This window comes from Phalacrocorax carbo, chromosome 25 (genome assembly GCF_963921805.1).
Source record: "Phalacrocorax carbo chromosome 25, bPhaCar2.1, whole genome shotgun sequence".
Lineage (NCBI taxonomy): Eukaryota > Metazoa > Chordata > Aves > Suliformes > Phalacrocoracidae > Phalacrocorax > Phalacrocorax carbo.
In genome coordinates, this window is record NC_087537.1 from 3,584,965 (window position 1) to 3,855,347 (window position 270,383).

Here is a 270,383-nt window from a genome sequence, read left to right on the forward strand (position 1 = left end):
TCCCTTGGGCGAGGATCCCCACGTGGGACCCCGACCCACAGACACCCCCAAAACACCCCCAAGAACCACTCGCTTTTTTTTTTTTATCCCTTCTTTCCATCTTTTCCCTTTCTTTTCCTCAATCCTCTCCCTCCTGGCCGTCCCGCTCCCCTCTCTCCCCCCCTGGCACGCCTCCACGGCCGTTTCCACATTTGAAGGAGCCACGTTGGTTGGAAAAAGCAAAAGCTCGTTGACAATAATCCACAATCTACCGTGCAATTTGGGGAGGGTGTAATTACACGCCAAAAAAATATACGTATTTACCAGGGCCGGGGCGGCTGCCTGGAGCTTGGGGATGGAGGGGGGACGGAGCCCTGCAGGGCAATGTGGCACCCCAAGGGGGGTCACCCCTTCTTTTAAGGGGTTATTTTTTAAGGGAAAAGGGTGGGAAATGGGGCTGGGGTCTTGCCTGGGGGGGGAGCAAAGAGGTGGGTCCAGCTTTCGCGCCTCCACATACTCCACCACCACCATGTTGAGGTCTTGCAGGCTCATCGGCGCACTGGGAGCACTGGGAGCACCGGGCTTGCTGCAGAGGGAAACCACGTCCGAGCAGGAGCTCCCACCAAATTACTTCTTTATTATTTATTTTTATTTCCAGGAAAAAAATAAATCAATGCAATTTAACAATGCAATAACGGGGCTGGGGGCGGGGTGGGGGGGGAAAGAGACACGTCGAAGGAGAAAAAAAACCACCCACCCACCCTCACACCAGTGACCTCTCCAGGTCTTTTTTTCCAGCCTGCAATTAAATGCAAAGAAAAAAAAAAAACACCACCACCCCAGGAGGAGTCGTCCGTGCGGGTTGCGCGCACACGCACACACGCGTGCACACGGGGACACGCGTGCGCGCGCAGGGAGCAGCTGGCCGGCTTTCAAGCCCTGTATCTATGCATCCGAGACACGTTGCAGGCGAAGACTCCTCCAATCATGCCTCGGCGACTCGAAAACCCCTGGCCGGGCTCCAGCCTGAAGATGTGTCTTTAATTTTTGCAGCATGACAGAAAAGAAAAGAATGTCATCGTTTTTTTCTTTCTGTTTTTTTTTTTTTTTTTTTTTTTATGTGCATGGAAAGGGAGGAAAAAAAAGAGGGGGGGAACGGGACGATGCCACCTCATCAGTCCCCGGCCGCCCGCCCCAGGAATGCAGGAGGGTTTGGTGCAGGAGTTGGGGGCTGGGAGGGGAAAGGGAAGAAATCCCACATTTTTAAAAAAATAATAAATAATAAGAATTACCAAAAAAAAAAAAAAAAGCCTGGAAAAGTCATTAGGATCCTAGGAAGCAGAACGGGAGACGCCAAACCTAGGCCTGGGCCGGCTTCTGCGGGTGCGGGGTTGCGGGATGGGGGATGCCCGCGGTGCTGGGTCCTGCCCGGGGTGGTGGTACCCACCGGCTCCTCAGGGACACCGGGACAGTGGGGTTGTCACCTGCAGCCACCTCCTGCCAGCCCCATCCTTTGGGGGTCTCCGAGACCCTCTCCTGCACACCCCGGACTGGTTTCGCTGGTACCGACCGGACCTGAAGTTGGCAGTGTGGGAACGGTGGCGGCCACCCCAAAACCTCGGTGTTCACCCCAAAAACTCAGCGTTCACCTCAAAAAAACTCATTGATCACCCTAAAAAGTTGATGGATGCCCAAAAAAGTCAGTGACTGCATCCAGGGCAGGGGTTGCCCCATGGATGGGGGGAGTGAGGACAGGGGTGAGGACAGGGGAGGGCAGCCACCCACCCCCCCCAGCCGCCCCCATGCCCTTTGGGTAGGACCTACTGAAAAACAGAGCTGATGGGGCCGGGGGCTGAGGGGGGGAGGCGGGCGCTGGGGTTTGTTTGCCTGCGCCGAGAAGAGCTGGAGCAGACGCCGGCATCTGGTGTGAGTTAACTCCCCTCGACAGCGCAGACACATGGATCGGATTAACTCCCTTTTTTCTTCCCCCCCCCCCCTCCCTTCCCTGTTCCCCACTCGGCAGCCCCGGGAGCCGGCCCCGCACCAGCCACCCCCTCCCCGCCGCCCCAGCCACCCCGCTCCCCAGCCCGCACCCGGCCCTGGTCCCGTAGGTCCCCACCGGGGACACCTGGGTCCCCCCGGCTCAGCGGCGTCGCCCACGGTGGTGGTCCCGGCGAGGACGGGGGCGGTGGCAGCTGGTGGCCTACGAGACGGTGACACGCAGGTGTTTGACCCCCATGGAGGGGTTTGACACCCTTGGGGGTCTTTCACCCCACCGAGGTCCCCACTGCTGGAACACCCCCCCCCACTCTCAAGGCATCCCCAAACCTGGCTGGGACACCCCCACAGCAAAAAGCCCCTTTGGGGGGTATTTCCCCATCACCCCACCCCGCTCGAACCCAAAACACCTCGCTCCCCGCTTTTTTCATCCCCCCCATGGGGACGTGGTGGGGATTCGGTGCCTCAGTTTCCCCCGCCCGGCCGCAGCCCGCAGCCCGGCACCGCCCCGGCTATTCCTGGTGGCCGTCCGGCCCTCGGCACCCTCAATTGTGGCAGGCAGGGCAAAACCCCGTAATCACGGGCAGCGACTCCTCCGGCTATTTCCAGCCGCTCAAAGCAGGCAGGGCAATGGCTTAATTGGCCTCCGGGCTGCCAGCGCCACGCTGCTCCTCGGCGGGGGCACCGGCTGCCAGGGGGGTCCCGAAATAGGATGCTCATGTCCCCACGGCGGTGGCACGGGGAACCCCAGATCGAGGAGGGGACGTGCAGGTGACCACCTTGTCATGCTCGGCAGCACGGTGGTCCCTTCGCCTGGGATGGGTCCATCCTGGGGGACTGGGATTTCGGCTTTGCCCCCTCCCAGGGCTGAGTGCCTCCCAGGGGGCTCATCCCCCCGTCTGCACCCCACAGCGCACGGCTGGGTCCCTCCAGGGGGGCTCATCCCCTCATCTGCACCCCACATCCCAGGGCTGGGTCCCTCCAGGGGGGCTCATCCCCTCATCTGCACCCCCACATCCCAGGGCTGGCTCCATCCTGGGGGCCTCATTACCCCATCTGCACCCCACATCCCAGGGCTGGATCCCTCCAGGGGGGTTCATCTCCCCTGTCCGCACCCCACATCCCAGGGCTGAGTGCCTCCCAGGGGGCTCATCCCCTCATCTGCACCCCACATCGCAGGGCTGGGTCCATCCTGGGGGGGGGCTTATCCCCTCATCCCCTCATCTGCACCCCCACATCCCAGGACTGGAGTCCAGAGTGGACCTGGGGATGGCGGGGGGCAACCCCCAGGGGCCAGTGGGGCTTTTGGGGGGCAGGGGTTTGGGGGGGGGGTGTGTTTCCCCAGGCGGGGAGCAGCAGCCCAGCCCGGGCCCCCACTGTCTGGGCTCGCAGAGCCGGGATGGAAACTCTGAGGGCCGAGCTCCACGCCGAACATTTTCCGTTGCCAGTTTGCTTCCCTGCTTGCTCTTTTTTCTTCCTTTTTTTTTTTCTTTTTTTTTCCCTTTTTTACATTCCCCCCCCCCCACTTTTTCTCCTTTTCAGTTTCATTGAAGACTTTGCTGCTCCCACCCGCGGCCCCCCGCACCCTCCGGGGCAGCCCAGGGACGGGGCGATAGTCCCCAGCCCCATCCCAGCTGGGCCATGAGATTGGGAGGGATGCAGGGGGTACCCTCAGCACCCCACCTTCCCACAGCCCCCCAGGTCCCTCTGGAGGGGGTCCCCACCCCTCCCATCACTGCACCCCTACAAGAAACATCCCCAGGAGCTCCCGGCTGCGGTTCCCCGGGGTTGGGGATGGGATGCGGGGGCTCCCTACGCCGCCGGCCGGCACCGGAGCCTGGCTGGGATTTCTCCCGGCGCGGCTCCTCCGAGTGACCTCATCCACCGCGGGCTGGGCAGGCGCCCGGGGCCTGGCTGGGATGGTGGCTCCGGTGCCACGTGGCCGGGGCGTGGGGCTGCCAGCACCCGCCTCGCACCCTCCGCCGCCCCCGGCTCGCAGGACCCCAGTGTGTGCGGAGCACCCTGGGGGCTGCTCTACCCCGAAATCTTTTGGGAGAAGGGTTGCAAACCTCAGGATCCCCCCAGGAGGGATGGGGGGAGCCCCAGCACTCATGGGGCTGAAGGTTTGATCGTTTTGGGGGGCACAGCTGCGGGGTCTCCCCTGCCAGCAAGAGGGGTGGCAGGTTCCCAAAGGACACTGGGCATGTGTGGCATCAATCCCCCCACTGCTGGGTCTGGGGGGTGTCTCACTCCCAGTGGGGAGTCAGGAGCTGGTTGGGGCTGTTGGGTTGGGGTTGGTGGGTTGGGGTTGGGGGTTGGTGGGCTGGGGTTGGGGGTTGGGGCTGTTGGGTTGGTGGTTGGGGTTGAGTGTTGGGGTTGTTGGGTTGGGGCTGTTGGGTTGAGGTTGTTGGGGGGGTTATTGGGTTGGGGCGGGGGCTGCTGGGTTGGTGGTTGGGGCTGTTGGGTTGGTGGCTGCTGGGTTGTTGGTTGGGGTTGTTGGGCTGGGGCTGTTGGGCTGGCACAGTCAGGTGGTTGGGCTTAGCAGGTTGGTGGTTGGGGTTGTCAGGTTGGGGTCGGTGGGTTGGGGTACTCAGGTTGTTGGGGTTTCTGGGTTCATGGTTGGGGTACTTGGGTTGGGGTTGACGTTGCTGGGCGGTTGGGCTGGGGGTGGGGTTGGTGGGGGTGTGGCCTGGTGATTTATCTCGTTAGGAGTGGTTCAGTTTGGATTCAGGGGCCAGGGTCCTGCAGCCGTACAGGCGGGAGGTGGAGCGGGTGGATGGAAGGACGGATGGACAGATGGAGGCCAGGCAGGCAGGGCGTGGATGTGGGGGATGTCCCCCAGGAGGTGCAAGGACACCAGTGCTCTGAGGTCCCACAGCCCAGGGGGTCCCCCAAACCTCTACCCCCCCCAGCCCCAGCCATGGGCACCCCCCCTCTCCAGGGAGGCGCTGGGTCCTTGGGGAGGGGTTCTCCCCAAAGCCAGGGGTCCCGGGGTCTGGGGGGCTGGGAAGCTCTGGGGGGTGGGAGGCCTGGCCAGGCCGCTGGGGCAAGATCCGTCCACCCCAGAGGAAGGCAGGGCTCAGCTGGGGCCTGGCAGGGGGAGCTGGGACGGGTGCCCCCAACCTGGCCCCCCCAGCCCGGCCCCTCCAGCTCCACCGCCCCCGACAAGGGGTCCCTCCAGCTGGAGCTCAGCCCAAGCAGCAGCGATGCTCCAGCCCAGCCTCAGCTCTTCCTCCTCCTCCTCCCCAGCCACTTCCCAGCCCCACGTCAGCATCTTCCTCCCATCCCTCCCTCCCCACTCCCCCCAGTTCATCCCAGTTCCCTGCCCGGGGGACCAGCATGGAGGGGGTGGTGGTTAACTCTTTCCTCACAGCCTGCTGCTCCCCATGGGGTCCTCCCCCATCCCTTCCGTGTCCCCCATCCCCAGGGGGTCCCACCACCCCCACAGTGTGTGGCCCCCAACCCCACGGTGTCCCCCAACCCCCACAGTGTCTCCCCCACTCCCACGGTGTCTCCCCCATCCCTTCCTTGTCCCCCACGCCCACGGTGTGTCCCCATCATCCCCACAGTGTCCCCCATCCTGATGCTCTTCCCCCCCACCCCCACGAGGTCCCCTATTACCAAGGTGTCTCCCACCCCCACGGTGTCCCTCACCCCTACAGTGTCCCTCACCCCCACGGTGTCCCCCCCACCCCTATGGTGTCCCTCCCCACCCCCACAGTGTCCCTCACTCCTACAGTGTCCCCCACCCCCTACGGTGTCCCCCCCCACCCCCACGGTGTCCCCCCCACCCCCACGGCGTCCCTCCCACCCCCACGGTGTCCCTTACCCCTACGGTGTCCCCCCCACCCCCACGGTGTCCCCCACCCCCACGGTGTCCCTCACCCCACGGTGTCCCCCCCCACCCCCACGGTGTCCCCCCTCACCCCCACGGTGTCCCCCCCACCCCCACGGTGTCCCCCACCCCTACGGTGTCCCCCACCCCCACGGTGTCCCCCCCACCCCCACGGTGTCCCCCACCCCCACGGTGTCCCTCACCCCTACGGTGTCCCTCACCCCTATTGTGTCCCCCACCCCCACGGTGTCCCCCCCACCCCCACGGTGTCCCCCATCCCTACAGTGTCCCCCCCACCCCCACGGTGTCCCCCCACTCCCAAGGTGTCCCCCACCCCCACAGGGTCCCACGTCCCCCCCGCGGAGCCCCCCCCATCCCTCCCCGCCACGTCCCGTCCCCAGCCGCCGGGGCCGGGCAGCTTTGGCAGCAGGATCCGGCCATCGTGGAAATATAGCGGGGGGGGGGGGGGGCGGGGGAAGGGGCGTGGTCACCCTCTGTGGGCGTGGCCTGTGCGGGAGGGGGCGGGGCCGTTCAACAAAAGGATTTCAAAGGAGTGAAATTGGGGCAAAGCCAAAACAAGTAAAATGGTCCTTCCCTTCCCCCCCCCCCCCCCGCCGCCGGCCTCGTCCCGTCCCTGCCCCTGCACACGTGTGCGCCCGCCGGGGAGGGGAAACTGAGGCACGGCGGGGCGAGAGGGGCCGCGACGGCACCCCCAGCCTCCCCGATCCGCTGCCAGGTCACAGGCTGTGCCCAGCACCGGGATCCCCCCATGGTGCCCACGCAGATACCCCAGGGGAGGCAGCAGCGGGGTGCAGGGGGGTCCCCCCCCACTCCAGACCCCCCAGCCCAACCAGTGTGGCCCTGTACCATGCGCCCTAATTGGAAGCAGACTCGTCCCCGCATGGGGACAGGGATGGGGACGATGGATGCTGGCCGGCGAGGAGCCGGCGAGTGGCTCCGGTGCCCGGCACATTCCTCTGGCCCCTGTCGGCCGGTGCCTCCTCCCTTGGCGGGGCGGCTGCTGACAGCCTTCGTCCCCCCCCGAAACTGGGGGCAGGCGCAGGCGATGCCCTTGGCTCCCACCCCACCACTGACACGTCTCCGGCACAGCCTCCACGTCGGCAGGCAGAGGGGGGGCCCAGGGGCTGAGCCGGGAGCCTGGGGGGGCAGGGGAGGTGGGGGTTGGGGAGAGCCCCCCCACCCCGTGCCGGGCTGGTCCTCACCTGCTCTCCCCGGTGAGTGGGCTGCAGCCCAGGGCCCACCCACCTGGGCATCACCCCAAGGTGCCAGCTGGCGCCTGCACAGAGCTGGGGTATGCCAGGCTGTGCCACAGTAGGGCTGGGATGTGCCAGGGGCAGGGCTGGGATGTGCCAGGGGCAGAACTGGGATGTGCCACGCTGTGCCATGGGCAGCTCTGGGATGTCCCCATGGTGCCACAGGCAGGACTGGGATGTGCCATGGGCAGGACTGGGATGTGCCCGTGGTGCCATGGGCAGCTCTGGGATGTGCCGGGGCAGGGCTGGGATGTGCCATGCTGTGCCATGGGCAGGGCTGGGATGTCCCCATGGTGCCACGGGCAGGGCTGGGATGTGCCATGCTGTGCCATGGGCAGGGCTGGGATGTCCCCGTGGTGCCACGGGCAGGGCTGGGATGTGCCATGCTGTGCCATGGGCAGGGCTGGGATGTCCCCGTGGTGCCACGAGCAGGGCTGGGATGTGCCATGCTGTGCCATGGGCAGCTCTGGGATGTCCCCATGGTGCCACAGGCAGGGCTGGGATGTGCCATGCTGTGCCATGGGCAGGGCTGGGATGTCCCCATGGTGCCACGGGCAGGGCTGGGATGTGCCATGCTGTGCCATGGGCAGCTCTGGGATGTCCCCGTGGTGCCACGGGCAGGGCTGGGATGTGCCCTGCGTCACCGTGGGCAGTCCGCGGGGACCGAGCGTAGGCAGCGCTGGAGCTGGATCATGGGCAGCATTGGGGCAATACAAGGGGCAGAGCTGGAGCCACGTCGCGGGCGGTGTTGGAGCTGTACCATGAAGGACACTGCGCCCGCTCCGTGGGCACCGTTGGGGCTGCACCCCGAGCCGTGCCACGGGCAGGACCCAGTCCCCTGCTCCACCTGCCCCGGGCTGTGCCTGTCCCCAGTGCCGGCACAGGACGGTGCCCCCGGCCGCGGGGCAGGACACGCTGGGGCCACTGGGTTGGCTCCGCAGGCACTGCTTGGCCCTCGCACGTGTGCGTGTGCGGCGGGCACGGCGGGAGCGAGCGTGGCCCGTGGGCACCGGCCCAGGGACGTCAGCCCCTGCGAGCCCGGGCACACGGGCCCCTGCCATAGGGACTCCCCGGTGCCGTCCCCGAGAGCCAGCGGGACATCGCTGCCACCTGCGGCACCCACGGGCACATCCCCACGGCCAGGGGGGAGTTAGTGCTGCAGAAGGGAGGGGGTTTGGGGACAGAGAGGGAATAAAAGGGTTTTATGGTGAAGCTGAGGGTGTCTTTTTGCTTTTAGGGTCTGATGGCACCACACCGTTAAACGTCCCCCTCAGCCATGACGCAGCCGTCCCTCGCTCCAGCCACCCATCTGTCCATTCTCCCATCCATGCCTCCATCCCCCATCCCCCCACCCACCCACCCACCCACCCACCCGTCCTACTGCTTGTCCATTCCTTATTTTATTTATCCCTCCCTTTCCATGCCCACGCACTCCTCCCTCCCTCCCTCTCTCGGCTCCATCCGTCCCCTCTCCTCCGCCGGTGCCTCCATCGGCGGCTCCGTCCCTCCCCTCCATCACCCTCCCGCCCCAGCCAGCCCCCCAGCTGTGCATCCCCCGGGGCCCCCACCGCCCTGCCCACGGGAGCACCCTGGGGTGCTTCCAGCTGGAGCAGCCCCCGGCTCCCGGCCCCGGGGAGCTGCCAGGAGCTGGCTGGGCGCTCGCTCGGGCTGAGCTCCCCAAGCATTCCTCCTCCAGCTTCCCAGCCGGGCCAGGGAGGGGATGGGGACAGTCCGGTCACACCAGCACAGCCACTCAGCCCTCATTGCCATGCGGTTCCTCCTGGGGAATACGGTGGGGATTCTCTGATGTCTACTAGGGGCTTGAGCACCTGCCACCCCCCACAGCCCCCTGGCCCCAAACCCACCCTCCCACAGGTCACAGAGCATGTCAGACTGGGAAACTCGGTGTCTGCACTTCCAAGCCTTCCCAGCCAGAGCCCGGGTGCAGCTGCAGACTCTGCCATGTCCAGAATCTCCCCTGGGGACCGTGGTGGGTCATGGCATGTGGCAGGACTCTGCTGCCTTTCCCTGCCATCACTGGCTTTCTGGAGCCTGGCAGAGATGCCTGGTCCCTGGGTGTGCCACCACTGGGCCCCATGCCACGCTGTCCCCTCCCCGCTCTCAGGGCTGTGTCAGGATCAGCCGAGCTGAGAGCAGAGCAAAGCATCTCCCGCAGCCCTCGGGCTTCCCTGGGGGTCCCCAGGGCCATGGGGTGGGACAAGGGTTCCCGTCCCCCCCCACCTGGGATGCTCCAGTACCACGGGGTCACAGTGAGGGCCCCAAGCCCTCAGCACACTCCCGCGGAGACACGGAGACATCCCAAAGGGACACAAGTCTGCGAGCTGTGGGCCACATCTGCGAGCCCTGCCTGAGCAGGACATTTTGCTCCCAGCCACCACAGGGGCTGGGGGAAGGGGACAGAGAGGGGTCGTGGGGTTGTGTGTGCAAACCCTGCACGTGCAACCCCTGTGCGTGCAACTGCTGTGTGTGTAACCCTTGTGCATGCAATGCCTGTGCGTGCAACTGCTGTGTGTGCAAGCCCTGTGCATGCAACTGCTGTGTGTGCAACCCTTGCATAAGCAATCCCCGTGTGTGCAAGCCCTGTGCATGCAACTGCTGTGTGTGCAACCCTTGCATAAGCAATCCCCGTGTGTGCAAGCCCTGTGCATACAACTGCTGTGTGTGCAACCCTTGCATAAGCAATCCCCATGTGTGCAAGCCCTGTGCATGCAACTGCTGTGTGTGCAACCCTTGCATAAGCAATCGCTTTGTGTGCAAGCCCTGTGCATGCAGCTGCTGTGTGTGCAACCCTTGCATAAGCAATCCCCGTGTGTGCAAGGCCTGTGCATGCAACTGCTGTGTGTGCAACCCTTGCATAAGCAATCCCCATGTGTGCAAGCCCTGTGCATACAACTGCTGTGTGTGCAACCCTTGCATAAGCAATCGCTTTGTGGGCAAGGCCTGTGCACGCAACCGCTGTGCGTGCAAACCTTGCGCATGCAAGCCCTGTGTGCGCAACCCCTGAGCGTGCAACCCTTGCTTGTGCACATGCACGTGCCGGGCAGCACCAGCCCCATTCACACGCCTGCGTCATGCGCCTGCACGCTCGAGGCCGCACACACAGCAAGCCCCACACGGGTCACCCCTCACCACCTCTGTCCCCCCCATCACCGGTGGGGGGGGACTCGACCCCGGGGTCCCTCCTCGGTGGCGGTGACGGATGCCCCCGCGGGCGGTGCTCGGGGCTGGCGGTGCCGGGTGGGCCCCGCTGCCAGGCGGTGTGCGGCGGTGTCCAGCTCCCAGCCCCGCCGGCCGGGTGCCAAATTCCTCCGCCCCCGCAGGAAGCTGTCGGCGAGCTCGGCGCTCGCTCTGCACCGGGGCCAGACCGGGCCGGAGGGATGCCGGAGCGCGGAAGGGCTGGAGGAGAGAAACCAGGTCAGCCCCGAGCCGCCAGCGTCACCCTGGCAGGCGGCGGCCGGCTCCTTCGAGGAAGCAGGGCGCGGATCCGGCCCCGGTGACGTCCCCTCCGACGCGCGCGGCACGCGCCAGCCGAGCTCGCTCGAGGAACCGTCCCGGCCCCGCAGCCCCGGCTGTGGGGTGAGCCCCAAACGGGGGCCTCCTCGGGGTCTTGGAGAGCTTGAGGATGAGGAGGGGGCTTCAAGGACAGCCACCCACCTGGGGGGGCTGGCTCGGCCGTCACCGCCCCAGGAGCCTCAAGGCTGCGATGGAGGCGAGCAGAAGGGTTTGGCTCACGCGACACCTGCGCCGTCTCTGTGATGCTGCCATCACCGGGTACTGCTCGATCCCCGGGTACCTCTCACATCCCCGGGTGCTGTTCCCATCCCTAAGCAATGCTCCCACACCCAAATTGCCCTCCCGCTCCCAGGTCCTGCTCCCATCCCCGGGTAATGCCCCCGTCCCCAGGGACCCTGCCCATCTCCAGGTGATGCTCCCATCCCGACCCATGCTCCTACCCTGGGTACCGCTCCCATCCCCTCGTACTGCTCCCACCTCCGCTTGCTGCTCCCGTCCCTGGACAACGCGCCCTCCCTGGGCACGAGTCCTGCTCCCATCCCTGCCTCCATAAACGCAGCTTCGCCCCGCCGTCGCCCTCCCTGCCGTGTGAATCCGAGGGGGTCTCTGCCTTTCTCCCGCGCTCCCTCCCCTCCTCCCGGCCGCCTTTCAAACACAAACATGGCTCAGTGGAAAATGTGACCCGCCGTGAAGCTGCAGATAACTCAGGGCCAGGCCGGGGCCAACTGGAACAGCACGGGCTTGGCTGCAGCCCCGGCTGAGCCTGCGGCGGCCGGGGGGGCCGGGGGACCCGGCGGGGGGGACAGCTCGGGACTCCCTCGCGCCTCGCTCCCTCCCGCTCGCCCGCCTCCCGCATCGCTCCTGCGCCCGGCCCGATCCCGCGCCCGGCCCCAGCCCCAGCCGCACCCCCACGGGGACAGACGCAGCCAAGGAGGGTGCTGAGGGGACACGCGGTGCTGGTGGGACCCTTCCCTGGCCCAGCTCTGCACTGCAGTGGGATGGAGGTGCCCAGGGATGGTGGCACGTGGGCAGGACGAAGATGCCCGGGGTGGTGGCACACGGGTAGAATGGAGATGGCGTGGGGTGATGCCGGGTAAGCAGGATGAAGATGCCCAGGGATTGTGGCATGTGGACAGGATGAAGATGCCTGGGTTGGTGGCTGGATGGACAGGATGGAGGTGCCTGTGATGGTGGCTGGACACAATGGAGATGCCCAGGGACAGCAGAACATGGGCAGGACAGAGATGCCCAGGGATGGTGGCATGTGGACGGGATGGAGGTGCCTGGGATGGTGGCCGGACACAACAGAGATACCCAAGGGCAGCAGAACATGGGCAGGACAGAGGTGCCCAGGGATGGTGGCTGGATGGGAAGGACGGAGATGCCCAAGAATGGTGGCACCCGGGCAATATGGAGATGCCCTGGGATGGTCCTGGCTGGGAAGGATGGAAATGCCCAAGGGTGGTGGCGCATGGGCAGGATGGAGATGGTCAGGGCTGGTGCTGGCTGGGAAGGCTGGAGGTGCCCAGGGCTGGTGCTGGGCGGGCAGGATAGCGCTGCCCACGGGAGGACGGTGCCCCGGCCCCGGCCGACGGGCAGCCGGAGGTGTGTGGGCTGGGAGCAGCAGTGGTCGGAGGAGCCCGTTTGTTTCTCATTAGCGGCTCTTGGCAGGAGCTGTGGAAAAAATAGCTTCAAACAGCAGAGTTGGAAGGGAAAGGCTGGGCCAAGGGAGGGAAAAGGGGCCGCGGTGGGGAAGGGGGGCGCATGGCCAGGCAGGGGGGTGGGGAGGGGTCGGGGTGACGGTGGCCCGGACAGGGTGCAGGGATGGGGACGGAGACACACACGGTCCCCTCGGCAGTGTTCCTGTCCCCAGGGAGCAGCAGCTGGGTCCATTTTGGGGAACTCAGACACATGTGCGTTTGTGTGCTCTCGTGCACACTTGTGCGTGCTTCCGCAAGCTTGTGCACGCTCGTGCACGCTCTTGTGTGCAGTGCCGGCGGGCACAGTGTGTGTGTGCACACCCGATAGCATGAGCGTTCCCAGGGAGGGGACAGGGGCGCACGGCTGGGCACATCCAGGTACACGGCAACGCCTTGGCCCCCCCAGACCCCTGCCCTGTTGGGGAAACCGAGGCACGCCGGGTGTGCCGGCCACCAGCCACAGCGAGCAGGGCCCCGGTTGTGCCCCGCCGCAGCCGGAGCCGGTTCTCACGTTTTCGGGGGGCCCTCGGCAGAGCCGCTTACGCAACCGCGTGTCTGCGAGCGCCGGCAGCACCGCCAAGTCAACCAAAAGCGAGCGGGGGGAGCGCGGGGAGCCCAGAGTCCACCCCGCTCCTCCCGCTTCGTGGCACGACGGGGATTTTGGCAGGGTCGGCGGCGTGTCCCACCCCGGCGTGGCTGTGCCAGGGTGGCACCGGTGCCCGGCTGCCCTGCTCCCCCCGTTCCCCTCCACCATCCTGGGCTGGGAAATGGGCAGCGGCGAGGCGGGGTCATCTGGGGACAGCGGCTGGGGACAGCGCTTGTCGCTGCTGCCAGGGCAGGGCTGCGCCCGCTGGAGCCGGTGGCACCGGGGCAGCCTTGGCGGCCAGCACAGGGCTGGCACCCCGGTCCCTGCGGGCACTGGGAGACATCAGTGGTGCTGGGGGGGAGCTGGGTGTGCCGGGGGGTGCATGTGTACCCCCCTATTCTGGTGCCCGCGTGTCCGGCCAGGTTTGGCTGCCGGCACCCACCTGGCTTCGTGGCTATTTCTGCCTCCAGCCTGGATTTAATTCTACCCTGCCCACAGCTGGCGTGTAATTAGGAGCCCAAAAAAAGCTCCACCACCCTCTCATCCTCAGGGGTGGGTGCACACCCAGAGCCCCGGCCCTGGGGTGGGCACAGGGTGCAGGCGCCCTGGCCCCCGGCTCTGCCGGCCCCAAAGGGGTGAAGGAACCATGCAGCAGAGACCTGGCAAATCCAGTGCAGCTGGGAGGGCTGGAGTGTGGGAGGGGGGGGTCTCACCTGGCTGGGGGAGGGAGGGGCTCTGCTTCAGCAGGACGCTGATTTGGGGGGGGGGAGTCCCTGATTTGGGACCCACCGGGGGCAAGGGAGGACGCGTGGCAGCAAATCCTTCGTTAAGCCCTTGAGCCAGTTACGCCGCCGGAGCCTCCCCGCAGCCCAAGCAGCGAAGCCCCTGCGCCCCGGGCGGCCGTAAACCCCTTAGGGGGATGATCCTGCTTATGGCAGCGCCTCGGCGCCCCACAGCCCCGTCACCCCCAGCCCCCCGCATCTCCAAGACCCTCTTCTCTCCCAGCACTGTGGGTCAGCCCCACGCCATCCCCTTGTCCGTGCCCCCCCCCAGCGCCCCCTCCGCCACCGCCTCCCCACCTGCCCTTGGGCAACTCACCCGCTCGCCGCCCACCGGGGCCACGGTGCGGGGCAGCCCCCGGGGCACGGCTCAGGGCGCCGATCGGCTTTGGGGAGCTTATGGCCCTGAGCCAACGGCGCGGCGGCTCTTCACACCTGCGAGACAATCCCGCTCCTTCGGCCTCGCCACCAGCTCCTCGCCCTCACCTCGGCCCCCAGGACGTGGCTGTGGCATGGCAGCAGGGCACAACCAGAGGGCGTGCGAGGCCAGGCATCCCCCGGGACACCCTGTGCGCCGCGTGTGCCACCGCGAGCGTCCCCCGTGCCACCCCGTGCACCCCGCGAGCCGCTCCGAACATCCCCTGTGCACGTTCCCCACGCGCTGAACGTGCACTGCGCACACACACGTACATTGCACACACACCCCAAGCACGCGCTGCGCCTGCACAGGCACGCACGCTGAGCTGGGCACTTCCCTGCTGGGCACACGTTGCACACGCACCCCCATTGCACACACACCCCTGTTGCACATAGCCCCCCCATTGCACACACACCCCTATCGGGCACACCCATTGTACACACGTTGCACGTACACACCCATTGCACACACACCCTGAGCATGCGCTGCGCCTGCGCAGGCACACACGCTGAGCCGGGCACTTTCCTGCTGGGCACACGTTGCACACACCCATCGCACACACACACCCCCATTGCACACACACGCGTTGCACACACAGCCCCCCATTGCGCACACACCTATTGCATGCACACCCCCATTGCGCACACCCATTGCACACACACCCCCATTGCACACACACCCCCATCGGGCACACCCATTGCACACACGTTGCACGTACACCCCCATTGCACACACACCCCCCATTGCACACACGTTGCACGTATACCCCCATTGCACGCACACCCCCATTGCGCACACACACACGTTGCGCACACCCATTGCACACACATTGCACGTACACCCCCATTGCACACACACCCCCCATTGCACACACGTTGCACGTACGCCCCCATTGCACACACACCCCCCATTGCACACACGTTGCACGTATACCCCCATTGCACGCACACCCCCATTGCGCACACACACACGTTGCGCACACCCATTGCACACACGTTGCACGTACGCCCCCATTGCACGCACACCCCCATTGCACACACGTTGCACGCACACCCCCATTGCACGCACACCCCCATTGCACGCACACCCCCGTTGCACACACACCCAGCACAAGCCCTGCACGCACCCCCACGTTACGCACACCCCGACCACTGAGCACAAGCACGCGGCTGTTCCGTGCACACGCGTGTGCACCGCCCCATGAGCACCCACCCAGCTGCTCCCCGTAGGGGCTGTGGGTGGGGGGTACCCCACGGTGCTGCTGGGGGGTGGTGGGGAGCCCGTTGCCCACCCACCAGCCGGCTGGGCCGGGACTCCCCCAGGACCAGGGGGGACAGAGCCCCCCACTGCCCTCCAGCCTCCATCCCCATCCCTCCTTCCCGTCCCATCCTCGCCCCCTCCCCGGCTCCAGCTCTGCTGCAGGCCTCCCTTCCTCCTCCTCCTCCTCCTTCTCCCCAGCCCTTCACTTTCCCCAAGGCTCCATCTCCTGCTGCCCCACCAGCCCTGGGGGTGCCACAGCTGGGTGCCCCCCCGAGAACCGGCAGCCGCCTGGCTGGTTGTGGCTGGGGGGGGGAGCAGGGCCGCTGGGGGAGCAGGACTCCCCCCGGGGCGGTCCCAGGCGTTGCTCCAGGTCCCATGGATGGGGACACCAGCAAAGGGAGACACTTACCCCTTGGGAAGTGGGGGAGACTCAACCTGGGAAGGGCCCCCAGATCCTTCCCTGCCCAGCAGGGAGGTGGGCAGCCGCTCCCCCGCCCCCAGGGCTCGGAGCTTCCCTGGCAGCTCCAGCGCCAAGTCCCACCGTCACCAAATGTCCCACGGGACCACTGGGAGTGCACACGGCATCCCCGTGTCCTGGCAGCCCCCCCAGTATCCCTCAGCATCCCCCCACACCCCCCAGCCCCAGAATCCCCCCAGCATCTCCCCAACACCCCCCAGTATCCCTGCAGCCCCAACATCCCCCCCAGCAACCTCCAGCCCCAGCGTCACCCCAGAATCCCCCCCAGTATGCCCCTAACATCCCTGAAACACCCTCGGCCCCAGCACCCCCCAGCAGCACCCCCAGCCCCAGCATCCCCCCAGCACCCCACAACCCCAACATCCCGCCCCCCCCAAAGCTGCCCCCTCTCTCCCCACACCAGCCAAAGCCTAAACGAAGGTGGGACACTCCAAGCCCCCTCCCCACACAAAGCCAGGGCTGAGCAACAGCCACTCCCGAGACGCCCAGACTGGGGCGGGGGGGCTGAATCCGGTGCGGGGAGGGATGGGGAGAGGGTCCGGGGGGTGGGGGGCAGGACCACCAGCCCCAGATGGGGAGCAGCCGCGGGAAGTGCAGCCCCACGGGCCGGGGAAGGCCGTGTCGCTGGGGACACGGGGGCGTCAAGGACAGGCGGACACCGGGACACGGGGACAGGGGGACAGGGAGCCGCGCTGGCTGCCACATCAGCAGCAGCGGGGAAGGGACCCAGCCCGCAGCTGGGAGCCAGATGGGGTGAGGAAGGGCAGCGGTCAGGACCAGCCCCGGGGTGTCCCCCAGGCCAGGGACCCCCCGAGGAGGGCATGGGGGCACCGAGGTGGGCGGGGTGTCCCGTTCCCCCCCGAGCTCCCCGAAATGGGGGAAAGAGGGATGGACGGAGGAGTGAGGGAGGGCCGGGAGGGGCTGAGGAGAGAGGGATGGACAGAGGGACGGAGCAGAGGAGGGGGATGGATGGAAGAAGGATGGAGGGGAGATGGAGGACGGATGGAGGGGGGTTGGCGTGGAGATGGATGGGGGATAGAGGGGGGTGCGGGGGGATGCAGGCGGGGTGCAGGGGGTGTGGCAGGCTGCAGGAAGGAGAGGAGCCAGGGCAGGGATGGTGGGATGAGGCCCCCCCCAGCCCCCTCCCCAGCCCACGCCAGGATGGGACATCAGGAGCACCCGGTCCTTGGGAACCCTACTGTACCCCCTCAGTGTGGGACCCCATCGCCCAGGAACCCAGGCATCCGGGCTGGCAGTGGGACCCCCGGGGGGGGGGGGGCAGTGACCCCCTACCACGTGCAGCACCGAGCACCAGAAGACAGACACACGGGCCAGGACAGATTCCCCCCCAGCACCTCAGGGACCCCCGCCCTAGTACAAGGGTAACGTCAGCCCTCCATGCCCTATCTGGGGGGAGCAGCACCCCACAGCAGGGTGCCAGCACCCCTCAGCACTGTGCCAACCCCACAGTGGCCCAACTCACCCCAGATTTCCCCACCGTGAGGAGTCCCCTGAGCCCCCACCCGGGGCAAAGTCCGCAGTGGGGCAGGAAGGGTGCAAAGGGCAGCTGGGTGCTGGGTGCTGGGCGCAGGGTGCCCCGGGCACCCCAGGTCCATAGGCCGGCTCTGGCGAGGAGGAGGGTGGCGCGGCGGTGCCAGGGGATGCCAGGACGCCTGGGTTCGTTGGCGGGAGGGGGGAAGGGGGGGGACGGAAGCCGGGACAGCCCGCAGAGGGTGTTGTGCCCAGGAAGGGTCCCCGGGGATGGGAGCGGTGGGTCGGGGACTGGGAGAGGCCCTGGGGCCCTGTGGGTGAGGGGAGGGGGCCGGGGGGGGACCTGCCAGCCCCACAGCACACGCCTCTCGGTGTCCCCAGGATCATGCTCATCATCGTCATCACCATCTTCATAGCCATCACCTTCCTCATCATGATCTTCCACGTCTGCCGCAAGCTCTGCCATGACCCCATGTCCCCCCCACCCTACAGGGACGCCCAGGGCCCCGTGCCCCCCCCGCTGGCCCCCATGCCTGGGCTCCCCAGCCTGCCCGGTGGGGCCATCCCCATAGGCCTGGAGCCCCCACCCTACAGCGAGGTGGGTACCACCCAGCAGTGGGCGCTGGGCACCCAGCTGAGCCTGGCACAGGAGAACAGGGTGCTGTGGGGTGGTGGGTGCTGGGGTTGTGGGGTGATGGGTCTATGGGGTGATGGGTGCTGGGGCTAGGGGGTGCTGGGTGCTGGGGCTAGGGGGTGCTGGGTCTATGGGGTGGTGGGTGCTGGGGGTGTAGGGTGATGGGTCTATGGGGTGGTGGGTGCTGGGGCTAGGGGGTGCTGGGTCTATGGGGTGGTGGGTGCTGAGAGCACAGGGTGATGGACAATGGGGCTACGGGGCTCAGCAGGGTGCCAGGGGCACCCTCCCCTACTGCCATGCACCCTGCCTTGACATGCCCCAACGGGGGGGACCCAGTTCCAAGGTCTTGTGTTCAGCCCTGGGGCTGGGGCACCCTCCTTCCCCTCGGGACCCTGTGCATCCTGGGAGCCAGGGGGGTGCCGTATGCCCCCATCACTGACCCCCACTCACCCTTAGGTGACAGCGAAGCCCTTCCTCTACCCACTGCCGCCGGGGCCGTCTCCTGAACGCAGCCGTGCTCCTGGGGCTCAGCACCTCTTTGTTACCCAGACCAGCTTTTAGGGGTGACCCCCTCTGCCCTGAGGACAGCCTGGTGACAGCACTACCCTTCGCTGGTGGGGGGGCATGGACCCAGGCATCCGGATGGCCCCCTTGGATGCCTTGGTCTATGCGCCCCCCCAAAGCATGCCGTTGGAGCATGGGGATGGGGGTTCTTTATTTATTATTTTTAAAAGTGTAAAAAAGGTCCCTGCTATGCTGGTTTTGGGGGGCTGGTGAGGCTCAGGGGGGTACAAGGGCAGAAGGAGGAAAGTTTAAGGGGGGAGGTTTGCACCCCACGGCCCCCCCAGCTGTCACGCAGACTTTGCCAGGTGGGCATGTGAGCGTGTGTCAGCCGAAGCCCTGACACCCTGCCCCTGTTCCCATCGCCGTTGCCACAGAATCACAGAATCGTTGAGGTGGAAAAAGACCTTTAAGATCTTCAGGTCCAACACAGTCAACCCAGCACTGCCAAGCCCACCACTAAACCACGTCCCTAAGTGCCACATCGCACGTCTTAAATACCTCCAGGGATGGTGACTCAACCCCTTCCCCATCCCATCCCCATCCCCATCCCATCCCCATCCCCATCCCCATCCCATCCCATCCCCATCCCATCCCCATCCCATCCCCATCCCCATCCCAATCCCCATCCCATCCCCATCCCATCCTCATCCCATACCTATCCCCATCCCATCCCCATCCCATCCCATCCCCATCCCCATCCCATCCCACCCTCATCCCATCCCAAGCCCCATCCCAATCCCCATCCCATCCTCATCCCATCCCAATCCACATCCCATCCCAATCCCCATCCCATCCTCATCCCATCCCAATCCACATCCCATCCCATCCCCATCCCATTCCATCCCCACGAGAGACAGGCCCAGGCCAGCGGGACGTCGGGGTTTATTGAGTCGGGGGCACGCTCCCCGGCACAGGACCATCCCATGGCAGTCGTCTCCGACCGCTCACGCCGCTTGCCGGCCCCGGCGCCGCTTGATCTTCTTCTTGAGGAGCAGCAGGTCCAGGTAGAGCAGACGGCCCAGGACGGCGGAGGCGCACAGCAGCCCCCCGTGCAGGGCCCCCGCCAGCCCGCAGCTGAACACGTCCTGCCCTGGGGACGAGCCACGGTGGGACAGGGCCACCACACAGGGAACCAGCCCACCACCACGGGGAACCAGCCCACCACCATGGGGGGACATCCCACACTGCAGGGAGCCCCTGGGGACACTGTCGGCGGCCTGGAGGCGGGCATGGGGACGGAGGGGCAGGGGGACAGGGGGACACAGGCCCCTTACCCGTCAGGTAGAGGTTCTTCACGGGCGTCTTGGCTCTCATGGCGGCCACCACGGCCGGGCTGAAGCGGCTGACGTCGTGCTCGGTCCCGTACATCTCCCCGTGGGGAGCCGCCAGGTAGTGCTGGTTGGTGAGCGGCGACGCTGCCTCCATGAACTCCACCTGCCCGGGCAGGGGTACGGGGGGTGCTCGGGGCACGTTGGGGTGCACGGGGCACAGGGGGCACGGGTAGAACCATCCCACCAAACGACACGTCCCACAACACCAGGCCCAAGCCTGCCTGGTGGGTGCCCACCCCATGCAAAGGTCCTGGGGGGCTGCGATGCCCCATGGCTTTGCAGGGCACCCCGTCCCTGCTGGGCACCCCAATGCCACAGGGCACCCCAAACTCACCGAGCACATCCCTGCAGGGCACCCTGTCGCCACTGGGCACCCCACCCCACAGGGCACCCCAAACCCACTGCGCACATCCCTACGGGGCACCCCATCTGTCTGGGCACCCCACCCCACAGGGCACCCCAAACTCACCGAGCACATCCCTACGGGGCACCCCATCCTGTCTGGGCACCCAGTCCCCACAGGGCACCCCAAACCCACCGCGCACATCCCTACGGGGCACCCCATCCTGTCTGGGCACCCCACCCCACAGGGCACCCCAAACCCACCGCGCACATCCCTACGGGGCACCCCATCTGTCTGGGCACCCCACCCCACAGGGCACCCCAAACTCACCGAGCACATCCCTGCAGGGCACCCTGTCGCCACTGGGCACCCCACCCCACAGGGCACCCCAAACCCACCGCGCACATCCCTACGGGGCACCCCATCCTGTCTGGGCACCCAGTCCCCACTCTGCACTCCACATCCACTCTGCGCCCATGCCCATGCAGGGCACCCCATCCCTCAAGGCACCCCATTCCCAGGGGGCATCCAAACCCTGCAGGGCACCCTATTCTCACTGGCCACCCCAACCCTGCTTGGGCATCCCACCTCCTCAGGGCACCCAGTCCCTGCTGGGCACCCCAACCCCACGGGACACCCAGTCCCCACCCTGCACCCCATTTCCACTGTGCACCCATCCCTGTGGGGCACCCCAACTCTGAAGGGGTACCCCAGCCCCGTGGGGCAGGGGGGCACTCCACCCCTACACCCTCCCTGCCCAATCCCTGCAGAGCACCCTGTCCCCACCGCGCACCCCGCGCGGCAGGGGACACCGTGGGGACCCCCGTCACCTTGTCGCGGAGGTGGGGGAAGCGCTGCAGTGCCCGCTCCAGCAGGCGCTGGGCGATGGCCAGTTTGTACTGCTGGTATTCGGGGCCCCGGTGCTTGGTGCGGGTCCCGGCCCACTCCTCGAACCACTCGTACCGCGCCATGGTCAGGATGGTCATGCACGACCGGCCTGCGAGGAGGGGGTGACAACCGGTGACAACCTCCCGTCCCATTGCGGGGGACCCCGGTGCCGGTGCCAGCCCGGGACGTGGCAGCGGTGGTGGTACCCACCCTGTAATCCCGGCTGGTGGGATTAAGGAACCTCTGAGCCTGCAAAGCCGAGCGGATCAGAGCTGCAGAGCCAGGGGGGGGACACATGCAGGGGGGCCCCCCCACTCCGTACCTGGGTGTCGCTGCTCGTAGGTGGGGTCCTTGGCGGCGGGGAAGGTGATGAACATCATGGCCAGGTTTTCAGGGACGTCATCACGGCTCAGGGCAGCGTAGTGGGTCATCCTGCGGGCAGAGTGGGCAGCACTGTGCGCCCACCATGTCCCCAACCCACCCACCATGCACCCACCGTGCCCCCAACGCGCCCGCTGTGCGCCCACCATGCCCCCAACGCACCCGCTGTGCGCCCACCATGTCCCCAACCCACCCACCATGCGTCCACCATGTCCCCAACCCACCCACCATGCACCCACCATGCCCCCAACGCACCCGCTGTGCACCCACCATGCCCCCAACGCACCCGCTGTGCGCCCACCATGCCCCCAACGCGCCCGCTGTGCGCCCACCATGTCCCCAACCCACCCACCATGCACCCACCGTGCCCCCAACGCACCCGCTGTGCGCCCACCATGTCCCCAACTCACCCACCATGCACCCACCGTGCCCCCAATGCACCCGCTGTGCGCCCACCATGTCCCCAAACCACCCGCCATGCACCCACCATGCCCCCAACGCGCCCGCTGTGCGCCCACCATGTCCCCAACCCACCCACCATGCACCCACCGTGCCCCCAACGCACCCGCTGTGCGCACACCAAGCCCCCAACCCACCCACCATGCACCCACCGTGCCCCCAACCCACCCACCGGGCCCCCACCACGCACCAACCCCCGCCGCGGGGTGCCCGGGGAGCCCTTACATGGTGTCCAGGTCGTTGTGGGGGTAGATCCAGAAGTTGGTGGCGGGCAGGGCCAGCTCGGCCGCGCTGCCCCGCAGCCCCACGAACACCAGGAAGGAGCCCATGCCGTGCCGCACCATGGCCAGGCGGGCGCGGACGCCTGCGGGGACACGGGTGGGATGCGGCAGGTCACGCCTTGTCCCTGCGGAGGGGACGCCGGGGATGGCAGGGACGTGGGGATGCTGGGGCTGTGGGGACACGGGGATGCTGGGAATGTGGGGATGCTGGGGACACTGGGGATGCTGGGGACAGGGGGGATGCTGGGGACATGGGGGATGCTGGGGACATGGGGACACAGGGATACTGGGGATGCTGGGGACACTGGGGATGCTGGGGACATAGGGGATGCTGGGGACATGGGGACACGGGGATACTGGGGATGCTGGGGACACTGGGGATGCTGGGGACATGGGGGATGCTGGGGACACGGGGGATGCTGGGGACATGGGGACACGGGGATACTGGGGATGCTGGGGACACTGGGGATGCTGGGGACATGGGGACATGGGGACACGGGGATGCTGGGGACACGGGGACACTGGGGACAGGGGGACATGGGGGATGCTGGGAATGTGGGGATGCTGGGGACACAGGGATGCTGCGGACACTGGGGACACAGGGACACAGGGACGCTGGGGACAGGGGGATGCTGGGGACACAGGGATGCTGGGGACATGGGGACGCTGGGGACAGGGGGACATGGGGATGCTGGGGACACAGGGATGCTGGGGACACGGGGACACAGGGACACAGGGATGCTGGGGACACTGGGACGCTGGGGACAGGGGGACACTGGGGACACAGGGACATGGGGACAGGGGGACATGGGGATGCTGGGGACACAGGGATGCTGGGGACACGGGGACACAGGGACACAGGGATGCTGGGGACACTGGGACGCTGGGGACAGGGGGACACTGGGGACACAGGGACATGGGGACAGGGGGACATGGGGATGCTGGGGACACAGGGATGCTGAGGACACGGGGACACTGGGGACACGGGGACACGGGGACGCTGGGCTGCCAGGTGTGGCGGTACCCGGGTGGCCGCGGAGCTGGGGGGGCAGCAGCCTGCTGAAGGTGTTGAAGATGCCGGCGTCGGAGATGACGATGGGGGCGAAGATCTGCACCTCCTCCTCGCTCGGCCCCTTCTGCACCACCACCCCTGGGGGGCACGGGGGGGGTCTTGGGGGGGGGGGGCACAGGGCACTGCCCCCGTCCCCATCGTGCATGTGCCACCCCCAGGGCGGGGGCTGGGGCTGGGAGGGGGGGGTCGGCGCTCACCCACGGCTGTGCCGGCGGGGGAGGCGAGGATGCGGGTGACGGGGGCGCGCACCAGCACGGCCCCCCCTGCGCGCTCGATGACGGGCACCATGTGGAAGGCGATCTCGCTGGCCCCCCCCCGCGGGTACCAGGCCCCCCGCTGGTAGTGGTGCACCATCAGCACGTTCACCAGGAAGCTGGAGTCCCGGGGGGCCGTGCCTGGGGGCGGGGGGGGGGGCACGGTGGAGGAGGGGGCTGGCTGTGCCCAACGCGGGGCAGCCCTCCCCTATCTCGATGTGGCCTCCCCTATCGCAGCATGGCCTCCCTATTGCACCGTGGCCTCCCCTACCGTGACATGGCCTCCCCTACCGCACCACAGCCTCCCTACCAAGACATGGCCTCCCCTATCATGACATGGCCTCCCCTGTCATGACACGGCCTCCCCTATCGCACCATGGCCTCCCTACCAAGACATGGCCTCCCCTACTGCACCACAGCCTCCCTATCAAGACATGGCCTCCTGTATCGCACCACGGCCTCCCTACCAAGACATGGCCTCCCCTATCAAGACATGGCCTCCCTACCAAGACATGGCCTCCCCTGTCGCAACATGGCCTCCCTACCAAGACATGGCCTCCCCTATCGTGACATGGCCCCCCCTATCAAGACATGGTCTCCCTACCAAGACATGGCCCTCCCCATCACGATACAGCCCTCCCTTATCATGATGCTGCCCCCCCATCATCATGGTCCCCTCCCCTGTCACAAGGCATCGTTCTGCTGTCGTGACATAGCTTTCCCGTCACGATACAGCTCTCCCCTATTGCAACGTGGCCCTCCCGTGTCATGACGCAGCCCAGCCCTCCCCATCGCAATACAGCCCTCCCCGTTGCAACGCAGGCCTCCCCCTTATCATGACGGTGCCGCCCCCTGTCACGACATGGCCCTCCTTTACCATGACATCACCCTCCCTTATCACAATACGGCCCTCCTCCATCACCGTGGTGCCTTCCCCTGTCACGGCATGGTCCTCCTCTGTTGCGATGGTGCCCTCCCTATCGCGACGGCCCCCTCCCTATCGCGATGGCCCCCTCCCTATCACGACGGCCCCCTCCCTATTGCGACGCCCCCTCCCTATCGCGACAGCCCCCTCCCTATCGCGACGGCCCCTCCCTATCGTGACAGCCCCCTCCCTATTGCGACAGCCCCCTCCCTATTGTGACACCCCCTCCTTATTGCAACAGCCCCCTCCCTATCGCGACAGCCCCCCTCCCATCGCAACGGCCCCTCCCTATCGCGACAGCCCCCTCCCTATCGCAACAGCCCCCTCCCTATCGCGACAGCCCCCCTCCCTATCGCGACGGCCCCTCCCTATCGCGACAGCCCCCTCCCTATTGCGACAGCCCCCTCCCTATCGTGACGCCCCCCCCATCGCGACGGCCCCTCCCTATCGCGACGGCCCCCTGACCGTAGAAGAGGTAGCTGAGCAGGGCGCGGAGGTCGCGGTCGGCGGTGAGCCGGGCCACGGCCTTGCTGTGGCTGGTGGCCGCCATGCGGAAGACGGGCGAGACGCAGTAGAGGAGGCCGGTGCGGAGCAGGAGGGCCACCAGCCACCGCGGCACCATCTTCAGCACCGCCAGCAGCCCCACGTGCCGCGAGGCCACCTGCGCCCGGGGGGGCGGCCCCGCGTCACCCCCGGCCACCTCCACAGCCATGGCCCCACCGCTGCGTCCTCGTGACCGTCACTGCGTGTCCCCAGCGCCCCCTGTGACCCCAGCGCCCGTCCCCACCGTGCCCGTCCCCACCGTGCCCGTCCCCACCGTGCCCGTCCCCACTGCGCCCACCACCTGTGTCCACACCATCCCCACCGCTCTCGTCCCCACCGCGCCCAATGCCCGTGTCCCCACCGTGACCATCACACTTGTCCCCAGCGTTCCCACCGCCCCTTCCCCACCACTCATGTCCCCACCATTCCCATTGCTTGTCCCCACCATGACCACCACATTTGTCCCCACTGTGCTCATCCCCCTTGCCCCCAACATTGCCAGTGCTCTTTCCCCACCACCCATGTCCCCACCACTTGTCCCCAAGATGCCCACTACCCATGTCCCACCATCCCCACCTGCTCTTGTCCCCACCATGACTCCACCACCCATGTTCCACCATCCCACCACGACCACACCACCCATGTCCCACCATGACCCCACCACCCATGTCCCACCATCCCCACCCGCTCTTGTCCCCACCACGACCCCACCACCTATGTCCCACCATCCCTACTTGTCCCCAACATGCCCATCACTTGTCCCATGCCATGACCATCACCTGTGTCCCCAACATGACCATCCCCCTTGTCTCCAACCTTCCCACTGCCCCTTCCCCATCACGCCCACCATCCATGTCCCCACCATGCCCAACGCCCACGTCCCCACCACGACCATCATGCTTGTCCCCAATGTTTCCACTGACCCTTCTCCGACTTTACCATCACCCGCATCCCCACAGTCCCCACCACTTGTCCCCAACATGACCATCTCCCTTGTCCCCGATGTTGCCTCTGTCCCATCCCCACTGCCCAACGCCCGTGTCCCCGCCGCAACCATCACGCTTGTCCCCAACATCCCCTCTGTCCCATCCCCACCGCCCCCAACGCCCATGTCCCCACCACGACCATCATGCTTGTCCCCAACGTTCCCACTGACCCTTCCCCACCACGACCATCACACACGTCCCCAACATCCCCTCTGTCCCATCCCCACCGCCCCCAACGCCCATGTCCCCACCATGACCATCATGCTTGTCCCCAACGTTCCCACTGACCCTTCCCCACCACGACCATCACACACGTCCCCAACATCCCCTCTGTTCCATCCCCACCGCCCCCAACATGACCATCATGCTTGTCCCCAACGTTTCCACTGACCCTTCTCCGACTTTACCATCACCCGCATCCCCACAGTCCCCACCACTTGTCCCCAACATGACCATCTCCCTTGTCCCCAATGTTGCCTCTGTCCCATCCCCACCGCCCCCAACGCCCACGTCCCCAACATGACCGTCGTGCTTGTCCCCGACGTTCCCCCTGCCCATCCCCACCATGACCACCACCCCCGCACCCGCATCCCGCCCCCCGGCCAGCCCGAGCCGGAGGGATCCCAGCGCCACACCCTTGGGGGACGGTGCCACCACCCACGGGACGGCGCCCCCGAGGAGCTCCCACCTTGGAGAGCCTCATGAACTCCCTGATGGCCGCCTTCTCGGCCGGGAACTGCTCCTCCAGGGCGGCGGCGAAGGCGGCCTTGCCGGCGCGGAGCTGGTAGCGCCGGGGCCCCAGGCACACCTCGTCGTAGGGGTCGGGCAGGCGCTGCCAGCACAGCTGCCCGTCCGTCAGCTGGTCCAGCGCCACGCGCAGCATGCTGCCCTCGTGCATCTGCCCCACGTAATGGATTCCTGCGGGCCCCGAGGCGTCAGCCGGCCCGCGGGGCGGGGGTCGCACCCCCAGGGTGGGGGGTGGGTGGGTGGCAGATGGGGGGAATTAAGCGTTCGCCTGCTGCGGGTCACCTCGAGAGGCGGCGGCGCGACCTGGGCCGCCAGCGCAGCACGTGCAAACAGCGCGCGCGCCCCGAAGAACGCCTGCGTGCCGCACGCAAGCAAAATAACGCCCGCCCGGCAAAGGCAGCGCGGCCGCTGCACGCACGTACTGCCACGCCTGCCCGGCGCACGCTGTGACGGGCACCACGCGCGTGTGCGCACGATGCACACGCGCTGAATGCGCTGCACGCACGCAGGCACCGCGTGCATGCGTTGCACACCCGCCCTGCAACCCCGCCGCGCTGGGAGGAGCGCGGGGCCGCAACCAGCCTGCGGACAGGCGGCGGGGTAGGCAACACCCGCCCTGCAGGCACACACAGAGCTACACCCGCACGCTGCCTGCACACGCATGCACGCTGCCTGAATGCACATGTGGACACTGCCTGCACACGCACGTGCACTCGCTTCCTGCACGTGGAAGTACACGCTGCCTGCTTGCACACGTGCTCACTGCCTGCACACACACGTGCACACTGCCTGCACACACTCATGCACGCACTGCCTGTACATGCACATGCACACACTGCCTGCACATACACACGCACACTGCCTGCACACACGTGTGCACACTCCCTGCACACACACACGCACACGCTGCCTGCACACACGTGTGCACACTCCCTGCACACACACACGCACACGCTGCCTGCACACACACACATGCACATGCTGCCTGCACACACACACGCACACTGCCTGCACACACACACACGCACACTGCCTGCACACACACACACACACGCACACTGCCTGCACACACACACACATGCATGCTGTCTGCACACACATGCACACTTTGCCTGCACACACACACACACGCACGCTGCCTGCACACACACACGCACACTGCCTGCACACACACACGTGCACACGCTGCCTGCACACACACACACACACGCACACTGCCTGCACACACACACACGCACGCTGCCTGCACACACACACGCACACTGCCTGCACACACACACGTGCACACGCTGCCTGCACACACACACACACACACGCACGCTGCCTGCACACACACACGTGCACACGCTGCCTGCACACACACACACACGCACGCTGCCTGCACACACACACACGCACGCTGCCTGCACACACACACATGCACATGCTGCCTGCACACACACACGCACGCTGCCTGCACACACACACACGCACGCTGCCTGCACACACACACATGCACATGCTGCCTGCACACACACACGCACGCTGCCTGCACACACACACACGCACGCTGCCTGCACACACACACATGCACATGCTGCCTGCACACACACACGCACGCTGCCTGCACACACACACACACACACGCACGCTGCCTGCACACACACACGTGCACACGCTGCCTGCACACACACACACACGCACGCTGCCTGCACACACACACACGCACGCTGCCTGCACACACACACATGCACATGCTGCCTGCACACACACACGCACGCTGCCTGCACACACACACACGCACGCTGCCTGCACACACACACATGCACATGCTGTCTGCACACACACACGCACGCTGCCTGCACACACACACACACACACGCACGCTGCCTGCACACACACACGTGCACACGCTGCCTGCACACACACACACACGCACGCTGCCTGCACACACACACGCACACTGACTGCACACACACACACACACGCACACTGCCTGCACACACACACGCACACTGCCTGCACACACACACATGCACACGCTGCCTGCACACACACACGCACACTGCCTGCACACACACACACACGCACACACTGCCTGCACACACACACACGCACACTGCCTGCACACACACACGCACGCACACTGCCTGCACACACACACGCACACTGCCTGCACACACACACACACGCACGCTGCCTGCACACACACACGCACACTGCCTGCACACACACACACATGCATGCTGTCTGCACACACATGCACACTTTGCCTGCACACACACACACATGCATGCTGTCTGCACACACATGCACACTTTGCCTGCACACACGTGCACGCGCAGACACCCAGGCGCAGGCAGGCTGATGGGTGCCGGGGCGGGGGCAGCCGGGGGGGCAGCGGTGCCGGGGGGGTCCTTACCCACGTCGAACTCGTTGCCCTGCTCCTGGAAGGTGTGGCAGCACCCGCCGGCCTGGTCGTGCTGCTCCAGCACCAGCACCCTCTTGCCCGCCTTGGCCAGGGTGCCGGCCGCCGCCAGGCCCCCCACGCCGCTGCCGACGACCACGGCGTCCAGCTCCGGCGGCACCCGGCGGGCGCTGAACCCTGCGCACACGCGTGTGCGTGAAGCCCTCCCGCCCCATGGCACGGCGGACGGACGCCGCGCCCGCAGGCGCGACGGGATGGACGGACAGACGGACGGCAGGCACGCAACGCTCACCCCGCTTCAGGACCTTGTCGCGGGCACGAGGGTCCGTCACCAGCGGGCGGGGGGGCCCCGGGGGGGGGCCGGGGGAAGGGGTTGCCAGCCGGGGCCAGCAGCCGGTGGGCCACCAGCCCCAGGGCCAGCGTGCCCAGGGCCGCCAGCAGCAGCAGCGTGGCCCACATGGCTGCCACCGCGCCCAGCACCTTATAGACGCCGCGTCGTACGGTCCCGGCGCCTTATAGACTCGGCAGCTTATGGACAGGAGATTATAGACACGCCACCTCACAGCTGCAGCAGCTTATAGCCACCGCAGCTTAAAGCCACGGGAGCTTATAGCCACCGGAGCTCATAAAACAGCACCTTATAGCCATGGCACCCTACGGCCGCGGCACCCTACAGCCGCATGCGCCCCAGGAAGCACCACGGCCCAGCCACCCTCCTTGGTGGCAGTGCTGGGACATGCTGGGACACGCTGGGAGAGGGGCCGGGCCCCGGGGCGGCAGCGCATGCGTGCACACACGTGTGGGTGGTGCACACACGTCTGCAGGTGATGCACACACGTCTGCAGGTGATGCACACACGTGTGGGTGGTGCACACACGCCTGCAGGTGATGCACACACATGTGGGTGGTGCACACACGCCTGCAGGTGATGCACACACATGTGGGTGGTGCACACACGCCTGCAGGTGATGCACACATGTGCGGGTGGTGCACACGCGTCTGCAGGTGATGCACACACGCCTGCAGGTGATGCACACACGTGTGGGTGGTGCACACACGTCTGCAGGTGATGCACACACGTCTGCAGGTGATGCACACACGTGTGGGTGGTGCACACACGCCTGCAGGTGATGCACACGCGTCTGCAGGTGATGCACACACGTCTGCAGGTGATGCACACACGTGCGGGCGGTGCACACACGTCTGCAGGTGATGCACACACGTCTGCAGGTGATGCACACACGTGTGGGTGGTGCACACACGTCTGCAGGTGATGCACACACGTCTGCAGGTGATGCACACACATGCGGGTCGTGCACACACGTCTGCAGGTGATGCACACACATGTGGGTGGTGCACACACGTCTGCAGGTGATGCACACACATGCGGGTCGTGCACACGTGTCTGCAGGTGATGCACACACATGCAGGTGGTGCACACACGCCTGTAGGTGATGCACACACGTGCGGGCGGTGCACACACATGCAGGCGGTGCACACACGCCTGCAGGTGATGCACACACATGCAGGTGGTGCACACACGTCTGCAGGTGATGCACACACACATGCAGGTGATGCACACACATGCAGGTGGTGCACACACGCCTGCAGGTGATGCACACACGTGCGGGCGGTGCACACACGTGCGGGCGGTGCGCACGCGTGAGGGCGGGGGGCTGCGCGGCGCTGCATGCACACGCACGGGCACGCACCCACGCGGCTGCGCAAAGGCGTGGGCGCCCACGCTTGTGCAAGGGAGCGCACGCGCGCCCACGCGAGCAAACCGTAGGCACGCACGGGGGCTCACACGTGCACACCCGTATGCGCGCGTCTGTGCAGACACGCGCGTGCACGTCCGTACGTGCACCCGCTGTGCAAGCGCGGCCCGCACACCCTTCCCCGCCCACGCCCAGATGCGGTGTCTGCAGCTCTGCTGACCCCTCCCGGCAGCGCGAAGTAAAGGCCTGTGCGTGCAATGTCACACGCACGTAACCCCACGCACACCCCCAACCCACCCACCCCCACCAGCACCCAAACCCCGCCCAACACCCCCAACCCCCGAACCCCAAATATGGCCACGCGTGAACACACACGTGCACACACACAGGCAGGCACGCACACACGTGTACACGCGTACACACCCACACGCATGCAAGCGTGCACATGCCCACACACATGCCCACACACATGCACACACATGCACGCGCACACACGTGCATGCACACACGTGCTCACACGCACGCACACACACCTGCACATGCACGTGTACACACATGCGTATAAGTACACACATGTGTACATGCACACACACACGCGCGCACATGCATGCACACACGTGTACACACATGCATATATGTACAGGCATGCACACACACGTGCACACACGCATGCACACACACCTGCACATGCATGTGTACACACACACGTATAAGTACACACATGCATGCGCACACACGTGCACACGCTCACACACGTGCACATGCACACACTCGTGCACATGCACGCACACACGTGCTCACACGCACGCACACACACCTGCACATGCACATGTGTACACACACGCGTATAAGTACACACATCCATGCACACACACGTGTACATGCACACACACGTGTACATGCACACACACGTGTGCACATGCATGCACACACGTGTACACACGTGCATATATGTACAGGCATGCACACACACGTGCACACACGTGCACACGCATACACATGCACACGCGCACACACACGTGCACACGCGCATGCACGCACACCTGCACACGCACACACGTGTGCACACACGCACACACGTGTGCACACACACCCCCAGCCCCACAAACGCCCTCCAGGAACCAAATTGGGGCAAAACCCTGATTTGCAGAGACCATAAACCCCCATCAGCACCAGGTGGCGGGGGGGGGGGGTGACAGCGGTGCCACACGCCCCCCCCCAGGGGTGCCCCCGCCCCGGCCGGGTCCTGCCACAAGAACAAACCCGCTGATTTTTGTCTCCTTTAATAAAAGTCACCACAAAGTACCAAAAAGGAGCGACCCGGGGGGGGGGGCAGGGGACAGGGAGGACATCTCGGGGCGGGGGGGGCGCGCACCCTGTCAGCACGGGGGGGGGACACACACACCTGTGCACACACCTGCACATGCGCGCCCTGCACCCCCCCGTGTCCCCATCCCTCGGGGTTACCCCATGGCAGCCCCCCCTGCGCCAGACACCCCCGGCAGCGCCCCAGCGAGCCCCCAGCCACAGCCCCCCCCCGGGGTCCCCCCCGGGGTCAATTACAGGGCTGAGCCACGTGGGCAGGGGGTCTGGGAGGGGGTTATTGCTACCTGGGACGGGGTGATGGGGGGCACAAGGGACAGAGAGGGACCCCCCACCCTATAAGGGTGGCAGGGGGGTCCCCGGGGGATTTGCGGCCGGGGGGGGGGCTGGGGTACAACAGGACACCTGGGTCCACGGCAGTTTATGGGGCTCCAACTGGGTGTGACACCCCCACCCCCACCCCTGGGGGTCCCGACCCATGCGTTGCCCCAGGATGGAGTGGGCTCCCCCGTGGGGAAACTGAGGCACAGGGTGGGCTTCCCCGTGGGGAAACTGAGGCACAGGGGTAGAAGGGGCCAGAGCCACACGGTGCTGGGGGCTCCCCCCTCCCTGTGCCCCCCAGCTGGGGGGATGACATTCCCCTGGGATAATCCAGGGAGGGGGTGAGGTTTTGGCAGTGAATAGCTATGTGGGTGCTGGGCACAGTGGGGGGGGTGGTTCTGTCCCCCCACATAGGACCCCACCCGCTGCTTCTGCTCCCCCCTCCCCAATAAATCTGGGGCTGGGTAGGAGGGAGAGAGGGGCCGGGCTTGGCGGGTGGGGGGACTCTGCCGAGTGCCCGCCCCCGCCCCCAACATCGCGCTGAGCACGACGAGCTCATCGCACCAGTGGGTGAGATATAGGGGGGCACAACCCTCGCCCCCCCCCCCGCCCCCCCCCCCCGCAGCCCTCCTGGCTGGGCTGGGGAGGGGGTGTGAGGATGGCAGGGACCCCCCCCAAGGGGTGGGGCAGGGGGGGCACTAGTAGACCCAGCTGACGGGCACCCACTGGGGCTGGACGCGCAGGCGCTCCATGGCCTCCCGCAGCCGCCCGAAGGTGCGCTCCAGGTCGTCGTTGGTCAGGCTGAGGTCGAAGTAGTGGCCGTAACCGCGCTGGATCCGGCCGCTCTCCTCCACCGTCCGTCTGGCGTCGGCCTCCTGCCCCGCACAAACCCCGCCTCAGTTTCCCCCATCGCTCCCTGTGCCCCCCACCCCCGGGCTCCCACCCCCAGGGAGGGGACCCCCACCGTGAGCTGCTTAGTGGCCACGCCGCTCTCCAGCGCCGCCCGGTTCATGGCCCGCAGCGTCTCGGGGCCGGGGGCTTCGATGAAGACCACGTACGGCACGAATTCAGCTGTTCTCAGCACCTTCACTGCCTGGGCAGGAGGAGACGGCGCTGAGCCCTGGGGCGGGGGGCAGCCCCGGCCACCCCCTAGGCGTGTGACCCACCCGCCACGTCCCCTACCTGGGGGTTGACGTCCAGGATGCACATCTTGCCAGCCTCCACCACGGCGCGGATGGAGTCGATCTTGGTGCCGTAGAGGTTGCCCTCGTACTCGCCGTGCTCCAGGTACCGCCCCGCCTTGATGTCGGCCTCCATCTCCCCCCGCGACACGAAGCGGTACCCGTGCCCGTCCTTCTCGCTCTCCTTCGGCTTCCGCGACGTGTCTGCCCGGGCACGGCCCGTCCGAGTGTCACCGGGGGTCCCACCCTGGGGGGCACCCACAGCCCGCGGGGCTGCAGTGCTGCAACCGCACGCCCAGGGGCGCGTCCCCCCCGGCGCCAGACGGGCTGGGCTGTGCCAGGGACGGTGACGCTCGTGGGGACAGCGATGTGCATGGGGGACAAGGATGCGGGCGGGGGACAAGGGTCTTCACGAGGATGGCGATGCTCAGAGGGACAGTGAAGCTGGTGAGGGGTGGTGATGCTGGCAGGGAAAGCGATGCTCATGGGGCAGGCATGCTGGTGGGGGACAGGGATGTTCACGAGGATGATGATGCTCAGAAGGGTCAGTGATGCTCATGGGGGACAGGGATGCTGGTGGAAACAGGGATATTCATGAGGATGGTGACGCTCAGAGGGGACAGTGAAGCTGGTGAGGGGTGGTGATGCTGGCAGGGACAGTGATGCTCATGGGGATGGTGCTGCTCACAGGGACAAGGACGCTGGTGGGGGACAAGGATGCTCACAGGCGACATGGATGCTGGCAGGGACAGGGATGCTGGTGGACAAGGATATTCACGAGGATGGTGATGCTCACTCAGAAGGGTCAGTGATGCTCACGGGGGACAGGGATGCTGGTGGGGGACAGGGATGCTGGTGGGGGACAGGGATGCTGGCAGGGGTCAGGGGTGTTCACGAGGATGGTGATGCTCAGAAGGGTCAGGGATGCTGGTGAGGGACGGCGCTGCTCACAGGGACAGGGATGCTGCCGGGGACACGGGGACACTCACAGGGGATGGTGGTGCCGTAGCGTGCCTGGTCCGACATGATGAGCTTGTTCTTGAGGCTGCGGCGCCCCACGCCCTGGGCGCCGATGAGCACCAGGGTTTTCCGGCGGAAGGGGGGCATGCGGGCCACCTCCTCGTAGATCAGCAGCTCGTGGCGGTCGAACTCTGGACAAGGGACAGGTCACCCGCGGTGGGACCCCAAGCAGCCGGGGGCCACCCCAGGGCCCCCCGTGAGGTGCCACGGCGAGCCTGCCACAGGCACAGCCTGGGGACTGTCCCCCCTCCCCTTGGGGACACCAGTGGCAGAAGCTCACCAGCGTTCTTCGTTGTCAGGTACATCATCCTCTTCTTCCTCTTCCCGCTGAGGCTGCCACACAGGGCCCCTGCCGAGGACACGGGGGCTGGCTGAGCTGGGGACGGGGACGGGGACAGTGCCATGGCATGGGGACAGTGCCACGGGAGCTGGGACCTGCCGCCGTGGCAGCGCCACGGGGATGGGGACATCGCCATGGGGCGCAGGGGACCCGCTGTGCTCCCCCTCAGGAGGTGACCCCCTGTCCCCCCGCCCCCAGGGCCACATCGCCACCGCAGGCTGGGGGCTCCATACCGGACACGGGGGTCACCTCCGCGTCCCGCTTGACGAAGGCCTTGCGCTTCTCCTCCAGCAGCTGGCTGGGCACCAGCCCCGCGCTGCCCCCCTCTACGTGGCACGCCTGGGGGGACAGCGCCATGCGTGGGGACCCTGGCGCCACTGGACACCCCCCTCCCAGCTCCACAGGGACCCCTCGAGCTCCCAGGGACCCCCCAAAACCCCTCGAGCTCCCAGGGACCCTCTGGAGCCCCAGGGACGCCCCAAAACCCCCAGGGATCCCTCAAGCTCCCAGGGACCCTCCCCAACTCCAGGGACCCCCCCGATGTCTCAGAGATGCCCCCCAGCTCCCAGGGACCCCCCCAAGCTCCACAGGGAACACCCGCCAGGTCACAGGGACCCTCCCCAGCCCCAGGAACCCACCTAACCCCGCAGGGAACCCCCAAGCTCCCAGAGACACCCCCCAGCTCCCAGGGAACCCTCAAGCCCCACTGGGAATACCCTAGGTCACAGGGAAGCCCCACAGGTCCCCGGACTCCCCCAACCCCAGGGACCCCCCAAACCCCACAGGAACACCTCGAGCTACCAGAGACCCCCCTCCAAGCCCCGGAGGGAAGTCTGTAGGTCACAGGGACACCCCTCCCCAAGCTCCAAGGGACCCTCCCAGCCCCAGGGACACCCCTGACCCTCTGTGGACCCCAGATGCCTCGGGGAACCCCAGGAGAGGATCAAAGGGCCAGGACCCCCCCCTTGGGGCTCCCCCTGACCTGCCACCAGTTGGGGTCATCCTGGTTGACGATCTGCAGCAGGTCACCGGCGGTGAACTTGAGCCCGGCCTCCTTGCAGGGGATCAGGCTGTCGGTGGCCGGGTCGTAGTCGAAGTGGCACTTAACGAAGACCTGGGGACCGGGGTGGGGGGGGGGTCAGCAGGGTGGGGGTTCAGGGGTGGCCACCGGACGCCTGGGTTCCTCACTCTGCATCACCCGGGGGCTGCCGGCCCGTGCCTCAGTCTCCCCAGCGCGCCGGCGGGAAGCGCCGGAGCCGTGCCACGCGCCTGCGCACCCACACGCGTGTGTACCCCGCTAGGTGCCCCCCCCGCCCGGGCGTCCCCCCGCCGCCCGGCGCAGCCAGGCACGCACGGCACCCGCGCACACGCAGGCGGCACCGGCGGCCGCCGCCGCGCCCCACAGGGCGCCCACGGCAGCGCCCACGCACAGCCCCGCGCCCACGCAGAGGCACACGCACGCGCCCAGCGCCGCCACCGCCGCGCCCGCGACGGCACACATGCGTGCGGGAGCGTGCGGGGGGGGGGCAACCGTCAGCGCGCACACGCGTGTGCTCGCACGCAGGACCCCCGCCCGGCGCTGGCAGCAGCAGGGTGCTGCGGCCACAGCCCGGCACGGAGGCACACGGTGCCAGGGGACGCGATGACAGCGCCGCTTTGTCCCCAGGGAGTCAGGGTGACGGCGGGGGCTGGCACGGGGAGGGAGGGGACCGGGCACCCTTTGCCACCCAGCACCCCCGGTCCTGCCGTGGGGTTGGGGACAGGGCGGGTGCCACCGCAGCTGGGTGCCCTCACCAGTGCCGGGCACGCAGGGCACCGTGGGGGACACCGCGATCCTGCCAGCATGGGGCACGTGGGCGTGGGGCGAGTCCCTCCCGGTGTGCGTGGGGGACAGGGGGATACAGGGGACGTGGGGGACACCAGGGTCCTGCCAGCCTGGGGCACGTGGGCATGGGGCGAGTCCCTCCCGGTGTGCGTGGGGGACAGGGGGACACAGGGGACGTGGGGGACACCAGGGTCCTGCCAGCCTGGGGCACGTGGGCATGGGGCGAGTCCCTCCCGGTGTGCGTGGGGGACAGGGGGACACAGGGGACAGGGGACATGGGGTCCAGGGGGTCGTGGGGCTCGGTGCATACGTGGGGAGATGAGGCACATGGCAAGGGGTCAGGGGACATGGGGACGTGGAACACACAAGCATGGGGATGTTGGCAGGGTGGCACGGGGACATGGGCATGGGGGGACACAGAGATGGGGGGGCACAGAGATGGGGGGGCACAGGCACAGGTCATGGGGACCCATGGGCAGGGGATGAGGCCACGATGGGCAGGATGCTGGGAGCGGGACGGAGATGCGGGGTGCAGCGTGGGGTGGGGTGCAGGGCGGGGTGCCGGGCGAAGTGGGGTGCAGGGAGGGGTGCCGGGCGGTACCTGCCGGGGCGGGTGAGGCTCCTGGTAGCTGGGCAGGATCTTGAGGACGACGCTGCCGCTGGCGTGGCGCAGGCTGTCCTGCAGCGCCCGCGGGTCGCTGCCCACCTCCCGCCCGTTCACCTCCCGGATGACGTCCCCCACGTGCAGCAGCCCCTGCTGCGCCACCATGCCCCCGTGCAGGATGCGGGCGATGACCAGCTCCCCCCGCTCCACCCGGAACGTCACCCCCTGGCCGGCACAGCCCCGCGTCAGCCCCACGCCAGTGTCCCCACTGCAGGACCCATGCCACCCACCCGGCGCCCTCCGGTCACCCCAGCAATCCTCCCAGCATCCTGTAGCACCCCAGCACCCTGCAACAACCCCGGTGTCCCCAGCAATTCCCTCAATGCCCCCAGCACCCAGCAATGCCCCCCAGCACCCTGCAATGCCCCCCAGCACCCCACGATGCTCACAGCACCTTGCAATGGCCCCAGCACCCTGCAATGCCCCCCAGCACCCCACAATGCTCACAGCACCTTGCAATGGCCCCAGCAATGGCCCCAGCACCCAGCAATGTCCCCCAGCACCCTGCAATGCCCCCAGCATCGCCAGCAACGCCCCCAACACCTCGCAGCACCCCAACAACACCCACCCAGCACCCACCAATGTCCCAGATCCTGCAACCTCCCCCACACCCAGTAACACCCGCAGCACCCCGCAATGCCCCCAGCACCCAGCAACACCCCCAGCACCCACCAATGTCCCAGATCCTGCACCATCCTCCACACCCAGCAATGCTCACAGTGCCCCACAGTGCCCCAGCACCCCACGATGACCCCAGCACCCTGAAACACCCCAGCACCCCGCAGCACCCCGAGCACCCAGCAATTCCCCCAGCACCCCAAAGCACTCACAGCACCACAGCACCCCACAGCGCCTCCAGCGCCCCGCAGCTGCCCCAGCACCCCACGATGACCCCAGCACCCTGCAGCACCCCCAGCATGCCACAGCGCCTCCACCACCCCGCAGCACCCAGCAATGCCCCCAGCACCCCGCAGCCACCCCAGCACCCCACGATGACCCCAGCAAAGCCCCCAGCACCCCACGATGACCCCAGCACCCCAGCCCTGCCCCCAGCACCCTGCAGCCACCCCAGCACCCCATGATGTCCCCAGCACCCTGCAGCACCCCCAGCACCCCGCAATGCCCCAGCACCCCACGATGTCCCCAGCACCCCGCAGCACCCAGCAATGCCCTCAGCACCCAGCAGCACCCCAGCACCCCGCAGCACCCAGCGATGCCCCCAGCACCCCGCAGCACCCGCAGCACCCAGCAATGTCCCCAGCACCCCGCAGCACCCAGCAATGCCCCCAGCACCCCACGATGTCCCCAGCACCCCACGATGTCCCCAGCAATGCCCTCAGCACCCTGCAGCACCCCAGCACCCCGCAGCACCCCAGCAATGTCCCCAGCACTCCGCAGCACCCCCAGCACCCTGCAGCACCCCCAGCACCCAGCAATGCCCCCAGCACCCCGCAGCACCCACAGCACCCCGCAGCACCCAGCAATGCCCCCAGCACCCCACGATGCCCCCAGCACTCTGCAGCACCCAGCAATGCCCCCAGCACCCCCCAGCACCCCCAGCAGCCCGCAGCCACCCCAGCACCCCATGATGCCCCCAGCACCCCGCAGCACCCAGCAATGCCCCCAACACCCCGCAGCACCCACAGCACCCCACAGCACCCAGCAATGCCCCCAACACCCCGCAGCACCCCCAGCACCCCACAGCACCCAGCAATGCCCCCAGCACCCCGCAGCCACCCCAGCACCCCACGATGTCCCCAGCATCCCGCAGCACCCCCAGCACCCCACAGCACCCAGCAATGCCCCCAGCACCCAGCCCTGCCCCCAGCACCCCACGATGACCCCAGCACCCCGCAGCACCCAGCAATGCCCCCAGCACCCCACGATGTCCCCAGCACCCTGCAGCCACCCCAGCACCCCACGATGACCCCAGCACTCTGCAGCACCCAGCAATGCCCCCAGCACCCCCCAGCACCCCCAGCAGCCCGCAGCCACCCCAGCACCCCATGATGCCCCCAGCACCCCGCAGCACCCACAGCACCCCACAGCACCCAGCAATGCCCCCAACACCCCGCAGCACCCCCAGCACCCCACAGCACCCAGCAATGCCCCCAGCACCCCGCAGCCACCCCAGCACCCCACGATGTCCCCAGCATCCCGCAGCACCCCCAGCACCCCACAGCACCCAGCAATGCCCCCAGCACCCAGCCCTGCCCCCAGCACCCCACGATGCCCCCAGCACCCCGCAGCACCCCGCAGCACCCCGCGCCGCCCCGGCTCGGGCTCACCAGGTTCTCGCCGGCCGCCTTGCGGATGCCCACCATGCGCACGGCGTCGGGGGGCACGGGCTGGCTGCTGAGGGCCGGGTCCGGGACGGGGCTGGGCGGGGGCGTCTCGTAGCTCTTGGAGGCCACCGAGTCGTGGGTCTCCAGCAGGGACTGCGAGGCACGGCGGGGGGGGGGGTGTCAATCCCGCGTTGCGCGCCCCCCCGCCCCCCCGCCCCGCACACCCCACCTGGAAGTGGGGCTCGCGCAGGATGCGGGCCAGCTCGGCGGCCGCGCCGTCCTGCCGCACCAGGTGCCCGATGTCGCGCAGGATCTCCTGCACCAGCTCCAGGTTGTTGTCCCTCACCGCCTCCAGCTTCGTCTCCTCCAGCCGCTCGTGGGCCTGGGGGGGCCGGGGGGGGATTAGGGACCCCCGCGCCGCCCCCCCCCCCCCCCCCACTAATACGCTCGGCATCTGCTCCCTCTGCGGGAAAGGGGGGCGTGCGGCCCTCGGCCCGCAGCGGGGAGTTCTGGCACAGCCCAGTGTGCACACGCAGGAGCACACACGGATGCCCTTTGCACACGCAGGAGCACACACGGATGCCCTTTGCACACGCAGGAGCACACACGGATGCCCTTTGCACACGCAGGAGCACGCACACAGATGCCCTTTGCACACACAGGAGCACACACACGGATGCCCTTTGCACACGCAGGAGCACACACAGATGCCCTTTGCACACGCAGGAGCACACACAGATGCCCTTTGCACACGCAGGAGCACGCACACGGATGCCCTATGCATACACAGGAGCACACACGGATGCCCTTTGCACACGCAGGAGCACACACGGATGCCCTTTGCACACGCAGGAGCACACACAGATGCCCTTTGCACACGCAGGAGCATGCACATGGATGCCCTTTGCACACACAGGAGCACACACGGATGCCCTTTGCACACACAGGAGCACGCACACAGATGCCCTTTGCACACACAGGAGCACACACAGATGCCCTTTGCACACGCAGGAGCACACACAGATGCCCTTTGCACACACAGGAGCACACACGGATGCCCTTTGCACACGCAGGAGCACGCACACGGATGCCCTATGCATACACAGGAGCACACACAGATGCCCTTTGCACACGCAGGAGCACACACACGGATGCCCTTTGCACACGCAGGAGCACGCACACAGATGCCCTTTGCACACACAGGAGCACGCACATGGATGCCCTTTGCACACACAGGAGCACACACGGATGCCCTTTGCACACGCAGGAGCACGCACACAGATGCCCTTTGCACACACAGGAGCACACACAGATGCCCTTTGCACACGCAGGAGCACGCACAGATGCCCTTTGCACACGCAGGAGCATGCACATGGATGCCCTTTGCACACACAGGAGCACACACGGATGCCCTTTGCACACGCAGGAGCACGCACACGGATGCCCTTTGCACACACAGGAGCACACACGGATGCCCTTTGCACACGCAGGAGCACGCACACAGATGCCCTTTGCACACACAGGAGCACACACAGATGCCCTTTGCACACGCAGGAGCACACACAGATGCCCTTTGCACACGCAGGAGCATGCACATGGATGCCCTTTGCACACACAGGAGCACACACGGATGCCCTTTGCACACGCAGGAGCACGCACACGGATGCCCTATGCATACACAGGAGCACACACGGATGCCCTTTGCACACACAGGAGCACACACGGATGCCCTTTGCACACACAGGAGCACACACAGATGCCCTTTGCACACGCAGGAGCATGCACATGGATGCCCTTTGCACACACAGGAGCACACACGGATGCCCTTTGCACACACAGGAGCACGCACACGGATGCCCTATGCATACACAGGAGCACACACAGATGCCCTTTGCACACGCAGGAGCACACACAGATGCCCTTTGCACACACAGGAGCACACACGGATGCCCTTTGCACACGCAGGAGCACGCACACGGATGCCCTATGCATACACAGGAGCACACACAGATGCCCTTTGCACACGCAGGAGCACGCACGGATGCCCTTTACGCACACAGGAGCACGCACACGGATGCCCTTTACGCACGCAGGAGCATGCACACACATAGATGCCCTTTGCACACGCAGGAGCACGCACACGGATGCCCTTTACGCACGCAGGAGCACGCACACGAATGCCCTTTGCACACATGCAGCGTCCTGCATGCACGTCCAAATCCGCCCTTCTGGATCCACACACATGCCCGTCCTCGAGCACACGCTTGTGCACACGCATGCGTGTGCATGCCCTTTCACGCATATCGCCACACCAAGCTGGGCACATGCGTGTCATTGCACAACTGTGTGCACACGCAAATGCACATGCACACGTACTGGTAAACACGCAGGACGTGGGGCCAGCCACACGCACCCCAGCAGCACAGCCAGGGGGTGATACACACACACGTGCACGCATGCGTGCACAAGCATAACCTTACACACTCGCACCCTCCCCGACCCCATGCACGGCCCTCCCTCACCCCCGCGCTGCAACACAGCAGCCTCACACGCACGGGTGCGTGCACATGCACAGGCAAACTCGCACGCTCACTTCCGCGCGTGCACGCGCATGTATGTGCAGCTGCTCACACACGCGTGCGCACACACATCCCTGCACGCGTGCACCCGTGCACATGCACACATCCACGCACGTGTGCACGAAGAGACGCGCCTGTGCACCCGTACACGCATGCACGCCCACCCGTGCACACTCCCCCCGTGCTCCCACATCCCCCCCCGCGCCCCACCTGCAGTGGGGAGCCTGGGGGGGGTCATGGTGCCCCCCCTGCGCCACTGTACCTTCGCCAAGGACCTTACTATTGGGCTCTCCATGATGCCGCGGAGGAAGATGAGGTCCAGGTCCGCGGCCCCCGGGGTGCTGGGGAGCCCCATCAGGTTATCCAGGACCTGCTGCATGGCTGGGGGGGGGCGTGGGGACACGGAGGGGGGGGCCACGGGGGGCCACGGGGACACGGAATGGGGGGGCAGAGCAGGAGAGAGCAGCAACGTGGGTGAAAATCAAATGCAGCCAGGGTTGCCTGTGTCCCCCCCCCCCCCCCGATCCTGCCCCGGTCACCCCAGGCCCCCCCCCCCCGGTTATGGGACCTGGCAGGGAATTGGGGGGGCGGTGGAGCTGGGACCCACCCCCACTCGGCCTACAGGATGGACAGACACATGGACATGTCCCCGCAGCATTGCCACGCTGCACTGCCTGCCCGGGGGGGGGCTGGGGGGCGTCCACGGAGGCAGGAGCCCCCCGACACCTCGGGGGGGGGTGGGAGCGCTAACCCTGGCTGCTGAGCGCCACAGCCCCCCCCGCCCCCCCCCCGTGCCTCAGTTTCCCCAGCCGAGGAGCACCCCGTCCCCCTGCAACCAGCCCACCCACCCACAGACCCGCCGACCCCCCCAAAGCACCCCCGGGACCCCCCCTCAGCCCCCCGAACCTGCAGGGAGTTGCACTGCACCCCAAGTCCCTGTGGGGGGGAATGCAAGGAGAGCCCCCCCCCCAACTGGCACTTTATGGAGGGCTGCCCTGGTGATGTGGGGGAAACCCCCCAAAAAGCCCCCCGGGGGCGGGGGGATATTCCCCACAGCCAGTACATGCTGGGGGGGGGGGGGGCTGTACTGCAAATGGGGGGGTGAAATGTAATTGGGGGTGCAATGCAAATGGGGGTGCAATACAGGCGGGGGGGCGCAATGCAATTGGGGGGTGCAACGCAATTGGGGGTGCAACGCAATTGGGGTGCAACGCAAATGGGGGGCTGCAATGCAAATGGGGGGGGTGCAACGCAAATGGGGGGGTGCAACGCAAATGGGGTGCAATGCAAATGGGGGGCTGCAATGCAAATGGGGGGGGGGGGCGCAATGCAATTGGGAGCCGCTGCACCGCGAGGAGCGGCTGCGCTGCAATGGCGGGGGATGCTGGCGATGCAGTCGGGCTGGGGGGGTTGCAATACAAACAGACCCCCCCCCTATATCTGAGGGGCTTACGGCGAGACCCACACACCCCCCCCCGGATCCCCCCTCTCCCTGCCTCCATCTCCCCACTCCCTCCACCCCATCCCCAAACAACCCCCAGCCCACGCCAGCGCCCTGCGTGGCATCAACCACCACCCCACCCCCGGCCCCCCCCGCCCCCCCAGGCCCTACCTTGGGGGCCCAGGGGGGCGATGGCGGGGGCCGGGGGGGACCCACCGCCGGGGCCGCTCATGGCTGCGGGCGGCAGAGCCGGGCCTCCCCCCCCGCCCCCCCCAGATCCGGGTACCGCGGCCCCCGCCCCCCCCTCCGGCCTCGCGTGGGCTCCCCCCCCCCCGACCCCGCTCCCCCCGGGCCTTGCACACGCGTGCACACGCGACCCCCACCCCCCTGCAAACACGGTGACGCCACGTCACGCGCGTGCGAACGCCTTGCACACCCGCGGGCGGGGGGTGTGCGGGGTGGGGGTGGGGGGGTGTGCGCTCACGCACGCGTGCCCGGGGAATGCGCGCGCGCCTCTGTGCACGCTTACGCGTGTGCACACCCGTGGGAGCAACCGCACGCCTACGTACCTGTGCGCGCTCCCGCGCGGCGTGGAGAGCCGCGGGCTTGCACAGGCGCATGCTGCGTGCCCACGTTCGTGTGTGCACACGCGCGTGTGAGCCCGCGCGACCCCGTGCACCCGCGCCCACGCGCCCCTGTGCATGCTTACACGCGTGTGCAGACCCCTGCACACATGCCGCGCCCACGCGCGCACACATGCTGACACACGCGTGCTCCTGTGCGCGCTTGCCCCCCATGCGTGCACACACCCCGCGCACGCTCGCACTCGCGTGCAAACCCACGAGCGCGCCCCCCCGCGCCTGCTCACCACTGCTTGCACAGCCGCGCGTGCTCACCCGTGGGAGCCACCCCCCCGCACGCAGCCACGCAGCCTCCCGCGGCGTGGGGAGGGGGGGGAAGAGCGGGGCTCGGCCCCTTTAAGGGGGGGGCGCGGGTCCGCGCGGTTGCCATGGCAGCGGGGGGGGGGGGGCGGCCGAAGAGCGCCGCGCGGGGGGGGGGGGGGCGTGAATTTAAAGGAACCGCGCCCCCCGCCCCCCTCCATCCCCCGTGTGCACACGCACCTGCACACGCACGCACCCACGCAAGCACCCACGGGGAAGGTGCGCACCCACGCAGCGCCCCCACTCTCCCCAGTGCCCTCAGCACCAGTATTCCCAGTCTCTCCACCACCAGTGCCTCCATGGTGCCCACCACGACCAACATCAGTGTCCCCAGCCCAGCCACCCCCCGCGTCCCCAGCCCCACTGCCCCCAGTACCAGCATCCCCAGCCCCAGCACCCCCAGCGCCCCCAGTACCAGCGTCCCCAGCCCCAGCCCCCCACTGCCCCCAGTACCAGCACCCCCAGTGCCCCCAGTGTCCCCAGCCCCAGCACCCCCAGTGCCCCCAGCGTCCCCAGCGTCCCCAGCCCCAGCACCCCCACTGCCCCCAGTGTCCCCAGCATCCCCAGCCCCAGCACCCCCAGTGCCCCCACTGCCCCCAGTACCAGTGGCCCCAGCCCCAGCACCCCCAGTGCCCCCAGCATCCCCAACCCCAGCACCCCCAGTGGCCCAGCACCCCCAGTGCCCCCAGTACCAGCATCCTCAGCCCCAGTGGCCCCAGTACAGCCCCAGTGGCCCCAGTACTGCCCCAGTGGCCCCAGCCCCAGCACCCCCAGTGCCCCCAGCGTCCCCAGCACCCCCAGTGCCCCCGCTGTCCCCAGCCCCAGTGCCCCCAGCACCCCCAGTGCCCCCAGTGCCCTCAGCCCCAGCTCCCCCCAGACGCCCCCGTCCCCCCAAGCAGGCAGAGACAGGAGGTGGCTGCAGGGGGGTTTATTGTTGGGGAGCCCAGCCTGGCCCCGGGGTGACGGGTGCTGCTGCGGGTGCTGCGGGTGCTGCGGGTGCTGCGGGTGCTGCTGCGGGTGCTGCTGCGGGTGCTGCGGGTGCAGCAGCCCCCCGGCTTCCCTTCACCCACAATGTCCCTGCAAGGAGAGGGGGTCAGAACCCCACCACACCGCAGTGCCCCCCCCAAACCCTGCCCCACCTGGGATGGCACCCACTGGGGAAACTGAGGCACGGGTGGCACTGGGGAGGGTTCTTCTGTCCCCCAGCCCCCCCAGTCCCCCACCCCTCACCTGGGGGCTCAGCACCCCACGGCGCCGAAGGCCTCCTCGCACAGCACCCGGCCGCCCGACCGCTTGCCGTACCTGCGAGGGGGGAGCACGTTAGTGGGGGGCAGCGCCCTGCAAGGGGGGGGCAACAGGGAGCGCGTTGCATCGGCGGGGCTGGCTGCAGCGAGGGAAAGGCGCAGCGAGGGAGCGGGTTGCAAGGGAGCAGCGTGTTGCAACGGGGAGCATGCTGCAATCAGGAGTGCACGGCAAGGGCCGCAGGTTGCAGCAGGGAGCACGTTGCAGCTGGAATTGCATCGAAACGGGGAGCCAGGGGCAGCAGGTGAGCAGGTTGCAGCGAGGCAGCGCGGTGCAACAGCGTGCTGCAACGGGGGAGGTCGCTGCAGAAGGGAGCCGGTTGCAGCAGGAGATCACGTTGCAACAGGCAGTGCATTGCGACGAGGGAGCGCGCTGCAATGGGGAGAGCGCTGCAATGGGGAGGGCGCTGCAATGGGGAGAGCGCTGCAACGGGGAGAGCGCTGCAATGGGGAGAGCGCTGCAATGGGGAGAGCGCTGCAATGGGGAGAGTGCTGCAATGGGGAGGGCGCTGCAATGGGGAGGGCGTTGCAACGGGGAGAGAGCTGCAACGGGGAGAGTGCTGCAACGGGGAGAGCGCTGCAATGGGGAGAGCGCTGCAATGGGGAGGGCGCTGCAATGGGGAGAGTGCTGCAATGGGGAGAGCGCTGCAATGGGGAGGGCGCTGCAATGGGGAGACCGCTGCAATGGGGAGGGCGCTGCAATGGGGAGAGTGCTGCAATGGGGAGAGTGCTGCAATGGGGAGGGCGCTGCAATGGGGAGGGCGTTGCAACGGGGAGAGAGCTGCAATGGGGAGAGTGCTGCAACGGGGAGGGCGTTGCAATGGGGAGGGCGCTGCAATGGGGAGAGCGCTGCAATGGGGAGAGTGCTGCAATGGGGAGAGCGCTGCAACGGGGAGAGCGCTGCAATGGGGAGAGCGCTGCAACGGGGAGAGCGCTGCAACGGGGAGAGCGCTGCAATGGGGAGGGCGCTGCAATGGGGAGAGTGCTGCAATGGGGAGGGCGCTGCAATGGGGAGGGCGCTGCAATGGGGAGGGCGCTGCAATGGGGAGAGTGCTGCAACGGGGAGGGCGCTGCAATGGGGAGAGTGCTGCAACGGGGAGAGCGCTGCAATGGGGAGAGTGCTGCAATGGGGAGGGCGCTGCAATGGGGAGGGCGCTGCAATGGGGAGAGTGCTGCAATGGGGCAACGGGGAGGGCGCTGCAATGGGGAGAGCGCTGCAATGGGGAGGGCGCTGCAATGGGGAGAGTGCTGCAATGGGGAGGGCGCTGCAATGGGGAGGGCGCTGCAATGGGGAGAGCGCTGCAACGGGGAGAGCGCTGCAATGGGGAGAGTGCTGCCACGGGGAGAGTGCTGCAATGGGGAGAGTGCTGCAATGGGGAGGGCGCTGCAATGGGGAGGGCGCTGCAATGGGGAGAGCGCTGCAATGGGGAGAGCGCTGCAACGGGGAGAGCGCTGCAATGGGGAGAGTGCTGCAATGGGGAGGGCGCTGCAATGGGGAGGGCGCTGCAATGGGGAGAGCGCTGCAACGGGGAGGGCGCTGCAATGGGGAGGGTGTTGCAATGGGGAGAGCGCTGCAATGGGGAGGGTGTTGCAATGGGGAGCGCGTTGCAACAAAGATGTGGTTGCAGCAGGGAAATGGATTGCAACAGGGAGCACTTTGCAACAGCGAGTGCATTGCAATGGGGAATATGTTGCAATGGGGAACACGTTGCAACGGGGCAGCGCCTTGCTGCAGGGAGCACATTGCAATGGGGCGGCACGTTGCAGGGTTCCTGCAGCCGTGCCCCTGCCAGCGCCCCGCTGCTCACCGGTGCCTTGTGACCACGTTGAGGTACTGCTGGAGGTCGTTGTAGAAGCGGACGAGGTCCTCGACGGGCGCGTCGTCCCCGGGGTAGGTGGGCTGTGCAGGGCCAGCGGTGCTGGGGCGCCCGGCCAGCAGTGCCAGGGCGCAGGCGAGGAGCAGCAGGGAGGGCCAGCGGGGAGCCATGGCTGCGCCGCACGCTGCAGCCTCAGGCTCCGCCGAGGGCACCGCGCTGCACGCACACACGCATGCACGCCACCCGGCTGCACGCACACACACACACGCATGCACACCTCCCAGCTGCATGCACACACACACGCATGCACGCCACCCGGCTGCATGCACATGCACACACGCATGCACACCTCCCAGCTGCATGCACACACACATGCACACACGCATGCACACCTCCCAGCTGCACGCACATCCACACACGCATGCACGCCACCCGGCTGCACGCACATGCACACACGCATGCACACCACCCGGCTGCACGCACACACACACGCACGCACATACATACATGCACACCACCCAGCTGCATGCACACACACATGCACACACGCATGCACGCCACCCAGCTGCACGCACATGCACACACGCACACATGCACACACACCACGCACTGCATGCACACGCATGCACACACTCATGCACACCACCCGGCTGCATGCACACACACATGCACACACGCATGCACGCCACCCAGCTGCACACACATGCACACATGCACACACGCATGCACACCACGCACTGCATGCACACGCATGCACACACTCATGCACACCACCCAGCTGCATGCACATGCACATGCACAAGCGCACGCACACCTTAGAGCACGCACAGCTCTGCACACATGCAGGCACACACACAAAACCTCAGCTCCTGAGACACACAGAGTTGTGCACACACCCCCTTGCACACTCACACGCACCCACCTCTGCTCCAGCGTGCACATGCACACATAAACCTCTGCTCTTGCAGCATGCCTTGGTGCACGTGCATGCATGCATACAGCTATGTACATGCACGCAAACATGCATGTGCACCACCCAGCTGCATGCACATGCACATGCACACACGCATGCACACCACCCGGCTCACACACATGCACACACACACACACACACATCTTAGAGCACGCACAGCTCTGCCTCTGCTTCTGGGACACATACAGTCATGCACGCACACCCTTGCACACTCAGACGCACACACCTCAGCTCCAGCGTGCACACACACACACACACACAAACCTCTGCTCTTGCAGCACACGCCTCGGTGCACGCGCATGCACACGTACAGCTATGCTCATGCACACACACACGCTCCCAGGGCACACAAAAAAGCTCCGTTCCTGGAGCATGCGCACACACGTACACACCCCCTTTCACACCCCTACACGCAGATGCACACGCTCGGCCTTGCACACGCACGTGCATGCCCTGTTTGCCCCTGCACGCACACCACACACCCCCTCGCACATGTGCATGCCCCGTTTGGCGCACACCACGTGCCCTCCGCACAGCCCTGCACCCTCGCACACCCCTGCACCCCCTCGCACCCCCCTGCACCCCCTTGCACCCCCTTGCACTCCCGCGCACCCCCCCAGCCCCTCTCCCCCAGCACAAGTGCTGCCACCGGCGCCCCCCCAGCCGTGTCCCCCCACGGGGACGAGGCCCCAGCCCCACTCACCTGCTTCCACGAGTGGTGACACGGGGACACAGCGGGACAAGGCGACGCGGCGAGACGGGGGGACGCTGCTGCCAACTGCCCGGTTCCTCGGTGACACCGCTGCCACGGCGGGGCTGGCCCTTATATCCCCCCTGTCCCCCCCGCCGATGTCACCCTGCCACGCAGCACCTGCGGCCAGGTGGCCGGGGGGGGACAGGGGCCGTCGGGGGGGACAGGGGCCGTGGCGGCGGGGGGGTGACAGGGACACCTGGCCCCTCGCACAGCCCTGGTTAATGTTTGACCCTGGGCTGGGGGGGGCTCCCGGCGGGGGCGAGGACGTGGACGTGGTGTCCGGTGTCTGTCCCCAGAGCATCTTGTCCCCACGGACGGACCGAGGGACGGAGGGACGGGTGTGGGGACAGAGGGATGGCTGTGGGGACGGAGGGACAGGTGTGGGGACAGAGGGACGAGTGTGGGGACGGAGGGATGGCTGTGGGGACAGAGGGACAGGTGTGGGGACAGAGGGACGAGTGTGGGGACAGAGGGATGGCTGTGGGGACGGAGGGATGGCTGTGGGGATGGAGGGATGGCTGTGGGGATGGAGGGACAGGTGTGGGGACGGAGGGACAAGTGTGGGGACGGAGGGAGAGCGGTGGGAGGCTGGTGGGAGGGGTGGGCAGCAGGACAGATGGATGGGGAGTGGGACAGAGGGACACTGGAAGAGCAGGCGGATGGACAGGGTGGGAGGGCGCTGGGCAGGTGCGGGGGGCGACATCGGGTGAGGGGTGGGATGGAAGGACAGAGGGATGAGGGACAGGAGGAGTGGTGGCTGCAGGGGGTGGCAGAGCTGGAGCGGGGGGACGTCCACCAGCCCCTGCTGTGGCCATGCCCGAGGATGTGGGTGTCCCCCCACTCCCACCGTGGGCTGGGGGGTGTCAGAGGGGTGGGGACCCCCCAAAGACCCCCCAAGATCCTGGGATCTCCAGCACAGCCCTGGCACAGCCCCCGATGGCTGCAGTCCCTGTGGGGACTGTCAGCACCCACTGTCACTGCACCCCACAACCAGTGCACCCAATTGCCAGTGTACCCCACACCCAGAGCACCCCAGAACTCACCACCAGTGCACTCTGCACCCCACACCCAGAGCACCCCACACCAAGTGCATCCCAGTAACCTGTGCACCCCAACACCCACTGCCAGTGCATCCCACCACCCTCATACCCAGCGCACCCCAGCACCCACCACCAGTGTACCCCGTGCACCCCCGCATCATTGCAGCCCCCCACCCAGAGCACCCAACACCGGGTGGCAGCACAGGCTGTACCCAGAGCACCCCAACACCCATCGATAGTGTATCCCCCCTACCCAGAACACCCCAGCACCCACGGCCAGCACCCACCACCGCCCCGTACCCAGTGCACCCCTGCACCCAGTACACCCCAGTATCCAACTCCAGTGTGCCCCAGCCCCACAGCGCACCCCACTCCCCACCTTCCTCCCATTCCACACCTCCATCCACTCCACTCCCCACCCCCCCAGCCCCCCACCCTTGCACCCCAGTGGGTCCCCTGGCCCTTATTCCTTTGCCCAACCTCACCCCTTTCTGTCCTCCCCTCCATCCCCCCAGCACCCCCCTCTCCACCCCCCCAGGCCCCCTCCATCCCCCTGCACCCCCCTCTCCATCCCCCCGGCCCCCCTCCATCCCCCTGCACCCCCCTCTCCATCCCCCGGCCCCCCTCCATCCCCCTGCACCCCCCTCTCCATCCCCCCGGGCCCCCTCCATCCCCCGGCACCCCCCTCTCCATCCCCCGGCCCCCCTCCATCCCCCTGCCCCCCCCCTCCATCCCCCGGCACCCCCCAACCCCCCGTCCCCAGCACACGCAGCCCAGACGGGTGCCCACGATCGTGCTCTTTATTGCCGCTGGTGGGGGCGTGCAGGGACCGCGTGGGACCCCCCGACAGCGGTGGGGAGGGGATGGGGTGAGGGCCCCCTCCGGCAGGACACCCCTGGGCTGGGCTCTGGGGGTCCCGGTCCCTCCCGGCGGGGGGGCCGGCGCTGGCCCCGGGTGCTGGGGCCCACCCTGCGGCAGAGCCCCTTCGGGAGTCACGGAGAGACGGGGAGGATTCGGGGGGCGGGGGGCTTGGGGAGCCGGTCACCACGCGGAGTCATCGTCATACCTGTGGGGAAGAGCTGGCGTGAGAAAATCGGGGATGAGACCCCCAACGCCCCCGCGGGACCCCCACCCCAGGGTGCAGGAGAGGGAGCAGCCCCTCTCCCTGCCCACGGGGGTGATGGGGACAGGGGCAAGGCCAAGGACACCCACCGTGACCTGTCACTGCCGGCCCCCAGGAGCAGCTCCGACACCACGGCCTCGGGGCTGGCGCGTTTGCCGTACCTGCAGGACACGGAGCACGTGGGTGCGCGTGTGAAGGGGCGCAGGCGGGCGTGCAAATGGGAGCTCACGCGCCTGCGGGCAAGGGGACGTGCACAAGCGTGCAAACGGGAACCGCCGAGCGCGTGCGACGGCGGAGGGGCGTGCAAAAGGGCCGGCACGAGCATGCACGGGGGTGTGAAAACAGGCTGACACGAGCATGCACAGGGGTGTGCAAAAGGGCCAGCACAAGCGCACGTGGGGGCGTGCAAAAGGGCCAGCAGGAGCGTGCGTGGGGGTGTGAAAATGGGCTGACACGAGCATGCACAGGGGTGTGCAAAAGGGCCAGCACAAGCACACGTGGGGGCGTGCAAAGGGGCCAGCAGGAGCGTGCGTGGGGGTGTGAAAATGGGCTGACACGAGCATGCACAGGGGTGTGCAAAAGGGCCAGCACAAGCACACGTGGGGGCGTGCAAAGGGCCAGCAGGAGCGTGCGTGGGGGTGTGAAAACAGGCTGACACGAGCATGCACAGGGGTGTGCAAAAGGGCCAGCACAAGCGCATGTGGGGGCGTGCAAAAGGGCCAGCACGAGCGTGCAAAAGGGCCAGCACGAGCATGCACGGGGGCATGAAAACAGGCTGACATGAGCATGCACAAAGGTGAGCAAAAGGGCTGACACAAGCGTGCACCGTGGTGTGCAAAAGGGCCGGCACGAGCACACATGGGGCGTGCAAAAGGACCTGCAGGAGCGCGCGTGGGGGCACGCAAAAGGGTCGGCAGGAGCACACATGGGGCGTGCAAAAGGGTCGGCAGGAGCGTGCACAAGCACACGCACACGCGTGCACGCTGCCACCCGCCTGCGCTCACCTCTGCCGCGTCACCAGGTTGATGTAGTGGCGAAGGGCCGAGAAGTACTTGGCCATCTCCTCGGGGGACGCGTCGTCCCCGGGGCTCTCGGGCTTGGGGGGGTAGGCGGCCGCCAGCGTGCCCAGGCAGAGCAGGGCGCAGAGGGCCACGGCCACCAGCACGCGCCACGGCCTCGGGGACGTCACCATCTGCGTGGGGACGGGGACGGGGGGCAGCCTCAGCTGCGTGGCCGTCACCCCTGTCACTCTCGGGTTCCCCCACCTTGTCCCCAAGCAGCTCTGCCCCCCCCGCCCCCGCAACGCTCCAGGGACACCCTGAGCCCACAGAGATGTCTCACACACGCCCCTCCCGGACCCTGTCCCCTGTGGGGACATTGCACCCCCAGGGCACCCCCTGCTCCCCAAGGGGATGTCCCTCTCCCCTGCCCAGGACCCCAGCTCCCACAAGGGACATCTTCCCTCCAGGGACTCCCCCCAGGGGGACACCTCCCTTCCAGAGACCACCCCACCTCCCCAAAGGGACATCTCACCCCTCGGGATTTCTAGAGACCCCCCACAATGTCCTCAAGGGCCCATCTCCCTCCCAGGGACCCCCAGGAACAGCCCCTGCAAGTTCCCAAGGGGACACATCCCTCCCAGGGACCCCACAGACCCCCCCCCCCATCTCCCAAAGGGGAGATCTGCCCCCAGAGACACCCCCCCCAGCCGCCCCAAGGGAGATCTCCCACCCTAAATGACCCCCAGAGACCCCAGTCCACCCCATGGGACACCTCCCCTCCAGGGATCCCCCCATGTCCCCAAGGGATCACCTCCCTCCCAGGGGTCCCAGCCACCCCAAAGGACATGTCCCCTCCATGGGACCCCCGTGGGACCCCCCAAGGCCCCAGCCCCGTCCCCGGGCTGTCCCCGCACTCACGGTGGAGGAGGCGGGAGGTGACAGGCAGGGCCTGGCAGCGGGGTGACAGTGCCGGGGACACCGAGCTGGGGACACAGCGGCTCCTCCACCCACCCGGGGTTTTATAGCCTCCGAGGGGCTGCCGGCTCCTCCCTCATCCGTGACCGACCCACGGGCACGGCAGGACCCCGGCAGCCCCCCCGCCACCGGCCCTGGGGGCACACGTGCCAGCTCCTTGTCACCGTCCCTTGGCAGAGCCCCCCCCGGCCCGGTGCACCGAGGGGGCAGGGGTGCAGGCACGGGGCATGGAGGACACGACGGGACACGGGGACGTGGCGTGCAGCCACAGGACATGGTGTGTGGCACATGGCAATGCCACACGGGCACGGCCCAGGGACACAGATGTGACATGTAGCCAGGGCAAAGGGACACAGAAGTGACACGCAGCCACGGCACAGGGCATGGCACAGGGACACAGAAGTGACACGCAGCCATGGCACAGGGACACAGACGTGACACACAGCCACGGCACAGGGACACAGACGTGACACACAGCCACGGCACAGGGCATGGCACAGGGACACAGATGTGACACGCAGCCATGGCACAGGGACACAGACGTGACACGCAGCCACAGCACAGGGACACAGATGTGACACGCAGCCATGGCACAGGGACACAGACGTGACACGCAGCCACAGCACAGGGACACAGATGTGACACGCAGCCATGGCACAGGGACACAGACGTGACACGCAGCCACAGCACAGGGACACAGATGTGACACGCAGCCACGGCACAGGGACACAGATGTGACATGCAGCCACGGCACAGGGACACAGATGTGACATGCAGCCACGGCACAGGGCATGGCACAGGGACATGGATGTGACACGCAGCCATGGCACAGGGACACAGACGTGACACGCAGCCACGGCACAGGGCATGGCACAGGGACACAGATGTGACACGCAGCCATGGCACAGGGACACGGACGTGACACGCAGCCACGGCACACGGCACGGCGCAGGGACACAGATGTGACACGCAGCCACGGCACGGCGCAGGGACAGCCTCAGGCCGTGGCAGTGGCACACAGGGACCCCGACACGGCACAGCCATGACACAGGCCCAGCACACGGGGACAGCCGGGACACGGCCCGCAGCTGCCCCGATTTCCCCCCCCCGCCAGGGCAGGGCACGGAGCCGCCGCCGCCGCCATCGACCGCTGTCACAGCCCCCCGGGACGGATGAGCTGCCCTTTCCGCTCCCCCGCGCCGGGGGGGGGACATTAATTCGTTATGGATTTGGCATTAAGGAGCAATCAGCCGGCCCGGCGTGTGGGGAAACTGAGGCACGGAGGCGCCTGGCGGGGACGTGCCGTGAGGGGGGGCTCCGGGTCCCCACCGGGACGGGGCCACCAAAGCCACTATTTGGTGCTGGGACAGGGAGAGGTGGCAGAAGGGGGTCCCCAAAAGCCCTGGGGTGCTCCCACCCAGAGGCAGATGCATCTCCAGCCAGGGGGATGGAGGGGACACGGCTCAGCCGGGACTCTGTGGGGGGCCACAGGCCTGGCTGGGGGGGGGACACGGCTCAATGGGGACCCCATGGGGTGCCATGGGCCCAGCTAGGGGGGACATGGCTTGATGGGGACCCTGAAGGGTGCCATGGGCCCGGATGGGGGGGGGGGACATGGCTTGATGGGGACCCTGAAGGGTGCCATGGGCCCGGATGGGGGGGGGAACACGGCTTGATGGGGACCCTGAAGGGTGCCACGGGCCCAGCTGTGGGGGGGGGGGGACACGACACAACTTGATGGGGACCCTGTGGGGTGCCACGGGCCTGGCTGGGGGAGGACACGCTCCCCGCTCCTGACCCGGCCATCACCCCCGTGAGCAGCAGCGGGGACACGGCTCGCAGCAGTGCCACCACGGGGGTCCCAGCCCTGTGGCTGTCCCCAGCCCCCGTAGGACTCACCCCCATGGCGTGGCCGCGGTGTCACCCTGGCGTGGGGACACAACCGGGGGCCCACGCTGCCCCGGCCACACGGTGCCAGCCCGGGAGGAGGCTGAGCTGCCCGCCAGCCCGTGGGGGTGGGCGCAGCCCCCCCAGCCCAGCACCTTTCACGTCCCTGCAGCTGAAGGCACGGGTCGATGGTGGGGCTAATTGGATCGAGGGGGGCGGCGGAGGCCCCCCCGCAGCGCCCCGCCACGCGTCCCTGCAGGCAGCGAGGCCAAATCCAGCACCGCCCCGGAGGGGGCTGAGCCCCCTCCCCAGCACAGAAGTGCCCCAACAGGGGGGTTCTGCCCCATCTTGGGGTTCATGGAGGGGGGGCACAGGGTGCTGGTGGCTGGGGGGAACCAACCCCACGGTCCCACCGCTGTGGACTGGGACCAAACCCCCCAGGACGGCAGCAATGTCACCGCACTGTCACAGATGTCCCTGAGCTGAGGCCGGGAGGGAGGATCGGGGTCCGGGTGGCCCCCAGCCCCCCCTTGGCACAGAGCAGACCCTGCTGTTGGGGGGGGGGCGGGGGGAGAAGGGAGATGAGGGTTTTCTGCACCATTTCCCCCGACTGTCAGCAAACAGCAATTTTCCAAAGGTCACAGGATGGCTCTGCCAGCGGGGGGAACCCCCCGGGCACGGAGGTGGGGGGCCCGGCAACAGGCCCCCCCTGCCCCCAGCAGGGCAAGGGGTGGCCCCAGAAGAGCCAAAGGGGATGGGGCAGAGGGTGCCCTCATTGTGCCCCCCACCTCTCCCATGGGCAGGGAGGAAGAGGAGGAAAGCCTGGGGCCAAAGGTGCATCACTGGAGCCCAAGGAGCCCCTGGTGGGGGGGTCCTGGAGAGCGAGGAGCCCCCCCAGCCCCGGGTGTCGGACGGAAAGGCACAGGGAGAGCAAACAAGGCCCTGCCGCTTCCCCGCGCTTTATGGCCCCCTGGTTCCGCTGGAGGCGCATTAGGGGCCACGTGTGCCCCCCCCCCCCCGGGAGGAAGGCCCTTATCAGCCCCTGTTTGCTTTTCCACTGGCCTGGGGCGGGGGGGGGGCAGGACAGGACGGACACACGCCTGCCCAGCCCGGGGGACACACAGACGCCAGGCTGCAGGATGGGGACAGTGAGGACACAGCCGTCGGGGACACCAGGGCTCTGCCAGCCCCTCGCCGTGTCCCCCCAGGACATGCCCCCCCCCGAACCCCAAGCCAAACCCCCGCGCTGGCTTGCAGCAGAGCACAGGCAGCAAAACCCAGCCCAGGACCCCCCCTGTCCCCCCCCCCCCCGTCTCAGTTTCCCCACTGAAGGGAGAGGAACACCCAGGATTGCCCCCACCCCACTGCACGCTGGCTCCCCCAAGCCCCCCAAAGCAGGCAACTCCCCCTCCGAGCCTCCCAAAAGCACACACCCCCCCCACCCCAAGCCCCCCAGAGCAGCAGGGCCCGACCTCGTGGGCACACAACAGCCGAGACAGCCCCGGGGACGAGGTAAAAGATTTCTCATTTCATCAGTAAAAATACACCCTGGGGACACACACGCACCCCTCGGTGGGGAGGGGGCCTGGCCACACAGTGGCTGGCACCCCACAGGTGTGAGCCACCCCCCCCACAACTGCCCCCCCCACACCCAGGGCAGCACCCGCCCCATCCGCCAGCAAAATTATCAAGTATTTACAAATTAAAAAAAAAAAAAAGAATAAATAGCAGTGATTCTTTAAAAAAACCAGACACACACCCCTCCCCTCGCTGTCCTCCCCCCCCGCCCCAGTCCTGGCCGGCGGCCACCCCGCTCAGCCGTCGGTGGCCAGGATAACGACGGCTCCAAAAATGCCAACGTTTTGCCCGATGAGTTTCATCTGATTCCAAAACTCGACCCGTCGCGATTCGTGCCAGTAGCCGATGTTGCCGTCGATGAGGAGGATGGCGAGGGGCAGCAGAACCGCCAGCACCTGCGCCGCCGCCCGCACGTAGTAACCGGAGAGGAAGGCGAGGGCCAGGAGGCCGTAGAGGATGAAGAGGAGCTGGAGGGCGAGCTCCCCCCCCAGGAGGTGGTTCAGGTAAGCCAGGCGGTCCTCCTTGCTGTGCTGCAGGGAGTAGGCCTGGGGGGGGACACGTGGGGGGGACACATGGGGGGGACACATGGGGGGGACACATGGGGGGGACTGGGAGCGCTTGCCTGAAGCTTCTCCCCCTTGGAGGGAAACCCCCAACGGACCCAGCCGTCTGCCTGCAGCAGGGCCGGGGGCAGGAGGTGGCTGTTGTGTGTGTCCCCCCCCATCCAAGTGTTTTGTGACCCCCTCCCCGTACCTGGCAGATGAGGTAGATGCCGAGGAAGACCTGCCCCGTGGACTGCAGGGAGCGGCTGCGCGGCTTCTGGCGGTAGAGCTCGCCCGCGCCGCTGGCCAGGATGAGGAAGCCGCCGATGATGGCGATGGTCCGGGAGTACATCCGCACCTGCGCCAGGGCCACGGTCACCCCCGCGGGTCCCCCTGAGGCCGGGGCTGGGGGTCTTGGGGAGGGGTGTTTTTTACCTTCAGCCAGTCGCCGTAGTGGACGTGGCCGCCGACGTGGGCGGCGTAGGTGGCCACGGCGAGCTGCAGGGCGGCCCCCAGGGCGAACCAGCGGCGCTTCACCCCAAAGGACATGAAGCTGGCGCAGAGCACGGCCACCCCCATGTCCACGTACAAGTAGGGGATGGGGATGTCTGGCTTCCTGGGGGGTGTGCGGCAGCTCCAGCCCCTGACCCCCAACTCCCCACAGCCACCCCTGGCCCTGCTCACCCCCACACCCCCACTCACCCCCAGACCCACCCTGAGACCCTAACCCTAACCCTGACACAGCCCTCCCCTAGCGGGAGGCCCTCTGCACCCCTGCCAGCCCATCTTTCTGATTGCCCCAGCCCCCCCCAGCTGCCCCTCTGCCCTCCCCCCAGCCCTCCCCTTCGTCTGGCCCCACACCCAGCCCATGTCCCCCCAGCCCCATACTTAGCCCAGGAGCCCCCCAACAGTCCCGCACTTGCCCCAACCACCCCAGCCCCACACCTAGCCCAGGCCCTCAAAGCCCCACATCAGCCCCAGGCACACCAGTCCCACACTTAGCCCAGAAGCCCCCCAGCCCCCCCACAAATAACCAGCTTCCCCTGCCGCACACCTACACCATCCCTACAAATACCCCAAGCCCCCGGCCCCCCATGCCTCCCCCCAGCCCCACATGTACTCCAGGCCCTCAAAGCCACCCCCCACCCCAGGCTCCCCGGGCCCCCCGCAGCCCCAGGCCGCCTCCAGCCCCAGGTCCCACAAGCTCCCCCAGCCCCATACCTACCCCAGGCCCCCCATGCCCCTCACGCCCACCCCAGGCCCTCACAGCCCCACACCAGCCGCAGGCTCACATGAGCCCCGGGCCCTCCAGGCCTCCCCCAGCCCCACACCTATCCCAGGCCGACCCCCGCCAGCCCCGGGCCCCCCAGGCCTTTCAACAGCCCCACACCAGCTCCACAACAGTCCCGGGCCCCCCCGGGCCCCAAGGCCGCCCCCAGCCCCGGGCCCCCCCAAGGACCAGGCCTCCCCCCCGCCCCGCACCGCCGCCCGTCGGCGCGCTCGGCGCAGAGCAGCAGCCCGCTGAAGCAGTGCCAGAAGGGGAAGCGGGTCAGCAGGACGCCGCCCCCCGCCGTCAGCAGCCGCAGCGCCCGCCGCCGCCACCCGCGGCCCGCCGCCATCGCCCCGGGGCCGCCCCGCCGGAAGTCCCGCCCCGCGCCGGAAACAGCGCGCCGGCAGCCCCGCCCCCCGCGCGAAACCCCGCCCCTTACGCGCAGCCAAGGAAGCCCCGCCCCCAGCCCCGCCCCCAGAGCGCCAGACACGGGTGATGGTTAAAAAAATTTCGGGTTTTATTGTTTTTGCTAAACAATACTAAAAAATTTTTCCTTTTTTTTTTTCTTTTTTTTCTTTTTTAAATTTTTAACTCTTCTAAAGGCAGGGCTTGAATTGTTTGATTTTGATCCATTTCTTAAAAAAAAAAAAAAGGGGGGGGAGGATCGTGGCAAAAAAAAAAAAAGGAAAATAAAAACTTTTTTTAAAAAAAAAGCAAAAAAGGGGCAAAAAAATAACAAAAAAAGAAAAGGGGAGGCGGGGAACCCAACCCGAGGCCCCGGTGGGGGGTGGTGGGGTGGGAGGGGGGTGGTGCAGGAAGGGGGGTGTTTTTTGCCACGATCCTGATCGAGAGAACTGCTGGAAGCAGAAAAATATTTAAAGAACATTTTAATATATATTCATATATATATTTAAAGATAAGAAAAATAAGACTAATTCAAGCCTTGCCCTGTGCAAACAAAATTAAAACGAGACCGCGCTGGTCACAAGGGTCCCGGTTCGGCCACCGCAGTCAGCTCGTTACTTTTATTTTTGGGGGGTTGGGGGGTGTTTTTGGGGGAGGGAGATGGGTGGGGGGGTGGGGGAGATGTTCCTTCGGGACAGGCAGAGAGGGGGTGACAGACCCCCTTTAGAAAAGTAAAGGGGGGGGTTGGCAGCAGGGGAAGGGGGAGGCAAAAAGGAAAGAAACGTCAAAAAAATAAAACTAACAAAGTCTGACTGGCCGGTAGGAAAGAAAACATGGCGGACAAAAGAAAGTCTGTTAGTCAAGTAATGCGTGAGCTTTTAAATTATTCTCTTTTCTCGTTTGTTTTAAAGTCTAAGGTTTGGAATCGGTCGAGCTCCCCATTAACGAGCTCGAGGAGAGAGAGGAGGAAAAAAAAAAAAAAAGGAAATAAAAGTTGAACCCCCGCTGCCGCCGCCCTCCCGCCTCCGGCGAGTCGTGGCGGGGCGGTGGGGGGGTCCCGGCGCCGGGAGGTGGGCCTCAGGACGAGAGGGAGGTCTCCTTCTGTGTCTGCTGTGCTTGTGAACGCTGCATTACCTTCTGGCTTTCCACGTCTCGAAAATGTTTCTCCACCTGCCAGCGGGGAGGGTGGGATGGGTAAGGGGGGGGGGGGGGGGAAGGAAAGGGGGGTTAGCGAAGGCAGGGGATCCCAGGGATGGGCTGGGGATCCTCCAGGGGCAGGGAGGGGGTCCTTGGGATGGGAAGGGGATCCCCCGGGGCAGGCAAGCCCACCCATGGGTGTCCCCAGGGATGTGACGCCCTCCCAGCATCCCCAGTGCCACCAGACCCCCCTGCCCGTACTCACTATTTTGCGTACGTGACTCAGGGCACTTCCCTCTTTGCCTTTACAGTTTTCCACTTGATAGGGAGGGGCGATAACGACTTCTTCCATCACAACTATGTTCTTCTCCTGCCATTTACAGTCTTTAATGCTGCGGGGAGGGGGAAAAAGGATCAGCAAGGCAACCACGGGAGGGTCTGGGCCACGCTCCCGCACCCTCCAGCCCCTCCGAAAGCCACCACCCAGCCCTGCCAAGGGTCCGAGGCGGGTGCAGGAGCCACCCGGTACCTCCTGGGTAGCCAAGCAGAGAGGGGTGCGAGCCCACAGGCACGTGGCTGGCAAGGAAGGGGCAAGGGAGCCATCACCAGGCCCTCAGGGGCTCTGGCCAGCGCATCCCAGGGCACGTCGGCAGCGTGTGGTGGCGAGCCCAAGGGACAAGGCGATGTGAACCCCCTCCAGCTCCTTCCACCCAGCCATGCTGCGCCACCGGCGGCTCCCAGCCCACGGCGCCGGGGCAGAGCGCAGGAGGCACCGACGAGGGGGACTTACGTCTTATGTATAGTCTGGAAGAGCTGCTGTCCCTCCAGAGAGACACCAGCGCTAATTGCATACGCCTGGCTCATCTTCTCTTCCTTCTCCGTCCGCGCTTTGTTGGCAAGCTGGAGGGGAGACAAAGAGAGAGGGAGCTCGGCTGAGCGGCGGTGAGAGCTCTGAGGGGACGCAGGTCACCCCCGCAGATGCAGCTCGCTGTCCAGATCGCCAATTAAACGCAGATAACGACGAACATGCCATTTCCACCCTCCCACCACACCTCTCTCCTCACATGCTGGAGCGCCGCACGGATTTGAGGCCACGGCTCAATTCCTTTTTGAGTCACTGCCTGTGTCCGCCTGGTATTTCAGACATGTGGGGGCCGCCTTTTTGCACCCCCCTGTTCAGGCAGAGGGATGAAGTCACCTGCTGGGGGCCAGATGCACAGCCATCACCTTCCCCTCTGCCTTTTCCTGAATTAATCGCTGCATTTTAGGTCCAAACCACCTTCCACTGCTCGCTGTTTACTGAGGGGATGCGGATGGGAAAGACGAGCCCAGAGTAACCATTATGTTAGGGCTTGCAGGGTGTAAATGCCTTGTACAGACCACACAGGAGCATGAGCAACCTTATTCCAGAGCAGTTATTCTGTTCCACCCCAAAAATAACCCCAAAACCAAGCAAAGGGGGTTACTTGGGAGTCACCCCGCAGCTCACACCGTCTGTGTGTGGGGAAGTGTGATTACGCTGGCAGGGTCCTGGAGTAGAGAGGGGAAATCCCAACCCCGGCGTCCCCCGAGTTAAATCCCACGGCCGTGGGAGGAGGAGAAGGAGCTGCAGCTGCCTGGAGGCAGGAGACGGGCAGGCGGCGCTGGACCAGCCGCCTTTCCCCGGCTGAAGCTGCCGCAGTGGAAGAGCCACATTAGCATTGCCACCCACGCCGGCCCTCCTCTTCCTCCTCATCCTCCCCGGAACGGCCTCACGCCTGCAGGGGCTCCCCAAGCCAGACTGGCTTTCGCCGTGCTGTGTGAGGATGGCTTCACCCTTTCTAAAGCCCTCTCTGGGTAGGGAAAGCCCGAGCTCCCACTGAGCGGGGACACTTTTTGTAGCAAATAACACTAATAAGGGCCAGGCTTCCCCCTCGCAGCCAGCCCAGCTCCTGGAACGGCAGCCACTGGGCAGACACAGCCCATTGCAGCTGCTCTCCGTGCCCAGGCGAGCGGGGCTCGCTGCGGCAGCGTTCGGCTGCTCACCGCGTGCTCCCCAGCCTCTCGGTGAGCAAGGGAAGCCTTAACAGGGGGACAGAAGTAGGGATCTCTTCTTAACCCTGGCACAAGCTCGCTCCGAAGCTACCCGCCTCGTTCCACGTAGGAATTGCTTTCTCCAAGACCACCAGTCCGGCTTCCAAACTGGTTTCTAAAGACTAGGCGTAACGTTCCCCAGTAAGTTTCCTTCATCCAAGTCAACGCAGGCGACCGCACCGACACTTCACCCGAGCAGGGCTGCTCCCCGAGGCCGGCGTACCTGGTTCCCCCAACCGCCCCTCATTCCATCGCCTGCACCAGAGCTTTGGGGACAGCCCCGCGAGGAGGCGGGTGATGACAGGCCATCTGCGAGGAGCCATGAAACCCGAGAGGCGCGGATGAAGAGCAACCTCATCCTCCCGCTTCTAGCTGGAGCACATCAGCCCTCACCCAGAGCTGGCTCACTTGCAATGTTGCTTAGTTTATTAACTGAGTGCCAAGATCCAGGGTCCCCTCGCTCTTGCCTTTCCCCTGCAATAGGATGTGCTCTCCCTATTCATCGCCGCTATCCCCGCACAAGAAGCAAATTGGACGTGCCGAGGCTCCAATTTCCAGCCTCCCTGATCCAAGCGTTCAAAATAGCCTCCTTGTTCCCAGCGCAGCTCCCGCGCCGCTTCACGCCCCCCCTCCAGTGAGCACCCGAAGGCACCAGGGCTATTGAAGGCTCGGATACGCACCTTGTGCGACGGCGGAATGAATGAATGAGTCACTTCCCTATTCTCGTCCCTATGAATGATGGAAAACGCGGCAAGAAGAACCAGCAAGGGCCACCGAGCGCCGTGCCACAGCCCCCCACCGCCGGGATAGCCCCCCGTCCCACTGGGGTGCCGGCAGCCTGGTGAGAAGAGCCAAGCATGGCGAACCCCAGACAGCAAGTCAAGGGGATCCCTCCAAAACCAGGCAGCTGACCTCTCCCCAGCACGGTTGCAGACGGCGCTGCCACGCAGCCAAGGCTGTGCCAAGGTCCCCTGGCGGGTGCCAGCCCCCCGGCGGGTGCCAGCCCCACAGGGCAGGCTGGCGTCCCCAGACTCTGCAATGACATCCCCCTGCACCCCCACTGCCGGCAGCAGGGAGGTCCGAGCTCAGCCCGACCCGGACCAAGCTGCTGCCAGCCCTCCGTCGCACCGGCATTACCTCCTCGCCCACCTCTCGCCTGCTCTTCCAGCCGCTCCACAGCTGCCGGAGCTGAACCGCACACCACCCTTCTTCCCGTGTCATCATTCAAAAGTGTTTTCTCCCCCCAGATTTTCACGCTGCATCCCTCCTGAAGCCTCCCCAGGGGAGTCTGCAGGACACCTCTCCCACAGCAGCCTCATGACAGCCACCTGCAGCCGACAACCCGCTCTCCCCCTGCCCGCACCTTCCACCGCCACCAGCCAGCACCCCTGCCCTCCTCCACCAGGGGCTCAGACCCCCGCCAGACTGGGCCCCCCACCGCCAGATCCTGCTGCCTTCCAAGCCCAGCAAGTCTTGCGGTCCCAACATTTTCTCTCCACTAAGGACCAGGCAGGGCTGAGCATCTCCTGGGGGCTCTGCATGCTTTCCAGGGCCTTCCAGAGCAGCAACGGCTTGCCATGGAGCACCACAAGCACTCCTGTGTGCCAACAGCTCCTTCTCCCAGTATGGCCAGTACCAGCTTGTCTGTATTCCAGTCCTGCAGCACCACTGGATCCCAGCTTGGCTGTTCATTGAGATGTGGGTCAGAGGGACATGGAAAACCCTCCCATGACTGGAGACGGGGACACAGACACACCAGTGGATGGAAGTCAGCGTGTAGCTGCTGAAGATACTACTTGATTTGTTTTTTTTTTTTTTCTCCATGCCTAAAGGCACAGCAATTATTTTGATGCTGGAAAGTCTGAGGCGAGTATTTGAAGTCAGGCGGTCGGTTTTCCCCTCAGTGGGCCCATCCACCTCCCGGCTGCGCTCCCAGCGATGTCACTCGATTACAACGCACAGTCGCATCTTTACGGTGGTTGTGTCATTTGAGACCTCCACCAACGTGCTAATCCGCCGAGAAGGAACCCACAGGGGCTACGGACGCCCAGCTGGTGCCACCCCCGCGACACCGACCTGCAGGCAGAGCCTGCCTGAGCCTGCCTGCCAGGAGAGGAGGTTTCCCCGTGGGATGAGGAGGTGACAACTGAAAAGCCCCACAGCCAGACCCCACACCCGGCTTCCCCGGAGCCTGCCTGTCTCCAGCTGTTTCACACCAGCATCAAGAGTTTGCCTTCACCTTCCCTTTTTTCAGCGCCATCACTGGGAATCAGAAGCGATCCTCTTCCTGAAGGAGGCACGAAGAGCAGTTCCTCAAAATTCAACTAACTGCACGAGTGCTTCACTGCTCCTGCCCGCTCCCCCGCCATCCGGCTTCACCCCAAATAAATCTGGTTCTGAAGAGGACCAAAGTTCACGTGGAGAGGAGGCTGCAGGCAGAGAGGGCACCCGCCAAAGCACAAACCCCATCTAGCGTCATCCACGGGAGCACAAAAAGTGCTCTAGTGCGTTCTTAACCCAGGATCTTGGAAGAGAGACCGCTTGGAAGGAGCGGCACAGGCTCCAGTAAGCAGAGTACCAGCTTCAGCTGTGCCCACCTTCTCTGGAAGGTTTTGATTTGAGCATTTGAGTCATTTGCTGTCAGGGAAGAGCCTGATGCACATTTACAAAAGGCTCCACCCTCTGTTCACTCCGGCCAGCAAAGCACTACGTCCCTCTACCAGCAGCACTGGGGCTGCTGTGGAGCCAGGACGATCAAGACCACAGAACTTTTCCTGAGCGAAAAGGTGCTCTGCAGCCTCAGCGTTACTGAAAACACTCCAGAGGTCCTGACGCTGAAATTCTTGGTCAGCATTTCAACTTGCACCCACTTGCCAGCACAGAAATCCACGTTTACCCCTGCTGCAGGAGGCCGGTGTGCAGCGGAGCAGCCTCCAAAGAGGGCACAGGGCTCGGCGCAGGGCAGAGCCACCCACCGAGCTCCCAGTACGCACCTTCAGCACCTCCAGTGCTTTAGCAGGAGGATGCAGCGTCACCCAGGCAATTAAACCTACATTAAACCAGGCTAGAAGCTCCAGCCAACACTGGAGCAAACAGTGTAAATCCAGACCAAAGGGTGCGCAGGTGCCCAGGGGAGCAACAGGACCAGCTCCCCAGCCGAGCACAGCGCCCAGCCCCTTGTTCAGACTCACATGGACTGACTCTTGAATGAAACAAAGCCAGGAGTTCCTTCTCCCTCACCCAGGGCCTCAGCTCCCTCTCTGAGCAATCCCGAAGCAGAGAGGGACAGCCAGCTGCTGCCTCGCTACAGAAACCCCAGCAGATCACAGAGACTCAACACACCCAAAACATCATCAACTCAACCTTAACGGAGCTGTGTTAAGCCATGATCAAAGTGGTTGATTTGAAGTTTAAAATCTACCCGGTCCCCAACAGGGACTTCCCCACGCGAATCCCTCCCTCCCAGGAGCAAACACCTCCGAGCCCGTGAGGGCAGGTTCTTACCTTGCTAACATTGAGTGAAGCTAAAGGAGGAGGCGTTTCCGTGCGGTCATTAATTATTTCCACTTCTGAAACATACTGTAAGTTTACAAGCAGGATATCTGCGTGATTAGGCTTTCCACTGGAAGAGGGGCATTCTGGAGGGGAAAAATCATTAAGGAAAACAAATCCAGGAGGAGACATTTACAGGCCTGATGCACAGAGCTGTGCAGGAGCAAACCGGGAGAACATTTGGTTTTCAGTGAGTTCCTCCACCACCCCGTCCCCACTCAGCCAAGCACGGGGTCATCAGTGAGACCCCAACAACATCAACCATTTCTTCTTGGATCTGTTTGATGCCGATTCAGTTTTCCTGATTAAAGCAGGAGTTTTCCAGCCAGTAACTCCTGTACCCCCAACGCACACGGCCTGCGATGCTGCGTGGTCTCCTCCAAAAATGCAATTTAGTCCCAACCGGCCGGTGAGGCACGGTGGTGCTGCTGCCAGGGCCCCAGCTGTGGTGCTGCCTGCTTCCCCGCTCGCCACAAGCGCCAGCCAATGAACGCTGGTCTGCACAGGGAAGTGAACCAGAACAACCACCGTACCTCAAATTTGCCCCTTTTATACCATAACTATTTCCTCTTGCAGGCCGTGGCTAAGCCAGAGCCTCCCCGGGAGCAGTCCCTAGCGCGGATGGAAGAGGAGCTACTCGGCAGCTCCGTGGGAAAGGCCTCCTCGCCCTCGCACACCTCCCGGCGGCACCTCAAACGCAGCACGGTTTGTTGTGGTCGGTATGGCAGCACGACTGGCAAGTGTAAATGAGACAACAGTGCACCACCCCCAGAGAAAAAAAAAAAGCCCTTCCAGAGCTGACATTAATTCCTGCGCAATCTGTTCCCCAGGAGGCTGCATCGTTAGCCCTCCGCTCCCTCAGCTGCTGCAAGGAGCAGAGAGCATGGCTTGGAGAGCCTCTACGACGCCAACACCATCTCCTCCTCGGAAGAGATGCTCACGGAGGTCACTTTTCCTCTCCTCCGGTCCCCCTGAGCCTGGCTGTGCAGGTGAAGCCCTCCCTAGCAAATGCCTTTCAGTAAAGGAGAGAAAACGAGGGATGCTCAGGGAACTCTGGTCTCTTCCTTTGGAGGGATGAGATGGAGCATCCCCGCTTAGGGAGGAAGAGCCAGGCTTAAGGCAAAGCCAGAACGGGAGCTCTCAGCCCTCTCCAGTGCAGACCAGCAGCATGACACACTAAGCCAACCTGTTGGACATCATTTCACTTTCCTGCAGCACCGACTTGGGCCTGGGGAGCTTCACCCACCCTAACTGCACCAGCGCAAACAGGACCTCAGCTCGGGACAGGTCCCCAGTCCCCCTCCAGAAGTGCATCACGCCCAGCACCCAGCAGGGCTTTTCCCATTGCATTTCTCCCAGCTCCAGCATGCAGACATGAACCCCTCTCATGGCTCCTCCATCACTCACTGCTTCCCTCCAGAACCCACCCCTGGGGCCTCAAGCACTCTTCCAGCCCCCTTCCAACACCAGTCCCTGGGCTGAGCATCCACCTTCCTGAACTCCCCGTGGTCCCTCTGCTGTTCTCTAACAGCCCTTTGCTTTCACCTTATTTGCAGGTTAAAATGAGAAGCACATCCTTTTTTTTTTTTTTCCACATTCATATTGGTTTATATTTTAAATCCCCAACCACTGCATTGCTGCCTCTCCTCTACACAAGGCCCAGGGCAGCCCCAGACCCCCCATCCCCTCCACAGGGCACTTCTCCTGGCCCTCCTCACCCCCCCCAACCTGCCCCTACCCTCCTAAAGGGCTCCCCATGTACCCAGGCCCACCCCATAAGGTTCCTCTCACAGGGGTCCCCAAATTTCCCCTAAACCCTGCAGGCCCCCCCTACTCTCAGACAACCTCACCTTGCCTCCATGGCCTTCCCTTAAATCCCCACAGGTTCATTGAGAGCTGCCCCCCCCTCCTCCAAATCCCACAGGGGTCTCCTGACCCCCATTACACCAATACTTCCCATGGGACCCCCATCCCCCCCTAAGCCCCACCCAGCCCTGCCCACCGCACGGGATCTCACCGTGCCTCCAAGGCCTCCTGCACCCCCAAAGAGGTACCCACCCTCCTCAGGGCTCCTCCTGCCCTCGAGACCCCCCCTGCATGAGAACTCCCCATCCTCCCTGAACCCTGCAGGGTGCCCCCCCACCCCCGCAAGGGCCTTCAAGGCCTCCCCTAAAAACCCCAGAGCCCTGCAGGAGACCCTCAACCCCAGGCCCCTATGGAGCTACTCAACCCTCAACCCCCTGTAGGGCTCCCCCCAGAACCCTCCTATATGGCACCCACCCCAAACAACCCCACCATAGGGCTCCCCAATAACCCCACTATGGGGCTCCTCACCCCTCCCAAAACTGTCCTATAGGGCAGCCCTGTCCCCCCAAACCTTCCTATAGGGTGCCCCACTTGCCCCCATTAACCCCACTATAAGGCTTCCCCCCCATAACACACTAAAGGGCCCCTCACTCCCCCCCAAACCCCACTACAGGGCACCCCACTCCCCACCATTAACCCCAATACAGAGCCCATCCCTGCCCCTCAAAACGTCCCTATAGGGCACCCCACTCCCCCCCAAACCCCACTACAAGGCACCACACTTCCCCCCCAGATCTCCCTATAGGGCACCCTACTCCCGCTCTATTAACCCCAATATAGGGCCACTCACTCCCCCCCAAACCCCACTACAGGGCGTCTCACTCCACCCCAAAACCTCCCTGTTGGGCCCCCACATTAACCCCAATATAGGGCCCCTCACTCCCCCCCCAAACCTCACTACAGGGCGCCCCACTCCCCACAAAACCTCCCCATAGGGCCCCCCCCACCAGACCTCCCCCCTTCACACACACCTCCCCACTCCCCCCTCGAGACTCCCCCCCACTCCAACGCCCCCCCAGCACCACGCCGCCCCCCAAAGCCCCCGCCTCCCCCCAGGACCTCCCCCCTCCCCTCAGAGCCGCCCCGCTCCCGGCGGGCGGGCGGCGGAGGCCCAGGCGGGCCCTTCCCGGGGCCGCAGCCGGGCCGGCCGAAGCGCTGCCGAAGGGATACTGAGCGCCAGCATCTTGCTGGGATAATCGAAGGCGACCACCTCGCCCTGCAGGCGCTGCTCCTGGCAGGTGCGGCACGACACCTGGCTGCCCACGCTGAAGTACTCGCCCGGCGCCGCCATCTTCTCTCAGCCCCGCAGCGGCCGCCGCGGCTCGGCTCGGCCAGGCGCGGCGCGGGGGGGGGGGCGGGGCCGCCGCGCGACGTCAGCGCGCGCGACGAGGGGCGGGGTGACCTTGGCCGGGGGGCGGGGTAGGGGGGGGTGGGGGCGTCGTCCCCCACGTGGTTTGTCCCTCTCGCCGCACCGTAGCCCCGCCGGTGCCGCGGGGGCTGCTGGGGGATGTAGGCGGAAGAGGCTGGGTGAGAGCGGGGGGGTGTGGGGAGAGGGTGGTGAGGGAGACCCTCCTCGGGTAACACCCCCGCCCCCAGCCCCGGTCCCGCTGTAGCGCGGGGAGCAGGTTCGGGTGTCCCCGGGAGGGCCAGGCCGCTCCGGCAGCACCGGGTGGCTCTGGGGATGCCCCAGGCCTGGCCTAGGGGAGGTCCGGGCCTGCTCCAGGGAGACTCCAGGCCTGGCCTAGGGGAGGTCCGGGCCTGCTCCAGGGAGACCCCAGGGAGCCCTAGAGAGGCCCCAGTTCCGTTCCAGGGAGACCTCAGGGACACCCCGGGTCTGCTCCACGGAGACCCCAGGAAGACCCTGGGTCTGCTCCAGGAGCCTCAGTGAGACCCCAGGGAGGTCCTGTGCCAGCCTCAGGGAGCCCCTAGGGAGGCCCCAGGTCTGCTCCAGGGCAGACCTCAGGGAGACCCTGGGTCAGCTCCAGGTGAGCCTCCAAGGGAGACCCCAGGAAGACTCTGGGTCTGCTCCAGGGAGACCCTAGCTGAGACCTCAGGGACACCGTGGGTCTGCTCCAGGGAGGTCCTGTGTCAGGCAGGGGCCCTGAGGTCCCGGAGCCCCAGGGAGCCCCAGGCAGGCCAGGATGTGCCCCCCGGGACCTGCCCATGCTGGGTCAGCCTGGAGCAGCTGTCGGTCAGGGCCCTGTCTGGTGCCAGTCCCCAGCAGACAGCCCCGCACACGTGGTGATGCTGCCCAGCACTGCCGTCCCCTTGGAGCCACCGAGGTGCGGGTGGGATGCAAAGGTTGAGAGTCCTTTGTGGGCAAACTTCAGGTGGCGAACAGCTCCCTGAAGCCATGCCAGCGCTGGCATCGGGCACCAAGGCGTCCCTTGGTGTCACACCGAGCACAGGAGCGTGACACCGCCCCAGGGAGCCACCTCCCACCCCCTTCCCAAGGTCTCTCTCTGCCTGTCAAGCGGACTCTGTGCAGAGACCTCAGCTCTAACACTCCCTCTCTCCCTCCAGCCTTGCGCAATGGATGCCCTGCACATCGCTGGCATCCGCTTTGCAGAGGTGCTGCAGTCCGGGCCACCCTGGCTGGAAAAGTTCTGGATCTCGGTGACCTCCCTGGCTGATCCCAAATGCATCTTCACTGTCTGTTTTCCTCTCACCTATTTTCTCGACCGCAAGGTGGGGGTGTCGGTGTTGTGGACTGGTCTGGTGTCAGAGTGGCTCAACGTGGTTCTTAAATGGTGAGGGGATAGCCCAGGGCCTCTGTGACACCTGGTGACACCCCGAGGGCTGAATGGTGGCACGTTCACAACAGCAGAAACACAAACGAGGGCTCCGCTCAGTGGGCAGAGATGAGGGCTGCTCCTTGCCTGTGCCGCGCTGAAAGCGTGCAGAGGTTTTGCAGGTCACCTGAGCCGCGGTGATGCATCTGCAGGCATTCGTGGCAGAAAAAACCCCAGGAGCCGTAAGAACTGGCAGGGATCCTGCCCTCCTGCTGCTGGCTTCAGCCCTCGGGTCCACAGGGATGGGCGGTGAAGGCACTGGGCTGCGTTTGGCTGTTCACCGCTCTCTGGTTTCTCTCCCTGCCAGGTTATTATTTGGGGAGCGCCCATTCTGGTGGGTCCATGAGTCAGGGTTCGCCAGCAAGGAGCTGGTCACACTGCGCCAGTTCCCTGTCTCCTGCGAAACGGGTCCGGGTGAGTTATGGGTGAAAGTTTTTCCTCGCACCTCCGGTGGGCCCCGGGATCCGTAGGGAAGGGCCACAGGAGCAGGGAGGCCCCGGCCGGCCGGGAACGCTGCAGCTGGAGGGTGCTGCTGGGCTGGCAGGACGCCCTGAGCGGGAAAGCCGTTTGTCAGCCAGCGCCTCGCAGCAGAGCAAATGAGTGAGCGGCGGGGAGCGGGCCCGGCGCCACGGCTGCTGGCACGGCGTGCGCGGCACGGGCAGCTCCAGGGCCAGGAAACCCACGGGAGAGTCTGCCGGCAGCAGGGACCGGGGCACCTCGCTCGCCCTTTCCGCCTGGCCTCCCCTGCCCACAGAGCCCGCATCCCTGTCTGGTTATTTGGGCAGGGGACCATCACCCCGGGACACCAGCTTGCTCCATCCTCATCCTCGAGCCGAGCCCACAGTGCCGGCTGTGGCTGTCAGCCAGGAGGGAACCCAGGACGCAAGCAGGGCTGCCTGGCCGCGAGGGCTAGGCGCAGCAGACGTGTCCCCAGCTCTCCTGGGTGACCCCAGGCACTCGCCCCGCTGGGACACGCTCCCCCCCCGACCCACCGTGTTGAGCACCCTGTGCTTCCTCTTCACAGGGAGCCCCTCCGGCCACTGCATGATCACGGGGGCAGCCCTCTGGCCCCTTGTCACCGCCCTGACAACGCTGGCATCCAGAAACTGCAGGAGGTGAGTCCAGGGACTGGGAAGCCGTCACTTGGAAATCCCCAGAGCACCTTTTGGAGGAGGGAGGTGCAATGTGGGACACTTCCCCAGCAGGCAGCAGCCACGGAGGAGCGGGAAGGTACAGCCAACAGCCTTCCCCTCCCAGCGGGGCAGCGCCTGGGGAACACAGCTCTACCCTGGCAGCTCTGGCTGCTGCAGGAACAGGCTGCAAAGCCCTGGAGGCTCCCCCAGATCCCCCCCGAGCTGCTTTTCTTTTGCTGCCTTCACCTGTGCTTTACTCATTCCTCCAGCCAAGCAGGTCCAAACCTGCCCTGCCTGGCACAACACGCTCGGGAGCACCGAGCCAGACCCGAGAGCTGCCTCCCAGCTGCTGACCCTCCTTGCCTTCCAGCCTGGTGGTGAAGCTGATCCCCTTCTGCACCTACATCCTGCTCCTGCTGGCCGTGGGGCTCTCACGGGTCTTCATCCTGGCCCACTTCCCCCATCAGGTGGTCGGCGGCATCCTGGCAGGTGGGTCCCTCCACCCAAACTTCAGCGCCCACCCCTGGCCCAGGGTGTTTTGGGCACCTTCCCCTCCCTTTAAGGCTCCCCCAGTCCATCCCAGTACCCCAACCTGCCTGCCCTCACCATCCAGGGGCAGCCCTGGGCTGGGGGCTGCAGTCTCGCACCCCGGCCACACGCACTCTGCGGTTTTTTGTCGCCACCGCGTTGGCCCTGATGCTCAGCTGCTTCGCCCTGCACAGCCTGGTGATCGCCGCCGGCATCGACATCGACTGGTGAGCGCCTGGCATGGGGAGCTGCCCCCGGGGGTCCCTGGGGTTCCCCCCCCCACCCCGCTCACGCCTCTCCTCTTTCCGCCGCAGGTCCATCCGCCTGGCCACCAAATGGTGCTCCGACCCCGCCTGGCTCTGCCTCGACACCCGGCCCTTCGCCTCCGTCTGCCGCGACGCCGGCAGCGCCCTGGGGTTGGGGCTGGCCGTCGGCTTCCCCCTGCACCGGGGGGAGCGGTTGGACCCCCGGCAGCGCGTGGCCGGCGCCGTGCTGGCCTTGGGGGCCGTGCAGGGCCTGCACCGGCTGCTGCAGCCGGCGGACGTGGCCCTGTGGTACGGCACCAGCTTCCTCAAGTACGCCACCGCGCCCTGGCTGGTGGCATCTCTCCTGCCCCAGCTCATCCTCTCCCTCACTCGTCCACGGGGCTCCCCCCACGCCGAGTAGGGGTCCCCGCTGTAGGGTTCCCCACCATACCCCGGTGAGCCCTGTGCCCCCCCCTCCTGGCTTTGCCCTTGGCTGTGCCCATCGTCCGTGGCCCCTGGCCTAAGCACAGCCCCTGGCTCCACACCGGGAGGGCACCCACCGTCCCCCCTCCCTGGGACCAGAGGCCAGTTGTGTGACCCTCGCTGCGCTTAGGGCGCCGCTCCCCCCCGGAGGAGCAGGGACCCCCCGCAGCATGGGGCAGAGCTGGGGGTGCCCCTGTGCCCAGCAGGTCTGGGGACGCAGCACAGGGACAGCCCCAGCCTTGGGGTCACCCACAAACGTCACCACCTTCCGCTCCCCACCCCCCCACCGCCACCTTGCTCCCCAGCCTCCTTCCAGCTGCCCCAGTTCTCCCAGTTCAAGTTCCCCATGGGGTAGGGAGGGGAAGGGGCTGGGATCCCCAGCGCGCCGCGGTCGCCAGAGGGGCCACCGTGTTTCTAACCAAATAAAGGCATGGTTACCATCCTGTTACCACGTCCTTTAAAAAGCAGGGGGACGAGGCAGGGCTGGGGACCCCCGGGGCAGGGCAGAACCTGGGCTGGGGGGTCCTGGGTGGGGATGGAGGCCCCCCGCCCCCTCCAGCCAGGCTGGTCCAGCTCCGCACCCCGTCACCGCGGTGGATGGATGTTGCTGTAGGTGGGGGAACTGAGGCACGCAGGGCAATCGTGAAGCCCTGGGGGTGTCTGTCCTGCTCCGACGGGGACAGAAAAGGGGACACAAAGGCTCCAGCACCCCTGCCCAGTGCATCCCTGCCCCCCCCCCCCCCCCCCCAAAAATGCAGCGGGGCGCCACTGGGTATTGCCAGAAACAGTTTTTATTTATACAAGGACGAACATCGGTAACATCTTACAAAATACTCAACTGAAAACCATATCGAGAGCGCGCGAGCGGGCGTTGGACGGACAGAAAAGAAACCGAGGCAGGGCTGGGACAGGGGGGACGCGGCGGGGGGGGGACACACACGCACCAGCCCAAAGCGAGGCGGCCTCGCCCCCCTCCCCCCCCCACCGGGAGGCGGTTGGTTCCTACGCAAGGTGTTTTCGCCCTCCTGGGCTGGGGGCTGCGACCCCCCCACCACCACCAAAAGGGGAGGGGTGTGGGGGGGGGTCCCAGGCTGCCACCGCCACCCAACAGAGCCCCCACCTTGGCGCCACAGGCTTGTCCTCAGCGTTGGGGACAGACGGAGTGGTGTCCCCGCGGGACTTGGTGACACCCCATCCCATTGCCCCGAGCCAGGGTCACCCCCCGCCAGGGCCGGGGGAGGCGACAGGGGACATACCCTCACCCCCACCGCCCTGATTCGAGGACCCTTCCCCCCACCCCCCCGAGCCACCCCAAAACCCCCCGGAATAACTTAAAACATGAAGCGCCGTCCCCGTCCTCCCCCTCTGCCCCGGGACCGCGGCCGGTGCCACCCATTAAAAAAATACTATTAAATAATACATCTGTAATAAAATTATATACCTTTGTTTTGTGTGGGTTATTTTTTTTTCCTCTCTTTTAAAGCTAAAATCGCTCCAAGTCCCCTCCGGCTGGTGAAGTAACAGGAAAAGTAAAGTGGTTTTTTTCCTCTTTTTGTCTTTTTTTTCCCCCTCCTTTTTTTCTCTCCTCTCTTTTAGGAATGAACAAAGTTTCATCCCGACGAAGGCGCCGGGACCCGTCACCCATCGACCCGGGGTGACAAGGGGACGGGGCTCGTCCCCTGCGTCTCGTGTCCCCCTGCGAAACGGGGACACCAAGGGGGGGCGTGGGGGGGGGGGGTGGGGAACCAAAACAACTGAGAAAACCCAAAAGATCACAGGGAAATTAAGGCATTAAAAAAAAACTGACTTAATTAAAGGCACGAGTATTTCCCATCGCCTCCCCCCGGGGGGGGCGGACGCCGGAGCCGGGGAGGGAACGAGTGGGAGAAAAAAGAGGGAGAAAACAAGGAAAACCCCCTAAAAAAAAAAAAAAAAAAAAAAAAAAAAGAGGAGCCGCGGCAGGGACCGGGAGGGGGGGCCCGGGCAGCGACGGGGAAAACCTAACGGACAGACGGACAGAGGGACGGACGGAGGGGGCGGGAGGAGCGGGGGTGCTGGTGGAACCGATGCTTCACAAGAGACACGACCGCAAACACCGCGTGGAGCTGGGGTCCAACAGGACGGGGGGTGGTATTTTTTTGTGTTTTTCTCCTCTTTTTAATAGAAAAAGAAAATATTTTCCTCTTTTTTCTGTTTTTCCTCCTGGTTTCTTCCATTTCAGGTTTTTTTTTTTTTTGTCCTTTTTGTTTTTTTATGTTTTTTTTCTTCTTTTTAAATGTGATTTTTTTTTGTGTGTGTGTGTGTTTTTTTCTTCTCGGTGTTTCTTACTTTTTCGGAAACGGAAAAAAAAAAAAAACCCCTCGGCCGTGGGCGAGGGGCCGGGGGGCGGCGGGTCACAGCGCGGGCTCGGCCTCCATCGGCTCCTCCGCCGGCCTGGCCAGGGACAGAGAGGGCCTGAGCGGGGCCCGATCCTGCGGCGGGGGGGCTGGGCGCCCAGCCCCGGCCGGGGAAACCGGGGCAGCGATGCCGGGAGCTCGGCCCCGCGGGCTGGCACCGGGCACGGCTGCCTCCAGCCCCCCAAACCGCAGCCCCGGCTCCCCCCCCGCGTCCCCGGGTCGCACACGCCGATGTGGGGGGACACGCGTGGCTCCGCGCGCAGCCCCGAGGGACCCGCGAACCCCCTGAGGACACGCGTGGCTCCGCGCGCAGCCCCGAGGGACCCGCGAACCCCCCGCGGACACGCGTGGCTCCGCGCGCAGCCCGAGGGACCCGCGAACCCCCCGCGGACACGCGTGGCTCCGCGCGCAGCCCCGAGGGACCCGCGAACCCCCCGCGGACACGCGTGGCTCCGCGCGCAGCCCCGAGGGACCCGCGAACCCCCCGCGGACACGCGTGGCTCCGCGCGCAGCCCCGAGGGACCCGCGAACCCCCCGCGGACACGCGTGGCTCCGCGCGCAGCCCCGAGGGACCCGCGAACCCCCCGCGGACACGCGTGGCTCCGCGCGCAGCCCCGAGGGACCCGCGAACCCCCCGCGGACACGCGTGGCTCCGCGCGCAGCCCCGAGGGACCCGCGAACCCCCCGCGGACACGCGTGGCTCCGCGCGCAGCCCCGAGGGACCCGCGAACCCCCCGCGGACACGCGTGGCTCCGCGCGCAGCCCCGAGGGACCCGCGAACCCCCCAGGGACACGCGTGGCTCCGTGCACCCACACCCGCCCGGGGACATGCGCGGATCGGGGCGCAGCCGGGGGCATCCCAGGGGGCCGTACCTGGGCTGGGGGTCGGTGCCCCCCTGCTCGGCGCCCACCGAGAGCAGGGCCATGGCCGTCACCGTCTCGGCCTCCTCCGCCTCCCCCTTCTGTGCCTCCAGCAAGGAGCAGCCCACGGCCGCCGCGAAGCGCTTCACCGAGCCCCAGTGCTTGCCTGCGGGCACGGGCAGGGCTGGGCACGGCCCCCGGGCAGGGACCCCCGGCACCCCCATGGCGGGGACAGCCCAGGGGGACCCATGGGACTGCCGTGGTAGGGACAGTCCAAGGGACTCTGTGTCACCCACAGCTGGGACGGCTCCGGGGACCTCCCCGGGACCCCATGGAGGGAAGAGCCCTAGGGACCCCCACAGCAAAGACAACCCCAGGGACCTCCCAAGACCCCTCCCCCAGGATCCCAAGGACAGGAACAACCCCAGGGACCCCTCCAGGTGTCCCCAAGGCAAGAAAAGACCCCAGGACCTCCCATGGCAGGGACAGACCCACTGAGATCCCGATTGCGAGGCCAGCCCTGGGGATCCCTCTGTGCCCCCCCATGACAGGATTAGCCCCAGGGACCCCCGGGGACCCCGGTGGGGTCCGTGTGCCCCCCGGCCGCAGGGTCTCACTCTGGATCTCGATGACCTTCTCCAGGGTGGCCACCGCGTTCACGTTTGGCTTCTGCTGCAGGAGGGACGGATCCAGGGGCTCCAGCTGGGTGAACAAACCATCAAGACCCCCAAAACCTGCCACCAGCACCCCCAAAACCCCCCCTTTCTCAAGAGCAGGGATGGGACTGGAGCCCCTCTCATCAACCTGGGGGAAACTGAGGCACGCGGCACAGGGTGTGCACCCCGATACGCCCTGCGGGAGTCAGGGGGTGGCAGGGGGAGTCCCCACAGGTGGGGGGGTTCCCATGGGTGACCCCCATACCTCCAGGCCGAGCAGAGCGGAGACGCAGGCCTCTGAGGCGTCGCAGATGGCCGTCAGGTCGTGCCCCCCCTCCAGCGCCAGCACCACCCGGCCCCCCGCCAGCATCATCAGCTGCTTCGTCAAGTGGCCGAAACCTGGGGGAGGGGGTGTGTGACAAGCAGCTCGGCTGGGGTCCCCACCCTGGGGACACCCCCAGACCCCACTCACATTTGGCGGTGACGGAGTAGCCGCCGAGCGGGGAGAGGTGGCCCTCGACGGCGTCGAAGCCGGCCGAGACCAGCACCACGTCCGGGGAGAACTCGTTGGCGATGGGCATCACCACGGTCCTGGGGGGCAGCGGGTCAGGGCTGGGCACGGGGAGCCCCCCCCGGGCACGGGGACCTCCTCAAGGGCATGGGACACCCCCCCCCTAAGAACACAGGGACTCCCCCTAAGAGTGCAGGGACCCCCCTTCAGGACACAGGGACCCTCCCCAAGGCTGCAGGGACCCCCCTTCAGGACACAGGGACCCCCTTTTGGGCAAAAGGACCCCCCAAGAGTGCAGGGACCCTCCCCCCGCAAGCACAGGGACCCCTCCAGGATGCAGGGACCCACCCCCTCAGGACACAGAGGCCACCCCAAGGGTGCAGGGACCCCTCCTCAGGGTGCAGGACACGCCCCCCTCAGGACACAATGACCCCCCCAAGAGTGCAGGGACCCTCCCCACCAGAGCATGGGGACCCCTCCAGGATGCAGGGACCCACCCCCTCAGGACACAGGGACTCCCCAAGGTTGCAGAGACCCTTCTGAGGGTGCAGAGACCCCCCTCGGGACACAGAGGCCACCCCAAGGGTGCAGGGACCCCTCCTCAGGGTGCAGGGACCCCTCCTCAGGGTGCAGGACACGCCCCCCTCAGGACACAATGACCCCCCCAAGAGTGCAGGGACCCTCCCCACCACAGCATGGGGACCCCTCCAGGATGCGGGGACCCTCCCCCTCAGGACACAGGGACCCCCCCAAGAGCATGCGGATGCCTCCAGGATGCAGGAGACCCCCACCCAGGACCCCCACCTGAAGGCGGTGAGATACTCCACGTCCCCGATGGGGGGGTCGACGCCACCGGTCCAGGCGATGTTGATGTTGTAGCCCACTCCCATCCCGCTGCCGACCTGGGCACAGCCATAGGTGACCCCTAAAGGCTACAGCGGGGGGGGGGACACACGACATGGGGTGACCCCCACCCCCCCAGCCCCTCCCCGTACCTCCTCGGGCGCCCCACTGCCCGGGAAGAAGTTGCCATCGTCGTAGCGGTGGAGGGAGATGTAGAGGACGTCGGGGTCGCTGTAGAAGGCTTGCTGGGTCCCGTTCCCGTGGTGGATGTCCTGCCAGGGCAGCAGTGGCGTCAGGGACCCCCCACCCATGCCACGGGGCCCCCATCACCTGGGGGGGTCCCCGTCCCCCTCCCCAGGGGGGGCCTTACCCAGTCCACGATGAGGATCCTGCCCACGCTGAGCTTCTGCTGGAGCAGTTTGGCCGAGATGGCCACCGAGTTGAAGAAGCAGAAGCCCCTGGGCAGAGGGGACAGGGTGAGCACCGGGGTGGCCCCGGGGTGGCCCCGGGCACCCCCAGGGTCACCACCTTGCCCCCACCCCCACCCCACGGCGGGGTGCCGCCGGTACGGCCCCTCCCCACGGCCCCACGCTCACATGGCCGTGGACTCCTCCGCGTGGTGTCCCGGGGGGCGGATGACGGCGAAGCCGTTCTGCAGGGACAGAGAAGGAGACGTGCGGCACGTGCCCGCGTGTGCGGCGCGCGCCTGGGCGAGCGGGCAGGGGAGCGGCACGCTCACGAGCGCGCACAAGCGCCATGGCGTACGCCGACGCACGAGGACAGGACGCATCGGCAAGCGCGCACGAGGGGCGCCACGCACGCCCGCGTGCCGCGCGTGCGAGGGCACACACGCGAGTGCGCTGGAGAACCATCGCGTGCGTGCACGTAAGCGTGCACAAGAGCGGTGTGCACACCTGCAAGCTTGCACGGAGGCCATCACACCCCCAGGGAAGCACACACGAGGACACTGCACACGTGCAAGCGTGCACAAGGCTCACCATGCACACCCAGGTAAGCGTGCATGGTACCACTGCACACTCACAAGCGTGCTGGAGGACCACCACACGCACAGAGGTAAGCGTGCACAAGAGAAGCGTGCACGTGTGCAAGCTTGCACAGAGGCCATCTCACCCCCAGGGAAGCACGCACGAGGACACTGCACGCGTGCAAGCTTGCACGGAGGCCATCACACCCCCAGGGAAGCACGCACGAGGACACTGCATGCGTGCAAGCTTGCACGGAGGCCATCACACCCCCAGGGAAGCACGCACGAGGACACTGCACGACTGCAAGCTTGCACGGAGGCCATCACACCCCCAGGGAAGCACGCACGAGGACACTGCACGCGTGCAAGCTTGCACGGAGGCCATCACACCCCCAGGGAAGCACGCACGAGGACACTGCACGACTGCAAGCTTGCACGGAGGCCATCACACCCCCAGGGAAGCACGCACGAGGACACTGCACGACTGCAAGCTTGCACGGAGGCCATCACACCCCCAGGGAAGCACGCACGAGGACACTGCACGCGTGCAAGCTTGCACGGAGGCCATCACACCCCCAGGGTAGCACGCACGAGGACACTGCACGCGTGCAAGCGTGCACGAGTGTCACCATGCACAGGCTCGCTGTGCACACCCAGGTAAGCGTGCATGGTACCACTGCACACATAAAAGCGTGCTGGAGGACCGTTGCACGCCCAGGTGAGCGTGCCAGCCCACCCCGCTCACCTTGATCTCCCCAGCGGCCACCTTGAAGGCGAGCTCCACCAGGCAGCCCACCGCCATGCGCACGGCGCTGGACGAGTGCATCTCGTTCCACACCGTGTCACTGTCCACCTGCGGTGGGGGCGGGGAGGGGGACGCGTCAGCGGGGCCAGGCCAGCTCGGGGGGACCCCCCCCCCCGCCCCCCACATACTCACCCCGATGCCCCCGCACGGCAGCACCGCGTACATCTTCTGGCTGATGGGACCTGGCGGGGCAGAGAGCGCCGTGACCGGGGGCAGGGCTGGCGGGGACAGCGTCTGTGTGTCCCCCCAACTCCAAAGGGGGACGCGGGCGCCCCCCACCCCCAGCCGGCACCCACCCAGGAGCTTCTTGCTGTCGAGTTTCTGGCGGTTGAGGGGGCTGGTGCCGTAGAGCAGCGTGTGATGCTCCGAGTGCACCGTCTGGATCTCCTCCAGCGTCGCCTTCCTGCCCCGGATGCGCTGGGGAGGGGGACAGAGGAGTGAGGCCCCCGCCCCCTCCCCCCTGAAGGTGAGGAGGGGACCCCCGGGAGGCGGGGTGCCTCACCTCGCACTTGCCGAGGAGGCCGGTCTCCTGCAGGCGGGACCAGATGCTCTGGATGCGGCCGGCGTGCTCGGGGTGGATGTTGGTGTTCCCGCAGGTGCACTGGTGCTTCAGCATGAACGTGTCGTACACCACGCCTGCGCCGGGCAGCCACAGCGGCACGCCTGGGACCGGCCCCCCCCCCGGGACCCCACCCCTCCCCGGGGCACGGAGACCCCCCCCCAGGCACCCCGAGGGATGGGGGACCCTGTGGGATAGGGGGTTCCCATGGGACAGGAGCACCCTAAGAGATGGGGAGCCCCATGAGATGTGGGGACACCAAGGGATGGGGCACCCTGGGGAGCAGCGGCACCCCGTGAGATGTGGGGACACCAAGGGATGGGGCACCCTGGGGAGCAGGGGCACCCCGTGAGATGTGGGGACACCAAGGGATGGGGCACCCTGGGGAGCAGGGGCACCCCGTGAGATGTGGGGACACCAAGGGATGGGGCACCCTGGGGAGCAGCGGCACCCCGTGAGATGTGGGGACACCAAGGGATGGGGCACCCTGGGGAGCAGGGGCACCCCGTGAGATGTGGGGACACCAAGGGATGGGGCACCCTGGGGAGCAGGGGCAGCCCTGGGCACACCGAGGGACAGGGCACCCCGTGGGACGTGGGGACACCAAGGGACGGGGTACCCTTGGCCGCACCACAGGATGGGGCACCCTGTGGGACTGCAGCACCCCTGGGCCCACCAAGGGATGCGGCACCCCACAGGACAGCAGCCCCCCGCCCGGGACACCCCCCGCCGCCCCCCCATCCCCGTACCTGTGGTGAAGAGGTGCTTGGGGGGCCCGTCGGGCGCGGGGGGCTTGATGCCGGCGGTGGCGGGGGACGACTGGGTGCGGGCGAGGGCCGGGTGGGGCAGCGCCAGGATGCCCAGGGAGGGAGTGGGGTACAGCTGCAGCGGCGCTTCGGGGAACACCTGGGGGGGGCCCGGCCCCCCCGTCAGCCCCGGCGCCCCCCAGCCCCGGCCCGGCGTGAGGCATGGCCGTGTCCCCATCCCAGCCGGGGACGGGGTGGCCATGTCCGAGGTTGGGGGGGGGGGGGGGGGGGGGGGGGATGAGTCATGGCGGGGGCTGGGGGAGGGGGCTGCGGTGCGGGGGTGGCGGTGCCGGGAGGCCGGAGAGGGGGGTGGGATGAGTCACCGGCCCCTCCGAGTCATCGCTGCGGCAGCATGCGGGGGGGTGGGGGGGGGAACGTGCCCCCAGGTAGCCGGAGGGGGGGGACACGGCTGGCCGGAGGGCCAGGGACGCGCGTGCAAGGGATGCTCAGGCACACGATGCGCGTGCAAGGGATGCTCAGGCAAGAGTTTACGGGGGGCATTGAGGGAGCTGGTGATATTTGGTGTGTCCCCCCACCACTGATCCACGGGGCCCCCGAGGTCTCACCTGCTTGTACGTGACCCCCAGCTCGGTGACGTCGGGGACCCCGGGGCCCTCAGCCTCGTCCCCGCTGTCACCCGGCTCCTCGTGGGGCACCCCGCAGCCCTCGGGGTCCTGCAGCTGCTCCGGGGGGTCCCCGGCGTCTGGGGAGGCAAGAGCGAGGGGGGGGCCGGGGGGGACCCCACCACCCGGGGGGGGCGACTGCTGCTCCGTCAGCTCCTCCTCGGTCTCCTCGGGGTGGGTGGGGGGCTGCCGCGCCAGCTCCCCCGGCTTGGGGAGCAGCTGGGGGGTGGGCGGTGGGTGTAGGGGGCCAAACTGACCCCCCCTCAACGTACCTGCCAGCCCCACGGCCGTCCTGTGCCAGCCTCCACCCCGTGCCCCCTGCCATGCACTACAGACACCCCACACCCACCCACTATCCACCCCACGCCACCCTATATCCCATATCCACCCCATATGCACCCCACACGCCCCATGCTCACCCCATGTGCACCCCACACGCATCCCATGCCCATCCTATGCCCCACAGCCATCCCACAGATGTCCCACACTCCATCCCCACCCTGTATCCACCCCACAGCTACCCAATATCCACCCCATAACCACCCCATATCCACCCTATACCCCATAGCCACCCCACATTCGCCCCACACTCCATCCTCACCCTGTACCCACCCGACACCCCACAGCTACCCACTATCCACCCCACGGCCGCTCTATATCCCGTGCCCGCCCCATATGCACCCCATACACCCCATGCCCTACACCAGTCCCTCTCCCAGCCCCACGGCAGCCCCTGCCCCACCTTGCCCAGCTGGACCTGCTGCTTGTCGAGGAAGTGGTGCTGGAGAGCGCCGTGGGGCAGAGCGCCGTGGGGCAGGGCCTGGGGGCTCTGGGGCAGCGGGGACGACTGCGTGCGGCTCAGGGGCCGGTGCCGTGGCAGCTTGCTCACCGTCCGCACGCTCCCCGCGCGCTCCCCCGTCACCAGCGGCGACTGCCCGTGCAGCGGCACTGCGGGAGCCGGCCGCCATCAGCAGGGCGCCCCGACACCCCCCCAAAAATCCATCTGGGGGGGTGGGGAGGGGGTTTGCAAGCAGGGGAAACTGAGGCAGGGCAGGGGACTGACCGGCGATGAGGGTGCTCTGCTGGCGCGCTTGCTCCAGCAGCAGGACGTGCTGCAGCAGGGACGCGGGGCCGGCGGGGGGGTCCCCCTCCAGGGCCACCCCCAGCAGGCAGCCCGGGATGGAGGAGGTGCTCAGGAACTTGCCGGTGAGGGCGGCCCCGGGGCGCAGGGCGGCCACCCCCGGGCGCTCGGCCTCCGCCTGCGGCGACAGCTTGGGGGACGCCTGCGGGGGCAGAGGACGGCACTGCGGACCCCCCCGTCCCCACCCCTGAGCCCGCCCCCCCCGGCCCTCAGCAGCTGCACGTGGAGGCAGAGGGATGCTCCCACCCCTTGTCACCCCTCGAGGTGCTGGGTGACACCCCCACCCCAAAAACCCTGCACCCCGCAGCCTGGGAGCACCCAAACTGGGGACACTGGGGTGCTGCCGGTCCTCCCCCCACCAGCCTCAGCTTCTCTCCTGTGGGGAAACTGAGGCACAAACACAGCCTTGGGGGATACGGGGGGGTCCCGGATGCTGGGGTTCCCGGTTTGGGATCCCCCTCCTGCCCAACAGTCACCCCACGGGCACAGGGTCCCCTGTGGGGTGTTGGGTCCCCACGCCAAGCCTGCCAGGTCCCCAGGACACCCTTGGGGGGTACCAGGGCCTTGTGCCGTCTCCTATGGGGTCCCCACACTGCCCCTATGGGGTTCTGGGTCCTGGTGACACCCCCACGGGCTGCAGGGTCCCCACGTCACCTCTGTGGGGTTCTGGGTCCTGGTGACACCCCCACGGGCTGCAGGGTCCCCACGTCACCTCTGTGGGGTTCTGGGTCCCTGAGACACCCCCACGGGGCGCAGGGTCCCCACGTCACCTCTGTGGGGTTCTGGGTCCCCGAGACACCCCCACGGGGCGCAGGGTCCCCACGTCACCTCTGTGGGGTTCTGGGTCCCTGAGACACCCCCACGGGGCTCAGGGTCCCCACGTCACCTCTGTGGGGTTCTGGGTCACTCAGACACCCCCACGGGGCGCAGGGTCCCCACGTCACCTCTGTGGGGTTCTGGGTCCCTGAGACACCCCCACGGGGCGCAGGGTCCCCACGCCAAGCCCCCGCGCCGGCCCCACTCACGTTGAGGTGGGAGTTGGTGACGGTGACGGTGGCCTGCAGCCCCAGGGAGATGTTGGGAAGGGACGGGGACGTGTAGAGGCTGAGCTGGCTGGCGCCGTCCAGCGTGAGGGCTCGGTGCTGGGGCAGGAGCTGCTGTGGGGCGGGGGCACACGGCACGGGCATGCCATGAGCACACACACGCATGTGCCAAAACACGCCACGGATGTGCGCAACCTGCGGTTCTGGGAGCACAGGCGGGCTGCACGCACCAGGGCACACGTGTGCACCTGGACAGACACGCACCAGCTTCGTGCACTCGAGCATGTGTGCACGCCGAACACGCACACGCTGGTGGCACACGCCTGAGTACAGTGAACATGGCTGCATGCACCCGAGCATACGTGTGCGCCCTGAGCACGCTCACGGCACGCACCCGAGCATACGTGTGCACCCTGAGCACGCTTACGGCGCGCACCCGAGCATACGTGTGCGCCCTGAGCACGCTCACGGCACGCACCAGAGCATACGTGTGCGCCCTGAGCACACTCACGGCGCGCACCCGAGCATACGTGTGCGCCCTGAGCACGCTCACAGCACACACCTGAGCATACGTATGTGCCCCGAGCACGCTCACAGCACACACCTGAGCATACGTGTGCACCCTGAACACGCTCACAGCACACACCTGAGCATACGTGCGCACCCCGAGGACGCTCACAGCACACGTGTGAATACACACGCACCCCGAGCACGCTCACAGCACACACCTGAGCATACGTGTGTGCCCCGAGCACGCTCACAGCACACACCTGAGCATACGTGCGCGCCCTGAGCATGCTCACAGCACACACCTGAGCATACGTGTGTGCCCCGAGCACGCTCACAGCACACACCTGAGCATACGTGTGCGCCCTGAGCACGCTCACAGCACACACCTGAGCATATGTGCGCACCCTGAGCACGCTCACAGCACACACCTGAGCATACGTGTGCACCCCGAGCACGCTCACAGCACACACCTGAGCATATGTGCGCACCCTGAGCACGCTCACAGCACACACCTGAGCATATGTGCGCACCCTGAGCACGCTCACAGCACACACCTGAGCATACGTGTGTGCCCCGAGCACGCTCACAGCACACACCTGAGCATACGTGCGCGCCCTGAGCATGCTCACAGCACACACCTGAGCATACGTGTGCGCCCTGAGCACGCTCACAGCACACACCTGAGCATACGTGTGCACCCTGAACACGCTCACAGCACACACCTGAGCATACGTGCGCGCCCCGAGCACGCTCACAGCACACACCTGAGCATACGTGCGCACCCTGAGCACACTCACAGCACACACCTGAGCATACGTGCGCACCCCGAGCACGCTCACAGCACACACCTGAGCATACGTGTGTGCCCCGAGCACGCTCACAGCACACACCTGAGCATACGTGTGCGCCCCGAGCACGCTCACAGCACACACCTGAGCATACGTGTGCACCCTGAGCACACTCACAGCACACACCTGAGCATACGTGTGTGCCCCGAGCACGCTCACAGCACACACCTGAGCATATGTGTGTGCCCCGAGCACGCTCACAGCACACACCTGAGCATATGTGTGTGCCCCGAGCACGCTCACAGCACACACCTGAGCATATGTGTGTGCCCCGAGCACGCTCACAGCACACACCTGAGCATATGTGCGCACCCTGAGCACGCTCACAGCACACGTGTGAACACACACGCACCCCGAGCACGCTCACAGCACACACCTGAGCATATGTGTGTGCCCCGAGCACGCTCACAGCACACACCTGAGCATATGTGCGCACCCTGAGCACGCTCACAGCACACGTGTGAACACACACGCACCCCGAGCACGCTCACAGCACACACCTGAGCATATGTGTGCGCCCCGAGCACGCTCACAGCACACACCTGAGCATACGTGTGCACCCCAAGCACGCTCACAGCACACACCTGAGCATACGTGTGCACCCCAAGCACGCTCACAGCACACACCTGAGCATATGTGTGTGCCCCGAGCACGCTCACAGCACACACCTGAGCATACGTGTGCGCCCCGAGCACGCTCACAGCACACACCTGAGCATACGTGTGTGCCCTGAGCACGCTCACAGCACACACCTGAGCATACGTGTGCGCCCCGAGCACGCTCACAGCACACACCTGAGCATACGTGTGCGCCCCGAGCACGCTCACAGCACACACCCGGACACACACGCGCGCCCTGAGCACGCTCCCAGGACACGCCCCGCACACGCGCGTCCCAGCCCTCGGCAGCTCCTACCTCGGCGTGGATGTTGGGGACGGAGCCGGTGAAGCCGTTCTCGGCGATGGCGCCGTGGGAGCTGTTGGGGGAGCTGGGCCCGGAGCCCGGGGCGCTGCTGCACACCGAGGACACTGCGGGGCCGCGGCGTCACGGGGGGGGTGGGGGGGGCACGGCACCACAGGGGGGCCGCCGCCGCCCCCCCATCCCTGCCTCAGTTTCCCCTGCCAGGGTGCACGGCCCCGGGAGGGAGGGAGGGGGTAGCCTGCGCACACACGGAAAGGTGTGCGAAGGCACAAGCACGCCTGCGCGCACATATTGCAAAAGCACAGGTGTGTGCACGAGCACGCGCGTGACCTGGTAGCCACGGGGAGGACGCGGGGTCCCGGCCCGAGGGCCCCCCACCCCCACCCCGCCGCTGCGCGGGGAAACACCCGGCGACCTGGGGGAACCGAGGCAGGCGGCGCGGCCCAGCCCGCGCCCCCCGGCTCACCCGTGATCTCGATGGCTCGCTTCTTGAAGGTGCTGATGACGGTGCCGTCCTTCCTCCGCAGCAGGGGACTGCTCCTCCTCTCCGCTACCTTCTGTTTTAACCGCGAGCGCACTTTCAGGTTGGGTTCGGAGGCTGCGGGGCGGGTGGGGGGCACCCGGGAAGCGGAGTTAGCCCCGGCACGGCTCCCCGGCATCCCCCCCACCCCCACCCCCCGGTGGTCCGGCACCCACCGGTTTTGCGGAGCGGGAAATCATCCCGGCCGTCGTAGGTGCCGAGGAGGGGGAGTTTGTAGGATGGGGGTGTCCCCGGGCTGCCGGTCTGGGGGGGGGAACTCTGGTCCAACGAGGTGTGGTGAGCCCTGGGGGGGGGGCGAAGGCGGCAGAGACCCCGCTAGGACGCCTGGGTCCCCCCCCGCCTTGGTCCTGGGAGGGGGTTGTCCGGGTTTGGGGGTGACCTACCAACATTTGGGGTGCTGGGGGAGGGAATGGTTGGGGGGGCCGGTGCCCGGCTCCTTCGTCTTGCTGAGCAGGAACTCCTGCAGCTTCAGCTTCACCTCCGTGCTGGCGATGGCGCCTGGGGGGGGGGACACACCGCAGCTGGGATGGGGAGGGGGACACAGCACGTACCCCCCTCCCAGCCCCCCCCGGAGCCTCCTGCACCCCCAGTACCCCGCAGCCCCCAGTACCACCCCAGCGCCCAGAGCCCCTATTGCCCCCAGCCGCCATCTCCGCTCCCCGGTCCCACAGAGCCCCCCAGCCCCCCCCAGCAGCACCCCCCGGCTCACTCTCGCGGCTCTTGTCCTTGGTGCGCAGGGCGTGGAGCTGCTCCAGGCGCTGCTGCTGCTCCAGGGCCTCCTGCCGCTCCCGCTGCCGCTGCTGCTCCAGCTCCTGCTGCCGGCGGGCGGCCAGCGCTTCCTGCTGCTGCTGCGGGACAGCGCGGGGGGGCTCGGGGACGGGCTCCCCCCCACCTCTCACACCCTCCACGGATCCAGCCCTGGGGGGTAGCACCACCCTGCCCTGACCCTCCCCCCCGCCACGTGGCTCCGTCACCCTGGGGTACGGCACCCCACGGCTCCCATCACCCCAAGGAACATGATGCCCCACGGCTCCTTCACCCCTACCCTCCCCCCCCGATGGCTCCATCACCCCCAGTCCCTCCCCACAGCTCCATAACCTCAAGACAGGCAATGCCCCCCAGCTCCATCACCCCCAACCTCCCCCCCCCCCCCCGCTCCATCACCCTGGAGAGATGATGCCCAATGGCTCCATCACCCCCAATCTCCCCCCCAATGGCTCCACCACCCCCAGTCCCTCTCCCCACAGCTCCGTAACATCAAGACAGGCAATGCCCCACAGCTCCATCACCCCAGACAGCTCATGCCCCGTGACTCCATCACCCCCAACATGTCCCCAATAGCTCCATCACCCAGCTGGTGACACCTCGTGGCTCCATCACCCATGCAGGTCATGCCCCGTGGCTCCATCACTCCCAATCCCTCCCCACAGCCCCATCACCTCTAGAAAGGCAATGCCCCGCGGCTGCTTTCCCCCGATCTCCCCACCAATGGCTCCATAGGCCCAGATAGGTGACACACCCATAGATCCACCACCCCAAGACAAGCAAGGCCCCACAGTTCCATCGCCCCCAATTTCCCCTCAAGAGCTCCATCACCCTGGACATGGGATACCCCATGGTTCCATCACTCCCAGCACCCCTCCCAATGGCTCCATCATCTCCAGTCTCCCCCCAGTAGCTCCATCACTCCCAGTCTCTACCCAATGGCTCCATTACCCCAGACAGGTCATACCCCATGGCACCATCACACCACGCAGGTGACACCTCATGGCTCCGTCACCCCCAATCTCCACCCAATAACTCCATCACCCCATGCAGGTAACACCTCATGGCTACCCCCAATCTCCACCCAATAGCTCCATCACCCCAGACAGGTCATTCCCCATAGGCCCATCACCCCATGCAGGTGACACCTCACGGCTCCATCACCCCAGGCAGGTCATGCCCCATGGCTCCATCACCCCCAGTCTCCACCCCATGGCTCCATCACCCCATGCAGATCATGCCCCATGGCTCCATCACCCCAGGCAGGTCATGCCCCATGGCTCCATCACCCCCAATCTCCACCCCATGGCTCCATCACCCCAGGCAGGTCATGCCCCATGGCTCCATCACCCCCAATCTCCACCCCATGGCTCCATCACCCCAGAAAGGTCATGCCCCGTGGCTCCATCACCCCCAATCTCCACCCCATGGCTCCATCACCCCTGGCAGGTCATGCCCCATGGCTCCTTCATCACCAGTCTCCCCCAGTCATTCCACCACCCCAGGCAGGTGATGCCCCCCCCGTCACCCCCAGCCCACCTTGAGGTGCTTCTGGAGCTGGACCTCGTGCTGGCGGGTGAGGTGCTCGTGCTGCTTCTGGAACTCGGCGAAGAGCAGCTGCTTCTGGAGCTGCTGCTGCTGCTTGAGGGCCAGCAGCTCCCGCTGCAGCTGCCGCTCCCGCGCCGCCGCGTCCAGCCCCGGCCCCCGGCGCTCCCCGCACGCCTCGGGCGCCCCGCGCGCCTCCGCCGGCCCCTCCGCCCCTGCGGGCACCGGCCAGGCTCAGGGGGCACCCGGGGGGTGTCCCAGGGATGGGGAGGGGTGCTGGGGAGCAGCTTGGGGGTGTCCCAGGGATGGGGGGCAGCTGGGAGCAGCTTGGGGGTGCTCCAGAGACAAGGGGGGAAACTGGGACACGTTTAAGGGGTAGTTTGGGGGTGTTCCAGGGATGGGGGGGAGCTGGGACACGTTTAGGGGTAGTTTGGGGGTGTCCCAGGGATGGGGAGGGGTGCTGGGAGCAGCTTGGGGGTGTCCCAGGGATGGGGGGGAGCTGGGACACGTTTAGGGGTAGTTTGGGGGTGTCCCAGGGATGGGGAGGGGTGCTGGGAGCAGCTTGGGGGTGCTCCAGAGACAAGGGGGGAAACTGGGACACGTTTAAGGGGTAGTTTGGGGGTGTTCCAGGGATGGGGGGGAGCTGGGAGCAGTTTGGGGGTGTCCCAGGGATGGGGGAGGGAGCTGGGACACGTTTAGGGGTAGTTTGGGGGTGTCCCAGGGATGGGGGGGAGCTGGGACACGTTTAGGGGTAGTTTGGGGGTGTTCCAGGGATGGGGGGGAGCACAGGGGCAGTTGGGGGGCTACCAGGGTGGGTCAGGGATCAGGCCCTCCCATCAGGACCCTGGGGGTCTCCCACCAGCTCCAAGGGCCTTGGATCAACCGTTTCCCTCCCCTGCTCAATAAAAACCAGGGGGGTCACCGCAAGCCGAGCCCCCACATCTGCAACATGCAACAACTGGTCCAGGGGGCAGCTGGGGGGATGGAGGATCGAGCCCCCCCCCCCCCCCAAGCTCCAACCCAGGGATGGGCATAAACCCCCCCAGCAAGCACCGAGCTCAGCCCCCCACCAGCGAAGGACGAGGGGAGGGAACCCAGGCATCCGGGACCCTGCCCCCCCACCCCGGACAGAGGTACGGCGGTTGCGGGGGGGGACACGGACCCCCCCATCCCCACGCAAACAGGAAGGCGGGGGCGGGGGGCGCGCGCTGCATGCTAATGCGCCCCGGCCCCCCCCCGCAGCGCGCGGCGGCACGTCGGGCACTGACGTGTGCCCGGGACGGACCCGCGGACGTCACCGTGTCGCGGAGCTCGGGCACCAACCCCCCCCCACCGCTCTGCCAGCCCCCCACCCCGGGGGAGGCAGGCAGTCCCCCTCCCCCAAAACCTGCCAGTCCCCCCTTCCCAGTAGCACGCTGCACCCCCCAGTACCAACCAGCCCCCCCAGTACCAGACAACCCCCTGCAAAACAACAGCTCCCTCCCAGTGCTAGCCCCCCTTTCCCAGTACCAACCAGACCCCCCAGTATGAACCAGCCCCCCAAGCCATGCAGCACCCCCTAAAAGCCCCCCCCCCCCAGTATGTACCAGTGCCAAGCAGTCCCACAGTCAGTATCACCCCCCCTCGACGTGCAAGAGGGGCCACGGGAACCCCCCAGCCCCCCCTCACCATCCCAATTTACCCCCAGGGGGGCCTGGGGCTGCCCCACACCTGGGGGGTGGATTTGGGGGCGGTGGGGTTATATGGGGGTGCCCCTGCAGCCCCCCCAGACCCGGCAGCCCCCCAAATTTGAGGACTCAAACATACACAAAGCCACCTTTGGTGGGTGTTGGGGTGCAATGTGGGGTGGCAGCACCCAGCACTGGGGGGGGGGGGGGGGGCGGAATGGGGGGAGGGGGGCTAAAAATAGCCCCGGGAGGGGCCAGGGCAGGAGGCGGCCCAGCCCCGGCCAAACCTGCACTTAGGGGCTCAGAAGTGGCTTTGGGCTGGCGAGGGGCCGGGGCCACCACCCTGCTGGGGGGGCCACCACCCTGCTGGGGGGGCCACCACCCTGCTGGGGGGGCCACCACCCTGCGGCCCCACGCCAGCCCCTGCCCGATCCGGCCCCTTCCACGGGGGCTGCTTAACCCCTCGGTGCCCACGGCCCCCCCAAATCGAAGGGCCCCCGGGGCAGTGCGGCAGGTCCCTCTGGCACCATCCCCACGGGGGTGCAATGGGGGGTGTCCTGGGGGTAATGGGGACGTGGGGTTGGGGGGGCTTGGACCCTCCCAGTGACCCCCGGTGGGTCCCTGCCACGGGGTGGCTGTGCGCACCCATGCAAGGAGGGCTGGTCCCTTTGCACATATCCGTGCAAGAAGAGCAGCGCTCCCCCGTGCACACCCATGCAAGGAGAGCAGCTCCCCACCTTGCACACCCATGCACACCCGTGCAAGAAGAGCAGCGCTCCCCCGTGTACACCCGTGCAAGGAGAGCAGCTCCCTGCCTTACACACCCGTGCACACCCGTGCAAGGAGAGCAGTTCTCTGCCTTATACACTTGTGCACACCCGTGCAAGGAGTAGCTCTCCCTGTTGCACACCTGTGCACACTTGTGCACACAGGGCAGCTCTCCCCCTTGCACGCCCATGCAAAGAGAGCTCTCCCTGTTGCACACCCACGCAAGGAGAGCGGCTCCCTGCCTTGCACACCTGGGTACACCTGTGCAAGGAGAGCAGCTCTCCCCCACGCACACCCGTGCAAGGGCACGCACGCCCCTGCACGATCACACCGTGCCCCACCGCAGCCCCCCACCGTGCCACGCTTACACCCCCCGTGCCGGACCGCAGCCACCCTCCTGCGCCCACGTCCCCACGCGCCGCCACGGCAGCACCCACCCCTGGGTGGCAACACCCAGCAGCACCCACCACCCAAATCACCCCCCCCAGAGGTGGCGCGGAGCAGCCGGGGAACCCACATCCTGGCGGGGAGACGGCGCGAGCCCCCGGCACAGCCGGGCCACGGCGGGTGGGCTGAGCCGAGCGGCTCGGGGACCCCGGTGGGTGCCCCCCTTCCGGACACGGCACCGGCCACCGTGGGTCTGGGGGCGCGAGCGTGTCCCCCCGCCACGCACAGGGATGGCTGATCTCCCACCCCAGGGATGGGACACCCCAAAACTCACTGGAGGGGGAGGGGGTGGGAAGCGCTGCCTGCGGGTGCCAGGGCAGGATTCACCCCCGGTACAGGAACGATGCTGGGGGGCACATCCCGGGCGCAGCCCCCACCCCGCAACAGCCAGAACGTCCCAACGCTCAGGGATGCTTGGGGACAGGACCGGTGCCAGGTGGGATGTCACTGGGTTGGGGGGGGGGGGGACACACAGGACCAGGGACCCCCCCCCAGCACTCACCTGGGGCGGGGAGGGCGGCGTGGAGCTGGGCGCGGGACAGGAGCTCCAGCGAGGGCTCGCGGCCGGACCCCCCCTCTGCAAAACAGCCGTCCCTCTTATAAATGGGCTGCAGCGTCGGGGGGGGGGGGGGGGGGGGGGCCTGAGGCATGTCCCCCCCACCCACCGAGCCCCCCAAACCCACCCCCACTTAGCACGGGGAGCGAGCCGTCAGCCAGGGGCCACTGAGCATCCCCGGAGTTCGGGACGAGGGGAGTGGATCCGGCCCCCCATCCCAGGCTGGGTGGGGCTGGGTGGCCCCCCCTCACCCGCAGCCACCCCGTGGTGTGGGTGTGTGTCCCCCCCCCCGCCCCCGCTTCCCCAGCCGGGTTCTTCTCTCCAGCGCCTGGAAATAGCCGGCGCACGGGAGGAGCCGGCTATAAATAGGGCAGCGTGCCGGGGGGAGCCACGATGGCTCCCACGGGACGGGGTGTGCCGTGTGTGTGTGTGTGTCCCCCCCATGGCACAGCCCCCTCTGGGTACATGCGGGGGCCACCCAGCAGCACCCCCAAACTGCCCTGGGGACTGGGGGAGAGGGGCCACCACTGCCTGGGGGGGGGAACATGGGGGACCTGCAGCAGGGCTGGGATCACCATGACACACACACACACCACCCCCCCCCGGGCACCCCCAGCCCCTAATTGCTGGGGATGTTAATCCACATCAGCACTACCGGGAATAAAATCCGGGTTACGCAGAGGGGGGTTAGCCCCCACTCCAGGAAAGGGAAAGCAAGTGCCCCCCCCTCCAAAGGGGAGCCCCCCCCAGGAGGATGGGGGTCCCTGGGCCGGCGTGGGGGCTCAGACACCAACTCAGCACATTTTCTGCCGGATCAGTGACCCGAAGCGGCTCAGCACGGCCGGGCCCGGGGGCGACAATGGGCTGAGGTGGTGACACCCCCCCACCCTCTCCCGAGGGGTGGGGGACCCCCCCCAACCGTGCTGCCACCCCTCCGGCCGTGCGTAACCCCTCCCCCCCGCCGGCACCAGCCACGTTTATTTACCAGCGCGTTAATCCCAAGCCGAGACTTTTAATAGCCGGGATATTTATGGGCTCCCCCCCCCCGCGGCCCCCCGCCCCCCCCGGGGTGCTTTGGGGCTTGACGTCAGCCCAGCTATTTCTGGTGCCGCCAGCGGGCAGGAGGCCACGGGAACGAGCCCTCCCGGCTGCCGGACCCCCCTCCGGCACGCACCGGCTGGCACCCCGGTGCAGGCAGCACCCTGCCAGGGCACCGGAGCGGTACCACACCTGGGGGACCCTCAGGGAGATAGAGGGGAAAAGGGGGGACCCCCCAGGCACCCCCAGGTGGGATGGAGGGGAGCGGGGTGCCTGCACCCCCGGGGGTGGCACTACCAGGGGATGCTCAGCTTCTGCAGGATCCCTGCAAACGCAGCCCGGCTTTGGGGTGCAAGCGGAGAGCCCTGGGGAACGCTGAGCACCCAAAGGGGAACTGGGGGGATGGGGAGACACCCCCCCGGCTCAGGGGTGCCCTCTGCCACGTCCCTGCGATGGACGCAGCCCAGGGGATGCCCGGCTGAGACCTCCCCAACTCATCACAGCAGCCGAAGGGCTTCACCCAGGAAAGCCTCTCTCCCAAGCGCAGGCCCCCAGGCTCAGCCCCCGCCGGATCGGGGACGCCGAGGCAAGCGCCGCGGGGACGGGCAGAAGCGGCTGGGCCACGTCCCCGTGCCACCGTGCCGCGTGCCAGCCCCGTGCCAGGCACGGCCGGGCGGCGCTCCAGCCCCGCGGCCGCTCCAAAAATACCGGCGGGCGGCTAACGGGCGGCGGCGGTGCCGGCCGGGGGCTTTGGGGTCACTCACCCCCTATCCCGAACCTACAGCGAGTCGCCAGCGCCATCGAGTGGGACTGGGGGGGGGGCTCGGCCACCACCCCGTGCCTCAGTTTCCCTTCACAAACACCCCGAAGGCTGCTGGGGGTCGGCGGAGCCGCTTGTGCCGGGGCCGCGCGCGCGTCCAGATGTCGCTGGAATTCCCAGCGGGCTAATTACAGGGCGGCTTTGACCCGGAGCCAGCGGCAGCCGATATAGCGCAGGCACGGCCCTCGCGGCGGCCCGCGGTCACCCAGGCTGTCCCCGCGGGATGTCACCGAGGGGACCCCGCGTCCCGGCACGTCGGGGTCCGCCGCAGGGACCCGCCGCCGGATTTCACCCGCGCAGAAGCGAAGCCGCGGCGGCGCGCGAGCCGTGCGGCGGCGGGAGGACGGCGGCGACGCGACCCTGTGCCTCAGTTTCCCCCCACCCCCCAACCCCCAAAGCAGTCTGGGCGAAGCGGGGAGGTGGGCGGCTCGGTGCAGCCCCGGGCACCCGGCACGGCGCCCGCCGCCGCTCCGCACGCGCCCGTCTCGCACGGCGACACCCACGCGGGCGCTAATGAGCCGCGCGACGGCGGCGGGCGCGCGGTGTTGATGTGCCGTGCCGGGCCACGCGCCGCCGTGGCACGATGGTCCCCGCGTCCCGTCCCCCCCTCCCCGACACCCCATGGGTGCCAGGATGAGACAGGGGGGTGCACGGCCGGGACGCCGCCCCCGGTCTGGGGGTGCAGGGCAGGGTGCCCGGTGGTGCAGCCCCCCCACCCCCCGCCCCGTGGTGTCCCCGGGTCTCACCTGCGTCGCTCTGGGGGTCCATGGTGGGCGGCGGGCGCTGGTGCTGGGGGGACGCGGAGAGGCGGCTGTGCGGAGAGGCCGTCAGCGCCGGCCGGGGCGCTGGGGCTGTGCCCGCGCCGCCCGGGAGCCCTGCGGGACCAAGCACCCTCGTCAGCACCCCCGGCCCCCACCCTGCACGCTGCCCCCCCACCCACGAGAAACCCCCACCAGCACCACTGGGTGGGGGGGGTGGGGGGTGGCCTGGGCTGCTCAGAGCCACGGGCCGGATCCAGCATCGCGATGTGTCTGTGTGTCGCCCCCCCCCCCCCCCCCCCAATTCCCTGAGCATCGGCTGGGGGTTGGAGCCAGCACCGTGTGTGTGCCCCCCCCCCCCCGCCCCGGAGCACCCGCCGGCGGTGGCAGGATGCGGCCCCCCTCCTGCCCCCCGGGAAAAGGGGGGTGCGGGGGTCCGTGGGGCACCCACAAAAGGGACACGGGGTGGGGGGGAAGAGGGGACCCGGCAACGTTACACAAGGTTCTGCAGGAAAAGGGGGGGGGGGCATAAATGGGGAGCCCGGGGAGGACGACGGGGAAGCGCAGCCCCTAGGACAGCCCCCACCCCCCCGCGGTGTCACCCCATGGGGACACGGGTGGGCCCCCCCGCGGAACTCCTGCGGCGGGGACGGACCCAGTCCCACGGGACACACGCACACACTCGGTGCTGGCCTACCCCCTCCCCCCGCGGCCCCCGGTGCTGCAGCCCCCCCCCCCAGGCATCGCCCCAAGGGGGGGGTCGGGAGGGGCCACCCGTGGGGGCCACGCTCGGTTCCCCAGCGGCGCGACGGACCCCACGGGCGGGTTGGGGGTGGTGTGGATGGTCGGGGGGGGGGTGGGGGTGGGGGGTGCAGACCCAGCCCGGCGCGGTACAACGGCCCCCCCCCTCCCCGCCTGCAAACGGGCCGCGCTGCGGAGCCGCCGCCGCGCTGGCGCACGGACCCCCCCCCCCCGCTCTGCACGGCACAAACCCCCTGCACAGGGACCCCCCCCCCGCATTGCAAACCCCCCCTCGGGCATTGCAGCCCCCCCCCGGCCCTTGCACAGGCCTCCCCCAGCATTGCACGGGCCCCCCCCCCCGTTGCATCGCGCAAGCCCCGCTGCACGGCGCCCCCCCGCCCGCTCTGCAGCCCCCCCCCCGCGATGCACAATGCCCCCCCCCCATAACCCACCACACCGACCCCCCCCTTCGCATTGCAAACCCCCCCCACCCCCTTTCACCGCACCCCGCCGCCGCCGCTCCCCCCGCCCCGCACCGCTCGGTGCCCCTCCCCGCCCGTTGCCCGCACAGCCCGGGCCCCCCCCCCATTGCACGCCCCCCCCCCCATTGCAAAGCCCCCCCCCCCAGCACTGCACGGCCCCCCGGTACCTGCGGGGTGCCCGGCCGCGCCGCCCCGCGCGCGCCCCGCCGCCCCTCCATCTTTGCAGCGGGGCCCCGCCCGCCCCGACAACAACATTCGGTGACGTCACTCGCCGTCACGTGACGGAACCCTGCGCTAAAAATAGCCTCGCCCCCTCCCCCTCCCCCGGGGGCGGGGCGCGGCGGAAGGCGGGGGGGAGCCTTAAAGGCGCCGCGGGGTGTGTGTGCGTGCAAGGGCACACGCGTGTGTGTGAGCGCGCGCGTGCATCGTGGGCTGGTGTGCGACGGCACGCGCGTGCACGCCATGGTCTGGCGTGCAATGGCACACACGTGCACCATGGGCTGGTGTGCAGCAGCGCACACGTGTAAATGCATGTGTGCGTGCACCATGGGCTGGTGTGCAACGGCATGCGTGTGAGTATGCACCGTATGCTAGCATGAAATGGCACACGTGTACGCATCATGCGCTGGCGTGCAACGGCACACACGTGCAAGGGCATGTCTGTATGCACCATGGGTTGGTGTGCAACGGCACATGTGTGAGTGTGTGCTCTGTGCTAGTGTGCGGCAGCACATGTGTCTGAGTGCACGTGTGTGAATGCCATGGGCTGGTGTACGCGGCGTGTGTGTGAGCGTGTGCGTGCACACATCATGGGCTGGTGTGCAGCAATGCAGGCATGTGAGTGTGTGTGTGCACGTGTCGTGGGCTGTTGTGCAATGGTGGCGTGCGCCATGTGCTAGTGTGCAACAGTACACGTATGTGAGTGCGTGTGTGTGTGCACCACGGCCTGGTGTGCAACTGCACTCATGTGAGTGTGTACCTTGTGCTAGTGTGTAACAACCAATGCATGCAATGCACGTGCTACGCGTTGGTGTGTGCACTGCGGGTTGCTGTGCAGCGGTACATGTGCATGAGTGCATGCGTGTGTACAGCATAGGCTGGTGTACAGCAGTGCACATGTGTGCGTGCATGCTGTGTGCACCACGGCCTGGTGTGCAACAGCACACGTGTAAGCATGCACCGATAACTGACATGTAAAAGCGTTGATGTGCACTATGAGCTGGTGTGCAATGGCACACGTGTGAGCGCATGTGATTGCTCCCCATGTGCTAGTGTGCAATAACACACATGTGTGAGTGTATGTGACCTACGGGCTGGTGTGCAATGGTGCACGTGTGAGTGTGCACCACAGCCTAGCGTGCAACCGCATGTGCGTAAGCGTGCAATGAGCTAGTGTGCCAGAGCACATCATGTGTGCAGGTGTGCACCGCGGGCTGGTGCGCGAGGACACACGTGGGCACGTGCACCGCGTGCTAGTGGGAGCGCACATGTGTGCACACCGTGGGCTGTGTGTGATGACGTACGTGTAAGCATGCGTGACAGGGTGCATGCAACAGCACGCGCGTGTGCCACAGGATGGCGTACAGCCGCGCACACATGTGCATGCACAAGAGGCTGGTCTGCAATTGCTCTTGCACGTGAGTGCATGAATATAGATGTGCGCGTGCAACAGGCTGGCAGGGAGTCACACGCGTGTGAGCGCACCTGTGACAAGTGGGCGTGCAATGACACGTGTGCAGCTGCACACGTGTATGCGTTCATGCATGATGGGCTGGAGTGCAGCTGCACACGTGTGCAAGCACATGCCGGCAGCAGGAGCGCCTGCTTGTGCAATTGCACACGCGTGTGCGTGACAGCCGGGGTGGGGCGGGGCGGGCTGGGGGGAGGGGGGGGATACGTCCCCGCGGCCGCGCTGCGTGTGCGGCCCACGCGGGGACGCGGGGGGATGAATCACGCCGGGCCGGGGCCGCGGTGAGTCACGGCGGGGGCCGGGCGGGGCGGCGCGGGGCACACGTGCGTGCACGCGGGACACGCGCGGACACACACGCGTGGGTGCCCGAGGAGTGGGAGGCTGAAGGCGGGGCGGCGGCGGGAGGGACCCACGGGGCTGGAGAGGGGCGGACCAAGGGACGTGCAGGCGGGACGGACGGACAGACCCGGGGGGGGGCGGGCGGTGCTGCCACCTCCCCTTTAAGAGGCGCGGCCGCATTCCTGCCTGCCGACAGGCGGCGCGGGGCCCTTAAAGGGGACGTTCCCGCCCGCCTCCTCCCGGGGCCGCGGGTTCGCGTCCCGCCCCAGTCGCTTCCGCCTCCGGGGCCCGGGCCGCGCCGCTGCCATGGTAACGGAGGGGACACCGGGGCGGCCCCGGCCGGTGGGGGGCAGGTTTGGGGACCCTATGCTGGGGGGGGGGGGGCCTGGCCCGAGAGAGGTTTGGGGCTTTTATGGGCGGGTTTGGGGTCCCCACGGTGTGGGGGGGGCCCGGCCCGGAGGGGCTTGGTTTGGGGTCTCCATGGGGAGGGGGCCTGGCCCAGAGAGGCAGGTTTGAGGTCATACGGTGGGGGACCCGGGCTGAGGGTACGTTTGGGGTCCCCACGGGGGGGCAGAGCCTCCTCCCTGGCCCCATGGGGTCCCTGCAGGGTGGGCCCAGTGGTGGGGTGCAGGGTGTCCCCCCAGTTCCCCGGGAGGGAGGGAGCGGGGACCCCCCTGGGCCTCTGGTGGGGCAGGGTGGCTTGGGGGTCCCCACTGGGCAGGGGGGCACCCCATGACGGCAGCTGGGGGTCCCCCACGTCCTTACCCCCACCCCATTCCTTCAGGCCTGTCGCCTCCAGAAGCTGTTCGGGGCCGACGGGGACCTGGCGGACGAGGTGAGGGACCGGGCAGGACCTGCCTGGCACCGGTGGTGGCCGTGGGGACACCAGTGACGGCCGTGGGGACACCAGCTGGGCCTGGTGGCACCCCAGCACCCCGAGTTGCCCCACCAGGGTGGCTTTAACCTGCCCAACGGGTGCTGGCAACTTGTTAAGTGGCATTAACTCATTAAGAGTTTTCGTGCTCTTGGCTTTAATCCCCAGGGGCCATTGGGGCAGGGTCCTGCGCTGGCCTGGTCACCCCGTGGGTGGCTCTGGGGGGGGCACACGGGGGACACAGGGCTGTCTGGCTGCCCGGTGCCTTCTCTTCTCGCAGGATTTTCTCTCTGCCGTGGAGGATGCAGAGAACCAGTTTGCTGTCCCTGGACGTTTGTCACCCAGCGGTGGCCTGTCCCCAGCCCCCAGCCTGCAGCCCGTCCGCCCGCTGGGACCCCAGCTTGGTCACCATGCCAGTAAAGCCCCCGGCCTGCGGCCCCTTGCTGGGCAGGGGGAGCAGCCCGTGGGCTGCCGGGGACCCCCAGCCGGGGGAGCGGCCCCCCAGGATGAGCTGGACAACGATCTCCTCCTGGCCGCCTGCATGGAGCTGGAGGGCCCCGAGCTGCCGGCGGGGGCTGGTGCTGCCCGGCCGCCCCCAGGCCGGTGGGACAAGCACCCACAGATCCGTGCGGGGCAGGGGAGCCCCCAGGAATGGGCAGCCCCCAAGAAGCTACGTGTGGGAGAAGAGCTGGTGTCCTCAGGTTCTGGGGGGCAGGAGGAGAAGCAGGACCCCCTGCCCACCCCACAGGCAGCTCCCGCTCCCAAGCTGGTGCTGCGGCCCAGCGCAGCCTGTGCCTACCCGCCCCAACCCCCCACTCCCCTGGGAAAGCCGGGCAGGTCCTGGGGGTCCAGCCCTGTTCCCCAGGGCCCAGCCCTAAGGCCTTTCCAAGTGTCCCCGTGCCAGCCAGGAGCGAGCAGTTCCTCCATGGGGCTGCGGGTGCCGCAGACCCCCACAGCACCCCGGCAGAGCTGCCCCCCACCCCAGCTGCCCCCTGCCCACCCGCCGGCCTTGATGAGCTGTGTGGAGCCCCCAGCAAGGCAGCCACTCAGGCCGGCGCTGGGCAGCCTGCAGACGCCGGTGGTCACCAACCACCTGGTGCAGCTGGTGACGGCGGCCAGCAAAGCGCCCGGAGCCACCCCCCGTCTCCCACCGCATGGGAAGACTCGCCGGTTCCCGGGGCCCGCCGGGATCCTGCCTCAGCAGGTAGGTCCAGGGGATGGGACGGGAGCAGCTGGTGAAGGGATGCAAAACCCTGGGGCAGCATCAGAGCCTCCCCTGGGTGCCCTGTGATGTCTCTCTCTCTCTCTCCCATAAGCGTGCTGGGAAGCACCTGGAGGAGATCCTTGTTTCTGCTCCCCAGACTCCGGCTCATGGGGCTGTGGCAAAGCCGCGCACGGAGGTAACCCCTGCTCTGGTGCAGACCCGGCACTGCTGCGGGCAGTCCCCAGGCCCTGGCTTTGAGGGTGATGCTGGAAGGGGTGGGGGTCCCTGGGGCTCCCCCATGCTGTGCCGGGGCTGCGAGGCGTGCTGGCGCAGCTCTAGGGTTGTGACCGTGACCACGGTTGTCCTGTGAACCCAGGGACTGCCCAGCTCCTCCCCACCCACGGAAGAGGATTTCGGGAAGGGCCCCTGGCTTGCCATGAAGACGGAGCTAGGGCTGGACGAGAGGGACCCCAGCTGCTTCCTCAGGACCTACAGCGTGATCATGGTGCTGCGGAAGGTGAGGGGGGAGCTGGCCCTGGGGACTTGGCTTCCCAGCTCTCCCCTTGCCCCTTGGAGCCATTTCCAGGGCCAGGCATTGGTGTGGGGAGGGGGCTGAGCTGGGCTGCCTGTGGATCTCTGGTGGCCTTGCGGGGCTGCCCTCAGGGACATCGGTATGACGAGGGTCTGTGTGTACAGGCAGCCTTGAAGCAGCTCCCAAAGAACAAGGTCCCCAGCATGGCGGTAATGATCAAGACCCTGACCAGGACCAACGTTGATGCTGGTGCTGTGTTCAGGGACCCGACTGGTAAGCACAGCCGTGCTCGTGCCTGGGTCGGGCTGGGGCTCCCAGCCGTCACTCCTTGTGGCTAACGGGTCCCCTCCTTGTCCGCAGGAGAGATGCAGGGCACGGTCCATCGCCTGCTGCTGGAAGAGAGACAGAGTGAGCTCAGACCTGGCTCGGTGCTGCTGCTGAAGCAGGTAGGAGATGCAGAGGCAGATCTCTGGCAGCAGCCACACGTTTGGGGCTGTTTCTGCCACAGGCACCATGATCAACCCATGATCACCACCAGCTGCTGGGCTCCCATCCCACGGGAATGGGATGAGGGGCTCTGCCAGCTCCTCCCCAGGCTGCGGCTGGTGGTGCCATCGCAAGCTGGAGCTCTGGCTCCAACCCACGGCTCTGTCCTCACAGGTGGGTGTCTTCTCCCCATCCCACCGCAACCACTACCTCAATGTCACCCCCAACAACCTGCTCAAGATCTACCCGCCGGAGCCCGAGGGCAGCTTCTCGCAGCCGTTGCCAGCGCAGCAGGAGGTGAGAGAGGGCAGGGTGCTGCTGGCCCTGGAGGCACAGGGATGTTGGGGACCCCCTGAGGATATTACCGGGGGGTCTGGACTGCAGGGACCCTCACAAGCCACCAGGGAGGAAGGGGGAGGTTTGGGAGGGGCAGATAAATCCTCCTGTGGGTCCCCAGCAGTTCATCCCCACTGGGTTTTGCAGGTCCCTGCCCAGGCTGGGCTACTCCGGGAGCTCCCCGTGCAGCCCCCCCGGGGCATCCCTGCCCCTGGGGACTGGGGACGGTGGCAGACAAGCAGCCACAGCACAGAGCAGTCTCCTGGGGGCTTCTCCCTGCACCTGCAGAGCCCTGGGCCTGGGCGAGAAGAGGCGGTGGGAGCTGATGGCTGCGACATGGGTGAGCTGGACCTGCACTATGTGGGGAGGAAAAGGTCGATGTCCTGTGGAAAACAGGTCCTGGCCTTGGGCAGTGTCTCCCCTCCCCTGTAATGCCAATGGGCGTCTTGTCCCACCACGTCCCTGGTATGTGGAGTTGATTATTCCTCTATACACGTGTAAAACTCGTGCGTTTCATCCTCCCTGTGCCTGTGCAGATGACCTGGACGGGCTCCTGGGAGAGCTGCCTGAAGATTTTTTCTCCACTCCGGCCCAAGCTGACTGCTGCTGACCTCAGGGAGCTGCGGCACGGCCGGGGAGATGGTTACTGCTGGCATGGCCTGGGCTGCACCATGGCCTGGTGAGGAGGACACCGAGCAAGCAGGCGAGGCACTGCCTGCCCGCCTGCTCCTTTCTGTCTGTTGTGTTTGCTCTGGAGCCGAGAGCTGGGGGAAACCGGGGAGTCCGGGGTAGACACGGCCTCAGCACCTGTCCCCACTCCTCCGGGCGGGCTGGCCCCTCTCGGCTCCCAAACCCGCATTAAAGGGCTGTTCTGTCCCTGCCTTGCCCTGTGTGTTCATGTGTCACCATCCTCTCTGCCACTGCAGCCAGCAGTGCCCCTCTGTCCCTTCTCTGCTGAGCTCCAGCACCCCAAACCCTTCCCCTGGGGGTGTCCCTGCTCTCCCTCTCCTCTCCCTGCAGGGTTGGGGAGTACCCAGGGCCCAGCCCAGCCCCTTCAGACTGTCCCCTCTCGCACCCACCAACAGGTTAAACTCCCTGGCAGCCCTGTGCCAATGTGACTCTGTTTACCAGCCCAGGGAAGTTATTTATAGGGCGGCCTGGCCTGGGCCCTTGATTCAGCATTTGTCCGTGGGGTGCAGCCCTATTTACAGCCCCAGCCAGGCGCAGAAGGCAGCTCGCAGCACCCCGAGCCTCCCCCTGCCCTCCCAGGATACCCATGGCCCAGGAAACCTTCGCCTTCACCTCCTCCGCCCTGCGCTCGCTGCGGCTCCAGCGGGAGCTGCTGGAGCAGGAGGATCGCCGGCGAGCCCTGGCCTGGGAATCAGCCACGCGGCGGTTCCTGCCGGCAGCCCCCCGGCGTCCCCTGACCCCCGCCCGGCGTACCCAGTACTGCCGCGACCCCGCCGTCCACAACGCCCTGTACACTGGGGACCTCGTGCGCATCAAGAGCATCTTCACGGATGAGACTACTGCAAATCTGGTCCTGGAGACGGTCAGCGAGGAGCTGGTGTGGTCGCCTGAGCAGGGTATGGGGCCAGGGGCTGCGTGGGGCCGGGGGGCTCCCTTCCGTTCCCCCTGGGCTCCCTGCAAAATAACGGGTGGAGCCTGGGCAAGGAGTGAGGGCTGAGGGTGCAGCTCCTGGGGGGAGGAGGGCTGCCTGCTCTGATCTGGGGGTGGTGGGACAGGGAGGGTGCCCTAGGAAAGGGGGGGGTGATCCTGGTTTGCTTGTGGTGGAGGTGGGGGGATGTCGGGGTTCGCAACCCCTGGGCCGGGGTCTGGTGTTGGGTGGGCGGGCAGGCCTGGGCTAGGCCCCACGAGTGCTCCCCCCCGGCTGACGCCTGCCTATCTGGCAGGCCTGTGGGTGCTGAGCCCCCGCCGGCAGCAGACGTCAGCCCTGCGTATCGCCGCCAGCCGTGGCTACAGCGACTGTGCGCGGCACCTGCTGCTGCAGGGAGCCGAGGTGGACGCGGTGGTAGGGGGCCGGGCCCCCCTGCACGACAGTGCCGCCGCCCCCCGCCCCGACTGCACCCGCCTGCTCCTGGCCTTCGGCGGCGACCCCAACCTGCTGAGCGCCGAGGGCTCGGCACCCCTGCACCTCTGCACCGAGCCCGACAGCCTGCCGTATGCCCCGCCCCTCGCCCCGCCCCCAAGGACCACGCCTCTCGTTTGCATACAGAGCCCCGCCCCCTCACACACCCCACCCATGCCCCAGCCAACCCTGCAGGGAGGGCCCTCTCCAAGGGGTGGCCTCATCTGCATGTTGGGCTCCGCCCACTCAATCTGCATACCGTACACCACCCACATGGCCACTGTCATCTGCATGCCAAAGCCCCGCCCATGCACTAAGCTCCTCCCACACCCTCCTCTGCATGCCAAGGACCACCCCACACACCCACCAGCAAATCTCCACCCACATGCTGAGGCCCGCCCCCAACTGGCACGCTCATTTGCATGCTAGGCTCCACCTCCCACCCAAGCCACACCTACCACTTTTAAGCCCCACCCCCTGGGTTTAGCCCCACCCAAGCACCAGCCACACATGGAGCCAGAGCCCCGCCCCCGGAGCCAGAGCCCCGCCCCCGGCCCCACTCCAAAGCCAGGCCCTGCCCCTAGGTACAAGCCCTGCCCTTCCAGGGCTCCCTGGGGAGGACCCCCCCCACCCCTTCCCCCCCCGCAGCACCCATGTCCCTGCAGTCCTGGAGAGTGGCCCTGGGGAGGGGGGGGGTCCCTAGGGGCTGTTGGGGTGGGGAAGCCCAGGCGATACTGGGGGTCTCAGGGAGTGCCCCCAGCCCCAGTTCACCTGTGTGTGCCCCCCCCCCAGGTGCGCGGAGCTGCTGCTGGCACACGGGGCGCGGGTGAACCTGGGGACGCGGGACCGGCAGGTGACAGCCCTGCACGTGGCGGCACGGCAGGGGCTGGTGGCCCACGTGGAGCTGTACCTGCGCCACGGGGCCGACCCCTCGCGCCGCAGCCGCCAGGGCGAGACCCCCCTCAACGCCGCCTGCGCCGCCGCCGAGCGCCCGGAGGACGCCGAGCGTTACTACCAGGTGGCCCAACGGCTGCTGGTGGCCGGCGCCGACGCCGGTGCCGCGGGCCGCAAGGACCACACGCCGCTGCACAACGCCTGCAGTAACGGGCAGCCGCGGCTGGTGCGGCTGCTGCTGTGCCATGGGGCCGACGCCACCGTCCCCAACTGCGCCGGCTACACCCCCATGGACTGCGCCCTCCACGCCGTCGAGGAGTACCGGGACCAGCAGCCCGAGGAAACCATCGCCCTCCTCTTCGACTACGGCGCCGCCCCTGTCCACCCCAAGGTGGGTGATCGGGGCGGTGACGGGGGTGCGGCGGCGGCGGGGTGTCCCCCTCACCTCGGTGACACAGCTCTGCCGACAGATGCTCAAGTTCTGCTGCCGGCACCCGCCAGCGCTGGAGGTGGTGCTCAATGCCTATGACCGCATCCCCCCCGCCGAGAGCTGGGTGGGGGCCGTGCCCCCGGAGCTGTGGGAGGTAAGGGGGTGGCTGAGGTGGCCACCAGCCCCCAGGCTTGTGTCAGCACTGGGGTGGCCAGCAGGAGCCGGGCAGGGATGGGGCCCCTGTGCTCGGCCCTGGGGAGGCCCCACCTCGAATGCTGGGCTCAGGTTTGGGCCCCTCGGGACAAGAAGGGCCTTGAGGGGCTGGAGCGTGTCCAGAGAAGGGCAGCGGGGCTGGGGCAGGGTCTGGAGCACAAGTGTGCTGGGGGTCGGCTGGGGGGGCTGGGGGGGTTTAGCCTGGAGAAGAGGGGGCTGAGGGGAGCCCTTCTCGCTCTCTGCAGCTGCCTGAGAGGGGCTGGAGTGAGGGGGGGGGGTCGGTCTCTGCTCCCAAGTCACCAGCGACGGGATGAGAGGGAACGGCCTCAAGCTGCGCCAGGGGAAGTTGGAGATGAGGGAAAATGCCTTCCCTGCCAGAGCGGTCAGGCCCTGGCACAGGCTGCCCAGAGAGGTGGGGGAGTCACCGTCCCTGGGGGGGTTCAGAAAACCTGTAGACGTGGCCCTTGGGGACATGGGTTGGAGCCCTGGGGGTGTTGATTGACAATTGGACTTGATGATCCGAGAGGTCTTTCCCAACCCTAACAATTCCAGGGGCTGCGGGGTGCCCTGTTCCATGTGCCCCCCAGGTCACTCACCCCCCTCCCTGTCCATCCCCTCCCTTCTCCAGGAGCACCAGGATTTCTACGCCTCGGCCGTGCGCATGGCGGGGCAGCCCCGGCGGCTCCAGCACCTGGCCCGCTGCGCCGTCCGGCGGCACCTGGGCGCCCGCTGCCACGCCACCGTCCCCAAGCTGGCCCTGCCACCCCCCCTGCGCCGCTACCTCCAGCTGCCCCCCGAGGGGCTCATCTCTTGAGGGCACCCCCCAGCCCCCACCGCCCTCTCGGGGCGATAAGGTAGGGGGTTGGCTCTGTGTCCCCCACTGGGCGGAGGCCCCACCAAGTGTCCTGGTGTGAATAAAGGATGTGACAGAGGTGGCTCTCGGGTGGCTCTTGGGGTGTCCCCTGGGGCATCCCCTTCCCCACGGGGACTGGCAGGGCAATGGCTGCTGCACCGGGTGAGAGAGGGCAGAGGGTCATGGGGACCGGGAGCGGAGGTGACGGACAGGGGCTGGGGAGGACAGGGGCTGGCGGGGGGAGGTGACAGGCCCAGGGGAGGTGACAGCCATGCCCAGAGGGGTCAGGCCCAGGGGAGGTGACAGGCCCAGGGGAGGTGACAGCCATGCCCAGAGGGGTCAGGCCTGGGCGGTGACAGCTGGGCCCGGGGGCGGTGACAGGCCCCAGGGACACACGATGCCCCAAAGCCCCGCCCCCACGCCGTGACCCCGCCCATCAAGCCCCGCCCATCACCGCAGACCATGCCCGTTCCCTCAGCCTGGAGGCGTGGCCCGAGCGCTCCGCCTTTCCTTCCCGACGCCATCAGCGCGCGCCGGGACACGCCTAGTGGGCGTGGCGGCGCGGCAGTTACGCGCTGCGTGCGCGCCCCGCCCCCCTCCCCCGCATTCCCCCCCTCCCCGCCCTCGTCCCTCCCGCCGCGGCAGCGGCGGCGGCGCTGTGACGTGGCGCTTCCGGCGCGCGGGCGGCGGCGGGAGGTGGTGAGTGAGGGAGGGAGGGAGGGAGGGGGGTAGTGCGGGCGGGGCCGGGGACACGGACACCGGGACCCCCCTCAGAACCACCGGGACCCTCCCCGGGCCTGTCGGGGATTCCCGGGATACCCCCCGGAACGACCTCGGGCTCTCCCCGGGATCCCTCGAGCCTGTCAGGGACCCTCGGGACAACCCCGGGCCTGTTGGGGATCCCCCCGGACCCCTCTGGAACCCCACCGGAGGCCCCCCGAGCCAGCCAGGGACCCCCCAGAATCCCCCCGGAACGCCGGGGGAATCCCCCGATCGTTCAGGGACACCCGGGACATCGCCCCCGGACCCCTCTGGACCCACCCCCGGGACCCCCGCGGGCCTGTCAGGGTCCCCCGGGCCCCGCGGGACCCCCCGCGGGCCTCCCCAGGCCCGGCAAGGACGTCCCCACCCCCCCACCCCGCCCCGGACACCCTGGGCCTCCCCGGGGCCCTGCCGGGGCCTCCCCCCGCAGCCCCGGGCCTGCACCGCCCCCCTCAGGGGGTCCGACTCCCACCGGGGCAGGAGGGGGAGGCCGGGCGAGGGGCCGCTGCGGGAGGAACCGGGAGAGCTTTGCCCGCCGTGAGCCGGGCTCCTCGCCCCGCTGACGGCCGCTGCTCTGCCTCCTCCCAGGAGCTGCTCGGCGGTAGCGTGACCCCAGCGGGGCACCGAGGGGCAGCGGGAGCCCACCGGGACCCTGCCCGGCTCCGGCTGCAATTACAGGTGCCGCGTTCGTGATCGGCGCGGGGGAAGCGACAGCATCGCCCTCCGTCCCGGCGCGGACGAGGTAATCGCTCCTGAGCCATCAATTCTGCCTCCTCAGAGCAATCCCGCGTTCGCCAAGGGGCTGCCCCCTCCCCTGCCCACTCAGAGCTCCCCACGCCTGTGGGGCTGCCCCACGGGCATCGCCCTGGCCCTTGCTCGCGCTGATTTAGTATCTCGATAACAAAAAGGAAACGTCTGCAGTGAAGAAACCTCCCTTCCTTCCAGGTCTTTGCGCCGTTGGAGCAGCAGCAGGATTTACTTTGAGGCCGAACGCAACCACGGAGCAGCCCCGGGGGTTCCCGCTGCCGCCACACGGCCAGTTCGTGCCCGTCCTGGGGGTTTTGTGGTGGAGTTGAGCCAAAAAGCAAGCTGCTGGGGTGGTGGGGGGTGGGGAATCCAGCTCCAAAATGGAGCCCCTCGCCGCCACCTTCATCCAAGGGGTGGGGGACGAGGTGACGGTGGCGGCCGGTGTCGTGGTGCTGGTCCTGGCTCTGGTCCTGGCGTGGCTGTCCACCTACGTTGCTGACAGCAGCAACCAGCTTCTGGGAACGATTGTCGCGGTGGGGGACTCCGCTGTCATCCGGCTTGGCCACGTGGAGGGGTACGTGGGGACGGCAGGGGCTGCCGAAGCCCTGGAGCCCCCCGGGGTCCCCGAAAACTCAGAGGAGAAGACGGAAGAGGAAGGGGGGGCAGCGTCGGGGCCAGCGGCGGAGCAGGGGGCCAGCGGCAGCGCCCCCGACCCCAGCCTGGAGCAGCTGCTGGACATCCGGAGCTCGCCGAAACAGACCTCGGGCGCTGAGCCCGGCGCCCTGGGGGGGCCGCCCGCCGCAGCGGGGAGCGACCTGTGCTCCGGCCTCATCAAGATCCGCCTCAAATTCCTCAACGACACGGAGGAGGTGGCCGAGGTCCGGCCCGAGGACACCGTGGGGGGCCTTAAGAGGTAAGTCCCGAGGGAGCGCTGCCTGGTGGCAAACCCACCCACGGCTCTGTGTGTCCCCCTTGTACAACCAGCCCCTGCCCAACCCATCTGCCCGAGAACAGCAGAGGGGTTTCAGCTGTTCTCGCCGCGCTGCCGCCCCCGTGCTTTGCCGAGGGATCCCTCCAAAAACAACGAGGAGCTATAATGAGTTTAAAAGACAAGAGGGTGCATGGTGGCAGCACTGTCGCTGTCCCCCGAGCTGCAACCCTCATCGATTTTACGATGGGGGCGGTTTCCCCCAGCCCCACTCACTTTAGGTGCCTCTGTGAGCCCATCCCTGCCGCCTTCTCTCCTGCAGCAAATATTTCCCGGGCCAGGAGAGCCAGATGAAGTTCATCTATCGCGGGCAGCTGCTGCAGGACCAGGGGCGGACGCTGCGCTCGCTCCACATCACGGACAACTGCGTCATCCACTGCCACCGCTCCCGGAGCGCCGCTGCCGCCGCGCCTGACCCCAGTGCCGCCACTGCCGCCCCCGACACCAGCGACCTCCCCCTCGGCACGGGGAACCTGATGGTCCTCGCCATCGTGGTGGTGCTGGCAGTCACCTGGTATCTCCGCATCAACTACCGGCAGCTCTTCACCGCCCCGGCTACCGTCTCCTTGATCGGTGTCACCTTCCTGTTCAGCTTCCTGGTGTTCGGGATGTATGGACAGTAGGGACGCGACGGCGGGTGCCGCGGCCTCCCTGCAGCCCGTCCCCATGGGAGCGCGGCGCTCGGGCGGGTGCCGCTTTCTCCGCTGCGGCCTTACGGTGACCAGAGCTGGCGCGGGGGGAGCTTGGTGCATCCTTCTCCGTCTTGGTGCTGGACTTTGTCCCCCCCCAAGAAGGGGCTGCGCTCCCCCCAGACGTCATCCCCCTCCCTCCCAGCCCCAAGCTCGGCTCTGGGGAGGAGAGCCGCGCTCCGTTCCTGCCCTCCGCTCCTCTCCCAGCGCGTGTGCCAGCTCTGCAGACTCCAGCGAGCTCCCACGCTCGCTCAGGACAGTGTCGCACCCCCCCACCCATCCTGCCCCATCCCCTTTTCTGGGGCAGGCTCTCGGCCGCGGTGACGGGCAGGGCAGGTACGAGCCCAGGGTGCCGCACCGGAACGGGCTGCGGCTTCCTCTCAGAGACTTTAAAGCAAATAAAAGGTGTAACGTCAGCCCGAGCGTTCGCCTTCCTGCCTGAGGGGCGGCGGCTGGTGAAACCGCAGCCAGCTCGCCACCCTGCTGCCTTCCCCCCACTTTTGGGAAGTACTTGTTCAAAAAAACAAAAAACAAACCACCCCAAAAAAGACAGACCCCCAGTTGGATTTCAGTAAATCGAGGGGTGGGAGCTGAGCTGGGCTGGGGTGTGTGTGTGTTTGCAACGGCCCTGCTTAATTAAACACAGGTAATTAAGCAGGGTCCTGGCACCGCACAGCAGCCACGAGCCGGAGATACCAAGTCAAGATGCAGTTTTATTTACAGGGGCAGCCACAACCCACTAATGGGACACACAGACCTTACAACGGCTCAACTACCCGTACGGGATGGAGTACGTGCGCAAAAAATACAAGTCTCAAGCCCAGGGGGGACCCGGGGTGGGGCGGGGGGGGCCACTGGCTCTGCCACATGGGTGAGGACACAGACCCCAGGGGGGTGACAGGGCACCTCCAGGCCCCCCAGCCCCATTACGCCCCTTGGACCCCAAATTGCGGCCCTTCTCCTGAAGCCGGAGGGGCTGGGGTCGTCCCTTTGGGTCACTGTGCCCTCCCCAGGCGGTGGGAAGGGGGGGACCCAGGGTGGTCGCCCCCCCCGCCCCGCCCAGGGCACGCGAAGGCCAGCTCGGCGTGCTCTGGTGGCCAGGGCCCCCCCAGCCCCAAAGCTGTGCCAGGAGCTACCGCCAGCCACAGCAGGGAGGGACCATAGGGGTCCCCATGCACCTGGGGAGCCCCCCCCCAGCAGTTTGGGGTGCCCAGGGCTCTGTGGGGACACCCCAGCTCCTGCCACAGCACTAGCCTTTAGCAGCAGTTTTAAAACAATAGTGAATCCAGAGGCGAGAGCACCATAATTTGCGAGACCCACCGAAGTGACCGGCCACCCTCACAGCAAGGGGGGGGGGACAGGAGCAGCTCGCCCCCACCCCAGACACTACAGCTGACCTTGGGGTGTCAGACAGCTGGGGGGGGGAAGCAGGAGTCCACAATGGTGGGGGCTGAGCCAACCCTGTCCCCCCCAACCCCCCCGTGACAGAAAACAGCCAGAGGGACTCCCTTCCCCAGGCCCGCACAGCGGGGCGCTGGGCCCGTCCCCCTCCCCCAGCTTAAGCGTGGAGCTTGTGGGGGTACAAACACCAGCCAGAGCTGGTAGGGTGGGGGGGGTCCCCAAAGGACCACCCCCTCCGCCCCGACTGCAGCAGCAGGCCCCCAGACATGCAGGGACACAGCACTGCCCTGGGGCTGCCAGCCTGGGGGGGGGGCTCTGCCTTGAAGCTGGGCGGTGGTACGTTCCCCCACCCCCCCAGTTTGCGCTGGGGGTGGGGTGGGGTACGGCTGCCCCCAGCCCAGCCAGGGACACAGGATGTCCCCCCTCTCCACACTCAAGAGGCCAATTTGGAGCAGGGAAGGTGACAGCAGCTTCCCCCCACCCTGAACTGGGGCCAGAGCCCCTCTGTCCCCCACAAACAGCCCCAAACATGAAGGATGCAGCATGCAGACCACCCCCCTCCAGGACCCCCGGGGCCTGGGCAAGCCCTGCGGAGCCCCAGACACTCCCTGGCAGCCAAATCCAGCCACTTACAGCAGATTGAGGATGTGAGGGGGGCCCCGCTTGTTTCCTCTGAGCAGGAAAAAGCACCCCCCCTTGAGCCAGCCCGACCAGCGAGTGCCAGCCCAGGGCACGGAGAGGGGGAGCAACCCCAGGCCAGGGGCTGACCCCAAAACTGCTGGGGCAGGAGGGATCTGCACCCCCATCGCCCCGCTCCAGGGCTGCCCTGGGAGCACCCGGTGCCCCCTGCCCTGCTGGGGTAAGGGTGCTCTGGAGGAGCGAGCGTGGGAGGGGGCAGAGCCAGGTTTTTTTTGGGGGGGGGGGCAGTTGGAAGGGAAGGGGGTGCTGTGTGCCCCATCTCCAAGTGAGACACCCCCTCAGAGCTCCGATGGGAACCCCACATACAAAAACTATGTCACAGAATAAATAGAGGCTCCGGGGTGGGGGGGTGGGTGGAGAAAGGGGGGGCTTCCAAATCCAGGCCCCCCTCCCTCCCCTACCCCCTGCAGCGACGGCCAAGTCCTCCATCCTCCGCGCCCTGGGTACCCGCTTTGTGTCCGAATCGCAGAGCTGCCCCAGCTGGGGTGGGAGGGCCTGCCCTGGCCCGTGTCCGTCTGTCTGTCCGTCCATTCCCCCCCCACCCCCTCAGCTCCGCTGCGCTCAGTTGATGTCGTCGTAGATGCTGGGGGTGTGGGGCGCGGGGGGTTTGGGCTTCTTCTTCTTGCTGGAGCCGAGCCCTGGGGCGCCACTCACCAGCCCCAAGTGGGGCTTCTTCTTCTTGGTCTTGCGGGACTCAGAGTTGTTTGTACCTTGGGGGTGGGGGGAAGGGAGGAGATGAGGGTGTTGGGGAAAGCTGGGACAGCATGAGCACCCCCAAAGCACAGAGGATCCCCCCATCACCAGGAAAGTACCCCAAAATGTTTCCCCCACCCCAGGAAGGTGGGTCCCAGCAGATAATCTAGGGATTCTTTGAGGTGGCTTTGGAGAGGCACGGTCTGTCTGTCTGTCCCCTCTTCTGCTGGGGAGATGCCAGGACTACACGGTTTTACCCCCCTAGAGGGGTCTGTGCCGCAGGATCTGCCCCCACCCCCCCCAAACACTCACTGGCTTTTGAGGAGGCCGAGTCTGAGGGCGAGATGTCGGAGGAGCCGTCCCACTGCAGCCGGCTCATGATGGCCTGGCTCTCCGCCACCTCGAAGCTGTCGTTCTCCACGCTGCCCTCCGCCTCGGGCAGGGACCTGGGAGGAGGTGTTACAGGGGTCCCCAGCCCCTGGGATGGGGGGGACAGAGCCCCCGGTGCTGCACCCCTTGACGTGAGGGAGATGCCAGGAGCTCGATCCAGCTCCCCGGGACCCGGCTGGGTTGCGCATCCCGATCCCGGCCTCCCCAGAGGTGTCCCTGTCCCCATCCCCACCCTGCTCGGGACCTGGGTGCCCCGTGCAGCCCCCCCAGTGGGGGCTCACAGTGGGTGCAGAGCCTCGTCCCCATCCCCACAGTGCCGGGACCTTCTGGACCCCGTGTGTGCTCACTTACGCAGAGGGACCGAGGAGGTAAACCCGGACCGATCTCCGCTGCTCATCTGTGTGCTGGGGACAACGCAGGGACCTGGCGGAGGAGGCACAGGGCTGAGTCAGGCATTTTGCTGTGCCCCCCACCACCCTCAGCTCCCATGGGGATCCAGGCACCCTGGGGGCACCCCCCAAAGTCCCTGCGGCCCTACACCAAGCGGGGAAAGCCCAGGAGGGTCTCACCTGGTGCACATCTTCTTGGTGTGCTCGGAGATCACCCCGCATTGCTGGGGAGAGAAGGAATGGGTGAGTGGGTGGAGGAGCAGCCACGCAGCCCTGAGGCTGCGCTCCACCACGATGGCCCTGCGGACCCCAACCTCCCAGTGCCATCCTGCCCCCCCAGACAGCCCAGTTCCACTGCCCCAGGCCACCACGGCCCCCAGGATCAGGGCCCTTCTGCTCAGCAGGGTGTGGGGCATCTCCAGGGGAAGATGCATGTCCCTGTCACCGCGTTCAGGTCATGGACGTTCCTGTTCCCAGCCTGGAAGCCAGCCCTGCCAGGGCAGAACTAAGCCAGGAGAGATCTTGGGGGTCCCAGTCCCCATGCATCCCATCCGCCTGGGGACGGGGCTTCTCTGCGCCTGTCGGTGCCTCCCGAGCCCCCACGTCCCAGGCACGCACCGTGGTGAGCAGCGTCCGCAGCTCCTCGGGGCCCAGCGTCTCGTAGTTGATCCCCGTCAAGTTGCTGTACTGTGGGGGGCAGAGAGCGGCGTCAGGGCCGGCGGGGGTCTGGGACAGGGCCATCAGGGGCTGTCAGGGGCCGGGGACCAGGGCCGTCCCGAGGGCCAGAGGGGGGGACCGGGTGCCATCTCCCTCCGCCCCAGGCTCACCTTGAAGGGATCGGGGTTCCCACCAATCTCGCCTGGAAGAGAGAAGGGGTAAGGAGGGTCCCCCGGGGGTCCCCCCGCTGCCACCAGCCCCATCCAGGGAGAGCCCCACCTCCGAACAAGCCCCGCCCACCCCCAAAGCCCCGCCCCATTCCTTGCTCCGATCCCCACAAGCCCCGCCCCCGCCGGAGCCCCGCCCCCGCCCCACCCACTCACCATTTTTGTGTTTCAGGGACTTGGACCTGCGGGGCGAGTTGGGGTTCTGCAACGAGAGCGGGGGCCGTTGGGGGGTGCAAGGTGCCACCCCCCGTGCCCCACATGCCCCCTGCCCCATCCCCCTCCCCCAGCAGCGCCCCCCACCCCCCAGCCCCCTCACCTTATCTGATTTCCTCTTCTTTGCTACAGGGAGAGACAGACAAGGGACAACTTTTACCTTTTCTGGTGGATTTAGCCCCAGCAGCTGCAGCAGCCACCGCCAGCCCACCATCCAGCCCCACTGCCGGGACCCTCCCCCTCCCCCGGGATGGGGTGTGGCAGTCAGGGACCCCCACACTTGGCTGCTCTCACCCCACCACCCACCGCATGCGTGCCCAGGGCCCCGGGTTCAAGAGCCACGGGGCAGCTGGGACGTGTTCCCCCACCCCTCAAAGGGGGTCAGGGACCCCCGGCCGAGCTGGCACCCGCACACCCTGCGTCCCCCCACCTTTCTTCTCAGAGCCGTAGGACCAGTCGTTGTCGTTGATGTCGTCGTTGTCCTCCTGGTCACTCTCCGACTTGTTCATGTTGTTGCTGCTCGCGATCCTGCACGGGGAAGGGAGGAAGGTCAGGGACCCACAGCTGGGATCCATCCCACACCCTCCCTGGCACCCCGAGATCCGCACCCGGCACCCCACCAGCTCCGCCATGCCCACCCCAGACGGCCCCAGCCCCAGACCCCAGCCCCAGCTGCCACCGAGGGAAGGGCGGGGACAGAGGAGCCAGGATTCCCAGTTTATTTTTCCAGGAAGGAAGCAAGAGGAGCTGCAGGTGGGACTGCAGGGTTGGGGGGCAAGGACTTGCACCCCCACAATGAAAACCAAGGAGGGGGGAGAGCCCGGATGCCCAGTTTCCATCCCACACTCCTCAGTGCTGAGATGCGGGTGCCCAAATCCTCTGCAACCCCCACTGAGAAGACAGGACAGCCCTACAGCCTCACTCCCGCTTTGTGCCTCGGTTCCCCCATGCAGGGGGGCACTGTGGGAGCCCCCAGCCCGGCGTTTTGGGGTGGGGGGACGCGCCCACCTCCGGTTGGCGATGCGGCTGCTGTTGCGGCCCATGCCCAGGCACTTCTCCAGGTGGGGGGCGAAGCGGGAGGCGGCGATGCTGCGGCTGCAGTTGGGGCACACGCACTCCTTGTTCTTCCACTGGTTGTAGACCTGCCCGAAGATGTCCACGCCGGGCTGGTCCACGATCTCTGTGAGAGGCACACGCGTCAGCCCCCCCGAGACCTCCCTCTGCTGTGGGGGCAGCGCTGGCCATGTCCCCCAGCTCCGGTGCTTTGCTCTCGGGGGGTCCCTTGAGCTGCTGGTCCCTTCCCAGACCCTCAGCATGGCTTTTGGGGCCTGACACCAGCGGCAGCACAGCCTGGGGGGGGTGTCTCTCCTACCCCCACCCACCCGTGCTCCCCCAGGGCAGAGCACTGTGCTTCGGCGCAATGTTTTTGGGGGTTCAGTTCACCCCAGGGGTTTACAACATGGCTCCTCTGGGATGGGCTGGTCATGTCCCGGCAGCACTGGCACTGCCGGAGGGACGCTCAGGCCACCGCGTGTTTAATCCTCCGCGGCACCGCTCGTGCCCAAATCCCTACACGTGGGATCGAACTGCCCCCCCCCCCCCGCCCCCCCCCCAGCCTCTCCGTGGCTCTTCCTGGTGGCACCGGGAGCGGGACACTCGCCGTGTCCCTGCTGCTGGCATCACCGCGTCCCCGGGGAGCTGCGGGGCGCTCACCGAAGTCCTTCATGCTGTCGGGGTCCGTGTCGTCCAAGAAGAAGTAGCCGCACTTGACCGCCCGGTGGACTTCAAAGCAGAGGCCCAGGCAGGCATCTTCCACCAGGTCCGTGTAGATCTCGTGCGCGATGGCCTGGGGCAAGGGTTGGGGCGGGGGGTAAATGACAGACTGTTAGAGACGATGAGGGAGGTAGGGGCTGTGGAGGGACAGATGGACAGCCTGGGGGGACAGACGGACAGCCCCGGGGGGGGCCGCTCACCTCCAGTTTGCTGTTATCCAGGCCAGACAAAGACATATCCTCCATTTTCATTTGCAACTGCTCACGGAGAAGTCACGCCGAACGCTCATAGCACAGGACACGCGGGGGGGGGTCTCGCTGGGGGAGGGTGGGGGGGAGGCAGGGGTCATGCTGGCACCTCGCCTGTGGCCTGCAGACCCCCCACCCTCCTCCCTTGACCCCACCCAGCCAAGAACCCACCTCACACCCCGGGGAACGGGCACCCCCTCTGGGGTGTCTCCAAGCCCCAAGAGGTAAAGTCCTGGGTCAAATCCCCTGAGGGATTGGGGGGGGTGGAGGGGTGCACAGGGGTCCCCCAACCTGGCAGCAACCCCCCCACGGAGCAGATCAAGGGAAGCCGGGGTCTCAGGTTTGGATCCGCTACCCGGTCCCCACCAAATCCCAGGCTGGCCTCTCCTTCCCGGGAGGGATGGCTGCTCCCCGCTCCTTTGCTCTGGATAAACACGGCCTCTCCTGGGCGGCCGCCATCGGGGGGGGATCCCCTGCGCCCCCACTGCCAGCCCGGGACGTGCCCGGCCGTCACCAAAGCATCAGGTCCCCCAGGAGCCCCCCCCACACCCCCAGCATCGTCCCTGGATTGCAGGTAGGGCACAGGGGACGCGGGGTGCCCTCCCCCATGCACCCCAAAGCTGTCCGTCCCCCCCACTCCGGGGGTGGGTGGGTGGGTTTTGCTGCATCACCTTCCCCTGAAGGGAGGGGAAAGGGCAGGGACGGGGACCACCACGTCCCCCCCCCTCCGCTGAGGGACCCCTCTTGCCCCTCCTTCCAACGGCCGGGCTAAAGGGGGGGCCCCAAACTCACGCCAAGACACCCCCCCCAAGCACTGCGCTGCCGCCAGCACCCACCAACGGCAGGGACTGGCCGGTGGTTTGCATCCCCCGGTTGTCACGGAGGGGGGGGGGTTCCGACCCAACCACTAGGGCGGGGCGGGACGGGGGGTCCCCGTGTGTCCGTGTGTCCCTCCTTGCACCCCAGCACCCGCTTCCGGGCCCGAGCCGGGGATTTCTTCCCTCGGCCGCGGAAAGAGGAAACACCGGCTGGCATCGGCTCAGACCTGCGCCGCCCTCGTCCCGTGGGGTCTTTCCTCCTGGACCCCCCGCCCCGACCCCCCTCCCTGGCTTGGGGTGGGGGGGCCGCTGTGGTGCAGGCAGGACCCCCCCCGGGGGGGGGAGGGGGGCTGCCTGGGGCTGCCCAGCCCCCCCCCCCGCTGCAGGCAGGCCTGCGGGCAGGGCCTGGAGGAGCCGAACAAAAGGGATGCAGGCACCCAGCTGGGGGGGGGGCTGCACCCAGCTGGGGGGGGGGGCTGCACCCAGCTGGGGGGGGGGGCTGCACCCTGCCTGTCCCCCCGGGGCAATGCCAGCCCGGGGGGGAGGGGACATGGCTGAGAGACCCCTGCGGGAGCCAGGTGCTGCATCAGGATGGGGGTTTTGTTTGGGGGGGGGGGGGGGGGGGGAAGGAGTAGGGGGCAGCTGGAGAGTGGGGAGGGGGGTCCCAGGACTGAGGGGTCCCTCACAGGGCGTGGGGGGAGGCGTATGGGGTCCGCTGGGGCGGGGGGCAAAGGTCAGGGGGGGCTTTCAGGATGCGGGGGGGGGGCACACACGCAGGGCTGCGGGGTCCCCGGGGGGTCCCGGCGCGGGAGCCGGGCGGTTCGGGGACCCCCGAGGGCCGGGACGAGAGGGGCCCCAAAGAAGCGCGGGGCGGGGCCCGGGGTCGTGCGGGGCGGGGTCGCCAGGCGCTCCCCTCCCCCCAGGCTGCAGGGCCCCACGGCGGGGCGGGGCCCCGGGAGCTCGGGGTCGGTCGGTCGGTCGGTCACTCACCGGCACGGAGGGGCCCACCGGGGCCGGGTCAGCACACCCCGCCGCTCCGCCGCGGGGCTCGGCGGCGGCTCGCCATGTTCGGCGGCGGCGGCGGCAGCGCCGCCCGCCCGCCCTCCCTGCCTCCCTCCCGGGGCCGGGGCCGGGCCGGGCCGGGGCGGGAGCGGTGCGCGGAGCGGGCGGGCCGGGCCTGGCGCTCCCTCCGCCCGGCGGCGGCGGCCCGAGGAGGGGGGGGGGGGGCGGGGGAGAGGGGCGGGGGAGAGGGGCGGGGCGCCGCACCCGGCGCGCGCACGGCCCGCCCCCGCGCCCGCCGCCAATGGGGAGGCGCCGTGAAGGGCGCGGCCAATGGGAGAGGGCCGTGGCCGCCGGCGTCGCGCGGGGCCGGTACCTGGTCGGAGGGCGGCGGGCGCCGGGGCGGGGCGGGAGGAGGGGGCGGGCCCTGAGGGGGTGTGGTCGGGGAGGGGGCGGGGCCGGGCCGGGGCGGGGCCTGGGGCTCTCCCTGCGGGCGCCCCGAGGCTTCCCGCCCCGGGCCCCTCTGCGGGGACGGCCCGATCCCCGCGGACCCCCAGTCCCGATGGACCCCCCATCCCCATTGCACCCCTCACCCCACGGACCCCCAGCCCATGGAGCCCCCATCCCTATAGATCCCCATCCCTATAGACCCCCCACCCACCCCTGGGGATCCCCCATCTTCTCAAGCATCCCCCTGGCCCCAGGGATCCCCCCCATCCCTATGGATCCCCCTACGCCCAGTGACCCCCCCGAATCCCCCAGATAATGACTCCAACGGAGCCCCCAAATCCTGAGCCCCACAGACCCCCCCCACCCCCCCAGCAGCGATCCCACCAGATCCCAGTGATCCCGACAGATCCCCCACTCGAGCGACCCCAACAGGCTCCCCACTAGTGATCCCTACGGACCCCCGTGGATCCTCCCCCCATCCCTACACAGCCCCCAAAAGTGACCCCTAGGCCCCACCCCCCTCCCAGGGGATCCCCCCCCCCAGGGGATCCCCCTGAGTGATCCCCACAGATCCCCACAGATCCCCAAGGGGGAAGGGGGGAAAAAACGCTTCTCACACTTGTGGTTTTTTCCTAAAGTTTTATTTTTTATAGTAATGACATGAGAACAGAAACATTATTTTTCACTTTATTATACAAAAAAAAAAAAAAAAAGAACAAAAAAACCAAAAAAACCCAAAAAACTCAAAAAAAACCAACAACAAAAAAATAAAAAGAACCGAAACCCAAGCAAACCGGGAAACCGCAGATGCGAGGCCCCCGCGTCCCGCTCAGCCGTACAAATTCCAAGTTGGGATTATTTTATTTTTTTTTTTTAATTTTTTTTGTCTTTTTTTTAAACCTACAAAAACACTCTTTAAATATTAGAAAAAAAAGATGAATTTTTTTTTTTGGTGTTTTTTTTTTTTTTTAATGTAATTCACAAGAACTTCCATCTAAAGGATCCCGGGTTTTTGTGGCAGTGCCAAAATGCACTCAGGTTCAATTCTCTTGCAGCGCAAACGCCTTTTCCCCCAATTGTCGGCGCTGTAAGAATTTTTCATTTTTATTATTTTTTTTTTAAACAGAAAAAAGGAAAAAAAAAAAGGTTGGGGTTTTTTTTGTCTTTTTTTTGTACTAAAAACACATCCACTAAAACACGACGGTGCTGGGTACATTCAGCAGAAAAAGGGACGGGTTTCCCCTTAGGGGATGGGGGGGGGAATTAAAAATTGGGAAGAAAATTAAAGGAAAATCCCAAATGGGGGGGGAGGGGGGGGAAGGGGCCAGAGGGATGGACAGACAGACACTGGGGACACACACACACACACACACACACACACACACCGGCCAGGTTCTCTTCGGGGCCCCGGTCCCAGGGGGACGCGGGGGGATTGTCCGTGCGGGGGCACCCGGGTTTACCCCCCCACCCCACCCCGGGCTTGGGGTCGTTTTCCCCAAAACGATGGTTTTTCAGCCCGATTTGAGGCAAGAGGCTGCGACAGGGGGTGTCACACATCCCCCCCCAGCATTGAGGGGGGCACCGGTTGTGTTTTGGGGTGACTGATGGTCTTGGGGGGGCCGGATTTGGGGTGCTGAGATCAGCTAACCTGGGGGGGTCGTGACTGTGGGGGGGTGGGACCCCACTGGCCCCCCTTTCTGCCCCCCCCCACTGAGCTGAGATTTGGCTGAAGAGAAAAATGGCCAAATTAAAGCACATGAGAGAGAAAACCCCCCCAGCCTCCCCTTCCCAGCCGGGGGGGGGGGGGGGGGGGGCAGGTGCCCCCCACCTCCTTCCCTGGGGCCCCCCCAAATCCTGTCCCCCAGGGCCAGGGGAGACCAGAAGGGACAAACCTTGTGCACCCCCAGCCAGAGTGGGGTTCGGGGGGGTCCCTAATCATACTGGGAATTTTTTTTGGGGGGGGGGACAGGGTGGGGGGACAGGAACCCTGCAGGGAGGTGCCGTGGGATTGCTGGTGCTCGTGTCTGCTTAAAAAAAAAGGGGGGGGGGGTGGCCCAGACAGGTGCCGCCAGACACCCCCCCCCCACGCACCCACCCCGGTCCCCACGGCCCCATCCCCCTCCCGGGGAGGGGGGCATCGACCCTCCCTCCCCCAAAATAAACCCTAACCGCACCAATATTTACAGCATGGCTGGGGGGGGGGGCAAACTGGGGGTAACTGGGATGAGGGGAGCACTGGTCCCCCAGGGGTTTGGGGCGAAGGGAGAGGAGCAGCTTCACTGGAGATAGGGGGGCGGGGGGGGGGGGGGGGATGTGGAGGGAATGGGGGGGGAGGGAAGAAAAAAATAAAAGATGAATCTTTCTTGTTTTATAAAAAGGAGAAAAAAAAATAAAATAAAATACAACGGCACAACAACCACCGACAACACAGAGGGGCGCTTCGGCAGCACCCCCGCGCCCCCCCCCCCCCCCCCCCCCTTGGTCACGCTGAGCAGCCGGGACCCCCGGGCAGGGGGGAGCCGCGCGTGCCGCGGCCCCGGGTGCCCCCCCCGCCCTGGCACACACGCTTGCACGCTCGCACACACACGCACGCCCCCCCCCCCCCCCCCCCAACCAACCCCCCCCCCCCCCCCAAATCCATCCGTATCGCCCCCCACCCCCCCCACCCCCCCACGGGGACACGCCGGGTGGTCACGGTCCGTGGCCGGCGCTCCCAAGTGCCGTGGATGCGGAGGTCCCGGTGAGCTCCCGGTGCAGCTTCCAGACTGTACAAGGGGTTTGGTTTGTGAGTTGGTTTTTTTGGGGGGTGGGGGTGGGGGCACCCCGAGATGCCGGGAGGGGGCGCAGAGAAGAGGTGGAAGGGGGAGAAAGAGACATTGTCCCAACGGCTGAGTCCTGAGCAACTCGGCTCATGCTCCAAGCCCGCTGCCTGGGGCGGGATGAGAGGGTCTGCGCGGGGTGGGGGGGTCCATTTGTGGGTATTTTAATAAAAAAAAAGGGGGAGGGGGAGTAGTTTGTTTTTTTGTTTTTTTTTTTTCCTGTGTTTTTTTGTTTTCTTTCTATAAAGTCCAGAGCTGGTAATGAGGGTGTGAAGGGGGTGAGGACAGGGTGGCCCTCCGAAAATAATGAAATCTCAAAAAAAAATAAGAAAATAATAATCGCTTCCCCTCCCTCAGTAAGGGGAGAGTAAAAAGGGGGGGTGGGAGGGATGGGGGGGCTCGCCCCCTCCCCTCCCCCTGGCCCAGGGGGGAGTGACCCCCGGCTCCCCCTCCGTAGTGTGAGCTCGGCGGAGGGGTACCTCCGGCCCCCGCTCCCCGCATTGGGGGGGTCCCACGGGGGGGCTGCAGCTCGCCGGGGGGGAGCGGGAGGAAGAGGAGGAAGGGGTTTCGGGGGGCTGGAGAGGGGATTCGGGACCGAAACCGAGAAACCAAACGACGTTACTAAGAGCTTGGCCGGATCAGTTGGAGTCGGAGTCAGAGGAGTCCCCCGAGGAGGAGGAGGAACTGCTGCTGCCCTCCGAGTCGTTGTCATCCTCATCCTCATCATCCTCGTCTTCATCATCCTCATCGTTCTGGGGGGGGTGGGGGGTGGCAGAGAGGATGGGGAGGGGGTTAGCAGCAGGGCGGGGGGCCCCGGCTCCATCCATCATCTCCCCCACACCCCCTGCTCGCCCTCCCCGCTGCGGCACGGGGGGGGGGTGTCCTCACTGCAGGGTGAGGGGGGTGCAGCCCCATCCCTCCCGCTGCTGCCACCCCGGGGTGGGGGTGGGGATGGAACAGGGGCGCAGGGCAGGAGTGAGTTCGCAAGGGCTCAGCTCGGGGGTGCCGGGGGCGGGGGGGGGGGAGCGTGCCGGAGCAGCGCGCGGGGGTCCTACCCTCACCTCTGCCACTGCCTCGCTACACGATCTGAGGTAGGGTACCCGACCCGCCTCGTGCCTCAGTTTCCCCCCTCTAAAGCCAGGGAAGGAAGAGGCGTGAGCTGAGACCAACGAGGGGGTCGAAACACCTCACCTGTCCGGTGGCGAGCACAAGGCACGGACACGGTTTCTGGCCCCAGCGCCATCCAGCATACTCTGATTTCAGTTGCACCGGTGTAAAACTTTGACTCTGGTGACTTACTCGGCATTCACACTGGCGCAAACGGAGCCGAGACCAGACTCAGTATCTCCACCAGGAAAAAGACAGGAGATTTTTCTCTGCTCACTGGGGGCTCTGCACAACCCGCACCTCTACGTCCCGAGGCTGCTCCTAACTACGCCCCGCGGCTGCTCCTCGCACCCTCCCCGGGAACGCCGGGTAGTGGGGGGGATCCCGTTCCCCTTCGCCTCCCTCTGTCCCCCCACTTCCCGGGAGCTCCTCCGCCACAGTCCTATCTGAGCCCGGGTGCGGATGCCCCCCAGCCCCGGAGGAGGGTGAGTCGGGGGGCGGGGGGGGTGGGGGGTGGGGCAGAGCGAGCGGTACGGGAGCGGAGCGGGGCCTGGGATGGCCCCACCGCCCTCCCCGCGGCACGCACCGCAGCCTCACCTCGTCCCCGTCCTCACTCTCCTCCTCGCTGCTGGACTCCGAGGAGTCGCCACCCTCTTCTGACGAGTCACCGTTGTCATCGTCGTCATCCTCATCTTCGTCGTCATCTTCCTCCTCCTCTTCCTCCTCGTCGTCGTCCTCTGACTCCTGCGGGGCGGGAGGGGGTTGGTCGCGGGCAGGCACCCCGGGACCCCAGCACCCATGGGTGCACCACCCCATCCTTGGCCGTCAGCCTTTGGGTTCCTCCATCCACCGAGCGGCACCATGCGGCTCCTACCCCACACCCTGCCTGGGAGCCTTTCCCCATTTATCTTACAAACGGCCCCAAAAAGGCTCCCGGAGTGGGAACAAGGGGATAGCATAGACCGTAGAGGGGTAAAATCAGAGCCGGGTGGGTTTTGAGCACAGATTTGGGGAGGGCCCTTGGTTTATTGTCTCAAGGAGAGGTCTGGGTCCCCCCAGGACGCCCATCCCAGGGCGGTGGGTGCCGGCGGTCCCCAGCGCAGAGCACTCACCGACTTGGACTGCATCGTTGGCTTCATCTTGGGGTTGGGGCCCCGGATCTTCCCTATGCTCTTGCGTTTCTGCAGGGGGCGGAACAAAGCAAAACCATTTAGAGCTGCAGGGCTTGAGATAAGCTCCTTCCCCAGGGCCTGGCACGGAGAAAACCCCACTGCTGAGCTGCTACAGGGGTGAATCCCTTTGAGGGGCTCCCCTGAGCTTGGCTCATCTACCGCACAGCCTAACCTCACCCAGGGCTGAGCCCAGCCCAGCCCCAAGCCCCTGGGTCCCCCCCACCGTGGTGCCAGGTGGATACTCACATTGGAAGTGTGTTCCTTGTAGGCAGCCCGCTCCTGGGGTGAGAGGCTCTGCGGAGACAGGGGAGATGGTCAGGGTGCAGGGAGGGCTGGGCAGGCATGGCGAGGGGAAGGACTCTAGCACAGGGCACCCCCTCCCCGCATATATTTATTTCAAGGCCCTTTAAGCTACAAAATGGCAAAGAAGGGTCTGGAGATGGTGGTTCCCAGAGGAAGACTGCGAGCAGAGACCATGCCAAGCATCCCCAAGGACATCCAACCCCAGAGCCCCCCGGTGCCCCCCACCAGGCACAAGGGTCCAATGCTCACCTTGAGCCAGATGTCGAGGTGCACCTTGTACTGTTTCTGCTGCTCCTCTGCCAGTTTTTTGTAGTGGTCCTTCTGGCCCTGGGAGATGCGCTGCCAGCGGCTGCCGATCTCCACCATCCGCTCCTTCAGCGGGAGGTGGTTCAGCTCCCCGTTCGACAGCAGCTCCTGGGAGAACTTCTGGTAACCGTTCCTGCAAGCGGGGAGCACAGAGACCGGATCAGACGGCATGCATGGCCACAAGCAACCCGCGCTAACCACCAGCCATCCCCACCACGGTTCAGCCCACGCTCCCTCCACCCCAAGGCTGCTCCAGGCTCTTTTGTACCAGCCCGCGTGCCCAGATGGGCCAGCCAGACCCAGCTTTTCGGACCCCAGACCTCAAGTACTCACATAGGAGGTTTCTTCGGCTCTCCCTGGAACTTCATTTTCTTGGCGGAGTTGGTGGAGCATGGAGGGGCCCGCATCTCGCTCAGCTCCCTCTGAGCGGGAGGAGAAAGAGGGGTCAGGGACACACGGGGAGCACTGCTGCAAGGGCACAGCGAGGGGTGGGACGGAGCAGGGACCCACCTCGTATCGCTTCTGATCCTCCGCCGCCTTCTTGATCCACATCAGCTTCTCCTTCTTCTCCATGTTGTTCCAAGTGGCCTCCATGGCCTTCAGTGCCTTCCCCCGGTCATTCTGCAGCACAGACCCCCCACGCCACATTACAGATGCACCCAAGATGCCTGGGGTGCCAGGGTGCTACCGCCAGCTCTGCCATGGACCAGGGGACACCCGCTCCCTCACTGTGACCCCTGTCCTCCCCGTGCCTCCCAACCTGCTGCCTTGGGTGTGAAAGCAGGGGGAGAAGGTGCAAGACAATTCCTGCTGGCGGGAGCAACGATCCCACTTCCAGCTCCCTTCCCAGCCCATTGCTCACCTTGAAACGAGCCAGGTAGTCTCCGATGACGCTCTGTTGCCAAATCTCCTCGGCCGTCTTGGGAGACTCAGGCAGCTTCCCACGCTCCTCTTTATCTGAGCCGTGCTTTTTCTCCGACTGTGCCTTCATCGCCGCCTCCCGCGCTTTGTACTTGGCCTGCGCAGGGGTGCATGGCGGGGCTGAAGGGGCAGCACGGCCACCCGGGCACAAGCCCCCGGCCACCAAGCACCGGGAGGGCGCGCAGCAAGATGCTGCAGCTTCCCCCACTGCTGTCTCCACTGTAGCACCAGCAGCCCCCCACCATTGACCTCCCCCCACCAGGAAAACCAGAAAGCCTTTAAACTGAGGCTCAGGGACCCTCCAAGGTTTCTTAAGCTGCTGGGTTTTGACCCACCAGGTCATGAAAGGGAGAGGGAACAGCCGGGAGGACCCATCGGTACCGACACCGGTGCCTGGGTGATGGCTCGCCAGAGCTGTGATGCTCCTGGGGACAACTGTCCCCTGCCTGCAGTGCCTGGGGGCGAGCAAAGCCCCTCGCAGCAGGACAAGGACAGGCAGCGTCCCCTGGGCTGCTGGAGATGCCCAACGGGGCGTGCGAGGGCAGCAGAGACGGGGATGGAGGAGAAGGGTCGGGGACGGTACCAACCTTCTTCTTCTCGGAGAGGTCATTCCACATGCGGGCCAGGAGCCGGGTCAGCTCGCTCTCCGACAGCTCCGGCCGCTCCTCCTGCAGCTGCTTCCGCTTCTCCTCCGAGAAGATGAACATGGCGGAGATGGGCCGTTTGGGCTTCTCTGAGCTGGCCTGCAGGAGGGACAGGGGCCGTGGGTGGGGGTGAGCACACAGAGGGGACCTGCCTCACACTGGCAGCAAGGAACCCCAGGAAAACCATAACAAAAGAACCAAGGAATGAAGCCCTCAGAGCACCCTGAGATGCCCAAACCCCATCCCATGCCTCTGGCATGCACTGATTCATCTCCAGTTGCCGCTCTCACCTTGCCAGTCTCTGGTGAGGACTTTTTGGAGGCAGGACTCGTCGCCCCTTTCCGGTTGCTGCCCAGCATCTTCTCCTCACCAAGCACCCGCTGCTGCTCCTCCTCGGGCAGGCTCTGGGAGGATAGACACGGTTAGATGGCCCGATGCTAAGGAGGCTTTGATGCAATCAGGGAGCAGAGACACTGGGGAAGGGGGGCCTAATGTACTCAGTTGTCCTGGTCCAAAAGCCATCCCAGCCAGGGGCCAACATCAGGCACCGCAAGCCTGGCTGCGCAGCCCGGGGCTCCCCATGCCTGTGTCACCCCCATCACAGTGCAGTGTCTCTCTTCCCCAGCTCTGTCCCCTCCCCGGCTCAGTCTCATCTACTTCCTCCCCGCAAAGGCAGGGTGGGCAGGTGCCCAGATCCGGTCGCACCCCTGGGTTTTCCACCCGCTGCCCCTGCAGATGCAGCCGGGGCCGCGTCACGTCCGCCCGGGGACCGAGCACGATGCTGGGACGGCCTTGGTGCGGCTCCCCCCGCCTACACCCCAGCCAAGGAAAGGAAGCGAGACTCGCTGCCGCCTGCACAGCCGCAGCCACTGGTGGCAACCCTTCCTCCAGCACCAGCCCTCTGCCCACCCCCAGCTTCCTCTCCCGGCTGGGGGGGCCTATCCCCACCTCCCAGTGCCCAACTGGAAGACACTGGGTCAGGCATTAGGGCAGCTGGGGAAGGGTCAAGACTATGTGCAAACACCTCTGCACAGCACCCATGGCTGGGTCCAGCCACATTTCAGGGGGAGCAGAAGAGGGCAGGATCAGTGCAGCCCCTGTTTAAGCCATCTCAGCCCCTGGCCAGAGCTCCCTCCCCACATTCGGGGTCTCCGGTACCCAACAGCCGAGGCACCCCCACAATACTCACCTCCAGGAAGCGGAGGAGCTCAATCTCATAGTCTTTCTTTTTCTGCAGGGAGACGGGAGGCGGGGGGTTACACAGAGATCCCCCACCCCACCCCTGCCTCGTGCAGTCCCTGACCCAGCCTCGGCCCCCTCGGCAACAGCATCCTCCACCCAGACCATCTGCTGGTCCCACACACTTGGGACTGGGGAGCCTGAGGACCTCAGGGGGAATTGGTGGTCAAGAGAGCAAGAGCAGGCACTAAGGAAGGGCGAGGGGCTCATTTCCAGTGAAATTTGTAGCCCAAGCTCTCCCACCCTCCTCCTCCCTCCCTCCCCACAGCCCTGGTGCCCATCTGCCTGTCCACCCGTCTGTCCATCCTCAGCCACTCACCTGATCACACTTTTTGTGGTACGCGTCCTTTTCCTTCTGGGAGAGCAGTTTCCACTGCTGGCTGCACAGCACCATCCGCTCGGTGCTGGGCACGTCTTTCATGTTGGCCATCAGCTCTGCACAGTACAGGGAGTAGCTATTCCTGCAATTGACGGAGGGACCCAGCATTAGGGACAACCTGCCCCGTTCGTGTCCCCTCTGTGAAGCTGGCTGGATGCTAAGAACCCCCCCGAGGCTCCCCAGCTGCCCTCTGGGTTGCACCAGGCAGTGAAGTGCTCTGCCAGGGCATTTTAGGGAAGCTAGGGTTTGGATTACGCCCTAACCCAGAGCACACAGCATCACCATAAACCTCGCTCAGGTTCTCTGCAAGTATGTATTTAATGTATATTTAAGGACCAGTTTAACGGGGTCATCGACAGCCCATGCCCATGGTCCCAGAAACGACGCTCTCAGGGCTCTCCAAGCCAGGCAGAGCCCCAGTTTCCTCGTTAGCAAGAACCAGCGCCCGCCCGACAGCTCAGAGAGACACACATCCCTCGCACCCGAATGAGGAGGGACAGGACTCACGGAGGGGGCTTTGTGGGTCGTCCATCAAACTTGTCCTTGAGCTGGCGCTCAGCCTTGGTGAGGGTGGAGCGGGTGATGCCCTCCTCGCTGATGTTCAGCTCGGGGTGCTTCTGGATGTAGTCACGCATGATCTCCTGCAAAGGATGGAGAGCAGTCAGAAGAGGGGCTCCGATCCCCGCCTGGCTGGGGGCCAGAGGAGGAGGAAAGAGAAGCCAACCATTGCCCTAATCATCTCCCCAGGGGTACTTCTCCCTTCCCCAAATGCTGCTGGAGGAGGCAGGGCTCAGACTCTCTAGGGACCTGCAGGGATCTGGCTGAACCCCCACGCTGGCTATCGGGTGAGGCGGGCTAGCCGGCGGCGGCTGCAGCCGGGAGGCAGAGTGGTTTGGAGTGAACATAGGGACGAGTGTGGAGGGGAACGTGTGAGGCTGCTCCCTACCTCGTACTCCTTCCGCTGTTCCAGGGCCTTATGAATCCATTTCAGCCTCTTTTTATCCGAGAGTTGAGACCACTGCTTGCCCAGCGACTCTTTCACCTCCTTCGTGGTGGCCTGAAAACCCAAAGCCAGAGGTGAGGGCAGAGGGGTAAAATCCAAAAAAAGAAGAAGGGGGAAAAAAAAAAAAAAAAAAAGGCAAAAATAGTGTTGCCCACCATCTTGTCCCGGCGGCACCCGGCTTGGGGCCGCGGGGTGGCTGCGAGCCGAGCTCGTGGCCGGGGAAGGGGGTGCGTGCGAGTGTGGGGCATGGCCAGAGGTGGATGTCTGTGCTGGAAATCTTTCCTGCCCTGACTCAGGCTGTGGTCACCCCTTCGACTGTAGGCAAAAAGGAGGATCTGTATCCCCAAGCCTCTTCCAGATGTGCAGAGCCCCTTCTTACCTCCGTCCAGACTGCTGGGAGCTCCTAGCGGTGTCTTCCATCCCGTCCCCCCACTAAAATGCTTCTCGTTTCCCCCTCCTCTCCCCCCAGCAGCGGGGTACAGGACCCCTCAACACTCACGCTCACACGCACTCCCACCCACCGTACTCACATCTGGACGCACTTTCAAGTAGATCTTCTTCTCGTGGTTATACCACAGCTGCTGGGGGGTCTTGGGTTTTTCAGGGACGTCAGATTTCTTGGCGTTCTGGATGAGATCCGGGTGATCTTCCCTTTACCCGGCAAGGAGGCGGGGAAGGGAGAGCGTTACGGAGGTTGCAGGTGGAAGGAGAGCACCCCCTAAACCTCCCTGCTAAGGGGTAACTGTCCCTGCAGGGCTGAGCCTCCAGGGGCTCAGGTACTGGGGGCATCACCAAAAAGAGCAGGAGGGTTTTAGGAGCCCCTCCTGGGGGAGCATCAGCTACAAGCATCCCCTTTATTGCGCCAGGCTGGGCTGCACCCCTGGAGCAGCAGCCGGTCGTTGGGAACGCCAGGATCCACCTGGGTCACAGCGACCACGTTCGAAGGGAAGGTCTGGGGGGAATGGGATGGTCGCTTCAGCTTTTAACAGTGCTGGTGGCAGGGCGCCTGTCTTCCCCTTGCAGACCCTAACCCCCAGAGGGTGGCTGGTCCTCTCCCCCCCCCCCCTCGCTGAGTGTCCCAGCTGGAGGGCTGCTCTCCGACACCTTTTCCTTGCTTTTTTTTTTGTTTGTTTTCAGCATCTCCCCTTCCCTTCTGCCTTCAAGCCCCAGCACCCATCAGGGCTTCCTCCGTGAGCTACCCGCAGGAACGGAGACTGGCTCTGCCTGGAGCGGCCTGGGGGAATGCCGGGGAGGCTGCCCGCTCACCTGAACCTCGCCAGGTTCCTCTCAAACTCCTGCTTCTCTCGCTGGAAGTCCTGGATGTATTTCATCTGGGGACACAAAGCCACCAGGGAGGTGGAGAGGGATGTCAGCACTGGGGAATGGGCAGGCAGATACATCCCTGTTGTCCCTATCGGCTGCGCACCCCACCACCCCTAAAGGGACGCGAGGGCTCTCCAGCCCATCACGCTGGTCCTGCAGCTCCCAGCTGAGGGTTTCCAGCCCAGCCAGGGATTCAGAGGCAGGATCTCCTCCCTCTCCCTGCACCTGAGCAGCCCTGGGCAAGAGGGCACAGCAGGACTTTGTGCCCTGGATCTTTCCTGCTGGTGGCAAATCCACCCAGACTGAGAACTGGGGCACCCAAAACGCCTGCCCGGGCTCTGGCCGAGCCCAAGGCCACCTCCAGAGCCGGAGGTGAGATGGGCAGCTCTCTTCCCAGCAACTCCCACGGCTCGGAGCAGCGCCTGCCCCTCCATCCCTCGCTCAGACAAGGCAGCCATGGTGGGGCGTGTGATTTAACCCCAGCGGTAAATACAGATCCACCCAACAGCAAAGTCACCATCCAGGTCCGTCTGGAAGAGACGGACCAACGGACAGACCCAGCCAGCCTCCACCCCAAGGATCCTGGGAACCAGGACAGGAAAAGGAAAGGAAGTCTTACTGGTCTGACGGGACTAAACAAGCACCCAGGTTTCTCCCATCGAGAGCTAGATTAAACCCTCACCAGGTAGAGGCTGGGCTCTGATGGTTTTACTGGGAGAGCTGGGCAGGCAGAGCCCAGCACGCAGAGGCACACAACTGGGAAAGGGTTTCCTGATTCCACCCCCGTACCTTTTTCTTCTCGGGAAGCTCCTTGTATTTCTTGGACAGGATCTTGGTGAGATCCAGGTTGCTCATTTCAGGGTGAAGCTTGGCATATTTGGCCCGCTTCTCCATGAAGAAGCGGAAATAGGGAGTCAGGGGCTTCTTGGGGAAGTCGGGGTGTTTCTGGGGAGATAGCAGAGCGGCAGACACTGAGTGCAGAGCTGGCGGCACCGTGGGGGGCACAACCAAACCCAGCCGGCTCCCAGCTCCCCCCAGTACTGGGGGAGACCTGCCTCCATCCAGCCCTGCTGGTGATCCAGCTCCCTGACATGAGAGCACCCCAGCTTTGCAGGCAAGGAGGGGAAAAATGCTGGGAGCAAGGGCTCCTTTCCCCAAGAACTACAATATCCCAAGGCTGGGTATCTCGGGAGCAGCCTCCAGCCATCCAGAGCTGTTGGCACAGAGTGGTTTTGCTGCCAGAGGGGAAACTGAGGCAGGAGGAGGGGATGTGACCCACCCCCCAGGGATGGCCAGTGGCAGAGCATCGGCTGCCCTGGGGCCACGTGGCTGAAAGCAGCACCCCACCCGACTCGGGAGGCCAGGAATAGGACGGCTGCTTCTCGGCCCCCCCAGTGCTAAACTTGGATGCAGGCTGCCAGCAATACAGCCAGCCATATTAAATGTACCCTGGACTTGGCCCGGGCCCAGAGCCCGTGGCCTCCGGAGCCTTGGGCAGCCGGCCGCGGGGATTACGGGCAGTGAGGTGCCTGCAGGGGCTCTGGCGGCAGAGCCACACAGGTCTGGGGTGCCACATGGGTGACAGCCCCCCATCCCAGGGAAGGGTGATGTCCCCCTTTAGGGACAGACCCCAATTCCTGCTCGATACCTTGAGCTTTTTGCCCTTGTAAGGATTCTTCACGTGCTCTTCAGCGTCCATAATGAGTTCTGTGAGGGTCCGAAACTTCCTCACCTGCGGGGTAATGAAGGGCCACAAAAGTGAACAGGCTGCGCAGGGGGCAGGGCAGATCCCCGCTCGGCACTGAGCCACGCTCGGCACAGCATAAACCCACAGGGTTTTGTAATGCCACCGCGCAAACGACCCGACCCAGCGCCTCCGAAGGCTTTGCAACGCCGACGGCAGCGGGATGGTGCTGGCACTAAGAGCCGAGGACTCGGGGTGCTGAACTCGAGCGTTTCAAATAGCCCTGGGAGGTCGCCGGGACGCTCGGTCCCTCTCGCGGAGACACCTCTGAGCCCCGTGTGGCTGTCAGTTACCTCGTTCGAAATCTCCATCCACTTCATCTTGCACATCTCCCCCGAGAAGTCCTTGAAAGCCACTTTCTCCCAATCCAGGTGGGACTCGGTGGTTTTGAACTTGCTCCCGTCGTTGGAGGGCAGGTTATTCTTCATGCACTCCAGCAGAGTCAGCATGTCCTCCTGAGACCAGCGGTCTGAGCAGCAAAGAAACAGGCTTAGCAGCAGCGACGGGCAGGCAGCCTTCCCGGCAGGACACAGGGACTACAGCTCCCAGCGTGCAGCTCCGGACCGCACGCCGGGACACGTAATCTCCACATGCTGCCTCTCGAGATTAAAGATCAAAGGGACGTGGCTGTTTCCATCACCCTCGAGCAACTTTCTACAGGCCAAAACAATCTGGGCAAAGCTAGAAAATCCACTCAGTGCAAACCAGAGAGACTCGATCATCCCAGTACACCATCAGATAAGGCGACGGCTCTGCCGCACGGGAGCGGAGGGCTATTTCCTATGCACGGGAGCGAAGCCCTGCGGAGCAAGATGGGAGCGATGCGCTCTCCAGCCAAAGAGAAACCCACTTTCTAAGTGGAAAAGATGTGTCCAGAGCAATGGGAAACGCCTCAGTGCTGCTTTTCCTTCAACTCGGAAAGCCTTGCCATCACCTGGGACCTAGCTCCACGTTGACCTCTGCCAAGGTCAAAGCTCAGAGATCACAAAGCCGGGAGGGTGCCAGAGCCCAGCACAGCCCCCGCCTCACAGCGGGGTCCCTGACGGCACAGGGGTGATGGTTACGCCACCCCAACATCCCCCGAGCTGCCGGGAGGAGCATCCCCAACTCCCATACGAACAAGCTGCTGGGACAGTGGGACAGACAGACGGCAAAGCCAGGGAGCCTGGAACAACTAGGATGCATCGATGGGCGGCAGTGCCAGACAGGACAGGCAGCAGGCAGGATATCCCAGCACCAAATGCCCCATCCAGCACCGACTCTGGGGCTGCTTCCTCACCAGGGGAATTCCTCTGCAGGGCTCTCTGGCCCAAGCTTCCGTGCCGGCTGCGGAGAGGAGCCCTGGGTGTTGTGCAAAGATGGGTGGCCCTGGGGAAAAGCTGCAAGCCCTGGGAGCGGAAAGAGAGGTCCCTGGGGACAGGCTGGAGGAGGAGCAGAGCCCCAAGCCGCACGCACACGCAGCCCTGCCTGCTTCAGCCTGGGAAGGACGCCCCAACCCAAGGGCTCCCCGGGTGCAGGACTGGCTCTCCATGGTGTCCCCAGCCCCACATCACTGCCGGACGAAGACTGGGGTGTTCGGAGCTGCCGAAGGGACACAGAGCATCCCGGTGAGACAGGGACAGTGCAGCCGGCCATAGATTTGAAGGGAGCATTTCCCTCCCCCTCCATCCCCAGGAATGAAAACAAGCCCCCAGAAATACCCGGCTGCAGCTCTCCCTCTGCTCGAACTCCACAGGTGCGAAAGCACCACCTCCGCCTCCTGCCTGCCTCCCTGTCCTGCCTCTGCATCAGTCCGGCAAAGGGGAAACCCCCCTTGAGCCCCAAATCTGAGGGATGTTAAACAACACATGGGACCCAGAGCCAGGTGCGGGGAGCACAGCCAGGACCTGCCCTCCCACCCCACTTCGCCTCCTGGACCTGTCAGGTTGGGCGGTCGAGGCAGGAACAGTTTGGGATCTGGCCAGTCTCCATAGTTGCCTCATCAGGTCCATTAGGGATTAATTTGAGGGGGAAAGATGGAAAGAGCCCCCCCATAAAGCAGGGAGCCCAGCAGCTCAGGACGCATCTCCACAGTCCCGGATTCAGAGCCCCAAAACGGGGCGCCCCAAAAAGGGGGAAAAGAGATGGGAAAAGCCCGTCCCCTGCAGTGCCTCTGGGGGGGATCAGAGCTGGGGGGGGGACACCGAGCCCAAAATTTTGTCTTCCTCTTTTTCCCGTCTGCTTTCCAGATCCCCCCAGGCAAGGACCAACGAGGCAGAAACAGGCCGTGAAGCTGGTGGCAACTTTACTTGCAGAAATCAGGAGAAATAACCCAAAGCAGCACAGCCATGAAAATTAAGTGGGGAGGGAGGAGACAAGACCCCCCCCAACCCTGCCCCCATCAACAAGCCCCCTGCCTCAGTTTCCCCACACACACACAACGCAGGAACGCCTCAAGACCTTTGGCCGTGCATGACCCCCCCCACCAGCAGACGGCCGGAATGACCACAGCTCACAGGGATGTGTAACAAACTGCGGAAACCTCCCAAAACCCTCGCCGGCAGCAGGGTGGGGACAACGGGGACCCCACACTCGGCCCCCCCATCCCTCCATCCCCCTTCCCTCGGGCTGGGGTTTGCTGAAAAACGCCAGAATTGTGGAGTTCACCCGCCAAGATGAATGGGGTTGTCTGTGCCCTGGGACCGATTTATCCCCGGCTCTCCTGGCATCGGCCGGGCCGGGTCTATATTAGGAAAGCTGCCCCGGTGTAATTAAATCCATCTAAAGACCCAGCGAAGGACACGTGCTCCAGCCGGGTTCGCTCGGGGCAACAAACCGACTGCGGCAAGGCAGGAAAAACGGGGGAACCAGGCGGGCGAGGGGGGCTGGACCGCACTCCCTGGGGTTTCGGGGGAGACCCAGGGAGTTTTTGGGTGGTGTGGTAGCAGAGCCCCGCTGCCCAGGTGGACTGCCCCAAATAAAAACGCCCCTATTTTTCTTGTTTTCCTCCCTCTTTTCCAATAAAAGCTGAACCTCTGATGTCATCCCAGGGTCTGGAAGCCGGAGGCCCAAGGTAACGGCTCGGCTTTTAATGCAGCCCAGATGTGAACGGTGAAGGCAGCACCTCTTTGTGCCAGCCCCCCACCCCCCCCACCCCCACCCCAGCCGAAACACCAGCCGCCCAAAAAGAGCATCCCCGACGCCGCGAGCCGGTGGCCACCTTCCACCGGGGGGGCTGACGGTGCACCGGCGCGTGCATCCGCACACTCGCATGCGTGTGTGTGCTCCCCCGTGGCGGAGCCGGCATCGGGAGAGCCAAATCCCCCCGGCACTGTTGGGATTTGCTGGTGCCCGTGCGGCTCCCCCATCCCTTGGGCAGAAGGGCTGCCCCGAGGGTTTTTTTAATTATTATTTTTTTTAAAAAAAAAGCGGCAGCGGTGGCATTCCTGTGGGACCTGCAGCGTGGGGCGGGGGGCTCTGGGGGGTGGCCTCACCTTGGTTTTTGGGAGCTGTCATTTCCAAGTCTGCAGGGCACTCGGCTTCGCCGTTCATCCTCCACCTGCCTGCGCCCAGGACGGTCCCCGCCGGCTCCCTCGCGCGCTACCGGAGATCACTCCCGCTCGGCTCTGCAAGGAAAGAGAGACCCCTGCTAGGCACCCCCCCAGGCTGGGGGGACCCCCAACCCCTGATGGGGAACGGGGGGCCTGACGCAGGTTTCTGTGTGTGTCCCCCCCCACTCCCAGATGATTGAGGTGCTGGGATCCCCCCTCTCCCCAGCCCTTCGAGGTTTGGGGGGGCCCTGGAGAGGGGTGCGGGGCAGAGGTAATAAGGGAGGAGAAGGTGGGTGCAAGGGGGGGGTCCCAGAGATCCTGGGGGGGGGTTGGAGAGGGGGGATCCTGAACGGTGGCATGACCCCCCACCCTGGTGGGGAGGGAAAGAACAGGGGTGCGTGGGCAGGGGCATGATCCGGGGGGATCCCCACGGATCCAAGGGGAGAAGGGCTCAGGGTATCTGCGGTGGGGTCAGGGGGACCTGAGCCAACAGGGCTCCAAGGGATCTCCTGGAGGGGGGTCACCCCCCCAAAACAGGGGTCTCAAAGAAAGGGGCACCACAGATCCAGTGCGATCCTCCCTGGGGTGGGGGGGCCACAACCCAAGATCCAAGGGTGCTCGGGGGGGTCACCCATTTGGGGAGCTCTGGGGAAAGACCTCCACACGCCTGGGAGGGGGTCGGGGCTCCCCTGAGGGAGAAGGACATTTTAACTCTAGGGGAAGGGTCCCCCCCCAGATCCCGGGTGGGTGAGCCAGTGAGAGGCCTTGGTGGGGGGACTCCAGAGCCTGGGGGGGGTGGGGGCAGGGGGGAACAGGACGCCAGCCTGTGGGGGGATCCCTAGGGGGGATCCCGTGGCAGAGGGAGCCAGGCCTCATCACCCCGAGGGGAGAGGCCGAGGGCCCTGGGGAGGAGGGGGGGCCCTGGGGAGGCAGGCCCCAGGCCTGTGGGGGGCCCCAGGGGGAGCCAGGCACCCGAAGGGGGATCCTGGGGGGGGTCTAGGAGAAACCTGGGCCTTGGGAGGGGTGCTGGGGGGATCCAGGCCGAGGGCCAGAGAGAGGATCGCCCTGGGGGGACATTGAGGATTGGCCCTGTGGGGGTGCAGGACCCACCAGGCCCTGGGGGATCGCTGTGTGGGGCAGATCCACCCCGGGGAGGGGGGGGGGGCGATCTGGGACCGCCTCGGGGGGGGATCAGTCCCCAGGGGGGTGGATGGGGGATCCCCCGGGGGGTGGGGGATGAGCCCTCGGGGTGGGGGGTGGATCGCTCCAGCGTTGGATCGGCCCCCGCGGGGGGCGGATCTGGGACCACTTCGGGGGTTGGATGCGGGATCGCCCCGGGGTGGGATCAGCCCAGCCCCCCCGGGGGTGGGTGGGGGGGGGACCAGGGATCGCCCCGGGGGTGGGGAAGGCGGGATCGTGGCAGGGGGAGGGATCCATCGGATCATCGCGGGGCGTGGCGGGGGGCGATCGCGCTGCGCGCGCAGAGGGATCCCCGTGGGGGGGGGGGTGGTGGGGGGATGGGGGTGCGGGATCCCCCTGGGGGGCGGGGGGGGGGGGGAACCGGATCCCGCGCCGGGGGGGGGGTGGAGGAGGAGGAGGAGGAGGAGGCGGGGGAGGAAGGGGCCGGGCCGTCGGGCGGAGGCGGGGAGCCCGCACATGCCCTGCGCCGCCGGCCAGCTCCAGTCTCCTCCTCCGCCAGGCAGCAGGAACCGGGTGGGACCGAGCGCGGGCGGCCCCGGCGGCGCCTCCCCGGTCCCCTCCCGCCCCCGGTTCCCACCCGGGCGCCAGCGAGCCGCGCTCCGCGCCTTCCCCCCCCACCCCCTCCCGCCACCACCCGGGCGGACAATGGAGGCGAGTCCGGGGAGGGGGGGGGGGGTCCGGGGGAGCGGAGAGGGGGAGCCCCCTCCCCGGCCCCCTCTCCGCTCCCCCGGCCCCCCGGAGCGATGCGATGCACCGCGGCTTCCCCCCCCCGCCCGCCCTGGCTTCCCCATCCGCCATCCCCCCCGTCGTTACCGGCCGGCGCGGCCGCTCTCCGCCGCGGCACACAATGGCCGGGCTGCGCCCGCCTCCGCCCGCCGCTCCTTCCCCTCCACCCGTGCAGCCGGCGCGGTTATAAAGCCGAGACAAACCCACCTCTCCGGGCTGCAAAGGGGGGAGGAGGAGGAGAGGAGAGAAGGAGGAGGAGGAGGTGGAAGGAGGAGGAGGAGGAGGGGGGGAGCTCTAGCCGAGCCGCCGCAGCCCCAGCCCCGCGCCGGAGCCGCTGGGGGAAGAAGAAGAAGAAGGAGGAGGAGGAGGAGGGGGAAGGGGGGGCGGGGATGCCCGGCTGGGGGCGGCCGGGCAGCTGCAGCGAGCCGGGCGAGGGCAGCGCGACCTCCCCGCACCGACCCCCGGGGAGCGGCTCCTACCCAATCCATCCCCCCCCTCCTTTCCCACCACCACCACCGCCGCCCCCTCATCCCCCCCCCCGCCTTTACCCCCCCCCTTCGCGACCCCTCCTCGAGCCCAGAAACACCCACCCACCCAGCGGGGGGCTGGAGCCCCGCTCCCGGTCCGGAGGGAAGAAAGGAAGAAAGAAGGGGGGAAGAAAGGCGGAAAAAAAAAAAAAAAAAAAAAAAGGAAGGGGGTGGAAAATATAAAAAGAGAATAAGGGGGGGGGAAAAAAAAAAATAAAGCGCGGGGAGGGGGTGGGGGAGAAGCGGACGAGCCCGGGCACGCACCCGGCGGAGCGCGGCGCCGAGCTCCCCGCCGCGGCGCGGGACTCACCCGGGCTGGGGAAAAACAACCGCCCAGCGCTGGAAGCCTGCCCCCGAAATCCAGCTGCGGCAGCCGGGGAGGGAGGGAGGGCGAGCGGGAAGGAGGGAGGGGAGCGAGGAGGAGGAGAGGGAAGGGAAAAGGAGGGAGAGAAGGGGGGGGGGGGCACACCGAGGCCGCCGAGCCCCGCGCTCCCCCCCGCCCCGAGCCCCAGCGCGGTGCCCCCCGCCGGCGCGGAGCGGGCCGGAGCGGGCGGGCGAGCCCCGGCGGCGGCTTCCTGCCCGCGGGGCCTGCGCGGAGCCCGGCCTTTTCTCTTTCCTTTATATATATAAAAAAAATATTTCCCTCCCCCTGCAAAAACAAAAAAAAACCCGACCCCCCCTAAAAAAAAACCAACCCCTAATCCCCCCGTTTTCGGCGGGTGCGGAGCCCCCCTTCCCGGCGGAGCGGCGGCGCCTTACCGAGCCCGGTGCGCGGCGGCAGCGGGAGCCCGGGGAGGAACAAAGCGCCTCCTCCAGCCCCGCCGGCGGAGCGGCGCGGCGGCGAATGGCGAGCCCGGGCGGCGCGGCACGGTCACGGCGCGGCGCGGCTCCGCTCCCCCGGCGCAGGCACGTACCTGCGGCCCGGCGGCTTTGGGGGGCCGGGGCTCGGCGGGGCCGGGGCTCGCTCGGCGGGGCCGGGGCGGGGAAGCGGCGGTTGAACGGCGGCCAGCTCTGCAGCGCTGGCCCCGGGCGTGGACGCGCTCCAGTCCCCGCAGAGACGATCGCGCTTTCCCCCGCCTCCATGGCGCTGCGTTTTCTCTTCCAATCAGCCGGGCTCTGAGCGCCGGGGTCCGCCGCCAGCCTCCGCCGCTCCCCAAGCGGCACCGCCGGCCGCCGCCGCCGCCCCGCGCTCCCGCCGCTTTCGCCGTGTTTTTTATTGCTCTTTGCTTTTGCAACACTGTGGCGAGAAGAAAAAGAGGAGGAGGAGGAGGAGGAAGGAGAGAGGAGGGAAGGGGGGGGGAAAGGGAAAGAAAAAAAAAAAAAATCTCCTTACATGTGCAACAATCCTCGCCCGGCGTTTGCATAAAAAAAAAAAAAAAAAAAAAGGAGAGAGGGAAAAAAAAAAGGGGGGGGGAAGCGGAGGGGGGGGGAGCGGAGGGGGGGGAAGCCGAGCCGAGCCGCCTCCCGCCCCGGTGGGTCCCCTCCGCCGCGGCGGGGCCGCGCTCCCTGCCCGCCCCGCGGCCCCGGGCAGCCCCGGGACACGGCCGCGGTGGGGGGTTTCCCCGGCGGGGCGGGCGAGGGGCAGTTTCCTCCCCTCCCTCCGCTCCCCTCTCCCTTTCTCCTCTCTCTCTCTCTTAATTTTTTTTAATGCAATTTCTCCAACTCCACCTTTGTTGTGCTGGGCGTCATTCCCCGCAGCCAATCCCGGCCGGGCAGCTGCCTGCAAATTACCGGCCATCCCAAGCTGCCTGCAAATTACGGGGCCATCCCAGGCTGCCTGCACGCCACCGGCCACCCCGGGCTGCCTGCACGGCACCGGCCGCCCCGCCGCCGCTCGCACGCTACCGGCCGGCCGGGGCTGGCTGCGCTATGGCCGCAGGCCGCCCGTACGCCACGGCTGCTCCAGGCCGCCGCCGCGTTCCCGGCCGCCCGCGCGCTACCGGCGAGCTCCGGCCATCTGCGCGCTATCGGCCGCCCGCGCGCTACCGGCGAGCTTTGGCCATCTGCGCGCTACCGGCGAGCTTTGGCCATCTGCGCGCTACCGGCCGCCCGCATGCTACCGGCGAGCTCCGGCCATCTGCACGCTACCGGCTGCCCGCGCACTACCAGCGAGCTCCGGCCATCTGCACGCTACCGGCCAGGCCGGTGCAGGCAGCTCTGGCAGGCACCTGCTGCAAGGCAGCGGGGAGCGGGAGGCAGTGGGGACCCCCCCTTCCCCTCCAAGGGATGTGGGATGATGCCTGGAAATGCGGGGTCAGGCCTTGGAGCTGCCCGGCTTGGCTGGCTGCAGGCACCTCCCAGGCCAGCTGCGCCGGAGTGGCCAAGACCCAAGGGATTTTCACCCCTGTTTATATGGCAAAGGAAAAAAAAAAAAGTCCCCAATCTGGGTGCAGTTGGCCCCCCCAGGCTGATTTGAGGGTGTGGAGTGGCGATGAGAAAAAGCCCGGCTGTGCAAGTGGCTTATTTGGGCCTTATTCCCAAGCAAAGGATCAGACAGACAGGCGGACGGCCCCTCCGCCACGTCCCGCGGGCCTGCCTCCAGCAGGCACGGCCGCCAAGGTGTGCCAAGCTGTGCCAGCCAGCTTCAGCACTGAGCAGTTAATCCCTCCAGTGAAAGCTTAAAAAAAATTATATATATATTTATTCCGCATGGAAAAGGCCCTGGGCTGAGCTGTTTTTCCTGGTCCGAATTAGGTGAAATGTCACTGTTTTGCAAGAGGGAAGAATCGCAAAAGAAAAAAATACAACAAAACAAGCCACCACAGAATCTTTGGCGACATTCAGGCCAAACACGTGAAAAAATCAACATTTTTAATTTTTAACTTTTTTTTTTTTTTAAACCAAAAAGCCATGTTGGATGGCGGCGCAGATCCTCCCCCGCACCGTGCGGTTGTGTGGCTTTTGCCACCAAGGAGGGGCACTGGAGCCCTGGAAATCAGCCACAAACCCTGCAGCAGGTAGGCCAGAAGCCGGGGCTCCTCAAATACGTGCCCAAAACACCCCCCTCCTTGCTCTGTGCCCTCCCCAGCACTTGCTTCTTACCAAGGGAAATTTTTTAATTAGTTATTTGTGTAGATGAGTATTTTTTGCAAATAAAGGCACAGTGAGAGCACAACTGCGGCATTTTGGGGGGTGGGTTTATTTGCATTTTCACTTGTTCAGCGTACAAACATACCAGAAAGCTTTCTGCTGCACGCCCCGAGGAGATCCAGGGCTGTCGCAGACACGCTGTGGCCCTGCCTGCATCGGCAGAGGTACAGGCAGCACAGCCAAGGGCAGCTCGGCCGCCCGATGCACCACCCAGTGATGCTGTGGGCACCCCGTGCCCCACCAGCACCAGGGCTCCCCCGTTCCAGGGGTGATGCTACGACAGGACCCAGCTCTGTGCTCCCCCCTCCCCGTTAGCAACCCTATTAACCAGTATTTTTGTCTCCCCCTTGCAGCTCGCACCCTGCCACGAGCCACTGCCGCAGGTCCCCACCACAAATCACCCCCCAACCACATTTCACCAGGTTAAGTCAAGCTCAAACAAGAACCTGACCTAAATCCCCACCCCCCCCAAACCGGGCTGGATCCCATGGCAGCGACCTCACTGACATCTCCCAGGGAACAAAAATCTCTTCCCGGGTGCGAAGGATGGGGTGCAGGCACGCCGCCCCGGCTGCAGGCAGGTGGCTTCCTCCATCACCGGCATGGCAGCGCCGGGTTTCGGAGGCAGGGATCAGAGCAGCGGGCCTGGCGGGCAGCAGCAGCTCGTGAAGCCCTCCTGGTGGGACCCGGCGTGGCTTGCCCACGTGAGGCTGGCAGAAGGACAGGCGGCTGCCAGATCTGCAGGCCTCGGGCTGAAAAACACAGGCCGTGTACCTCCATCTCCAGAAAATAAGGGCTAGCGGCTATGCCGGGCTCAGAAAAAGCCGGAGGCCGCAATGGGATTTATCCCAGCCCCATGGAGAGCCTTTGGGGGTCATGGGCAGGAGCAGTCACAGATGCTGACCCCAATGTCTGCCCCATAGAAAGGCTTGGGGCAAATGGGCACATCCCATCCCACGGCCCTATTTACAGAGCTGGGGCACGGGCAGGTGTCTTCCATGGGGGCAGCAGCCCTGCTGATTGCTCTCGTTAATGAGATTATGGGTAATCAGGCTCCAATTGGTGTCGGTGTGGTTGGGGGCTGCTCTGCATTGTGTTACAACATCACCGGGCAGGGGGCTCAGTGTGTGTCCCCCCCCTGGAGTGGGGGCAGCCATGGCTGTGTGGCCGGGAGCGATAGGGCAGCACCCTGGGGTGCAGGGGGGCACTGAGCATCCCAGGATGGCCACAGGGAGCATCCTGCGATACCGGGATGCAGCGGGCATCCGGGGGTGGCTGTGGGGGGGCATCCCAGGATGACTATGGGAAGCAACCTGGGATGGCTGCGGTGAGCACCCCGGGATGCAGCAAGCATCCTGAATGCCGTGGCACACATCTTGGTACAGCTGCACTGGGCATCCCAGGGCGGTGGGGGTGGACACCCCCGAAGGATGCTGCTGCCCTTTGAGGGGGGATCAATTAAATAAAGCAACCCCCCAGCAAATGCTCAACTGGAAAGAAAAATCCCATTTCCTTTCTGATTTTATGCATTTATTTATTAAAGCCTGATACAGAGGTGGATTGGGAAGGGAAGAATAAAAAACCCCAAAGCTCACAACATTATTTATTTTGGACACATAATTAATAAAACTAAACCCACCCAAACATGACGCAGCACCAGGCACGGCTGCCCCCCCTCCGCTGTCCCCCATGCTGATTTTGGGGTCTCCCCTGGTCTGATTTATGCAAAAAGGAGCAAATTTGCAGCCTGATGGGGTGCACTGCCCCTGGCTGGATCTGGCCCTTGCGTCTGACCAGGGCAGGATCAGCCCCAGCAGAAGCAGGGGGATGCTCGGCCAGTTTGGGAGCAATCCCAGCAGAAATGGGGCAAGATGTGGTCAGCAAGCAAGGGAAAAATCGAGGAAAAACTACATGGGTTTAACTGAAATGCTACAAAAATAAAGAGGATTCATACTAATACTAATTCGTGAGTTAAACGACACTGCTGGACTGGTCTGTAGAGTTTAGGCCCTGACCAGGATCCTTTAAAAATAAGCCTTTCTAGAAAAATTGTAAATTTTTATATAGTTTCTCTCTAGTATATACACACACACACGCACACGGCCCCTGCTGCAGGCGGGAGCACAATCAGCCTTTAGAAATAAATTACAAACTCCCCCAGTCACTAGCATCAAATATACAGATCACTTCTTGCAGCTGCTTTTTTTTTTTTTCCTTCTTGATTTTTCTTTTTTTTTAAGGTGCTTTTTCAGGGTTTTTGGGAATTTTTGTTTGGTTCTGAGTCAATCCTACCTGCGGAAGCGTTGGCGTAAGTTTGTTTCGGTGTTTTTAGCGTGATTATCTTCATTGCAAATATATAAACCCCCCCTCTGGACTATTTACACCCTGACCCCGGGAGATGCTGAGAGCGCTCATTAGCACTGGAAGTTCGTCTGGGGAAGAGGGGTCAGGCAGGGGGGCTCCATGGCGGGGGAAGGCAGCGGGACTGGGGGGACCCCATCCCACTGCGTCTCCATCCCCGCTGCGTTGCCCAGGCCCTGCCTTCCTCCTCCCTCCAGGCTCCGGTGTCTTCCTCTGGCTCCTTCGTGTGCTCGGTGCCCCGTCACAGCCCCGGGACGGGACAGTGACACGGAGCACGGGCCATCCCGTCCTGCCACAGGGTGGGGGGCGGCCCATGGGACACCCCCCCCAGCCCGGGCAGCCTCTTCCCCAGCCGGTAGCAAAGTGCAGGCGAGATCACACCATCCAAAATATTTTTTAAAAAGGGAAAAAAGGGGTGGGGGGAACAACTCCATTCGCAGAGTGTGCAGGTGGGGACTGGGGCTCTGGGGCCGTGACCCCAAGTTCCCCCACCGTCGCCCAGTGCCCTGGGATGGCAGCAAGGGGAGCTACAAGTGGGTGGGTGTGGGGGGCTGGGGGACACGGGGCCATCGGGGGGGCAGGGGGCAGCGAGCCCTTAGCTGGGCATCTGCACCTCGTCGTAAACATCCCTGCCCTCCGTCTCTTCGAAGGTCACCACCACGTCGTCCGCGTCCAGCTGGAGGGACAGGTGAGGGCGTTAGGTGGGATGGGGACAGGGGTGGGGATGGGGATGGGGACAGGGGTGGGGATGGGGATGGGGACAGGGACAGGGGTGACGATGGGGACAGGGATGTGGAGGACAGGGATGGGGTTGGGGACAGTGATGGAGACGAGGACAGGGTGGGGATGGGGAGGGGTCAGGATTGGGGACAGGATTGAGGGCAGGGATAGTGATGGGGATGGAGACGGGGATGGGAACAGGGGCAGGGATGGGGATGGGGATGAGGACACAGATGGGGATGAGGATGAGGATGGGGACAGAGATGGGGATGGACACAGGCACGGGCACAGGGACAGGACAGCACCGTAGCGGCTCCCAGCCCGTGCCGGCACTACGTACGCATTTGAGCTCGACATCCCGGAAGATCCTGGGCAGTAGGAAGCGCCGCAGGGGCACGGTGAGTATGAGGATGAAGGGCAGCGCCAGCGAGGCCTGGGTGGACTTCACCACCCACAGCAGCACGAGGACGATGATCTGGGTGAAGGTGAAGAGGTGCATCCGCCAAGTCTTCACCTGTGGGATGAAGAGCCCAGGGGGGTCAGGGTGGTGGGTCCAGCACCCCACACCCTTCCTGGGGTGCTAGGTACTGGGGGGGGACAGGACCAGTGGCCCAAAGAGCCCAGCGAAGGTCAGCGCTGAAGGAAGAGGCTCTTTGGGGAGCCCCAAGCAATTGCAGGCAGCACCGTGGAGTGCCACAGCCCAGGACACCCCAAAGCCCACGGCCACCTGGCCCGGTGACATAGGGCTCACTCACCCGGGTGACGTAGGGCTCTTTGGGGTGGTACTTGGGTGGCATCAGCAAGAGCAGGATGCGGTCGAAGAGCTGGATGCCGAAGAGGGAGGTGATGCCCATGTAGAGGAAGATGCCGAAGAGCACGGCCAGCGGGACATGCTTCAGGACGGGCTCCAGGAGGATGGAAACACCTGCGGTGGAGAAGGAGAGCTCAGGGAGAGCCTCTGGGGGCATCCAGCCCTCGCCGCCTGGGGTGGGAGGCACCTCCCCAGCTCACCGATGAGCATGGCCACCAAAAGGCCACTGATGCGTTGTTCCTTGACCTCCAAGATCTGGGATTTCTCGCCGGGACCGGAGGTCTTGCTCATGATGGTGAGGGCATTGACGTGGGTGATGGTGCGGACGGTGGCGGCGGTGAGCCAGGGCATGCCGAAAAGGGCGACCAGCCCCCCCATGGCCACAATCAGCAGCAGGTCCAGGTGGAAGCCAGAGCCCTTTACCAGCTTCCTCTCGGGCTTGCTGACGATGAGGCTGCCGGGGACAGAGGGGATGAGTTGGTGACACAGCACCCCGGGAACGTCCCCTCCATCTCCATCCCACTGGGAACCCCATAGACCTCCCCTCCCCATAGCCCCCCCATCCTCACGTGGTGATCTGCGTCTCAAGGAAGATGAGGATGAAGACCAGGAGGGCAGGCACAACGGCAGCGAACATCATCCAGGTGGGGAAGGTGGTCTTCTCCCCCATGGGGTTGATAAACCAGCCCCGGGCAGACGAGTTGGTGACATCCAGCCCTTCGGGGACCTTCAGTTTCTGGATGGGAGCAGAGATGGGGGAGTGAGGGGACAGGGACAGGGCACAGGGACGAACACCCAGTTCCACGTCCCTTTGTTGGGGATGCCCGCCCCCCCAGCCCCCTCCTCCCACTGCTGCCAGACCTGCGTGTATGTGTCCTCGATCGAGAAGTCGACCAGCGCCATGACCAAGATGGAAATGGGCACCCCGAAGTCCCCGATCAAGCGCCGGGCCTGTGGGGACATTGTGATTGTGTTAAACCTGCTCATGTCCCCACCTAACTGGGGGGGTCCCCCTCGCCGCGTCCCCACCGGCGATGAGCTCTGGCAAAGATCTCTGGAGGAGCGTGCAATGAGTTTGCACAGTCTCAGCCAGCCCCTTTTGGGAAACCGCACCCACTGAGCTCCCATTTTGCTGCTAGCGCTGCCCCCGCCGAGGGTCCAGTGGGGTGTGGGGGATGCCACCGTGCCCCCGCCCCCCCCCAGTCCTCACCCTGCCAGGCAGGAAAGCGCTGTTCTTGAACTTGCGGAGGAAAAAGGCCAGGAAGAACGTGCCGGCCATGAGGATGAAGGACAGCAGCGCTGTGTTGGGCTCCGGCACACCGGACGTGACCGTGGGCTGCACGTTGTAATGCCGCTTCAGCGGGTTTTCCTTGAAGATCTGGGAGGGAAGGAGAGAAGGTCAGGGAGGATGGGAGACCTCCTAGCAGGTGAGGGATGGGGGATCCGCCTGCACCCGTCCTGCCACACTGGGAGCCCGGGGGCACCGTCCTGGCGGGTGTGTGGGTGCAGGGTGCGCGCCAGGGTGACCAGCGAGGCTGGGAGCTTGGCACATGGTGAGCGGGGGGGTTATTTTTAGGCTCAGTTCGGAACTTCCACAGTCCTTTGGAAATGGGGCCGGAGCAGGGGCTAGGTGGCATGGTGGGGACAGAAGAGCATGGCCCCGCTGCGGACCATGCGTCACCCAGGGTGTTTGGGGCTGCGCTGAGCTTGTAGAGGGGTGCACGGGGGTGCCTTGGTGTGACGGGGGTCCAGGGTGTGATGGGGCATGTGCCTGCCTCCTCTCCAGCACCAGAGATGTCCCTGGGAGCACCCAGTGCGCGGGGTGACACCACCCCATTGCTACCAGCCACCCGGGAAAGGTCTGAGCCAGGGGATGGGGGAAGAAATCGGGACTCTCTGGGCAGTTCCTGGGCAAGGACTATGTTTGTGGCAGCCCAGGTGGGACACCTGCCTGGGCTTCACCTCCCTGCCCCAAAATGCCCCTACAGAGAGAAGCACGAGTTGGGAAACACCTGGGAAGAGGGAGAAAACGCTGGGAGATGGGCTCTATCCCTGCCTGCATCCCTCGCCCGACTCCCACCATTTCTACAGAAACCTGGGTGATGACAACAATCTGCAGCCCCCCCCCCGCCCCTTTCCCCACCACGGGACACACGCACCCCTCACCTTGACGAGCTTGGAGAAGGTCTCATAGATGAAGATGAGGGAGATGAGGAAGGAGAAGATCTCCTGGGTGTAGCGGGACAGGTAGCGCACCAAGAAGCTGCCCTCGCAGGCCACCACCACCAGCACCAGCAGGATCAGCCAGAAACCGATCCAGACCCGTCCCACGATGTACTCTAGGTGATGGTTATTGCAGAACTGGGGAGCCAGAGGGAACAGCTCCGGTCAGCCCCCCGGAGCCCTGGGCATGGGCACCCAGGTGGGCAGGACCTCAGGGTCCCATGGTGGCCCTGTGCCTCCTACCTGGGGCCTGGGGGGTGCCAGGATGGGATAGTGGTACCCCAGTGTGGCAGGACCCCTGTGAGCTCACCCGCCTGGCAGCACCCCAAGGGCAGCACCTGCCTGGCATCACCCACCTCGCGTCACCCCTATGCCATCACCCGATGGCTCCTGCCTGCATGATATCACCCACATGCCATCCCCCCTGTGCCATCACCCGCATGGCAGCACCCCGTGCCTCTGCCAAGGCTGGTGCAGATGCCACAAGCCCCCCTGTGGGGACTGTCAGCGGTGGGTGGGGGGCACCCAGAGGTGTGGGGTGGCACCCACCGAGTAGAAGGCTTCCTCGAAGACGAGTAGGGGCCCAGAGAAGCCGACGACGAGCAGGGGCTGGGCGCTGAAGATGCTGAAGACGATGCACTGCACGCAGGTGGAGAGGAGCAGCTCCGGCACCCCCATTATGCCGTTGGTCTTCTCACCTGGGGGCGGAGGGGTAGAGCTGGTGGGTGCTGGGGGGCACAGCGCTGTGTCCCCCCCATCCCAAACTCCTTGGCACCAGGATTAGGGGGTGCGATAATGACCCCAGGAGCATTATCCCAGGGGATGGTGCTGCAGGCAGCGGCACCCAACACCCCTAGCCCCCAGCCCCATGCCCAGCAGGGGGATGTCCCTGTCCCCCAGCGTGTCCCCGGCCTGTCCCCTCCATTACTCAGCAAGCCTCCGAAGGTGATAGCAGGTGTCAGTGCCGCAAAATAGATGAAGATGACGGCAGCAAGGCACTGGGGGTTGAGGGCATCCTTGATGTCGCTGAGGTATTTGGGGTACCGGCGGCGGATGTCCTGCACCAGCCCCCCAAAAGGTCGCTTCGTCCTGCGCAGGGGGTCGTCATCCTCCGGCGCCGGCGCCTCCAGCCCTGGGTGCACAGTTGGGTGGTCATGGGGAGTCTTCGCGTGCAAAGCGGGATTTCCACCACCCATGGGGATGGGGGGTCCCGGGGGGGGACTGGGATGGTCCCTGTCATACCCAGGCCTTTTAGGAAGTCCTTGTCCATGTCCTTCATGGGGGGCTGGTAGCGGTGGCGGAGCAGCTTGTGCTGCAGCGGCACCAGGCTCTGGAGGAGCTGCTCGCTCAGGGTCTCGGTGGGTGGCACGACGATGCTGGCCTCCAGGAATTCCTCCACCCCCTGCAGCAGGTCCTGGCGGCCCTTGGCCAGGTAGGCATCCCGGCGAAAGACCTGCGGGGTGCCCCGGGGACAGGCGCTCAGCCATCTCCAGCACCCTTGGGTGCTGCTGGGCACCTGCCTGGCCCCTGAGAATCCCCGGAGGGGTGGGGCATTGTGGGGACACGGGGGCAACAGGGCATGGGGGCATGAGGGTGAGTGGGGCATGGAGACACTTGGGGACAGGGAGCATTGGGACCACAGGGGCATGAGGGGATGGGGATAAGGGGGGACATAGAGACATGGGGGATTTTGGACAACAGGAGCATGGGGACGTGGTTGCTTTGGCACATGGGGACAAGGGGACATTTGACCTGTGTGGCATGGACACAGGAGCATGGGGAGATGGGAGCGTGGGGCTACAGAAGTGTGGGGACAGGGATGCACACGGACAGACATCAGGACAGGGGGGCATGTGGAGGCGGGGACATGGGAACAGGGGCGCACGGGGACATGGACACCCAGAGGGAGGAGGACACAGGTGCGTGGGGACAAGGGGACACAGTGGCACGGGGACACAGGTAATGAGCACAGAGGGGAATGTGGCACAGGTGGACGAGCTATTAGATGGTGCAGCTGAGGACTTTGGGGTGCTCAGGGGGGCTGGCACCCAGGGCGGCGGTGCCAGTGCCGGTACTGGTGGCGGTGCCGGTGCCGGTGGCGGTGCCGGTGCTGGCGGTGGATGAGCGTACCCTCTCGGACATCATGGTGGCGATGGCGCGGCCGATCTCATGATAGCTGACGTGGGGGGTGTTGGGGCCCAGGACCACGAAGAGGAAGCGGACGGGCAGGGGCACTTCGAGGACGGCGTCCAGGTTCACCGCGGCCTTGAGGCGCACGAAGGCCAGCGTTGGCTGCTCCAGGAAGGCTGCGCAGCCTGGAGGGAGGACGGGACGGGAGGGGGATCACGGGGGGCCGGGCATAGGCACATGGGGACACAGGAGAATGGGGACATGGGGACATTGGGATATGGAGACAAGGGGACACAGGGGTACAGGGACAGAGTTATTTGGAGGCAAGATGACACAGAGGCATGGGGACATGGGGGGACAAAGGGGATGAGACAGGGCGCACAAAGACATGAGGACACAGAGACAGAGGGACACAATGACACGGGAGCATGGGGACATCAGGACATGGGGACACAGGTGTAGGTGGGCGTGGGAGCACAGGGACATCAGGACATGGGGACACAGGGGGACGGAGACACATGAGGACATGGGGGCAGAGGGGAGTGGAGAAATGGGACATGAGGGCAAGGGACATGGGGACACGTGGCCCAGAGAGCAGCGCTGAGCGGCAGCAGGCGGTGGCGAGGGCTGACGACGGGGAGAGTCACAAAAGGTGCAAGAAAAGCAGCGAGTGAGCGAGCAGGCAGACACCAAAGCTCCCACTGCACACCCTGGCCCTGCACCCACCGCCCCGACCCTGCACCCACCGCCCCGACCCTGCACCCGCAGCCCCGACCCTGCACCCGCAGCCCCGCTGACCACTCACCCACAAGGACCAGCGTGGCTTCAGCATCCTCGGGGATCTTCTCGGGGAGCTGGGGTCTATCGGACGTGCTCTGGCTCTGTGGCGAGCAAAACAATGGCAGGAGTCATCTGGCTGTCCTTGGTGGCCGTCTCCTGCACGGCCCCCTCTGTCCCCCTCCATCCCAAGCGTGTCCCCCTCCATCCCCTACATGTCCCCTTTGGTCCCTGCAAGCCCAGCTCCCTTGCTACCACCTCCACACCATCCCATGGCATGCCTCCCCTGCTTGCATGTGCGCTCATGTATGTGCACATGTGTGCAGCCATGTGTGCGTGCACGTGCCCGCAAGTGCGCCTGCACACGCGTGCATGCGTGTGTGTGCAAGTGCATGTGTGCACATACGCGTGAGGGCGAGAGAAAGCGGTGTGTGTGGTAGTTTGGGGGGCGCTTGTGCTCGTGCACTTGCGTGCGCTCGTGCCTGTGTGAGTGTGTGTGGATAGGTGTGCAAGCATGCACGAGTGGGTACGTGCACTCCCCGGGGATGCACAGCACGGGGGCGGGGGGGCGGGCTGCACGAAAGCCTGTATACCTCCTGCGTGTGCCTAAGTGAGTGTGTGCATGCACCGGGGTGCACACGTGCATCTCCCAGCAGCCCTCCACGCACCCCGGCTGGACCCAGCAACCCCGACCCCTGCCCCGCGCTGCCCCGTTGCCCCCCGCCGCAGCCCCGTTCCCACTTGCCGGCCGGGGCCCGGACAGCCTGTGCATCTCCAGGGGCTGCTGCTCCTGCAGCAGCGGCTGCTGCGTCTCTGCCTGGCCCGTGCCCGAGCGCTGCAGCTGTGCCAGTGGCAGGGTCCTGACCGAATGGCCCTCGCTGGGGTGTCTAGAACAGTGTGGGGGGGGGTGTCAGATGGGCCAGCACCACTGATCCCCCTAAAACCCCACAAGACACCCCCAGCCCCAGGGTGTGTGTGGGGACCCCCAAACTGGGTTGGAAGGCAAAGCCAAACAGCAGAAGGGCTTTTCCACCCTATGCCAGGCTCCAGCAGGTCTTTCTGGAGGCAGCCCCAGCCCAGACATTGGGTTCCGCCCCCACGGGACCATCAGCCCCGGCCGTACTTGTGCTGCAGCAGCAGCGTCCTCAGGATGGCCTCCTGGTCCTGTGGCTTGATCTGCCCCTCGTAGATCATCTGGTCAATGAGGATGTGGGCGATGGCCGCCAGCGAGGTGGCCGCCACATCAAAGAGCACGGCGCCTGCAGGGACAGCACTGTCACCGGCCGGCCAGTGTGGGGGTCCCCGCCGCCATCCCAGCCCCAGCTGGTATCCCCACCTTTGGCCAAAGCCCGGCGGATCTCCAGGAGGCTGTGGTAGGTCAGGAAGGAGAGATGGGGCTGGCCCCAGTGCTCGTCTTCCTTGAAGTCCTCCTCCAGCTTGAGCCAGTGGCCAGCCTCCATCCAGCACAGCTCGTTCGTGGTGTCCATGACCAGCTCGTGCAGCTCCACGTAGACCTACAGCCAGAGCCGAGGGGGGGTCAGGGTTCCCCTGGCCACACCGGGGACCCCAGGAGCCCCAAAGCTGCAGCTGCTTGTGCCAGCACACACCCCCCGCCCCATGCCCCAGCGTCTCCAGGGGCCAGCATGGGGTTGGTCCATGGGTGGCCACAGCCTGCCCAGCCCTGGGAATGGGGAGGGAATGGGGGTCCATGGGGCAGCACCCACCTCATGGGTGTCCTGCCGGGACACAAGCCTCCTGCTCCCTGCCGCCTCCAGGTCCACATCAGTGTCCGACGGAGCTGCGAGCGGAGCCACTGCTGTGTTAGCTGGTCCCTGCCCTGACCCGGAGGTCTGTTGGAGGTGTCTCCCCCATCGCCCTCATCCCAGCCGCAGCTGGGGTTGCCTGGATGTGTCCCCTGCTCCATTACCCCCACCCCAGACCTGACTGGGACTCACTGGACATGTCCCCCACCCACTACCCCATCCCAGACCCAACTGGGCTCTGCTGGATGTGTCCCCACCTCTACAACCTCCATCCCTAAACCCAGTTAGGGTTTGCTGGATGTGTCCCTCCATCGCCCCCCGCCCTGCCAGTCCCCAGCTCCGGCCCCTCACACCCCTGTAGCCCAGCTCTGAGGGGAGGGTGACAGTCTGGGGACATCCCCGGGGCCAGGGTGAGGGCAGAGCTCGTGGCCACACTCTGCCTCACCACCCTGCCACCAGCACAACCCTGACCCCAGCGCCAAGCACTGCCCCTTGGACTGGGACAGGGATGGGGACAGTGCATCCCTGGCCAGCCAGACCCCAGGAGCCAGACACGTCCCTGTCCCCATCCCCTGCCTACCTGCTGCCCCCCCTGCGCTACCCACAGCCCCGCAGGCTTCAGCCCTATAAAGCGGGGGCTGAGCCCCACGCCCCGCGGCCGCCCTGTGTGCACCGTAAATCCCAGAGCACTTTGCCTTTGCTGACAGTAAACACCAGCGCGGCTCCTGCCTGCCCGCTGCCACCCCGGTGCCAGGGACAGGCTCACCCCGTCCCCCCCCGCCCTTGCTGGGGACCACCGCGGTCCCCACCGCTGCCCCCGGCCAGGTCACCCGGAGGGGTGATGCTGCAAGAGCCGCATCCCGCTCCGCTGGCTGCAGGATGCCGTGCCCACGGGAGCGGGGACAGGGTGCGTCCCCCCTGCCCGGTGTCCCCGATGGCGTTGGTTGTGGCACGTGGGCACGAGCCTGTCCTCGTCCCGGCCCGCTGCCGCCGCTGCCGAGCTGCCCGGCGCCAGCCGGCGTTCAGCCCCAAGTGGTTCTTGTCCTCACCCCAAACAAAGACTTTATTTATCCTCAATCAGCGGGCGATTACGGGCAAGCAACAGCGGTCACCCTGCGGTGTGCCCTGACGCCCGGGGGACGGTTACCCCGCGGAGCACGGGGCTGGGGGGGGCGGCAAAGCCGGGGTGGGCGGCATGGCGGAGGGCTGGGGGGGGGAAAATGCCAGGGCTGGGCTACGTCCCCCAGTGCCCCCCGCGGTCACTCACGCTGCCCTCCACCACGGCGGCTCGCCTGTCCCGGGGGGACCCCGGCCGCACGCCTCCTCCCGTCCACGTCATAGCATCCCCGCCGGTTGGGCAAATACTGGCTGCAAAACACACACCGCCGGGACAGGGGGGTCAGCGCCGGGCACCCATGGGTGCCCAAGCCTCCCCTTGCCGATGGCAGGCAGGGCAACATCCGGCCCCCTCCCCAATTTAGGGGACTCACCGCAGGGGCGTCAGCTCCTCGGCTCTGGCCCTCCACGCGTGCAAGGACCCGGTGCCAGCGCCGGCCCCTGTGCAGAACAGGCGGCAGCGTTATCCCCCTGACCTGTGTCACCCCAAACGGGCACCCGAGGGTCTGGATGCCGGGGGCCAGCGCGGCCCAAGCATCCCCTCAGGGCGGCAGCCTGGGATCAACCAGGCTTTGGGCAAGGGGATGCTCTGGGGCACACAGACCCCCCCAAACTCCCCTCGCCTCCCTCCCCTGGGGGTCTCAGTCATGGCCTCAAGCACCCTGGGTGTCCCTGAGCTTGGCCCCCTCTCAGGTACCCGCAGCCCTGGTGCTGGCACCTCGCTGGCTCTGGGGCTTTGGCAAAGGGCGTTGCTGCCTTTGGGCGATGTGATCCCGAGGGCTGCGCGTCCCTGCCTGACCACCCTGGGCTGCGAGCAAGCCCCGCTGCCCATGCAACACCAGCACCTCTGCAACACATCTGTGCAACGCTGGCACCTCTGCCATGCTGGCACCCATGCAACGCTGGTGCCTCTGCCATGCTGGCACCCATGCAACGCTGGTGCCTCTGCAACACATCTGTGCAACGCTGGTGCCTCTGCCGTGCTGGCACCCATGCATCGCTGGTGCCCCTGCCATGCTGGCACCCATGCATCGCTGGCACCTCTGCCATGCTAGCACCCATGCAACGCTGGTGCCTCTGCAACACATCTGTGCAACGCTGGTGCCTCTGCCATGCTGGCACCCATGCAACGCTGGTGCCTCTGCCATGCTGGCACCCATGCAACGCTGGCGCCTCTGCAACATTGACACCCATGCAACATGTCTGTGCAACACTGGCACCCATGCAATTCTGGCACCCATGCAACTCTGATGTCCCTGCAACACTGGCACTCGTTCAACATGTCTGTGCAATGCTAGTGCCCATGCAACACATCTGTGCCATGCTGGCACCCGTGAAACATGATGCCAATTCAACATGGGTGCCCATGCAATGCTGGCACCTATACAACGCCAGCACCCATGCAGTGCTGGTGCCCATGCAACACGCCTGCACCATGCTGGTACCCACGCATAGGTGGCACCCACAGAACTCTGGCACCCGTGCCACATGCACCCTTGAACCACTGGTGCCCCTGCAATGCCGGCACCCACCCGGTGCCAGTTCCTGTGCACTGCTGGTGCCCACGTGGCACCATCGCTCCTGCAACGCCATCACCCATGCAACGCCATCGCCTCTGCAACGCTGGCGCCTGTACGACACTGGTGCCCATGCAATGCCATCCCCACGCAATGCTGGTGCCCACGCGTGCCCAGTGTCCCCCAGCACCCGGGGGAACCACTCACTGTTCGTCTCCTCCATTGATAGGCGAGAGCCCTCTATGCCAGGGTCCTCATAGCCTTCGGGGTCCAAGCTCCTCCTCATCCTCTCCTCGTAGGCCTCCTGCGGGACAGAAAGAAGGGGCTCAGTGGGGACCGGCACCCCCAGTACCTCGCCGGGGCCATGCCGGGGGTGGGAGCTGGCAGGGGCGCAGCGGCAGAGCCAGGGCTTGGGGCCGGGTCTCCCTACCTGGCCGGGCCCCTCCATGGCTCCGGGCTCGGCCCCCGCCGCTGCCTCGCTGTGTCCCGGCAATCAGCCCGGCGGCACCATAACCCGGCGCTCTGCGGCGTCGGGGCGGGCGCGGGGGGAAAAGGGAGAGAAAACATGTTAGCAGAGGCCAGGGCAGCACTCGGTGCCCCCCGGGACGTGGGGTTTGTCCCCTGGGATCGGGCTGGGGCCGGATGCCGAGGCTGTTCCCGCAGCCTCCACCCGCATAACCCACTCCCTGTGGGTCGGGAGGTCCCGGGGCTGGGGGTCCCCGGGGACGCGGTGCCCTGCCCTGCTGCCATCTGGGATGGGAACCGACGTCAGGTGACGGCAGAGCCCCGGCAGCTTCCCACCAGGGACACGGCATCCCGCCCCGGCCCACCCGTGCCCACGCATGCTGGCCAGTCCTGCTGCGTCCTGTGCCTGGGGGTCAGGTCCCCTATGGCCCCACGCCCACAGGTCACGTCCCATATGGACCCACACACATGGGCTGGGACCTACACGACCCCTCGCATGTGGTTGGGGTCCCATAGAGACCCACGCACATAGGTGGGGTCCCACACTGCAGTGCCCAGAGCCCCCAGCAAGCCCCCTCAGCCCCTTGGCAGAGCGCTGGGGTGAGAATGGGGAAACTGAGGCACAGCTGGGCTCACGGGGACCTGCCGCAACCCAGGGTGCGCAGCCGGGGGGGACGCGCCCTGCAGCCCCCCCCCCCCGCTCAGCACCCAAAGCCCCTACAGCCCCCTGGGCGGTGGGTGGGTGCCTGGAGGGGGGAAGGCACAGCTTGTGCCTGCATCCCCCCCGCACCCCACTGCCTCCCCCCACCCCGAGCTGCCCCCCCCACCCCGCAGCTGCCCCGGGGCCGTGCCGGGGGACAACCGCCAGGGGGCGCCCTCCCCCCCCCGCACGCCGCCCCACCCCCACCCCCGGGCACCCCCGGTGGGACCCAGGCGTCCGGGCCCCCCAGCCCCACAGCCCCCATGACCCCCCACCTGCCACCCAGCCCAGAGCCTCCAGGGGAGGGGTGGTCCTGCCCTGGGACCCCCAGCGCCCCCGCCCCAGCCCCCCATGGGGATTCCCCAAGTTGGGGGACGGGGGTGGACGGGGATCCCAGCTGTCTTCCGCCACCCAGCCCAGGGATCCCACATGGGGGGCTCACGGAGGGGGGCTGCAAGGTCAGGGGGGCTTTACGGGGGGACCAGCCCCCCTAGATCTCACCAGGGTGATGCAGGAGCTCGCTCCCGGCCGGGGGCGGCGGGAGCCAGAGTGGGGTCACGGAGACCCCGCTGGGGCCATGGGATCCCCGATGGGGCGCGGGAGCCGTGGCGGGGCCACGGGAACCACGGCCGGCTCCGGACACGGCCTCCTCCTTCCTGCCCCGCCTGGCCCCGCAGTGCCGGTGGCCCCCGGCCCCCCGCACCGGCCTGTCCCGGGGCCCCCCGGGCCCCCCAAGCCCCACCAGTGGCTCTTGCATCAGCCCGGTGCACTGGGCTGCACCCCGCTGATAACGCCCAGCCGGTGTCGGCCCCCGCCCCGCTCCCCCCGCTGCCCCCTGTGCTGCCCTGGGACCCAGGCAGCGCCCCGAGGCTGGGGTGAGGGGCTGGGGGACTGCAGCACACGGGGCACCCCATGCCCAGGTCACCCAGACCCGCCAAATCCACCCCCATGCCACCCTGCACTGTATAGAGCCCATACGTTCTACACGGTGTGCGCGGTACAGAGCCCACGTTTCCTACGGCAGGTATCATGTGTGCAGTCTAGAGCCCATGCCTCCCACACCTTGTGCATGGTATGGAGCCTATACCTCCTACGCCATGCACCCCGCGTGCGCAGTATAGAGCTCGTATCTCCTGCACCACATAGCCAACATGCTCAGTATAGAGCCCATACCTCCCACACCATGCAGCTAGCATGACTCAGGACTGGACTCATGCCTCCTACGCGATATATCCAGTGCAGCTCAGTATAGAGCCCATACCTCCCAAAGCACACATTGCATGTGCTCAGCATGGAGCCCATACGTCCCACGCCATCCACGCAGCGTGGCTGGGATCCCTCATGCAGCAGGTACTCAGTATGGAGCCCATACATCCCACGCCATCCACGCAGCGTGGCTGGGATCCCTCATGCAGCAGGTACTCAGTATGGAGCCCATACATCCCACGCCATCCACGCAGCGTGGCTGGGATCCCTCATGCAGCAGGTACTCAGTATGGAGCCCATACGTCCCACGCCATGCAGGCAGCGTGGCTGGGATCCCTCATGCAGCAGGTACTCAGTATGGAGCCCATACATCCCACACCATCCACGCAGCATGGCTGGGATCCCTCATGCAGCAGGTACTTGGTATGGAGCCCATACATCCCACGCCATGCACATGGTGCAGCTGCGCTCCGTCCTGCTGTGGGTACCACCATGGCTCAGTATGGAGCCCATATGTCCCACACCATCCACGCAGTGTGGCTCAGCTCCCCGCCACAGCAGGTACCACCACGGCTCAGCATGGAGCCCATACACCCCTGGCCCACAGCACCTCCCACCCCAGCACACCCCGCTGACACCCCTACAGACCCCACCCCATGCCGGGGGCACCCAGGGGTGGTCCCCCACCCTGCCCTCCCCCACCGCCCCCCCCCGCACCCTGTCCCCCCGCTCCCAGCACCCAGGGACACTCCCAGGTGCTGCCGCCACCCGCGACCCCACACCTACCCCCGGGGTGGCTCTGCGACGCCCCTGCCCTCGCCACCAGCCCCTGCCCGGGCTCTGCTTGCTGCTGCCCGCGGGGAAAGAGCCGTGCAGCGCTGGGGAGGGTGGCCAAATGCCCTGAGTCACGCTTACCTCCCTAATCTCCCCCCCCTCGGGCTCACCCGGCCCCCCTGGGGCCCCCCATAAACAAGGTTATCGGGGCGCAACAGCTTGCGGCGTCGAGGCTGCGCCCTGCCTGCCTCCTGCCTGCTGCCTGCCTGCGCCCCACAGCCCTCCCCAGCCGCTCGCCCTGCCTTGGCTCGGCCGTGCCACGCTCCCAGTGCCCCCCCGCTATCTTGTTTACGAGGTTCCGTGTTTCCCTGTGGGGAATCCCCGGGAACCCTCTGGCTGTCCCCCACCTTCCCAGGGGCTTGGGGTTTCCTCTTTTTTTTAAAAAAAAAAAAAAAAAGGAAAAAAAAAGGGGGTTCCTGGCGAGGTTCCCCCAGGGGAGGAGGCGCGAGGTGCTGGGGGCGACGGGGGATGTGGCCAGGCTTCTGTCTGTCCCCTGGGATCGCCGTCCCCGGGGTGCTCTGCAGAGAGGTGGTGGGACGGGAGTAGCTGCTTCGGTGCAGGGCGAGGGGTGGTGTGAGCGCACGTGTGTGCGTGCGTGTGCATGCGTGAGAGCGCGTCTGTGCACGTCTGGGTGTGCGTGCAAGTGCGCGCATGCATGGGTGTGCATGCTCAAGTCTGCGTGTATGCGTGCATGTGCGCATGCATTCGCATCTATGCATAGACATATATGCACGTATGTGCATGCATGTGCGTGTCTCTCTACATTTAGAGCCTCCCTGAAGGGCTCCGAGCCCCCAGACCCAAATCCCAGGATGCACGGACGGGGAGAAGCGTGAGCTGGGCAAGCTTTGCGCACACATGCACACATGTAGACACACCTGCACACATGCAGACACACATGCAGACATGCAGACACACAGACATGCTCATGCAGACACACACCAGCCACCCCAGTGCTCGGGGACAGCTGCAGGGACATCTCGGCTGCTGGGGCATCGCTCATGCCCCAGGTTGAGGGGTCAGGGTGGTGCTGCCCCCCCCGCGCCTGCCGCGGGCTGCTCGCCTGTCCCACACATTGGGGACCCGGTGGCACTTGCTGCAGGGCCGTGGGGCCGGGAGGTGCGATAGCTGTGGGCTGGGTGCTCTGATAATGGCCCCCAGCGTTATCTGGGTGCTGCCAAGGGCTCCCCTCCCTGCAGCAGCCCTGCGGATTTTGGGGGTCCCTCCCTGACAGGGCACCCTGCTGCCCCCTGACTGGGTGCTATGGGCTGAGTCCCCTTTGTAGGGGCAGAGGAGGGCGTGGGGCACCCCAGGGGGCACAGAGGGGGGACATGTGTTCCCACGGGTCATGGAGGGGCAGGGGGGATTGCCTCTCTGCTCAGGGTGACTTTGATTTATTTGGGTGCTGCAGGGGGAGAACGAGGTATTCACACCACCACCCACCCCCCAATTTCCCTGTCACATCACTGGGGAAGCAGAGGCATGGCACAGAAGTAGGGTGCTGAGAGCATTTCGGGGCTCCCCCCCGGCACAGCCAGCTCCCCTGGGGGCTCACACCCCACAGCCACCCCTGCTCAGGGGGTCTCATGCACCCCACAGACCCCACGGGGAGGGGTGATGCTCAGCATGCCCCCAAAGCAGGGAACCGAGGTGGGGCAGGGGGGCAGCCATACTCAGCCCTGGGGGAGGCAAAGGGCCCCCCCGATTACTCCGGGGGCTGCCCCGGGTCTGGACAGAGCCGGGGTCCCCCCCCGTGGCTCTGCCCACGGGGTCCCCACTGGTGGCACGTCATGGCGAGGGGCTGGGCCCTGCAGGGAGGAGGGCCCCCCCTCCTCTGGGGACCGCTGCCCCCCACCTTTACTCCCCCCATCCCCTCCCTCCCCAGGGAGACATTTGGGGGGGCCGGAGGTGGGGAGAGGACCAGGCCCCGCATCCCTTTTGTCTTTTTTTTTTTTGGGGGGGGGGGGGGGGCGGCGCACGGCCTGTTGGCGTGGGCATCGTGGCGGGGCGGGGGGGGGGGCGGCGGAGCAAAGCCTGCGCGGTGCGGGGGGCCGTGGCGGTGGCGCGGGGGGGAGGCCCACGGGAGAAGGGGCATCGCCCGTGGCCGTGGCCCTGCCGGCTCGCCCCGCTCTGGATGGAAGCGAGCTGCGTGCAGGCTGCCATGGCTCTGGGGCTCTCCTCCAAGAAAGCCTCCTCCAGGAACATCGCCGTGGAGAGGAAAAACCTCATCACCGTCTGCAGGTGGGGGCTGGCCTGGCTCGGGGGGGGGCACCCCAAAATAGCGGCGGGGTGTGGGGTGGGAAGAGGGGGGAAAGAGAGGACCACCGCTGCTGGGGATGGAGGGATGGGGGGGAGGGGGATGGGGAGGAGGGTGGGGAGGAGGGATGGGGGGGTTCGTACCACCACCCACACACCACACACACCCCCCCGGCGGCCTCTTCACCCGGGGGTGGGGGGGGATGTTTTGTTGTTGTTGCAGCCGCTTTTTGGGGGGGAATTTTTGTTTTGGAGGAGTGGGAGGAGGAGGAGGAGGAGGATGGGGATGCGGGGGAGGGGGGGGCGGGGGGCTGCGGGCGGTGAGGCCGGGGCGGTGGGACTGGGGAGGCTGCGGGGGGGCGATGGGGGGGGCCGGGGGTACAACGAGAACATGGAGGGTCCCGGTGCCGGCGATGCCGGGGGCAGCCGGGGAGGGCGGGGGCGGGGCGGGAGTGCAGGTGGAGCGGGGGGGGTGGGCTGGGGGTTGGGGGCAGCGGGGCCCGGGGTGGGGGGGTTGGGGACGGGGACCCCCCCCTGTGAGCGGGGGGCCGAGGAAGTGACGTCAGGGCCCCGCTCCGGGCGGCGGGGATGGAGGGATGAAGGCGGCGGGGATGGAGGATGAGGGTTGTCATGGCGACGCCCGGCTGGACCGGAGGGGTGGGGGGGATGGATGAGGGGACAGGGATGGGGTGGTGGTGACAGGGCGGGGGGACAGGGGTGGTGGGGCTGGTGGTCCCTGCCTCTCCCCAGACCCCCAGCATGGGGATGGGGTGATGCGCTCACCCTCCTCTCCCCCAGCCCCTGGTTGTTAAGGGCTGCTTGTGCTGGGCTATGACCGGAGCCTGGCCCCGGGGCTGCTGCCGGGGATGTGGGGGGCACTGAGCATTGGGGTCACCGTGCCAGGGACCTGCAGGTCCTGCTGTTGGGGACTGCAGGACCACAGGGCTTCTCACCATGGCATGGGGCACTTCCAGACCCCACTGGCATGACATGGGGACCCCCTGGATCTCCTCGCCTTGGCATGGGGCACTTCCAGACCCCACTGGCATGACATGGGGACCCCCTGGATCTCCTCACCATGGCATGGGGTACCTCCTGACCCTGCTGTCATGACATGGGGACCCCCAGGACTCCTCACCATGGTATGGGGCACCTCCAGACCCCTCACCCTGACACCAGGATGTCTCCAGGCCCCACTGCCATGACGAGGCACCCTTCACCTGCCATCTTGGGGATCCCCAGCCTCACCCCCTCCCCCATGTGGCCATGACCCCTAGTCAGGGCGATCCCCACCCATGCCAACACCTGCCCCGGCCCCTGCCAGGCACAGCAAGTTTCATGTCTTCAACGTCTCTCTCCGCCGAGCACGAGTGGCTGGGCGGAAGGGGAAGCCATCACCGCCCGCGCACGGCCAGGGAGGAAGGGGGCCTTTGTTCGCCCTTCCTGGCCACTCGCACAGCGGGGGAGCGGCGGCCGCCCCTGCGGTCTCCCCGGGGACGCGGGGGTCAGCGAGCCGCAGCCTGCAGCTCAGCCTGCCGCCCTCTTCCCCTTGCCGGGCTCGAAAGCCAACATCTGCAAAAGCATTTTGCACTGTTGCTAAAACCTAATGTGTGCTGAGTGCTGGGTGGTGGGTGCCAGTCCCCTCCCACCCTTGACACCCGTCCCACCGCCAGGTTCTCAGTGAAGACCCTGCTGGAGAAATACACGGCGGAGCCCATCGACGACTCCTCCGAGGAGTTCGTTAACTTTGCTGCCATCCTCGAGCAGATCCTCAGCCACCGCTTTAAAGGTAGCGGTGGCCCGTGGGGACAGGCGCCTGTGCAGCCCCTGGCGTGTCCCTGTCCCCACCCCTGTGCTGCATGCTGGATGGGGATGCATGCACGCCACCATGCATGGCACCAGGGAGCATGTCCGGGCTCTGGCCTGGGGTTTCCAGGTTGTTAGGGTTTGCCAGCATGGCAGTCCCCAACCGCAGCCCCTCGGTCCCCGCAGGCCCCGTCAGCTGGTTCACCTCAGATGGGCAGCGCGGGTTTTGGGACTACATCCGCCTGGCCTGCAGCAAGGTCCCCAACAACTGCGTCAGCAGCATCGAGAATATGGAGAACATCAGTACCTCCAGGGCCAAGGTCAGGAAGGTGCCAGCCCCGGTCTCTATCCCTGTCTCCATTCCCTGTTCCTATTCCTGCCATTGTTTCTGTTCACACCCTGTCCATGGCACATGGACCCATCCCCATCTCATCCCATCCCATCCATTCCCATCCCCATCACCATCCCCATCCCCATCCCAATCCCCATCCCCATCCCCATCCCCACCCCATCCCATCCCCATCCCCATCCCCATCCCCACCCCATCCCATCCCCATCCCCACCCCATCCCCATCCAATCCCATCCCCATCCCCATCCCCATCCCCATCCCATCCCCATCCCCATCCCCATCCCATCCCATCCCAATCCCCATTCCCATTCCCATCCCATCCAATCCCATCCCCATCCCCATCCCATTCCCATCCTATCCCATTCCCATCCCCATCCCATCCCCATTCCCATCCCATCCAATCCCATCCCCATCCCCATCCCATTCCCATCCTATCCCCATCCCCATCGCATCCCCATCTGCATCCCATCCCATTCCCATCCCCATCCCTATTGCCATCCTACCTCTGCCTCCATCCCCTCTGCCCTGCCCTCCTGCAGCCCCATCTCACCCCATAGGATCCCACAGGGTCACTGGGGTGAAACAGGAGCTGTGGGTCCCCATGGGGGGATAACAGGGCCAAAAGCAGCTCCTGGGTGCAGACCACCCGCCTGCCAGTGCCCAGAGCCCCGGGCAAAGGCAGGAGCATGGCAGGGGGCAGCTGACGGTGGCACCCGATGAGCAGCCGATGGTGGCACCCGTCCTCAGGGCTGCCCCGCGGGGCCGTGCCTTGCAGGGCCGTGCCTGGATCCGTGTGGCGCTGATGGAGAAGCGCATGTCGGAGTACATCTCCACGGCGCTGCGGGACACACGGACCACGAGGTGAGCAGCCCGCGGCACGGCTGGCCACGGCCACGCGCATGCCTGTGCCACCCCAGGAGCGCTAAGGGTGCGCCGGTGCACCAGGGTGGGCACCGCGGTGTGTTTTGGGGCGCCGCCGGGTGCATGTGCAGCCACATTTTTCCCTGTAGGCGGTTTTACGATGACGGGGCCATCATGCTGCGGGAGGAGTCCACGGTGCTCACGGGGATGCTCATCGGGCTCAGCGCCATCGACTTCAGGTAGGGGTGGGTGGCACGGTGGGACACAGGTGGCCCCGACTGGCCACCCCACCGGGCCCCCAGGGCTGCCCTGATCCTCTGCTCCTTCTGCTGCCGCTCAGCTTCTGCCTGAAGGGCGAGGTGATGGATGGTAAAACGCCCGTGGTCATCGACTACACGCCCTACCTGAAGTTCACACAGAGGTAAGAGCCGCGGTGCCCTGCCTGGGGTGGGAACCGCACTGTCTCTCCCCCAGCACCCCACTGGGGCTCAGCCGGGCTCCCCTCATGTGTGCCAGCCCCCCGCCGCGGTGCTGTCCCCGCTGAGCCCCTGTACCCCCCAGCTACGACTACCTGAGTGAGGAGGAGGAGCGGGGCAGCGTGGAGAGCAGCACAAGCGAGGACAGCTCCCCTGAGCACCCCTACCTGCCCCTGGTCACCGACGAGGACAGCTGGTACAACAAGTGGCGCAAGATGGAGCAGAAATTTCGCATTGTTTATGCCCAAAAGGTACGGGGAGCTGGGATGGGGGTGGCTGGGCACCTACCCCCGGGGATGCTCCAGCCCGCAGCATCCCCTTGCTGCTCCTGCAGCCCGGTGGTACCCACAGCCCTTCATCCCACTGCTGCGGTGACCCAGCCCACTCCTCGTCACCGTGGGTGGCCCTGGGGATGTGGGGGGGGTCTGGTGGGGGCAGAGGCACACTGCTGATGGCGGCCTCATGCAGGGGTACCTGGAGGAGTTGGTGCGGCTGCGGGAGTCGCAGCTGAAGGACCTGGAGGCGGAGAACAAGCGGCTGAAGCTGCGCCTGGAGGAGGTGATGGTGCAGAACCAGCTGGAGAAGAGGGAGCTGGAGGGCGTCATCCTGGAGCTGCAGGAGCAGCTGTGAGTGGGGACCCACCGCTGCTGCTGGGCCTGGCCGGGTGCCGTGGGTGGGGAGTCCCTGGTGCCTGGGTGCCCCAGGGGCTCTGGGGGGGTGGTGGGTCCCCAGTGCAAACTGACCCTGAGGGGCAAGGTGAGCGGTGGTCCCCAGCACCCCATACGCCCTGCAGGGTGTGATGGGTGGTGCATTCCCAGTGCCTGGGTGCCCCACATGCCCTGTGGGACACAGCAGATCCCCAATGTCCCACGTGCCCCATGGGATGTGACAGGGGCAGGTCCCCCGGTCCCCCGGTGCCCCATATGTGCTGTAAGACCCCTGTGTCCCATGTGACCTCTGGGATGTGGTGGGTCCCCAGGTCCCTGGCACTCACTGCTGTGCTGGGTGCTGAGCACCCACCTTTACCGCAGGACGGGGCTGATCCCCTGCGAGAACCCGCAGCTGGCCCAGCTCTCCAAGGATATGGTGACACCCCTGGTGAACCAGTGGCCCTCCCTGGGGACCCTCAACGGCAACGAGAGTGGCTCGGACAGCAAGCTCTACAGGAGGTAAACCCTTGGCAGAGTCAGAGCCGCCCCGACCCATGCCCAGAGCCCCATCCCGCCCCAGGGGGGTCTGCCCCGGGCAGGGGACGGGGAGAAGGGCTGGCCCTGGGTGGCAGGGCTATCCTGGCCCTGGGGGCTGCGGCGCGGAGGGGCTCAGCGCCGTCCCTCCGCAGGCACAGCTTCGTGAGCACCGACCAGCTCTCGGCCGAGAACAGCCTCAGCTCCGACTCCCAGCGCCTGGGCGAGGGCAAGCGCGAAGGCGAGCCCTGGGGGCCCTTGGGTAAGACCCACACACACACTGTAGGGTGCCCTGCAGAGATCAGCATGTCCCCCAACACACACCCAGGCGCCTGGATCCCCCCCAGCAGCCCCCTCCTCACGCCAGGGATGCTGTCACATCAGTGCAAGAACACCCAGGCCCCCCCCGGAGAGGTGGTGCCCATCCCCGTCCCCCCGCGGCAGGGTTGGGGTGCGAGGCTGCAGCCCCCCGCGACGCCGGCGCCCCGCTCTGTGTCCGCAGGGAAGGACCCCACGCCCTCCATGCTGGGGCTCTGCGGCTCCCTGGCCTCCCTGCCCAGCTGCAAGTCCCTGGCCAGCCTCAAGTCCAACGAGTGCCTGGTGAGCGACAGCACCGAAGCCAGCCCGACCCGCAGCCCCAGCTGAGACCCCCAGCCCCCTCGCCGCCCCACGGCCCAGCCGCCCAGCCCAGCGTCGCGGCGGAGGACTGACCTCGTCCCCCACCTCGCTGCCCTGGGACCGACGAGGGACTCGCCGAACCCACCGGGGAGGCGGGGGACGGGCATCCCCCTCCCCATCTTGACACCCCACCCCGGCTGCGCCTTGGACCCCCAGCCCAGTGCCTGGCTGGAGACACGGACCCGTTGGGATGGGGGATGCCGGATCAGGACCGACGCGAGTTGGAGGAGGGGGAAACACACGACACACACAAACTGTGCCGTGGGGGGGGACACTGGAAACGACTGCTGCTGGGGAAGCAAGGGAGGGGGTCAGGGCCAAAGCCCCCCCCAGGGGCGAGGGTCTGGGCACAGCCCCGGTGTCCATCCCACGGGCATTGCTCTTCCCACCCGGGCTTTGCCTGCCCTCTAGTGCCCAGCCTTCCCCCGGCCCCCCTCGCACCCCGGCGCTGCAGGGGGGGCTGGCCTGTCCCTCCCTTTGGGGACCTGCTGTCCCTCCGTGCAGCATCATTATCCCCACGACAGGGATAGGCTCCCCCCTCCCTCCCATCTTCCCCCGGGTTTCAGATTGTTTTGGGTGATTTTGGTTTTTAATTCAGCCCCATCTGCCTTGTTGGAGCAAAAGGAATCAATAAACGCAGCAAGCTGAGCTGGCCTCCGTGAACTCCACCCCCCCCACAAGGGGGTAAAAGACCCCTTGTCCCCCCAGCCAAGACATCCTGACCCAAGCAGGGATGCTGGGGGGGGGGGAAGGGGGGGGGATAGTGAGCCTCCTCCAGCCCCCACAGACCACCAGGGCAGTGATAGGACCTTTGGGACACAGCAAGTTACCCAAGCATGGGGTAGCCCCTGCCCCATCCACAGCAGATTGCTGCTGGGGGTAGCAGGGGAGGCCCTGGGGTTTCCTTACCCCCCATAAAAGCCTAGCAAGGACCTGGTGCCACCCCAATGCAGCAGAGACATGGCTGTCCCCCATTTGGGCTGCCTTCGGCAGTCCCAGCATGCAGGGAGCAGGCAAAGAAATCCTTGCCCTAAGAGACAAATATTTTATTTAAGAAAATAAGAGGAATTTGCCCCTGGAGTCCCAGGGCAACCTGGGGCAGCACCCACACCAGGCACGATGCTGGGGCAGGCCCTCGTAGTGAAGGGACGAGGCACGGGCAGAGGTTTGGTGCCAGGATGCCTGCCAGCGCCCCCGGAGCAGCAGCGAGGTCTGTCCCCACACAGGATCCAAGCCCAGGGTCTGCCAGGGGACAGGGACACCCTAAGTGGGAGGGAGAGGTCTGGAGGCAGGGAAGAGGGTCCCAATGCGTCCCAGTGCTATGCAGAGCCAGCAAGGGGACACTGTGCGTGACTGATGGTGAGGAGGGGCAGATTCCCAGCTGGAGCAGGGCTGGGGGGCCTAGGAAGGCCCACAGAGAAGCCCCCAATGGTTTGGTCCTTGCCAGAGCCCCAGCTCCCATCTCCTGCCCTGCCAAGGCTCCTGAGGCACCCCATCCTCGCCAGAGCGTCCGTGAATCCAGCAGCAGCATCTGTCCAGCCTCAAAGGATGAGTGTGGGGCAACTCCACATCCCCCCCCAGTGTCACAGCAGCAGGGACAGATGTCCCCCAGCGTGGCTGGGGATGGAGAGCAGGGCCAGGCTGGCCCTGCCTCTGTGCGCACGCAGCGGGAGGCAGAGCGCAGCACGAAGGCACTTGGGCTTTGCACAGCCGAGTGTGGTTCGCTGCTCCTGGGGCACCTCGCCGGGAGCAGCGGGGTTGGCAGCATCCCCCGACCGCATCCAGCCCTGCCCCAGCTCACAACCCGCGCAGCTGCCGCTCCTGGTTCAGCTTCTGGAAGAAGGTCTTGCCAAATTCGTAGGTGCTGATCATGATGGCGCAGGCGGGTGCCACCTTAATGACGCGGGGCAGGAAGCCTGCAAGGACAACCCCGTTAGCCCCTCAGTGACACCAGGGCACCAGTAAACCCCAGCCTGGGGTGGGGGGCACGGCCTTACCTGCAAACAGCCCCCGGGTGCCAGACTCAGCACGGATGCGCCGCATGAGTAACCAGGTGGAGGAAGGCTTGGAGGCTGCAACTGCAGGGAGAGGGGAGCAGATGCGGGTTGGGGGATGCTCATGGACCATCAGGGGGTCCTGGCTGCCCCCCAGGCATCCACCCACAGCCCAGCCCCTCACCTGGGTGCACCTCGCTGCCTCCCAGCTCGATCTGCCGCTGGGTCTTCACCACGTCGAAGGGCAGCGTCAGCACTGCAGCCACCTGCGAGGCCAGCAGCCAGGTGGTGAGCTGGGACCTCGCCATCCCCACTCAGTCCCGGCTCTGCCATCACCTCCCAGTGCCATCCCAGCCCCATCCCTTGCTCCCCATGGGGGCCATTCCCCCTGCTCACAGCTGAGAGAACCCCTGCACGATGCAGGCCGCAGGGCCCCAAACTCACCGTCCCAGAGATGGCCCCAGATGCGAAGCTGATCATGAACGTGGCCTCGTCGAGCCGCGCCTGCCTGCAGAGCCATTCCCTCACCAGCTCATAGTTAAACCAGTAGAGAGCTGGGAAGAGACAGGAAACACCAGTGCTGCAACGAGGCACCCCGGACACGCCAACCTCCCCGCTCCCCACGCACAGGGCTGCCCTGCCCTGTGCTCGTTCCCCCAGTGCCACCGCTCACCCTGTCCCAGCCATACCCGAGAAGGGGACGTCGCGCAGCACGGTGGGTCCCCAGCCCCTCCAGAGGGACAGCCAGCCATCCTGAGCCACCGCCGACTGGATGCAGACGCCCAGCTCCCGGTAGCTGAGCTGCCGGGATTGCATCTTGGTGCGGATGAGCTCCAAGGGGCTGATGACCGTCACGGCACCCACTGCAATGGAGGGGACATCAGGCATCAGCCCTGTCCGCTCCAGCAGCCGCCCCAGAGCCATCAGAGCACCATGCCAGGAGGGCCAGGCACCGAACACAGGCACCAACAGCCAAGAGACCTGCCATGCTCTCCAGCAAGGCCACAGAATGGGCACGGTGGGACCCCTGGGGAGGAGGGGTACTCACGCCTGGCAAGGGCCCCGGCCAGCAAGGGGATGTGGTGCCCCCGGCTTCCCGTCCGAGCGTTCAGGTAGTCCCGGAGCTGGTCATAGGTGGTGAAATAAATGACGGTGGCTGGCACGGCCATGACCCTGCCGAGGAGGAGGGGTGTGAGGGGCATGCGTGGCCCCCCCAGGGGCTGGCAGGAGGCTTGGGGCAGATGCCTACGTGCCCCGGCAGGCATTTGCACCCAGACTGCCCCCCTCCCCCGGCAGGGTCCAAACTCACAGGGTGGGGGGCAAGCCGCTCCAGAGAGACCTGATGCCTTCGTAGCGTGTGATCTTCACAAAGGCATCCTAGGGAGAGCAGAGCACAAGGAGAGGGGTCAGAGGGGCAAACACCCTGACCCCCTCCCTGGGACAGGGAGACCCCTGCCCACCCTGCCTGCACCTGCAGCACCTACCAGAGTGCCAGTGAAGTGGGTGGGGGCCTTGTACCAGGCAGTGCAGCCATTGCCATTCTGGCAGACGTACAGATGGTCCATGAGCCCGTTGCAGTAGAGGAAACACTTCCCTGGGGCAGGAGGCAACAGCATCACCATTAGACAGGGGACTTTTCCCCTCTGCCCTGTGCCCAGCTTGTTTGATCCCCAAAACCGTAATCTCTCCCAGAAGGGAGCCAAACCCCCATGCCTGAGCCCAGCCCCAGACCAAGGCCAGGCAAGGGATAACCCTCCAGCAAGGGTCCAACCAGAGCCAGACATAGAGGGTGGGGGGCATCTGGCCCCACCATGGGGATGGGGGCATGGCAGGAGCCATCGCCAGCAGCAGGAGAGGTTTACGCCTCGCTTGCCGTCAGATCTGCTGCCCTGGCACGGTGGGGGTGCCATTGCAGGGAGCCAGCACGGCTCCCCCCACTGTGTCCATGGGGCCAGCACCCCAGGCGCAGGGATGCCAGGCTGCGGGGAGCAAGCAGGGCAGCGGAGATCCAAGGGGACTTTGACATAGTGACAGGACAGGGTGACAAGACAGGGCAAGAACAGGGGGACTGCAGACAGCCAGGCCTGTTGCACAACAGAACCCCAGCAGACCCCCCCGGGCAAGGACCCAGCAGGGACGTTGCACGGACAGCCCCAAAGCAGGGCTGCAGGAGCTGCTGCAGGGCTGGGGACAGTCGCAGCCCCCACACCAGAGCAGGACATCCTCCTGGCCAGAGGAGCTTGAGCTGCCACCAGCGGGGAAGAAAACCAGGGGTCAAGGTTTGGGAAAGCAAAGCTGCTGGCGGCAGGAGCTGCCCGGAGCCCCCGGGCATACTCACATGTGGCCTGCCGAGCACCCCAGGGCACAGACCACGCTGGCAATGCTGAAACACACAATGGGGACACGCTGAGCAATGACATGGGGGATGTGCCACCTCCCGGGGCTGGGACACACGCGTGTCCTGCAGCTCCGAGCCGGGCAGTGGGAGAGCTCTGTGGGTGAAGGGGCTGGATGCCCCAGCAGCCACTTCCCATACAGTCCCTATTGTCACCAAACCAGTCCCTTGGGACCAGCCCCAGCCCACCGCCCCCACAGGGAGCAGAGCAGAGCCCACAGAGCCTCTCCTGCCTGGTGGGAGCTGCAGGGAGCAGCATGGAGATGGACACAAGGGCAGCAAGGATAAGAGCAAGCGGCTGGAGCAGGCTGAGCCCTTCCACCCTGCTCTGCGGCGGGCAGGGGGTGCCAGGCACAGCACTGACCCTGCTTCGCATCACGGGGCCACGGAGGGGGAAGGACGGAGCCGAGCATCAGCCTGGCTCCCCCAGCGGGGCCCCCCGAGCCTGTCAGGACGAGGGGCCCATGGTAACCTGCCACCTCACGCTGGCCCCACGCTCAGGACTGAGGAATCCCTGCCACCAGCTCTGCCAACCGAGACATCCACGTGGGCTGCTCGTTGGCCGGAGACCCCCGCCCTGCCCCAAGCGGGGTTACCTTTGGAGAAGGGGGTCCTCTGGGCCTGCAGCCGGATCTTCACCACATCCAGCGGCGTCACTGAAACGACACCATCCTTTAGCACAGCTGCACCGCACCAGCCCCCAGTGCTCACCCACTCCCCAGAGTCCTCACCGAAGAGCGAGGTGAGGATGGCCCCCGTCCCCGAGGCCAGCATCTGCTGCAGCGGCGTGATGCCCCCGCCGGGGCTCGGTGATGTCTTCTCGGCCATGGCGCTGGCCCCCTGCAACACACGGCCGGGGGATGCTCGAGGCTGGGGGTGCTCCTGGGGGGGTCCCAGCCCGGGGACGAGCGACGGGTCCCCGGGGAACCCCCCCAGCATCCCTGCTCCGCTGGTGCGAGGACAGGCGTCCCACCTCCGGCTGCGCTATCGTCATGGTGCAGGGCAGGCACGGCCTCCCCCTTGTAATCGTGCTGCCCATGGTGGGGGGGAGGACAGGGACCACTCCTGGGGCTGGCCCAGCCACGATAACACCCCCTGGCCCCACCGCTGGCAGCGGGCCCAGCCTCGCTGGAGAGATCGGGATGGTCCAGGCCACCCTTCCGTGTCCTTGGGGAGGGAGGACCGTCCCCTCCCCACACCTAGAAAATTAAGTGACAGGAAGGAGCACAGTCCAAAGCCCAGAGGTGCTGTGACAGCCCCTCCAGTCCCAGCTGAGAAGACAGCAGAGCCCAATGCAGCCACGGAGGGTCCCCCTGGGGGGATCCCTCCTGCACAGGGGGTACAAGCTTGCAACAAGCACCCCAAAAAGGGTTTGCACGCCCAAAAACTTCTGCATGCCTCCCCCACCCCGAGGCTTGGCAAGGCTGACTCTGCCCTCGGGAAGCGGGGGATATCGCACCCTTCCTGCGGGAGGAGGGTGCGGAGAAGCGAGCCTGAGCGCTTCATCCACGCTCAGGACCAGCTGCTCCCCCTCGCCGCAGCCTGGGGAGAGTCCTCGTGCTGGGATGGGGCCGTGGCAAGAGAGCTTCCAGGCTTTGGGAGCTCTTTTTTTTTTTTTTTTTAAAGCCAGGGAATGCAGCAGAACAACAACAAAAAAGACCAACCAAAAACCAAGCCACCCTTCGCCATCTGACTCAGCAATTTTGCAAGGTCAGAGCAGCCATAAATCTCTCAGCTACAGGCTTCGGACTTGTTTGGTGCCCGAGGCTGCGCGCAGGGATGAGTCCGTCCCGGAGCCGCACACACCAGCCCCACCACGAGAGCCGGGTGCTGTTTGCAGGGTGGGCGCGGGTCCCGCTGTGCCCGTCACGGGACGGCGGCGAGGCGGCGCAGCGCCCTGGCACGCCGCCCGCAGAGCACGCGGCCGTTGCAAAACCTTCCCTCCGATCCGGCCCTTCGTGTAAACCCTTACGCAAGCAGGAGGAAAATCTCCCGCTCACAGCGCCGCAACACCCGAAGGGCTTACAACGTGCTATTTGTGCGTGCCACAACACGGCCCTCCGCCGCTCTGTAGGGGTGAGCCGAGCACCCCCAGGGCACCAGCCGCACCCCAGCTCCCTTCTCAGCTGGGAGCTGCTCCCTTTTCCATCCAGGAAAAAAATAAAGCCTCTAAAACCATGACCCAGACCCCACACCTGGGTCCGGAGCACCGGTGGCTCTGGGTACATCGCTGCAATGCTCAGTGCAAAGGAGAGAAAACACAAATGCATGTTAAGATGATAAAGGCACGAAATTCCAGGGATGTGAGGAGCTCAGCGCCTCTTCCCGCGCAGGAAGGGCCCAGTGGGGCGTTCGAGCCCGGAGCGAGGGGGAACACCGACGGCAACCCCTCGGGTAGGTCCCTCCGGCGCTTCCCAGCGTGAGGCTGCTCCAGCCCGGGGCTGCAAAGCTGCTGTCCCCCCGCCGCACCCCTGGAAGTGCCCGGACAGCACCAGGGGCCTCATCCTGCCCGGGCAGGACCCGGGCGCTGCCCGAACAGGCAGGGACGGCTGCCCCGCGCTGCTGGGGAGAGCTGGAGCGTGGGACCCCCGCGGGTGGGCCGGGGTCAAACACCACCCCCCCCACCCACCCAAGGAGCAGGGGGACAGGTGCTGTGGTGTCCCCCAGCGTGCAGAGGCACCCAGCCTGGCCCACTGCCCCGGGGACCCCCCCCCCATCCGGGAGCCTGCACCCCTACCTGGGGTCTGCAGCCCCTCCTCCAAGGTTTGCACACCCTCCCCCGAGGCTCATAGCCCCCAGCCCAAGGCTGTACCCCCTCTCTCGGGGTCTGCAGCCCCCCCAGGCATTCGACGCCCCCTCAGGCTTTGCACCCCCTATCCTGGAGTCTGCAGCCCCCCTCCAAGGTTTGCACCCTCTCCCTGGAGACTTGTAGCCCCCAGCCCCGGTCTGCACCCCCTCCGCCGGGGTTTGCAGCCCCCCAAGCACTTGACCCCCCCCCCCAGGTGCTGCACCCCCTCTCTCGGGGTCTGCCGCCCCGCAAGCACGTAACACCCCCCTCAGGGTTTGCCCCCCCCCCGAACTTTGAAGCCCCCCCGGCCCCGCTCCCCCCGCACCCTCCCGGCAAGGCGGGGAGCCCGGGGGGCTCCGCCGCCGCCTCTGTCCCCGGGGCACGCCCCCACCCCCGCTAGCGGGGGAAACTGAGGCAACGGCCGCCAGCGGCGGGTCACGGGTGGGGTCACCGGGGGGCCCCGCCCCACCTGCTCATTCCAGCCACGCGCGGCGTTTCCCTCCGCCGGCACCGGGAGGGGGGCGGGCGGCGGCACCTTTAAGGAGCCCCATGGGCGCCCCGCGCCCCACCGCCGCGCGCCGGCCCGCGCGACACTTCCGCCCCGCGCCGGCAGCCCACGCATGCGCCCTGCGGCCCGCGCGCCCCTGCGCCCCCTGCCGGGCCGGGAGGGGCGGCACCGCGCGGGTACCCGCGCTCCGGGAAGGGCGTGCCTTGCACACTCACCGTGATGGGACAGGTGTGCCTTGCACACTCACACGCACCGTGCTGGGACACACCTGGCACACTCACCGTGCTGGGAGGGGCGTGCCTTGCATACTCACCATGCGGGGGGGTGTGCCTTGCACACGCTCACCTTGCTGGGGCACGCCTTGCACACTTATAATCACCCTGCTGGCAGAGGGGTGCCTTGCACACTCATCTTCACTGTGCTGGCAGAGGTGCACCTTGCTTGCTCACCCTCTCCATGCTGGCAGGTGTGCACCTTGCACGCTCACTGTGCTGGAAGCCTTGCGGCTGGCACGCTCACCATCCCAGGGCCACCATGTTTCGCACACTTGGCACGCTGGAGGCAGCGGGGTTTGCACGCTCGCTGTGCTGGAGGCCGGCAGCACTCGGCGCTCCCCCCGGCACCGCTGCCTGCGGCACAGCGAAGCGTGCCGGGGCAGGTCGGGACATCGGACTCATCCAGGGCCCAACGTGCAGGAGCTGCCCCGTTACGTGCACGGTGCCGTGCTGCTTCCCGCGGCACGGAGCCAGGGCCTGCGCTGCTCCACTGCCTGCTAACGAGCAACAAAGCCCATTAGTTCCCTCCCAGGGAAAGCTGGCCCAGGGACAGCAAGCACACAATGTCTACCCCTTCCTTTCGCAGCCTCTCACTTCAGCTCTGCCGCAACCCAGGGAAGCGGGTGGGTGTTGTTCAGCACTGGAGGTTGGAGAAGCCGGACCCCTGTGCACACAGCGCGAGTGCCAGAGCTGGCTGCGGAGGCTTTGGAGATTGCCTGAGCAAGGGCAGCGGCGTGGCTGGCGCAGCACAAACCTCACCCCGTGAGCTGGCGAGCAGAGAGGCAGCTTCTGCCTGTGCAGCAGCCACGGCTGGGACTGCAGCGAGGGCACTGCAGGGCCCGTGCTTCCCCGGCCCCGTCTCACTAGCACCAGGACCAGCAGAGGAGAACCAGCTCCTCTAAGGTGCGACTGCAGGGAGCGTGAGGCACCAAGAGCCTGCTCCCACCCGGGGCCTAGGGGAGGAGGTGGGGGCCAGCTGAGGCCTTTTCACCTGAAGCAGGCTGAGGCGGAGGCGGCATTGGGCCGATATCATGCTGGCTGCAAGAGCCCCCAGGGAGATGGGCTGCGGGTTGGTGTGGGCTTTGAGGGGAGGGAGAGCTATGGCCTAAAGAAGGGAAATGTGGGCTGTTCAGAGGTGCTTTTCCTGCATAATAGAATTACTGAGTTTGAAAAAGACCTCTCAGAACACCAAGCTCCACTTTCAACCCAGCACCCCCAAGCCTCCTAAACCTTGTCCCCAAGGGCCACGTCTACAGGTTTTCTGAACCCCCCCAGGGACGGTGACTCCCCCACCTCTCTGGGCAGCCTGTGCCAGGGCCTGACCGCTCTGGCAGGGAAGGCATTTCCCTCATCTCCAACCTAAACCTCCCCTGACGCAGCTTGAGGCCGTTCCCTCTCGTCCTGTCCCTGGTGACTTGGGAGCAGAGACCGACCCCCCCCTCACTCCAGCCCCTCTCAGGCAGCTGCAGAGAGCGAGAAGGGCTCCCCTCAGCCTCCCCTTCTCCAGGCTAAACCCCCCCAGCCCCCTCAGCCGCCCCCCAGCACACTTGTGCTCCAGACCCTGCCCCAGCCCCGCTGCCCTTCTCTGGACACGCTCCAGCCCCTCCAGGCCCTTCTTGTCCCGAGGGGCCCAAACCTGAGCCCAGCATTCGAGGTGTAACTCAAGGTACCTGGTACCTTGGTATGTGTGAGTCAGCTAGAAAACCTCTTTTGTTTGGAGGGTTACAGGTTGTCCTTTGAATTTCTAGCTCTTTCACTTAAGAGTGGCTTTATTCATGAATAAGGGTGAGGAAGGGGCTCTTAAGTCTCTTCTCTGGCATTGAGGGAAAGATGCAGTTAAAAATGTGCTCTTGCACTTATGGGTGCAGCCCTCAAAATGGGCTGCTTTAGCAGCTGGTGTCTCTGTTAGTAGGTGTGAGCATTGGAGCCCTCTCTCTTACTTCTACCTGGTGCTGTAGCTTTACCTGGGGACTTGCCTGCGAGGCTAAAATATTATTTCTGCTGAATATAGCTGCTCAAATTTACTCTCTGTACTGTATTGGAAGTGCCTGTGTTTGCTGTGGAGAGTCCTGAGTCCTTCTGCGCAAAGAAGTGAGCTCTCTGAGGAGGTCTTATTTCTGTTTGCATTTTAATGTCAGGAAGATGCTTTCAGCTTGCTTGTTCGTGGGCTGAAGGGAGAGCAGCAGAGCAGTGCTGAAGGGTGTCCTGTGCACCCTGCCGATGACGGTGCCGCCTGATGCTGTAGTGTGAGCTGATAACAGCAGATGGCTCTCAAAGCCCCTCTGAAACCTTGATGGACGCTGCCAGGGAGCACAAGCTCTGGCCTGACCCTGTACAGCCCCGCAGGCTGTAAGCAGGGGCTGACTGTGGGTGCCTGCGGCAGAACAACTGGGACTAGACCGAAGTGGTGCCCCAGCTGGTGTGTCCTCCTGATAACCTGCAGATTAGAGGTTTTCAGTGCCTCGGTGTTTGCGTGCATGTGATAACTTCACTGCAAAACGTGTTAGAGGTTCTGCATAATGCAATCCTCTACCTTACTTTAGAGTAGGATTGAACTCTTGCCCTCAAATTCAAGGCATAAAGTCCGCACTGGTGCCTGCACCCATCTCTGCTCCCCTGTGAGTGCCATCCTGTGGTAAGAACGCGAAAGACTTCAAGGACAGGAGTACTTTGAGGAGTCCTGCATCCAGCTGTGGAGCCCCCAGCACAGGAAGGACATGGACCTGCTGGAGCGGGGCCAGAGGGGGCACAGAAATGCTCCGAGGGCTGGAGCCCCTCTGCTGCGAGGCCGGGCTGGGAGAGCTGGGGTTGTTCAGCCTGGGGAAGAGAAGGCTGTGGGGAGACCTTATTGCAGCCCTTCAGTGCTTAAAGGGGGGCTGTGGGAAGGATGGGGACAACCTCTTTAGCAAGGCCTGTTGTGACAGGACAAGGGGCAATGGTTTTAAACTAAAGAAAGGTAGATTTAGACCAGATATAAGGAAAACATTTTTTACAATGAGGGTGATGAAACACTGGCACAGGTTGCCCAGAGAGGCTGTCGACGCCCCATCCCTAAAGACATCCAAGGTCAGGTCGGACAGGGCTGAGCCACCCGGTCTCGTTGAAGACATCCCTGCTCACTGCAGAGGGGTTGGACTAGATGACCTCTAAATGTCCTTTCCAACCAAACCGTTCTATGATTCTATGACAGACAATCTACAGACGTGCACCAGCAGACTGCCCAGGGCGAGCAGGAGCAGTTTAGGACGTCAGAGTCTGCAGACACAGTGGTATTTGGTAAATAGCCTGTTTCACCCCAGAGCGATGTTCCTTGTCTCTGCAGAACTGGCAGAGCCATAGTGGCTGCTTTCCTCCAGGAATAAAGGTCCTTCTGGCTGCTGGCATCTCTGAAGTTTGTCAACAACAGGAGGTATCAATGCCAGGAGCAGTAATCAGGCTTCAGCCCTGTGAGCTGCTGCTGGCATTTGGGTAGAGACTGTAAACACCCCGGCTTTGTCCTTGAGGAACTGTGGGGCTGTCAGCCTGGGTGTGCAGACACAAGGGGATCTTGAACTCTCTGCAAGCACTTGCTGCCGTGCCGTGATACCAAGGCCAAGTGAGTTTTGATTTTATGTGATGTGAGGCTGGGAACCTAATAATTCCCACAAGGTCACATAAGTGAATGCATCCTGTAACTCCCTGATGAGTCAATTCTGCTTCTTACAGATACACAGGGTTTAAATGATCTGGAAAGCCTCTTATAGCAGGTAACTTAGAAATGGAATAAATGAATAATTAAAGAAAAAGTCCATGGGGGTATTGGTTCTTATATCTTCTATTTGGAGCTGTTGGGCTCTGCAGGCCTCCCACACTGCTCGATTGGAAAGAAAAAGGACTAATCTTTTTCCATCTGGGGTGGGGCCAAGAGGGAAGCGTATAAGATGCTGTAAGTGCCTCAGTCTCAATTTGTCATGTCTCTCCATTTGCTTAAGTGATCAGAGGGAAAGGAATTTGTTTTCCCCGTGCTCAGCGCTGCTGAGAGGCGAGGACCTTGCTGGCTGGCTCTTTCTGCTGAGTCACAGCCTGCTCGCTGCCTGCGCTGTCCTAACACCGAGGGTGTTTCTGTCTCCGATTCACATCTTTACAGTGCCGCTGGCCTCAGCAGGGGTTATAGGGGTGCATCATGCTCCAATTGCCTGTGAAAATGAAATATAAGTTGACTTCAGTCGGAGAGAACTGTGTCTGAGTTGCAAATACGTGCATCTGGTTTCAACTTCTGAGGAACAGGGGCCAGATGAGCTCTAATCCCCTCTCGAGCTGCAAAGTTACATGCAGGGTCAGAGCTGCTGGGGAAGGTTTGCATGAGCCTTGTTCTGGCCTGCTCAGCGCAGGCCTGGGTAATGCCCGCCGCCCTGCTGTTAGGAACAGTGTCCAAGCATGGCTGGGAAAACCGCTTGTGTAACGCCCGGCTACCTGCTGCGATCTCCATGGAGAGGCTTCAAAGCATGGCGAGTTTATGAAACCCAGCTGCCTCCCTGGTCCGATGCCATGTCCGTGTTAGCAGCCGTGTCCAGGGAAGCAAGGCTGGGGGGCTGCATCTGCCTGGGGCTTCCTTATCAAGGAAGCGATCATCCTGCGGTCTGTCAGCATGCAATAGCATCTGGAATTCTTTCAGAAAGATCAATCCTGTCTCCTTGCTAGAAAACATTTTGAAAGCTATTAGCCCATTTCCTTTTTTTTAGGTGAACATTAACGGCCAGGTTGCAAAAGCGATCTCAGTAGTACTGTAATGGAATTAAGCTAGTGCAGAATTTGAGTATTTCTTTCAGCTAGGACCATTATGGTTTTACAAAAGCAATCCTTAATCTGAATTAATTGACTGAAATGAAGCAGCTTGCGGACAGATGAGGCCCTGGGGACATCAAACTTACAATAACTGTAATCCGGAATTCATCACACAGCTGCAGTTCTGCAGGTCACTTCCCACTGCAGGTGAGACCTGAGAAATCCTGTCCTACCTTCCATAGCACCTGCCATGGAAAACCTGAATACAGTTGTGAAACACATTGCAAAACTCACCTGTGAGGGAAATGAGCCCTGTCCTATGGATGAGGAAACAGATATAGAAGCTAAAGGCTTAATGCCTTCCTTCCTAAAGGTTTCCTTAAAAGTTGATTTTAAAAAGAGTGTCTTGTTTCCACCCAGCAGCAGTGTAGGCTGAAAGGAATGGAGGGGAAGAAAGAGCCTGGACTGAGATAGAATTGTAGGATAAATTCACAGATCCTTTTTCCCATAAACAAAAACACCCTATGAACAAGAATTGGCCAGAAGAGCTTTGTGAAGCAATGAAAGTCTATGCCAGCTGTCAGCCTGCTGTGTGTACAGGTAGGAAATCTGCCCACAGAGCATTTCTCTGCAGCTTCTCTTAGCTGGCGCAAGATGGGTTGATTACCGTGAGCTCATTCCACTTGGGGCTCGGACTGCTAATACCAGGTAACATCTCGGTATCGCTGCAGCAGCATCCTGCATCCATCCAGTACAAAACAGTGTGTGCCTACCAGTGCTGGGAGCAGAGGTGGAGGGTGGCTGTACAGTGGGGCTTTGCATCAAAGGGATGGATCTGCAATGAGCTAGAGATGCACATATTAAAACGTGGGGAGTGAGGGCACCTGGAAAAGGGAGCCTCCTCCCAGTTGCTGCCCCTCTGACATGGACATTCAGCCCATGTTTTTGGCCCTCCAGGGTTTTGGTGAGGAGGAGAAGCTGGATGTAGTTTTTGTTATTTCTTTGCAGTAATCTTGTTTACCAAGGACATCTGTGTGCTTCTATTTCTCTGAACACAGACAGAATTAAAGTGCAAGATGCTGAGTCTTTGCTCGTCATGCCTTAGATAGGACTGCTTATGATACTCTGAGCATTTTATTTTCAAATAGTGTACCACCAGGCTTCTGTGGCTGTGCCCTGGGCCAGGACAGGAAGGTGCTCACTCATGTAATTACGGTCTTGAGGGCTGACTATGGGGAATCATTGCTATTTTACTTGAGGCTGGCAGTACCGTGGTCCATCAGCTGATGCATTTAATTCTTGATCAGCCTTTGCCAACAGACCTTCTAAATGGCCAGAATGCGGTAAGAGTGGCTGTGCCTGAACATCAGCTGGGACTGGCTAATGATACTTCCCAGCCAGCAATTTCTTGGATCCAAAAGGGACTCAGCACCTGGTGAGCTGAGAACTCGGGCAGGCAAAGCTGAGCTTTGAGATGACTTCAGAAAGACAGGTGTTGTCATCCTGAGTACTTTGTGTTAAGAAATGAGGGCAGGGAGTCCCTTTCGATTTTGTCTTCTTTAGATGAAGAAATAGTCCTGTTAGAGGATGCTCTGCTGATTTGCAGTCAGTCTTGTGTTCCGCGTACATCTGTACCGCCTGTAGGAAGAGCTGCTGTTCCAGAATTGGACTCTAGCTGCTTGCAGAGTTCAAATTCAGCTTGTTTCCTGTTGTCTCACAAGCACGGATCCCCTCGTACCACTGGAATATTTATTTTACATTTCAAAAGCAGTGGTTTGTTTTTTTTTTTTCCAGAGATGTATCTACCCTGGGAAAATTCTCCAATTGATTTATAGTGAGTACTTTTTAGCCCGTTTAAAAATGGGCAGAAAAGAGCCATTCCCCCGGTTTTAGATGCGTCACCTGGTTCTGTTGACTTGGAAAAAAAATCAGTGTTGCATGTTCATAAATCCAAATCTTTTATTTTCCCCTCATGACTGTGTTTTGTACATCTGCAGTTACTGATGCTGCAGTACAAGAAGGGCTTTGACGCTCCATAGGACTACAAGATTCCCTAAGACCTTTATTCCAGACTGAGACAGACTATTCTCAACCCAGTCTGCTTTTAAAAACCTCTGGTGCTGCAGGTTCCACATCTTTGTCTTTTTCCCTTTCACAGCCTCTGCCCGAAGCCTGTTCTTGGACCGGATATTTGCCCTTAATTTGCACCCGAATGTTTTTCCAGAAAAACTGAAACCTGGAGCCTGTCTGACAGATGATCCCTCCTGCAGATTCTCCACTAAATCCAATTATCAGGGATAGTAACCCTGTCATACAAGGCAGTAATTCCATCAAGGGATCTCCACTGTGTCCATAATGCTCCTGAGCAGAGCCAGAGCATCTCGCTGCTTTTCTGGATGAAGCAGGCAAGGTGGAGAGGGATCTTTTGGGAGCATGACTTGTTTCTTCGGCCTCTCCCTCCACTTTCCAGTGCTTCAGGCTGGGTTGTGGGTTCTGTATGGGGTGGTGCAGGAACCCCAATGCTCCTTTACACCGCTGCCTGCCTCAACATGTCACCTGTTGACTCCTTCCCACAGGGGTCTGCTGAACCAGATGCTAAAGCTGCCCACCACTGTTCTTCCATGCCTGCTGTGGAATCCCAGTGCCTATCTGTTGTGCACATAGTTGGAGGTGTGTGGATAATGGCTGCAGAGCTGCCTGCCTTGGGTAGGAGAAGGCAGCTTTCTCTTTGTTAGTGTGGAACTTAAAGTGGATTAAATTAAACCTGGATAGCTGCATGCTGTAGCTCTTCTCACGGGCTGGAAGGAAGGTAAAGGGGTGCTGTTAGCAGCTAGCAAGCTGTTAGTATTTTCATCTCCTTGGATATTGAGGACAGTGGCTGACAGCACAATGAGACCTGAGGTGGTGAATCCAACCTGATGCAGGTGTCTGTGGGGGATGCTTGGCTAAACACAGGCTGTGCAGAAAACAGGAGCTGGGACTGGGAGAGGTGATGTCTCCCATCACCCCTGGGCTGTGACCCGCGGTGCCGGCCGGGTGGAGGCCAGTGTGGGGGCACAGGACACCCCGAACCGGCCCCAGCTACTCAGCACTGACCGCAAAATGGCGCCGGGGGCAGGTGTGGGGTGGTAGTGCGTGAGCCTGTTAGTGTAACAAGGCCAAGTGCCAGGTCCTGCCCTTGGGTCACACCAACCCCAGGCAGCGCCCCAGGCCCGGGGCAGAGGGGCTGGGAAGTGCCCGGCGGAGAAGGCCCTGGGGGTGCTGGCTGACAGCCGGCTGGGCATGAGCCAGCAGTGCCCAGGTGGCCAAGGAGGCCACCAGCCCCCAGGCTTGTGTCAGCCCTGGTGTGGCCAGCAGGAGCCGGGCAGGGATGGGGCCCCTGTGCTCGGCACTGGGGAGGCCCCACCTCGAATGCTGGGCTCAGGTTTGGGCCCCTCGGGACAAGAAGGGCCTGGAGGGGCTGGAGCGTGTCCAGAGAAGGGCAGCGGGGCTGGGGCAGGGTCTGGAGCACAAGTGTGCTGGGGGGCGGCTGAGGGAGCTGGGGGGGTTTAGCCTGGAGGAGGCTGAGGGGAGCCCTTCTCGCTCTCTGCAGCTGCCTGAGAGGGGCTGGAGTGAGGGGGGGTCGGTCTCTGCTCCCAAGTCACCAGTGACAGGACGAGAGGAACCGGCCTCAGGCTGCGTCAGGGGAGGTTTGGGTTGGGTGTGAGGGAAAATGCCTCATTCCCTGCCAGAGCGGTCAGGCCCTGGCACAGGCTGCCCAGAGAGGGGGGGGAGTCACCGTCCCTGGGGGGGTTCAGAAAACGTGTAAACGTGGCCCTTGGGGACAAGGTTTAGGAGGCCTGGGGGTGCTGGGCTGGTGGTTGGACTTGATGATCCGAGAGATCTTTTCCAACCTCAACGACTCCACGATTCTGCGATACTGCGACTCCCGCAGACAAAAGGCGACGCCCCGCCCTCCCTCCCGCCACGCACCGCGCATGCGCCGCCCTCGTCCGCGGAGAGCGCTCGGGCGGGGGAGCCGAGCCCTGCGGCGCATGCGTACTCCCACGGCGTCTCCCCCCCCCCCCCGCCGGCTCGGCGAAGGTTCCGGAGCTCGCGCGCGCCCCCCCCGCCCCGCCCCCGCCCCGCCCCGCCCGCGCCGCCGCTGTCACTCGCCGCCCGGCTCCGGTGCGGACACCCGTGCAGCGGCAGGTAGGGGCACGGCCTCCGGCCGGCGGGAGGGGGGCCTGCGGGAGGGGGTGCTGCACGGCCGGACACCCTTCTCCCCGGTCTACCGGCGTTGCGTTTCCCCGTCGTCACGCAGAAAGCGTGAGACGGGTGGAGAGGAGAAAAAAAAACCCCAAAACCCAAACCCAAAACCAGCCATTTCAGCCCCCAGAAAAACCCGCCGGTGCCGGTTTGCCCGGGGCGTCGCCTCGGCAGCCCGCTCGCTGCAGCAGTGCGAGGGGCGTCCCCTGCGGCAGCGCTGCCGCCCGGCTGCAGGTGCGCGGCGGGGCGGGGTGACCGGTAGGGAGGAAAGCAGGACGATTTTCGTTTCTGGCTTTTTTCTTTCTCTCCCTTTTTCGCCGTTTTTTTTTTTTTTCCCTGCGGCAGGTGGGGCCGGGGGCCGTGCCGGCGGGGCTGCGGCAGGAGGGGCGGGCAGCGCCTTCCCGCCCCGGCGCGGTGCCATCTTCTGCAGCCGCCCTCGGGGAGGGGGGGAGGCGGGGGCAGCTGTAATTAAAACAGGTAAATTAATCAATAATAGAAAACCATGAGGAAAAGGCGTTTCAGAAAACGGAGCTGTCCACGCCCAGCCTGAAATTTGGGGGTGGCAGGCGTTATCGAGGTCACGGCGCCCCGGAGTTGCCCTGCTTTGTTGTATCCCCCAGATGCCCAGCCGAGGGATTCCAATATTTAACGTTAACAGCGCGGTCCCTCAGGTGGGTTCCTCTGCTGTTAAACCCCGCGTGTTTTCCATCCGGGCTGGGGATGCTGGTGCCAAGCCCCGTGGGTTTGGGGCTGGGGTGGTGCTGCTTGGCGTAACTGGCGGTGTCAGCGGTCCCTGGATGTGCCTTGCACCTCGCTGGCATCCCCGTGTCATGCTGAAATTGCTCCCTTGCCCCTTTCATGCCTGTTCCCATGCTGCTCGTTCTTTCTTGTCCTAAAATCACTCCAGGCGGGGCATGGGGCTGCCGCCCCATTCCTGGAGTTTGTCTTTTTTCCTTTAGTTGCTGGGTATTTCTTTGTTTTAAGCCCAACTTCACAGATGTGAAAGGGAAGTTTTCTTGCCAGGTGTTTCCAGGTGTGCTGCGTGGCACACCTGCCCTCCTGGCTTGGAGCAATTAAACCTCTAAAGAGTAGAAACAGCTTACTTCAGGGGAGGCATGGAGATGTCTGCCTGCATCCCCGCCTGCCGTGTTAGCACAAGGGAGGATTTGGTTAGGAAAGATTTTTATTTTTTTTTTAACACCTAGAAATGCAATCCTGTTGTTCGTTCGCAGAGGGCAGCTGCCATCACTTTAAAGGGAGTTTCTCCTTCCATTTGCTGGTGGTACCACCATATGAGGTGCAGCTCCATTTGCAGCGAGAGGCTGGTCTTGCTTAGAAACAGGCTTGCTGGAACAAGCAGCTGAGATGAGCTAAGCTGTCACTTCAGCGATTTGTATGCGGTGTATTCCTGAGCTGCCCTGCGTTTATCTGCGTGGATCTGGGCAGATGTCTAACGCGTGTCTGAATGAGTGGTATAAAATTCACTACCGAGAATCGCTAATTTGTTCTTTTGAGTAATGGCTGCCCTCTTACATGCGATGAAGGGTTTTTGCCTTTGCTGCCAATACCGCAGATTTGGAGTGTTTAATGGTTTCCCTGTGCGGTTCAGATTTTTTGCATTTTTTTCTCAAGGAGGTCAATCAAAACAGCTCTCAGCTGGGTGCTTACAGGTTGCTCTTGACAGAATGTACGTTAAAATCTTATTCTCTCTAGAAATGAGAGATAGTCTAACCCAGTTACACTTTGTTCCATTTTGATATGCAAAATGCTTTTCCCCGAAGATGTGCAGCTAAAGAGAAAGGCAAGGTGCTGGCTGACTTAACTGTAGCGCATGCAGGTTTTCCAGGCAGATAATTCACACCTGATAGTATTGCATGTTCTTATTCTTGCTCTAGCTAGAATAATGGTGTTTGGAAGGAGGTGTATGGCTGTGGCATGCTTCCCTGTGCTATCCCCCAGTGTTAGCAGAGGTACCTCATGCTGTTGGATGCCCTTGGAGATGAAGGCTTGTGGAATGAAGCTGCAGGTGGGGTGTGGTTTTTGAGACCCAGCTCTCATGCTCTGGGGAAACATGATGCCTGTCCCACAGGTTCGTTGCTTGGATCTCCATCCTCCATAAGGCTTGATTGTAGCATGAGAGGATCTTGGGACAGTTGAATCTTGAACACATAGAGCTTAAAATGAAACAACTGGTAAGCGCTGGCTGGTTTAAGAGGTTATTAGGCCATTAGTGTGTGCATGGAGGAGTGCAGCGCTGTGGCTCTGTCTTCATCTCGCACAGCAAGATGGCCAGAAGTTGACCCTTGAGAAACATGAACTAAACCAGCTCTGCCTGGTTTAATGAGTGAAAGTGTGAAGCATAGTTGTTGTCATTTGAAGCCCTTAAACGTAGACTTTCTAAGAGGACCATTTGTTCAGCCCTTCTCTGGAACATCTCGCTGCTGATCTGCAGCTTTCAGGTGAACTTGTTGCAAAAGTCCCACCTGACATGAACATGAGACCCATCAAGATGTTGTGGTCTCCGCCTGGGAGAGCAGGGCTCTTGGCTACTCTGGAAGGGGCAGGTGGCATCACAGATGAGATATGGACGTTTATCCTTCATCAGCTGGGATTAGCAGAGATGAGGACAGAAGTGACAGGACCTCTGTGTGCTCTGTGGGGAGCTCCCATGGAGAGGTGCAGTCCGTTCAGGTGACAAGTGCAATAGTGTGGGGTTTGTGTCTCTCCCTCCCTCCCTCATTACTAGCCCTTTTCAAGTACTGTGTTAAGTTTTTACAGGTCAAGCTTCTAATTTAGTCTTCCTCACCCTGCATCAGTTCCTCTCTATCACCTTGCTGCCTTCTGCTTCCAGCCTCTTTCTTCCTATGACATTTAATTCAAACCGACCCATTCCCTCTGTGCTTAATAAATTCCAGTTTCAGCAGGACCAGCTGGACCAGGTAAACAAATTTATCTGACCTGAACAAATTTATCTGACCTGCAGCTTTCCTTCCCAAAAGCCCTGGGAAGTCTGCTCCCCTGGTCGGGAGAGCAGCCCTCATGGGATAAAAATGAGGGAAATGTGACACTGCAACTGCTCTTTCCACATGGAGGCTGAGCCTGGTGTGTCTAGCCAGGGGCACTTGTAGCATGCCAGTAAGGTGGGGGTTTTTCATGTTCCTCTGCTTCATTTCGAAGAACTGTGTTCTTCACTGCATGCTTGTTGATCTATGTTGCATCACTGTCTTTTTTTTTTTTTCAGGGTTTTGCCAGCCACGGGATTTGGAAGTGTTTGGGTACCACCTTGCTCCTTGCATATTTGCCAGGGCTTAGCTGTGCAGTTCTTACTGTGCAGTAGCGGGGAGTAGAGCAAATTGCTCCTTGGTGGTGTTTATATCTTGATTTGGAAGTTGGGCTTTGCAGCATGGGGCTGTTAGAAATGGCTGGGGAAAGCCATGCTGAAAACACTTTTGAGATGGTGTCTCTGCTGTTTCTTCTGAAAGCCTGTGTTCATCAGCATGCGAGTAATAAACTGTCCTGATGCTTACAGCAACACAGCTGTAAGGGCTTTGCCTGGTGGAGTGTCTGTGCTGGTATGGGTGTTTGGCACCGCCGTTTGAGGTGCGGGTGCTGGGGCGTGCCCGCGTCCAGACTTTCTGACAAATCCCTTTTGGTCTGTGAAGCGTTGAAAATTGGATCACGAAGGAGTGTCTGAGGGGGAAGTACTGAGGGTGGTCGTTCCCTTTTTTTCCCCAAGAGAAATGTTATTCAAAAGCCAGAGGAAAGCTGTAGATTTGAGTTTGTCTAGAGCAGAATAGGCTTATTTTGCTAGCCCAGAGTGCTGATGAGGCTTGGCTGTTGTCTCTGCATCTTTTGAGGGAGCGCTGCTAATTTAGCTATACCAATGCTCTGAAGCTTGATGGTTAGTCAAGAAAGAATTGGGGTGCTGGCTACCACCCAGCTCCCGGTATTTTCCAGTTTGCTTAGCCTGCTGGTTGATGAGGTCAGTCAGCTAGTAGGTTGGCTTATTGCTTCCTAGGATGTGTGCTGGCTGTATGTAGGTGTGGGGCTGGACTGTGAGAGTTGGAAGCTTGTAGTGAAGTGCCCTGGGCATGTGACACTCACGGGTCCTTCATCTGGGTGATGCTGAGAGGGTGTGTGGCGTATCAGGGTTGTCTCTGATGCTGCTGGACCGTGGCATAGGTTTAGGAGGGTGGTGGCTCTGTGTGCAGGTAAAGCAGCTGCCCCTGAACAGCAGGGTCCCATGTTGTGCTTTCGGGCTTCCTCAAAGGGCTGCAGACCTCTATAGTCTGTGGAGAACCGCTGTGAGCCCTTTCTTGCAAAAGCAAAATGGACCTCTCTAGCTGTGTGAGAACAGCTGAAACTGCTAAACAAAATCAGAGACGATCATTTCCCTTGTGTGCCTGCCCCTTAGCCAGCAGGAGCCCCAGACTCTGTCTTGGCTGTTCCCAGACCCTGTTCAGAGAAGCATCAGCTGATGTGTTGGGGGAAGGACAGCAGCTCTCAGGATCTCTCACTAGTACTGCAGTCGCATCAGAGCTGGGCTGGCTTTCTAGGTTTTTCTTCCCAGGCAGTGTAATCTCTGCTTTCTACCACAGGAGCTTTGCTTGCTTAACCGTGGTGTTTAGACTCCAGAGGTGGGCTGGCATGGTGTCCTGGGGCTCACCCCAAGCACCGAACCCCTTGCAGTTGGGGGTGCTCGTCAATAAAGTAGGCAGTGCTGTAATGCAGGGATTGCCGGGGGGGCTCTCCCTACCCACGGAAGCAGAAAAGAAAGGAGGTAATTGCAGAAGTAACTTGAGCTGTATTACTAATCCTTGTAGAGCAGCACGGAGATGTTCCCACTCATCTCAGACCAGTCCTGGGAAGAGAATTAGGGTGAGTGATCCTGGGCAGAGGTCAGTGGGCTGTTTGGTGGCACGCAGCCCTGCCAAAACCTTGCAGAGCACCAGGCTGGCTCAGCCTTGTCAGAGGTGCAGCCCTCAGTTTGGATCACTGCTTCTTCTTGAAGATGCACAAGTGGTGGAGTGCCTGCTCTGTGCAGCGTTGCTCCCGTCTGGCTTTTTAGTGTGAACAGCCCTCAGTTCCAAGCTGTCTTTGCAGATCACCCCAGGATGTGGTGGATATAGTGGGGGATTGTGGCCCTTGTGTGGTTTTTTTTTTTTGTGTGGGCACAGCTCTGCTGTGAGGGACTGAACGAATCTGTGAATCTCTTCTTGCAGCAGGATGGATCTCCTCCATCTGCAAGTTAGAGCTTTCACACTGGAATCTGCTGGTTGTAGGCTGTTTTTTAAAGTGCCTGTGGAAAGCAAATGCAGTTTACACTGGATTCTGGAGGAGATATACCTGTGTCTTTAGACTTGAGTGGATTTTCTTTGCCAGTCTAATGAGCCCTTCAGGCTCCTCAGAAATCAATCCACTGATTTTCCTCCCCCCCCTTCCAGGCAGTCTGATTAGTAAAGGCAGTCATTACATGTGGCATGGCTCCTGTTTTCAGTGTCTTTTCTTTAAATATCCAAGGAAAGGGAGCACCAGGGGATACCTTCTGTTAAGCTAAAAGGATTATCGCTGCAGTTGGGCTAATTATTTCCATCTTTGCAGCCTCCCCACTGTACCTGCCCTGACCTCGCTTCCTGGAGTAGATCGGCATTGCTGTCTGTCCGTGTTTGCCTCTGTGCCTTCCCTGAGTACTTCAGGAGGGCTTCAGCATGGTTGGTGGGATGGCACCGTTAGTGCCCCGGGAAGGCAGGTGGATTTGTCCCCAAGCTGTCCCCTTCGGCTGGTCAGCGCGCGTGTTACTTGGCTGTCTGTGGCGATGCTCTCGGGCATGTGGGAAGGATGAAGGCTGATGGGGTTATTGCGGGTTGAGGTGCAGTCTTAAGGGACAGACTATACAAGTCCATAGGAAGGACTGCATTAAACTTTGCTGTTCATGGAGAACTTCAGCACTTACAAGAGACGTGATGGAACCACTTGTATTCACGGTTTTGAATAGTGTGTGTGTGGCTTTGAATGCTGTGTGCTGCAGAGTTGTAGGGCTTCCTGCTGCTTATCAGTGTTTGGCTTTACGGCTCCCTGTCAGCTCCTGTCCCAGGCTGTCTGCCTGGAAGTGCCCGATGTAATTTCAGATGGATTTCATCAGTGTGCCAAGTCACTTGCTGCAGACTGAAATTCCTCGAGGTGTTTGTAAATGGCTAAAAAATTCTAAAGAAAGCATCTCCCATGATCCTTGAACATGTCCAGCTCAGCAATGTGTGTGTTTCTGATGGCCTGGAGATCTGTTTTTGAGATAAATCAACTGTCTTCCATACATTAGAAAGACTTGTTTGCTGGGATGCCCTTTTGTAGTTGAAATTGGAGAAGTAGGGGGGTGTTCAGAGTAGTGAAATTCTTCCCTGCCTAAGAAACATTTTATCTTTTATTTGATCAAAGCTTGACTTCTGTCCTGGATGTGTTGGCTTGGCCTTACCATGAACGTGTGTGTGTCTTACAAGCAGCTCTGCTCCTTCTTTCTCTCAAATGTCACTTCACGTGAGCTTCCTGGTGCAGGCAACACATCTGGCCAGCAGTGCACGTTCACAGTTGAGTTGAGGGCCGAGCAGGTCTGTCAAAATCAAGATGTGAGGCAAGGCGATGGGCAAGCAATGTTTTTCTTGGCTGGCTGCTGTGGCTTTGTATGTCCAGGTCACAGGGTGAGCCTTTGGCAGAGGATGAAGGGGATGGTTCCCCTGTGGTGGATGGCAAGCAAAGGGACCACGGGAGCTTTCATCAGGCTGCATCTTAGCAGTCTTCTCCTGGGGTCCCTGTCCTGGGAAGGGGCTGTTGGACATCGATGATGGGAGGTACAGTAGTGGGAGGGCTTCAGGAGTGGTGATCAGCAGCCTGTCTGCACGACAGCATCAGAACTGTGTGTCCGGGCTGAAAACTTGCTTGCACTGGGATTATAGGTGACAAGGTGTTCCTGTCCTGGTTTGCAGGGATCAAGGTGAGAGTGTTTATTGTGTGGGTAGTTTGAGGACACAGCAATGACAGAAGTGGTGCGCTGGAAGAGACTTTCCCAAGAGAAGGCATAATCCGGTGGGATGAGCTTCCTGGAGGTTGGCTTGTAGCTCCAGCCTTTTGTGAACCCTCAGGGTTGTGTGTCATTGCAGCTGGCCAGAGGAGCCTCTGTATAAAAATGCAACTTCCATCCAAAAGTGTACTTCACTTTGATGTGGTCAGAAGTAAAGGAGACCTGGGAGGTGTAAATGTGTCTCGTGTTCCCTTTCTAATGCTGACTTGCCTTGTACAAAGTGCTGACCAGCTCCATGCAGGTGCTGACTATTTTATTACTCTCCCACTGCAGATCCTGGATGTGATGGGCTAAGAGTTGCTGGGACTGAATTACCTTTGTGGTTTAAGGTGAGACCTGTGATGAAGCTGGTGTGTGTGGCTGTGTTATGGAAGTGGAGCTTCACGTGCTCTCCGCCAGTAGCCGTAGCTTGTGGTGTCAGACGTCAGGTGTTAGTGAGCCTAAAGCTGGGATTTAATCCAAAGTCTGAATTGCTTTTTGTGGTTCATTTTCAGCTCCTGCTTACTTTGAATTCAAGGGCAGACTTTACCCTAAGCAAATTCTGCCCTCTGAAATTATTTCTTCATATGTGGTTTTGCCTACTGCCTCATCAGCATGACAAATGATGCTGCCCTGGAGCTAGCTGGAGGGGTTTGCAGAAGTAGCTTTTAACAATGGACATCTCCAAATTGGACAGAAAACTGCATGCTTTTCCCTTGGCATCTTCTGGTGTAATAATGGAGAGCCTGGCAGGCATATATAAGAGAAGTAATAAATGTTGCTGTTGGGTACAAAAAGGAAAGCAGGTAAAAAGTCCAGCTAAAGATCGACTGATTGAGCTGCGGCGTTGGTTGTAGTCGCTGCACATGAGTAGGCAAGAGAACAGATTCAGGAAGGATGGGACTAAAATGAGGGTATTGGACCTGTCCTGTGGCAAAGGGAGTGACTCTGGGGCTTGCGAAAGGGAGACTTGCAGGGGTTGCAGTGGTTGGTGGGTGATCTGAAAAGGGCAGCTGTGAGCTGGAGAAAGGAGTTGACCACGATGCTCCCAGGTTTTGTTCTGGTCCTGCGTGGTGTGTGCATCTTGGGCACCTGCCAAATCCAAGCACCATGTGCACACGTGGCCATGCTGTCCTATCTCCTTTCCTTTCTCATCAATCTTTCTTGTTCCTGTCCTCTTTCCCTTCGATTTTAAATCTTGCCTGGCAGACCCAGGTCCGTGTTCTTCTGCAGTGCCCCTAGGAGCCTCTTTGCTGAGGCAGCCGGTGCTTGCCTCGCCCTTGCCAGGGCAAGAGCTTGGCAACCGGGCTTGCTGAGAGCAAGGCAGGACCCAGCTCCCCGCAGGATGTACTGGGCATCCAGCACTGGGAACCTCTCATCTACAGCACTGCTGAGCTGTCATCACTGCGTCCTTATTTTATGGCTTTGTAGCCTGCTTTGCATGAGTTTTGCCTTTCCCCTATTTTAGTGTTAGCTGAATTACCTTGCCAGCTCCTCCCTTCCGCCGGGTTCCTCTGGGCGAGAGGGGAAGAGAGACATGAATACTGTTTAATTTGAAGGCACTTATTAGTGCTTAATCTCTCAAATATGTCACTGCTTTTATTGTGTCTAATAATAGGGTTTATTGTCACGGCTGTCTGAGGTCCGTGCTCAGCTCCAAAGCATGTTTCATTAGTTATTGTTGCTCCTCTTATGGAGAGCACATAACTTTCATTAGGTACTTCCCTTATGGAGGGGTTTCTGACTCCATGACTTTATTTGCTCTGTCAACATCCAAGAGCCTCTTGGTGCTTAAGTTCTTGCATGGAAGAATCCTGTTCTGTGGTTGTAGCAGTGTTTGTGTGCAGATGGAAAGCACCTTATGAATGCTTCCTGCAAAATAGCTTGAAATGGCCTGGGTGAAATACTAGAAAGTCCTCACTAGCAAGAGGGAGCTGAGCACACCTGTCTGATGCTGAAGGGAGATGAGCGTGTGTAAAATGAGTTTTGGAACCAAGTAAGGATTGCAAGGCACTGAAGTCCTGTAGTCTATGGAGGGGGAAATGCACTGAACGCTTCCCATGTGTGAAAACAGTCCTGTAAGGGGGGTAAAACTGTCAGGCCGCAGTGGGGTTTGTTTTGCTGCTGCCCGATGTCAGTGTGAGAACAGAAGCCAGCATCTCCCACCGGCAGTAGACTGCTCTCTGCCTCCCTCGATAAGGAATGACAAAGCGCTGTGGCTCTAGGTGTGGTCAGAGCCTCTTCAAATAGTCTGTCTCTGTCCATGTACTGCAATAAAAAGAAGCACTACTGAAATACTGGCAACCCTGTTTATTCCAGCCTTTGTATTAGTGATTTAGAGAGAGCCTGTGACCTTACCGAACATGAATGGGTCCCTCGTAACCTGAGACCAGGAGCAATATTATTTTAAGCAAGAAGTAAGGCTCTGAAGCAGGCTGTCCTTTTATACATATCATACGTGTGACAGCAGAGCTGCATTTAGAGCTGAAAGGGGATAAAAATCCCTGAGGAGACTGACTGTACCTCATTTATTTTTAACAAATGTGTACTGGGGAAGATTGAGCCTGAATTCCTAGACTTGGGGCAGTCTTAAATTTGGACAATTTCCACTCTTCATCCCTGTGGAAAGGAAGATGGGCATCAACTGGGCTTCAGCTCATTCCTGGGGAGGGTGAAATGCACATGGATTCTGACCCTTTTTTTTTTTGTTTAAAAAAACCCACAACTTGCTCCTTCTTTAGCCTTTGGGGTGGGAGGGGAAATAATGGTTTTGCTACTCTTTGGCTGAATTTATGGTCAGGGTTCCCATGTGGATTGTCACTGTTCACGCTGCCTGCATCTGCTTTTGTTGCAAATCTGCTCATCAGCTTGATAAAACTAGACTCAAGGCAAGACAGATTGCTACCTGATTGTCATCCCGAGTGGCCCAAACTGGGGGAAGACCAGCTGGAGAGAGGCACCAGAGTGCTGAGTAGGGCTGTGTTTTGTGTATGAAGGTATTTATTTGCTGTTCATCCTTACTTGAAAAATCTTTGTTTGTCTTGTGCCTTAGCAAGGTTCAAACTGTGCTCCTTTGTTATGAAAAATAAAGGTACAAATGCAGCTTCTCTTGGGTTTTTGTTTTAGAAGCAAGAGCTTTGGCTCTCAAATTCTGCTGACTTGTGCCAGGTATCAGAAGACACTACTACTGTCTTCCACTGCACCTTTCTCTTGCTGTTTGTGGTGTGGTGTATGAAACTCGGAGCTAAAACAGGCACCAGAACCCCTGGTAGAACCGCGGCAGCCCACGAGCAGTCTGCTCAGCCACTCCCTGTGACTGGGACAGCAACTTCCCGGTGCTCGGTGAGGCGTGAGCCTGCTGGGGTGTGCACCCCTTACCCCATAGCTCACTGATGTGGTTGGTGTGTCCCAGTCCCTGCCCTCTCTGTCAGGAGTCAAATGGTGCACTCATCCCTAGGCTGTGCTCTCCTAGGTTGTGCTCTCCTGCTGATGTGTTTTGTTTTTTTTCTTGAGCTCCTCCAGATTAGGAATTTTTTTTCTGCATTTATCTTGTTACTGCACCTTCTGATACAGTTTTAATAAAATGCTGCGTTTAGTTTTTAATAAATACTGTTGTGGACATTTTGAGGGAACAGTATATTTTCTGCTGTTATACAATAAAATGACAAGGGATATGTAAGCGTAGCAGAAATGCTTAATGAATGTCCTGTTGTTTGTCTTTTGGCCTTAAATAAAAAAGGATGTTTAGGAAACACTGACTTTTGACCTCATCTGAAGTGTGTCTCAGTCAAGAAAAGCAAAAATAAAGCTAGACACAAGCTCAAATTGCCTTCCGAGCCCTGTGTTGTGCATAGCGACTGCTGGGGTGAGGACAAGTCCAGCTAAATCCCTGAAAGCTTGCGAGATCTGGCATGTTTTTTTCTTTCTAGGGTAAGAAACCAGTGTGTCAGGAATGCATGACTCTTTCCTTCCCCTGTATTTATAGAGACTGTCCCAAAAAGGCAACCTGCTGCAGTGCTGTCAGTCATCTTTGGGATGCTGGAACTGGATGCTGTGGGGCCACAGGGTATTGGTGCCCAGTTTGGGTATCAAGTGGCTAAAAGCAGTGGCTTGGTGAAACAAGCACTGTGGGCAAACTGTGCAGTGATGGTTTGTCACAGGAGTCTGTAGAGACCTGCGTTCCTACTGCAGTGGTAAGCTGTGGTTTTTCAGGCAAGTTGGTAACGCCTGTTCCTGCACGTGTGTGTCCGAGATGCTTACCCTGGGCTTCTTGGCACTGCTGAGGGCAGCGAGCATCGCTGCTTAAGCGGGCTGCTTGGACACCCTGCCCCTTCCCTCTCTGTTCTTGCACAGTATTGGAAGTTTCTCTGCTGTACCACGCTGTGGACCACTCCTGCAGTGGCAGTCTCTGCGGCCAGGAGCTCTGCAGGCTTGGCACTTGTAGAAGTAAAATAGTACTCCCTAAGAAAACTCCCCTGACTTGGCTTCTTCCCCAGGACAGGCTTTCTGTTGCTGCAAGAGCAACGCCAGCCACGGTGGTGTGGTAGTAGCTGGAGCAGATGGTGCTGTTGTCGTAGTTTTAATTTCTATCCATGTGTTGAAACAGCTCAAAATAACTTAAGAAATGAAGGCCCAATCTGAGAAGATGACTTGAATGCTTTCCTTCCCTTGAGAAAATCTCCTGCAACGTTAGTGTCCGCAGCACTTCCCTGGTTCTTTCCCATCCACTCTAACTAGGACCACTCACATTTGTAGGCTAGGGCAGTGGCATGAAGAATCTTTTAATATCTTCATTACTGTGGCAGCACTGAATATTCACAGAACCTCTGTCAGGGTGCAGCAAATGTTGTCAGCCCTGTGAAATCAAAGAAAAAGGAGCAGCTGAGATCAAAGTAAGCCATAAACACGTACCTTGTGTCTTGACAGCATCTTTTTCAGGCCTGAGGCAAAACCTGGAGGGGCTCAAGGTGTGCAGCTGGATGGTGGCTGGTGCTGGTGTCCCATGCTTTTCCCCTCTGCTATGTTGGTGCTCCAATGCCGGGTGAGATGACCCATGCCACTACTGTCACACGCAACTTCTGCTTGTGAGAGGCTCAGTTTCTGCTGGTTTAGTGCCTTGAACCACCTCCCAGTGGGGTATTGGAGCGGTGCTGTGGTGTAAGGAGTAAGGGTGGGACCAGGCAGTGTGGCCTGAGCCTGGCTTGTTGAATTGCCCAGTTTTGAGGTAGGGGCCTGGTTTTTCAGATCTCTCCACAATCAAAATGTTGCTCTGAGGCCAAGGTATCTGCTTTTTTCACCCCATATTTTGGGCCCTTCCCGTGGTGGTGTACTGCATGCACACATTATCAGCTTGGTCGAGGTGGAAGATGATAGCAAGTACCTGGATCTTCAAGTCCATTTACAGGTGTAAGTGAAGTTTCCTTCTCATTAAATTCTCTTTAATTTATGAGGCTTCTGGTTGCGCGATGATCTCCTCTTCTCGGTGTCAGCATCCTTTGAGCCTAGCACCAAATGGCAGCATCATCTACCTTTGCATGTAGAGAGGTAGGGGAAGGAAGCTGGTGTGCAGCCTGGTCACTGCTTGCGCCGAGGCCAGCTGGCTAGAGCAGCTCCTGGAAAGTGCAGGATGTGGCCCTTCCCTGTGCAGGAAGGCTTAATCCTGCTGCATGTCCTCAGGGGCCCTGGCTCTGTGCACTGCAGCAAAGGTGGATGGTGGCTGTTTTCTCCTGGAGCAAATAAAGAAAAGATTCATGGGACTGGGCAGGAAGGCAGCAGAGTACTGCAAGGTGTTTCCCTCCTTGCAGTGGACTCTGCAATTTTTGCACTTAAATGCAGAACATTCAACTTAAACTCTTCAATGCAGAGTGTGCCGATGGTGTGTGCACTCTGCAGATAGCTCAGGGCTTGTATTTGATCCCATGTTCGCACCAGACATTTCTTTAGCCTGTGGCTCAGGTGCACCAAATGGATGCCGTTGCATGTGTGCCACTACAAAAGCCTGCAAGAAAGGAAATTAGCAGAGCTCTGGTTCTTGCGCTGGAAGTTGTCTCTGCTGGGTCCTACAGCACACGGCTGTGCTGCAAAGCAGGAGGTTGTAAAATGGAGACGGTGCTGGAGAGCTCCTGTGAAGATGAACAGCAGAGCTGCTTTTAAGGAGTGGCTGCTAGAAATGCCTTTGCCTGGTGCTTTGGTTGATCACATCCCACACGGGCTAGGTGGGGTGAGCACCTGTCTGAGAGCTCGATTCTACGCTGTCTTATCAGCCAGCATGGGTGTTTTCACCCCACTTTTTATTTGAGGGTGTTTAGTGTCTGGCTGGCTAATAAAAAGCAACTTTTGGGATATTTTTCACCTCTTCAGTTGACTGAATTGTGTTTCAGGAGCTCTATCTGGGAACCCAAGATGGGTGTGACAGTGCTCAGTGCCCCCCCGAATTGGCTGCGTTCAGGAAAATGGGGGTGGTCCCCATATCTGTCAGCCTTTCCCTGCCCTGGGATGTGTTGTGGTACCCACTGGAGCATGAAATAAGTCCTGTCAGTTTGTTTCTGACCTCATATTAATGAAGAAAATTGTGATAATCATGAGAAACTGCTGGCCACACGAACAGTCCTGCTTGTGGTAGATTGCAAGTGTCCACAGACCAGATGAGCCCTGCTGGGCTCCTTTTGCCACCAGCTGCTGGGTGAAAGGGACCTTCCTCGACTGCTTACCATGGGAACATCCTTTGCAATTGTTCCACGTGAGCGACAGAGGAGTGTGGCAGCCGTCACTTAGTGGGAATGGATGTCTGTTTTTCTTTCTTTAGACAATGCAATCTTTCAGGAAAAGCAATTTCTTCCTCCTCACGGTGTGATTTGCCAGCCAAGGTAAAGGAGGTTTTTGTTGGGTCAGAACACTGTCGTGCCATCGATTGTCCTAATGCATTAAGACTCCAGCGGCATTTTTGGGAACTTTCCTTTCCTCTTTCCCTCTCTCCATCCAGGCACACGTTAGCGTTACTTTTCTGCTATTGCTGGAAGGTAACGTGCCAAGAATGCATTGACTTGTGTGCTGTATTTCCTTTCCCGCTGGATTCTTTTTGGTGGCAGCGGGCAGGCCGGGGGAGCAGCTCCCCCTTGCACCCAGCGAGGCTGCCCGAGGACTTTGCCGTACTGCCACGTGTAGCGATTCAGCCACATCTCAGCATGCAGCGTGGCATTTGAAAGGCAGCGCAGGGGAAATATTAAGCTTCCACCATTTTCTGTTAAGTGAATAATGACTGGTAGAAGCCTGAATGCTGGTGAGCCTGCCTTAAAACCTGCAGCAGCAGGGAAGATGCTCAGATTTCCAGTGGGTTGGGCTGAGCCTGGGATGGGAAGAGTCAAAGAGAATTAGCTGGTAAATAAGATCTCCTGCCTTCTCCTTGATCCGCTCTACATGTTCAACTGCTTAAAGGCTTCCCAAGCAAGCAGGATTTTGGGGGAGGAAGAAATTATCCACTCACAGAGCATCTTGTGGCTCTGTGAAATGCACAACTGCAAGATACTCTAGCAGGGGGCTGGGAAGAAATCCAAAGGTAGCCTAGCAAATCCCTGTTAAAGAGGCTTCTCTTCCCTCTATTCACAAAGAGCCTGCTGAACAGACAGGGCAAGCTTTAAAAGTACTGTTGCTTCCTTTTTTGCTGCCGTGTAAGCCCCTCTGATCAGAGCTTTAATCTAGCTAAAGTTAGTGGACTTAGAGACAGCTGATCTTTGCATCATAGTATGGAATGAGAAGGGTGATCCGGAGTGCTGCCACCTCCCTGGGCAGCGGTCGCCCTGCAATGCCCTCCTGTAAGTGCACAGAGAAAGCTGGGGGGGGGCGGGGGGGTCTGCTATAGTGGTGCTGCAAAAGGTTGGCTTGGACCTGCTCGGCTGAGCCAGGTAAAAAACGAAAAAGAAGGGTAAGGCAGCCTAAAAGGTCAAGGAAGGAAGATACTAATAGCGGCAGTAGGTGCTGCAGGTGGACATGGAGGTGCTCAGGTTTCAGGTGAGGTGAAGGTGGAGCCTTGCTGCCCCTGTGTCCCTGTAGGGTGCCTTAGGAGCTTCCTCCGGTTTCTCTGCTCAAGTGCTGCTCCAGAGCGCCCTGCCTGAAGGAGAGCAGTGTGGCTGGGAGCAGGCAGGTTGTATCTTGTGGGAGCCCAGCTTCTATGCTAGTTTGTCCCCAGCTGGCTCCGTGACAAGCCTTTTCACTTCTGTTCCTCGTGCAGGGAAGATGGGAGCAACAACGCCGTTGGTAAATCACCTTGTGCTTCTGTCAGTAGCAATTGATGCAAGATTTAGGGTTGATATTCCTGCATTGCAAAACACTTGTGTATGTTCCCTGAAGTGATTCCCAGCACATTCCTGTTCTTGGAATAGGCCACATTTGTGGTGCCTTTTTTATTTGGGCAGAGAAGAGACATGCAGATAAAAGCATTTCCCATCTCCCGAGTCCAGCTACTCTTGCAGCTTGCGCTATGGCCTGGAGTTGTGTGCCCGGATAATCCGGCCTCGTAATTGCCACCCTGCTTGGAGGCAGCTGCTGAACTGGACCTAAGCTGATTTGGGATGGCAAATTCTGTTAGTTTAATTCTCAGCAACACTGAGGAACTTGTCAGCACGTGAGCATCCCTCGGCTTTTCTCTAGCCACAAGCATGCCCTGGAGACCTTTGCCAGCTGGTGACCCCCAGCAGTTAGCTTCCAGAGCTCTTGGCTGTGGAGAGGTTAGATTTGTAAGGGATATTTACTGATGGTTCCCTGAGCTCTTACGTCTTTGAACCCAGCTTTTCTGTTCCCTTTTGATGCTGCTTGTACAGAATCATGGCATCTCACTGCTTGGGGCTTTTTAGCCCTCAGTGTTACCACTCTCCCTTTTCCCCATCTCCTTTCCAGACTTGGTAATATGTCATCAGCTGGTGTGGGAGTTGTTCATTGCCTGGTCTCAGTTACCTTCAGGTCCAGAAGGGGTGTGCATGAAGCCAGCGTGACCACCCTTGCTGTGATGAGGCTGCTGTGTCTCAAAGCTGTTCTGCTATGAACCCCACCTCACATCTGTGTGGAAGGTGTCCTGCCCCAGGGAAAGGTGCCAAAAGTTCCAGGCCTCCAAGGAGTCACTTGAACATAGAGAAAATGGGGGGGGGGGGAAGATGGTATTTGGAAATTAAATACTTTGGTGACTATTGAACTCCCTCCTGTTGTTCTAAAAGGCATTTGTCTGTCTTTGAATCAGAAGGAAGTTTTTCTAGCCTCTTGACTAGACAACTTGAAACTCCATGTAATTTCTCAGCTCACTGTATATTAGGCAGTGCCTGCGATTAATGAGATCACCGTCTATATCCCTTCCTCTGTCAGCTTCTCGGAAAAACTGCTTGGAAAAGTACACAAAGGAGATGAAAAGGAAGTTGCTTATGAATTATGAACAGCCTTTCAGGCTGATGTTATTCCACAGGGCTGTCACTCCATTTTAATTAAGTAATTCAAATGGAATGATGCTTTTTTCAAAACCCTGTTTGTGTTTGATCACCTTTCAGAGGTAACACTTAGATAGCTCATGTTTGTTGAATTTTCATTTTCAAGTAACAAGAGTGGGTACTTACTGCCCTTACTGATTAAGTAACAGAGAAGGAAGACACTGCTGTGGCTGAGCACAAGAGGCTTTACTCTGCCTGTATCCGGAAATTAGCTGGGTGATTGCCTGGACATTTTGTGACTGGTGTGAAAGATGGAGCTGCTGGGTAGGACCCCGTGATAAGTAACAGAGTGTGCAAATCCAGCTAGTATCTCTCAAAGCATTGCACTCGCCTTCTGCTGAAGTTTCTCTTTCCTCACTTTTCTTACAAGTGTGTGGCTAGTAGCCCCCGCACCCAGCCGCAAACAGATCTGCCAACGCCTAGTTTATTTTGGGATTTGTGTGTATGTAAATTGAGCCATTAGTTCCCAGACTCGTGATCCCTGGAGCTGCGCAGTTTGAATTGCTGCAGATCGAGACTCTACCTCTTCCTCTGTGATTGGGGGTAATCCTGTGGCCGTTCAGAAACGGTGGCTGTCAGATTGTGTCCCATTGATCCTTGGGCTGCATTTGTAGCCCTGCGTGTTGCTGGGCCCACGGGTGAGTGGGGTGCAGCTGCTGACCCACTTTCCTTGGACGGGCATCGTGGGAGCACTCATCTCCTGGCACCAGAAGGGTTGCGGGGATACGTTTTTGTGCTCCTTTGTGACAGTGCTAATGATGTCGTCTGGCACAGATTACGCAAGGCTGAGCGCCACCGAAGCACAGCTGTGTGGTCCCCGGCATCTGCTTTCTTCCCCCTCTGCCACTGGGCCACTCTCAATAGGGTATGTTGTTTTCAGCCCTGGTTTTATTTACCTTTCATTGCGGAGAAGCCTTTTGCCAAGGGATTAAGACTTAGGGCTGCCTGACTTAATTTGGGATCTAAATCTTCCCAGGCGGAGAGTGCTGGAGGCTTTGTGCGTGGTTTGCTTGGTGGTTAGCCTGAGCGGCAGCAGAATGAGGGCTCTGCTGTGTCTTTGTGCTGGTGGTGATGTGTCCTGACTGTGCTCCAGAAAGATGCCCAGGGTGCCTGTTTGCTGGCTGTGCTGGAATTTCTGTGGCAGACTGGGCATGGGGGCTGTGTGACACCATGTGGCCTCATTGGTGTGCAGTGCAGAGGGGTCACCAGGCAGGAGAAATGTGCTGCTTTACAAGAGAAGTTTCTTCCCAGCACCTGACGCTGGCTTATGGCCTATAAACAGGGCTTAAATGGTTCTATCCGGGAGCTTCTTACATATTTCGTTCATTTATTGATGTAATTATTTTTTAATCCTGGTTTGCATAGGCCTTCTCCATTCTCCTTCCATCTTTATGCAATAGTATTTGTAGCCGTTGTTACAGTTCCTCCTGGAGGAAGGATGCAGCAGTTGTTTCGTTTGGACCAGTTTTCACGTGTGTGGGTTGTGCTGGGGTGGGAGGTTGCCATGAATTGAGCAGTTGGCTTTACTCGAAACAGTGCCACCCCAGCTGCGCTCTAGTAGCTTTTACTTCTGCTGACAGACCAGACCAAGCCATTTTATTGATGCCTTCGAGCCTAACAAGCTATTCAGAAAACAAATTTGCAGAATAGGCAGTGGAAGAAGAGCAGTGCTTTCATTTCTGGCTCAGTTCTCCTGGGCACGAATGCAGGATGGTGTCAGGGATGTGGCTCTGGTGTCTCAACTCACGATCAGTGTATCTTGCAAACGAAGCAAAATCAGAAAGTCAGGCTGGCATGGAGACCTTTGTGGGTGTTGGACAAACGGCGGTGTGGGGTTTTGCAGGCACTGTGGGGAACCATCACAAAAGCTGATAGGCTTTATTGTCAGGTCTCTGCAACCTCCTCTGAGAAGAGTGATGTTGCTTTCAGTGTCCTTGCCAAAATCCACAAGGAAAATTATATTTATTTACTCTTTAAATGTCTTGCGGACCTTGAGCTGACTAATGGCTTTCACTTCCTGACCTAAACTTCAGTGCTGTCAATGGCTGTTAAAGGTTTGCATAATTTCATTTAAGGCTTTTCCTTACTGGCTGTGTGGTCCTGCATGCTTTGCGCACTTTGGGGTGTAAATTGCTATTTTGGCTTTTAGCCCCTAACATTTTGTACAGCGCAGGCCTACAGGGACTGCTCTGGGGCCAGGTTCAGCTGTGAAATGCTGTTCAAATGCTGTGAGAGTTGCTCCTGGTTACCGCAACAGTGTGCTTAGCTGGCTGAGCCGTGGCGAAGAGCATCCGGACTCGCCTGGTGGCCATGAGCCACCCTGTGCTCCCTCTGCTCTGCCGATGGATCCATGCACACCTCCAGCGCACTGTGGTTACAGCAAATTAGAATATCTGCTCCTGTCCAGGTTACACTGGTCTGAGGGTGGGGATGGTAATATTTCAACTCTCAAACCAGTTGGAGGCCACCGGTTGTAATCCTTTATCATTTCGAAAGCATCTCCAAGCCTAGAAGTGAAATATGCTGTGTGCCAGCCTGCATCTCGTCTTAACACTGATGCAAATGGCAAAGCAGTTGCATTTGGTGGCAGGAGGTGGCCAGGCTCTCACCAGCTAAACTCACCTCTCGGACAAACTGGGTTTATGCTCAGGGCCCTAACTAGGTTGCACGTACAGAGCCAACGGCAGACGTACTGGTGGGCTGAGTCTGCACTGCCAGAAATCAGCCTGTTTCTCCTGCTCCTGGCAACAAAAACTTTGCCCCCCTACTTGCTGCGTCGCGTGCCTGGTTGCGCGGCTCAAAATGACTGCTCAATACGCCTCTTCTCTCAAAAGGCGGGCTGCGGGTTTGAAAAATGTGAGGTTTGGAGAAGCTGTTAATTATGGGATAGGCTGTTGCTTTTTAGATAGTGTTCCTGGTTAACAAGAATAGTTCTGCTGGAAATGGATAAGATTCTTAGGAGGGTTTGTGCTTTATCTGTCATGCAGAGGGTGCTGCTGAAGTTTATCTCTGCACAGTTATCCTTGCTGTAATTATTCACTACTGAACCATTGCTTCAAGGTGGGGCTGGTTTTACAGTTTTTTAGAACAATTTTTCCCCTTAATGTTATGTTTTTCCCCAAAAGGGATTTCTCCTTCCCCCACTTGAAAAGTAAATGGGATTATCTTTATAGACTTCTTTCAAAATTCCAAGTAGTTTTTCAAATGTGCAATTTTCAAAGCATCTTTGTTTAAAAAGTCTAATCTAAAATATGCAGTTTTAATAAGGTTTAAATTCTCTTTACTCATATGAATTTATTACCTGAGTGAAAACCCGAAGCAAAGCTGAGACGTTCCCAAGCAGAATAAGAAGGGTTTTTGCATGTAGGCAGTTCGGTTTTGCTTCTCGGTTTCAACCAGACAGATCTGTCCCAAACTGTGTGGATCGTCAGTATGGTTTTGACTGAGTGGTGCTTTTAGCTGACATCTACAACGGGATGAGAAAGAAGGAGGGAGAGAATGAAGTTCGGCATCCATCGGAGAGGCATAAAATGTCTTTATGGATGACATTCCTGCTGAACAGGACTGTATGATTCCACGGCCTGTGTGTTTCAAATTCTGCTGGGAGAGCTTTGCAGCTTAGAGATAATGGTGGCGGCAGCTCACTTGTACTTACCCACTGAATTGCTTTGTGTGCTTAATGTTATTTATTTGCTTATCTGGTGCTGATGAAATTTCATCAGCCCTATTGTGATGGTTTTAAATCTCAGCCCTGCCAGGCCTTGGAGGGCAGGCTGCAGGGAGCGCTTGTGAGAAAGGCATCTGTTGAGTGGGCATTTCTTCAGCTAAAAGCTAGGTGCTGTGGGAACCATGTGGGAGCTGGATCCCTCTTCCTGCCCCTTTGCTCATGCCAGTTTGAGAAGTTTTTGTTCTTCTCCACCACCGACTGCTGCACAGAGTGGTTCAGGTGCAGAGTGACTCTGCTCCTCTGCCTGCCGTGCTGCAGACACAGTGGGAAGACATTGTGCTTCATCTGCTGGGAGATGCTTCTGCCCTCCATAGCAAACTGTGCATCAGCCCCCAGAATCACCATGTGCAAAAGAATGAGCATCCAGGGCGTTTCGTAAGCTGCAGCCAGGTTTCAGGTGCTCTCAGTGTCTCATTAAATGTTTGTTTTTATGGATCTTTGTATCTTTTGGTCATGCTTTTCCCCTTGTAACAGAAAAGCAGCTTTCTCTCTCTTGTCTCTAAAATTAATGGCTACATCCTCCTGAGCCCACCTTCAGTCCTTTAGCTCTGAGAGGGCTGAATCCTGCCGTGTGTGGAGCTCAGTGGGAGTGGGGGCTGCCTCTGCCTGGCTGTGAGCAGCACAGTGCTAAAGGCCTCCTTGCAAAGCTCAGACAGACGGTAAAGGTTGTCAACTTCTCTGAACCCCTGTCCGTTTCTCTTTGCTGAAAAGCCCTGGCACTGGCAGGTCAGAGGGTAGCGGGGCGACAGTCAGCCCTGTGACCAGGCAGCCCTGCGCGCCTGCCAGCAGATCCACCGGCCTTTGCTGAATCATGGCTCTCTGCTGCTGTGCCAGGGTTGCACAGATGCTAAATTCTCTATTCATAGGAAAAGTGGAAGACCTTCGGCTGTGTCGGATGCTGTCCATGGAGCCAGCAGATGAGCCTCTGGCGGGGTATGCGAGTTCACTAGCTGTCAAGCTAGGAGTCCTCTCTGGATGGTGTCCCAGGAAATTCTTGTCCAGAGGCGAGGAAGGACTAAATGTATCTTTCCAGGGAGATTGGGGGAGACACTAATTGCTCTTCTCCAAAAAACAGGTGGGAGGAATAGAGGAAAGGAGGCAGAATAAGGAAGCAGTAAGCCTCATTTAAATCCAGCACAGCAGATTTGTGAGTGCTTTGCCTCTGGGTCTGCAGTTGGGAAGCAAAGATGTTAATATCTGGAGATGTGCAGTGAACTGACCTGGGTTGGGAGGGTGGTTAGGGACCACCAGCTGGGAGTGGAGTAGGAACTGCTTCTCCCATCCACATTTTCCTACCAACAGACAGGGCAGTGCATGTGGAAAACTGCTGTACCCAGTGCCGTGCGGGTGTTTTGGGGCAGAGAGGTTGCTCTCCTGGACATGCACACACACACACACGAGCAGCACATTTGTGTGTCATTTTACATTCATATTCGTGCCCAAGTTGCTTTTGTGGCCTGTACGCTAGGTTAAAGTTATATTTTAGTATTTCCAGTGCTAAGTAGACCTGTAAATAATATCAAGCGGCAGCCAGATGAGACCAGCATATAATCAATACAATGCTTTAAGCTCTGGGAGGAGGGTAGCTATATACCAAATAATTAGGGGCCACCATTTTTGGGGGGCAAAAATTAGGTACTTCATTCTTTTCTATTTTATACTTCCATTTTTATGGGTGTTTTCAATTCAGGGCAAGTTCTCAAACTGACTTGGTACAGTTCTGTCAGATGGCTTTGTAGCTGTCTAAGGCAGAAATTAAATTGCATAGTCATCTTGCTAAGGCTTAAAAAGAGCTGGGTGAGAGATCTAGTTACTAGCACTGGAATTTCTCTTCTCTCTCCATATATCCAGTTAATTTATTGCCAGCAAACAAAACCACATGAGTTTGCTTCCTTGCTGCTGGTAACCTGAGCTTCATTGCTGGATTCATTCACTCCTGACGGTCATGGAAAGTGTGTGATTACACTAATAGCTGGTTATTAATCACTGCCAATGGCTGCAATTATATCAGCTATTAGGAAGTCAACTAAAAGCAATTTCTGTCCAACCACCATGGAGAACAAGGTGAAACACAGTCTCTGCTTCACAGAGGCAGATAATGTTTGTTGGTGACTTCATTTCCTTTTGCAGATAAATGCACGTTGGAAAAATAACTCTGAATTTTAGCACCTTTCTACTTCCACTCCAGCGTCCAGACCTGTTTGCTGTGCCTCACTCTACACCACAGTGTTGGCTTTCTGAGCACTGCAAGAAGGATTCAGGGTTAAGCAGCTTCTGTGCTGCCATCTCGGACCCACAACCAAGTGAGACCCTCTTCTCTAAGGGTGCCTGGTCCAGTTCCACCTCTGGAGAGTCCTGGTTTGCCCCTGTGTGTCACTTCTGGATTGCTTTTAAGACGATCAGTGTGTTGTTACAGCTGTGCATCCCTGCTGAGTGTATCTGCAGGGGTAGAAGGCATCCCTTCCTGCAACAGCGTCACACCTTGCCAGCAGGCACTTTTGTTGAGAGTGATTAAATTGGCAAATGCAGTGTTTGGCGCGTGCAGCGGAAGTATGGCTGTACTAAGCATGCTGCTCCCGGTGATCACCTGTGACAAAATGGTGGCCGAGCAGTGTCCTCTAGATGCTGATTTTTCTTGGGACTTTGTAAATACCTGTGGAATGTTGATGTTGCAGCTGGACAGAAGTTGCCTATATTCTTATTGTGATGGATGCAGTGACTGACACATGCTTTTGCTTGTGTAGGAATAATTAGACCTTCCCTTTGTTCACAAGGAACATTTGCTCCTTTTACATGTCTTTTATGCAAAATCCATGTTCTCATTTTGCTTCATGCCCGTAGGTGAACCTCTTCTGTCTTGAGTGTGGATCGCTGTGACCTCTTGGTGCAGCTCTGCTGAAGAATGGTCTGGCTTGGGCAGCCCTTTTAGATCCCAGTTTGACATATTAGTACTCCATTCCTGCTGTCCTCCTCCACTTCATGACTGCGGACAAAACATGCTCCTGGTGGATTTGGAGGCACTAACGTTAGATGCGGGAGTATTTCAGCACTGGTGTGAAAACCAATAGGTAACATAGATCTTGAGCTGTGAAATTCCCCGAGCACAATGGTGTGATTTCAGGGCTCATCAGGAAGAGGGAGTGAAGTAGGTATCTTCTTACGGTGGCTGAAAAGATGGTTGGCTGTTATTGGCTGGTTGCTTGCAATAGGATGTTTAATGCTGCTGGAAGTTGGCTGACAAACCAAACTTGCCTCGTGGAGCAGTAGATGGGAGCGTACCAGCTGGGCTCCAGGTGAAGGTGTGTTGTGTCAGGTTTTGCCTGATGGGTGTTTTGTTTTTACTCTCCAGGTAACTTTGCTGAGAGATGGCGGAGCAACGTCAGGACACGAGCATGATGGAGGATCATGCAGCTGGCCAGGAGAAGCACATCCCATCAGGTGAGCACCTCCAGGAGGAGATGGTGTAAAGGACCTGCCTTGCCCACTGCTGAGAGATGGACCTAAGTGGGGAGAGCAGGGCCAGCGTGCGAGGGGTCCTTGGGGACGGCCAGGAGGAGATGGTATGTGTCTCTGGAAGGTTACCGTGGATCAGCTGGATGCAGCCAGTGGACAGTGGGTAGCCCACAAGATGCTGTGATGTACATAGTCATAGGAAGATGCTGCTCTTTGATGTCGTTGCCCAGCAAGAGCAGGGCAACCCCCAGTATCCAGACTAGTGATGATCTTATTGCTGCAGCTTTGCAAATGTGTTTCTGTGTTCACTCCTCAGTTTGCTATAAAAATACAGCACTGCTTTTATTTGGAGACACAGCTCAAGGATGCTGCTTGCTGCCTGCTTTTCTCACCTGCACGGGGAGATGGGGAGAACTGAACAGAGGGATCTGGGAGCAGGGGCCATGTAAGAGTCTTTCGCCCCATATTTCAGACACACATTTCTCAAGAAGCCTTTCCTTTCTCATTCCACCATGCTCCACAGCTGAGCTTGGAAAGCCAGCAAACCTGGTGGGACTCGCTCCTGGCTAAGCTCCATATAAACATCATCTTAGTTTTCTTTTCTTGAGGTGCTTTGGACACAGCTTACACCAGATAAATGGGTTGTCTCTGTCCTGGAGACAATCCATGGCATCCATTCATCTTGGGTTCTGTAATGCATTTCAGTCTGATAGCTCCTCTCAGCTTGTAGCCTCAGCTTTGCACATCACAGGTTCCCAGGGATTTTGCTTATGTTAGTTTGAATCTTCTTTTCCAAGCCATTTTCTCCAGTTCTCATTATTTTATTTGCCTAGACTCCTTGCAGAGAGGAGACTTGTGCCTCTTGCCCTGCTCTTCCAAAAGATGACTTTTGCAACCAAGTCTTCACACAGTACGTTATGTGCTACACCCAGCCCTTTACAAAGACTTGCTGGTTTGCAATGATTAGAATTAACACATCATGGAAGCGTTCAGCAGCCTGCTCTGGGAGGGAGGCTAATGGCTCCAGAAATGGCAGAGAGGACAACTGTGACTCAGAAGTTGTACGTCTTTTCTGCTTACATTGCTACGGTCTCCTTTCCTGCTTGTGCCATGCTTTGCTGTTTCTAGCTCTCTGGTTCACTGGGCTTTTCTTTTGCTGATGGGTTTCCACTTGTTCCTTTTGGTGATGACACTGGTGCTTTTGGTTGGCTTTTTCACGCTTTGCTTGCTTATTAGTTCAGGTGTTCTATACACTCCGATTACCGTTTCTTGCTGCTGTGGATCTGGGCAATCAGAGTTCTTAACGCACAGGCCGTAATTCGTAGCCAAGGACTTGTTCTAAGTATTTGAATGTTTTCCAGGCTATCCCCTTCAGATACCAGTCGATGATGGATCGGATGAGCCTGTTTCTGAAACATCTGACGCTAAGAGCACCCCAACTACGGAAGGTGGGAGCTCTTTGACTTACTGCTTTGAAACCATGATGGATGGGGTCGTGGTAAACCTTGCCGAAAGACTCGCCGTGCCATGTTCTGGTGGGGTTTCTCAGGAAGAGTATCTGCACTCTTTGACAAATGCTCTTCATTAGACTCATCGCAAGTGATGTTTGCCACTCTGCAAAATGAGATAATGAGCTTTAAAGGTGGAGAGTGGGTTGGAAGGCAAGAGAAGGTGAAGGGTTTATTATAGTTCAGGAAGTTGCTTGCGGTTTGTTTCCTGAAGACTTTTTACACAGTGACTGCAAGGCCCCGTTAGCTCAGCGCAGCTGGGAGCGGTCCCATGTTGTGTGTTCCCAGGGCCAGAGGTTTGCATCACTGTGCTCTCCCGAGTTACTGACAGCACGGCCTGGTTGCTGTGCTCCCTTTCAGAGTTAGCTGTACCTCATAGCCCTTTTTTACCCCCTCGTATTTACATGTTCATTAGTACAGCATGATTCATGCTGGAATAATGAGATGGGCAGAGTTTTTACATAAAACAAAACTTTGTGCTGATGTAAAGGTTATATTGGTAGGACTCAGGGCACGTCTGTGCTGCTCCAGAGTGTTATCTGAATGCCACATTTGTAGAAAGAATCTAATTCGGAAGTGGTCTAGAGGCTTGTTCACCATTTTAATTGACTGCGTTTTTTTTTGTTCCTTTGGCTGCTTTAATCCCAAGTGTCTGCCTCTTGGAGACTTCAGGTAAAGGCATTAGTTTGCAAAATTTATCTAAAAGAAGGTGGACAGAGCTGCTGACCAAATCCGGCCCTGTCTCGCTGGAGGTGTGGGCCCAACTGATCATCTGTGAAGCGGCTCTGTTCCTGTGTATTTGGCTCAAGAAATCAGTATGTAAAAACTGGCTGGTGCAGAATGGGATGTTGTCCCTCTTTCCAGGTGGATCAGGTCTGTCACGATGAGCAGACATCCCTCTGGTAGACGGAGCCAGGTATCTGTCTGTCTCAGAGCTGCCCAGAGTGCGACACGGTCGCAGTGCTTGGCTGGTTTATGAAGGTATCTGATGGGAGCTGTTCTTTCCTGCTCCGGACCAGTGATGTCCCCATGCAGATGGCATTGCTGTGCATGCAGATCAGGCACCAGTAGCTGTCTTTACCTGTGCATTTTCAGCCAGCGTTTATGGTAAAGCCTTCAGTTGCATAATGCTGGAGATGTGTGGTTTGTGCGGCACAGGGGACAGCTCACGGTGTCCCTGCGACACTGGCTTTGCTATGTCATGCTTGGTTGTCTCCCTCCACAAGCTCTGCCTCAAGGGAGAGATTTGGGTGCTTTTCTGAGCAAAAAGTTCTTCAGGCGTGTCCTGGCCTCCGCAGGGTTTTGCCTCTCAATGGCTGTGTGAAAGCTGCGTTGTTTTTCAGATGCCACAGCACCTTTAGTGGAGGAAGGAGACCACGAGGATCAGGGTGGTGTCGAACAGCCCGGGGAGATCCCAGAAGGAACCACAGGTGAGGGAGACCAAGGTGCAGTTTCATCTCTTGATGCAGACAGAGCAGAGAGCTGGACTGGTTAATGCTTAAAAATAACGCTGCAAAACCTCCCGCAGGCATGCTTTGCTCCTGATGCGTGCTTCTTTCTTCTCCATGGCCTGCAGAAGTAATTCCTAGCTTACAATTGTCCTCTTGCCTTCCCCATTCTGGGAGAAGCTCGCAGCCTTTTCTTCTTTCTTTCTCAGCTCCACATCTGACAATCTTTCTATCTGTGTCTCTGCGGTGGCTTCGCCTCCCATCTCCAGGCTAAGCGCTTACCTGCGGATCCCAGTCATCTCTGCCCCTCTGCCAGTGGCCCCGCTTTGCTGGCGAGGCGAGGCGGTCACCACAGGACCTTGCTGCTTGTCTCACTGGTGCTCTCGCTCAGCCCAGCCCATGCGGTTGTCTTTGAAGTGGCAGGTGAAAACCAGGCCACTGCAGCAGTTCTGTGGCTGCCAGCGCGTTTTAAGGACAATGCAGAGGAAGTGAAGTGGCTAATTCAGCCTGAATGCTCTGTGGGGAACCACTGCACCTGGGCCTCCTTTTCCAGGGAGGAATGGGGGTCTTTCAGAGGCAGAGTAAGAAGGGAGTGAGCTATAGCAGTGCTGTGAGTAAAAGAGCGCAGGAGTTCCTGGGAGAGTCAGGTCTATATGTGAAAAAGGAGCGTGTGTCTGCTGTGTGGTAGCTGCTGGCTTTTCCTGGAAGCATCAGGCAGGACCCGAGAAAGGTGGTGGGTGGAAACAGGCTTCTGCCAATGCCTGAATGCTGAAACAAGTCTGCAGCACGCTCCCTCGGCAGGCAAATTGTCTGTCCTGCATCCAGTCCCTGGGCTGCTGATGGAGCCCTGGGCTGAAACGCAGAGTGCTCGTCTGCTAGTGAGGCTGCGCAGTCTCTGGTTCAAGATCTGACTGTAGCAGGGAGCCAGGAAGAAGCAGCGTGTCCTGAACTCTTTGGAAAAAAATGGGGAAAACAGAGAAGGTCCTAATGTGGCTGTAGAATTGTGACATACAAATATAATTGATTAAGCCGGTTTGAAAGTAGTCATATAATAAATTGAAAAAATCCCGACAGAGACAAATCATCATTGCTGTGAAGAAAATTGTGCTTCTCTAATGTACCTGTATTCCTGAAGTGTCAGATTTATATCAGGCTTGGATTTACTGGTGTCAGATAGCCTCAGCAGAGTTCATTACAGTAAGCTAGGCGGTAGACACCAAGAAGGTTGGGCTCAGGTAAGAGTTAGACATTCATGTGAGTGCTGCCGGCAATGTAAACGCTAGGTGGGGGTAGAAGAGGGGATAGAAATCCACAAGTTCCCCTGCTCCTTAACCGCCTGTTTTCTGCACCTCTGCCTGAAGGAGCTTGCACTAACCTGCCACCCAGGATGTGCGAGCTGGTGAAGCACTCCTCCAGTCTGGTGCAGCCCAGGCTGAGCAGATCTGCCTAGATCCATCGTCAGTGTGGGTTGATTGCCTTTCTGATACTGCCCTGCTCATAGTACAGCGCTGACGGGCAGAATCAGCAGGGAGATAAATAAATTCTCCAGACACACGCTTAAACTTAATTCTTGTTTTGATCGTGTTTTTCCCCTTCTTTCTCTAACTGGAACCAGCTGAAGAGGCAGGCGTAGGAGCCACTCCCAACCTGGAGGACCATGCTGCAGGAGATGCTGCGCAAGGTTAGTGAATCACCTGTCACTGGGGTCCAGTTGTTGCTGCCCAGATATGTGGCTGGTTGCTGGTGGCTCAGGAATTTTCTTCTGTAATGCAAATGCTCTGCACCCTGTGAGCAGTTGCGCAGTTCTCCCTGTTCCTGACAGGGGGAGGGTCATACATGCTTTGAATGTTCCGACATACTCATTTCAGGGAACTGCAGCTTTTCATGCACTGAATTTCTCCCTCAGATGGCTGAAGGCCTGGTGCTTGTTTGTCCACTTGCAAAACAGGGCATCCTTCAGGCTAGAAAAGGTAATAAACAGAGCTGTGATGGAGCAGTTAGCCTGGAGGAACTGCTCAGCGTTGAATAGTCAGTTCTGGGCCCTGTATGTCACCCATGAAAGAAGTGAATTGTTTAACTCTAATTACTGTGTCTCTTTCTAACATAAAACATCTCAAACCTACTCACTGATGCCCTGACTTTAAGGGTGTTTTTTTCTCATCCCAGTCTTAGGGAATGTGACTGACAAAGCCAGGCACGATGGGCAGTGAGTGTTTTAGAGCATTAATTGTGCATCTGCTCAGATGAGCCAAGAAATTATGAGCCAAGGGACCTCTTGGTTATCTGGCAAGCCTCTCTTGACTCTGCTCAGTCAGACTTGATGGAAACCTTCAGGATGTGATTTTCCCAGAGCACCCAGTGCTAGCTTTATTCTGTGCCCACTGGGGCAGACTTATGGGTTCAAACTCACTTTGATATTGCTGTCTTGCTATTGGTGTGCTGTTTAAAATCTTAGTTAAACCCCATTTTGTAAGGTAGTTTTCTGCGCAGTGGACAGAACAGATTCCTCCAGTTGCTTGGGCAGCGTCTTTCCTCCTCGTGGCTGCATTAGTGCATTTACAGACATTCATGTCTTTTAAAGAAGTAAATAGGTCTTTGCCTTCTCAGCTCAGGGCAGAATTCAGGTCGTCTTTGCTTTCCACACACAGATGAGCAGAGTTATGTGCAGTCTGCTCCCTGCAATTAAAATAAAACCTTTGCTTGCCTATCCAGTGGTTCTTGGACTAGAAACTCTTCTGTATTTGAAATAGTGGCACCAGTACAAAAAAGAAATCAACTGTTAGCAGGAGGGGGGTGAAGTTCTCTCTTCTGTCTCCCTCTTCTAGCTGCTGTTTCTCACCAGGTTTTTAAGAAGGACCTTTCTGTACTGTCCTGGGATCTTTCAGCTGTCAGATGTGGGGACATGCAGCTAGCTGGAGCTCTGATATAACCTATATGTGACGTTTCTAGGTTCTTATGTAAATTGTTACTTCTCTGAAAGTGGACCTGTAATAATGGTTCTCTTTGATTCAGAGGAAAATTTGACTATTGATACATACAGAGCCTTGGAGATCTTGTTACTAGCTACCTTCATTTTTTGTATTGTGGCGTTTTAAAAAATGATCTTTGCAGTGAAGATGGAGTGTGTTAAAATGCTTTTCGAGTCTCAGGTGGAGAAGTGTCTTCTGATTCACAGTTTCTGCCACGCTGGCATTCTGCCAGCCCGTGACCTTGTGCTGCACGTTTGCCTCAGAGCCCCCGGCAGGTCCTGGAGTGTGGAATTACAGTTCGTGAACACATCTCTGCTCTGGCGGTCGTTAATGGTCATGCTGTTCATTTGCAGAAGAAATGAGCCAGGACTGTCTGCTGGCTGCTGCATAAACACCCTTCAGATCCCTGTGGTTATAAAAGGTGTTTCTTGATGCCACTTTTCAGATATTACCTGCCAATTTAAGATTCCTCTTAAACCACAGTTTCGGAGGTCTTTGTGTGGTGGTTTCATTTAACCATTATATTATCTTAAAATGGGAAGAACATTGATTGAATGGGTGGAACCAAGTCAGTCCTGACTGCTTCTTTTCTTCTTTTAATCTTGATTGTTAATCCAACAAAGCAACGATTGAAACCTTGGTATTGAAGTGCTCTGATCTAGGCTCTTTAATTTACCTGATCGGTGCTCAAAAAGGCCAAAGAGTATTTGAAGCAGGACAAATTCGTAATATAAGATGCACAATTTTACTAGGGTGGTTGACTTTAAAGCGGTTCAGGGTGAATTCTCCATTGCTCAGTGCATCTTTGCTTCAGCTGAATGAATTTCTAACAGGAAAAGCTCCAGCTCAACTGGAACATATGGCTTAATGCAGCAATTGTTGGGTGAAATTGTAAATGTCTGTGTCATGCATGAGATCAGCGATAGAACAGAATTCTCTCTTCTACCCCCTCAAAAAAAAAAAAAAAAGAGCGTGCTGTGTCTCTGTGACCTTAAGTTTGGGTTTATAAATGTCACACTTTCTACTCTGCCCAAATGGTGGCAGCAGTGCTGGAGCTCTGGTTGGCCTGAGTGGGTGCACACTCCAAAATTGCTGTGGCCATGTGGCTACAGCCACATTTTTACTTACAGTCTTTTCCACTGAGGCTCTATGCTCCACTGGCTGTTGGACTACACAGCAATGAGAGAGAGGCATAGGAGTGCCTTTCCCCAAGCTCATTAGCAGTAGAAATGATCTGGTGAACAAAGTGGAGATGGTTTGAGCTCAGAGAGGATGTAACTGGTGCCACGTCTGCATGGCACTGGTGCCTCCCGCTGCACGGGAGGAAAGGACCGCAGGGCTTTTGTAAACCCGTGAAGGAGGGGAGGGTGTCTGGCCTGTTTGTTCAGGCCATTGAGGCAAGAAGAGGTGGCCACTGACCAGCAAACTGGTGGTCCAGTGGTGGTGTTAGATTAGAAAATGGGTGTGTTCTTGGCTTCTCAAAACCTCTACGACTAAACCAGCTCATTGAGCACGGGTGCGGCAGGCATTGGTTGGATACCCTGGCCACCTCTGAGACTGGGTCCAGGGAGGAGTCTGCTCTCCCACACGCTGTGGCTGTCACTGCTCCTGATTTCCATGCGGATCAGAGTTTCTTCAAAGGCAAAAGCCACTGTAGAAGTGACTTGTCTGTTCAGTGGGGCAGTGTGGGACTTGCTTTTATCCTCTAGATTGAGAGTAGAAATCCTTAGTCTCTCTTCAGCATTATGTCACTGACTACCTATTTGACATGCCTGTGCTAATTGTTTGCCCCTGCTTCATACTCTGCGTCTTCAACTCCAGGGGAGCCAAGCTCTCCAAAGCTACAGCCTGGCCCTCAGGAGCATGTGGGAGATGCAGTAAAAGGAGAAAGCCAGCCCACAAGGCAGGTAGCTGGGGTTCTTCAGCAGCCTCTTGTGTCGCATGAAACGAAGGCTACGACAGCAGCTCCCACCAGAATCGAGGTCACCATCCCAATACCCCTGGATATGTACCAAGACTCCAGAGCCCCTGAAGACAACAATGAGTTGTGGGATCATCGGGGCAGAGAAGGCATTGGTGTGGATCCAGCGCTGGGGGCAGAGCTAGGTCGCGATGTGCGCACTGAGGGGTTGGCAGGAGCAGGTGGCACAGATGACTCCCATATTAAAGATGGGCCGTCTCCCGTATCTACCAGAGCTCCATTAAAAGAAGATGCCAGTGGATGGGAAAGAGATGAGGACCGTGATATTGATGAAACTTCTGAACCAGATTTGCTTTCACTGGTGGGACAACATGTTTCACCAGCACCTGAAATGGACCTGTGTCCAGCAACAGCCAAGGCATCTCATGAAGAATACGCCTTTGAAGAAAACAAGTCCAAAGATGTCCTCAGAGACTTACCAAGAGAGGTGCTTTGTGTCGAAACCAAACCACATAAAGCAGGAGAGGGCCAAGAGGAGAGGAGACAGCCGGTGAGGGGGGAAGAAGACACAGATGTCACCCCATCAGAGCCTTCTGAAATCACCTCTCAAAAAGAAATGGAGCCTGTGGAGGGAGAAGATTCTAGACCTGTGCTAGAAACAGCCAAACTCCCCGTTGAGTTAAAAGATGACATGGGAGATGAAGACACTCCTTTGGAAGAGGCTGTGCCGGATACAGGAGAACGCCGGACACCCAAGAAGAAACCCTGTGCCCATGTTGCAGATAAAGCTGTCAGTCGTGTCCCTCTCCTGAAAGGTGTGTGCAACGTTTGCCTGCCCTGGGCTCGCATTGCCAGTGGCTTGCTCATGACAAGGCTGCCTGAACCAGCACTTCAGCTTGCTGCCACCTCTCGAATCCTGCCGCTTGGGAAATGGCCTGGACCTTTGCTGTGAACTGACCTACAAAGCACCGCTGCTTCTCCCTCCCCCTCCTTCCCCCTTTAGTTTAATCCTGGATGTTAATCCTGGCATACTTGCCAGACCCTTAACGCTTCGGTTTTGCGTCCCTTGCATGGTGCTGGCGTGTCCCCAATCATGCTTTGTTCACCTGTTTTTGTTTTGATTTCCTTGGACTTGTGGGGTGGGCACCTTAACTCACACCTGGCACGTTCCCGGAGAAGACGAAGACCGGATGGACGTTGTTCTGGCATGTTGGAGTGGGGCTAACCCGGCGCACGCTGCAGCTTGTTCCAGCAAGACGCGTGCCATCTGGTTTGCATGTGTCCACTGCCCGGTTCAATAACTCTTTGTATTGGCTTTCCTAAAGAGGAGGGAGGAGACAAAAGGCAGGTGAAATGGCAGGTATAACTGTGGAAAAAGCCCCACATTGGTCCTGTTTCTTTTCCCTTAAATATTCACTACTGACTGCTGTTGGAGGCAAGGTCTGCAGCTAGGTGGACTTCTGCCCACCACAAGGCATGTCCGATGCTCTTACATAGCATTGTGCTCCGATCCCAGGCCTGGACGGTGTGTCCCTGGGTGGTCCAATGCGATGGCTGTATTTGCGGTGTTGTGTGGAGCTGCCTCTGTGTGTGTGTAGGCCTGGCTCTTGGGTGCATCTAACAGCGTGTGTGTCCCTAGGCTGGGAGGGCAGTCAGACCCTGGAGCTGCTGTGTTCATGCGGCAATCTCAGTTCTGGCTGTCTGAGGTGAGGGTCTGAGTTCACCACTCAATGCATGAGCATCCCTGCCAGCAGAGCAGCTCTTAGACTTTTTCTTTCTCCAAGAGCTATTTTCTACCTTTACTGGGGGTCAGAGGGGTGTCACTAGGGGCCCTGCTCAGTGGGCAAATGCAGGTTTTGCAGTGAATTGCATTAATAGGCTGGGGCAGCAGGACACGCATTAAAACCCAGTGGTGTCTCATCGTGTTGTACCTCAGCTCTGGCTGTCCAGGGCCTGGCCTGGGGGAAGCTCTGCCTTTCATCCTAGTGCCGCATCCCAAAAGCTGTCTTGGCTGCTTCTGTTAGCCTGGAAACGCTGCTCTGGATTGAGGCAGAGCAAGCGTGCTCTTTGCTGCGTGGGGTTCGTGAAGAAATTGTTGATGTAGCTTTTTCCATTGGAGCTAAAGCTCATAACATATTTCTCGTTGTTCACTACCTAATAAGCCAGCGGGAAGCTTCGCACATGTGCTGCAGGGCATTGGCATGGCTTGCTATCGCTAGCATTGGAGCCTGAAAATGATGGAGGGTTGGGGATGCATTGCCCAGTCTCAACCAGTTTCTGACTCAATAGGAGGAATTTCTTTAATTATTTAATGGTCTTTTCCTTCACGGACAGATATACTTTGCGGCCTTTCAGCTCCAGCTTTGCTCCAGTCTGTAGTTTAGCTGAATTAGGGAAGGGTAGTGCATGCCAGCAGCTCCAGGAGTGGCTGCTGGGATGGGTCAGGGTCCTCAGTGCTGGATTAACAACATTGTTCAAGTTACTGGGAAGGAGCTGATGCCCCAGGGCAAGTTTCCAAAACACTGGGGAGAATATCAGCAGCTTTTCCTCCCAAATTAGGGAGGAATTAGCTGCAGACTGGGAAAAGGGTCTTCTGTTGAGTGCCTTATAGTACAAACATTACTTCCTCCCTGTTTCTAATCTCCTAATTAGCAATACTGCAGTCTGTTGTGCTTATAGACTAATGGGGCAAAACATTGAAATATTGTCAGAGTCACTGTAAGCTTGATACGAATCAAGTAGGACAGCCGCTAAAACCTTAAGACCCTGCAGGGTCTGGCCCAGGTCAGAGGCGCACTGTGCTGGGGAGGCAGAAAGCAGCGTGTCAGGAGAGATGGGACGTAACAACAGGCAGGTGTAAAAATGCTTTGCAAAGCTAGCACACTGAACAACAACTTTAAATGATATCATGGGCAACCTGGTGCTGCTAGGATTGGGACATCCTTTAATTTTAGTCTTTATTTATGTGGTTGTTAGAACCAATGGGTGCTTTAGAGAGGGAGACTCATGTTTAGGGTTGAAGAGAACTGTTCTGTCCTGAACTGAACAGATGCTACTGGAACTGAGTGCAAAGCTGGGCAAAATGGTCTCATACAGACCTTGCTCTGTGTGTCTGATGCTCCAGTGATGACTAAAGCACTGTTGCCTATGCACAGGATGATCTGTTAACCCAGAAAGAATGTGTTTATGATGTGGAAGTATTTCTGCGAGAAATGAGTGACTTTGTAATATTTCTAAGAATAGTATTTAATTTAAAGGAGAGCAGGAACATGGAACACCCACCGAGCCTGCATGTTGCTGTAGCACAAGCGTTTTCATCTCTCTAGAGTTTAATGACCAGTCCCAAGAAGTGGAACTGTGTGTGTTTCCATTTGTCAGGTCGTATTGACAGCAAAGACAAAGAAGGGACTGAAGCTGAGGAAAAGAAGCCGAAGGTAAGCTAAAAAACAAAACCAGAGGTGACGTCAACCCATGAAGTGCTGTGCGTGTTCCTGACTCTGTCTCCCGCTCTCCTGGTGTGTGGTTGTGCCTCGCAGGAAACCTCGCCATTATCTTCCATTCTTCCGTCTGTCTTTCAAGAGTGTTTTTATTTTTTCTTCCCTCACCCTGGTTTGGAGGGTGCAATCTATGGTAATCTTTCAGGGCGAGGAAGTGAACCAGATCTAAAACAAACATGTGGCTCATGGGGTTGGGTGGGTGGTTAGACAAGTAATTTTCTCAGCCTGAGACCGGAAAGCAGCCGGCTGGCTTTGCTGGGGCAAACTGGTGCAAAAGCAGACTCAAAACTGCATTGGGCTGTATTGGGGACAAGCACTTGTAACAGTGAAAAGAGCAAGACATGTAATTAAAGAAATGAAATCAAATAATGTAGGTCTTGCAGATGCTGTGTTCTGGGTGAGGAACAGAGTTCAGTAGTGAGTAAATTCCAGAAGTTTAAAGGTATCTGTCACACTGCTAATTTGGAGGAGGTTTAGTACAGCTGGCCATTAGCCTGGCTAGTGCCTCCGTGAGATAATGGACACGCTGATGGGCAGCTCAGTAGGTGAAGAATTAAAGGTGAGGAATAGAATTATTTTCAGACAATGTGAAATTGGGTCTTTCTCTAGTGAGGTTTGGCAGGGTTGTATCATTTTACATGATACCAAGCAGATGTCTAGATAAAACCCGTCAATCCATTATTGATAAAGCAGGTATGATGGGGTTGAGAGACCTGGGAGCAGAAATGTTGGTGTTGATAGTGCTGTTCCTGCAGCGTCTTTGCCAGTGGAGCATATAGAGGGTTTGGGAGTAAATAGAGCAGTTCAGATGGTAAAACATGCCACTGGTGTGGAGGGTGGTGACAGGGGCAGGCTGTCACGGGGTGATGCTTTCCCCGGAAAGGGGCTTGGGTGTTGCTGCACCCTGTGGGAGGAATGGAGCTGAGGTATCCCGTGCTTGCCGGTGCAGCTGTGGGCCCCCAGCAGTGCCCTGGGCCCCGCAGCCCTTGCCCAGCTCTGTGCTGCAGGGAGAGGGCAATACCAGCCATCGCCTGTCCCACACCCAGCTCTGCATTGCACCTTCTAATCCTGTTTAATGTCAGCGATCCCCTTTTGTTTCCCTCCCATACTGATTTTTTTTGTTCCAATTTTATTTTGTTTCCATGTTTAAGAAATCCTCACCTTCCACTGCCAAACCCCCAGGCGATAGACCCTCCATCCCCCCCCAACGACACACCTCCTCTAGCACAACCCCTTCGAAAACACCCTCCAGCCCTGCTTCCACCTTTAAACGAGTCTCTTCTGTCACATCCCGACCTGCCAGTACAGGAACGCAAGAAGTGAAAGCCAAGGTAAGGAAATGGGATGTGAGAGGCAAAGCTGCCTTGGGGAATACCTTAAGGCATCCCTGGCAGGTCTGGCAGTGCTTGGCTGGGCAGTCTGTCCATGTCCCATTCAGCAGAGAGGGTGGGATGTGCTTCCCCTTTACCTTCCAGCGGCCATGGCCAGGCTTGGCTCCAGTTTTGGGGTTTGAAGCAACTGGGTCTATCTCACTGGCACATAGGCCCTTTGCTCTGCGCACAGCAAAAATACCTCATCACTGCAGAGGGTTACCTGGTCTCCCTGAGGCATTTCCAGGTCCCTTTATGCTCTTTCATGCTCTTCTTTGTTTTACAGCTTTATGCTGTGTTTTATGGGTGCGTTGGCTGTAAACAGCAGATGTATTTGAGATGTGCTGGAGCCAGATCTGCCAGGTGCTACAGAAAAAATAGGAAACGCACACACATCCGCGGCTTGTTCTGCAGTGCGAAAAGTAGCTTGGAGTTTCCTTTTGTGGTGTTTAGTCATACAGATATACCCGTGGCGAGGGAAGGAGCGGAGATAGCAGGTTGCAGACAATGGGATATGGTTGTACCACGATAGAGATTGCGATGGCTCTGCTCTGGTTCCCTGCTGCCTCGGGACCAGCCAGCCTGTAAATTTTCACTTGCTTGTTTTTCATGAGCTTTTGTGCACAGACCAGCGTTAGAAATTCGTCAGAAAGAGGATGCGTTTATAGATTCGGGGAGGCTTTTCTGCAGCATCAGAAGACAATAAATAGCATATTACTATTTACATGCCATTACAGATTTTGTACGTGTTACAGCGGTGTATTGCAGGTGGGGATAAAGGAGGTGCTTCTCTGTGTTTGGAGCCTGGCACTGCACTCCTGAATGGAGCCTCTTGTCTACTCATGGATTTATTTATCTTCTGTACAAAATTTTAGCAGAACGGGGAAAACAAAATGATGACATTTAGAGAACAGACAAAGCAGTTGAACATACTTTTTAACCAGGCCTGAGTGTGCAGTGAATAACGTAGCTGGAGCTTGGGCTCACATGGGAAGGTGGTGCAGCCACTGTGCCAGCCCAGGAGTGACTGTGCAGCGGTTGTGGCAGGCACCGTGATGGGAAGTGGGGTGTGAAAAGACACGTTGCAGATGCCTGCATGTGGGGAAACCCATGGGAGCTCCTGCAGGCTGTCAGGGTAGGAAGCAGGAGGGTCTTGTGTGGCTCTGATCCATGAGGGGTGATAGCCCATCTCCAGGCAGATCCCCCTACATCAGCCTTTCCCCCTTGCATCCCCAGGGCTCGGAGATGAGAGGTGGCACGAAGACGGCCACACCACGGTCTGCGGCTGGGCAGGCTCAGAGGAACTCGACCAATGCCACGCGCATCCCAGCAAAGACACCCACGGCCCCCAAGACACCTCCCAGCTCCGGTAGGTGATGGCTAGAGCAGCATGCAGCCACCTCCCTGTGGTGTCTCTGACGCTAGAGGCTCTGATTTGGTGGTACTCCCAGGCTCTCCATGCGATTATGTGGGGGTAGTGAACAAATTTGCCACAGTGCAGGCTGGGGTAATGCACAGCGCTAAGCAAGGGCACGGCCAGCAGGTTGAGGTGTGCGTGGTGATCCGGAGCTGCTCAGCCGTGTTGTGGGACTGTGGGTGCAGAGCTAGGGACGATTCCTCTGAAGTGAGCCTTTCTTAATGCTGCTTTATCTGCTCTGTTCTTGTAGTGGCTGATGCGTAGGAGAGGGCAGTTGCTTTATGCCTTTGGGATTTCCTCCAGTTTGGAAGATTTAGGCAGCTCCATTTTTTAAATCCATCTATTCCTTTTCTCTTGACAATATTTACCAAAGACCAGGGGCAAGAGGATCAATTCTTCGAATGCAGGAATGGAGATTAACCCGATATTCTTAGAGAAGAAAACCCCAGAAAGCATCAGGCATTGTGAATTTCTGCTAAAACAGTGCATTTCACTGAATATATATGTTTTTCATACTTAACCAGAGCTGCATAAAACCTTAAATCAATTACATTTCCAGCTTTATTATGTTTAAGCATCTTTCTCATTCATTAAACAGGCAGAAAGGAGCAGAAAAAACCACCTCCTGCAGCAGCAAAGTCTGAGAAAGGTGATGTTTAAGGGTTTTCTTTTCTTCTTCCATTTCTTTTCAGACTGGGGACTGTTCTAAGCTGCTCAGTGATCAGCCTTATTTAATTACATAAAGTAATTTTGTAAAAATGCTTCCAAATTTCTAATAGAAAAGTGGTTTTGTTTGAGTATCTTTTGTCTGAAATTTCTCATGCATGCTAATGTCACACTCGGGTTGGGGAGCCTTACCAATGATCTGGACAATGAAGACCATCTTCCTCTGAGATACTAGGAAATTGCCTTCAATCACAGTTTTCACCTCAAACTGAAGCAGAGGAAAGTGCATCCATCTCCCTGCTGCTGATGGTCTGCACTAGGATTAGCGGGTGGGCCCGGGGACCAGGCAGATGAGTCCCACAAAGGCAGGCAGTGTGTGGGGAAGGGCTTGCATACCCAGATTGCTTATCCTGTGCTTGCTTTCCTCTGTCTGCAAACTCCAGGTGAGCAGCCAAAGTCTGGAGACAGAAGCGGTTACAGCAGTCCTGGCTCCCCCGGGACTCCAGGCAGCCGTTCCCGCACTCCCTCTCTGCCCACCCCACCAGCCAGGGAGCCCAAGAAGGTGGCAGTGGTTCGCACACCACCAAAATCTCCTGCCTCTGCCAAGAGCCGCATCCAGCCGTCGGCTGCACCCATGCCTGATCTGAAAAATGTGAAGTCTAAAATTGGCTCAACTGAAAACCTGAAGCACCAGCCCGGAGGTGGCAAGGTAAATGTGGACTCTGCTTTCCAGGGGCATGTCTGTAGGGACAGCGGGTGCTTGATGCTGTATCTGGGAGGGGAGAGCCCTCCCTGGAGCAGCAGCAGCCCAGCCGGGGCCAGAGACACAGCAGTGGGCAGCCAAGCTTCAGCTGATCTCCAGCCTGATTCTGATTTTAAAGTTTTTTGGGTTGATTGGGTTGGGTGCTTGCCCTGAAATTGCTTGCCTGGCTTAGCGCAGTACAGTGGTCCTGCAGAGAGGACTGCAGAGAGCTTGTGATGTGGCTTTCATGGGGTGGCATGTCAACGTATGGACTGGCAGCCAGGGGAATGACAGTCCCTCGTGGTGTCCAGTTAGGGAGAGCACGTTGTGACCTGCAGCCCTAAAGAGTCACAGGATCAAGGTTGCGTTTGTGGATCCTACACTGTGTGATCTGGAGCAGTCCCTTCAACGCTGCCTCCGTTTCTGCCCTAGTGAGCAGACAGGATGGTCTCCTCCCTGCGAGGGTCCCAAGCTTGGCGTGTTTTTCAGAACGTTGTGATTTTGGATCTCACTCTGTTGGCAAGGTTTTGGATTGCATTCTGCAATCAGGCACTGTCGTGCTGCATGACGCAGTGTGGCATGGCCAGAACTGGTGGCACTGTTATCCTTTCAACCACTAGTACTTCTCGCTCCCAGAGAGGCGGTTTCATGAGCGGCAGAGTGAACTCCATTTTCCAGGTGCTTGGGAACAAGGGTCTCATGTTAAATTTTGCAAACCTACCAGAGGAGAGTTTGGGTGAGGGAGTGGTGTGAGCTAATTCATCCGTGCAGCCCCAAGAGCAGCAGTGTGTGGTTACGCGGCTCCAGCTGTGGTGTTGGCTGCTCAGCACCCATCTGAGCCTGTCTGCACTGCTCCGTTGCACTGTGTGGCCATGTTCTGTGGCTTTTATTAAATCCTCCTTGCTGCATGGGTGAAGGCATGAAAGTTCCTCTGACTGGTGAAGGTCTGGTGGCTCTTATCAGATGTTAAATGACAGAACTGCGAGTCCCTGTGTGCTTGTGCTTGCCTGCCCCGGGCGGGGGACGCTGCCTTGCAGACCTTGCTCTGCGGCTCCTAATGCAACAGAGCCGTGCTGAATCTTCCCCGAGCACGGTGCGTGCCATTTTGTGTGACTAGGTAACTCCGTGGCTCTGAGCATTCGACTTCGGCATGGGGGGAGGCTTTGAGATGGCTCCTCTTCACCATCTTAAATAGTAGCGTGCTTTTCCAATTCCGATGTGCATTTTTTGCCGTGGATGGCAATTTACTAGACAATGCACATTTTGCTTTGTACTACAATCCAGGGGGCCTGGGCAGGGCTGCTTTGGCCACTGCTCATGAGCAGAGCAGCATGAGTCCTCCCAGCTCCCCACATCCCGGGGCCTCAGCCCTCCTGCCTGCTTAGCACAAGGTGGAAGTTTTTCCTGCTACCCCCACAAAACACTGCTTTTCAGTGATTTTAGAAGGAACCCTTCCGTTTACTGTAAATTGGTTAAATTGTTCACTTGTTCTTTTTAATCCAGCTTTTACAAGTTTTTTTTTTCTCTCTGTCAGCTTCTCTCTCAGGCAACATGTTGTTTATTGTTGTCACTGAAAGAGTAAGAACAGCTGAATTTGGGACAATTCATTGCTCTTTGCAGGGAAGAATGGCTGCATGCTCTGCTGGGGATTTTGTAGGACACGAGGCTGCTCTTAGCGGAATGGTTCCAGCTGGGACAGAAGGGGCTTATCCAATGAGTTTGGTTTTAGGGTGGCCAGAAGATGAGTCTGGAGCCAGCTCTCCATGCAGATTTCAGACCCCCAGACTAGGGAAGCAAAGGTACATGGGGCACCGCACCAGGAGTCAGCCAGGCCAGATCTCTTCCAGTACTTCTGCATTGTCTGAGCACTCTGGTTGTTGCTGGCTCACTGAGTACTGCTCTGGCAAAGCCTGGTCTAGCAGAACTGGATCTTGATCTGCAGGATTAGTTGATGTGAACTTGGAAAAATGATGCTGGAGGCACGTGGCAGCCTTGGTGCTCTCACGCCAAAGAGCCAGGGCGTAGCGAGGAGCTCTCCTTGCAGCAGCAGGCCGGGGACATGCTGAAACGGTGGGCGAGGCTGCCTGGTCAGCCAGCTTTGTGGATGCTGTTGTCCAGGGGACTGCATGTGCAGTGTGATGCAACGCTGCTTTCTTGCAGGAAGCTGCGTCTCTTCTCCTCTCATGAGGGTTGTGCTTCAGATGGCTTTCTCCTGAGGGAGCAGAGTCCTGTGTGCCTGCTGGTTTTTACTTGCATTTACCTCTGGTTTATATTGCATAGGTTGTAAAGCCACTCCAGTCCATGTAGGGGAAGGAGCAGGGACTATCTTCATCTTTGTCTTGTCTGGAATATCTGCTCCTATGCATGGGGTCACTCCAGCATAGCTGCCCTTATAAAACCCAAATAGGGAAAACAAGCCTTAAAGGGGAGTAGCTTAATTAACTAGTGCAAAAGTCTGCGTGTGGGGGGAGAGGGCAGACAGGCCTTGGGACTGGAGGGTGAAGTCAGCACGGCATGTGGTTCCCCTGTGGCACTGAGCCGTTTCCAGCCTCTCTCCCACCCGAGATGGCATTAGGAATATGCAAGAGGGCAGCTGCCTTTGAGGTTGGTCTGTGCTGCCCCTTTCATCTCATCTCTACAGCAATTAAGAAAACTGCAGGCATGGGATTGCATCCCTGGCACCATTTGCTTTTTTCCTTTGTAACTGTAGAGGGAGTTTGAGCCCTGCACAGAGCAGAGCTCAGGCGTCCTCTCCCAGGCAGTGCTGGACACATAGCTCCTCCTCTCCAGCCTGCTGCCCCGGCCGGCTGCATCCGTTTGCCCAGTTTGCTCAAGCTGCTGAAACGTGAGGCCGAGAGGGAGATGGGGCTGAGCAGGCATTTTCTCTCAGCTCCATCCTTCCTTCTTCCACTGGCTCTGCAGAAGCTGCGTCTCAGACCGCCGGTGCCTTCCAGCATGTTTGCTGCCCAGCAAGTTCCCCGTTTTGTTCAGTGAAAGAAAATGGGGTGAAGTGGCTTTTTTAGCTAGTGTTTCTGGCCTGGAAACCAGAGCTGCCTTGCCAGCCAGACTTATCCAATCTCTAGCTATAACCTGCCCACCTCCACCTTCCGTTTCCAACCCATGAGCAGACAAATCTACGCAGGAAGTCAGAGATTCTACTTTGCTTTTGGCACTGGAAGGCAGGTTCCTGGTTTTAGTGATGAAACGCATGGTCAAGCTGCAGATGGTCATGTTCTTTCTCACACTCTTTTCTGGCTACCAAAGGTGCAGATTATTAATAAGAAGCTGGACTTTAGCAGCGTTCAATCCAAGTGTGGCTCAAAGGATAATATCAAACACATCCCAGGAGGAGGCAGTGTGAGTACTTTCACACTTTCAATGCACTATAATAGTTCTTATTATAAGTGGCATGTTGTGTACACTAAACTGCCAATGCTATCTGCAGCGACCCTGCCGTCAGATAGCTATTGGTGACGTGCAATGACTCTTTTCTGGCTACCAAAGGTGCAGATTGTTAATAAGAAGTTGGACTTTAGCAGCGTTCAATCCAGGTGTGGCTCAAAGGATAATATCAAACACATCCCAGGAGGAGGCAGTGTGAGTACCATCACACTTTGAATGCACTGTAATAATCCTTACTATTAGTGGCATGTCGTATACACTAAACCGCCAATGCCATCTGCGGCGACCCTGCTGTCAGATGGCCATTGGTGACGTGCTGTCATTTAACCTCATTAACCCAGAAGACATGGTTAGATGAACCCTAACAAGTTCTGTACATGCCTGACATGGACAGAACTAACTGACCCGTGTAGAAACCATGTCTGTAACAAAACATCCTGTTAACCCAAAGGTTTTACACTACCTGGAAGGCTTAATGCCTCATTGTCTGCAGGATGGGTGGCCTCTAGCAGACAGTGACGTAGTTGCTGATGCAGTAGATGGATAGATTCTTAAGCAAACGCAGTCCTCGTTGCTTAATGTACTGCTAAATTGCACGTGACTCTGCACAACCTGTGAAAGCGCAGGTTCCTGCCCATTCCCATCAGGCAAGTATGATCCATCAAATACTAAGCTTCTCCGTGCTAATGAATGTGTCTGGTGTATGTTAGGCAGCGCCCATGGAGGCTGAGCCTGAAGCGATACTGGGTTAATTGATCGGAATGCCGGCATTTCCAGCCATTCTCCGATAAATAGCCAGAGTCAGCTTTCAGTTACTGTGCCAGAAACCTGGAGAGACTCCACAGAGGTTGGTGGATTTACACCAGTCTCTCTGGAGACAGAGTTTGGGTCCAGGAAAGATGACGGACCAACAAAGGAACATCACTGAGACCCCAGACAGTGCGACCTGGGCTCTGTGGTTGCCTGGTCTGCAGCCACCTGAGGAAGCTATCTGGTGCCCCTCAGATGTAGCCGATGCATTTTCTTTGTGCTGTTCTTGATCTCCGTGGGCGCCCTCCCTGAGAAACTGAGCATTGCAGAGGGCTTGGCATGTGAGCATTGGGACATAACTGGGTTTGCAAACTCCGTCTTAAATTTGATGTCATTCTGCATGTATTTAATGAGCCAGAGGAGCTGCTTTGCGGAGGTCAGACCTCTGCGAAGCAGATTTCGTGCTGGTTCTGCTCTTCCTTGCCCCAGGGTCCTGCACTGGCTGGATTGCCTGGTGCGTGGCGGACCACTTGTTACACCAGGAGTTAGTGTTCATCACCAGTCGTCTGTGCTGTGGCTGGTAATTAGTTTCAGCAAAGGGTAGTGAGCTCATCCTTTTCTCCACTGAGAGCTCACACCATGGGCGAGCATTCGCAGCTGCAGTGTGGCTGCAGTGGGTTAAGAATTATCTGGATTTTTGGTTGGAGGTTGTCATCCCTCCCCAGGCTCTGCCAGCAGTGAAAATCGCGTGATCACTGCCGGCTGCGTTGACACAGAAGGCAGCAGCTTAGCTCCGAGTGCGGGTGCTCGGAGCAAAGCCATGTGCTGACATGGCCAGAGCGTGGCTGCACAGGCTGTCCTGGTGGCAGAGCTGTGCCTTGGGGCTCCTCCGATAGAGGGGCAACAAGACACCACCAGGGCCCGATGGCCGTCATCTCTTAATCCTCCACGACGCTGTCAGCGGCGCCTGCCTGCCCAGCCATTGCTGCTTCAAGAAGAATGAACTGTTGCTACAGTAACCTGGGTTGGTATCTATTTTTTAAGCCAGTGGATGCTCTGACAAGGTGATGCATTAGGCAGAAGTTGACTCTAAGCATTGCTGCTGCTGAGATGTGGCATCCTCAGGTCTCTGGCACTGGTTTCCCAGGCAAGCAACTCTGTGCCCCTTTTCCTTTCTTGCTAAAATGGGGAGGACCCTTCTCTGCTCCTCAGCAAGGATGGTAAGGGTTAATGGAGTCTTGTCTGTAAAAAAAGGGAGCTGGAATGAGAGCAGAAAGTGTTTCAGTTGCTGATTGCTTGCTCTGGAAATGGGAGGTCTTTCAGTCCCAGGTCCCAGTGGTGCCCAAATTGCTCATAAACCCTTCGGGGTCATGGCTGGGTTGAGAAAGGCGCCAGCTGTCCTTTTGGGGTCTGCTTCCTGCCTCCCGACTGAATCTAGCTCTCCTCCTGCCCAGTGCGCTAAACATGTGATCTTTCCCCAGCGCTGTCTTTGTGTCTGTGTCTGCGATGTGCTTCCAGACCCTAGGGTTGCTTTTCTCCCCTCTCTCTGTCTCCTCTCTCTGTCAAATGTGCCTTTTGGTGTGTGTGAGCATCGGAGACAAGGCAGGCCCGTGTGCACGGTGCTCTGACCCCGTGCTGGTGGGATGGTGGCATTGAGCCGCTGTTCCCCACTCCTTTTGGAGGGGGGGGAGCATCCTCATCCTGTGTGATGGAGGGGGGGAGTGTTTCTCAGTGGCATGCACACCCACGGTCCAACACCTAGCTCTGAGGGCGATGGGGCCAGTGGATGTGGGGCCAACATGAAGGAACTGAAGGATGGACCTTCATCCTAGGGCTTTTGAGTCAGCACAGGGCGCTCAGGTTGATGCAGAGCAGTGGCTACAGCGAATCCTTCATGCTGGCTTTTGACCACATTGGTCCAGAGGCTGCCTGGAGGAGCCAGCTCCTCTGCAAAGGTCCCTTTGGTGCTGGCATGTCCTTCCTGAGGTGAGAGCAGTACCCCTGCTGTGGCGCTTGGTGAAAGCCCAGAGAGCAGCGTATGCTCGCCTTGAAATCCAGGCTATTACCGAGAGCCAAACACTTCCCAGTGAGTAGGAACCAGCCTTGAGGTGTTGGTGATCCGACTTCTGCACAGCCCCACTAACTACATCAATAGCTGATTCACACACAGGTGTGAGTCCAAAACCAGGGTCCAAGGTAACTTCTGGGGGTATGGGGATGTTTTCTCACCCCCTTGTCTCCTGCTCCTGATGTGGCTGGTGTGTACGTGCTGTGGTTTGTCGTCCCTGACGCGCCTGGTGGTCCCCGACCTCTCCAGTCATTGGTGTTTTCCAGCGTGGTGTTTAACCGCTAATATAACGACTAAACAGCTTCACGTTAACCGTTCCTCATGTGTGCGTCCCGTGTAACCCGGTTGTCCGTGCGCAAGAGGCCGCCGGCCCCAGGCCCAGGCACGCCACAGCGCCGTGGCCGGGCTTCGAATGGGGCGGTTTAAGTGGAATTGCTGGAGCCTGTGTTCAGAGATGTAATGGGTGAAGCAAATAAAAACCAGAGCACGATGTCATGAAATAATGTTGTGGTTCAATATAGTATAATTGCCATTTTAATTTATGTTATGTGAACTCCTGCCAGATATTTAGACTTTGCTTTGTCTCTTTTTTTTTTTTTTTAACCCTTATTTCCGTTACAGCATTTTTCAGAAATGCATATTTTGGTCACTCTTTTTAAAGTTCTGTGCACATTGATCATTTCTGTTCTTTCAGTTTTTGTGGACATAAGCTTTATGTTTTACACCAGAAAAGGTATTTATTTTTTACGTTTTCTCTCTGGTATATCTCCTCCTTTTGGATGATGTGTATGCAAATCTTAATTAATTACCACTCCACTTTCTCTCTCACTTAAGCACTTTAAAATTGCCTCTACTTCCCCCCTCTGTGGAGAGGTGATCTTGTGCATGCTGACATGTTAAGAGAGGCTACTGCACACGGGCATTAATGATCTCCCGTTTCTGATGACAGTTTCTTTGGTATTATTAATCTTACTGGGGTTTAAGCTGTCCTTTCCCTTGAATCCAGATCAGGTGCCGGTGTGTGTTGTGCCTCCCCCTCCCCAGGCTGCCCGCGGTGGCAATAAACTCATCGCCTTTTCATTTCTTGTACGGACAGGTTCAAATCGTTTACAAGCCAGTCGACCTGAGCCACGTGACATCCAAATGTGGTTCCCTGGGCAACATCCATCACAAACCAGGTACCCTCTGACTCCGCAGCATCCACCAGCGCTGGGTGCCGGTCCCTGAGAGCTACCGGCTGCGTCGTGGCGTGCAGCTGGAGATGGGGAGAGGGTTGGGATAGTGCAGGGAGCGAGGGGAGGCATGTGGGATCTGGTCTGGTCCATGGACACCTGTGTCCGTGCCAACGTGTTGCTGTAACGGGAACTATTCAGGAATAAATAGGGGGAACTACTGGTGTTCAGGGGAGTACAGTTAGCTCCCTTCCCTTGGCTCTCTAAACATTGGGAAGTCTGTCAGCTCCGCAGTATGCTTTGGAAAGTCTCTTTACCCTGGTTCCCACTTGCCCTGGCTCCTGGGTTTCCCAAATCACCCTCTTGCTGCTGTGTTCCTGGTCCTCAGCCTCAGCAGTGCTTTGGTTGAGCCGCCTCGGAGGGGCAGCTCGGACCTGAGCCCTTTCTCTCCAGCCTGCACTGGCTGGCACAGGAGCTAACCCCGCTCGTGCTCTTCTCTTCCAGGTGGTGGCCAGGTGGAGGTGAAATCTGAGAAACTGGACTTCAAAGATAAGGTGCAATCGAAAATCGGGTCCTTAGATAACATCAGCCACGTCCCTGGAGGAGGAAATAAAAAGGTAAAGCGGCACTGGGTCGAGAGCAGGCACGCTGGTTCTGCTGCAAGTGTGTGTCTGCCCTGTGAGCAGGATGCAAGCAAAGAGTGGTTGAAGTCTGGACTCGGAGAAGGTCCTGCTCACCCAGCCCATCTTTAGCCCGCGTGGCCTCTCCTCTCTGCTTACCAGGCAGCGCTTCTTCCCAGTGCTTGAAGCCGTTTGCTGCCCATGTTCTAGCGTGGGGTGGTCTGTGCACACTTGTCCTTCCGAGGGCAAAAGGTGCCCTGCCCAGGGCCAGGCCGCTCAGCCGCTGCCCAAACAGCCGGCTCGTCGTGCTGCAGGCGGGCAGAGCCCAGGGCTCCGGGGCTGCCTTTGCAACCTGGAGGACATTTGCTGGAGCACAGCTGTGGCAGAGCTGCGAGGGTGGCAGTCTCTGTCCTCTTCTGGCCCGTGGCCACCTGAATGAGTGTGAATGTAAGTGACACCTTCTCCTATGGTTTCCCGCTCTTTCTCGTTCTCTGAAGTTTGTGTGGAAATGTGTTTGTGTCTCAAACCTTTCGCGTTAAGGGGTGCCACCGTCGGCGACTGCCTTTGTGCTCCGCGTTGCCAGTTACTCCCAGCATCGTGGCACAAAGATGGCAGCTCAGGGTGCTGCGTGGGTGTTGGTTCCCCAGTGAAAGCGGAGCATCAAAGGCTTAGCTTTATTTAGAACAGGTGACTTTGCAGTAGGCCATCACTTCAGAAGAAAGGTGATCTCTTCTTACTTCAAGTCTTAGTCTCTGAGGACTCTGTGTAGGGTGTGGTGCGCGTCTTGGGGGGATTTAAATTGAAAGACAAAAGCCGACCAGGTCAGGTGAGATACTGAACTCGGGGTGAGCCGGTCCTGCCGCAGGCTTTGATGGTTACTTCACAGTAAGTCTTAGCTAAGTAAAACACCTCTACAGCCTCGCTCCAAGGACAGCCACGGCCCTTGCAGGCAGGGGAGCAGGGAGATCAGGTAAGCACAAGAGCTGAGACTCCAGCCTGGTCACATGCATAGTTGAATTTCTCCAGCGAAAAATGGATTTTATCTTGCATGTTTTTCAAACACTTTTTTCTCAATGGAAGGGGAATATTCTGCTTCGGCTCCTGTATTTTGGCACTTTGTTCTTGGCCACGTTTTCTCTGTGCACCTCCCAGCTCTTCATCTCCCAGCTGGCCTCTGACTGAGGGATCACTTGACTTCCTTACCCTTCTCTCACTGCTGCTACGCATCAGACTGCCCTGTGCTTCACTAAGCCCATTTTCATCGTTTTTATCAGTACAGTGATGATTCTTTCATATCCTGGCACATTCACTGGGCCATAGTTTGAAGAACTTCCCTTTTGGAGGGGCTATTTATTTGCAAAGGTGTGACCCAGCAGCGGCATCACCTGCCTCAGCCTTCCTGCGTGGCAGTTGCCCATAAACTGCCTAAATCCACACCTGGAGGAGGTGGTTGGTGTAACTTGAGTTCAGATGCTGGCGCAGATGCTTCCCTTGTCCAGCTTGTTCCCATTCTCACCTTGGCACCAGGGACCATCCTCGGGCAGTGCTGCTCTGAGGTGGGACGCTGCTCACAGGGAGGGGACAGGACACGGCTGAGCCCCGTCAGCCCGCCACATAGAGTGGCTGTGGGTGGCTCCGCTGCCCCTTCCCCAGCCTTTCCCACATCCCCAGTCCCCTCGTTGCTCTGTGACACAAACGATCCAGATTAGGGCGCATAGTCCGCAGCTCTCCAGGCTGAACGCTGGCTCATGCGCCACTCCCTGTTGGGTCTCCCGTGGGGAGCTGGGGTGCTCTGTGCTCTGCCAAAGTACCTGTGCCAGCAGCGTCCGCTCTCCTTTGCTGAACACAGAAAGCTTTCCTCCCCGTCTCCAAACGCAGTCACTATTCTTCCTGTGAGCCAGTGAATGTCCCTGTTTTTCAGATCTTTTTCTCCCCAATTTTCTATTTCTTTTATTTTTTTTGTCTTTTTCCTTCTGGTTGACATTTATTGGATCTTGTTTTTCGTTGCTGATGCGTTTTTTGCACCCCACCGCCCTGGGCGGGTTTCTTCACCTGTAGAGAGAGAAAGGCAAGGAAGACAAGACCCGTCCCCAGGCTGCTCGGACCCCGAGCCCAGACCCTGCTGGGCTCCAGGCCCTGGTGCTGGAGCCACCCGCCCCCCCGGAGAGCCAGCTCCCAGCCTTGCACTCGGCTGGGGAGGGCACCAGTAAGTAGCAAACCTGATCCACTTCACCTCCCCTCCCTGGCCCTCGCGCTCGCCGGGAGAGAGGGGTTTGGCTCATGGGAGCAGCGTTTTGAGCCCAGCTGGGCCGTGGGTTAAGGGGAAGGTTTATGCGCCGTATGGGGATCCCACCCCCTCTGTAAATCTCTGCCGGGGGAGTGGGAGCAGCCCAGGTTGTGCCGTCTGAGTCCTGTGCCCTGGACCCACCGCCACACCGGGCCAGGGCGCTTGGGGAGGGTTTGGCAGCGTCCCGAGATGCTCCAGGCCTGCCGTCCCCTCCGGCTGCGCCCGTTCCCTTTGTGGGCTACTGGAAGGGACGTGCCTGGGGACTGGGGGCACTGGGGGCATCAGGCCAATGAACTGTGCTTTCCTCCCAGCTGCACGACGGCAGTGGCCGAGTGGACGGTTTGCAGGTAAAAACGGCCTCTCCGGATGGTGTCCCGCATCCTCCCCGCTCACCGCCCTCTCCTCTCGTTGCAGATCGAGACTCATAAGCTGACTTTCCGCGAGAACGCCAAAGCCAAGACCGACCACGGCGCCGAAATCGTCTACAAGTCCCCCACCATCTCCGGAGATGCCTCCCCGCGCCGCCTTAGCAACGTCTCCTCCACCGGCAGCATCAATATGGTGGACTCCCCCCAGCTCGCCACGCTAGCCGACGAAGTGTCCGCTTCGCTGGCCAAGCAGGGCTTGTGATCGGGGCATGGCGGGCAAAGATGAGAGAAGACAAGGGGAAAAAAGAAAAAAAAGAAAGAAAAGAAACAAAAATAATAATCTGGCCTTCTTCCTCTGTTCCTTTTACAGCTGCTTCCCCATCCCCTAACTGGTTAATGATTTAACCTGCTTTTACTGTTCATTCAGCTCTAGCTCCAGGACTTCAAAATCAGTGACACTATGAGGTACAAAACCTCCTCTCCCCCTGCTCCTCGGAGCGCACAGCCCGTCCCCGGCCCCCGCTCCCTCTCCCCGGCCCCGCGCGAGGTCCCCCACCGTCCCGGGAGGGCGGGGAGGGGGATGGAGGGGGCAGCCACGGCAGGACGCTGCCCCGAGCGCCGCAGCGCAGGGCCGGCTGCGGGAAGGGGACGTGACCTTCCCACGCTCGTTCCCCTAGCGGTGCCTGGGCCCGAGGCCTGGCGTGCAGGCGGCACAGGCAGCGGGCGCTGCAGCCAGGGACTGCAGGGAGGTGCCCTCCCTTTCTGCATTAAATTTGCCTGCTGATTTGGAAGAAACCTTTTGTTTTTACCTCCGAAAGCCGAGATGTGTATGAAGGTAACTGCCAGGTATCCCCTAAACCCGCTCTCAGCTCCGGCAGCTGGAGTGCTGGCGACGCCGGGGTGTCCCACTGCGGAAGGGGCCCTGGACGGCTGTTCCCCTCTCCGTGGCTGTGCTGGAACCGCTGAGTGGATGAGTAGAGGCTTTTCCCCATTCCTTTGGCAGCCCCTCGTGTCGTAGAATAGATTTGTCTGTATATGCTTGGACCGTGCCAGGGTGATTGTTTTCATAAATGAGCATGTGTTTAAAAAAAAAGGATATGCTGTAAGTAGTTTTGAGCTGCCCCGCGCCGGCTCTGCTGCAACCCAAGGGGGAGCTTTGCTGAGCTCCGGGTTGTGCCCAGACCGGGCGCCCATGGGCGGCCCAGCACCGCATGTCTGCTGGGCCCGTGGGTGGGCGCAGAGCCCCTGCCCCGCTCCCTGGGGAGGGCCGGGGGCTGTGGCGGGGCTCCCTGGCGCCGTCACCTCCCGGGGACGCTGCACGAGGGGCGCGCGCAGCTCCAGGGCTGAGATGGCCCCTGGATTTGGGTGCAGCTTGTAACATTTTTTGGGTTGTTGTTTTGTTTTTTTTCCCCTGCAAGGTCAGCTAAGAGATCACGGAGGCGGCAGCTCCATGGCTCTGCTGTTCTCGTGCCACTGGCAGCGGTAGGAGACAACTGGGAGGACGCGAGGGGAAGGCGCGAGGGGGGCTTCAGCTGCTGCATGTAGGCAGCTCCCCCCGGCCCCAGCCTGTGCTCGGGGGGGGCCGCTCCCTGGCGCTGACCCCCAGCGCGCTCGCCTGGTTTCAGTCTGCAGCGTGTCCCCCCCTCGGGGGGGGGGTGTGTGGTTGTGTGTCTCCTCCACCCAGCACTGGCACCCCCAGCCCCACACCGGGGGGGGGGAGATTCAGGTCTTCTGCTGCTTTTGTTCCTGTGGCAACCCAGGGAGTGTGAGGGGGTGACTGGGGCCGTGCTGCGCCCTTGGCTGGCCCTGCGCGCCCCTTCCTTCCACAACCAAAGAGGCTGAGGTGCCATCGGTGCAGCTCAGCGCGCGTCCCCCCGCCCCACGTCCTCCCCAGGAGACACCCGCTGGCCTGGTGGGGTAGAGCCGGGGACGGCAGAGGGGCCACAGACCGTGCCCACCCAGGTGCCTGCGGCAGGGAAAGCCATGCTTTCCCAGGGAGGGGCCAAAATCCTGGTGTGACTGGCATGGCGAGGGGTCCGGGGGGCTGGGTGCCACCGAGGCTGCGCTGGCCGCTGCAGTGCGGGCAGGCAGCGTGTCCCCCCCGGGCAGGACCCGCTCCAGCCTTAGCAGGAGCTGCTGGACCTGCCATGCTGCTGCGGCCATCGCACACCCCGCACGGGCGCTGCAGCGTTGTCCTGCCCGGCGCTGAGGAGGAGGGGTGGGTTGGGGGGATGGTGGTCGTTTTCGGGGGGGGGGGTCCAACCATTGTCTCCGCAGCCCCAGGCGCTGCTCTACTGCTGGGAGAGGCTGGGCCAGCACGAACAAACAGGTCACACGAAAGCCCACGTCCCGCTTGTCACTCGCTCCGTTTCAGTTGACGCGCTGATTGTAAGAGGCTGTACGCCGGCCTGTGACTGTATCGGTGTCGGCTGTAGGAGCCGCTGCGGTTATTTTTGTCCTTTGTAAAATGAGCAAGTGGGAGAACCACCGACCGCCCGGCACCCCTCTGCCCCTTTCCAGCTGCAGGAGGGCGCGTAGCTGAGCTCGCCCACCCCCAGCGCCCGAGGGACACCAACACCCAGGGCCGGGGTGGCCTTAGTGCGCCAGGGAGCGGCGTCTTCCCGCTGCGCCTGTCCTCGGCTGAGACACCCCCAACCCTGTCTGCCGCCGGGGGTCCCGGGGCAGCCCTTACACCCACCACGGTGCCCGCTGTCCCCTTCCAGCGGCCCGAGCCACGGCCCCGACCCCGCGTTCAGACCCGGGCCGGTGGGTTACCACGAGCAGCTGCGCAGACTGACCCGTGGCTTTTCCTTTACTCCACACACATCTTGGTCTGAAAAGGGTTAAAACTGGCACTGATTAAAAAAACACCCCATATTTCTGCACTCAAAAAAAAAAAAAGAAAAAAAAGAAAAAAAAAAGTTATTAACTGAGTTTCCGGTGCCCGACTGCCGGTGGTGCTGGCAGCCCCGCGTCCCTGCGCCGCGCCGGGGCGGGGAGGGAAGGTTTGATCTCAGTGTATCATTCTAGCTTAGCTTCTGTCTGTGGGTGTCCATAGTGTATCGTGCGTTTTAACAACTGGTTTACACTGTTGCCGTAAAAGTGAATTTGGAAATAAAGTCATTACTACAATAGCGGCCGCCTCTGTTGGGGCGGGGGGGGTGGGGTGCGGGGGGAGCCGGGATCCGCACGCGGTGGCGGGGGGGCTGCTCCTGCGGTCGGGCGCAGGCTCCGGCCGGGGTTTGGCCGTGCCGGGAGGGCCGTGGTCTCCCCTCGGCCGTGGGGCCCGGGCTGGGATGGCCCTGCCAGCACCAGGGCTGCAGGACCCGCTCCAGGGGCGTAAGGGTGGGCCGGGGCGGCTGCGCTCTGCTCTTCTACCCTTCTGAGTTACCAGCCACCGCCACAGCCCGGGCCGGAGCTTCACCAGCTCCCCTTCCCTGCTGGGGTGCGGGCCGGGGAGCCCCTGCCCGGTGGGCTCTGCGGGCCACGAGGGCAGCGCGGACACCCTGGGCCTGGGAGCCCGAGGTCTACTTCAGCCTCATCGCGGGACCCCGGACAGGGCAGCTTCTGGGCTGCGAAGCAGGACTAAGCACAGCCCTGTCCCTGCAGCCCCGCCTCGCTCCCCGTCCCCACATCCAGCCCGCTCTCGCGTCCCCACGCCCCGGCAGCCACAGCTGGGCACCCGCAGCCCTTCGCTCCGCACCTTCGCCAGGGCTCGGGCGCCTCAGGCCGGGCAGCGGCTCCCAGCGCCGTTTGCTTGTCAGATTGGCGCTTTCCTCCCGTTAATTACGCGTCACGAACCCGGCGATGCCCAGGTTGCTGCCTCCTACTTCTTTGAGCACCCGGCTAATCATCCCCAGGCCCCTTCCTCTTTCCCAGCCCCTCCGTAACGAGGCTCAAAGTCTAATTCTCTTATCTTGGGAATCTGGGAGCACCCAAGGAAGTCGCCTCCCACCCCTCGCCTCTTGCAAACATCCCCCGCGAACAGCAAACCGCGCCGCGAGGGCGGGCGATTTGCGCAAACCCCACCCGGCTGCGAAATGCCCCCCGCGCCCCCCGCGCCCGGCTCCCGCTCGCCCCCGCAGCCCCGTGCCAAGCCCAAACCCGCCGCCAACTGCTGGGGAATAACGTTATCGAGGGAAAACGAGGGGCCCTTGAGCGCGCGGCGGGAGGGAAGCGGCTGACCCCCAGCGCGCGGAAGGGCCCCTCCCGCTTCCCCGCCCAGCGGGTCACAAACGCACGTTTGCATAGAACAGTCTCGTTTTAATTTTTTTTTTAATATTTTCTTCTTTTTTTTTTTTATAAGCACATTTGTGCTTTGCCAACAGAATCAAGACATTAACAAAGATCAGCTTCTCGGAAGAAAAGCATTTCTATATAACAAGGACATTACACAGCTCAAAGCAGGAAAAGAAAATATTTACAAAATACAATGTGGGTTTTTTTTTTTTTTGTGGTTTTTATAATGCTAAAAGGGTTATTCAGAATTTTCAACCTTATAAATAGAAAAGCACTTATGCAGAGGGATATGGTAGCGTTTTTTTTTTTTTTTTAAAGAAACGATGACAAATCCTTTAAACTATAACAGAACCAAAAACACTAGATAATGTTGAAAATTGTGAAAACCCCAACCATTAAGCAGTTTAGCTACTATTTCTTTACGATTACAAAATGGAGAAAAAAAAAAATATGTCCTTTGTACTTTTTTTTTCCTTTTTTTTTGGTGATGTGATTATACATAAGACAGGCACAATGCTAGCAACAGGACAGGGACCAATAGCCACACCGTCGGGATCAGAAAGCGTTACGGATGGGAACGGTGTGCGGGATCCGGGAGTCACTGCGGGTGCGGAAGGGCCGGGGAGGGAGAGGAGGAACAACAGCAAACTCGGTTTCCAAATAAAATACCTGTCAGGAGGCGGCACGTCGGGCCAACGACTGGGAAATGAAACGGAATCGACGCCTGTTCTGGGACCGTGTGCGGAAGTGGAGCGAAGCAGCGGTGATGGATCCCGGCCCCCCCCCGGCGCCCCCCGGCAGCTGCAGCCGCCCGCTCACCCCGGCCCTCCTTCCCGCTCCTTTATTTCCCCTTCTCTGAGACCGAACCCACCTACCGGGACCACCCCGGCGCCTCGGCCGCGCAACCCGGCCCTGCCACGGGACGCTCCCTCCGCCGCTGCCCTCACCCCAACGTTCCAGCCCTACGGGGCGGGGGGCGCGAGGGCAGAGCTCAAGCGTCGGCCGCAGACCCGCGTTTCCCAGCTGAAAGCTGCTGCTGGCCTGGGCCGGCCGCCGCGTCCCCAGAGGGCGTCCCCTTAAGCGCGTCGTGACTTCTGCTCCTGCTCGACGCGCCTGACCGCAGCGGGCCGGGGTCTCTCCCCTCCCTGCCTTCGAGCCGAGAGAAACACGCGGGGGGTGAACAAGGCTGCTTCCGAAACCCCACCCCTCCCACGCAGAGCTGTGCGTGAAGCGGCTACGAGGGTCCTTCCTTCTCCCCCGACGGACAGGGCGGCAGCCAGACCCCGGCGCAGCAAACGGCTGCTCCCACACCAGGAGAGAAGGAAGGAGGAGGTGGCGGGTGGCCCCGGGGGTAGAGGGGAGATCGGGGTGGGGGGGGCAGAGTCACCCCTCGGGATACCTGGAACTACAACCTGCGGGAGGGAAAACGCCGGAGGGTGGAAGTGCAGTGTGGGCACTCTGCACGTGAGGACAGACGGACAGCCAGTGAAGGTTGCAATCCCAAGACATCACTTTTCACCACTAATTTCACTCCACTAAAACCTTTCAGGGAGGGGTGGGGGGAGCGGGTTAAGAGAAAAAGACACCCTTTTGCTTGAGAAAAACTATCCCCGAAGTCTGCTAGTCAGCTAAATCCTGTGCTCTAGTTTTATACACCTAAGAAGGGAGGGGAGGAGAGAGGGGAGGGGGGTCTGGTGGGCTGCTCCCCTCCCGAGGCTTCACTCCGCTGGGGGCAATCTGGGGGCTCTCATTTGTGTGACAAGGAAACATGGAGAAGGAAAAAAAAAAAAAGAAAACAAAAAAAAAAGAAAACAAAAAACAGTTTCTAAACTCCTTAAATTCACTAAAAACTGTGAAAATTCCCGGCAGGATGTTTGAATATCAAACGCAGATTTTGGAAGCTTTAATGCCAAGAGTTAGTTCTGTGTGTTGGTTTTGCTCATGTCTTCCCGTATGTCTCTATCTGTGCGCTGGCCGCTGAACTGCTGCGGAGGAAGAGGAGGAGGAGGGTGTCGCCAGGGGGGTTCGGCTCTTGAGGCTGGCCAGGTTGGGCAAAGCAGAAGTGCCATCGGTCTCCCGGGAGGATTTGCTGCCCGACGTGCGCCGGGTGCAGCGCGACAACCGGTCTTGGGGGTCAGATTGGTCCTCGCACTCTGTCCTGGGATCGTACGAGAGCGGGAAGGTGCGTCGCTCCCAGGGCTGCACGGCCTAAAGGGAAGAGACACCAGGCTATGGAAAATCCTCCGCAAAAGCTATTCTGCTCCCGCCTCCATGCGTGACTCCGGCTGCCCGCGGCGGCGGTCGGGGCAGGCAGCTCCACGGCGCCGTGCCAGCCACGGCCGTAGCCTCGCCGCGTTAGCAGCGCGCGGACAGCTTCGGCACGTGTGGCGAGGACGCGGCAGCCTCCAAACCGAAGCAACCGCTGGAAAAGCGTCCCGCTGCCGATGCGGAACGGCACCGCGCTCCACATCCCGTCCGGCCGAGCGCTTGGGCAGAATTTCCCACGTGCAGGTTTCCACGGCGTGTCCCCACAGCGAGGAGGATAAAACAGCCAAGTGCGAGCATCACGTTTACCTCTGTACCCATCTGCAGCAGTCGCTGCGGCGACACAGCGACAGGCAGCCCTCGGACCTTCCCGCCAGCCTCCGGGAACGAAACTAGAGCGAACGGCCGCAAGCAGAGCCAGCACCCACCTGCTCGTCAAGGCCGGCCTCGGGCGTGGAGCAACGGGTGTCCTCGCTGGACAGGAGCCGCATGGAGTCACGGGAGAGGGGAGTGAGGGGGGCAGAGAGCAGTTCGGGGCTGATGGGGCTGCGCGGTGAGTGGGTGTGGGACAGCTCCAAATGGGAGTGGCAGTTGCCCACGTCAGGGGATGCCGGCTGGGGAGTCGAGGGGTTCCCCAGCTGGGGGGTCGTCCGTCCGTCTGTCGATCTGTAGGACCTGAGATAGGAACACGTTTCAGAGCCTGGTTTCAGTCGCAGCTGCGCTCCCACCGGCGCAGGGGCCCGGGCCACTCACTGCCACCCCCCGACCCCTTCCACCGCCCCCCTCTGCGGGAGCGGCCGTACGACGGGGAATGCCGCGGGGATTTGGCGCACACACAGCAGGGAACGCCGCAGCCCGGACGTTAAAACTCATCCAGGCTCGTCTTTGTCCCATCTCCACTGTCTCGATGCAACACTGACGCTGCTCTCCTAAGGTCACGTGTCCCACACGTCTCCTACACCGCGAGCGCTGCATAAATGCCGCGATGAGAAGCCACCCTATGAAATCAGACGCTTCAAAATCGGTGTTTCCACCATCCACACGCCATGTGACGCCAGGCAGTTCGAGAACCAAGCGTAGTGAATCAGTAATGCTGAAAATGCAGCAAGTTCAACAGTTGGGCGTAGGAGGAGCACTGTAAAACCCCTAGACTTCAGGAGATTTAAACCAGAATTAAGAAAGTTTGCGCACCTACACAGATTCCCAGATAAAACACCCACAGGCTGCAAACCGAGAAACCTAACCGGCATCCCCACATCTGTGTGCAACTCTTCAAGACGAACTGCAACAGCAGCTGGCAATCAAGGGCTGCCAAGGATCAGATTCCAAAATCTACCTTGGCCAAAGCGTTCATCGGAACGTATAAACCCAGCCCCAATTAGGCTAATAAACCAGCTACACCTGCAGCAAGCTAGATGGAGTCCATGTGCTGAGACAAGATGCAATTTAAAAGCTGCTACAGGAAAAAACCCAAACCAATCTGTTACCTACGTGAGGCAAGAAGGCCACGAGACGCTCAGCAGATCTGCTGCAGCAGGTCACAAGGAGAGTGACATTTAAGGGAAACGAAGCGCGTTTACCCCGGTGTTTACTGGTCACTACCTGGCCCAGGTACTCCACGGGCAAGGAGCGAGGTAGCGGCTGAATCACAGCAACAAGAAGTTACCAGGCCACGAGGGGCTCCAACTATTTCTAACGAAAGACTAAAGCAGCTGCTGAGAACCATCCCCGCATCGGCCCCAGCTGGGAACTGAGGGACCGAGCACGGATCCTGCTGAGGAGGAGCTTGGGATGTGGCGGCCGCCAGCCGGACCGTGGCCAAGCCGCGCTCACGCAGCAAGCCACGTCCTGGGTTGCGCTGAGGAGCGTGGCCAGCGGAGCGGGGGCACTTACACCCCCATCCCACCCTGCTGGGGAGCTGCACTGGGAATACCAGCCCCGGCTCTGGGGGAATCCCCGTCCTTGGCAGCGTTCACACACCACGGCCAGACAAAGCCATGGCCAGCCTGGTCTGCTGCTGGCAGCAGTCCTGCAGGAGGCTGGACCAGAAACCTCTGGAAGCGCTTTCCCACCAGCATTTCTAAACCTACGCGGTGAAGCTTGAGTTCACCTCAACGGCCAAGCCAGGACCTCAACACAGCCCCTTTCACCAACGCCCTTAAAAAGGGTCTTTAGAGAAACAAAGTTATGGTGAGATGTTTGCAAAGAAACACCAAAATGTCCCACGCTCCACCAGCACCGGCAAATGCCGCTGCAGACGAAACGAGGCGGCAGCAGCATGGATGGAATTTGACACATGCTTCCTTCGCATTTGCAGAAGTTCTTGCAGAAACAACCTTACGCGACAGCACACACCCAGCAGGGCTGAACTGAAACCACAACCAGAGCAGGATGACCGGGTGCATGTCTGTAGCTCAGCACGTGTTCCTGCCCGAGAGCAGAGTGGTTCAAAACCAGACCAAGCATTGGAAATTGAACGGAGAAGAGCGAATCTCTTCTTATGCAGGTTTATGATGAGATCAACAGCTGGAAACTGTGAGTGGTTTTAGACACCCACTCACAAAAAGACGCTGCAGAATGGGAATCAAGTGTCAAGTGATCAGAGGAAGGTAAGGACACGGATATAAATGGAGCAGAGAAACAGCACTGCTGAAGCAACGGAGCGGAGATGCGACAGGCAGCCTAACGCCGAGAACAACCACTGTTCCTTGTTCTTGCATGAAGGATGCCCTGCTCAGCCCTTTTGTTTTCCTCTGGACTCCCAAGCTGGCGCACCAGCCTCCACACTTCCAGAGCGATGGAAGCGCCTGAGAAAGCAGAATCCAAACAGACGGTGCAAGAGTTGGTTGTCCGCAACTTAACTGGCGTGTAACTTTACCCCCACCTAAGCAAGGCTACGCCCCACCCCTACAAGGGCTCCTCAAGCTGCCTTTGCGGGTGGTGATCAAACCTCCCAATACCGGCACAAGCTTTTAACCATTTTCACGGACCAGCCAATCTAATAAAGCCTCCACAACGTGCATCCAAGAGCACCCCACTGTTGGGAACACCACCGTGGCCAAGCGCACCCCCTTTGCATCCGAGCGCCGCTGGTGAGCCGGGGCAGTGCTGCAGAACCGCGCCGGCAGGCGTACCTGCTGCCCCGCCGCTGCGGGGGCACGCTCGTGCTCCAGAGCCACCGGGCCCGCTCCATCTCTTCACACTTGCCATGCCGAGCAGCGAAGGCCGAATCAGACAAATCCTCGATCTGGAAAGGGAACGGTACAGGGCTTGGTCACAGCTTTCTTATATTAATCACGCATCTCTGTGCAGTTTTTTCAGCATTAGCTACAGCATGAATTTAAATAAACGTTTATGTCTGGAGGGAGGCAGATGCTATCAGTGAGTGCAAGAGCACCTTGTTAAACTGAGTCTGCATCGCTTAGGAAGAGATTAAGAACTAAAAACCAAAGGAAAACCACTTATCCGAGAATGAAAGTGCTCACAGAGGTTTAAGGAAATACCATCATTATCAGTTTAGTTAAAATAATAATTATAGTGGCGTGACTGGTCATGATTCCATAAAAAGACTGCTGCCCAGAGAGGTCTCCCAACAGCAATTAGACCTCAGATTCAGCAATACCCAGCCAGTTAATTCAACTTCTGCCTTATCACGCCTTTCCTGACAAGGAACCGACAGCAGGCCGGTTTCTGCAGGGCCAGCTGTGCAGTTTTGCTGCAAAAAAAGGAAGAGACTCCACGACTCCCTGCTGAGGTCCCTGCGTCCGCTCCCTTCCGGCATCCTCCGTGGACACTGTCCAGCTGCTGCCAACCCCATCCCACGCTAACACGGAAATAAAACTCTCCTTACCTCCTCACTGTCTTCATCAGGGTTCGCTCTGAGAGCGCCGATATCCACTTCACGCCAGCTGCAACACACGACATGAGAGGGCCGTCAATCAGGGGCACAGCCAAGCACGGCAGCACACGCCCTGCATGCACTAACAGTGTCTTTTGGGAAAGCAAAACTGCAAGCCTGACACCATAAGCAACACACTTAGGCTCAGTTTTAAGCCAAGCGGCCACATTTGTTTACCAAAATCCCTCCTGTGCTATCAGACGACAGTTTCTCCCCTTCCCGTTAGCCTGCCCCGTTTTGAGCACATCTTTTTGCAGTGGGTTCGCTCCCACTGAGCGCAACGCTGTGGGACAGGCAGGCGACGTCCTTCCCCACTGGGAGGGTCAGGAACGGAGAGCGAGGCCAGCAGCCTCCCCCCGCTGCAGCCCTTCCTTTCTGCCTCCCTGCCCAGCTCCTGGCGCTGGTCTGGCAGCGTGGCCGAAGCCTGCCAAAGGCAGAGGAAGCAGAGCAGATGCTGCAGCATTTCCTCCTCTTCCTCTGGCTCAGCAACAGGCTCCCTCCCTGCCCGCTCTGAACAGGGCCTGGGAAGAGCACGTAGGATGAGGAGGACGAAAGAGGTAAGCTGGGAAAAAGACCTGGAGAACCGGGAGGGAAAAGAAGGACTGGAAACTGGGCAGTTTGGATGATGCAGCTGCACCAGTGCTGCAGCAAGTCGGCACGCTCCCACCGAGCACTCAGGTGTGAAAACCACCAAAACTGATCTCATCCACAGTGTTAATCCAAGAACATGCAAACACGGGCCGACAGCTCACCTCCTTGCACTCAGCTTCGGCAGAGTGAACATCTGATCCCTACCGCTGCCCAGGCACAGGAGCGCTTCTGGGCCGGTGCGACCCAAGGCAGTGGCCCCCCGGCACTGCAGCGTCACCCCAGCCCCGGCACCCACCACCCAGCCCGGAGGCGTGCAGAGCTGGGAAACGACGAGGACCTTTGGCTCAGCTTACTCAGCAGCTTTGCAGCAGGACAGAGGACAACCAGGATGACTTTAGATCGCACAGAGAGACCCGAGCAGGGCAGCTGGCTTTCATGCACCGGGTACTCTCAGACACCACATTCCCTAACTCGGCAAGTCTGCGTCAATGGTATAATCAGAAGTTTTCCAAACTTTCTCCTACTTTCAAGGAAGAAGAAAGCCCCTTTCATCACCAGCATTAGCAGCCACTGGGAGCAAAGCCCTAGGCCAGGGCTGAACTCCTGACAGCACAGTTGCACCATAAAAGCCCGGGATGCGACAATCCCGCCGGAGCCAGGGATCAGGCACGTACCTGGGTGTGAGGATCTCTTTGTACTGCAGTTTCTCCACACGAGTCGTTGCAGCAACAGACATTGGGATGACGATGTTGTTAATATCAAATGAACTTTCGCCTCTCCTCCTCCTCGGCTGCTGTAATGTGAAGACAAGAACCACATGAGAAAGGGTTGTAGGTTTTATCATGTTAAACCGCTTTTAATCGCATGTTAAAAGGACATGGCCTCATATGAAATGGCAACGCGTGACCTATGGAGACTGGAGAACCAACGATATTTTCATCAGAATGGACTTCACCTACTGCTTGCTGGAAGTCCTCCTCCCAGCCAAAAAATCCTTAGTTTGTAGGGTACAAACAGGGCCAGGGGCTGCTGAGCTCCAGCCACCATCTCCACACTGGCACCAGCTGCCGCACAGCCAGGCGCATCAGGAGATTGATGCGGCTGATGAACTGACCCAGCAAGAAGAAAAGTCTCCCATATAATCCAGATCCCTACTGCCAACGTAAAGGAAGCTGTGAGGCCATCAGGAAAGAGGGAAGAACCATCCTGTTTGGAAACAGCCCCCCTGCTCATACCCCTGCAGGGGTGTGGACCCCCCCCGGGACACTGTGGCAGAGGAGGGATGTGAAGGACTCGGACGGGAGTTCATCTCAGGTGATGACAGCTGTACTAAGAGCCTAACAGCTTCCATCTGTATCGCGCTTTTGACTGGAATAGATTTTCTAAGACAGAAATAAGCTCCACACATATCTATTTAAACCTGGTTGAACGCTGGGTGCTCTCCTACCATCTGTCTATCCAAAAACCTCCCCCAAGCCTGTGACAGCAGCACTGCCGGTGCAGTGACATGAATGCTCGCGGATCAGCTTGATATGCAAACGGCCCCTCTTCCTAACAGTCACCTGCAATTTACCATGTTCTCCGTCTCCTTTGATCCCCGCGGCATTTAGTGCAGGAACATGCGGGAAGCCAAGTGCCAGGGACCCGCCGCAGCCAAACGGCAGGACTCGTGTGAAGCTGGGTGAGGGCGGAGTGGGTGGGCAACTATTGCCACGGCAGCAAGGAAATGCCAACGTGTCACTGGCAACAGCGAGGCCTGACCCACGGGCTGGGGAGCACGTACACGTGCCAGACCGCAATGCCTGAGCCCAGGACCCAGACCCTTGAGCCCAGAGACCTGAGCCCAGTGCCTGCGATGCTCTTGCAGGACCTGCCCACTGAAGGGAAGACACCGAATCTTGCTTTTCTGAACGCGCTTCTGGAAGAGCAGCAGAAAAAGCAGCAAGACCAAGATATGTGCGTGAAGCACAAAGAAACGCCATCTTGACACGCTAGATCTGCTGAGAAGAGCTGTCCTCTTCTCCAAAACACCTCGCTTGTTCAAGCCAAACTACCACCACTGCTTGTTGGGTTCTCTGACACGCTGTGCCATCACAAGGCGGTTCACTGACGTCACAGCTGATTACACAACAGCAACCCCTGCAGTGAGGGAACCCAACCGGGACCTGGCCGCACCAGAGCAACGAGCCTGGAGCTAGGACAAGGGCACACACAAGGTTGCGCTGGAAGCGGTGCCCTCAGCTTTGCCGTGGACAGATGACTCTTAAGCACCCTGGTTTCACTATCAGGGTTCGAGGAGACCTGCTCCATTATCCCTGGGTCACATCCAGCTTAGGCTGTGGCACAAACTACCAACTGGTGTGGCCAGAGAGAGGCCAGGTTCTTCACTGGGACACTTAGAGCTCAGCAGAATTCAGTCCTTTAATCCAGGGCTTCTGTTAACGTGGGCCAGGTGCTAGGAGGATGGGTGATGTCTGGCAGAGAAGCTGTGCTGTTGATCTGTCCCACAGCACAGTGGGAGGAAGTTATGTCCCTGCTCGCTGACGGCTTTTAGACACAGCTTCATAAAGGTCCCAAATCCTGTCATCCTTTAGCGTCCTGGGAGGCTGGATGTGCCTCAGGAGACAGTATGAGTTAAGCAAATGCAGAAGCTTTGCGTATAGGTGAAAGTTAAGATCTCAGCTACCACTGTTGTATCACCGCGCTGTGACTCAGCCCCTAACCCCATTTACAGCCCAGTGCCACCACGGCCATGAAGGGAAAGCTGTCCCAGTGCAGGCACCGTTGTACCAGCAGCAGCACACTGCTGGTGCTCAGCTCTTTTCTTCCTGGCATCCCCAGACAACTTAAGAAACCAAAACCTGGATGTGGAGCAAAGCCAGGGGCCTACTGAGAACAGGAACATTTATCAGCAGTTACTGAGCTGACAGCAAACCGGTAATTGCAGGTGACTGGCTCTCTACGCAGCCAACTTCAATCCAGGAGCCCCAGCAGGCTCAAAGTACAAAAAGAGGGCCAGCAACTCTACCATCAGCTGAACCAACGGGTCCAGCGTGGTAAGAAATACTAAGGACTCTCAAGCCTAAGATGCCCAAACTGCTCAAAAGCTGAGACCCCATGACGGAGGCCGAGCTCAGAGACCTCTCCAGAAAGGCACCAGATACTTACGGCTGTGCTGGAGGCGCCCTGTGAACTCGTGCTGGCAGGAGCGGAGCCTTCCGAGGAGGTGGACAGTTGCCGTGCTATAGGGCTGTGAGGTGGGGGGGTCGCAGCTGCTGAGAAGTAGCTTGGGCCACCGACGTCCGTGTGATGCTTCAACACTACGCAACACAAGGAGGGTGGGAGAGAATGAAGAATAACATGAGCAAAAAAACCCAAAGGCGGGGGGGTGGTGGTGGACAGAAAAAGACCGTGTGCACCAGAAATGGCCGGTGCTGAGGAGCACTTTGCATGAAAGAGAAGCACCTTCTGATGGCAGCTGCCAGCTTGAGAGGCCCTGGGGGAAGAAGCAGTTAGAGCACACGAGGCATCGCTGCGGTGGCGACAAGGCCCAGAAGCAGTGCGTTCCCCATCTATGAGGCTGAAGGGGGAGAGAGGCTGGATATGCAGCAAAGCCCAAGCTCCCCCCGAGAGACCTGGCCGTGGGAGCCTACCTTCACTCCTCTCAGATGAGCAGTCTCGCAATCGCTTTTTGTCACAGGCAGGAGGCTGGACAAGTGAGCGCTCTGGCGCTCTCTCGGCCTTGGACACGGCCGTAAAATCGTCTAAAGGCGGCCTGTGTGCCTTGTCTGGTTGGATTTTTTGATGTGAGCGCTCTGAGGAGGGGAACAGAGAAAGAGCTATGAAACGCCTGTTTTCACCTCTCTTTCTGTTGGCACGGGAGACTCGGGCAGAGTTTACTAGCTCTGTAAATCCACACAGGTCGGGCTCAACACCATCAGGGCGCTGGAGAGATGTGCTCAGAGCAGAACGAGCTGTAGTACTGCCCGTGCCGGCGTGAGCACAGCCTCAGACTGATCAAGAAGAGGGCCCTACGAACCGAAACCAGCCTGAACTTCTCAACCTGCACACACTTCACCTTCAGCCCTGGCCTGCAATACCACGGCTTCATCCCCGAGAGCTGAATTTGAAGGGTATCCTCCTCCTCGTCTCTCCTGCCAGACTGCACGGCTATCGGGAACAAGACTGGGCAATGTTCCTGCACACGGCGGAGGCAGGGAGGACACTTACTGGCTGCAGTGAAGAACGAATTCACCAGCTTGTGGCGGTCCTTGCGAGCAGGGTCAGACAGGCTGCTGGTAGGCATGGGGGCTCTGTGCTTGAGCGAGAGCTTTTTTGGAGGTTTAATTTTCTCGTAGGGTTTGTTCTGCCACTGAGATTTCAACATGCTCTGGAAGTGCAGGCTCGTCGGCACATCTGCAGAGGGATACAAAACATGGCGTTCAAATTAAGTAAATTATGCACCAGAAAGGTGTGGTACCATCATCCTCTCCCAGTCCCCCAGTAAGAACAGTCTTCGGCAAACATACAGGCATTGACTGCCTCTAAAACCTAGGCTTCCCTACACCTTCCTCGTGTTCAGAGAGGACCTGCAATGTTAGCACCCAACATTTCTAATCTGAAGCTTTTAAAGAGAAGCACATTCCTAGAAGATTCACAGCCCAAGTATAAACTGACAGGACAACGAAGACTTTGTCAGAAAAACCACGTGTCTTTACCACTGAAAGTATCTCATGTACTGCCACACTCCATTCTGCTATCTCAGATCTGACTTCCAAGAATCTGAGGCATCTCAGCATATCACATCTACAGAGGGATGGGCTGGAAGAGAGAAATTCAGCTTAAATCCTCAGTTTCAGGTCAAGGCAAAAGCCAACCAAGTACCGTATGACGTTAATCTGCCTGATGTGGCACCTGAATCATCTAACGAAAGTTGCGTAAGTGAGCACATTTCAGAGGCTCAAATTGCAGAGGTACCGCTGCTCGCCGGGGGCTCCCAGGCAGGGGACGGGTCACGCAGCCATCTGCGAGCAGGCAAACTCACGGGTAATTATCTGGGTAACCGATGCATTTCAAGCCTGAAGCTTCTGCGCATACCACAGACCACGGTAATCCAGAGTACCTGTCCCTGTTTAGTCCTACCGCCTCACGAGCACGAGTACGCCCTACTGCTGCGAAATTCGGCAGACACTACTTCTGCTCACATTCCTCAAGCTTCGATTCTCCCAAATCCCACACAGACGTGCACTCCTGACCTTAGCTGAAAGACAGAACACTAATGGGATTATTTGGTGTATTTCTTGTGCTAAAGTAGACTATAAAAACCATTAACTGGAGTAGCAAACTACTCCAGACTCAGGAGTCCCACAAATAAGCCTTCCTTTCATATTCATAGCTTCAAACTTCAGATTTGATCACCAAATACTGCTGCCTAACTCTCCTCCAAGACCCAGCTCGCTTTTATATGCCTGAGGGTCAAAATCCTAGTTCGGAAAAGCATTAAAACCTTGAGGGTTAACAGGAGAACTGCTGAAACATTAATTTATCTTCTCCAGCTACACCCATAAGATCATTATACACCAGCCTTTGTGGTTTGACATGCCACCCATCTGCTCTCCTCCCCCAGTACAGACCAGCAGACCACTGCCAGCAGGACACGCAGCCCGATGCAAACTCACGCCGCCACAGCTAGGAGTTAAAAGCACTAAGATGAGCATCAGTAGTACAAACATCCCTCCCCCACATCTCTCAAGCTCACATGACATTTTCACAAGGACTCTGAAGCAACCCTGAGCAGAGATGAACCTTCCCAGGCCCTGCACAAGGAATAAAGCTCCTCACTCTGTGCCCGCAGAGGGGATGTGGAGGCAATTAGGAGCTGCCGTGGGATTTAGAAACTGCATCTACATAATCTCAGAGGGCAAGTGGCAGAGATTCGAGCCCTGTTGGTAGTTTCAATGGTTGATATCTGAATCCCTCCCCAATGCTTCCCCACCAATTCCAGGGACTGGAAAGCCCCAGTAGATCCAGGCAAGCAAACAGGATGGAGAGAGCTGGCAGAGCACGGGCTGGAGTCGGCTGTTATTCATAGGGGAAACTCGAGCCTCAGGAGGAAGCCAGGACAGCTCCATTTAAAGCACCTGGATGGTTTAAGGCTCTGGTTTAGCCCCATCTATTTGCTAAGGAAGGGCTATCACAGTGCGATGGCAGCTCTTCGGCCACCACTACTGGTTTGTGGAGACACGTCCCAAAGAACAGACAGGGGCCGAGCCAGTCCTTCAAGGACATTGCCAGTGAGGCTGCAACATCGCTGTGTTGAGCTGCTCTGCCTTTGGGAAAATGGCCTCTTCTGTGTTAATTGTTTGCCTTCTCCTGAAAATTCATCCCATCCCAGCAGCCCACACATCTGTGGAAGGAGGGGACAGGTCAGGCGGAGGGAAAAAATGCAAGACAAAACATTGTCAGCAGAAAATGAATGATCTGCTGGTTTGCCAGTGCCCTGCTGTCAGCACTGGTTGCACCAGAGTCCGTGCAGCAAGTGACACCATCACTCCTCCTCTTCCCCCCCCCCTCCTCCTCGGCCGAGCGGTGCAGGCCTCCCGGGGACCGGCAGATGGCAACCACACTGAGCCCGAGAGCCCCGGCTCTCATCCTCCCCAGCAAGGTTATTACATCATCTGAAAATTCCCAGCGAGAAATCAGATGAACCAGGGCGGGGGGGGGGGGGGGAAGAGACCACCCTGAAAGGAAGCGGACAAAGCGCTTACGAAGCGCAAGTGCAACGGGTTAAAAGCTGCGATGTCTGCGCCCCGCTTGCCAGAAGAATAAATGATCTTTTTTCCTCCTTGGCACCTGGCAATCTTGCCCTTGGCAACCTGCACCGGAGATCCCCAGCTGCTGGCACCCGGAGAGACAGGCTCAAAGTGAAAGTCAGCACATGCTCACAGCTCTAAGGCCAGGCTCCATCTAACAACCTCACAAGCTCCTCCAGAAAGTCTTAACTGAGCCTCTGACCATCGGCCCAGCCTGTCTGCTTTCACGGTGAGCCCCCAGAATAATCGTGGGGGAGCACCAAGAGCAACCTGGATCAATACTCACAGGCAGGGAGACACCTCGATGCAGATTAGCAACGTCAGGCAGAGCAATTTCCCTACCTGGACATGCTACCTGGCTTTATGTTTGGATAGAAGAGTATCCCCACCCCCAAAAAGCAACCCTAGCACAACTACCTTAAGCATTACTGAATAATCAAACTTAATCTCAGGGAGGGAGGGGGAATGGGTGTTCCTTTATAGGTGTTTTAAGCTTTACACCATACAGTTTTAAAACCAAAGTTTTTGATCCCAGAACAGATCTTTTACCACATGAGCTGGCTACAGCTGACCCTAAGAAAATGCAAAGTGAACACTGGTCAAGAAAATTTGCCAGGTGGCCACGCTGCAATACACACAACAGGTTTTCTCACCGCTTCCCAGGCTATTAGATTTAACACCACAGACAGAGGATTACAAGTGCTGTGAAATCAGGAAATAAATCTCTGCTTCAGGAATTCAGCTCCTTTAGAGTTCCTTAACAGAGATGTTTCTTTGGGGTGGGAGCGGGGATTTAGTTTTTAAAAATAGCACCAATTTACTATTTTAGTCTGTTTTAAACACAGTGCTAGTGAAAGACGCCAGATTAATTGTTCCCAGACACTCCATGCATTTCCTACTGTTGCACAAAGTCTGTGCAAGGCTGGAATTTAAACCCAAACACACACACTAGCCCAATGTCTTAACCGGGACCAACCATTTCACATCCTCATGAGAAGCAGGGACACACACCTTCCTCCCAGCATTACTACTGGTGTTTTACGCCTCGAGCAGCCAGGTGCTCCTACCGAGGAAAGGAACCGCTATGATCTATTTACTCCTTGGCTCTCCTAATAAAAGGACCAGTTCCTATCATTTGTGGTCCAGTATTTTGCTATCGGGAAAAAGATGACAGAGGGACACCAATCTATGCAAGCCAAGAGTTTTTCATCAAAGAACCAGCTTGTATTTAATCTGGCGTCTTTGGAAGGAAAAGGCTCTGGAAAGTACTTCCTTTCCCTTGGGAAAAGTCCCTACACACGAAATCTGTGAATACCCCACAGTCATGGTTGGTTAGTTATTCCTCTTAATGATGATAAATCCTAATACCATAACACAGGGAAATGAATGTCTTGACGGGGCCATCCCTTCTTACTGTACCCTCTGAACCATGGAAGATCACTTACAACTCCTTACAAGGGAAAAAAAATTTCCTGTGACTTAAACCAATCCACAAATAATTTTATAGAGATGAACGAACTCTGCAAAAGCAAATATTTCTCAAGTGGTTTATAGCAACAAAGACAAAGCCTGAGACCCAGGTCCCAGTACAGACTCCCAGGCACCGCTTGGTTTCCCCACCCTGAGGGGGCTCCAGGTCAGGTTCAGATAACAAACATGCGCATAACAGAACAGACTTCAGGTGTGACACATTCCCAAACGCTTCTGCTCCAGTAAATGCTCTGCTCCTAAAAATATTCGCGGATGATCAAGCAGATCTGTGCTTCCTTTGGGAGCCCCGATGGAGGAGCTGGCTCGGAGTGCGTCCAAGCATCCCCTGCAACCCCATCTCAGGACCCAGCCTGACAATACGCCGGCAGCTCCGTGGGTGCTGTGCTTACCATCTGGGAACGAGAGGACAGGATGAATACACGAGTCCAGCTGGGAGAGGCGCTCCAGCAAAGGGGCATCATACTGGATTTCCAGAGTCGTCGAGCTTCGAGTGCCACACAGAGCACACAAAGGGTTCACATCACAGCTATATCGCACCAGGCTATTACGATGAACCTGGGAAGGGAAGGGAGAATAGTGTCAACATATCAGAGGTCAACATGTCTAAGGGCTCTCTTCACACATTCCCCTTTGACAGCTCATGAATAACATCCTAAAGGCGCATTTTTTTTTTAAATACCTTGTATATAACCTGTTCATTTAGTCTTGACTCATAAAAGGACACTTTTACTTTACATAAACACAACTGAAAACTCCTGCTCACCAAAACAGACAGTTTAACATCTACTAAATTTGACTAGAAGTGTTTAGTTTTATCTAGGTTGAAACCGCATTTATAAAAACCATCAGGCAGCACAAATTCAGTTGTCAGAGAGGAAAAAAAAGCCTTTTTGAGACCAGATGGGTCAGAGAGCCGTCACTGTATGCCAAGAGCTGACACTTACAGGGGCATCTTTACAGAGTGAAAAAGGGTGGTTTTCAACCTTGTTTCCTAAACCAGGACAGGCTTCCAATTCACAGATTTATAGACTTTATATAAACTTCATTTGTATGAAACCACTGAAGGCAGATGCACAACTGGACGTAAATCCCACACGGAGACAGCAGTCTATGATTCCCCCTCAGAATGGAAGGATGTGTCAGACTAGATCCTGCAGAAGCCTGTTCTGAGTCTAGTATTATTCAAATAATTTCCATTAATGACTTGAACGATGGAAGAGAGAATACCCTTAAGCCTTAGCAAATAGCGCTAGAACTGGCAAGGGCTGCAAGCACCTTGAAGAGGTGGAACCCCACTCATGGTTACAAATTAAGAGAAATTATCTAAAATAATCAAATACAACAAGCAGATGCTTCAGTGGCCAGTGAAGAGGAGGAAGAGGTAACCGAGCAGCAGTTCTGCCCAGAGGACCTGGTGGTTGTTATGGGTCAGAAGATGAGCATGAATCACCAGTGTCGTACCACTACTGAGAATTAACACCCCACGGGGCTTTATAAACAGCATGGCTGTGCAAGACTCATGAGGCTCAGCACTGCTAGAGTGAGCTGGAGGGCTGCGCCCAGTTTGGGGCACGTATTTCAAGAAATGTGTGCACCAAATGCAGAGAAAAACAATAACAAAAAAAGACCAACCAAGATCAAAAGGTATGTCCTATGTGGCAAAAGAGAAGGACCCATGGAGTGTTTAGGGTAGAGGTGACCACATTAAGAGCTACCACATCAACTTTCACACTTCGGGGACAGCTTCTGAAGCGACACGGGGAGCTGACCAGTTTACACCAGGACTTGGACTACTGGTAATGACTTCAAATGGCAGCCAAGGCAGCTTGTATTAGAAAGCTTGGTTTGTTTGGTTTTGCTGTCTGAAAAACAAGACTAGCTAAGCACTCAAATAGCTTGCCTAAGGAGGTTTAGACAAACCGTCTGGCACGGTATGAGGATAAAGCAGTCTGCTCTGGGGCATGGGGGTGCTGTGGTGACTGCAGGAGGTCCCTTCCCGTCCTGTTTCACAAGACCACTCCTGTCTGCAACCCAAAGCAGGCTACAGACCCACTCAACCTTTAACCCCTTTTTCTTTCCTACAGGACATCTCCTGACTTAAAAACTTCAAGTGGTGATGTATTCAGATTTTGTAAAACACTAGGCACAGTTATGCGATAGAACGAGAGGAAACGGCTTCAAGCCGCATCAGGGGAGGTTCAGATTGGAGATCAGGAAAAATTTCTTTACTGAAAGAGCGGTCAGGCCCTGGCACAGGCTGCCCAGAGAGGTGGGGGAGTCACCAGCCCTGGAGGTATTTAAAAGACTTGTAAATGTGGCACTGCAGGGCATGGTTTAGGAGACATGGTAGTGTTGGGTTGACGGTTGGACTTGATGATCCTAGAGGTCTTTCCCAACCTTAATGATTCTATGATTCTATGGATGATCTCTGTTGTATAAACAGTGAACTCTCCGGTTGTATTTCCTGGTCACAGCGATCCACAATGACTTGGTGCTAGATGGAAGAGCGCAGTCAAATGGACATGGTATTTCTGGACCATGACCTTGCCGTCACTCAGCTTGCTTTCAGCTAACTGGGAGTCCACAGAAATCCTCTGCTATCTGGCATATCTTCTATCCTTTGGAACTTCTCTTCTGAACCATCTCTGATTATCAAATGTATTTGATGAATATAGTCAAAAACTAACACAGAATTAACAGATGCTTCTTCAAACACTGAGTGCACAAGTCAGCATCACCCACAGGACAGTTTATAAACTTCCAAATATCTGAAGATCCTGCAAGCAGTCACTGCAGAGGTCTACCAGAAATACCCCAGATAAATGTGCAAATGAGTAACCAGTTAAAGCTAACTCAACTGAACAAGAATCTATTTTTCTTAGAAAAATGTTGCTTTTTGAGCTTCTCCTTAAAACTCTAGCACCCACAGAGTGAAAACCCCCAAAGCCTTGAGGTAAAGTTTGATTTGAAACACTTTGACTCAAAGGTAAATGGATTTTTGCCATCTATGGTTCTGCAATCATGAGAGCTGCATGCACAAACAAGGTCCTTATTCCCTCAATTTCTAACTATCCTCCAGCTGACAGTTTATGGCATTCCTAAGAGAAACTAAAGAGAACGAAGCATGGCCTTTCCTCATTCAGGGAATAAACTGTATTTCCACTGAACTGAATTCTCCATAAGGCCAAGGGAAGACTACGTGGAGAGGAGCGTAAAATAAAATAATTTTTAAAATAAAATAAAATAAAAAAAACCAGGAAGAGAGTCACTGTGTTCAGAGATTTCCAAACTTAAGCAGCGGAAGCGAACACGATCACCTTGGCAGGCCTTTTGCAAGACATCCCACACATGGCTGGTCAGGCAACTGCAGTTTTCCTTTGAGCAAGTAGCAGCGAGCTCCTGGGGCTGTGTTAATTTCTGTGCCCACAGTTAAGGTTTCCTGATACTTGACTTTTCAGAGCTTCTTTTGATCGCTCAGGCTGTGCCATATTGAACTACCCGGCCTGAAGTTCACCTCAGGCTGGTTGGTTTTAGAAAAAACCCACATCAGAGTTCAGCATCTCCCCTCCCCAATGACAGCTAATGAAAGTCTCCAACAAATTAAAAGCTTCTCCTCTGTTTCTCCTTTGCTTCTCCAACAGCCTTTGAAGCCTCACTGTCCTCCTCTTCCTCACGATTTTCTTCCCCCTCTTAATAACCACAAACATCCCCAGAGCAGGGAGACAAACAAACAGCACTAACCTTTTTAGAAAGGGGCATAATGCTGCTCGGTCGAACAAGCCGTCGCTTCTTACAGCTCAGTACTGGGCGAGTGCGAGCTGCTACACACGTTCCATCCGAAGATGAAGAAACCATGTTCAGTCGTTGCTTTTTATGCAAGAGCTCCTCAGCTTCCTGGCCATCTCCCTGAGCATGTTCTGCCAGGCCAGGCTGAAGACTGCCCAAGAAGAGATGAGAATACAAAAGATACTGTTATTCATTCCACCGTCCCACATTACCCAGTGGTACCAGCCAGGTTCACCATTCAGACCTTAGCAAACACTCTAAGCTGAGTTTAAAGCATTGCAGTTTCACAACGCAGTAGCTTTTATTAAGCCAACTCTAATTTTTGCTTTTACTTCGTTACTTTTTCCGCTCTCTCCCACCACTGAACCTTTGACCAAATACCTTTGGAAGTTCTGAACAAAAAGTAGTACGTAAAGCCGGACACAGAGCAAGACCAAAAGCCACTCTAGACGTGAACGGCTTTAATCCTAGCATTCAGCTTCCCCCAGAACTGCAGTTCAGGGCATCTTAATACAACAGGTTCTCAGGCGTCTAAATGCCAGAGAGCTCAAGATAGAGGACATATAATTTTCCAGGAAAAATACTGAACCTCAATGTAAACTTGATTCTGATTAATATTTGAGAACTATGCCTCTAACAACTCTCAGCACTGACACCAGAAAGGTGCAATGTTAACACTGACCTTTCTGTTTTACGTACAAAGGACTTTCCTGTTCACACGCAGCAACCCTGCCCTACCATGGCATCAATACACCATGCCACCTACCAAATACCAGCACAGCTCCTCATCTACGGGACCTTTTGATGTATATTTTACAAGTGTTTCTTTTCTAAAAATGCAAAACATTAAAGCCCTATGGTCTAAGGCTCTGTAGTTCAAAGGCTACAGGCATATAAAGGGCTCTGTCATAGCCTGCAGTGTTTCAGCTGCAGCAATGACTTAGTTGATCAGTGCTTTCTACGCTTGCAGCATCCCCACCAAAGGTACTAAGCAAGCGCAATGGTGCTCGCAATGCTTCTCTAGCACTACCAGAGCTTCAAAGCACTGTATGTTCAAGGGTTTTCAAGTGGTTCAACTCTGAAATCATCCTGTAGCGTAGAAGAATTCTCTTCACTTGTTTTCATTTACCCACTTAAACACTTACTCAACAAAAACAGCCTGGAGAAACAAAGAAGTTAGAAAGTCTTACTCCCAAAATCAATGGGATTTGGGTTCCTCAGTATCTCCAGAAAAGTGGGCCAGTGGTTACAGACACTTCTGCAAAATAACTGCAAGTGGGCCACTAGTACCTCTGAATCATACAATTTGCAAGTGTATTAAAAATACCCATAAAGAAACAGTTTTGAACATGCTCATTACATGGTTGCCTTCAGGGCTCGTTCATGTAAACACAGCCCAGTTTAATACCATTTTCAGAAAAACAATGCAGCAGAAAACCTCAAGCAAACCATCGCCTCAAAAATGTTTCCAAGCATGATCTACTGCCATACTTTTTTCAAAGAGAGACCATTTATACCATTACCAACCCAGTTACTACCCGCCAGCATGTTACAGACTGGTTTCCAACGGGACTTGGTCAAGACCATAAATATCAAACTCCTCCCATACTATGCAAGCAGCTTACGTGTTAATAACTCCATTGACGGGTCTCGGTGCTCCACAGGGCTTGGCGGGATGGGATTCAGGAGTATTTGCAGCAGAAATACCCAAGTTCTCTAGTGGCTGGGATCCAGAAACGCTCTAAGGAAAGATGAGAAAGATCATAAATTAATTAAAAAAAGCTTCTTAAATAGCCACAACTGTCTTATTCCCAGTTTCTAGTTGAGGATTTTGCACTGTAGCCACGGGTTTCCACAAAGGATTTCAAAACAAGGGTTCAGAAGCGAACAGAGGCCGGAGACGGAAGGACTGCTTAGGGAGCAGCTGTGGCACGAGGATGGATACACATCCTTCAGTGCTTTCAAAGGACTTCAATTCCCCTCAGGCAACCACTAAGGAGCATGAAAGGCCAAGGTCTTTAAGGAGATTTTAGCGTTTTGTCTCAATAGTGCGAACAAGTTCATAACCACCTGTAAACCTCGCAGGCGCCTCCTGAAGTTTGATGATGTGCTCTAAGCCGCACGGCTGCAAGCCCTTGTCTAAGCACTTTGGGGGAAAATGGGAGAGGAGAACAGACTTGCAAAACTGAATTTGCAATTTAACTAAATACCTGCGCAAACATGGTCCAAATAGCACTTTAAAAAGTATTTTAAATGAGTGTGCAAACAAGCTGTGGTTTTTGGATGTAAGGAGGCCAACTCTATAAAGCTAAAGCTGCCCGATAAACACAGCGCTGGAAACACCTTTTTGGCAGAGCAAAGTAAAAACTAAGCTAAGGACACAGAGCTCCCCAATCCCTTCTGCCTTAGGTCTGAAATACAAACCCGCTCGCTCTGCAGCGAGCAGCAGTTACTGTGTGGCTGCAGCACTGAGCGTTGTACATCTAACACCGCCTTGCAAGTGGCCTCAGCGGGGAAGGGGACCGTCACCGCAGCTTCCAAGGACACAATGGCTTTGTACCTCCCGCCAGTGACATTCCTGCTCTCCACCCCAGCAGGTGCCAGGGTGGTCCAGCGCCTGTTCGTACCCCTGGCACTCATCGCCCTCAGTCTCACCCTTGCAGCCCCTGCTTTTTGTTGTCAGACACACTCCTCCTCCTCCCTGGGGTTAAACTTTTCTTCCTTTGTGCAGCACTTCCTACGCTCGCTGCCAGTGTCTCTCTAGCTGGGTTTCCCCCTTTGTGCACGCAAGGGTGTGGTGAAGTTCAAATGCTAGTGAAAAAGACAAAAGAAAAGGTCTGACTTATCTACATAGATGGCCGGCCGGCCAGCCTCCCTTCTTGCCACACACTCCATCTCAAAAGCATCAGTATTGCACTGATTAAGATCTTCCCTGCAATCACTCCCCCAACTCAATGAACAACTAAAACCAGGCTATGGCAGAGCTTGACTAACGGTTCAGAGACCTGACTCACCAAGGGAAGAGCAATTTTTAACACCACAGACAACTTCTGCCTGTTTGAGGAACTTTGCTGTGTCTTCTAGACTTCTGCTAAAAAAAGGCATTTCTCCCGGGGGGGGGAGCAGGGACGGGATCAGACCGATAGGCTGGGTCTGAGCGCACGGAGGTAGGGGCGAGATCAGATGGCACCAGAAGCATTACGCAAGCACAACGCAGCACCCTGGTGAGGTGAAGTCAGTGCAGGAGGTGAACGCTTTCCCCCTGGTTTCCAGAGGCTCAGCAAGGCTGAGCCTTCACATGACACCTCTGCTGGAGGCACCCACAGTTCAGGAGGGCGGGTACACATGACTCATAAGCTCTTTTGAAATAGGGTATTTATTTTTCTCTCCAGAAAGGGTCTTAAAGGAGGAACCTCTTCTCCAAGAGCTGTCTCTGGCTCGGTGGTTCAAGATAGGAATAGAGGGTGACCCCTCTGCTTCCTGCGGAGGAGCTGGAAAGCATCAATCTAAAGGCTATTTATCAGGAACAGCCCAGGCTCACCTTATCAGACTGAAGATGGGTGTACCCTAACAAGGCTCTGACATGAGCAACAGGGGAATGAGCAGGACTGCAAGAGCTGACATCTCCAGCGTTCAGAGCAGAGGCAGAGCTCTTGCATCAGCTCCTCCCGGATGCACCTCCCAACACCGTGCCTTCCTCCGGCGCTGGCTCGGCAGCCAGGCTAGGATCCAGAGGGGCATTCATCACACCAGGATCACATCAATGCTCCAGACCGAGCTCTTCTGTGTCTGGGTATGCCTGAGGTCTGGAAGTCCAGGTCTTTAGGATCCCCAGGACTCTTAGGCGGGTGTCAGAGATTCAGCTTTAGCCTACTTGGTTGGTTGCACACGAAACCAGGAGCCTGCAGAGTACCATGGGCTCTCATGGCAGCAAAGAAGCTGCGTGCTGGCAGGTAGTCATGACCCACCACCAGGAATGTCCCCTGTAGTCCCAAAAAACCCAACCAAAACCAGACGGGTTAAGACCTTCACCTGTCACTAGACACAAAGCCCTAATGAAGGGAAAAGCCTTACCCAGACACACTATCAATAATTTTTAATGGTAAATGGAAAAAGATAAGTGCATCCCCCTCGCTGCACTCGCAATGCAAGCAATGAACCAATACCAACAGCCGAGTTACTTCTTCAGGGCTTCGTGTTATTCCTGTCTTCAGGCAAAAATATTTATTCACATACTGAGCTTCCAGTTTCCAACAGACATTCCCAGGCCTTCTCTGCAAAGCCCTTCCCTCCTCTGACGACAGGATTAGTTCCTCCCAGGGATTATCAGCCACATCCCACATATCAAGCCAATGCCTGAGGACACGTATCCTGCATTCACGCCAGCCAAGGGAGGTACCCATGAGTGGACGAGATCCAAAGAGGAGCTGGGGATGAGACTGAATGGATTCCTCCTCTCGCTCCACATTGCAGACCTGCCTCTTACTCTGCCAGTTGCGGGTAGCGGGGTTGGGAGGAAGAGAAAAAAGAAAAAAAACCCTAATAATTCTAAAGAGTGCCAAAATGATAAGCAACTCTCCAGGAGAGGCCCAAGAGATACCCTTCCAGTTAGTGTCCTAATGCAACAGGAATGGTCTCTGGGCTAATCTCTGGCTTGGAGCAGATCAAGGCTCTGACTCAACACCCCACCCTTATGAGCAAGCCTAATTAAGCACAAACCCTCCAGCAGCCGGGTGTAGAAGCTGGGTGCCTGGAGGCAGCATTTCTGGTGGCTGACACCTCCAGCACTGCTGCAGAGAAGCTGGCAGCGTTGAGTGATATGCGCGTCCACCAGCAGCCAGGTGTGGAAGGGGAATAAAAAGTCCTTTTCAGGAGGAGTTACCCTCCAAAACAGCAAGCACAGCTGCAGGAAGCCCCGAGAAGGTGCTGAGTAGGAACCTACAGCCTGCTTTACACCAAAAATGTTGGTCTTCACTGCTGTCAGTATCTCATTATTCGTATCACTGTTACCTCCAAGACCTACAAGAGAGATCGGACCTCCATCGTGCAAGCACTGCAGTATTAAAAGTCTCTGTCTGAAGAGCTCACACCCAAGTGAAGGGGATGACAAAAGGGACAATGCAGGAAATGAGTAAACACAGCAACAGCGAGATGGCTGTGGGCAGCAAAACCAGACAGCACTGGCCAAGCAAGCGTTTTCTTTTCCATACATCAGAAATCTACAGACATTTACAACTCTATACATACAGAGATGATGTCTAAGACAACCTAAAAAAGGACAATGTGATGATTTTGTAAGTATATGGAAAATGTCTTTAATATGTAAGGACAAAGTCAGGTGGGACACAGTCCTTCTATCTGCAGGTTCCCAGGTTGGAAATATACTCATGTCAGATAAACATCCTGATTTAAACCGATGAGGAAGAAAATATGCTTCCTATCACTGCTAAATTTGATCGTTTGTCTCTGTTATCAGCCTGCCATTTACAGATTAGCTCCCAAATAACAGCCAATTCATCAGTGCAGGAGCATCCTATTTCTGAAGCGAATCAGAGCACGCTGTCACCGCGCCTGTTTATTATTCTCCAAGCGCTTTTTGGGCTAAAGCATGAAAACGGGGGGAACACACATGGTTGGACTAGATGATCTCTGAAGGTCCCTTGCAACCCAATTCTGTGATTCTGTGACAGGCGGACATCACTGTTCAAAACCAGACACTGTGTAATGCTTGTGATTCAATCATGATCCAGAGCAGCCCCGTCGTCCTTCCTGGCTCTCCAGGCTCTTGTTGCTCCTCCAGCCTGGCTGTGTTCAGCTGAAGCACCATCTACTATTTCAGCCACGAGCAAAACCTGTTCGCTGTACCAAATTACACAGCAGAGTTTTGGGCTCAGCTAATCTGCTAATTAAAGACTTAAATTCCAAATGCACATCTGAAAGCCAGTGTCAAGCGAGGAGACATTTTATTACAATCACTCGTAATAACCCCTTTGCGGTCCGGCGTTAATAAAAATATTTCACAGTATTTCAGATTATCATTCAGTATGAGGAAAACTCTGACAAGGTCTTGCCAGTGATAGGAGAAAACACTCGAAGTACAATTTTACAGTCACTTCTAATGAAGTTTTTAATCTGCACCAACTAGATTGAATATTGGTCTATGAAACTCAAGCACTCGCATTGCAGCGAAGCTCCGTTTCTCCCCAGATGCGGCATTAGGACAGAAAAGCAGCAGCGCTGCAGCTCGGTAGCAGGAGTTTGAACCACGCAGGGACAACCCTTCTCTTAGTACTACACCACAACTTCAAAATCCTCCATTTTAATACGTCAACGTGTCCCACAGGATCAAAAGTAATCACAGCCAGGCTGAACAGTACGATCAAGCCTTTAGTCTGTGGCCTACATTTCTGCATTAAATAATAAATACCTGGCACTCCGCATAGTTTCCAGTGCATCTCACTGAAATCATTAGTTCCCTTTCCAAGGGGTAACACTCAGGCAGATATTAATAGCCACATCTTCAGAAGCCTTTGCTAATTTTGCTGCTCAGTTGGAGGTACTTTTTTGCTAGAGGAAAAGGATTAGTTAGGATTTTTAAGCTTCGCAAAATGCTAATGCATATTACAAAGGTACCCCGAGGAACTCTGTTCTAAAAGGTGTTTAAATCCTATCGTTTATTAACCCCAGAATAGCCTGGGAAGGGGTGAGCTACACAGACCAAGAGATCAGCAATTCCCACATGAAGTCCCACACAGACGTGCTTCTGCAGGAGGCCACTCCCATGCCAGACACACGGTTCGAGCATCTCTCTCCACCACAGCTTAAAGGATGAAGCTTCCCTACCCAGAATTCATGAACATGAAGTATCTGGACCCAGTCACTTCTGCTGCTGGCACTTACCAGCCGGTCAGCCCCAGGCTCCAGCTTAACTTCAGCACTAACGGGACGGGACGCATCATCTACTGCAGGATCAGGGGGTGATGCTTCACCAAGAACTATCAGCCCCTGGAAGAGAGGGAAGGGAACAGGAATTAACTGCAGGTCCTTCAGTCTCAACAGGGAAACTGTGCATCTACCGTCCCCCAGCAACTACAACCGCTGCACAGCGAGGCTTGCATTCCCACCGCGTTTTTCAGACACGATGCCAAACCGAATCCCCTGCTGCCTGGATTTTCCTGACATCGAAGCTGAACTCGGAGGGGGAAGGACAGTGGCTGAAGCCAGATCACATGCCTTCAGCCCACTAATAGCAGACAGTTAGCTCCCTCTCGGGCAAAACTGCTGAAACACTGCTGCCGTCCTGCTTCCTACACCCCTTCCCCTCCTCCCGCACACGAGGAGGTTCAGCGAGCTGCACGCCAGCAAACCCAAGCAGAACATTTTGCTGTAGTGCAGAGCAGGAAACGACTGCTTTCATAGTACAAAGTGGAACTCGCCACCACAGCCAAGCAAACAATTTTGAGCGGGTGCCAAAAATCTACAGTCAAACTTGTTACTCTGAGCAGATTTTTTCAAAGAAGTGATATTCACAAAATTCGATAAGGAAAGACAAACACTGATAAACAAGCCATTGCTATAAACCTAGCGGGACAAAGCACAGTGGCAGAGCACTGTTTTATCAGGCTTAACATATGTTGTCCTGTTTATGTTTTACTCTAAGTGAAGCTTATTTTAAAGGCAGGACTGCCTTCTCTCTGAACAACATAGTGTAAAATAAAATTATTATTATGCATATCCTAAGCTGTATTATAACACAGCAGGCTAAAACATGCAAGGGATCAGAGAGTTGGTGGAACCTATAGGCCATGAATATAGTCCAGGACAAAGACAAGCCAGAACAAGTTTGCATTTGGTCAATGCAAGGAACTATGGAAATGGCTGCTCAGATTAAGAACCAGCAGATCAGTCATCTGAAAATCATTCTGGAGGTTGCACGGTGTGTCACAAGAAACTGAAGCTGGAAGGGAACTCGAACACCTTATTGGAGAGAGCTACAAGGCTTCCCTCAAAGTCCACAAAGTCAAATCTTACATGACCAATGCCATGGAAGTTTCATAAGGCTGATCTTATGCCTTGACACAATCTTCTATTTAACAGCGTGGTGGCTTTCCAGAAAGGTCGTGGTAGCCCATAGTTCAGGGGTACTTTATTTAAAAACAGTTCATAAACTAAATACAACTGTACGTAGGCTCTGACCAGCAATGTGGAAGTAGCTGGCTTCTAGAGTAAACATGATGACCGTTTTCTAGAGTTTTCTGACATCCCAGAAGGATGTTTACTGGACGAGAGAGGCTGGAAGTCTAAACTCAAACAAATACTCCTGTGCTTTTACTCTACTCTTGAAAGAACCCTTTCCAAAAGCAACCCAACACATGTTGCCATTGCTTCTAGAAACATCCTCAGGCATGCTTCAGCAAAGAGGTTGGTCATCTCCAGATGTCAGGTGTAGGAGACAGTGGACGTGAAAAAGGGAGAAACTGGGACTGAATGCAGAATTGGAACCAAGGAAACCGCTTCCCTTCGACGCTCTGGAAAGCACTGGGCTTCTCATTTGCTCAGTGAGAGGATGAGATGGGGAAGCATGGGCATCAGGAACAGAAACAGCCGTCAAGGCCTTCTGCCTTCAGTTTAAAGGAAGAGGATGAAGGGAGCTGCTCCATGCCTCAGGAAGGAGCAGTCATTAACTCTGTATACTGGGGTTATTTGTTTAGAAGTATGTTCCTTTACTGGTGACTTTGAAGCAGAGGCAACACCTAACACAGCCTTCCCTGTGACCATCACAGCTTTGGTTTTCGTCCCCTCGTACAGAAGCTGCACTGCCCGAACCTACCGTGCATGCCAGTCATCCTCCCCCAGCTCCTACCCCATGAGACAGCCTCTGCAGACCTACAGACCTGCAGGTTGGATGGCATCTTCCTGCTGAGGGCTCATGCTCTCTGCTTTGCTTTTAAGAGTTTTAAATCTCCATTATTTATACATTTCTGAATAATAGAGAGGAATTAGAAGGCAAACATCAAATTTCCAATTCTTCTCTCAGGAAAGGGAAAGGACCACCGCTTGTCAATTATTCCAGCATTCACCAAAACAAAGAAAAAAGGAAAAAAAAACCCCAATATTCATGGGCAAGTTTGATGCTTCTTTAATACCATAATTAGTGATAAAAATAGGAGTAATGAGAAGTTAATTGTACAGGTCTCAGAGCCACATACAGAGACAGATCTCATATCTCTCAGTCCTGCAATAGTCAGCTTCTGCCAATGGACTAATGGGTGAGGAAGAGGACTGACACACATTAAGACACATTAGAAAGAGACCGAGTGTCCTAAGCAGCCCTGCACAGAGACCGCAGCACCTCTATTCGTGCCCTAAGCCCGACATACCACTGCAGACATAGGAAACTCATGTGAGAGCTGCCAATTCCTCCAGCAAGAGGCTCCTCCTAACTCTCATCCCACCCTTATCATCACATGTTTCTCCTGACTCAGCAGCTCCGACCAGAGCACAGCCTTCCCCACAGGACAGGCTGCACAGAGATCAGACCAAAAGCTTGAAGGGAACTCAGCGAACCCATCTTGGATGGTCTGGGAACATGTTGAACCTGGGCCTGCAGAGAGGATATGCAAAACAACCCTGTCTTCAAGGAGTTTTGATCACTGTATTTCAACCAAGTCTGCCACTGCACAAAATTCCTGCAGGAGCCCTTCATCTTAATTTACCTCTTATTCCATCTAAAAGTGAAGCTCGTAAGAGACAGAAAAAAATGCTGTTTGTTCCTTTCTGAACGCAGAGCATCTGCCACCCACACACGCAGGGAGGTGCAAAGACTCTGCGTGGTGGGGGGAGCAGCACCATGCCACACCCCATCTCAAAAAGGCCCAACAAAGCACATTTGTGAAAAGAGACAAAACCACCTTGTTACCTTCACGGACATCCACTCCCTTAAATTAACTGTACACGCTCTTCAAAACCAACACAAAATCGAAGGCACAACAGCCCGCTATTTTTAAGCGCCAGAAAACACAGTACTTTACAACTAACTCTGAACACATGCTCACTGATTTGTTGTTTTCCTCCGCACCTCACCAGGCTCCGACCGAGCCGATCCAAATGTGCTGAAAACACAATTACTGCTGAGACACCCAGGCAGCAGTGTACCTTCAAAACGAAGGTTATTTTCGACTGCCTGGTCCTTCTCTTAGTTTGATTTGACAAAGCAATGCATCTCTCTTGAAGGGTACACTGGGAGGTAAACCTTAACATATAAAAGTAATTAACCTAAAAAAAGAATAAAACAGAACAGCCACTCTGAATTCCTGCAGCAGCTACATTTTAACCTCCTTATGGCCAAATAAGCCAGAGTTATGTTGATAGAAAAAACAAGGTGTCTCCGAATTCTTTACTCGCTGTCCTTGTACAATTTGGAGCCAAACCCATACCAACAAGGCTCTTGTATTACTGAAACATGCACTCATTTCTCTGGTCTCCTATCTTTGCACCAGGCTGCTTTTATGAACCTTACCCCGAGTTTTTCACTGATGAAAACAGAACACACTTTACAAGGCATCCTTGAGCTCAGTGGCACCAAGACAACGATAGGGGGTGCAAGCAGTGATCTACAAGAAGTGCTATCGGAAAGACGGGGTATGTGGTATTCACTTTGTTGTTCAGGCAGAAGAGCTACTACCAAATCCTCAACATCTGAACTCTTCTGCCGCCATAAGTGGCATGCTTTATCTTAAATTCATGTATTGGGTTATTGTAGTTGAGGAGTTTCTGTTTGAACAAATCAAAAAAGGTGACATCCTGTTTTCTGAAACCTCACATGTACTTTTCAACTCTGACACAACACCGTGATGTTCTCCTTTCAGACCTAGAGGCCGCAGCCCTAGACAAACACACATGGGATGCCTGTAGCCATTATCGGGCCGTTTCACAAGTCTGTCAAGCTGTTGTCACCTGGCGAAAGCACTGAATCTTCCACTTCATTAGATGAATTTTCTCATTCCTTCCATTACTTAACTTTTAGCATATAAATGTTTAGTTATTTTGTATTTTATACTTAGAAATGCTCTTGCATGATCAGCTTGTTTAAGACGGAAGATGATTCTTTCTGAAACTGGTTCATTAATTTGACATACAGTCCGCTTCCCAGAAGCCTTTTGCTCTAATCTCAGTAATGTATTCTGTTCAGCAAGCCATGCTCTTCCACCTAGTCATTTATAGCCCTCACTCACTCAATTAGCCTGTTTTTCTACATAGCTGCATAAAAGTCCAGTCTCCCTCCCCTGCCTGTGCTTTCTACCCGCCTGGACGCCTCTCTCCCCACCACCCGTCTTGGGAAAACTGCTTGCTGGACCCTGAATTCCTGAGGATCTGTAAGTTGATGCAATACCATGAGCCTTCTTGCCACAAACTCCAGACATTCCTCCCTCCAAGGCCTGACATTTAGACGTGCATGCCTGTACAAGTCTCGATAACAATTCCTTCCTCATCCCTTCTCTGCTCTCCCCCCATTCTCCTGCCATCTAAGAACAAGTCTGAAAAACAATAATTCCTTCCACAGAGAAAGGTCAGCACCTAGAAACAGTCTTTTTTTTTTTATGATACAGACTCAATTTTAAGCCTGTGCTATGTGATAACATCTGAAGCTAACTTCCTCCACAGTCCCCTCCCTTCCCCAGTAAGTCTCTTGTTAAATTGTTCCTTATCCCCATCTTAGCAACTCCCAAAATGAAAGAATAGGAAGTGGTTTTTGTTTTTTTTTTTGGAAAAAAAAAAATCAAATAAAGAAAAGAAAGTGCACAGGGAACAGCAACAGGCATGCAAAAGCAACAGTTTTGCTCAGTACCCAAAGACTGACTTTAAATAAGGTACTGCTCTCTTCATGTCACCCTGTTGAACCAGGGAAAAGAATTACACTCAGCCCATGCCAAATAGCATTGCAATTAGTCACAACTGTGCAATATGCTTTTTGAGAGGTACAGGGGGAAAAAAAGCTTCAGACTTCGTGTACGCACTCTCCACTGCATCAGAAGAGAAGAGCCATTAGGAGGCAGACAAAGCAAAATCACACGTATCCAAATGCACTCCTGGTCCTCACCTTATTGGCTCTAATCTGCTTGTAAATGTCCGTTTGCTGCCGGATTCGGTATTCCAGGTCCGAGACGTGGGCTTGGAGCCAATTCCAGCGACTGACGATGGCTGCACGGTCTGCTGCCCATCTCCACTCTGCCCTTCGCCTCCTGGAAAAACAGAGAGGGGAAGGGGGGATTATTTTGAGTGTGATTTTAATTATACAGTCCACAAAAAACCCCAGCAGAACTGACAGATAGATCAAAAGCTACATACTGAATGGCATGACTGATACCATCTAGCCACTGCTAATAATTACCAACCGAACTACAGACATGCTATAAAAGCCATGCCTCCGCAAAGCAGTATTAAAACAACTTTTGGTACTCAGTGATTGAAGTCCTGCCTATGCAAGCGTTAAGATTTTATTCCACGCTTAGCTGAACCGGCAGCTCCAGTCCTACCTGGCCACATCTGCCAGACCCACTTTTCCAAATCTTGCAGAAAACAAAACCCATCTGCCCTCCCTTCCTTGACATAGCCTCTTTAAAAAAAGACCTCTGTCATCAGTCACAAAATATGCCTGAACACCAGCGCATACCACGTGGCTGCAATTAAAACTCAGTGGCAAGTTTCACAACACACCATCATTCGGTTTTAAGAGTAACCACTGTTTGGAGACGAGTAACAGAGCTGACAGTGCCTTGCACAAGCTGCTCCCCTGCAACGAGGTGTTGCAAAGGAAAGCGGGCAACAGTAAACTTGATTTCTGCATCTGATGGCTTGACTGAGCAAACAAGAAGCCAGGAAAAAACATCAGAAAATTACCAAGTGAACAACTCCTCCTGATCTCGGGGCTCAGAGGCGTAATGTGAGAGAAGGCGAGCACACGTGGGTGCATGGGGGGAACCCACACACTTTGCAACTCTTGACTGATTTCCTACCTTCTTTATCCTGCTGCAAACACAAAGTACGATTCTGCAGGAGCATAAATATGCTTTCACGAGTGCACAGACCACACCATTACATTTTACGATCAACTGTTACAAAACCACCCTTACTCTCTTCTACTGCACTCCAGGGCAGAAAGGAACACGAAGACGGTAAGGTACGTATAAATCCACGGCTCTGCTCTTCCACGTTAAAAGACATAATATGAAAAGATACCCTAAGCATCCTGATTCTGGTGGATAAAAATTAAGGCTACCCAGAAAGGAAGAAAACCACCACATGGTGCAGGAACAAAGCAGCAGCAGAAACTGCATGGACAAATCCAGTGCCACTGCACAAAGCCTTTGCCACATCAGGATGTTTGGCAATTAAGAAATTCATCACAAAATAATTCCCTTTGCCCATCTCCCCCTCCTTCCATAGCATCTTTAAACCCAGCGACGGCATGCGGGGCAAGGGAGCCACAGCAATGTTCAGATTTTCCTTCCAAAATCTAAGCAAGAAGTCTTCTGCTGAGATTAACCCGTTCCAAAGCTGAAGCCAGCCGTTCTACCAAAAGCAGCACGTGGTAAATGAGATTTACTACTGAAGCACCTCCAGCTGCAGAGATGGTAAGCAACAGCAATAATCATGTTCTTAGAAGAATCTACACCTCCTGTGCATCTGCCCTTATTTAGGCGTACTGCTACCAAATGCACTTGCCTAAAAAAGAAATTAAAAAAGAAAAAGCACCAGGGTTATTACTAGTTTCAAATCGACTAATAGAAGTACCCTGAAAGGAGGAGTTGGTTCCTTCAAATTGCATGCGAAACCCACAAATGTAGAACAAGATGCATTCTCCATATTCTTGCTGGACCTCCCGGCTGCGTGGGCGCCGCTGCTTCAGTGCCAGTTCAGATGAGGCCAGATTTCCACCAAAACAGGCAATTGTGTCCGCTGCCTACAGCCCTCCCAGCCCTCTCTGAGACCATTTTCAAAGCACTTTTAGGAGCTTAAGTCCTCCTCTCTGGAATATTTCCCTGTGTAAAGCGACTGCTCTATTTTGATCAACGCTGACCTTGTGTTAGGTGGAAATTTTAATATTTATTGTAGATGGATGCCACAGCAAGGCCAGATCTTAATCCTCCATTAGTTACACCCAGGATACAGTCAGCAGAGCCCGAGACAAAAGGCGGCCAAGGCAGCTGAGCACCGGGGCTGGGTAAAGGTCTGACGTACCCCACCAGCAAGGCAGAGTGACCACAGGGTTAATCTGGTTTACAATGGGCTGAGCAGTTGCCAGCACCACCCCAGCATCACCCGATCATGCAGCTCTAATCCAGATCTCCGGCCCAGTCATGCTTTACTCTGTTCCAAGGATAACGCCTTCCAAGCCTTACGGTCCCTCCCCCCCCAAGGGATCTCCAGTCTGAGCCTAAATGGCACAAAATCCCCTCCACGACACCGGAGGGTGGAAAAGCAGAGGGTAGAAAAGCAGTGTTTGGGAAGCAGATCTCCCTTATCTTGCAGAGATTGCTGGAAAAGCGGCACCGCTCCGACTCAATCACCTGCAAAATTGACAGCGTTTTTATGTCGTAGTTTCCCACGTTACTTCTCTGCCTGCCAAGTTTCAGTGAAGTTCTGCCATACTCTCACTTCAGAAGCTAAGGACAACTTTACTGGAGAAGAGTTAACCTTTTTTTATAGCTTAAAAGAGGAAAGACCTCTGCAACGGCTGTGCCTACTTTTATGGCATCTTCAGCATCTGTGGATGCAGTAGACTATCCAGACCCCTAGAAAGTTTAGGACTCTAAGCCAGATCTGAGCAGGCTTCAGTTTGCTCTCTGGGGATCCACGTAGCACTGGGAATTGGTTTTAGAAATATCAAAAGCTGCTGAGAGCACCTCCAAACTTCAGCTCCTGTGCTTGCCTCTGCAACGCTATAAAGTGCCTAAGTCTGCTGCAACAGTACTGTTAAATACATGTCATTCTTTCGCTCAGATTACACAGGAATTGAGATTAAGTAGAAAAAACACCTTACGCCCATTTAGATTCCTAAGCAACAGGGCAGCGTAAGCAGCAGCAGCAGACCTACTCCTCGCCTTCAAATCAGGACACATCCTACCCCAGAAAAACCCAATGGATTTAAACCAAAAATAAACCAAGAAAGCGAAA

At 60.7% G+C, this 270,383-nt stretch overlaps 19 protein-coding genes across 67 annotated transcripts in view; 7 read left to right on the forward strand and 12 right to left on the reverse strand.

Moving 5' to 3' along the window:
• Nucleotides 1–10,430: 10,430 nt before the first annotated feature.
• Nucleotides 10,431–18,704, forward strand: LOC135317186 (basic proline-rich protein-like). 2 transcript variants are annotated; one of them, XM_064473022.1, is made up of 3 exons: nt 10,431–10,878; nt 17,825–17,930; nt 18,423–18,704. In XM_064473022.1, the coding sequence occupies exons 1-3, from the start codon at nt 10,730–10,732 to the stop codon at nt 18,525–18,527; spliced, it is 360 nt and encodes a 119-aa protein (XP_064329092.1). In that variant the 5' UTR covers nt 10,431–10,729; the 3' UTR covers nt 18,528–18,704. The 2 variants fall into 2 exon arrangements, with proteins under 2 accessions (XP_064329092.1, XP_064329093.1); XM_064473023.1 differs by lacking the exon at nt 10,431–10,878 and having other exon boundaries at nt 17,632–17,930.
• A 691-nt stretch (nt 18,705–19,395) lies between these two features.
• Nucleotides 19,396–29,606, reverse strand: LOC135317382 (all-trans-retinol 13,14-reductase-like). Its single transcript, XM_064473673.1, has 11 exons — nt 29,480–29,606; nt 29,142–29,324; nt 26,682–26,911; nt 24,930–25,125; nt 23,483–23,680; nt 23,238–23,363; nt 22,158–22,296; nt 21,415–21,524; nt 21,035–21,201; nt 19,805–19,964; nt 19,396–19,620 (listed from the first exon to the last, which is right to left on the reverse strand). The coding sequence occupies exons 1-11, from the start codon at nt 29,604–29,606 to the stop codon at nt 19,475–19,477; spliced, it is 1,782 nt and encodes a 593-aa protein (XP_064329743.1). The 3' UTR covers nt 19,396–19,474.
• A 2,702-nt stretch (nt 29,607–32,308) lies between these two features.
• Nucleotides 32,309–44,827, reverse strand: MPP2 (MAGUK p55 scaffold protein 2). Of its 5 annotated transcripts, none has more exons than XM_064473202.1 (12): nt 44,741–44,827; nt 42,666–42,784; nt 40,054–40,206; nt 39,828–39,977; nt 37,477–37,704; nt 36,033–36,164; nt 35,284–35,389; nt 34,991–35,059; nt 34,680–34,841; nt 33,692–33,894; nt 33,474–33,602; nt 32,309–33,384 (listed from the first exon to the last, which is right to left on the reverse strand). In XM_064473202.1, the coding sequence occupies exons 2-12, from the start codon at nt 42,780–42,782 to the stop codon at nt 33,208–33,210; spliced, it is 1,626 nt and encodes a 541-aa protein (XP_064329272.1). In that variant the 5' UTR covers nt 42,783–42,784; nt 44,741–44,827; the 3' UTR covers nt 32,309–33,207. The 5 variants fall into 5 exon arrangements, with proteins under 5 accessions (XP_064329272.1, XP_064329270.1, XP_064329271.1 ...); XM_064473200.1 differs by having other exon boundaries at nt 44,713–44,807; XM_064473201.1 differs by lacking the exon at nt 44,741–44,827 and adding an exon at nt 44,414–44,694.
• Nucleotides 44,828–45,704: 877 nt separating this feature from the next.
• On the reverse strand, nt 45,705–49,825 carry LOC135317240 (pancreatic polypeptide-like). Its single transcript, XM_064473152.1, has 4 exons — nt 49,580–49,825; nt 47,895–48,075; nt 46,016–46,087; nt 45,705–45,862 (listed from the first exon to the last, which is right to left on the reverse strand). Exons 2-3 carry the CDS (start codon nt 48,071–48,073, stop codon nt 46,024–46,026), a joined length of 243 nt encoding a protein of 80 aa, XP_064329222.1. The 5' UTR covers nt 48,074–48,075; nt 49,580–49,825; the 3' UTR covers nt 45,705–45,862; nt 46,016–46,023.
• Nucleotides 49,826–51,469: 1,644 nt separating this feature from the next.
• LOC135317225 (peptide YY-like) lies at nt 51,470–54,792 on the reverse strand. 2 transcript variants are annotated; one of them, XM_064473123.1, is made up of 4 exons: nt 53,713–54,792; nt 52,798–52,985; nt 51,883–51,954; nt 51,470–51,736 (listed from the first exon to the last, which is right to left on the reverse strand). In XM_064473123.1, exons 1-4 carry the CDS (start codon nt 54,592–54,594, stop codon nt 51,712–51,714), a joined length of 1,167 nt encoding a protein of 388 aa, XP_064329193.1. In that variant the 5' UTR covers nt 54,595–54,792; the 3' UTR covers nt 51,470–51,711. The 2 variants fall into 2 exon arrangements, with proteins under 2 accessions (XP_064329193.1, XP_064329194.1); XM_064473124.1 differs by lacking the exon at nt 53,713–54,792 and having other exon boundaries at nt 52,798–53,042.
• Nucleotides 54,793–57,162: 2,370 nt separating this feature from the next.
• Nucleotides 57,163–59,440, reverse strand: TMEM101 (transmembrane protein 101). Its single transcript, XM_064473440.1, has 4 exons — nt 59,259–59,440; nt 58,212–58,392; nt 57,988–58,134; nt 57,163–57,779 (listed from the first exon to the last, which is right to left on the reverse strand). Exons 1-4 carry the CDS (start codon nt 59,393–59,395, stop codon nt 57,471–57,473), a joined length of 774 nt encoding a protein of 257 aa, XP_064329510.1. The 5' UTR covers nt 59,396–59,440; the 3' UTR covers nt 57,163–57,470.
• Nucleotides 59,441–59,539: 99 nt separating this feature from the next.
• LSM12 (LSM12 homolog) lies at nt 59,540–69,424 on the reverse strand. The gene is made up of 5 exons (XM_064473441.1): nt 69,250–69,424; nt 66,166–66,299; nt 61,379–61,488; nt 60,854–60,980; nt 59,540–60,621 (listed from the first exon to the last, which is right to left on the reverse strand). The coding sequence occupies exons 1-5, from the start codon at nt 69,368–69,370 to the stop codon at nt 60,529–60,531; spliced, it is 585 nt and encodes a 194-aa protein (XP_064329511.1). The 5' UTR covers nt 69,371–69,424; the 3' UTR covers nt 59,540–60,528.
• HDAC5 (histone deacetylase 5) lies at nt 62,168–97,155 on the reverse strand. 8 transcript variants are annotated; one of them, XM_064473433.1, is made up of 28 exons: nt 97,064–97,155; nt 95,662–95,790; nt 93,004–93,078; nt 89,614–89,834; nt 88,019–88,157; nt 87,693–87,807; nt 87,465–87,592; nt 87,235–87,366; nt 86,763–86,875; nt 84,472–84,603; nt 83,369–83,588; nt 83,048–83,253; nt 82,249–82,524; nt 81,626–81,782; nt 80,820–80,953; nt 80,614–80,734; nt 80,450–80,499; nt 80,258–80,365; nt 79,124–79,179; nt 78,898–78,985; nt 78,680–78,799; nt 78,489–78,586; nt 77,646–77,764; nt 77,439–77,572; nt 77,135–77,219; nt 76,530–76,683; nt 75,640–75,693; nt 62,168–62,180 (listed from the first exon to the last, which is right to left on the reverse strand). In XM_064473433.1, exons 1-27 carry the CDS (start codon nt 97,149–97,151, stop codon nt 75,654–75,656), a joined length of 3,438 nt encoding a protein of 1,145 aa, XP_064329503.1. In that variant the 5' UTR covers nt 97,152–97,155; the 3' UTR covers nt 62,168–62,180; nt 75,640–75,653. The 8 variants fall into 8 exon arrangements, with proteins under 8 accessions (XP_064329503.1, XP_064329499.1, XP_064329506.1 ...); XM_064473429.1 differs by having other exon boundaries at nt 62,171–62,180; nt 75,640–75,714; XM_064473436.1 differs by lacking the exon at nt 62,168–62,180 and having other exon boundaries at nt 74,034–75,714; nt 84,472–84,600; nt 88,019–88,154.
• Nucleotides 69,225–73,700, forward strand: G6PC3 (glucose-6-phosphatase catalytic subunit 3). Of its 3 annotated transcripts, none has more exons than XM_064473438.1 (7): nt 69,225–69,317; nt 70,603–70,829; nt 71,179–71,285; nt 71,896–71,986; nt 72,375–72,493; nt 72,618–72,759; nt 72,847–73,700. In XM_064473438.1, exons 2-7 carry the CDS (start codon nt 70,612–70,614, stop codon nt 73,196–73,198), a joined length of 1,029 nt encoding a protein of 342 aa, XP_064329508.1. In that variant the 5' UTR covers nt 69,225–69,317; nt 70,603–70,611; the 3' UTR covers nt 73,199–73,700. The 3 variants fall into 3 exon arrangements, with proteins under 3 accessions (XP_064329508.1, XP_064329507.1, XP_064329509.1); XM_064473437.1 differs by lacking the exon at nt 69,225–69,317 and adding an exon at nt 69,517–69,606; XM_064473439.1 differs by lacking the exon at nt 69,225–69,317 and adding an exon at nt 69,624–70,064.
• Nucleotides 97,156–99,098: 1,943 nt separating the features above from the next.
• Nucleotides 99,099–103,233, forward strand: HROB (homologous recombination factor with OB-fold). The gene is made up of 10 exons (XM_064473203.1): nt 99,099–99,234; nt 99,710–99,760; nt 100,080–101,003; nt 101,116–101,199; nt 101,380–101,520; nt 101,700–101,808; nt 101,896–101,981; nt 102,196–102,318; nt 102,505–102,697; nt 102,894–103,233. Exons 1-10 carry the CDS (start codon nt 99,232–99,234, stop codon nt 102,965–102,967), a joined length of 1,788 nt encoding a protein of 595 aa, XP_064329273.1. The 5' UTR covers nt 99,099–99,231; the 3' UTR covers nt 102,968–103,233.
• Nucleotides 103,234–103,538: 305 nt separating this feature from the next.
• On the forward strand, nt 103,539–106,914 carry ASB16 (ankyrin repeat and SOCS box containing 16). Of its 2 annotated transcripts, XM_064473258.1 has the most exons (5): nt 103,544–103,943; nt 104,271–104,538; nt 105,239–105,731; nt 105,811–105,924; nt 106,612–106,914. In XM_064473258.1, the coding sequence occupies exons 1-5, from the start codon at nt 103,634–103,636 to the stop codon at nt 106,795–106,797; spliced, it is 1,371 nt and encodes a 456-aa protein (XP_064329328.1). In that variant the 5' UTR covers nt 103,544–103,633; the 3' UTR covers nt 106,798–106,914. The 2 variants fall into 2 exon arrangements, with proteins under 2 accessions (XP_064329330.1, XP_064329328.1); XM_064473260.1 differs by lacking the exon at nt 105,811–105,924 and having other exon boundaries at nt 103,539–103,943.
• A 513-nt stretch (nt 106,915–107,427) lies between these two features.
• TMUB2 (transmembrane and ubiquitin like domain containing 2) lies at nt 107,428–110,438 on the forward strand. Its single transcript, XM_064473520.1, has 4 exons — nt 107,428–107,535; nt 108,187–108,340; nt 108,544–109,258; nt 109,596–110,438. Exons 3-4 carry the CDS (start codon nt 108,726–108,728, stop codon nt 109,954–109,956), a joined length of 894 nt encoding a protein of 297 aa, XP_064329590.1. The 5' UTR covers nt 107,428–107,535; nt 108,187–108,340; nt 108,544–108,725; the 3' UTR covers nt 109,957–110,438.
• A 277-nt stretch (nt 110,439–110,715) lies between these two features.
• On the reverse strand, nt 110,716–118,753 carry ATXN7L3 (ataxin 7 like 3). The gene is made up of 13 exons (XM_064473519.1): nt 118,521–118,753; nt 116,665–116,781; nt 116,405–116,537; nt 115,700–115,871; nt 115,122–115,219; nt 114,795–114,817; nt 114,635–114,680; nt 114,422–114,453; nt 114,213–114,281; nt 113,775–113,818; nt 113,557–113,628; nt 113,128–113,261; nt 110,716–112,832 (listed from the first exon to the last, which is right to left on the reverse strand). The coding sequence occupies exons 2-13, from the start codon at nt 116,713–116,715 to the stop codon at nt 112,684–112,686; spliced, it is 1,023 nt and encodes a 340-aa protein (XP_064329589.1). The 5' UTR covers nt 116,716–116,781; nt 118,521–118,753; the 3' UTR covers nt 110,716–112,683.
• A 1,166-nt stretch (nt 118,754–119,919) lies between these two features.
• UBTF (upstream binding transcription factor) lies at nt 119,920–139,380 on the reverse strand. 12 transcript variants are annotated; one of them, XM_064473512.1, is made up of 23 exons: nt 139,256–139,336; nt 138,837–139,159; nt 135,413–135,544; nt 132,233–132,408; nt 131,844–131,927; nt 130,985–131,140; nt 130,139–130,203; nt 129,403–129,523; nt 128,816–128,926; nt 128,377–128,510; nt 127,810–127,951; nt 127,441–127,482; nt 126,542–126,655; nt 126,195–126,350; nt 125,549–125,704; nt 125,197–125,307; nt 125,020–125,108; nt 124,630–124,819; nt 124,324–124,371; nt 124,018–124,086; nt 123,503–123,649; nt 122,990–123,109; nt 119,920–122,550 (listed from the first exon to the last, which is right to left on the reverse strand). In XM_064473512.1, the coding sequence occupies exons 3-23, from the start codon at nt 135,468–135,470 to the stop codon at nt 122,437–122,439; spliced, it is 2,403 nt and encodes an 800-aa protein (XP_064329582.1). In that variant the 5' UTR covers nt 135,471–135,544; nt 138,837–139,159; nt 139,256–139,336; the 3' UTR covers nt 119,920–122,436. The 12 variants fall into 12 exon arrangements, with proteins under 12 accessions (XP_064329582.1, XP_064329577.1, XP_064329578.1 ...); XM_064473507.1 differs by having other exon boundaries at nt 129,394–129,523; XM_064473508.1 differs by lacking the exon at nt 138,837–139,159 and having other exon boundaries at nt 129,394–129,523; nt 139,256–139,380.
• A 3,140-nt stretch (nt 139,381–142,520) lies between these two features.
• SLC4A1 (solute carrier family 4 member 1 (Diego blood group)) lies at nt 142,521–157,723 on the reverse strand. Its single transcript, XM_064473505.1, has 22 exons — nt 157,588–157,723; nt 154,861–154,952; nt 154,638–154,734; nt 153,288–153,354; nt 153,065–153,165; nt 151,759–151,832; nt 151,371–151,548; nt 151,158–151,293; nt 150,780–150,921; nt 150,063–150,138; nt 149,258–149,442; nt 148,370–148,580; nt 148,056–148,259; nt 147,677–147,825; nt 147,071–147,265; nt 146,115–146,282; nt 145,766–145,855; nt 145,474–145,640; nt 145,105–145,358; nt 144,849–145,018; nt 144,434–144,607; nt 142,521–144,049 (listed from the first exon to the last, which is right to left on the reverse strand). The coding sequence occupies exons 2-22, from the start codon at nt 154,876–154,878 to the stop codon at nt 143,969–143,971; spliced, it is 2,937 nt and encodes a 978-aa protein (XP_064329575.1). The 5' UTR covers nt 154,879–154,952; nt 157,588–157,723; the 3' UTR covers nt 142,521–143,968.
• A 1,981-nt stretch (nt 157,724–159,704) lies between these two features.
• Nucleotides 159,705–165,886, forward strand: RUNDC3A (RUN domain containing 3A). 2 transcript variants are annotated; one of them, XM_064472992.1, is made up of 11 exons: nt 159,705–159,876; nt 161,565–161,680; nt 161,884–162,017; nt 162,823–162,908; nt 163,058–163,147; nt 163,249–163,329; nt 163,470–163,635; nt 163,853–164,010; nt 164,416–164,553; nt 164,724–164,830; nt 165,071–165,886. In XM_064472992.1, exons 1-11 carry the CDS (start codon nt 159,770–159,772, stop codon nt 165,211–165,213), a joined length of 1,326 nt encoding a protein of 441 aa, XP_064329062.1. In that variant the 5' UTR covers nt 159,705–159,769; the 3' UTR covers nt 165,214–165,886. The 2 variants fall into 2 exon arrangements, with proteins under 2 accessions (XP_064329062.1, XP_064329063.1); XM_064472993.1 differs by lacking the exon at nt 164,724–164,830.
• Nucleotides 165,887–166,277: 391 nt separating this feature from the next.
• On the reverse strand, nt 166,278–173,068 carry SLC25A39 (solute carrier family 25 member 39). Of its 3 annotated transcripts, XM_064472997.1 has the most exons (13): nt 172,893–173,022; nt 171,831–171,865; nt 170,367–170,475; nt 170,232–170,291; nt 169,579–169,623; nt 168,725–168,834; nt 168,550–168,617; nt 168,289–168,413; nt 167,930–168,103; nt 167,685–167,794; nt 167,425–167,506; nt 167,244–167,324; nt 166,278–167,162 (listed from the first exon to the last, which is right to left on the reverse strand). In XM_064472997.1, exons 2-13 carry the CDS (start codon nt 171,861–171,863, stop codon nt 167,044–167,046), a joined length of 1,116 nt encoding a protein of 371 aa, XP_064329067.1. In that variant the 5' UTR covers nt 171,864–171,865; nt 172,893–173,022; the 3' UTR covers nt 166,278–167,043. The 3 variants fall into 3 exon arrangements, with proteins under 3 accessions (XP_064329067.1, XP_064329064.1, XP_064329065.1); XM_064472994.1 differs by lacking the exon at nt 171,831–171,865 and having other exon boundaries at nt 172,893–173,068; XM_064472995.1 differs by lacking the exons at nt 169,579–169,623; nt 171,831–171,865 and having other exon boundaries at nt 172,893–173,068.
• A 9,016-nt stretch (nt 173,069–182,084) lies between these two features.
• Nucleotides 182,085–235,258, forward strand: MAPT (microtubule associated protein tau). Of its 14 annotated transcripts, none has more exons than XM_064473608.1 (17): nt 182,085–182,161; nt 205,816–205,904; nt 207,281–207,367; nt 208,771–208,857; nt 210,491–210,556; nt 213,666–214,580; nt 217,144–217,199; nt 218,414–218,593; nt 219,869–220,001; nt 220,648–220,698; nt 221,159–221,424; nt 224,722–224,814; nt 224,962–225,054; nt 228,774–228,855; nt 229,354–229,466; nt 231,528–231,675; nt 232,171–232,336. In XM_064473608.1, exons 2-17 carry the CDS (start codon nt 205,832–205,834, stop codon nt 232,182–232,184), a joined length of 2,457 nt encoding a protein of 818 aa, XP_064329678.1. In that variant the 5' UTR covers nt 182,085–182,161; nt 205,816–205,831; the 3' UTR covers nt 232,185–232,336. The 14 variants fall into 14 exon arrangements, 13 of the variants coding, with proteins under 13 accessions (XP_064329678.1, XP_064329673.1, XP_064329679.1 ...); XM_064473604.1 differs by lacking the exon at nt 231,528–231,675 and adding an exon at nt 189,564–189,619 and having other exon boundaries at nt 182,105–182,161; nt 232,171–235,258; XM_064473605.1 differs by lacking the exons at nt 182,085–182,161; nt 231,528–231,675 and adding exons at nt 182,719–182,889; nt 189,564–189,619 and having other exon boundaries at nt 232,171–235,258.
• Nucleotides 235,259–236,385: 1,127 nt separating this feature from the next.
• Nucleotides 236,386–270,383, reverse strand: part of KANSL1 (KAT8 regulatory NSL complex subunit 1) — a 101,522-nt gene continuing 67,524 nt past the window's right edge. For 3 of the 6 annotated variants that reach the window (XM_064473500.1, XM_064473499.1, XM_064473501.1), the window contains exons 3-15: nt 267,307–267,448; nt 262,107–262,211; nt 256,832–256,947; nt 255,162–255,357; nt 251,810–251,975; nt 247,348–247,533; nt 246,771–246,932; nt 246,286–246,437; nt 243,792–243,910; nt 242,479–242,536; nt 241,763–241,875; nt 239,057–239,303; nt 236,386–238,571 (exon numbers count right to left, since the gene is read on the reverse strand). In XM_064473500.1, the coding sequence (XP_064329570.1) occupies nt 238,323–238,571; nt 239,057–239,303; nt 241,763–241,875; nt 242,479–242,536; nt 243,792–243,910; nt 246,286–246,437; nt 246,771–246,932; nt 247,348–247,533; nt 251,810–251,975; nt 255,162–255,357; nt 256,832–256,947; nt 262,107–262,211; nt 267,307–267,448 (2,011 nt within the window). In that variant the 3' untranslated portion in view covers nt 236,386–238,322. The remainder of the gene's footprint in view (nt 238,572–239,056; nt 239,304–241,762; nt 241,876–242,478; nt 242,537–243,791; nt 243,911–246,285; nt 246,438–246,770; nt 246,933–247,347; nt 247,534–251,809; nt 251,976–255,161; nt 255,358–256,831; nt 256,948–262,106; nt 262,212–267,306; nt 267,449–270,383) is intronic. The other 3 variants (XM_064473502.1, XM_064473503.1, XM_064473504.1) reach the window with 3 other exon arrangements.

Excerpts from the sequence above, each read along its gene's own strand:
- LOC135317382 (XM_064473673.1), bottom strand. The coding sequence starts at position 29,606 with ATGTGGGCCACGCTGCTGCTGCTGGCGGCCCTGGGCACGCTGGCCCTG. Across the intron at positions 23,364-23,482 it reads CCCCGCCGGCACAGCCGTGG|GGGTGGTGGTGCAGAAGGGG; the intron begins GTGAGCGCCGAC and ends CGTGCCCCCCAG. Across the intron at positions 19,965-21,034 it reads TCCCCCACCTCCGCGACAAG|GTGGAGTTCATGGAGGCAGC; the intron begins GTGACGGGGGTC and ends CTGCCCGGGCAG.
- RUNDC3A (XM_064472992.1), top strand. The coding sequence starts at position 159,770 with ATGGAAGCGAGCTGCGTGCAGGCTGCCATGGCTCTGGGGCTCTCCTCC. Across the intron at positions 159,877-161,564 it reads AACCTCATCACCGTCTGCAG|GTTCTCAGTGAAGACCCTGC; the intron begins GTGGGGGCTGGC and ends TCCCACCGCCAG. Across the intron at positions 163,148-163,248 it reads CTCAGCGCCATCGACTTCAG|CTTCTGCCTGAAGGGCGAGG; the intron begins GTAGGGGTGGGT and ends GCTGCCGCTCAG.
- MPP2 (XM_064473198.1), bottom strand. The coding sequence starts at position 44,076 with ATGAGCGGCCCCGGCGGTGGGTCCCCCCCGGCCCCCGCCATCGCCCCC. Across the intron at positions 40,207-42,665 it reads TAGTAAGGTCCTTGGCGAAG|GCCCACGAGCGGCTGGAGGA; the intron begins GTACAGTGGCGC and ends CGGCCCCCCCAG. Across the intron at positions 33,385-33,473 it reads TGGCCACTAAGCAGCTCACG|GAGGCCGACGCCAGACGGAC; the intron begins GTGGGGGTCCCC and ends TGTGCGGGGCAG.
- SLC25A39 (XM_064472994.1), bottom strand. The coding sequence starts at position 173,045 with ATGCGTGGGCTGCCGGCGCGGGGCGGAAGTGTCGCGCGGGCCGGCGCG. Across the intron at positions 167,507-167,684 it reads CTGGGGCCATCTCTGGGACG|GTGGCTGCAGTGCTGACGCT; the intron begins GTGAGTTTGGGG and ends CTGGCCTCGCAG. Across the intron at positions 167,163-167,243 it reads CACCCGGGGGCTGTTTGCAG|GCTTCCTGCCCCGCGTCATT; the intron begins GTAAGGCCGTGC and ends TTGTCCTTGCAG.
- HDAC5 (XM_064473429.1), bottom strand. The coding sequence starts at position 97,151 with ATGTTGTTGTCGGGGCGGGCGGGGCCCCGCTGCAAAGATGGAGGGGCG. Across the intron at positions 87,593-87,692 it reads CCCCAGCACCCCAAATGTTG|GGCTCACCACACCTCGTTGG; the intron begins GTAGGTCACCCC and ends CCCCCCCCCCAG. Across the intron at positions 86,876-87,234 it reads GCGAGCCATCGAGATCACGG|TGTCCTCGGTGTGCAGCAGC; the intron begins GTGAGCCGGGGG and ends GCGGCCCCGCAG.
- UBTF (XM_064473508.1), bottom strand. The coding sequence starts at position 135,470 with ATGAACGGCGAAGCCGAGTGCCCTGCAGACTTGGAAATGACAGCTCCC. Across the intron at positions 131,141-131,843 it reads ACAAGGGCAAAAAGCTCAAG|AAACACCCCGACTTCCCCAA; the intron begins GTATCGAGCAGG and ends CTATCTCCCCAG. Across the intron at positions 125,705-126,194 it reads ACCTCTCCGAGAAGAAGAAG|GCCAAGTACAAAGCGCGGGA; the intron begins GTTGGTACCGTC and ends ACCCCTGCGCAG.
- LOC135317186 (XM_064473022.1), top strand. The coding sequence starts at position 10,730 with ATGAGGAGGGGGCTTCAAGGACAGCCACCCACCTGGGGGGGCTGGCTC. Across the intron at positions 10,879-17,824 it reads TGTGATGCTGCCATCACCGG|GGACGCCCAGGGCCCCGTGC; the intron begins GTACTGCTCGAT and ends CCCACCCTACAG. Across the intron at positions 17,931-18,422 it reads AGCCCCCACCCTACAGCGAG|GTGACAGCGAAGCCCTTCCT; the intron begins GTGGGTACCACC and ends ACTCACCCTTAG.
- SLC4A1 (XM_064473505.1), bottom strand. Across the intron at positions 145,856-146,114 it reads GCGCTTTCCTGCCTGGCAGG|GCCCGGCGCTTGATCGGGGA; the intron begins GTGAGGACTGGG and ends ATGTCCCCACAG. Across the intron at positions 145,359-145,473 it reads CTTGAGACGCAGATCACCAC|CCTCATCGTCAGCAAGCCCG; the intron begins GTGAGGATGGGG and ends TGTCCCCGGCAG.
- LSM12 (XM_064473441.1), bottom strand. The coding sequence starts at position 69,370 with ATGGCGGCGCCGGGCGAGTACTTCAGCGTGGGCAGCCAGGTGTCGTGC. Across the intron at positions 60,981-61,378 it reads TTCCAGACTATACATAAGAC|CATTAAAGACTGTAAATGGC; the intron begins GTAAGTCCCCCT and ends CCCTCCCCGCAG. Across the intron at positions 60,622-60,853 it reads TGAGTCACGTACGCAAAATA|GTGGAGAAACATTTTCGAGA; the intron begins GTGAGTACGGGC and ends CCCCGCTGGCAG.
- MAPT (XM_064473603.1), top strand. The coding sequence starts at position 205,832 with ATGGCGGAGCAACGTCAGGACACGAGCATGATGGAGGATCATGCAGCT. Across the intron at positions 210,557-213,665 it reads TGCAGGAGATGCTGCGCAAG|GGGAGCCAAGCTCTCCAAAG; the intron begins GTTAGTGAATCA and ends CTTCAACTCCAG. Across the intron at positions 220,002-220,647 it reads CAAGACACCTCCCAGCTCCG|GCAGAAAGGAGCAGAAAAAA; the intron begins GTAGGTGATGGC and ends TTCATTAAACAG.
- LOC135317225 (XM_064473123.1), bottom strand. The coding sequence starts at position 54,594 with ATGGCTGCGTGTCACATCCATGTCCCTGTGCCATGCCCTGTGCCGTGG. Across the intron at positions 52,986-53,712 it reads CACCTCCCGCCTCCTCCACC|ATGGTGACGTCCCCGAGGCC; the intron begins GTGAGTGCGGGG and ends GTCCCCACGCAG. Across the intron at positions 51,955-52,797 it reads AACCTGGTGACGCGGCAGAG|GTACGGCAAACGCGCCAGCC; the intron begins GTGAGCGCAGGC and ends CGTGTCCTGCAG.
- TMEM101 (XM_064473440.1), bottom strand. The coding sequence starts at position 59,395 with ATGGCGGCGGGCCGCGGGTGGCGGCGGCGGGCGCTGCGGCTGCTGACG. Across the intron at positions 58,135-58,211 it reads ACTACGGCGACTGGCTGAAG|GTGCGGATGTACTCCCGGAC; the intron begins GTAAAAAACACC and ends GCCCTGGCGCAG. Across the intron at positions 57,780-57,987 it reads GCATCTACCTCATCTGCCAG|GCCTACTCCCTGCAGCACAG; the intron begins GTACGGGGAGGG and ends GTCCCCCCCCAG.
- G6PC3 (XM_064473438.1), top strand. The coding sequence starts at position 70,612 with ATGGATGCCCTGCACATCGCTGGCATCCGCTTTGCAGAGGTGCTGCAG. Across the intron at positions 71,987-72,374 it reads GCATCCAGAAACTGCAGGAG|CCTGGTGGTGAAGCTGATCC; the intron begins GTGAGTCCAGGG and ends CTTGCCTTCCAG. Across the intron at positions 72,760-72,846 it reads GCCGGCATCGACATCGACTG|GTCCATCCGCCTGGCCACCA; the intron begins GTGAGCGCCTGG and ends TTTCCGCCGCAG.
- HROB (XM_064473203.1), top strand. Across the intron at positions 101,200-101,379 it reads TGGCAAAGCCGCGCACGGAG|GGACTGCCCAGCTCCTCCCC; the intron begins GTAACCCCTGCT and ends CTGTGAACCCAG. Across the intron at positions 102,319-102,504 it reads CGTTGCCAGCGCAGCAGGAG|GTCCCTGCCCAGGCTGGGCT; the intron begins GTGAGAGAGGGC and ends TGGGTTTTGCAG.
- ATXN7L3 (XM_064473519.1), bottom strand. The coding sequence starts at position 116,715 with ATGAAAATGGAGGATATGTCTTTGTCTGGCCTGGATAACAGCAAACTG. Across the intron at positions 115,872-116,404 it reads CGACAGCATGAAGGACTTCG|AGATCGTGGACCAGCCCGGC; the intron begins GTGAGCGCCCCG and ends TGCCTCTCACAG. Across the intron at positions 112,833-113,127 it reads CTCGGCCTCCTCAAAAGCCA|GTACAAACAACTCTGAGTCC; the intron begins GTGAGTGTTTGG and ends CCCACCCCCAAG.
- TMUB2 (XM_064473520.1), top strand. The coding sequence starts at position 108,726 with ATGGAGCCCCTCGCCGCCACCTTCATCCAAGGGGTGGGGGACGAGGTG. Across the intron at positions 109,259-109,595 it reads ACCGTGGGGGGCCTTAAGAG|CAAATATTTCCCGGGCCAGG; the intron begins GTAAGTCCCGAG and ends TCTCTCCTGCAG.
- LOC135317240 (XM_064473152.1), bottom strand. The coding sequence starts at position 48,073 with ATGGCTCCCCGCTGGCCCTCCCTGCTGCTCCTCGCCTGCGCCCTGGCA. Across the intron at positions 46,088-47,894 it reads AACGTGGTCACAAGGCACCG|GTACGGCAAGCGGTCGGGCG; the intron begins GTGAGCAGCGGG and ends CCCCCCTCGCAG.
- ASB16 (XM_064473258.1), top strand. The coding sequence starts at position 103,634 with ATGGCCCAGGAAACCTTCGCCTTCACCTCCTCCGCCCTGCGCTCGCTG. Across the intron at positions 103,944-104,270 it reads GGTGTGGTCGCCTGAGCAGG|GCCTGTGGGTGCTGAGCCCC; the intron begins GTATGGGGCCAG and ends CCTATCTGGCAG. Across the intron at positions 105,925-106,611 it reads TGCCCCCGGAGCTGTGGGAG|GAGCACCAGGATTTCTACGC; the intron begins GTAAGGGGGTGG and ends TCCCTTCTCCAG.